Raw genomic sequence first — 288,358 nt, 5'->3', positions numbered from 1 at the left:
GAGAATCCAGAAATCTGGATTTTTATGTGTAATCTTCTGAATTTTAAATCTTACCAGTTGATTAAAATATAAAAAACAGTGTGGGCCAAATAAAACCCATCTGTGTCAAGGCTGCAGGCTGAAAGCCTGCTTCCTTTGATCTAAAAGAATTGGCTTTGTTTCTTTTGTAGATTTATTTTTAATTAAAGAACAAATATTGATTGAGGAGTACAATGTGGAAGGTACCACGTGAAGGACGATGAAAGACAAAAAGATATAATCTTTCATTGGCACAAGAAAATGTCTGATGTAGGAGACAAGGTTCATGACTAGAATTGGAAAAAAAAAAGAGGTTGCAGTAACTCTTTTTTGGTTTTGTTTTATTTCGTTTTGGTTTTGGCCCAGTTTCTTTACCTGACCCCCAATGCTGTATCTTATTTCCTTAGATCTTTTCTCCACGTTTAATAGTTTCCGTCCCCATTTCAGCTCAACCAGGTAAATAACTCTGTCCCTCGAAGTCTGTATTCATAAATGCATCTCTTAGAAATATCAAATATTATCCTCCTTATTTTGTTGCCAATGTTTTATTGTACTGAAAAATTGCTTTAAGCCTTTCTTCATATGCTCTAGTTCTTGTAAAGTTAACCATATACACCTACATGACATAACTTATGTCTGAACTTGACTTCTTATCCTCAGAAGAACGTCTGATGGGACAAAAATTATTAATATGTAAGTGTCTACAACATTCACTACTGCTCCTCCCAGCAGTAGAGAGATGAGAGGCATGGGTGAAGCCACAAAAGCCACTCAGGCAATTCTCTTGACTTGAGAGTTTTCCCCTGCCCTGGGGGACCTGGGACACCCAATCCTCCTGCTGTCCTCTGGCGCTGTCATAACTGGCAGACTGGTGCCAGGAACAGCTATATAATCTGCAGGGCCCAGTGCAAAATGAACTTGTTAAGAATTTCAAGACCAGTGACAGCAAAGCATTAAACTAAACATGAGGTGCTTCTGAGTGCAAGGTGCCATGTTGGCTACATAGCTCTCATGGCCATGAAGCTGGCCATGACTGTGGTAGTGCACCTGTGGACACTTGGAGCCAGGGAAGTGGGTGGCAGGTGTGTAGCAGGAAAACACGGCCCAGAAACATAGGGTGAGGGTTTTTTCAGGGGCATTTTGGGGTGAGAGAGGGTCGTTTACAGTATGAGAAAAGGGAGGGAGGGAAAAGGATAAAGGCTTTTTGTTTGTTTGGAGTGTTATGATTTGGATGTCTCCCTTTAGGGTGTTCAAGAAATAGAACTGAAAAAAAAAGAAAAAAAAGAAGAAATATAGGTGAAGAGGATGGACCTAGAGATTATCATACTAAGTAAAGTAAGTCAGACAAAGACAAATATCATGATATCACTTATATGTGAAATCTAAAATAATGATACAAATGAACTTATTTACAAACTAGAAATAGACTCGCAGACATAGAAAAATTTATCGTTACCAAAGGGGAAAGGAGGGGAGGGATAAATTTGGAATTTGGGATTAACATACATACACTACTATATACAAAATAGATAAACAACAAGGACCAACTGTATAGCATAGGGAACTATATTCAATATCTTGTAATAACCTATAATGGAACAGAATCTGAAAAAGAATACATATATATGTATATACGTATAACTTTGCTGTGCACATGAAACATTGTAAATCAACTATACTTAAATTAAAAATTAATTATTTTTGAAAAGAAATAGAAGTGAAGAAACAATTTTGAAAGGATATTTTATTCCGTAGGACTCTGTGACATTCAAGGACTGAGATATAGGGGTCGTAACTATATAATCATTTTACAGCTAGTAGTAATGTCACTGTTTAGGGAATCACTGATACTTTCAGAGTAATGGTAGTTTGTTGGCATGTATGACCTGTGAGAAAGAAAACACTATGCTTGACTTCCTTCCTTCCTTCCTTCCTTCCTTCCTTCCTTCCTTCCTTCAACAAATGTGAAGTCTTTCATTATCTTTCAAAAAGAAGCTTAAATATCTTCACTTAACTATTGTTAAAATTAAGCAACCAAATGATTACTCTCCCAATATAATTGCAAAGAAGATCATAATGAATCTTATTTTATCATAGCTGCTACCCTGTATGTCACATCACTCACCAGAAGCTATGTTCAAGGACAAGGTCTCTCCAGGGTCTTCTCGACTTGTTCCCCTCACTTCACACACATCCTTCCATCTATGCCTGACTGCTGTCTTCACTCTCACTATGCCCCCTAGATGCCCAATTCCCATCCAAATGTTCTTACATTGTGAATTTCTGCCCAGAAAGTTCCTTCAACCTCCTTGCCTTGACTAATATGTCACTTTTCACCAAAAATATAGCTCATACTGGGTCCTAAATGTCACTTTAATACTATCACTTTTTAATCCCCTCGGAAAAAAATGTCTTCTTTGGAATACACGCCACCTGCTATCCCTCCTTGTCATTGGAAAGCATCTATTTTTGGTCACTCCTCCCTGTTGAGGGGGCCCCAAAATTCTTAGCTGCCTTTTCCCTCCACCAAGCTCATCCTCAAAATATCTAGCCTTGAATCAATCCTATCATCCTCTTGCACTCCTACACCTCCAATTCCACACTACAGGAGAAAATCACACAAGTGTTGGGATTATTGCTGCCAGAAACATATGGCTTCTCTCTCAATAGGCTTCCAGTACCGTCTGCCAGTTCCTTACATGTCCCTGGTGAATGTCCTCGCTAAATCTTCAAAAGATCTACTGAAAATACTTCGAATTGCCACCTGTGCTGGTACTGACTGCTTTTCTCTTAGAAATTAACCTTTCCTGCCCCAATAAATAAATAAATAAACTATGAATCTAAATATATGTATAAATATCTATGTACCTATATGTATATATAAATATATAGATATCTTGGGTGTGGACTTTTGTGTTTCCTGCGCCTATATTTATAAACAAGTCTGTAAATGCATCCCCCTGTGGTAAACTGACTGCACTCATGGCCCACATTAATGGCTTCCTTTTCATACACCCTTTGCCCTACAATTTTACAGCCCCTTCCCATTCTGATCCTGGGCTTGGTTATGTGACTTTCTATTGTGAAAGCTTGAAAACGTACTTGTATGTGTCTACCTTCTTTTTTGGAACCCTGCCATAGCCTTGAAAGGAAGCCCAGTCTAGGAGAAGGAAAGCACATGGAGCAGAGCGAAACTGTCCTACCCCAAACCAGCCTTGTCTAGTCAGCCCCCAGTCAACCCCTCAGCTGACCACAGATACATGAACAAACCCTACAAGAAGATTTGCCAAATCCGGTCCAGCAGAACTACCCTGCCGACCTGCTGACTCATGAGAGATAAGAAATGGTTGTCATTTTCAATGACTAAGTTTGGGAATGGTTTGTTATGCACAATAGCTAGAACAGGCTCTAAATGGCCCTTTCTCTATTCACAAAGGAAGAAGTATACCTTCTCTTTTTTAAGACACATTCCTCTGCTTGTTCTTTATCCCATTCCTGCCTGTATGCTTTCAGACCTCATCCATTCTGATTATTTCTCTATATTATATTCTCAACCTACTGTTCTCTGTTCACCTCTTTCCCTAATATATAAACATGTTTAAATCTAATTAAAACATGCAAAAAAAATAAACCTGCATCTTCAGCAAGTTACTGACCTATTCTGTGTTGCTTCCATTTATATATTTTAAAAGAATAGTCTATACGTGTATATTTGTCTGGATCTGCCATAGAGACAGAACCAACAGGGTGTGTTACATATATAGAGAGAGATTTATTTTAAGGAATTGGCTCATGCAACTGTAGAGGCTTAGTGAGTCCAAAACCTGATGAGGTAGGCCAGCAGGCTGGAGACTCAGCAAAGGGTTGCAGCTCAAGTCCAAAGGCAGTAGTCTGCTAAAATTCCTTCCTGCTTGTGGGGAGGTCAGTCTTTGTTCTATTAAGGCCTTCAACTGATTGGATGAGGCCCACCCACATTATGGTGGGTAATCTGTGTTACCAAAATGCCACTGATCTACATGTTGATCTCATCCCAAAAACACTTTCACAGAAACATCCAGTATAATACTTGACCAAATATCTGGGCACCATGGTCCAGCCAAGGCAACACATAAAATTAACCATCACAACTTGTTGTATTCATTTTTTGTACTCATTTGTCATTCACCTTTTCAGTTACCATCTTATTAACATACCCAAGGCAATGGATACTGCTAAACGCTCTCTTCTTTGTTCTTTTGCTTCCTTTTGCCCTCTCTCCTACATTGCTTCCTATCTCTTTGTTGCTTTTTAGTTTTCTTTATGACACCTCTTCCTTTACCTGCTTTTTTAATGATCCTAAGGGTTGTGCTTCCCAGACTACCTGGGCCCTATCATATACTAGTGGCTTAAACTACCAAATCTGTATCTTCCACTTAGCCCTCTCTTTTGAGTTTCATATTCACTCATCTATTCATTGAAGGTGTTAATCGCATACTATTTTATTGAGCAATAAATACTATTGTGGTTTGTGGCAACCTCTAAAATGGCCCCCAAGATCCCTGCCTCCTGTTAGCCGCACCCCCGTTTTATCCCTCTCCTTGAGTGTGAGCTTCTAATGAACAGAATACAGCAAAAGTGATGAGATGCCACTTCTGAGATTAGGTTACGGAAGGACTCTGGCTTCTGTCTTCTTCACCCTCTCTGTCCTTTCTTGGCTCACTCTGTCTTTCTTAGAGTTCTTACTCTAGGGGAAGCAAGTGGCATGTTGTATGAAAAGCCTTATGGAGAGGGCTGTGTGCCAAGGAACTCAATCTCCAGGCAACAGCCAGCAAGGACCTGAGACCTGCCACCAGTCACGTGAGTGAGCATGGAAGCAGATCCTTTCCCAGGTGAGTCTTGCTTGAACTGACTGCAGCTCTGCTAGATACCTTTACTGCAGCCTTGTGAGAGACTCTGAGTCAGAGGCACTCAGCTAAGTTGCACCTGGATTTCTGACACACCGAAATCATGAGAAAATAAATATTTGTGTTTTTAAGCTGCTAAGTTTGCTACAATTTGTTTTACAGTTATAGATCACTAGATGAGGGCTACCCAGGATCCAAAGTCAAATAAGAAATAGCCCTGGAATGCAACGATCCTGCAGGCTATCAGGGGTGATAGAAAAGTGGCCATGATCACAGTACAATATAATAGGTGTTATAGAAACATACACAGTAAGTGATGGGAGCACAGAAAGAAGAGAATTTCCATCCTACTTGAAGGCTGAAGGATTCAACTGGCAGATTTTATTTTGTCATTGAATGAGCAGGCTAAGTCATTTGATGAAAATGAGGAGAAAAGGTGATGGGATACCTCATGATAAAAGAGAAGCTTTACTGGAAAGAATAGTTGAAGGATTTGGAAAAGAAACAAATGGTGGTATCTAGGCAGTGGGGAGTTGCTGTTAGAAATCACGGACTTACAGGCTCTCCAGTTGAGGTTGGGGTTTACTTTTCAAATTCTCTTAGCAATATGGATATAAGATTAGAGAAGCTGATGACTGAATTTGGGATTTCAGAAAAGATATAACAGAAAAGCAAAGGACCGAGGAAGAAAAAGAGGCAAGAAAAAGAGCAAGACAATTCTTAAAGTCCTGGTAGAATTTAGGTTGAATAGGGAAAGAAAGACAATCAAAGGTGCTAAGAGTTTGGGGAAATGAGGCTGAATCTGACCTCCCACCAATCAATAGGGCCAAGGGAGTCAATGCTAGGTTTGGCTCAAGCCTAGGTCATACACTCCATTCCTGAGCTGGAGGAGACTTCCAGGCTAGAGTAGGAAAGAATGGTTACCCAGAAGGAAATTCAGATATGCTACCATAAAAAGAGTGAATAGATGCTTTATAACAGAGACTGCTGGTTTCCTACAATAGTCTTCATTTCTTCCAGAGTAAGGGAACCCCTAGTTTGTAGGGGGTGGCATAATGATGGCATTTTCTAGTCTCCTGTAGCTAGGATGGCCACGTAAGTAAGGACCTGATCAAAGGGATGTGGAGAGAAGTGGTGCGTGCACTTTCTGGACTATGCCCTTAAAGTAAAGGGGATGTCATTGCATTTCCCTTTACTCCTTTTGTGCCTGCTGGAATGTGGTTTGTGGTGCTTAGCCAACGTGGACCATGAGGAAGAGATTACACCCTAGGGAGAAGAGGACCACAGAAGGAGCCTGCCATCCCTGGATGAGCTCATGGAGCCTTCATCTTCCCATATGAGGGATAATTACACTGCATTTTTCTAAAGCCACTTGGAATGCGGTTCTGTGTTACAAGCAGCTGGACCTGTATTTCAACTAATTCAAATGTCTAATAAAAAAGACATGCTGGGAATATAAATGACCATAACATAAGACAGAAAGTAGTAAGCAATCAACAGAGGCACAGGTAAAAAGGATACAGAGAAGAATCACCTCAAGCCACAATGTGAGCTTTCAAAAGAGATTAAAGTTTCTGATCAGTGACAGGCCACAGACTGTCCATAGGTGGTGGAATGCCGGCCAGGGAATGTGCCTCAACATCTGATTCCAGACGGGCTGATGGCAGTGGCAATGGTGATTGGAGCATGACAGTGACAACTGGCCCATGCATCCAACTCACCCAGGCAACATTTGATACCAAGCAATGACTTGGTATACTTACTTAAATTAGTTCTGGTTTGGGTTGATACTTCTTGACAATAATCATAGAAATTCAGAAATTTAGGGGTGGAAGAAATCCTAGCGACTAGAAAATCTTCTGCTCCAATACCCTTAAAAAAATAATAATTACAGTGATGCTAAGTAAGTCTGGCACATAGCCAGTAGAACCCAGGCCTTCTAACTCCCAGGTCAGTGAGGGCTGAGGGCTTCTATATACTTAATTTGTAAAGAATCCCTGTGAAGATTTCTTCTCCAGCAAAATTGTAACTTCAGGTTGCTACCTGCAATGCCTTTTTATTTTTCCATGAACAAACCTTGCATTGGCATAGCAATCTTTAGCTTTCAGAATAATTTCACATTTTTTCTCATTTGATCCTGACAATAATCCTATGCGGTGAGGTGAGGTAATTGAAGCTGAAAGTCTTCAAGAGACCCTCCGACAATGAAGATCTATTAATCGGCAAAGGGAGTTGCGTATGATGCTCTTACTAATCATCCACTAATTTTCCTAATTGTCATTTTTCCAGCCTTTCTGACTCTTACTTTATTGAGGAAAAATATTGTGTGCTGCCTTGTGATGAAACTGGAGTAAACCTCAGACAACAAGTTATTCAGGGTGGTTTTTGTTATTTGGACCTGCATTGTCCAATAGGTAGCCTCTATCCACATGCGGACTATTTAGATATAAATTAATTAAAATTAAGTACAATTTAAAACTCAGTTCTCAGTCACACTAGTCTCATTTCAAGTGCTCGGCCACCGGCTACTCTACTGGACGCTACTGATATAGAACATTTCCATCATGTCAGGAAGTTCTATGGGACAGCCTAGAGATCTAAGAGACACGTCTCTCTTCCACCAATACTCAATCTTGCCCTCTGTGTATAATCCAAGCCCAAAGACTGGTCCCCAAGCTCTCCCACTTCCTAAAGGAGATTTTAAAACTGGTAACGACAACAGAAATCGTTTGGCCTAGTCCTGCTAAGAAAGGGACGTGGCAATGAAAGTCCAAGATTCTTCCACAAAAGTCAGTACAGCAAGTGGGCGGTGAAAAGGTGGCCGCGACCCAGACGTGGAGGTGGAAGGAGAGGCAAACGGGCGGGGCTGAACGCCGCGCGCGCCGGGCGGGCGCAGTCTCGAGGCCGGGGGCGGGGCCGCGCGCGGCGGGCCGGGGAGGAGGGGGAGCATAGCGGCCCGCGCGCCAGCCTAGCCGTGCGTGCTCACGTGACAGGTCCGCGAGGTCCCGCTCGCGCAGTAGTCTGGGCGAGCGAAGATGGCGGCCGAGAGGGAGCCTCCTCCGCTGGGGGTCGGGAAACCCACCGACTTTGAGGAACTGGAGGACGGAGAGGACCTGTTCACCAGCACTGTCTCCACCTTAGAGGTGAGACCGCGTCGCCGTGGGTGCTGCGCTCCGTCGCTGCCGCGCGTCTCACCTTTCGGTGCCTTTGCCGTGCCCCGACTTGTCCCTCCCCACCCCCTGGGATTTGCAAGGACCTGGTTGGGGCGACACCTGTGACGCGGGCCCCACCTCGGGGACCTGTCATTGGGCTGGAGTTGGCCTGGGCGGCTAGGCCTGCTTAAGAGAGCAAACTGCGGGCCGGGGGGCCGACCTGAACCCCTGAGGGGCCGGGACCGGACAGAGCATCGCAGTGCCCTTTCCCCGTTCAGCTGGCCCTCGTCAGTGTCACTTGCACCTCTTCTTCCAGTGCAGAGAAGGTTTTGCCCTGGGTCCCCGCAAACCTCACCGCGCTGCCGGGCGACCTCCGCAGCCCCTTTTAAGAGGTGCTTGCTTTTCCCTTCCCAAGGAAGGGTGTGCCTCCGAAAGGGGAGAGCAGTGAAGAGAGTGCTCAGTGGCCGAGGCGCTGGAGGGAGCGTGTGGATGCACTTTTCCCGGTCCTGGCCCTTCATGGACTGCTAGTTCCCCTTGAGGGAGGTACCTGTTTTGGACTGTTAAATAGGTAAATGCATTTGATCGGTCTTGCTTGTCTTCTTTAGTTCTTAAGCTTTTTAAGGAACATAGTGTTGATAAAATACACAGTTGAAGGGAGGGAATAGTTCAGGAAACTGCTGGGCGGTGGGGGAGGTTTTTTTTTTTTAAGTTACCAGGGGAGAAATAAAAACAGATCCTCACTCCTTTTTCCTCTTTTCTCGCATGATCAGCGATCTCTGAAGCTAAGTCTTCCTGTTTTTGTCAAAGGAAACGCCCTCTGAACTTAACTGTATTGGGTCTCCTGTATCCAGTTCATATTTGAATTGCTTTGCCTTTGATGAGCAAACACACACCTCATAGCCCAACTTTAAGTGTGTGTATGTGTATTAAAATATAAGCAAATTTCCCAGAGAATTGTTTATCTTGGGCTGTACTTCTTTATAAACTGCTTTTTAGTAAGCTTTCCTAGCTTGTTGAACTCTGCAGCAAATCAGTTGGAAATTACTGTAAAATATCCATTATTTGACATTCACTTAGCTGAAACTGGAACTTCCGGCACCCGTTTTCGGTACTGACCACATTCTGCTAATTGTATATGCAGGTTCCTGCCCAAACCCCACCTGTCCTCAGGATTATATGCTTCTTGGGCCTAGGGATAGTGCCTTGATCATCTTTGTTTCCTCACAAAATCTTGACCATTGATTGTATTTAGCAAATGTTTGCTGAATTAATTGTCAAAACCAGCATCCCCTAAGAATTAGTAAAAATTATCTTGCACAACAAATTACATTTTGGGGCCAATATCCTTGTAGTCCTTTATGTATACTCTACAGCTACCTTAACACGTATTGAAAGTTAGTGTCTATGCATGATCCTAAGACCTGTATTCCTTGTGAGAGCTACAAAGGTTTTCCACCAGCAAGGATCAGAATAAACTTAATTAACATAGTTTAAACTAGAATATTGTGAACACTAAGCATTCTGTTTAATTGAAGTCTTTTAAAGTTGAGTAAAAGGAACTATAACTTACATTTCCCATTTGGATGGGACTTTTTAATAAGGTATTTGACTTTTCAGTAGAAGTCTACAGAATTTTGAGTATGAATAAATTTATTTTGGTTACTGCATTATGAAAACTTTTTAAAAAGTTGGTTTTGATTGTTCATCTAAACCCCTTATTTCATGAGACTCATTCAGGGTATTAATTTTAAGGTAGTATAACTGTTGAGACTTAAAAATTCAGAAATTTTTTTTTGCTTTTCAAACTATTTGGGGAAGGATATATAGCAGCATGTATTAGTATACCAAAGCTGCTCTAAAGGAATGTTTTTTCAGTATGCCCCTTTTCTTTTCAATAGTGCTTCTCAAACTTCAGTGTGTAGGGGAAACCATAGGATTCTTGTTTAAAATGCAGATGCCTTTGCCTCACTAGAATCTGCATGTTTTATAAGTGTTCTAGATCATTATTTTTCAAACATTATATATAAGTTATGCAGAGATCTTGTTAAAGCAAATTCTGATTCTGTAGGTCTGGGATAAGCCAAATTCTGCATTTTTAACAAACTCCTCATGACATTGCTTCTAGGCCCAAGGACAACAATGAGTTGCAAAGCCCCAGGTGATTCTGATACAGGTCATCTGCTTTGAATAGTTCTTACCTAAGCCGTAAACTGTAAGAAAGGCATAAAAATTAATGTCTTTCTATTTAAAAAAAAAGTAAGTCAGAGTTTTAAAAATATTATGCATGTAGAAACTTTTTCATTTGAGGGCATTTGGAGGAAAAAAATCAGTTGAAATCCATATAAGTGAAAATCAAATTATACACAGCTTCCATGTCATAATTGTTAAGCTTGTAATGACTATACAACTTAGTGTATATGTATGCTATGAGTATGTTTTTATCCCAATATTAAACTTTCCTTTCAAAATTAAGAACAGTCACATAAAGCTATGTTCAGTAGCTAAAGCATATTTAAAACCCCTACTGTATGTTTCTGTTGTGACTATGAAACAGAGTGGAGAAGGGCTGGCATGGGGGCAGGGAAGGGACTGAAAAGGGAAAATATCTGGCAAAAGCTTGTTCTTCTTTGTACCTGAGAGGCTTTACATTGTTTAGGAATACCACTTTTACTGCCTTTTTTTTTTTTTTTTAATGATATAGTCCTAAGCTTAAAAGGTGCTTGCCCTAAGGCAGCATGAAGTAGTAAGACAACACCTTAAAAAGGTCAGGAAATTTATATTACATGCCTGTTCTTTTTTTTCTCTTTATTGGATTATAGTTGATTTACAGTGTTGTGTTAGTTTTACCTGTTCTTTTTTTAAACAGCTTTATTGAGTTATAATTCATGTACCATATAACTCACGCATTTAATATGTACAATTTTATGGGTTTTAGTATATTCACAGATACTACAACATTTTCATCACCTCAGAAAGAAACCTCGTACCCTCTCACCCCCGTCCCCATTCCCTAAACTCCTCTGCTCCCAACCTTAGGCAATTACTAATTCACTTTCTGTCTCTATAGACATCCCTATTCTAGACTTTATATGAATGAAATCATGTAACATGTGGTCTTTTGTGACTGACTTCTTTCACTTGGCATAATGTTTTCAAAGTCTATACTTAATTCTTTTTTATGCCTGAATAATAATCCATTGTATGGCTATACCACATTTTGTTTATCCATTTTGTCATTCATTGGACATTTGCATTGTTTCCCCATTTTGACTATTATAAATAATGCTGCAATAAACATTTGTGTACAAGTGGAATTGCTGGGTTATATGGTGACTCTACATTTAATCATTTGAAGAATTGCTGGAGTGGTTTCCCAAAATGGCCACACCATTTTACATTCCCACCAGCCATGTATGAGGGAACCAGTTTTTCCACATCCTCACCAACACTTGTTATTATTCGACTTTTTTATTCTATCCATCATAATGCATGTGAAATGGTTTCTAAGTGTGGTTTTGATTATATTTTCTTGAAGACATCTTTGCATATGCTTGTTGGCCGTTTGTACATCTTTGGAGAAATGTCTGTTCAGAGCCTTTGCTCATTTTTCAGTTGGGTTATCTTTTTATTTTTTATTTTTATAAATTTATTTATTTATTTTACTTTTGGCTGCATTGGGTCTTCGTTGCTGTGTGCAGGCTTTCTCTAGTTGCAGCGAGCAGGGGCTACTCTTCGTTGCAGGACACAGGCTTCTCATTGCGGTGGCTTGTTGCGAAGCATGGGCTCTAGGTGCACAGGCTTCAGTAGTTGTGGCGTGCGGGCTCAGTAGTTGTGGCGCAAGGGCTTAGTTGCTCTGTGGCATGTGGGATCTTCCCGGACCAGGGCTCGAACCGGTGTCCCCTGCATAGGCAGGTGGATTCTTAACCACTGCGCCACCAGGGAAGCCCTGTCTTTTTATTTATAAGAATTTTTTTGTATATCGTAGATACAAGTTCTTTACCAGATACGTGATTTACAAAAATTTTTTTCCCACTCTGTAGATTGTCTTTTCATGTTCTTGACAGTGTTCTCTGAAGCACAAATTTTTAAAAAATTTGATGAAGTCCAGTTTATCTGTTTTTTATTTTGTTGGTCGTGCTTTCAACATCATATATAAGAATCCCCTACCCAATCCAAGGTCATGAAGATTTATATCTGTTTTTTTTTAATTTATTAATTCATTCATATTAACAATAATCAACCTATTACGTGTCAGCATAAATCACATTTTTAACAGAAAATATATTTTCCAAAACAAGAGAAAATATGTGAGGAGTGGCATTGTTTTACATTAAGTTCTTTTTACATAAATTTACGTCACATTTTTTATTCAAAACGAAAGTCACAAAAATTATAATCATCCTCATCAGTTCACTCAGTCCCATGTAGTTAATTTTTTTTCATCTTGATCTTTTGTTAGCACTTTTATGAATTCATCAGTTTTCCATTAGAGTTCTGAAAATGCTTATTCATTCAGTTCAGCAGTATAGTCAGTTACCAGAAACCTGTACTTGTCAGAGTCTTTTCCATGAATTCCATGAATATCTGTTTTCTTCTAAGAGTTTTATAGTTTTGGCTCTTACATTTAGGGGTTTGATTCGTTTTGAGTTAACTTTTGTATATGGTATGAGGTAAAGTCCAACTTCATTGTTTTGCATGTGGCAATCTAGATGTCACAGCACCATTTGATGAGAAGACTTTCTCCATTGAATGGTCTTGGCATCCTTTCTGAAAATTGGTTGACTGTAGATGTTTACACCTGGTTCTTGTACTAACCTCAAATCTTAAGGTCAGCTGAAGTTAAGTTGAGAACCACAGTTTCCCCAACACTGTCACATGATAGTTTATAGTGCATTTCAAATGAAATTTCCAGATGGGAGGTTCACAGGTCTTAGAATTCCTTTCCCACCATGTAACCCTATGCCATAATTGCTCAGAAGATACTGTACTTAGTTGACTTCAGTAAATACTTGAGTATTTACTCTCTACCATACTTTTTAGATGATAACAGGAGTGCAGATACTAGCAAGATAATGCAAATCTTTGAGGACAGAAAATCTCCAGTGGAGAAGAAAGATATACAGAAAGCTCTGATACAGATAGACTGTGACTATATGATCTGAAAACACTGAAAGTACCAGTGAAATGGGAGCGATACTAACTCCTATCAGCGTTCCTGACACATAGTAGATGAACAGTAAGTGTTTCTGTTGGCTAGGAAAAGCCATTGAGATGGTAATATTTAAGAGAGACTTTGAAGGGTGGAATGAAATTTCAGTGTGGGAGAATGGCACATGTCACTTAAGGTTCAGTCCATATTTTAGGGAACCATAAATAATTCTGAGTGGCTGAATATAGGATGTTACAGGTTAATGTGGTGAGATCGTGAACAGCTTTGAAATTTGTTTTGTAGGCACGTGAGAGCTCTGTAAGATTTTCAGGGCAGTAACATGATCACCTAGGAAGCTTAATGTGCTAGTGGTCTGAGGGATAAATTTGAGTGCGAGGTATCATTGGTAGGTTGATGAGCCAGAGGTTATTTTAAATCTGAGGTTAAAAGCCTCAAGAAGAAAAGTGCAAATAATAAAGGAGAGAAAGAAGTTGATGCAATAGCATATTAAAAGATAGACGTCTTAAGACTTACAATGTCTAGGGGAAGGAATTATAAGTTTATTTCATTTGGGAATAAGTTACACCAATGCAGATACTATCAGACAGCTAGAAATACTGGGTGGCTAGAGATACAGATTCAATACAATTTATTGAATGGTGACACTAAACCAAACTAGTTTAGTAGAAATCTAGTCCTTGCCCTTACGGAGTATATGAACCAACAGGAGTCAACATGATAAACACACCTGTGTGAACAAGCATCTGCAATACCAGGTGATATATGTGTAATTGAAATATGCACATGGTACAGAAATAGTATAGAAAACTGGAGTGACTTAATTGCATAGAGATGATCTTTGAAACCCTGAAAAGTGGGTGACATTATCAAGAGAGCAAGTAGAGTAAGACTAAAGAGTCTTTTGATAAAGAACTGAAGTTAGTATCTATTGTTCTAACACAACAGGTAGTAACAGCATATATCTTGTTTTCCTAATTCTGTCTTCTTTGGGTTGGCATCCAACTTTAAATGTTTTAATTTTTTTGAAAATTTCATTATGAATTACCTATGTTTAAGAGGAAAGACATTTCGTGACCAGGTATTTAAAGGCAACAGCGTGGAAAATACTAGAAAGAGATTTATGACGAGGTATAACTCTAATTGACTACTTTCCCTGGAAGCCATTAAATATAAGGGTTTTGGAATGAACTATTTTTAGTGCCTGTAAAAAATGTTATTCTATGTAGTTGCTTGAGGCAGAGGTGCTCAGTTTTCAGTTTTTTCTTAAAAAGTATTTTATTTTATTTTATTTTATTTTTTTGCCATGCTGCACGGCTTGTGGGGTCTTAGTTTCCTGACCGGGGATTGAACCCAGGCCCTCAGTGGTGAAAGCTCAGAGTCCTAACCACTGAACTGCCAGGGAACTCCCCAGATTTGTCCTCAATGTTACTTTTCAAATGCCCACTTTCCTATAAAATTGAACTCTGGTGTTTTTTTCCTGTGATGATAGTTTTTAGTTGTGATAAAATTTACCTCAGTAAAGTTCACTACCACCTCAATCAAGATATAGGACACTTCCATCACCTCCTAAAAATTCTCTCATGTAGTTAACGCCTCCCACTCCCAGCCTCTGGCACCCACTGATCTGTTTTTTGCCTATAGTTTTGTCTTTTCCAGAATTTCATATAAATGGACTCATATAAATGGAATTATATTTTTTATAAATAAAACAGTATGAAATTTCCTGAATGTAGCTTCTTTAACTTAACCTAAAGTATCTAATATTTATTGATGTTGTTGCATGTATCGGTAATTCATTCCTTTTTGTTGCTGAATTTAGTATTCCATTGTATTGTGTATCACAGTTGTTTGTTGTTGAATGTTTATGTTGTTTACAGTTTTGGGCATTAATGACTAGAAACGACATAAACATCTTATGTACAGATTTTTTTTTTTTTTTTTTTGTGTTACGTGGGCCTCTCACTGTTGTGGCCTCTCCCGTTGCGGAGCACAGGCTCCAGACGCGCAGGCTCAGCGGCCATGGCTCACGGGCCCAGCCACTCCGCGGCATGTGGGATCTTCCCAGACCGGGGCACGAACCCGTGTCCCGTACATCGGCAGGCTGACTCTCAACCACTGCGCCACCAGGGAAGCCCTACATACAGATTTTTGTATGAATTATTTTCATTTCCTTTGGGAAAATACTTAGAAGTAGGATTGCTGGTTGTGTGGTAAATACATGTTTAACTTTCTAAGAGACTGCCAAACTTTTTGCCAGAAAGGTTCAAGGGAGATAAAGCATAGGGAGATGAAGTTAATTACTTTTAGTCTTGCAAGTTAATGGCTCTAGTAATGATATAACTCAAGTTATAATAATAACTAGTAATATAACCCAAGACCATGTCCATTAGGACAGTGTTCTCCAAGTCTGAGAATTGATAATATATGGTTTCATTAAAATGAAAGCATGATGTTTCAAGACAAAAGTATGTTATGGTGTTTCTTCCCATCATAAAAGTTATTTTAATATTGAAGTTTTAGGGACTTTCCTGGTGGCACAGTGGTTAAGAATCTGCCTACCAATGCAGGGGACACAGGTTCGAGCCCTGGTCCAGGAAGATCCCACATGCCATGGAGCAACTAAGCCCACACACCACAACTACTGAACCTGCACTCTAGAGCCTGCAAGACACAACTGCTGAGCTGGCATGCCACAACTGCTGAAGCTGCACGCCTAGAGCCTGTGCTCCGCAACAAGAGAAGCCACCGCAATGGGAAGCCCACGCACTGCAACGAAGGGTAGCCCCCACTCACCATAACTAGAGAAAGCCTGCCTGCGACAACAAGGACCCATTGCAGCCAAAAATAAAATAAATAAATACATTTCTTTAAAAATATATATTGACACTTTATTCCTATTCAAAGAGTCACACTTTGTATGTATTATTGAGTGTTTGAATCCTGAAGGCTAGTCTGAAGGAAACTAAGTGCCTCTGGATTTGCCTGTTTTAGTCTCTGGTCAGGTTTTCATTCATTTTATCTCTGAAATATAAAAAAATTGTAAAAGATTCTAAGAAAGAAAGAGAAAGAAGAAAAAGATAACTGCCAGACTGTTTTCTTCCATGATGGAGAATTCAGTTGTTCCACATCCTTGTCAGCACTTGTTAGTGTCAGTTTTATTTCAGGCAGTGGCACGCTTGGGGCTGGCTTATACTGGCTTGAAAGAACTATGTTTAAATTTTCAGGAATTTTGTAAACTGTTTAGTAAACAGCCATTGTTAAAAATTAAATTATATAAACATAAATAAATTATATTAAAAAACAAAGGTAATAAATATATAAAACTTGTCGCTTCCTAATTACTATGTTTTACTAGTTTCTGTATTATGTCTGTTGTATCCATATGGTGGAAAGTAACATATCTTCCTAGCTCCACATTCAGTCGGGAGAAATCAGCCACAGAGGGTATGCTTATGCCACAGAAATAAGCAAAAGCTAAAATTCAGGGTCTTCTCTCCCAAAGACCTGATTGCTAAACATATACCAGCATACCAGTGATTTTTAGCCAGTCTAAAAGGTATGTAGTGTTATCTAATTGTGGTTTTAATATACATTCCTTAATGGTTAATGAAGGTGTGTATCTTTTCACATACGTGTTCACTATCTGAAAATTGTCTTCTTTGGTGAAGTGTTCTTTTGTATCTTTTAGCCATTTTAAAATGGGTTTCCTTATTGAGTTTTGAGAATTCTTCATGTATTCTGAATACACATCCTTTGCCAGATGTGTGTTTTGAAGATATTTTTTCCCAATCTGTGCCTTGTTTTATCCTTTTTTAATTGATAGTACTTGATATGTTACATATGAAATCCTTGGCTAACATTAACACAAGGTCACAAAGGTTTTGCTTATGTTTTTTCTATAAGTTTTATAGTTTTAGCTTTTATATTTGGACTTCAGATTGATTTTGAGTTAATTTTCTTATGAGTTGAGGTTCATTTTTTTTTTTTTTTTTTTTTTTTTTTGCGGTACATGGGCCTCTCACTGTTGTGTCTTCTCCCGTTGCGGAGCACAGGCTCTGGACACGCAGGCTCAGCGGCCATGGCTCACGGATCTAGCCGCTCCACAGCATGTGGGTTTTCCTGGACTGGGGCACGAACCCATGTCCCCCGCATCGGCAGGCAGACTCTCAATCACTGTGCCACCAGGGAAGCCTGAGGTTCATGTTTTTGAATATAAATATCTTGTTGTTCAACCACCATTTACTGAAAGATAATCATTTTACAGTTTGTTTTATGGCTCAGAATATGGTCTTCTGTGGTAAATATTATGTGTGCACTTGAAAAGAATGTATTTAGCCTGATATTGGGTGGAATGTTCTATAAATATTGTTAGTTGATAGTATTTTTCAGTACATGCCACAAACATCAGTGAATTTCAGATGTTTTATATTAAGTTAGAGAAGCTAGACTTTAAAAGTTTCTTCATTGGGTTGTCTTTGCATCTTTGTCAAAAATCAGTAGAGCATATATATTTCTGGACTCTATATTTCATTGATCTTTTGACTATCTTTTTGCCAGTTCTATGCTGTCTTGATTACCTTGATTAACTGAGTCTTGAAATCAGGTAGTGTGAATCCAGTGACTTCGTTCTTTTCAAAATAGTTTTGGCTATTCTAGTTCTTTTGCCTATCCATATAATTTTAGAATCTATTTATTGATTTCTATCAAAAATTCCTGCTGAGATTTTAATTGAGATTGTAATGAATCCATTAACTAGTTTGGGGGAGAATTAACATATTAACAATATTGAGCCTTTAAGCCATAAGTATACTATTTCTCTTTTTTTTTTTTCTTTTAGGTCTGTCTTGATCTTTTTCATCAGTGTTCATAGTTCTCAGCATACAGATCTAGTACATATTTTATTAGTTTTACCTATTTTATAGTTTTTTGGTGCCCTTATATCTTTCACATTTGCTCATTGGTGGCATATTTACCCTGCTTTCTGCAACTGTTGCTAAACATTCTAGTTCTAGTAGGTTTTTTTGTAGAACCTTTGGGATTTTCTATGTAAACAGTCATGTCTCTGATTAGAGTTTTATTTCTTTCCAATCTGTATGTCTTTCTTTTTCTTGTCTTAATGCACTAGTTAGAACCAATATTGTAATACTGAACAGAAATGGTGAGAGTGGGTATCTTTTCCCCTTTCGTGCTAATAGGAGGAAAATATTCATTTTTTTCTCCCTTAAATATTTTTTTTTTTGGTAGATGACCTTTATTGGGTTAAAGAAGTTTCCTTCTATTTCTAGTTTTCTGACTTTTGTATTTCTGAATGATGTTGATGTTGGTGAATGAGTTTTCTGCATCTAATAAGATGTTCATATAATTCTCTTTAGTTTATTGATAAACTGGATTATATTGATTGATTATCAAATGTTGACTAAACCTTGAATTCCTGGCATAAACCCCACACAATCATAATGTGTTTATACTTTTTATATATTGCTACATTCAGTTTGCTAGTGTTTTTCTGTTATTGTGTCTGTGTTTGTGAGAGATATTTGTGTGTCATTTTCTTATACTCGTTATGTCTGATTTTGGTATCAGAAATGCTTACCTCATTAAATGAGTTGGAGAGTGTTTCCTCCTCTTCTATATTCTTGAAGAGGTTGTGTGGAATTACTCATATGTCTGCCTTAAGTGTTGACAGAACTTGCTAGTAAAATCATCTGAACATGTTTTGTTTGCTGGACGATTTTTAACTTCAAATTCAGTGTATCTGATAGATACAGAAGTATTTCTTCTTGTTGAACTTTGGTGGTATGTGACTTTCGAGGAATTTGTCTGTTCAGTGTAAGCTGTGAAATTCATGGGCATAGGCTTTTCATAATACTCCATTATCCTATTACCGTATCTGTGTAGTCTGGGTAATGCCCCTCCTTTTTCATTGCTTATATTGGTAATTTATGTCATCTCTTTGTTTGCTTATTTATTCATTCATTTTAATCATGCTAAAGGTTTGTCATTTTATTGGAATCTTCCCAAAGAATCCGTTTTTGGTCTCTTGGTTTCTTGTTTATTTTTTGTTTTGTTTTTTAGTTTCATTAATTTCTTTCTGCTTGCTGTCTGTTTAGTTTGCTCTTCTGTTTTGTCAAGCTTTGATCATTGGTTTAAGACTTTTTTTTTTTGAGTGCTAGTATTTAGCTATGTATTTCGCTGTAAGCACCGCTTTAGCTGCATCCCACAAATTTTGATACTGTGTTTTTGTTTTTATTCAATTTAAACTATTTTCTAGTCACAAGTTTCCCTTGTGATTTCCTGTTTGACTTATAGGTTATTTAGAATGTGCTAATTTCCAAAATTTGAGGATTTTCCAGATAGTTTTCTGTTGCTGATACAGGTTTATTTTATTAGTGTCAGAGAATGTTTTATGACTCCAGTTCTTTTACATTTGTTAAGGTTTGTCTGATGGACCAGAATGTGATCTGTTATGATGAACAGTTTGTGTACACTTGAAAAACATGTATATAGTCTAATGTTATTGTTGAAGTGTTCTCTAAATGTTAAGTCAAGTTGATTGATAGTATTTTCCAGGTCTTCTCTATCTTCCCTTATTATCTATTTATTGTATCAATTACTGTAATTTAGTATTATTATAATTTCTTGGTAAATTGATCCTTTTATCACATGATACCCCTCTTAATTGCTGATAATACTCCTTATTCTTAAGTTTATTTTATCTGATGTTAATGTAACACTCCAGCTCTTCTTTGGTAGCATGACATGTTTTTTCCATTCTTTTACTTTTAACTTACCTATGTCTTTAAAGTAGGGTTTTATAGGCAGCATATTGTTGTGCATTGTTATTTTTGTACACAATATGGTCACTTCTGTCTTTTAATTGGGGTGTTGAGAATATTTACATTTAATGTGATTATTGGTGTGATTGCATTAGATCTAGCATTTTATTTGATTACTGTTTTTCTCTTCTGTTTTTCCCTCTGAAAACAGAGGGAAATATATACCTAAACATTTACAGTCCAATTAGAGTTAATATTGTACTTTGACAAACAAAATTCAGAGCCTTACAACCATATAGGTCCATTTATCTTCCTTCTTTCATGTTGTATTTCTCATGTGTATTACATTTCCATTCATTGAAAACTTTACCATTGTTATAATTTTTGCTCTCATAGTTACATACATTTTAAATAACTTTTAAGAAAAGAAAAATGGTCTATTTTATTTCCACAGTTACCATTTCTTTGGTTCTTTTTTTTTTAAACATTTTTATTTATGTATTTATTTGCCTGCATAGGGTCTTAGTTGCGTCATGTGGGCTCTTTGTTGTGGCATGCGAGCTTCTCTCTAGATGCAATGTGTGAGCTCCAGAGCGTGTGGGTTCAGTAATTGTAGCACGTAGGCTCTGTAGTTGTGGTACGTAGGCTCCAGAGCACAGGCTCAGTTGTTGTGGCATGCTGGCTCTCTAGTTGTGGTGCATGGGCTCCAGAGCCTGGGCTCAGTAGTTGCAGCACATGGACTCTCTAGTTGTGGCACGTGGGGTCTAGAGCGCCTAGGTTTAGTTGCCCCACAGCATGTGGGATCTTAGTTCTCTGACCAGGGATTGAACCCACGTCCCCTGCATTGAAAGGTGGATTCTTAACCACGGGACCACCAGGGAAGTCCCACATTGCAGCCATTTTTAATAATGAGGCTGCATCTAGTTTTCTCTGAAGTTGTCCTGTTTGGAGTTTTCATTTTTTTGGATCTGTAAATTAATGTCTTCGCCAAATTTGGAGAGTTTTTAGGCATCATTTCTTTAAATATTGTTTTGCATTGCTCTTTTTCTAGGACTTCAGTAACATGAATGTTAGACCTTTTTATACTGTTTCACAGATCCTTGGGGTTCTGTTCATTTTCTTCATTTCTTTTTTCCTCTCTATTACTCAGATTGGAGATTTCCTAATGATTTATCTTCAAGGTCACTAATTTTTTCTTTCAAGAACTGTAAAGGGTAAACTTTACCCTCCTGGTAAGGTAACAGATTAACTTGTTTTATGGTTGCTGGAAGTTGACGTGGTAAAGGACTTTCTTACTCAAAGCATAGCAAGTATTGGGTTAGCCAAAAAGTGCCTTCGGTTTTTAAGTAAAAATAAAAGACACACTTTTCATTTTCACCAAGAACTTCATTGAGCAACGTATTCACCCTTTTGTTCCACTACCTTCTGCCATTTTCTAGGCAACTTCATAATTCCATCTTCCCAAAACTTTTTGTCTTTTTGAGCAAAGAATTGTTCTAGATGCTCTTTTTTTTTTTTTTTTTTTTTGTGGTACGCGGGCATCTCACTGTTGTGGCCTCTCCTGTTGCGGAGCACAGACTCCGGACACACAGGCTCAGCGGCCATGGCTCATGGGCCCAGCCGCTCCATGGCATATGGGATCTTCCCAGACCGGGGCACGAACCCATGTGCCCTGCATTGGCAGGCGGACTCTCAACCACTGCGCCACCAGGGAAGCCCTGCCTATTTTTTACTTTTAGATCATTGTTTCTGTATTCTATCCAGAGCTTTTAGTGTTAATCAGTGGGAGAAAGAGGATTAGGTGGGCTTCTTTAGTCTTCGTTGCAATCCAAAGCACTAATTGTTTTGTTTTGTTTTTGTTTTTTTGTGAAGAGGTATTAGCAACCTTGAAACTTTTAATAAAAATAATCTCTAGAAAACTACTAAATGATGATATAGGGGAAGAAAAGAATATATATTTATTAAAAACACTGATGTCTCCTTATTGCCTGTCTCAGACAACTATAATTCTGATCACCCAGAAGCTGTTACTGTACCCTTCCACCATCACTTTCTTGTTTGATGGACCACTCTCTCCTTACTCCTTTCCATCCAGTGGAGAACAACTCTTCCTGAACTCACTAGGAAACTGAAGGAGACATGGAGAGGCAGGGGCAGAGATAAGCGAGTCCTGAGAGCCTTTAATGAGTGAGTGCTCCATGACTGCTCTGTGAGCAGTGGAGCAGGGCACTCCATGCTGCTGATGGATGGGCACCAATAGAAAGTGCATGCCTCATAGTCTCCCCACAGTGGGGTGACTGCTGCCACCACAGCCATTACTGGTGTTGCTCACCCGTCCACACCATTCCCATCTTGTTCTCCACTCTCAGGCACTGAACTATGATATAAAAGAGTCCTTTTTCTTACATCAACATGCCAGTTTTTCATTCTCTGACTTTGATGTCAGAGAAAAATGAATACCCAAGATATTAGAGTAGTATAAACATTCAGTTATGATAAGAATACATTATAGGTTGTTAATAGTCTACATGTATTATAACTATGGACTGCATTACAATTTTTACTTTGAATAGACGTATCTATTTTAGAGAATTGAAGAGGGAAAACGTAGTTTCTTTTTGTTATTCAGATATTTAGCATTTCTGTTGCTTTTCCTTCATTCATTGTTTCCTCTTGTATCATTTTTCTTAAGCGTAAAGAATTTCCTTTACTGTTTTTTTTAGACCTGGTTTATTGATGGAGAATTATCTTATTTGTGCTTCATCTGAAAACTGTTTTACCTTTATTCCTGAAGGGTATTTTTGCTGTTTATAGATTTGTGGGTAGACAGTTCTTTCTTCCATCACTTTGAAAGTATTCTTAGACTGTTTTCTTAGTCTTTGTGATTTCTGATGAGAAATCTATGGTCATTTTAATTGGTGTCCCCCTGTAAAAATGGGTTTTTTCTCTCACTACTTTCATTTGTTTCTCTAATACTTTTATTTTTAGCTGTGTGATGATGTGTGTAAACATAGTTTTCTCTGGTTTTATCCTCTTTGAGGTTTGCTCCTATAAATTTATGTCCTTCAACTTCAGGAATTTTCAACCATTTCTTCTGTAAATATTTGTGCAAAAAGGAACTTCAGTGACATGAGTGTTAGACTTTTTGATATTATCTTACAGACTCCTGAGGCCTTGTTCATTTTTTTTTAATATTTACTTTTTAATTTATTTGGCTGCATCGGGTCTTAGTTGCGGCATGCAGGATCTTTTGTTGTGGTGCACGGGCTCAGTAGTTGCGGCACAAGGGCTCTCTACTTGTGGCACACAGGCTCTAGAGCACGTGGGCTTAGTTGCCCTGCAGCATGTGGGGTCTTAGTTCCCCAACCAGGGATCGAACCCATGTCCCCTGCATTGGAAGGCGGATTCTTAACCACTGGACCACCAGGGAAGTCCCCCTTGTTCATTTTATTCAACTTTTGTTTCACTGTTATTCAGATTGGATACTTTATGTGGATTTATTTTCAAGTTCACTGACACTTTTTTCTGTCATCTTCAGTCTTTTATTGAACCCATTATGCGAACTTTGTGTGTGTGTGTGTGTGTGTGTGTGTGTGTGTGTGGGGTACGTGGACCTCTCACCGCTGCGTCCCCTCCCATTGCGGAGCACAGGCTCGGGACACACAGGCTCAGCGGCCATGGCTCACGGGCCCAGCCGCTCCACGGCATGTGGCATCCTCCCAGACCGGGGCACAAACCCATGTCCCCCGCATCGGCAGGCGGACTCTCAACCACTGCGCCACCAGGGAGACTGAACTTTTTACTTTAGATAATTTTTTTCAGTTCTGAAATTTTCCTTTTTTTTTTTTTTTGGTAGTTTCTGTTTCTTTGCTGTGAACATCTTTCTTTTCATTCACTTCATATGTATTTACCTTTATCTCATGGAGCATAATTGGAAAAGCTTATAAATGTTTGATTAATACTTCGAACATCTGAGCTGTTTTGGAGTTGGGATCTGTTGATTGTCTTTTCTCTTGAGATTTGGTCACAGGTTCATTACACAGGCATTAAATTATAGCAGTGAGTTGAGACTATTTTTAAAGTTGCATTTAGTTTTTACAAATTTTGGTGTTTTGCTTTTTCAAAGTTATTATCAAGCAAGGTTAAGAAATGCAAAAAGAAATCGAATTAGGTGATTTTAGATTTAGAAATTGTGAAATAGTAAAATGTGTAGGTAAAAAAAAAGACTGTTATAGCAATTCTGATATACTTCTCATTAAATAGACAAAAAAATGGTACTCAAGGAAATTTATGTAACCATAGACAAGTTAGTGTGCAGGCAGAACTACAATCCAGAGCTTTGATCTCCAGGAAATTTTGGTATTCAAAAATAAAATCTTTGTTCAAAATGAAGTTGAGGGTACAGGTATATTATATGTAGGTCCTTAATGCCTGTATCTTATTCAAAACAAGTACAGTTCTCCCTCAGCATCCACAGGGGATTGGTTCCAGGACATCCCACAGATACCAAAAATCCCTTTTATGGAAGTCTCTTATATAAAATGCCATAGTATTTGCATATAATCTATATACAATCTCTCCCATATATTTAAAATCATTTCTAGATTATTTATAATACCTATGTCAATGTAAATGTTTGTAAATAGTTGTAAGTACAAGGTAAATGCTGTGTAAGTGGTTGCTGGTGTGTGGCAAATTCCAGTTTTGCTTTTTGGAACTTTCTGGAATTTACTTTTTTAATATTTTCAATCTTCAGTTGGTTGAATCTGTTGGAACCCCAGAAACAGAGGGCCAACTGCTGAAAACATTTATTTTTAATGAGTAGTGTCAGGAAACCGGGTCACATGTGTAACTATTTCTCTTATATAATGGCATATTAAAAGCATCTTTCTATGTCAGTAAATGCCACTCTGCTACTACATTGTTTGAAAAATAGACTACTTTTTAGAGCAGTTTTAAGTTCACAGCAAAATTGAATGGAAGGTATAGAGATTTCCCATATAATGCCCCTACACATGCATTTTCCTTCATTATCAACATCCTCCACCATAGTGATACTTTTGCTACAATTGGTGAAACCAGTTTGACACATCATAATCACCCAAGATCCATAGTTTACATTAAGGTTCACTTAGTATTGTACATTCTCTGGGTTTGGATGAACGTATAATGATATGTGTTCACTGTTACAATATCATACAGAGTAGTTTCACTGTCCTAAAAATCCTCTCTGCTCTGCCTGTTCATCCCTTCCTTCCCCCAACCCACTGATCTTTTTACTATCTCCATAGTTTTGCCTTTTCCACAGTGTCATATAGTTGTAATTATACAGTAGGCTTTTTCAGACTGGCTTCTTTCACTTAGTAATATTTAAGTTTCTTCTGTATTTTTTCATGGTTAGAAAGCTCATTTCCTTTTAGTTTGAATAATATTCCATTGTCTGGATGTACTGTAGTTTATTTACCCATTCACCTACTGAAGAACATCTTCATTGCTTCCAAGTTTTTGCAATTATGAATAAAGCTGTTGTAAACATTATGTGCATGTTTTTGTATGGGCATAAGTTTTCAGTTCCTCTGGGTGAATACTAAAGTTCACGGTTGCTGGAATGTATGATAAGAGTATGCTCATCTTATAAAAATACTGCCAAATTGTCTTCCATAGTGGCTGTACCACTTTGCATTCCCACCAGCAGTGAATGAGAGTTCCTGTTGCCCCACATCCTCATCAGCATTTGGTGTTGTCAGTGTTCCAAATTTTGACTACTTTAATAGGTATATAGAATGTACCACTATGAGGTATAACGGTGTCTCATTGTTGTTTTAATTTGCATTTCTCTAATGATAATATGATGTGGGGCATGTTTTCATATGCTTATTTGCCATGCGTTTATCTTTGGTGAAGTATCTTGAAGGTTTTTGTCCTGTTTTTAAACCGAGTTGTTCATTTTCTAATTGTTTAATTTTAAGAGTGCTTTGTATATTTTGGATCACAGTGCTTTATCAGCTGTGTGTTTTGCAGATATTTTCTCCCAGTCTACAGCTTGTTTTTCCATTTTCTTGACACTATCTTTTGCAGAGCAGAAGTTTTCATTTTAATTTTAGTGGAGTCTGTCTTATCAAGTCTTTCTTTCATGGATTGTGCCTCTGTTGTATCTAAAAACTCATTATGAAACCCAAGGTCATCTGGATTTTCTCCTATGTTATCTTCTAGAAACTTCATACTTTTGTGCTTTACGTTTAGGTCTGTGATCCATTCTGAGTTGATTTTTGTGAAGGGTGTAAGGTCTGTGTCTAGATTCTTTTTTCACATGTAGATTTCCAGTTGTTCCAACACTATTTGTTGAAGAGACTAAGTTTTCTCCATTGTATTGCCTTTGATCATTTGTCAAAAAATCAACTGGCCATATTATGTGGATCTATATCTGGGCTCTCTATTCTGTCCCATTAATCTGTTCTTTCACCAGTACCACACTGTGTTGATTATTGTAGCCTATGGTAAGTCTTGAAGTCAGGTAGCTTCAGTCCTCCCATTTTGTTCTTCTCCTTCAGTAATGTCTCTTCTGGGTTTTTTGCTTCTCCGTGTAAACTTTAGCATCATTTTATCGATAGTCACAAAATAACTTGCCGGGATTTTGATTGGTATTGCATTGAATCTGTGGATCAAGTCAGGAAGAACTGACATCTTGACAATATTGAATCTTCCTATTCATGAATACAGAATATCTCTTCATTTATTTAGTTCTTTAATTTTGTTCATTAGAGTTTTTCTCATATGGATATTGTATTGATACATATTTTGTTAGATTTATTAGTTTTAGTTTTTAGTTTTTCTCATATGGATATTGTATTGATACATATTTTGTTAGATTTATTCCTAAGTATTTAGTTGTTTTGGGTGCTGATGTAAATTTTTTTTTTTAATTTCAAATTCTGTTTGTTTGTTGCTGGTATATAGAAGTGATTAACTTTTGTATGTTAACCTGTATCCTACAGCTTTGCTATAATTGCTTATTAGTTCTGGGAGCCTTTTTTGTCAGTTCTTCTGGATTTTCTACTTAGAGGATCATGTCATCTGTGAAGACAGTTTTATTTCTTCCCAATCTATATACCTTTTATTTCCTTGTTTTGTCTTACTGCTTTAGCTTGGACTTGCAATATGATGTTGAAAAGCAGTAGTGACAGGGGGGATCCTTGCCTTGTTCCTGATCTTAGTGAGATAGCTCTGAGTTTCTCATTAAGTGTGATGTTAGCTCTAGGTTTTTTGTAGCTATTTCTCAAATTGAGGAGGTTCCCCTGTATTCCTAGTTTACTGAGAGCTTTTATCATGAATGGGTGTTGGAGCCACTCTGCTACATTTTTAGGTAGCTGTGCTTTAGGGTATTTCAAACCTTTCAGTATTATAGACAATCTGGTTGATAAACTTGTGGCCAATTCTTACACATATTTGTAATTATTTTCTTAGAATTCAGTTAACAGATAGTCATTGAGTGTTTGCGGCCAGGAACCTGATAAAAAGTAATAAGCAAAATAAGACATTCTTCTTTCCTTATAGAATTTGTAGTCTATAAACAGATAATAATTATAATATAGTGTGGTAAGAGAAATTATGGCAAAAGAAATAGATATGCTGTGGAAGCATATATATCACTCACCTAACCAGACTCAGCTAGAGATGAGATTGAGGTGGTCAGGAACATCTTCTAGACGAAGCTTATAATAAAAGCTTATTTGTTTCCAAATTTCTTCAAGAAAAAATGCTAAGGTAAATAGAGGCATACCTTTGTGAGAGTTTAAGCATGAGCTCCTGAGAGAAAAAACACCGCTTTTTAAAATTTTCCCATAAGGAATTTAAACTGTTTTTGAAAGCTCTTAAGAAATGTCCTCGTGCTGAAGAGGATAGTTTACTCAGAAAGCTGATCAGAAAATCTTATGAATTAGGAGTGGCCTTAAAAGATTATTCATCCTTGGGGACTCCCCTGGCGGCGCAATGGATAAGACTCCACACTCCCAGTGCAGGGCTCCAGATTTGATCCCTGGTCAGGGAACTAGATCCCACAGGCATGCTGCAACTAAGACCTGGTGCAATCAAATAAATAAGTAAATATTAAAAAAAAATGAAGAAGAAGAGACATGTCTCAGTGTTCCCTGGACAGTGTTTAAAAAAGAAAAATTATTCATCCTACAAAAAATTTACTAATCTTAAAACAAAGTTGATAATTTACCCTTACTAAAATTAAGAACTTCTATTCATCAATACCTACCATTAAGTAAGTGGAAAGGCATTAAGTACGGACTGGGAGAAAAATATTTGTGATACATATCTCACAAAGAACTTGTATCTAGAACATGTAAAGAATTACAAATCAATAGGAACAATAGAAAAAAATAGGGAAAATATTTGAAGAGACCCTTCCCGAAAGAAGATATCCAAATGTCTGTTAATCATATGAAAAATTGCTCAGCATCATTATTCATCTGGGAAATGCAAATTCAAACCACAAAAGATACACTCTACACCCTCCATAATCGCTAAAACGAAAAAGATGGAATATAGTAAAGTGTTAACAAGGGTATGGAGCAACTGAAATTTTCATATATTACCGGTGGGAGTATAAATTAAATAACCACTTTAGAAGAATGTTTAGTGATATCTTCTAAAGAACATTCACCTACCCTATGATCCGGGTATTTCACTCCTAGGTACATACCAAACAGACATTTGTTCACTGTTTGCTAAAAGATATATGTACTAGAAAGTTTATACAGTGCTATTGGTAGTGGTATAAAACTGATAATGAAATTTGAAAACCCAAATGCCCATCAACAGTAGAATGGATCAATTGTGATGTATTTACACAGTGAAATATTTACAGAAACGAAAATGAGTGTCCTATTATTACATACAGTAATATAGAAGAATCTCGTATATATAACATTAAGATAAAAAACCAAATACACAACAATATATTTTGTATGATTCCAGTTCCATGAAGAGTGAAAACAGGAAAAACAAATCCATGTTGGTAGAAGCCTGGGTGGAGAGAGGGTAAAGAATGGGAGGGAGCATGAGTGGAGCTTCTAGAGTTGATGATAATGTTCTCTTTCTTAATCTGGGTGCTGATTACACAGGGATGTTGGGTTTGTAAAAATATCTAGCTGTGCACTTTTGACGTATTCAACTTCCTTTTTGTTATTTTTTTTTAAAAAATAGTATTGGTTTTAACTATGACTATAAGAAAACTGTGATAAAACTAAAAGCTTTACAATCTTCATTCCATTTTGCTGACCTTTGTACTTTAAAAAGTACAAAAATAGTCCCTTAGCTTAGTTGAAATGTAAATATTTGAGGGAGGGCATATTTTTAGTTTGAAACTATAGAAATTTTAGAATAATTGTAGTCTCAATTCAACTACTGTTAAAGCTTCCTCTTACAGTAAAGTAAGTAGTTGGAACTTCTTACTCATGCAACATGTTTTCAAGATATGATATTTATTATTATGTCATAATATTATATACTATGTAAATCATTAAAATTTGTTTTTGTTAATTATAAGTCAACATGGCAAATTAGTGTATCTAACTGGGTGACTAGAGAAGATTTTATTTTTAAATCTTAAGTGACTTCTTGTTAAGAAAGGAGAAAATGAGTAAAAGTATGTTTTTGATTCATTCTTACCCTCAAAGGAGGAACTATAAATAGCTGTTCGTCTTCTTTTCTTATCAAGAGAATATTCTATTTCTGTAGTGTATAGAGATATAACAGACAAACATGGCAATCCATTGTCAATTATTGTTTTTTTAACAGTCAAGTCCATCATCTCCAGATCCAGCTAGTCTCATTACAGAAGATATTAGTACGAACTCCAATGGTCCAAAACCTGCAGAAGTTGTGCTGGATGATGACAGAGAAGACCTTTTTGCAGGTAATTATAAGTACCTTTATTTTAAAAAAAAATAATTGTCAATTATAGCATATATTCTGTTAGAAAATATTCTCTAAAGCAGAACTGACATTTTTTGTAAAGTATTAATGGTAGCTCTTCTTGTTACCAACTGAGGAGGATAGGAAATTTCAGTTAATTTGCTTTGTGAAAAATAAAGACTGTTGAAAGAAGCACAAATGTGATCCTTTCTGGTTTTAAGCATGTGAAAATAAGTTACACTAATAATTTGATTATTTTGATCAGTACTTGCACTCAAACTAATGGTTGTGGCATTCATACTTTGAGAAATAGCAAGTGATTATATTTTCTTATTACTTACAAGTTGTCACAAGCAAAATTAAACTCTGGACTTAAAAATCACTTAATTTAGGGACTTCCCTAGTAGCGCAGTGGTTAAGAATCCGCCTGCCAATGCAGGGACATGGGTTCGATCCCTGGTCCGGGAGGATCCCATATGCTGTGGAGCATCTAAGCCCGTGCACCACAACTACTGAAGCCTGCATGCCTAGAGCCCATGCTCTCCAACAAGAGAAGCCACCGCAGTGAGAAGCCCGTGCACCACAAGAGAGAGTAGCCCCCGCTCTCCACAACTAGAGAAAGCCTGTGCGCAGCAATGAAGACCCAATGCAGCCAAAAATAAATAAAATTTTTTTAAATAAAAAAATAATTTAAAACAATCACTTAATTTATAGTCTACTTATATTTGAAATCTGTTTTAATAAACTGCTTCAGTATTTACCACATGTTCCATTTTGATTGAATTTTAGGTGAGTAAATTGATATTTCAGGAATTTATTTTTGATATGGGGGCAGGATTTGGTGTAGTCCATTCTACCTTTTAAAAAATTGGACTCTTTAAAACAGTTATCTGTTTTAAGATTAAAATTTAGGTACAAATTAATGTTTGGATATTAAAAAGCAAAATCTTCCTTAGAATTAGTGACACAAATAATTAAAATAGTAAATCTTTGTGTATTTAAGAGCTTAATTTACCTAAACTGGCTTTCATGAGTTAAAACTTAATAATACATCCTCAGCTTTTATAGTGGTTGAATATTCAAACCATCCTGTATTTTTTTTGGCTGCGTTGGGCCTTCATTGCCGCACGAGGGCTTTCTCTAGTTGTAGTGAGCGGGGGCTACTCCTTGTTGTGGTGCTGTGGCTTCTCTTCTTGTGGAGCATGGGCTCTAGGCGCATGGGCTTCAGTAGTTGCGGCACACGGGCCCTAGAGTGCACGGGCTTCAGTAGTTGCAGCACACAGGCTCAGTAGTTGTGGTGAGCAGGCTTAGTTGCTCCACAGCGTGTGGGATCTTCCTGGACCAGGGATCGAACCCGTGTCCCCTGAATTGGCAGGCGGATTTTTAAACACTGTGCCACCAGGGAAGTCCTGGCAGGCAGATTCTTAAGCACTGCACCACCAGGGAAGTCCCCTACAAATATGTTTAAAGATACAATCCTCCATCACAGAGGTCCATATAATTTCCTGCTTGATATATGAAAAGTTTTCACTGCAGATAAATTCATGTATTTTATGAATTCACGTCAGAAAGTTAAAAATGTGATACCAAATTCCAATCATTTTCCTACCCCCACCCCCCTTTTTTTGTAGCTGCCTTACAACTTAGAGTATGATGACAGTTAACCAAAGTTGTAATACTCCTTTTTCTTTCCTTTCATGGACTTTTTTCCAGGCAGTCCTTAAAAGTTTTTTCATGGCATTTATGTTTTAATCTGAAAGATGACACAAGTTCTTTCTCTGCTAAGTAGGTGCTAATCTAAAATTGTGCCTATTCCTCTAATAGTAGAGGGTCATACATAGAACACTTAGATTATCCATTTTATTAAAGGATCTTTCACCTTTAAGTCTCAGAATTCTGTTAATGAGTGTGCTGAAACTCTAAAAACAGAACTGTGTGTGTGTGTTTGTGTAAGGAAAGAGGGTTTTCTTGTTTACAGTGTGCCCAGCTGATCAGTTTGCCACATGCGGATTATACAGTGATATTTGCCCACTAAGCTTGATTAGAAAAATCTTTTTTTGTGTTTTAGTCTACCTAGTGCAGCCTATACTAAATATAATGATACAAGTATGGTCAATGTCAGTGTTTGTTTTGTTTGTCTTTGTTTTTAAGGAGGGACATGGACTAAGCAGTAAAAATAGTTATTTGTTTCTTTTGTTTCTTTTGTTTATGCTTTATCTTTCATCTTAAACTCAGCTGCATTTCATAATGACATCATTAGGTGTTCTAAGACATGTATCAGAGGAGAAACTATAGGTATTGCTCTAGTGATTTAGCCATTTGGTTTTAAAACCATAAGATTAGATTGTAATTGGTATGTATGCTCATGTATTTTGGGTAGCATTTCAAATACTATTATGTCAGAAGTGGTATTAGAAAAAGTTCAAGTGTGACTTTTGTTACTGTTACTAGCTTACTTACAGAGTGTTCACCAAATATGGGTGACTACAGAGCCCCTTTCCACCATTACTTACATCCTGCACTAAGCTACACTGAACATACTAGGAAACTGTCCTAGAAGAATAAGGGAGGGTGAGCAAATTGCCAATATTGAAATTGTCCTAGACTTTTAGAATTGTTTCTGCCATTTAGCTTATTTCACTTACACTTTTCAGCAAATGATACCAAATCTAAGTTTAATGAGTATTCCTTTGTTTAAAAAATTCTCTGGTGTCTGTGGTCTGAGTGAAATATTAATTAGCTGACACTGACATAATCAGTGTATACTTATCTGCAAAGTATCTCTTCCAAGGAAATGCTAATCTTTGTACTTACATATGGGGCATTTTATGGAATCTTTAGGTCTGGTTTTAATTAATTTTTGTTAATTTGTAGTATGTTAGATCACTTTTACTAAAATAATACTTTTTCATGGGAAGAATTTAAAGCAAATTGTACATTGGTCTGCTGAGCCTAAATCTCTATCCATTTTATTTTCTTTTTTAAAAAAATTTTTACTTATTTTTTTTATTGAGGTATAGTTGATGTACAATATTGTGTAAGTTTCAGGTTACAACATAGTGATTCACAATTTTTAAAGTTTATACTCCATTTATAGTTATAAAATATTGGCTGTATTCCTTGTGCTGTACAGTATACCCTTGTAGCTTATTTATTTTATGCATAGTAGTTTGTACCTCCTAATCCAAGAGGTAAGATACCACTTCAGGTAAATAACATGTTACTAGTGATATACTTTTTGAGGTATTAAAATGACTCACTATCATTACTACCTTCCCAAACCTCAAGGAATGTAGGAAACTCAGGTTAGAAACGGCTGATCTGATCCTGTTTCCTTTATACTCCTGCCTGCCTTTTCCTGGTAGCATTCTATAAACCAACAGATTATCATTTTGGCCACTGATTGTAATTTTCACTTTTCTGGCTTTGCTTTTAGCTTATGCTGTTATGGTTGACTCCTGAACAGTATGAGTTTGAACTGCTCGGGTCCACTAATGTGCATTTTTTTAAATTAGCAGATACTACAGTACAGCTTGATCTGAGGTTGACTGAATCCAAGGATGTGAAACCTCGAATACAGAGGAGCCACATATATGGAGGGCCCAACTATACGTTATACTCAGATTTTTGACTGTGTGGAGGGTCGGCAGCCCTAACTCCCGCGTTGTTCAAGGGTCAACTGTATTTCATTTTCGTGGAATGCTTCCCTCATTTTTTCTCTAAACTCATTCAGATCTTCTCAATTCAGTTTCAAAAATATTCCTCATTTTCCCCAGCCTAAATTATTCTGTCCCACTTAACTCAAATTATAGTGTTTATTCTTTAGTTCATACAGCAATTAAATGTCTTGTAATTTTCTTTTTCTCTTGGCTGTTGTTTTTCTTTTATTATTATTTAACATTCCACATGCTTATGTCTTGTTTTCCCAACTAGATTATAAACTCCCTGAGGGCAGGTATGATATTTTACATTTCTTTATTGTTCTCCATTGCATTTAGCACATGTTACATAGCTTGTAGACATTCAGTTTATCGATTTGATTTGTTTTTAAATATATTTAATTTTAGATTTTTCAAATGAACGAACACTTTAAATGAAAACCTAAGCACCTGTTTGTTTTGCGTCGTATTTGTGTATTCAGCTAATATCCAGTAATCTTTAGTGGTTAATTGCTTTAGATTACTAACATTGTGGACTTTCCATAACAAAGTTTTAATCCCAGTTGGGATAGTTCTGGGCAGTTTTCTGCCATGAAATTTGTGTTCATATGTATAAAGGAATAGTAATGTTAGCCTGAATACAAGATTTTGGAAGGTAAGTTACCACACGTATTAGATATATTACAGATCCAAACACAAATGAATGTGGAATTATCCACGTCATTGCTTTCCTACTGGCTTTATCCCTACCACTAGTATAGACAGTTATGCTGACTTACTGGGATTCTTCCTAAAATCAACAAAGTCACTGTTGGTTTTAAAGTTTTGATAAACAATTAAGGAAGGATTCATAAATTATTTATAACAGTTATTTTAAAATAATATTTTGATATTGTGGATCATATAAAAATATTTTTCATAATTTATTGACTGCTCTGTAGACTATTGGGAGTTTGTTACCAGTGTCCTCAACTAACTTGTTTAATTTTTATCTAGAAGCTACAGAAGAAGTTTCTCTGGACAGTCCAGAAAGGGAACCTATACTCTCCTCAGAACCTTCTCCTGCAGTCACACCTGTGACCCCCACGACACTCATTGCTCCCAGAATTGAATCAAAGAGTATGTCTGCTCCTGTGATCTTTGACAGATCCAGGGAGGAGGTATGGAAAAATGTTTATATTCTAAGTTAATATGTAAATAATACATTTTTTGTCCCCCACCCAACATTTCTTTACTGTTAGTCATTTGTAATCAAAGCCTTTTAGAAATGTTTGGAAAAGAACACTGAACTAAAGAGGTCAGGTGATTTGGCTTCTAATTTTATCCCACCCCTTTTTCATCCAGTAACTTGGGCACATCACTGTCCTTCTCAAGTCAAGCAGTTTGTCATTTGTGATCTCATGATGGTAATGTGTGCCTCTCAGTGTTCCTCTCTTGGTCAAATAAGGTAATGTCTGAAAGTGCTTTGAAAACTTAATCACAATAAAGTGGTATCTTGAGTAATTTTATTTGATAAAAGTATAATAAATGTTAATGGTGATGTAGGCAGAGTAAGAGATGTGTTGTGAGTGGAGAGGAAGCATGAGGACCTTCTAAGGTGTAATGATGGTGTTTTTTCTTAATCTACATTCTGGTTACGAAGATGTGTTTACTTTGTAAAAATCATTGAGCTCTTTACCTAGGATTTATATACTTTATGTGTGTTACAGTTCAAATAAGTCTTACTTTTAAAAAATCTGTACAGGAGGGCAACTTTGAAAAAAATTATCATTAGAAAAACATCCCTTTATTTTTGGTAGCTTTAGACTATTAATATTGCTTTTAAAATTTGCAAGATTTAAGTTTCTGTGTTTTCTTCTTGAAAGTAACAAAAATTTCCCTCAGAACTGCTATTAATAAGGATTGCTTATTTACAATGGATGAAAAGTGCTTCTCTGTAGTCCCGTAGGTTTATCATTTTTCCTACTTCTTTTTTCAGTGAGCTTTATAGTGCTTTCATTGGCTTCAAGAAGAACATGTGTTTACTAGGTAATTGGTGAAATCATGGTGCTCAAGTTGCTTATAATTCCTGCAAGTATATAGGATTCTACTGGCAAAAGTAATGGCTACCTCCTGGTTTTTAAAGAGGAGAGATACAACCTTGAAAAATACTAATATTAAAAAAAATCAAGGAATTAATTATTTTCATAATCTGAATCTGAAGATTGAGTATATAGAACAAAAACATTCCACAATATTCCTACAGAAGACTACAACGTTTTCTCTATATCTGAGGAGTTGGAGGAAAACAAGATTTTCTGTTCCTTCTCCCAGTGATGCTTTTCCTGTTGTCTTTGTGTGTGTGTGTGTGTATCTTTTACATAGTCAGGAAATGTGAAAGCTTTTATTGTTTTTCATAAATGGAGTGCTGAGTGACTTTTCAAATTGATGTGACAGTGACCCTAATAAAAGATAGATGGTAAAAATTATAGTTATTAGTATTATGACAGTAATATAAACTGGAATCTTTAATAACAAAAAATTTTTCTAGATTGAAGAAGAAGCAAATGGAGATGTTTTTGATATAGAAATTGGTGTATCAGATCCAGAGAAAGTTGGTAAGTTAATATTTATTATATTTTGTACTTGCTTCTTTTTGATAATTAGCTTGGTTGTTAATGTGCTATTTTTCTTAACTAAATGCATTATTACAATATTAAAATGGTGCTTTTATTTTTAAACTCGTGGCAGCTTGTTTTGTTTTTTCCCAGCTTTATTGAGGTATAATTGACAAATAAAAATTGTGTGTATTTAGGATGTACAGTGTGATGATTTAATATATGTTATAAAATTATTACTACAGTCAAGTTAATGTATTACCTCATATAGTTACCTTGTGTGTGTGCATGTGGTTAAGCTTATGATTTTTAATAGTTTGACTTTTCTTGTAGGTGATGGCATGAATGCTTACATGGCTTATAGAGTAACAACAAAGGTAAGTCTTTTGCTCCTTTAAAAAAATATTGAGCCCTCACCATGTGTAGTATGAGGATACTACAGTGATTAAGGTGTAAGTGATCACTGTCTTTACAAAGGTTATCATCCAGTAAAAGTTGTATATAAATAGCTACAATGAGTTCTGAGTGGTTTGGTAGGTAAAGTATTCCGGGAGAGTATGCGGGAAGGGATCTAATCTAGGCAAAGGTAGGAGAAGTGATTTGGGTGGGAGAGGGACAAAGGGATTTGCTTGTGTAAAAGCCAGAAATCAAGAAAGCATTGTTCTTTCTAGGATCTGCAGGAAGTGATGCCAGATTAAATTGTTTGGCAGTAAGCCTTCCTATATTATGAACAGCCACATTAGGAATTCAGCCTTCATCCTTAGTATATATAATGGAGAGCCATTGAAGAGGTTCAAACAAGAATGTGGTACAATTGATCTTTGTTCTAGAAAGCTTTCTCTGACTCAGTATGGATTGGGAGGATCAAAGTAAAGGTCAGGATTTCCAGTTAAGAGGCGGTTGCAATCCTTAAAGGGATTGTAGGCCTTCAAATCTTAAAGAGAGAGGATCTGAAACAGTCCTAGCTGTGAGAAGCGATTCTTAATACTAAGGAATTAGTTCTAGGGATGAGTGAAATAAATGGCTTCTTGTGATGTATAGGAGGTAGAATCAGTAGGGCTTGGATGTAAGGAGTGAGGAAGGGGGGATGCCTAAGTGTGTGTGTTTTTTTTTAAATCTTTATTGGAGTATAATTGCTTTACAATGTTGTGTTAGTTTCTGTTGTACAACAAAGTGAATCAGCTGTAAGTATACATATATCCCCATATTCCCTCCCTCTTGAGCCTCCCTCCCATGCCTGAGTTCCCCCCCAACCCCGCGGTACGCGGGCCTCTCACTGTTGTGGCCTCTCCCGTTGCGGAGCACAGGCTCCGGACGCGCAGGCTCAGCGGCCATGGCTCACGGGCCCAGCCGCTCCACGGCATGTGGGATCTTCCTGGACCGGGGCACGAAACCGTGTCCCCTGCATCGGCAGGCAGACTCCCAACCACTGCGCCACCAGGGAAGCCCCTGAGTTTTTGTCTAGAGGAACTTTGTGGTTGTTGGAGTGATCCTGGAGAAGAGGCAACACAAGGAGAGGAGCACAGTATGGAGTCAGATTTGTTAATTCATTGAACAGATACTTATTTATTAAATACCTTGGGGTCAGGCTCTTTTCCAAGGACTACAGTATAGTCGTAAACAACACAAAGAAATGCCCTTCACTCATGGAACTTATGTTGGAGCAGGGGAAAATATGGTGAAATTGAGGTGGCAGTGAGATTTAAGTGGAGGTTTCCCTTGGGCTATGTATTATTGGACTGAAGCTCAGAGGAGATCTGGGCCAGAGGTAAAGATTTAAGAATCATTAGCATAAATACAGGTAGAGTCAATGAGATGAGTTAAGGGTAGAATAAAGCAAACATTTTCTGTCAAGATCTTAAGTTTCTGTAAAAAAAAAAAAAAAAATTCTATGATTTGGGTGTTTTTCAGTTGTTAGAAATCTTTACATCACATTAGTTAACTACTCTGCATTTTTTTCAGAGTAGATCAGTGTGTGTGATATGTATATATGCATGTTCACAATTATGTATTACATTAACTTCTAAAAAATTGTTTAGTATTCAAAATTTGAAATACCTCTTCTTCACTTGTAGACTTCTCTTTCCATGTTCAGTAAGAGTGAATTTTCAGTTAAAAGAAGATTTAGTGACTTTCTCGGTTTGCATAGCAAGTTAGCAAGCAAGTATTTACATGTCGGTTATATTGTGCCACCAGCTCCAGAAAAAAGTATAGTAGGTAAGTATGAATTTTTAAAAATTTATCGTTGTTACTCTTACTAGTTCAGTTTTAACTGTATAGATGTGTATATTCCATGATCATTCACTATCATGACATCTCAATATCTAGAAATACTGGATTTAAGTGTTCTGTTTTTGATAGTCATTCATCAACTGAAGAGTGTATAGCTAAGTTTTATTTTCTAACACTTGAGGATTTGATTTATATAATGTTAAATATTTGACAAGGTGAAAGCAACTAAAAACCCTTTTAGAGTCATTAGAGTATCTTATTATTGAGTAACACTTAGAGAATATTCAATATTATTAGTATATTAACATTTTTCTAAGGGTTTGGAGGTGTTTTGTGCTTAGCTATACATTGTACAAAAAGATTTGATCTAGCCTTTCTCACACAGGAGCTATTTAAACTCATCTTAGTTTATTACGTACTTCAATTTAACATTTAAAAATATTTTTACTTTTACAGGTAATAAAGGCTTACTTAGTTAAGAATATGCAGAATATTACAAAAGAGGAGGAAAACCTCCATTTTCCCACCATTAAAAAACATCTGTCGTGTCTTAAAATTTTGTAGTATATTTTCCAAGCTTTTCAGTCATAGGTTTTTATTTATTTCTATTTTTTTATATACATGATTATTATTCTGAAAAGTATTCAAAATGAATTTTACTTATCTTTAAGTTATTGTTTTTACTTTTTTAAACATTTGATTTGAAAAGCAGTTTTATCCATCTTTTATGATTTTTGAAACCTGATATATTTAAATGTATTATATTCTTTCTCTTTTTTAATTTTTTTTTTTTATAAATTTATTTTATTTATTTATTTCTGGCAGCTTTGGGTCTCTGTTGCTGTGCGTGGGCTTTCTCTAGTTGCAGCGAGCAGGGGTTACTCTTCATTGCAGTGCGTTGGCTTCTCATTGTGGTGGCTTCTAGTTGTAGAGCACAGGCTCTAGGCACTCGGGCTTCAGTAGTTGTGACATGTGGGCTCAGTAGTTGTGGCTTGTGGTCTCTAGAGCGCAGCCTCAGTAGTTGTGGCGCACAGGCTTAGTTGCTCCGCGGCATGTGGGATCTTCCCGGACCGGGGCTCGAACCTGTGTCCCCTGCATCGGCAGGCGGATTCTTAACCACTGCACCACCAGGGAAGTCCCTATTATATGAGAATTTTAAAATTGTATTTATTAATGCACTTAAAAATAATAAACTCGGGGCTTCCCTGGTGGCGCAGTGGTTGAGAGTCTGCCTGCCGATGCAGGGGACACGGGTTCGTGCCCCGGTCCGGGAAGATCCCACATGCCGTGGAGCGGCTGGGCCGTGAGCATGGCCACTGAGCCTGTGTGTCCAGAGCCTGTGCTCTGCAACGGGAGAGGCCACAACAGTGAGAGGCCCGTGTACTGCCAAAAAAAAAAATAATAATAATAATAAACTCATTACCTGTTAACAAATTAAAAAATTTTTGTGAAAAATAATTTTTATAAGACAAAAAATTTATTGAGTGGCTTGCTTTTGTTTTTTACATTTTTGCAAAATCTCTTTAAATTGTGGTTTAATAGAAAATAGCTGTATTTTCGTATCTGTTTCTACACTCTACCTGTTGTGATACAACACATCATATAACCTTTGTAAAACTCCACTGAGCTCTCATGAAAGAATGGGAGCAAAAAAGACACAAATAGCAGCTTAGTATTATGAAGGTCGATTTTTGTATATATCCCCCATCAGCCCAAAGGGTCTCAGAAACCTTACGAATATGCTACCCATACTCTGAGAACTGCTAGTCTAGTTAATAATGTTATTTCTCTGTCCTCTAAACTGTTGCAGTGGTATCTTTTGGCCTCCCATTATCTATGTAGTGAGCTTGAGTTTCATTTATCATAAATTATTTGTTATTAATATCCTTTTTTCTTTAAATTGTACAGCTATTTTTATATATCAAAAGAGAAAAAAACAAAAAATAGTTTTTCTCATTTTGATGGCTAGATCCACTAGTTTAGGCCTTAAACATTGAGCCAGAAAAAAAAATTTTTTTAACTAAATTTTTATGCCCAAGTTTGTTGTGTTTCAAACTAATATTTTGCCCTAATAATCTTCAACCTTCCACAAATTATTGAATTAAAAGGAGATTGAAAGAATTTGAGGCAACCACATAAAATGCAGTTTAAGAAAAAGATATAAATAAAGAAATTAGCAGGAAAAATAATTGTAGTTAAATAAAAGATGAAGCCAAGTTAAACAGTTTCCTCTAAACGTGTGCATAAAGTCTGAACTTCAGTTATTGAAGGTGGGTAACAAGTTGTTCTGTGAAGTTCCTGGCAGAAAATCAAGTAGAGAAGCAGTCATTAAAAAAATTTCATACTGTCCATCAATTTTTAAAAATAAAAATGAATATATTGTCTAAGAAAAATTTTAAATATGAGAGGCCCTTTTAATTATATACCCAGTGGTTTTCAAGTAACAAACACAGTGGTGTAATAAGAATAGTAACTTCTCTTTCCTGGGAAGCTGTAACTGCCACTAAAGGAAGAGGGGTCTTTTCATTAGCATATAACTGTTAACTGCTTTTATAGAACCTTAGTTGACTAAAAAGCACTATTTTTGTGAAGCTTTTAAAACAGAGCAACAAAGAAGTTGAAAAGTATTAAGGAGTAACTGCTTACAGTTAGTTTTTATTTACCGCAGTGGCGCATAATGGTTACTTACCTCTAGGAAGTAGCATGAGCAGAAGATCACAGAATTTAAAAAAGCAAAAAATTATATAGTGGTAAGGTTTTTTTTCACAAAAACAGAATATGTCAAATAACATCCCACACCTAGTAATCCACTCAAGGTAGGTAATTTTAAGTGTTTGAATGAGTTTTCCTTTTCAAACTATTGTATTTCAGAGGAATTATGTTAAAACATTCATAGGTGATATATCGTTTTTCACCAGGTGTATCAACCTGAATAAGAATTACATGGTTTTACATGATCTATTTTTAAATGGCTTTATTGAGATATAATTTACATGCCATACAATTCATCCATTTAAATTGTATAATTCATTATTAGCTTTTCATATATTCAGACTTGTGCATACCTCACCACAGTCAGTTTTAGAATATTTCTATTACCCCTTAGCCATCATCCTCTAATTTCCTCATCCACCCCCAGTCCTAGGCAATCACTAATTTACTTACTTTCTCTATAGATTTTCCAATTCTGGACATTTCAAAAAACAGGGAACCATATAATACATGGTCCTTTGTGACAAGCTTCTGTCAACATAGCATAATATTTTTAAGGTTCATCCATGTTGTACATATGTCATTACTTCATTTCTACAGAATCGAATTTTGAGAGTAAAAAGAACAGGGAAAGAAGAAAAATCTGCAATCTGATAGTAGTGTTAAAATTGAAATTGCTAATACAGAAATGATTAGCATGATTTTTATTCTCTAAATTTGAAGAGTTCTAAATATCTCTATGAAAGAGCTCATTATTTCAAACTGTTATAAAACCAGCTATGATAAATAAACATGTTCTTAGAATCTGCAACAGAGGAAATACTTAGCATATTAATGGATTACACTTATTTTTATTTTTCTAGTCCCCAAAGTAGAGAACGTTAATTATTGCTCATATGAGATGAAGATATCAAATATGCTTAAATTTACTAATTTGAACTCCATTATGCATATTGAAATGCAAACACATTTTAACTTACCAAGAGTTTAATGTATGTCAGATAGAGTCCAAACAGTTATAGGTTAGAAAACTACAGACACAGCTCAACCTCTGCTTTAGCTGTACTCTTTTAAAACTTACCTTATAAGTGCTTGCCAAGTACAGATGTTAATTTCTCAAAACTATGATAGTAGTTATAATTTTAGCGTTTTTGTCAAGTTCAAATTTAAAATATATTTTAAATTATGCAGAAATGATTATAAAAGAATGTTTCTCAGTAATAGAAAATCATGAGTCTTTCAATTTTTTCAAAGGCATGACCAAGGTCAAAGTGGGTAAAGAAGATTCATCATCCACAGAATTTGTAGAAAAACGAAGAGCAGCTCTTGAAAGGTAATTCTAATCAGCTGTGTTTTATTACTCTAATGTTTTTACTTCAGTAGTATAAGTCTAATTCCATTAAATGGCACAAGTATATTTTAAGTATTAAAATTCTCAAAGTACCACTTGATTACTCTTGTTAAGTGCTATAAGCTTTTATTAAGAAAATTGATTCATTCAGAAACACAGTACTGTACACTTGTTCCATTTTTATTCTCATTATAGTCTAACAAAGTAATACCTATTTTCATCTGAATTATTTCCTTTGAATTATTACTTCAAATAATACTGAAATGTTATTAAATACAATGAAAAATTAGGTTTGTGCTCCCTCCTTCAACTCTTTATAATTGATTTTGACTTGAGTGTACAGAAGTATTAGTCATTGCTCGAGTTGACTGTATAGTTAAAGGCTGATAGATATATATGCTGTGCCTTGCTTTAGACTTCTTGACCTGACACATTTCCTATGGCTTTGAAGACTTGTGTTCATTGTGGCCGACTAAACGGGAAATGGATGGGAGGAATCCCACTCCCAGAATCTTAACATTTCTTCCTTGCTATGCTGAAAATGTGAGAAAACAAGTTCAAAACTATCTTAAAGCCCAATTTGTAGTACATAAGTTGGTAATTACCTGCACTTAATACATTTTCTAATTTCATAGTTTTTGTTTGTTATTTTAATTGAATGTGCTTATTTGTTCTCTGTCTTATTTTCTCTCTTGGCTTAAAATTAGTGGTTGGCATAGATAGGACAGATTTTAGGAAATAGTATATATATCTATAGGGTACAAATTATTTTGTAAAACTTTTTGAGGCAGTGTATTTCTGGGTTTTAGTAATAAATTGTTTCAATTTTAAGAAAATACCACAGTAAAGTCAGGTTTGAACAATTTGCAATAAGAAAAGCTAGTGTGCAGCTTAAAATCTTAAAGACTTAAAAGATGAGATTATGTCTATGAGACTCAGCAGTTACTCAGGAAAAGGATTTAAATTGCATTGAAAGAAGTTTAATTTAGGCATTAAAATTGATTCTCTTGTGAAAGAGGTCATAGAATGAGTGTTTTTAAGAGTAAAGGTAGATAATGTGCTGCCTTGATTTTGCTTAGTCCTTCCTGAAAGTATAACCATGACCTTTTGAGAAGCCTTTCCAGTCCTATTTTTCTGTGAGTAAATTTGAAATATTTTGGATGGCATTCTTGATAAGGAAGTTAATGAAGATTTATTGTACCAAGGGCACATAATTTGATTCTACATTCACCTTTCTTTTAACTTGAATGCATTGCATAGTACTTAAACCATATCTTCATTCACTGTGTAACACTGAGGAGAGTTTTAAGGAAATATTGAAGCTTGACCTAGTGCATCTGTGAAGATAGTTTCTTACTGATAAATGTTACTTGTTAAATACTACCTTAGTGGAATTTGCAGTAGTGGGGTGGGGGGGGGGAAGGAAACAGTGTACTGTGCGTTCATTTTGTATTAGAAAAGATAACTAAAGAAAATATAGGTGTAAAGATACAGAAGGAAAGGAGCTGGAATGATTTTTCTCAAGTGATTTTTCTGTGGCATTTCTTAAAATTTAAACATTAGAATAGGCATATTTGTGGATATATAACCTAGTTGGATCTGGCGGGTCAAGGAAGTATTTCTTTGTTTACACTCTGGTATTCATTTACATATTTATTTGTTTGTACAACTTAGAGAATCCAGATAACTATTTTGAACGAAAGGATAAACATCTGGTATTGAAATATGGGAAGAGAAAGGGAGTGGTTAAGAACCCAAGTAATTTCTCTGTGCCACACTCAGTAAACTAAGCAGAAATTACTTCTAAGTATCCTGAAAATCGCTCACTTGATTTTCTTAAGAGTGCTTCATATCTTACCTACAAGCATATTGAATTTATTTTATAGTAAGGATACACTTCTGTAAATATAAACTAAAAAATGTAAAGTAGCATTATACAGTGTGTAGGGTTTTAGAATCCTTTCTCTGTTGAAGCCTGCACTCCATTACACACTACACACTATCTGTGAGGCCTTGGACAAGTTATTTAACTTAAATTCATTGTTCTTTTTCTCTAAAGTGTAAGTGTATCATAACAAGCACCTGAAAACCCAACTGGCAAAGCCTAAACAGTTACTGTCGGTTGATTAATCCATTCGTTCATATCAGGAAGTTTGGAGGTAGGCAGATGTTTAGTATTATCAAATCCATCAGGAAATCCTATTGCTTCCTTCTGATATCTGGACAACCATTTTTTTACCCGTCCACTACTAGTCCAAATGTCTGAATTAACTGCAGTAGACTCCTCATTGGTCTCCTTGTTTCCATCCTTGTACCTCTACTCTTTTTTCTAATATAGCAGCCAGGGTCATCCTTTTAAAACATGAGTCAGATCATCTTCCCACTCCTATTCGTACACCCACCCAGTTTCAGTCAATAAAAGCCAGAGTCCTCATAATGACCTATAAATTCTTAACATGACTTGCACTGCTCGCTCTATTACCTACTTGATCTCCTATCCTCCTTGATCACTTTGCTCTAGGCCACACTCACCTTTTTGCTGCTCCTCAAAGATCCCAGGCATCTTCCCACGTTAGGGTTCTACCCCCTACCCTGTCCCCACTGCCTAGAAAGCTTTTGTTCCCAGGTATCTGTGTACCTAATTCCCTTACCTCTTTCAGATTCAAACATTCAGATGTCATCTTGCCAGTGAAGCCTATTTTGATTATTGGTTTCATTCTGACCTATTCTGTTTACATCGCCGTCAACCACACCTTACACCCTTGATCCCATTTACTTGTCCTTTCTCCACTTGTCCTTTCATTTTTCCACAGCATTTGCCACCTTATCACATACTACATAATTTTTATGTTTATGATTTATTGTCCGTCTTCTGTTAACTAAAATTAAAGCTCCAGGGACTTCCCTGGTGGTCCAGTGGTAAAGAATCCACCTTATAATGCAGGGGACGTGGGTTCAATCCCTGGTCAGGGAACTGAGGTCCCACATGCCACAGGGCAACTAAGCCCACGTGCCACAACTACTGAGCTCATGCGCCTCAACTAGAGAGAGCCCACATGCCACAAACTACAGAGCCCACGCGCTCTGGAACCCACAAGCCACAACTACCGAGCCCACGTGCCCTGCAGCCTGCGCGCCACAACTAGAGAGAAGCCCACGCGCCGCAAGGAAGGATCCTGCATGCCTCAACAAAGAACCTGCATGTCGCAACTAAGACCCGATGCAGCCAAAAATAAATAAATAGTAAATAAATCACTTAAAAAATAAATAAATTAAAGCTCTACTAGAGAAGGAATCCTGTTCTCTTGTTCACTGGTACATTCTGAGTACTCAGAACGGTAACTGATGTGTAGTAAATGCTCAATAAATGTTGAATGAACAAATGAATGTCATCAAAGACCCAGGCTCTTTCTACCTATCTATTCTCTCATTCTTAGCACACATGTCTGAGTCTTAAGCGAGAGAAATATCTTTAACTCTGTTCCTCTCAAGCATTTTGTATAACCTGCTTTATTTTGTTTTGGTAAGTAAGTAGGAATTTGAAAGCCCTAAGTGATTCTAAATGTACCAATAACTTTTCCTTAGCACAATTCTCAAGAACATCTACTGACCACCTGTTGTTGAATCTGATACTTATTTTTCATCAGTTCCATTGCATCATCCAACTTCTGTCTTCCTTCAGTGTCTCTGCTTCTCTCCATACCTCTTTTCATGTACTTTTCTCACATTCTTTTCCTTTTTGTTCTGTATCCTTCCTTTATATATCTACAACCCTCTCTGACCTTAATTCTGAATTGATGACTATTTACAAATACCTTTTTTTTTAATGGTTAATTGCTCTTTATTTTCATGTAACCCTTAAGAAGAAAAGTTTTACCATCTCTTTTTCTAGAATATCATTTTCCAAAATGGATTCCTCAGATTGCTAGTATGTGGTAGGGTGAAAAAAGGAAATCTGTTGTCAGTTGAGGTTTATAAACGTAGGATGTAGCAAAGTTAAACCAGGTTTTTTTCCTGCAGTACTTCTCACAGCATTTAATATGCTGCTGTTCATTATAGGTCTTAAAGAAAAGAATATGTAATATATTTCAAACTTTCTTGATTGTAGAACCAGTCGTTTTCATGGAATATTGTATGAGACTAGTATTCTGCAGAACTCACTTTAAAAAGCTATTTTAGAATATAAATAGTATTAGGTATTTCCATTTAGGTAGAAATATTAGAATATTTCTTAAAGGTTTGGGTACTAGATGTTTTGTCTTCCTGCTTGTTCATTTTACAAACATCTGAGTGCTTGCTATTTATCAGCTGTTGTGTGCACTCAGATGAACAACTTACACAGACTGCTTTAAGCAGTGCACAGTCTAAGTAACTAAATAACTCACCTAGAGTAGTACTGGAGAACTTCAGTGTTAAAATTGTAAGTAAAATTCCAGTGGGAAAATACCAACATTTCTTAAACTTACAGGATTAGTGTTCCTACTGCGTCTCTTTTATACCTTTATAAAGTAAGCCTCAAATACTTTTTAAAACCACAGTGTAGATTGCATTGTACATATCTATTAAATGCTCTGTTTCTGTTATAATGACTTCTTGTGTGGGCTGTTGACTTAAAGTGAAGTTTAATATGGTGTGTATTTTATTTAAATATACAAAAACAGAAGTTAACATTTAAGCAGCGATTAGTCATTTTAACCGTTATATATAGTGTTTGACTTTAGAAAAGATTATCACTTTTTTTAGAAACTATTTTAGGCATACTTTATAATCTTATAAAGAGATAGAAGTCATCACTGACTACATTTATGCTGTAGAAATAAAGGTATATTAACTGTTAGGTAAAATATTATAATTGAAATATTATTGCATGTTACTAATCTGGGGAAAGAGCAATTTTTTAAAAATGGGATTAGTTAAGTAATCAATGATCATCAAATAGTGAACCTATTTTTTTATGAAAGATTGGTAATTTATTATGAATGTCAGGGCTATACCTTTTCTAGTAAAGGAAAATTACTAAAGTTAGGCTAATAGTGATTTAATAATGATGTTTCTCTTTACTTTTTATTTTATGTGATGTCATATAAGGAAGACATTTATCAAAAATAGCAGAACCTTAAAAATAAAAATATTGAAGAAAATTTAGTCCTTGTCAAATAAGGACCAAAACTTACTTGATAATTAAAATCTGCTGCCAAGAAAATAGAAATTGGTAGGCTGTTCTCCATTTTGGTAATGATGACAATTTAAAAAAAAAAAGTTTAACTGGACTATATAGTAATATATATATTACTAGAATATGTATAGTAATAACTGGAAATATAATGACCCACCGAAAGATAGCATTATTTGATAAATTTACCTATATACCCTTTTATAACTCTAATACTTCGCAGTAAGAAGTTTGGTAAGTTATTTAACCTCTCCCCATTCCTACCCCCACCCCCACCATGTCTCTTTTTACATAATTATGAATTTTCAAAAGATGAACGAAAAGCTTTTTAATCATTAAATTGCTATAAGATTCTACATAATTAGAGTGAAGGCAAACTGATATGAAGGCAAACTGATATGATAGGAGGCAAACAGAGGACATCTTTTTTTTTATTTTTTATTTTTGTTGAAATAAGATTTAAAATAAGATGGTACTGATAAATAAAGGAGCATTTTATTCTTAAATCTAGGTATCTTCAAAGAACAGTAAAGCATCCGACTTTACTACAGGATCCTGATTTAAGGCAGTTCTTGGAAAGTTCAGAGGTATTATTTCTACTTTAAATTTTTATATGTAAATGTTCTCATTTATGATTATCAGTGTAATGATTTGTATAAGAATAGGTGTTCAGTAAACAGTTGCATTAATAGATGGAATAAAGCAAAGATTTTTTTTTGCTTAATGCTTTAATTAGCTTTAATTACTTTAAATTACTAACAAAATATCTTCTTTGCGTTGATAATTGTAGGATGATCATTCCCTTTCTTGAAAAATTAAAACCAGATTTAAAAGAATGGCTTATAAATAGTCTAATTCTGAATTCCCTAAGTTGTTGCTTAGGCATTGTGTTGAAATAAGTTTATTCAGACCTCATTTTAGAGATAGTTGAATAATGTGTGTTTGTGTGTCTACATTCTAATCGTCTTATTAAGGTTTTGAGGTGCAAATTTATGATTTGAAAGAGCTTTAATTATAACCATGCTGCTCTTTATATTTGGCACATTTTATCCTCTAATTGTTACCATTTGAGATTTGTTTTTAAATTTACTTGAACCCCAGAATTGTTAAAAAATTCAAAATCACACAGTCCTAACTAAACATAAGGAGATTTTTCTCAAGACTTTCTTCTTTTTTCCTTATAAACAGTTTATTTCTGCTAGCAAACAGGTGGCCAGTGTTAAAGTGCTTGGCAATTTCTTAATATATTTTGACAAACAGAGTGTTGTTCCATCTAAATGTAAACGTGCAGAAGAAAAACAAATGGAAAGTCTATTTTTTAAGTTTTCCTTTGAGAAGTAGTGTATTTGAGAAATTACATCTCACTATTGAAATGTATGAGAGTGAAGAAAATACAACCTCCTTTTTTTCTTTTTTCTTTTTTTTCGGGGCTGTGTGTGGGGGCAGTCCCTTCTGTGGCCAGTTAAACCTCCAGGCTTTTAACCGGTTTGTTTGCCCTTATTTGTCATTCAATTCCAGCTGCCTAGAGCAGTTAATACACAGGCTCTGAGTGGAGCAGGAATATTGAGGATGGTGAACAAGGCTGCCGACGCTGTCAACAAAATGACAATCAAGATGAATGAATCGGATGCCGTAAGAGCTGATTTTTTGACTTGAATAATGAGATGAATTAATGAGCCCAACAGTTGCATTTTAAAGCTGTACAAGTAGAAAATAGGATATTAATTTGCTTATTGAGTTTAGTTCTCAGCACATCAGTTGACCACCATGGTTATACATGGTTAATTTGTTGCTTTAAAACAAGGAATGTAGCTTGCTATTTATTGGTAACCTAATTTACAGTGGTTTGTTCTGGCTAAATTAGCTCCATTTTTCATTTTTTTCTTAGTGGTTCGAAGAAAAGCAGCAGCAATTTGAAAATCTGGATCAGCAACTTAGGAAACTTCATGCCAGTGTTGAAGCCTTGGTCTGTCATAGAAAAGGTTTGTTTGTTTTGTTATTTATACGTTTAACGCTGTAAGTTAATTCAGATATTTTATTTAAATTTTATTAAAAATGAACATTTTAAAGTTATGAATATTTTAAAGAGGATGTTTTCTGTTTCAACTTTGTTATTTAATGTTTTCTGTTCCATTTTATGTAACTTCTAGTTTAGAAGGAGAAAAATCTTGAACTTGTAAAAGTATATTTTGAATTTTGGATTAAAACTGATTAACTCTGTTAAACATGTTTAATGAATGAATGAAGATGTCTTATTGGTAACTTATATAATTAAGGAATGAAATTCAAAAATGAATGATGAAATTTTTCTTTAAAATGTTAGTTTTGTACCTATATTTCATAGAGAACTCTGGAGTATTTTCTTCATTTTTCAAATACCATATTTAAAAACCTGGAGGGGGTGTTAAAAATTCATAGAAAATTTTAGTTGTAATTTTTTGATTCCGTGGTGAGGTTTTTGGTTTTATTTTTGAAGAATACATGCTTTTACAATCATCTTTCTAAAACAATAAATAATTTAGTATGTGCCATTCCCAGCAATACACTGCAAAAAATAATTACAGAAAATCTACTGGTACATTTATTATTGAAAGTAACTTATAACAGTTTTTGCTATTTGTATTCTTTCTCTTAGGGAACATTTTATGGTTTTTTAAGAGAACTTTACATAATGCAGAGCAACAGAGCAATCCAAGCAATATAATAGTTAGTCCTTGACATCTGTTTTTCTTTATTTGATGTATCTGAAATAATCACATTGAAAAATCTTTTCAAAAATTCTTAATATTTCACTACGCGTTGTTGTTGCACACAAAGAAGAAAAGAATAAGATTTATGTGAATTGCATGTACAATTTTACTTTGCTTTCCTCCTGTGAGCTAAATAATATTCTTATCAAAAATTATAGACATTATTTTCAATAAATGCTTAAAGGCCAAATAATGTAGTATAAATCAATTGTGGGCGTTCCCAGTGCTTTCCATATGAAAAATATATTTTTTGTCTTTTTTAGGACTAGACAGAGAAACAGCACTTTAGGGGAGAAAGGGAAGGGAGATTATTATATTATTAAACATAGTTCATCCCCTGGGAATATAGGCAGTGGTTCTTTTAAATTTTCAGTAGAGCTCTGAGCAGTTAACATTTATCTGCCCAAGGCATTTTAATGACTGATTGTTGCATGTTAATTATTTTAAAATATTTGAGCAGTTTGTGAATAGATAAAATTTAGAACGACAGTAAAAAATCAATGCAATATTAAAAAATTTCACTAGTGAACACTAAAAGTGCATACTTTTTAATTTCAGAACTTTCAGCCAACACAGCTGCCTTTGCTAAAAGTGCTGCCATGTTAGGTAATTCTGAAGATCATACTGCACTGTCTAGAGCTTTGTCTCAGCTTGCAGAGGTTGAGGAGAAGATAGACCAGTTACATCAAGAACAAGCTTTTGCTGACTTTTATATGTTTTCAGAACTACTTAGTGACTACATTCGTCTTATTGCTGCAGTGAAAGTAAGCCTTATTTTGTAATCTTCCTTGAATTCTTCATACTTCAGTGTTTTGCTTATAAGAAGAATATGGTATCCTATTAGGCATGCATTTAAGTGTGTAAATTACATACTAGTAAGTACAAAATGGCTTCAAGATGATTATTCATAGCTTAATATTCTCTTCCCCTATGACTTAGACAGTACAATAGGCAGAATTGATGTTTTTAAGAGATCTAAGGATGCCAAATAAAATAAAACCATTACACACTTACTTATGTATTTATATATAGAAGTTTGCAGCCAACTGATAGCATTTGTTTACTCCTTCTAGCATAAGCTGAAACTACCCAGTGGATTCTGTTATCATTAGTAAAGTTATAATAAGAAGCAGGAAAAAACCAGAACTGATTATTGCATGAATATGTTTAATGGTGGCTTTGGCATGAATTTGGACTATAAGCAAACATTCTGTGTATATGTCACCATCTAATTATAGACAAGATGGGACTAGATTAGATAAAAAATTGTGTTACCTAGTGGTAATGTTTAAGGATGAACAGTCTTAAGTTTCTGAATAGTTAAGAAAGTAATCCCATTAACTAATGAAAATTAGTATTTTATAGATAACTCCAATATTCAGATAATGAAACTGAACTGACTTATTTTATGTTACATGTTTTGGAATATACTTTTTAAGTTCTTACGGTGTCTTTGAATTACTGTTACGAACATTAGTTCTCATGGAGTCGGGGGGAACTGGAAGTTTACTTATATCCACTCTTTTCTTTTTTAGATTCTTTTCCCATATAGGCCATTACAGAGTATTGAGTAGAGTTCCCTGTACTATACAGCAGGTCTTACTACTTATCTATTTTATATATAGTAGTGTGTATATGTCAGTCCCAGTCTCCCAAATTATCCCTCCACTCCCTTATCCCCTGGTAACCGTAAGTTTGTTTGCTACATCCATGACTCTACTGCTGTTTTGTAAATAAGTTCATTTGTACCCTTTTTTTTTAGATTCCACGTATAAGCAATATCATATGATATTTGTCTTTCTGTGTCTGACTTACTTCACTCAGAATGACAATCTCTAGTCCACCCATGTTGCTGCAAATAGCATTATTTTATGGCTGAGTAATATTCCACATCTTCTTTATCTATTCCTCTGTTGATGGACATTTATGTTGTTAGATGTTACTCTTTATATTCCTGGCGGTTAATTTTCCTTTTCACCTATTTAAATATATTAATATAGATAGTTATCAGTTCATTTTATATAGGCAACTTGTGATACACAGAAATTCAGTTTACAGATAATGGTTCCTGTTTCTCACCTGCTTTCACCTCATTCCAGAGCTCCCACTAGCATGAGAGCTATTATTAAAAAGTATAACACCTGCAAAAAACCTGTGGGTTCAGAAAGGGACACTAGGCACTGTCTGTGAGAAGTAGTACCTGCTGAGAAGAGCTAACCTGGGACAAGACTCCCTGACAGGGTTGGCCTTCCTGTGTGTTGGATGCTCATCCCTCAAAAACAGCTTTTCTCATACTGCCTCTGCCTTCTTACTGTTTTTTTACATTCCATGAAATTACAGTTATATCAGTGTTTCCCGGAATGTTTTCTACATAACACTGACACCGAAAGATGTGCCACAGTCAGCTGACTTTTGGAGATAATGTAGGCAGTATCCCTGTCTTGCAGATTCAGAGTGCATTTAAAAAGCTCAGGACTGTCTAGCAGTAAAACAAGACATTTAACTTTATTTAATCCAGAGGCTTCCAAATTCATATGAACAGGAATTCTTTTCCACTTAATATATTTTTACATATATGCAACACACTTTGGGAAATACTGAATTAGTGATTCATTGACTAAAAGAAGAGTTAAAGAGCTATGGTCAAGTTATACCTTAAGATGAATTAAGCTCTTTCAGATTGATTTTCTACTGAAACCTAGCCCAGGTCAGCTTCATAAAGGAGTTGAGAAATTATGGAGTAAGATGACAAGGCATTTTTTATGGTCTTTATTTTTTGTTTGTTTTTTATTTTAAACTAATTCATTTGTATTTGAAAGAGTAATACATGCACCGAATAATTCTAACAGCCCTAAAAGGGAAAATTTCTTTTTACTAAAACCTCTAGTTTCTCTTCCCTTGGTGAAATTCTGTTAGATGTCTTTACAGAATTAGCTGTGCACATTTATGAAGCTAATTTTCTCTTTGTTTTTCTTTCCTTCTTTCTTTCTGTTTCTTTTTCTCAGCCCCCTTCTCCCTCCCTTCATCTCTTCCTTCCTTCTTCAAAAAGGCACATATTATATCATGATTCTTCGCCTGCTTTTTTTTACCCACTCTATTTTAAAAAAGTCTCTTTATCAACTTACATAAATATGTGTTGCATTCTTTTAAATGGTTGTATCATATTCCATCATTTAGTATATAGATGGACCTTGTATTATTTGATGAGTCCAATATTAAATATTAAGTATTTTGATAATAATTCTTTGGGCATAAAATTCCTAGAAGTAGAATTACTTGGCCAAAGGGTATATGAAGTTTAAATTTCAATAAACATTGCCATATTACTGTCTGAAGAGGTTATACCTCTTTATACTCTCACACCAATATATGTGTTGCTTCTTCTCCCACCCAGTGGTGGTTTTTTGTGTGTGTGTGTAAGTTTTAATTTCCTTAGTTATTGTGAATTTAAGCATGTTTACAAATGATAAGCCATTTGCACTTCTACGAATTGTTTATGTTTATGCCCAGTTTTATTTTTTGTCTTACTGATTTCTAATACCTGTTTAATGCTATTTAATACTTAGCTCTTTCTTTTATCCGTATTGAGAGTACTTTTTAAAATGATGGTAATTTTGAAACTAGGAGTACTTTGGGAATTAGAATTTAGGGCCAAAGTAGGGGTACTGAGAACATGAGAAATTGGGGCCTTAAAGAAAGTGATGTAGTTCATCCACTCAGAATACTGCTCAGGCCTGGCCTTGTAGCCAGGGAACTCCTGTTTCCCTCTTTTGTATAGGCTCTGACATCTGGGACTCTATATTTTGGATAATACAGTTAGTTAGCTCATGTGTATTAAGTGGTAAACTCGTTAGATGCATTTTCATGTATTGGCCTTCTGTGAGCACTAGAGTAGGGTCAGGGATTGAGGATAATAGCTTTGAATGTTTTTAGCACTAGAATCTTCATAAGGAATTCTTACAGGGAATGCATATCTATAAGATACATACAATAATTTTTTTAAAAACCAGTAGATGGATTCCCCAAGGAGTTTAACATCTTCATCGTTTGGCTGTAAGTAATCGGCATCCTTTCAGGACTCCAGGAATCTAGGCAGCATACTTACAGATTCACTGAATTAGAATATGGTATTAATTAAATTAAAATTGCAGCCTTAAATTTCCTGATTGGCCAGGAAAACTCCACAACTGCAACCTTGTCTAACCTAGATGAACTTGCATACAATTGCGTACCATAAATTGGCGGGGGGTGGGGGATGTCTAAAGTGAATCATCAGTGTAAATGTATCCCTCTTGTAGAAGAAGCTGGTTGTACCAGAGTGGATTAGTATCTTGACATGCAGAGGCGTACATTAAGTTATGATTTGATATTTGGGGATTGACATATATACACTAATACGTATAAAATAGATAAATAATGAGAACCTGTATAGCTCAGGGAACTCCACTTCGCTGTACAGTAGAAACTAGCACAACATTGTAAAACAGCTATACCCCAATGGGAAAGAAAAAAAGATAGCATTTTTAGAAGATCAGGTATGGTTCTGATTCTTTTTTTCTTTTATATTCTGGTGTTACAAGGGTAGGAAACCAAGTGAAGAAAAAGTTAATTCTTATGGAGTTGAGATTAATTTTTTTATCTAAAATAACCTGACTTTAGTAGCTTTGCCTTTACCATAGCTCCTATATCTGTACCACAGTGAACATGTGATTTTTGGAATATTATGAGATAATAAACCGGGCAGAGACCAAATTAGTTTAAGTTGGTGTATCACTGAAAAGGCCAGTTGATATATACTAAGAACTTAAGCAAATATTGAAATTAAAGGGCATTTTGGTTCGCTGTTGCACTGTATTGGTACATATTTTAAATAATCAAATTGTTATTGAACAGAGGAATTTATAAATGAAGAGCTGATATGGCCGTGTTCCTTTAAAGGAAAACTAGGCCTAAAGTCTTAAATTACTTTTAAAATTTGTGTATGTGTAGGGGGTGAGGCACAGGGATTGTTTATTTGTTGTAAATGATAGTGACTTTTTGAATGTATTTGTGTTAGATGTATTACTTTTGTGATTTTGGCCCAGATTAATTTGGCTGAAGCAAAATCAGTTCATAATGAGAAATGTTTTAAGGAGAATGTAGTCTTTTTTTTTTTTTTTTTTGGTGGTACGCGGGCCTCTCACTGTCGTGGCCTCTCCCGTTGCGGAGCACAGGCTCCGGACGCGCAGGCTCAGCGGCCATGGCTCACGGGCCCAGCCGCTCCGCGGCATGTGGGATCCTCCCGGACCGGGGCACGAACCCATGTCCCCTGCATCGGCAGGCGGACTCTCAACCACTGCGCCACCAGGGAAGCCCCGAGAATGTAGTCTTTTAAACATAAAAAAAGCAAACAGAGAACAGTAAGACTACTGAGAGAAGAGAAATTATATGAGATGACAAATCTAGTAAAATGTATTTAAATGCCTATAGAGTACGTTTAACTTACCAGTTTGCCTGGGATGTCTCGTCCTGGCTAATTAAAATGTGTACGGTCTTTAAGAACTCTGGATTTGGAGTTTTTAATATTCTTGCCCACATTTTCAAAATATGCTGTATGCTGTAAATACAGTCCGATTATGGTTTTTTTCTATTACTTAAGTTATTATTATTTGCACTTCTGGTAGAAATCTAAGAGTTAATCAACTATGTTTATATGTGTATGTTATCTAGAAGTAATCCATAATAGTACTTACTAATTATTAAACATCCACTAGGTTAAGTCACCATGCGTGCTATATACTTTTCATTTTATTCCTAGTCCATAAATCTAGATCTCATTTCACTGTTTTATATTTGGAAGAACTGTGGGTTATAGAAATTAAATGAATTCCCCCAAGATCATACAGTGACAAAACTAGTGTTTGAATCCAAATTTGATTTGTTCCAAAGCCTACATCTTGAAAATACACTATCTACGTGCTTTCTTCTTCATCAGGTTCCTATAACAGCATGTATTAATTTACTGTTTCTTGATCCAAAAGCTCTCTATTTGGAATAAATGAAAATAACTCTGTTTCACCCATGTTATTAATGCTTGCTTCATTTGTTCAATTAATAAATACTAAAAAAAGTGAATATATCCCCAACATCAAGCTAGAAAAGGGATTACTGTTGTATTCCAGTCTGTCCATCAGTTTTTTTTTAATGAAATTTCTAATTAGTGTCTTACATTCATATTTCATTTCTTTCCTCCATTCACTTGCTCTTGCTCTACCAAACCCCTTGAAAGAAGTCATGGAGTTGGTTGAATTGTTCTGTTACGGTCTTTTTGTCTATTTCTTCATTTAATTCTGCATACTAGATACATATATCCATTTGCGCTTTTTACCTTGTATAGGACTATCTCTCCCCCCGCCCCCGGCATTTTGTTATATCTTTACATTGTTTTGCCTTTTCTTTTACTTGCTATTGGTAATCTCTTCCACCACATTTTTACTTTACTTTCTGTTATCTTATGGCTTTTCACATTTCCTATTTTTAATTTTTTGGCATATTTCCAACACTTAAATCTGCTTTTGATATTTTAGTAGGAAAACTTTCAATTGTAAATATGACACCAGCATTTTCCTATTAAATCTTTCTTCAAAGCATAAAACTCTGTTAGGAATCTTATTATAAGCCACATTTTAAATCCTAAAGGTGGGACTTCCCTGGTGGTCCATTGGTTAAGACTCTGCACTCTCAGTGCAGGGGGCATGGGTTTGATCCCCCTGGTATGGGAACTAAGAAAAAGAAAAAAACCCTAAAGGCTAGTGAAATGGATTTTATATGTAGTTTTGTTTTTTGTTTTTTTATTCTGAGCTCTTACATTTCATCCAATTACCAGGTTTTTGTTTTTAGGCAAATGAATATGGACCTCTATTTTCTTTGATATTGGCGTGTTTATTTTCAATATCTCATTATATTAGAGTAGTATATAAGTACTTGGTTTTATTGTTTTTAGTACTATAGCACTTCTAGTATTTTGGAAGTAGTTCAGTGTTAATTCCCAGTAGTAATATTATGTCATTCACTTATAGGGTGTATTTGACCATCGAATGAAGTGCTGGCAGAAATGGGAAGACGCTCAAATTACTTTGCTCAAAAAACGTGAAACTGAAGCAAAAATGATGGTTGCTAACAAACCAGATAAAATACAGCAAGCTAAAAATGAAATAAGAGAGGTGATTAATACAAAATGCTTTATCTCTTTACCCAAATTTTCCATGACTCATTCATATATGCATAATTTTTCATAAATTTTTTTCTGAACCATTCAACACTTAGCTATTTTTTCATAACTTATGAACTGTTTTATAATTACTTTAACATTTTGATCATCATTAAAATCTCCAGATCCCTTTGTTACTTTCACATAATTATGGAATGGATAAAGAAACATACAAGGAAAAGATTTAAATTAACTTTGAATTAATGATCACACATTTCTTTTGAGATGGTTAATTTGATTTCAGATAATTACTTATTTTGTGTCTAAAATTGGTTTTAGAGATAGACTTGTCCCACATGTAGCTGTCCAGGCGACATTATCCCCCATATATATGTATTATATATGGTATTTTAGTAAATTTGTATAAGTTTATTATAATTTATACACTTTTTTTGCCATGCTTCAATAAGGAAATTGAAGAGGTAGGACAACCTTTATATTACTTAAAGTAAATGTACCTGCTCTTTGAAGAGTATGTACCAGTGTTTTGGTTACATAGTGGGAAAATATCATTTCATTGCTTAAGTCTTCATTTATTTTATTTTAGCTGTTCCATTGGTCACTAATCACAACGTTCATTGTTTCTGTAGTGAATTTAATGTTTACCGACAGGTGTTCAGTAGATCATAATGGCACAATTTTTTTTTAATCTGTACATTTCACCATTACAAAAATGTTTTTTAAATGTTTGTCATATAATTTTTCTAATTAATTATTTCCATGGGCATATAAATTGTGATGAACATGTATTCTTGAAATTAGCCAGTCGTATTGATATATTTTGAAATAATTTAAAGGCATATAAAGAAATGAGAAAATTACACTCTAACACTGCTAAATTATTTGATGGTGAATTTTATACTCAAAATCTTTTCATCTAAATTAAGGTGTGGAGACTGTAGTTCATTAAGCACTAGAATATCCTAATCGTAAGTCTGACAGTAAAATATTAATGGAAATTAAGCTGATGTGTGGAAAGTTACATACAAGTTTGAATGATGCCAAACTGGGCTTTGCCAATATTGAGCTTTCAGGATTTTTAGGCACTGCATTATAAATCAAATGAGTGGTCATGACAGCTAGTTCTATAAATTTTTCCCAGACAAGATTAAAAAATTTGTACCTTTTTGTTTGTTTTTGTCAGTGGGAGGCAAAAGTGCAACAAGGAGAAAGAGATTTTGAACAGATCTCTAAAACAATTCGAAAAGAAGTGGGAAGATTTGAGGCAAGTATAATAATTTCACACTTTTCTTAACAACTTGGTCACATTTTGCCACAATATCATGGTAAAATCAAGTTTGGTTTTGTACTAATGGACCTTTTTTTCCCCATGTATTGTACTTTAACAGAAACAACGAGTGAAAGATTTTAAAGCTGTTATTATCAAGTACTTAGAATCATTAGTACAAACACAGCAACAGGTAAGGTAATTTTTTATAACTTAAAAACTTCTTCTAGAATTTGTTTTTGATATGCTTTTTTATTTTAAAGATGATAATCAATGAAATGAGCTTCACTTGAGAAGTAATAAATGGAGTAGAGAAAACCAAAGACAGCAAAGGAAGAATGGTAGTAAAAGTAATTGGAAATTCTCGGGTCCTTTTTGCTCCTACTGCTAACCTCTAGGAAAGATATACTTTTCCAAGTTTTAGAATATGAGAAACACTCTGGACTACTTTTCCCTTTTTCTCAGTCTCCCCAGTTTTACTTCCCTATTGATCATAGCTGTTTGAGCACATTCTTGTAGTAAGTTCTTCTCTTCCATAGCAGCTAGAACTTAAACTAAAAACTAAATTTTAAAGGTTTTTTAAAAAATGTTGTCTTGATTTTTCCTTTAGTTTGTGTGGGTTTGGTGTTGATTGTATACCGCAAGTGGCATTTGTCTCCTTAAATAGAGAAAACCATGGATTTTAATGTTATATTAAAGAAAAGTCTGTAACAAGATAATATCAGAGGTTTGTTCCTGTGTATTTTAATATAAATTTGAGTAATCAAATTATTTAATATCTTGAATAGAAGGATTTCTTCCTCCAATTCTTTTTAAACTATATAATATCAATAGATTAAATTTTTAAATTAGGTGATAATATTATATCTTTAAATTATATTTGTTTTTTATTTTAAATACTTAGTTCATAAAGTCAGATTCTTTAAATATAAAAAGAAATCAGGGGCTTCCCTGGTGATGCAGTGGTTAAGAATCCACCTGCCAGTGCAGGGGGCATGGGTTCGAGCCCTGGTCCGGAAAGATCCCACATGCTGCAGGAGCAGCTGGGCCTGTGCACCACAGCTGCTGAGCCTGCACTCTGGGGCCCGCGAGCCACAGCTGCTGAACCCTGTGCACCTAGAGCCCGTGCTCCGCAACAAGAGAAACCACGGCAATGAGAGGCCCACGCACTGCAACAAAGAGTTGCCCCACTCGCTGCAACTGGAGACGGCCCAAGCACAGAGCAAAGACCCAACTCATCCAAAAATAAATTAAAAAAAATTTTTTTAAATGAATAAATAAAGCAACTATCTGTAAAAAAAAAAAAAATAGGTTATATAAGCTTGTTTTTAAAGGAATTGTTTTAAACTTAATGTTAAACTTAAACTTAATGTTAGTTTATATGTCAGTCTATTCTGTTCTATTCTGTTCTCTGGACTCTGGACTATCCAGGAAAGACTGGCAGCTAATTCCTTCCAGTCTCTTTTACATTTGCTTGGATACTTTCTTTTCTTCCTCCTTTTCTCATTGTTTTTGGCTAGCAATAACATAAAATGTGAATATCCTCTGAATTAGGAGATGTTATCACTTTATATTGGAAAAGCTCATTGCAGTTTTATTATTTAAGGTAATCTTATTTAACTTATACTAACAAACTGTTCCTATATATACAATTCATAAAGAAATCTTAAGTTTTTCGGTATTAAAAATTTTTTTTTCTTACATCAAAAACTAAAATTACCCAGGAGTAATTAATATTTTAAAATAATTTATATATGAATTATATTGACAGACTTAATATAAGGGAATTTAGATGATCCCTTTAAGAACCAGACTTTAGTAAATGTTAATCATTGTTAGCTATTTGTATAGATTTTTTTTAAATGCTTCACAGGATATATTATATAAACGACAAAAAGATTATGAGAATGTCTTTTATTTTTTGTTATCATCCACAGCTGATAAAATACTGGGAGGCATTTCTACCTGAGGCCAAAGCCATTGCCTAGCAAGAAGGTTATTCCTGTTAAGAAGATCTTGGATGCTTGTTCCAGTTATGCAGAATTCCATAGTGAAATCATCTAAAACCATCTAAATAAACCACTATATATTTTATGAATTACATGTGGTTTTTTATAAATATATATTCTGACATTTTATTACAAGCTGCATGTCCTGACCCTCTTTGAATTAAGTGGACTGTGGCATGACGTTCTGCAATACTTTGCTGAATTGAACACTATTGTGTCTTAAATACTTGCACTAAAAAGTGCACTGCAAGGCCAGAAAATTTTACAATATTTTTTTCTTTACAATATGTTCTGTAGTGTGTTCGCCCTCTTTATGAAGTGAATTATCAGTGCATTGATTAATGTTCACTTATACATTCCTGTACGGAAATGATGATTTTGTGATTACAGTAATAAAATGATATTCCTTGTGAAGTATTAGTAACAGATTATTTGGGTATGTAAACATATTAGGGATCTTTTAAAAGCATTTTAATAGGAAGAAACTTTTTTCTTTTAGATGTATATAGGTGATGCTATGATCACTAATTTTTTTAATTCACAAAAAACTGAACTCTTTCATTATTAAATGACTCAACGAAGGTTAATTAAGTTTTTTTATCTCTTGGTTCAACTTTGGGGAGTGCTCTTGTCTTGAGTAAGGGAGTAAATAATTGTGTTTGCTTGTTTTTATCCATTCCTATTATAAGTGCCCAACTTAAGAATTAGGAAAAAGTAGATGTTTCTGTTACAGGTCCTGTGGATTTTGCTCATTTTCTATTATCTTCAAAGTCCAAGACTTTGCATATATTTAATTTATTCCTTGCCTTTCCTTTGTTTTTCGTTTTAAACTAAAAGTAGATCATCTGTGGTCATCATTGACAAAGAATAGTGCCATGCTAAAATACCCTGTGATTTGATGAATAACCAAGGATAGTGCAAAGGAAATTTGAAGTAAAATGAAATTTGTCTTTGGCAGCCATCTCACCTATTTCTGTATCCTGTTTAGATGGCAATTATATAACCCTTAATGTTGATGAAAGTTTAGTTGTAACTGGGATCAGAGTTATTTCCATTTTTTAAAAAGTATTCTTAAAGATGCCCCTCTTCTCAGGCTTAACAACTGTATCTCCCTTCCAGAAGAGTAGGATGTTGTATGTGTAACTGAGTCCTTTCTAGCAGCGCACTGGATACAATTAATATATCAGAGTATCCTCAGGATGTTTGCTTCCACTTATTTTAGTTGAAATTTTAGGCCTACTGTAGGTGTTGTTCATATTTATGATCCTGGTGCCCAGAAGAATGCTTGATACATAATAGGGAATAATAAAGACTTGATGAATTGAACAGGAAAAAAAAAAATCCTGGGTGATGCAAAATAATGTTTGCTGTCTTGAGAAGAAGGAGAAATTGAAGCAGAAATAGTATAGTCTTCTGTTGTTGCTTCTGTTGGAGGTAACTTAGATACGTTTAAGAAATGAGTAATTCCTATTAATATGTATCAGATCCTATCTTGTTGTCCTGTTAATACTGAGCAAAATATAGGCTTACTGGGAAGATGAGCTAGTATTAGGTACATAGGTTACGCTTACACATAGGATAATTTAGTTATTCAAGCCCAAATCGTCCATTCTGCTGTGGTACATGTGTAATAACAGTCAGTACCTCCAAATAAAATAATAAATATTTTCAGACTTGATCAAGCTGAAGAGAGTAACAGACCTGAATCCATTCCAGATTTCATTCCCCTTAACAACCTTTACTATAAGATAAAGAGGCTGTTGGAAATTTCAAGTAAATTATATGAACTTCTGATACCTATGTACATTTTAACAGGATTTACTTTCTTCAACACTACACCTATCTCCACCCATCAACCTTCACATCTCTTATTCATCTTACTAGAATACTTTCATTCCAAATAAATAGAACAACAAGAGCATTAATAGTGCTGATAACATAATCTTTTAGTTATAAAGGTCTGAATTTTAATTTTTTTTTCTTTAACCGGATAAAAGTTAAAGAAGGACTAAGGCAGCATAGTACAGTGGAACAAGCTGAACTTGGAGTCAACATACTTGTGTTCAGTCTCTTATCACTCAGTAGCTGTGTGACACATCTATAAAACAAGAATATAAAACTGATTCCTGAAGTGCCTTTCTACTTTAAAATATGTTGTTTAAAATATCAAACTTCAGTATAAATATTCTATTAGAGAATCAAATCCTAATCAAAACCACCTTCTATTAATAAAGTAAAACAAGGCTAAAGCAAAATAAATGTGTGTAAAAATATGATTTCTAAAATGTAAAGTAAGTTTTTTTATTGTATTTTTTGATGAGGTATTTTCAACTATCCATCTTGTTTTATACATATATATATTTATACTAGTGTCAAAATACCCTGGTTTCATTGTTGCTATTCTTTAAGCCTTTTTGTTTTATTATTCAGATATAGCAAAGTTTTACAAATTCCTTATACAAATTGTTTCATAAGTGGTTTTTAAATAGAAAATAAATAAGCCTCTTAATAAATCAGGTTTCTTTAAAGGAAGGAAATCAGATGAGTAAAGAAGGAAGATGATTATATCCCTTTAAAAAATATTTCTTGATGTCTAAGGGAATTATAAAGACTCTTTTTTTTTCCCTAAAGCATGTGACTAGTTATAAAGCTAAATGTCTACTTCACTTTCTTGTTATGGCTCCCTGCATGGATAGTCATGTGATTAACAAGAGTCAGAACTATATAGGATGAGCAAAAGTCATCCTGTTTCAAAGGAAGGAAGGTCGAAGGTCGCTGGTAGGAGAGAAGATAACAGCTGCGAAAAAGGAAGTGCAGTCACTAGCTTGAGATCTTTGGTTGCATTTCCATATCCACTAGCAGGAAATGTATATGTTACACTATCTCTCTTTGTGATGGAGTCTCTTTCAAAGTATTGAAAAAAAGAATAGAATCACCATCACTTATCCAAAATCTGGAATCAAATAAGTTTCATTTCTAATCCTCATAGTGAAGGATGTAGTTTCAAGTAATAATGAAGGTAAATGGTTAGCCAGACACAGAAACAGCAAGAAGAGGGGAATTAAAAGAGTAGTATTAAAATTGTTGCTTACTCTGCCTTTGTAATCAAGGCCATGAAGATGTCATGGCGATCTGTGGATGTGGTCCTTAGAGTTTAGACCAATGGAAATATAACATGAGCCACATACGTAATATAAAATTTTTCTATAGCCAGATTTTAAAGAGTAAATGAAACAGGTAAAATTAATTTTAATTTTTAACCCAGTAGCTCCAAAATATTTTAACATGTAATCCAATATATTAAAAATTACTGTGATATTTTAGTCTTTTTTGTACTAAGTCTTCAATATCCAGTGTGTATTTTACACTTTCATCATATATGTGTTCGGACTAGCCACATTTTAAGTGATCAGTTGTCACATGTGGCTACTGGCTATGATTTTGAACAGTGCAGATGTAGACAATGCCGTGGAACTGGAAATGGGGAGTGAATCCAACAGCTGTTTGTTATTTACCATCCCAAATCCTGTGAAGAATTCAAAACTAAATAAAAGGGACTAGTAGGTGCTGCTCTCAAAAGCAAGTACAAAAAAAAAAAAAGCAAGTACAATTCAGGTGCAAGACTTTATAGCACAGTGCTCTGCAAGCAGTGGTCACTCAGTATCTACTGTGAACAAGTAGTAGCGCTTTATTGCCTGATGGAAACGTAGAGACTATAGTACAACTTCCTTATTTTACAGATAAGCAAATTCAGAGCTTAAGTCATTATGATCTGATTTTTCCTCTTAAATCTGTTAATCATCTGTGAACATTCTTCCTTGAAAATGTATGATAAACTTTCTGAGATTCCTCTTCTAATCATTAACATAGAATTCCTTTGGTATACAGAACATAGAAGTCCTTTGGTATACAGAGAATTTATTTCTTCAAACTGTTACTTCAGAAGTGGCTAAGAATAGAAGATTATACAAAACAGGAAAGTTATGGCTTGCTCTAATCTTTTAATGCACATGAAGAAATTAAAAATCCTCATCTTCCTTTCTCTTGTCACATGGTCTTTTTTTAATTCTCAAAAAATTGAATATTTTAAAGTATTTTTCTTAATTAACTGGGTCAACTGGAAACTTTGTAATTAAGGACAATTAAGGTGAAGCTGCCCCCATGTTAATAAACAGAAAACTATTTTTTTTAAGACCAGTTAATGGGATAAACTGCCTTAAGGGACTACTTTGAGAAAAAGTTCTATTTAAAATTTATATATATGTAACTGTTCAATAAACTAAAATCAGACAAAGTTTAACAAAACTGAACAATAAATTGCTACCTTTTTGCTTCCATAGTCAAGTCTCGAGTTATCTTGATTTTAACCTGTATTTATTTCCTAGATCTTTATTTCAACTCTTCTCACTATATGTGTGTATAAGTGTGTGTGGATTTATGTGTGTACATAAATGTGCATGTTTATGCATGACAGGAGGCTTTTTAACCAACCTTATTTTCTAAATTTCAGTTAAAAATGTTTCTCAGCCTCTTGTAACTGGGACAAAGCAAAATGCTTATGTTTTCAGTTACATTGCTTAGGTGTCATTTTTTTGCCAAGACCAACTTGAGTTGATTATGTTTCTGAAATCTGTTCCCTTTTCATTTCTACTTTTTCTCTCCACAAGATCTTGTGATTGTGATAAAGTCCAAATTATCCAGAATCTGGTTTCAAACCACTTTTCCTGTCTTGATCCTACCCCCTTGCCTTCACCCACCCTTGGCTCTAATCAGATGATGCCCCTGTCTTGTGAGCATGCTCTGTCCTTTTCTGGCTCAATGCTGTTGATGTTACCTTGTCTGAGTTATCTTTTTCCCCTTTACCAGCAATTGGTTAAATCCTATCCAGTCTTTAAAGTCCACATCTTCCATATATCCTTTTTAGTCTCCTAACTAGAAGGAAGCAAGGAACCTGTGGGTTTCTCAGCTGGACTCTAGTACTTCGCACCTTTCAGATTGGGCTTACCAATGTCTACCTTGCATTATAGCTGTCTTTCTGCTTTGAGGAGTCTGTATGCTTCTTGAGGAATGACTATGCCCTTGTTACTTCTTGTAAAACCTAGTATGGTACAGCCAAGAGAGTGTAATGGGGTGATTAAAAATACAGTTATGCATCTGCCTGACAGTTTGAACCCTGCCTCAAGAATCTACATCATTGACTTTGAGCAAGTTATTTTTCTCTAAAACTTAGTTTCCTTATTTGTAAAATGGAAAGTAATAATAGTACTGTTCAGGTGCTCCTTCAGGGGATTAAGCTGATTGATGTGAATTTCTCAGCAATAGCATGTACTTAATAAATATTAGCTATTATGCATCCAGTAAGTGTTTACTGAATACTTCATCTCAGTCTGAACAAAGTACCTGCATTTTGATTATTTTACCAGTCTTTATGGCTTCTTCAAAGCAATGGGTGTATATTTGACTGGGGTCTAGTTGGGCTTACCAGAAGGGTTCCTTCTAAGAACAGTCTGCCCCTGAGACCTGCTCTTAGAGCCCTGAGGCTGAGGATCGGAGGTGGAGGGGAAGAATGCTTGCAGTCAAAATCCGTTTTTATTCAGCCAGCAAAAGTTTAGAACTACCCCCCACTACAAAGATACTCTAGTTAAATGAGCCTTGTCAGAAACCTAGAGACCTTTAAAGAAGCTTGGGGACAAAGGAAAGAAGGGTGAGATAGAAATGTAGCAGTTGCTTAGGGAAAGAAGTTTGTTTCCACACACAAACACATGTAAGAGGCTTGAATATGCTGCAGACTAAGGGAAGTAGTAATCAATGAAGAAAAAACATGGAGAATAAAAAGATCATGACAGCAATTGATGGAACAGCAATCATACAGCCAACTGATGGTGAGGGCCTGACACTGCAGTGGAAGTAGGAAAAGATACTTTAGGGAGATGGAAATAAGAATGGACAAGCGTCACTCATTCCTTCATTCACTCATTCAGTACATATTTGTTCAGTCTCAACTGTGTCAGGCACTGAAGCAATGGATTGGGTATCAGGAAAGAACAAGAAAGTTGTCTAGAATAATGCCCCGATTTCTGGCTTTGATGACTTAGGATACTGCTGCTTTGATTAACTGAGATAATATAGGAGGTACAGATTTGCAGAAAGTTATACAGGCATGTTGTAGTTTTAATTGAAGTATAGTTGATTTACAATCAACTTACAATCAACAACACAATAATTGTGTTAGTTTCTGCTGTACAGCAAAGTGATTCAGTTATATATAGTCTTTTGTATTCTTTTCCATTATGGTTTATCACAGGATATATCACAGGAATATAGTTCCTTGTGCTATACAGTAGGACCTTGTTGTTTATCAATTCCGTATGTAATAGTTTGCATCTGCTAATCCCAGCCTCCCCCCATGTTGTTTTTGATGTACCTTTGGACATTCAAGATGAAAATGTATGAAAACATAGGCAGGGCTAGGTATTGCACCATCAACTTAGAAATGTGAACATGCTCGATCCCTTAAAACCATGATTGTTAATGAATGCCTTCTCAGAGAACAAATAGAATGTGATCAGCCTACTGAGGACAAAATTCCACGTACAACTAACATCTAAGGGAAGAATGGAAGTGAAGAAGTCAAGTAGATGGAAGGAGCCTCAGGAAAAAAGTATGGATGTTTCTTCCTCCAAACAAAAAGGAAGGGAAAGAAAGATATATTTGGAAACAATGCCTGAATGCTTTTATTTTCTTAGTGAAATAGGAAATTAAGCCATCATCAGGGAATGATATCAGCAAAAAAGCCAAAGAAGAGATTGGGGGCCAAAGAAAAATGGTAGATGTTTAGAAAACACAAAGAAAAATGGTAGATGTTTGAAAACAAATCGAGAAGGGTAAGAGGGCTATGGATGAGTACTGACTTTCAAATAAGTTTGGAAATCAGGAATTTAAATGAAGCCAAGGGATTTCCCTGGTGGTCCAAGGGGTAAGACACTGCGCCCCCAATGCAGGGGGTCCAGGTTGGATCCCTGGTTGGGGAACTAGATCCCGCATGCTGCAACTAAGAGTCCACATGCCACAACTAAGAAGTCTGCATGCCACAACTAAAGATCCCATGTGCTGTAACTAAGACTTGGTGCCGCCAAAAATAAATAAATATTTTAAATAATAAAATGAAGCCAACTAAGGGACTTCTGTGGTGGTCCAGTGGTTAAGACTCCACACTCCCAATGCAGGGGCCCGGGTTCGATCCCTGATCAGGGAACTAGATCCCACATGCCACAACTAAAAAAGATCCCACATGTGGCAATGAAGATCCTGTGTGCCACAACTAAGACCCAGCACAGCCAAATAAATATTTTAAAATAAATAAAATGAAGCCAAAGAAAGTATCATTTTTTTTCAGCCATGAAAAAGCAGGACTTAAAACAGATTGTTGGATTCATTCAAGATTAGGGATTGTTGGTGTGTGTGAGAAAAGTCAAGGGGGAAGGGATTTTGAAATAATTTAAATGACTAAAAGGAGATGAAGGCAAATGAGGTGACAGGCACAAATTGGGGAATGTAGATGTGGTGAGGTGAAAGAATCGTTTTTCTGGTAATGAAATAAGAATGAAGAAAGTGGTCAAAGGAGGAAACCTAAGTTTCAGAAATGACATTAATATTTAGTGTATTGCCACTTTTTTAAAAGAATAACTATCAATATGACAACTGCATAGAGCTCTTTCGTAGTGCGATGAAGCTAATTTCTGCAGATTCCTTTAATTTACTTTTTGATTTGCTAAAGTATTGAAAGCTTTTTGCATATCAGCAGATAAAACTCGACTTTAATCTTCTGATTTTTAAATTAATGTTTATCTCATCAAATCACTACATGGACATAGTCAGAAAACTAAACTAGCATTGGAAAGGCTAATTAATACAGTGTTTCTGTGCCCCACAAACTGCAATTTCCCCAGTCCTTTTCCTCAAAGATAACCTCTTTCTACTCTTAGCTGTTTCTTCTGCTATTTAAATACTTCACATTTCTAAGTAAAATACATATCCTGCTATCATTTGAATCACCAATTTTAGACATCATCCACTTATCTTTTTTATGGGAAATGAGAGTTTATTTCTCTTAGTCTGCCATCCGTCTGCTTCATACACTCATCTCCCACTTCAATGCAGTTAAAATTTTTGGTTAAATCAGTAATCAATATTTGCATTTTTATGCCTTTACAAATATTGTTCACTGCTGAGAGTGATAGTATATTTAATTGTGATTTTCTTCCTTTTTTAAAAAATAAACTTTATTTTTAGAACTATATTAAATTTACAGAAAAATTGTGAAGGTAGTACATACAGAGTTACCATATACTCTATACCTGGTTTCCCTTATTATTAACAGTATAGTACATTTGTTATATAATTAATGAACCAATACGGTTACATTATTATTAGCTAGAGTCCATAGTTAATTCAGATTTCCTTTGTTTTTGCCTAATGTCCTTTTTCTCTTCCAGGATTCCATCCAAAAGACCACATTACATTTAGTTGTCATGTCTCCTTCTGCTCCTCTTGGTTGTAACAGTTTCTCAGTTTCCTTTTTTTCAATGACTTTCCTATTTTTTTTCCCTGAGGTAGAACATGCCTTGATTTTTTTCATTTGGTTGGTGCTTTTTTTTTTTTAGTCTTGCTAATTTTTTCCATGTCTTCCTACAGTCTCTTAGTACATTTCCCACAAGATCACTCAGATCAGGTAATTTAACAATTCCAATTGCTTTCCTTAGGACTCTCTCTACTGAGGACTTCTGCTTTCTCTGAGCTGGTGCTCTGGGTCTGTTGTGTCTCTGGATTTGCCTTGCTCTCAGCTGTGGAATTGACCTTACATTTCTCCTGGGATCCATTCCCTATATCCTGGGTTTCATGCCTTCCTCCTTCTTGGTTTATTCTCTTGTGTTGGAATAGTATATTCTCTAGTAGTTTCTTAGGTTAAAAAGAAGATATGGCAGAAAGCATTGTGAAAGTAGCCCTCAGAATGTCTGCCTCTTGAGTCAGTTTGCTCCGGTCTGGACTGGGTACCTTTTTATGCCTGTTGCACAGACAATCCTGAAGATTCCCTTTGCTTCTCCCCAGGGTTGTATTTCCTGTTCTGTATACCCCACATTTTCCTCCTTCTTGATTTATTCTTTCATTTTGGTAGATATACAGAGTAGGTTCCTGAAAATGATGCATAGAAACTATACTCAAGACTTAAATTATCAAGGATTAAGGAAAATTAACTCATTATATGTTTGAAATCATTTTCTCTAGAATTTTGAACACATTGCTCCATTGTCTTGTACCTTCCAGTGTTGCTGTTGAGAATTCCAAAGCCATTCTGTTTTCTGATCTTTTGTATATGAATTGTCCCCTCACCACCACCCCTTTCCAGAATATAGGATCTCTTTTATCTCCAGTGTTCTAAATCTCATATGGATTTGCTATAGTATATATCTGTTTTCATCATGTGTGGGTGCTTTCAGTCTGCAAACACGATATTCAGTTCTGGACGTTTTCTTGAGTTATTTCACTCATGATTTCCTCCCTTCTATATTCTCTCTTCTCATTCTGGAAGACTCATTATTGAATGTTGGATGTCCTCGACTGATGATGTTATTGTTCTTTCTTATTTTGCATCTGTTATTTTGTTCTACTCTCTGAACTGTGTTCTACTCTCTGAGTGTACTCTTATTTTCTAATCCTATTATTAAGTAGCTTTCTGTTCTTGTTTCATAGATGCAATGTCTTCCTGTATCTCTCTGAGGATATTAGTGATAGTTTACTTTTTTAAAGTTTTTTACTCCTTGTTTCTGTTTTCTCAAAGTTATTTTTCTATTTTTATTTCTCTCCCATGTTAGATGCTTTGCTCAGCTATTTGTTACTCCTTGGATATCTTCTCAACATTAGCAGTGGGAACTGAAAGCTGATTGGAAGCTCTGTCAAACTAAAAAAAAATGTTTGTCCAGCTTTATTGAGGTCTAATTGACAAAAATTATATACATTAAAGGTGAATGTGATGGTTTCATATAAATATACATTGTGAAACGATCACCACAATCAAACTAATTAGCATTTATTACCTCACATAGTTACCTTTTCTTTTTCATCTCCGCATCCCCATCCCCTCTGGTAACCATGAGTTTGTTCTCTGTATCTGTGAGTCTTTTATTGTATTGTTATATTTGTTCATTTGTTTTCTTTTTTAGATTCCACATATAAGTGATATCATACAGTGTTTGTCTTTCTCTGTCTTACTTTATTTTCACTTAGCATAATGCCCACCAGGGTCATACATGTTGTCACAAATGTCAAGATTTCATTCCTTTTTATGGCTGAGTATTATTGCATCGTATGTATGTATATGTATACATATATACACACACATATATATACATATATGACATCTTTATTCATTAATCTATTGATAGACACTTAGGTTGCTTCCATATCTTGACTATTGTAATAATGCTACAATGAACATAGGAATGCATGTATCTTTTCAAATTAATGGGTTTTTTAAAATTTTTATTCAGATATATACCCAGATGTGGGATTGCTGTGTCATATGGCAGTTCTATTTTTCATTTAAAAAAAATTTTTTTTTATTGAGGTATAATTGACATATAAGATTGTATTAGTTTCACATCTACAATATAATGATTCTACATTTGTATATATTGTGAAATGATTATCACCATCAGTCACCATATACAGCTACAAAACTTTTTTTTCTTCCAATGAGAACTTTTAAGATCTATTCTCTAAGCAACTTTCAAATTTGCAATACAGTATTATTAACTATATTGTTAACAATTATACGTCTGCATAACATTTATTTTGTAACTGGAAGTTTGTACCTTTTGACTTCCCTAACCCATTTTGCCCCCATGTCCAGCAACCACTAATCTGTTTTCTGTATCTGTGAGCTTGGTTTTTGTTTGTTTGTTTGCTTTAGATTCCACTTATAAGTGAGATTATATGGTATATGTCTTTCTCTGTCTGACTTATTTCATAATGCCCTCGAGGTCCATCGATGTTGTCTCACTTGACAAGATTTCATTCTCTCTTTTTTTTTTACATCTTTTATGGAGTATAATTGCTTTACAATGGTGTGTTAGTTTCTGCTTTATAACAAAGTGAATCAGTTATACATATACATATGTTCCCATATCTCTTCCCTCTTGCATCTCCCTCCCTCCCCCCCCTCCCTATTCCACCCATCCAGGCAGTCACAAAGCACCGAGCTGATCTCCCTGTGCTATGCGGCTGCTTCCCACTAGCTATCTACCTTACGTTTGGTAGTGTATATATGTCCATGCCTCTCTCTCGCTTTGTCACAGCTTACCCTTCCCCCTCCCCATATCCTCAAGTCCATTCTCTAGTAGGTCTGTGTCTTTATTCCTGTCTTACCCCTAGGTTCTTCATGACATTTTTTTTCTTAAATTCCATATATGTGTGTTAGCATACGGTATTTGTCTTTCTCTTTCTGACTTACTTCACTCTGTATGACAGACTCTAGGTCTATCCACCTCATTACAAATAACTCAATTTCGTTTCTTTTTATGGCTGAGTAATATTCCATTGTATATATGTGCCACATCATCTTTATCCATTCATCTGATGATGGACACTTAGGTTGTTTCCATCTCTGGGCTATTGTAAATAGAGCTGCAATGAACATTTTGGTACATGACTCTTTTTGAATTATGGTTTTTTCAGGGTATATGCCCAGTAGTGGGATTGCTGGGTCATATGGTAGTTCTATTTGTAGTTTTTTAAGGAACCTCCATACTGTTCTCCACAGTGGCTGTATCCATTTACATTCCCACCAACAGTGCAACAGGGTTCCCTTTTCTCCACACCCTCTCCAGCATTTATTGTTTGTAGATATTTTGATGATGGCCATTCTGACCCGTGTGAGGTGATACCTCATTGTAGTTTTGATTTGCATTTCTCTAATGATTAGTGATGTTGAGTATCCTTTCATGTGTTTGTTGGCAATCTGTATATCTTCTCTGGAGAAATGTCTATTTAGGTCTTCTGCCCATTTTTGGATTGGGTTGTTTGTTTTTTTGATATTGAGCTGCATGAGCTGCTTGTATATTTTGGAGATTAATCTTTTGTCAGTTGCTTCATTTGCAAATGTTTTCTCCCATTCTGAGGGTTGTCTTTTCATCTTGTTTATGGTTTCCTTTGCTGTGCAAAAGCTTTTAAGTTTCATTGGGGCCCATTTGTTTGTTTTTATTTCCATTTCTCTAGGAGGTGGGTCAAAAAGGATCTTGCAGTGATGTATGTCATAGAGAGTTCTGCCTGTTTTCCTCTGAGACTTTTATAGTGTCTCATCTTACATTTAGGTCTTTAATCTATTTTGATGTTATTTTTGTGTGTGGTGTTAGAGAGTGTTCTAATTTCATTCTTTTACATGTAGCTGTCCAGTTTTCCCAACACCACTTATTGAAGAGGCTGTCTTTTCTCCATTGTATATTCTTGCCTCCTTTATCAAAGATAAGGTGACCATAGGTACATGGGTTTATATCGGCTTTCTATCCTGTTCCATTAATCTATATTTCTGTTTTTATACCACTACCATACTGTCTTGATTACTGTAGCTTTGTAGTAGAGTCTGAAGTCCAGGAGCCTGATTCCTCCAGCTCCGTTTTTCTTTCTCAAGATTGATTTGGCTATTCAGGGTCATTTGTGTTTCCATACAAATTGTAAAATTTTTTGCTCTAGTTCTGTGAAAAATGCCATTGATAGTTTGATAGGGATTGTACTGAATCTGTAGATTGCTGTGGGTAGTGTACTCATTTTCACATTGTTGATTCTTCCAATCCAAGAACATGGGATATCTCTCCATCTGTTTATATCATCTTTAATTACTTTCATCAGTGTCTTATAGTTTTCTGCATACAGGTCTTTTGTCTCCTTAGGTAGGTATTTTATTCTTTTTGTTGCAATGGTAAATAGGAGTGTTTCCTTAATTTCTTTTTCAGGTTTTTCATCATTAGTGTATAGGAATGCAAGACATTTCTGTGCATTAATTTTGTATCCTGCTACTTTACCAGATTCATTGATTAGCTCTAGTAGTTTTCTGGTAGCGTCTTTAAGCTTCTCTCTATGTATAGTATCATGTCATCTGCAAACAGTGACAGCTTTAATTCTTCTTTTCCGATTTGGATTCCTTTTATTTCTTTTTCTGCTCTGATTGCTGTGGCTAAAACTTCGAAAACTATGTTGAATAATAGTGGTGAGAGTGGACAACCTTACCTTGTTCCTGATTTTAAAGAAATGGTTTCAGTTTTTCACCATTGAGAACGATGTTGGTTGTGGGTTTGTCATATATGGCCTTTATTATGTTGAGGTAAGTTCCCTCTATGCCTACTTTCTGGAGGGTTTTTATCATAAATGGGTGTTGAATTTTGTCAAAAGCTTCTTCTGCATCTATTGAGATGATCATATGGTTTTTATCCTTCAATTTGTTAATATGGTTTATCACATTGATTGATTTGCATATATTGAAGAATCCTTGCATTCCTGGGAGACACCCCACGTGATCATGGTGTATGATCCTTTTAATGTGCTGTTGGATTCTGTTTGCTAGTATTTTGTTGAGGATTTTTGCATCTATGGTCATCAGTGATATTGGCCTGTAGTTTCCTTTTTTGTGACATCTTTGGTTGTGGTATCAGGGTGATGGTGGCCTCATAGAATGAGTTTGAGAGTATTCCTCCCTCTGCTATATTTTGGAAGATTTTGAGAAGGATAGGTGTTAGCTCTTCTCTAAATGTCTGATAGAATTTGCCTGTGAAACCATCTGGTCCTGGGCTTTTGTTTTTGGAAGATTTTTAATCACAGTCTTATTTTCAGTGCTTGTGATTGGTCTGTTTATATTTTCTATTTCTTCCTGGTTCAGTCTCAGAAGGTTGTGCTTTTCTAAGAATTTGTCTATTTCTTCTAGGTTGTCCATTTTATTGGCATAGAGTTGCTTGTAGTAATCTCTCAAGATCTTTTGTATTTCTGCAGTGTCAGTTTTTACTTCTCCTTTTTCATTTCTAATTCTATTGATTTGAGTTTTCTCCCTTTTTTTCTTGATGAGTCTGGCTAATGGTTTATCAATTTTGTTTATCTTCTCAAATAACCAGCTTTTAGTTTTATTGATCTTTGCTATTGTTTCCTTCATTTCTTTTTCATTTATTTCTGATCTGACCTTTATGATTTCTTTCCTTCTGCTAACTTTGGGTATTTTCTGTTCTTCTTTCTCTAATGGCTTTAGGTGTAAGGTTAGGTTGTTTATTTGAGATATTTCTTGTTTCTTCTGGTAGTATTGTATTGCTATAAACGTCCCTTTTAGAACTGCTTTTGCTGCATTCCATAGGTTTTGGGTCTTCGTGTTTTCTTTGTAATTGTTTTTAGGTATTTTTCGATTTCCTCTTTGATTTCCTCAGTGATCTCTTGGTTATTTAGTAGTGTATTGTTTAGCCTTCATGTGTTTGTAGTTTTTACAGTAATTGATATCTAGTCTCATAGTGTTGTGGTTGTAAAAGCTACTTGATATAATTTCAATTTTCTTAAATTTACCAAGGCTTGATTTATGAACCAAGATATGATCTATCCTGGAGAATGTTCCATGAGCACTTGAGAAGAAAGTGTATTCTGTTGTTTATGGATGGAATATCCTATAAATATCAATTAAGTCCCTCTTGTTTAATGTATCATTTAATTCTCATGTTTCCTTTTTTATTTTCATATTGGTTGATATGTCCATCGGTGAAAGTGGGGTGTTAAAGTCCCCTACTATGATTGTGTTACTGTCAGTTTCCCCTTTTATGGCTGTTAGCATTTGCCTTACGTATTGAGGTGCTCCTATGTTGGGTGCATATATATTTACAATTGTTATAGCTTCTTGGATTGACCCCTTGATCATTATGTAGTGTCCTTCTGTGTCTCTTGTAATAGGCTTTATTTAATAGTCTATTTTGTCTGATATGAGAATTGCTACTCCAGCTTTCTTTTGGTTTCCATTTGCATGGAATGTCTTTTTCCATTCCTTCACTTTCAGTCTGTATGTGTCCCTATGTCTTAAGTGGGTCTCTTGTAGACAACATATATACGGGTCTTGTTTTTGTATCCATTCAGCCAGTCTACGTCTTTTGGTTGGAGAATTTAATCCATTTACGTTTAAGGTAGTTATCGATATGTATGTTCCTATTACTATTTTCTTAATTGTTTTGGGTTTGTTATTGTAGGTCATTTCCTTCCCTGTGTTTCCTGCCTTGAGAAGTTCCTTTAGCATTTGTTGTAAAGCTGGTTTGGTGGTGCTGAATTCTCTTAGCTTTAGTTTGTCTGTAAAGGTTTTAATTTCTCTGTCAAATCTGAATGAGATCCTTGCCGGGTAGAGTAATCTTGGTTGTAGGTTTTTCCCTTTCATCACTTTAAATATGTCATGCCAGTCCCTTTTGGCCTGCAGAGTTTCTGCTGAAAGATCAGCTGTTAACCTTTTGGGGATTCCCTTGTATGTTATTTTTTGTTTTTCCCTTGCTGCTTTTAATATTTTTTCTTTGTATTTAATTTTTGATAGTTTAATTAACATGTGTCTTGGTGTGTTTCTCCTTTGATTTATCCTGCATGGGCCTCTCTGTGCTTCCTGGACTTGACTGTTTCCTTTCCCATATTAGAGAAGTTTTCAACTATAATCTCTTCAAATATTTTCTCAGCCCCTTTCTTTTTCTCTTCTTCTTCTGGGACCCCTATATTTCAAATGTTGGTGCATTTAATGTTGTCCCAGAGGTCTCTGAGACTGTCCTCATTTCTTTTCATTCTTTTTTCTTTATTCTACTCTGTGATAGTTATTTCCACAATTTTATCTTCCAGGTCACTTATCCATTCTTCTGCCTCAGTTATTCTGCTATTGATTCCTTCTAGAGATTTTTAAATTCCATTTATTCTGTGTTCATCATTGTTTGTTTGCTCTTTAGTTCTTCTATGTCCTTATTAAACATTTCTTGTATTTTCTCCATCTATTTCCAAGATTTTGGATCATCTTTACTGTCATTACTCTGAATTCTTTTTCAGGTAGACTGCCTATTTCCTCTTCATTTGTTTGGTCTGGTGGGTTTTTACCTTACTCCTTCATCTGCTGTGTGTTTCTCTGTCTTCTCATTTTGCTTAACTTACTGTGTTTGGGGTCTCTTTCACAGGCTGCAGGTTCGTAGTTCCCATTGTTTTTGGCGTCTGGCCCCAGTGGCTAAGGTTAGTTCAGTGGGTTGTGTAGGCTTCCTGGTGGAGGGGACTAGTGCCTGTGTTCTGTTGGATGAGGCTGGATCTTGTCTTTCTGGTGGGCAGAACTGCATCCGGTGGTGTGTTTTGGGGTGTCTGTGGACTTATTATGATTTTAGGCAGCCTCTCTGCTAATGGGTGGGGTTGTGTTCCTGTCTTGCTCATTGTTTGGCATAGGGTGTCCAGCACTGTAGCTTGCTTGTCGTTGCATGGAGCTGGGTCTTAGCACTGAGATGGAGATCTCTACGAGAGCTTTCGCTGTTTGATATTACCTGGAGCTGGGAGTTCTCTGGTGGACCAATATCCTGCACTCGGCTCTCCCGTCTCAGAGGCACAGGCCTGACACCCGGCTGGAGCCCCAACACCCTGTCAGCCACATGGCTTTCTCTTTTTTGTTCACATAGCTCCTGGGTTTCAGCTTTGGATTTGGCCCCGCCTCTGAATGTAGGTCACCTGAGGATGTCTGTTCTTCACTCAGGCGGGATAGGGTTAAAGTAGCAGGTGATTAGGGGTCTCTGGCCTACTCAGGCCATGGGGAGGGAGGGGTACAGTGTGCGGGGCGAGCCTGCGGCGGCAGAGGCCAGCATGACGTTGCAACAGCCTGAGGCGTGCCGTGTATTCTCCTGGGGAAGTTGTCCCTGGATCACGGGACCCTGGCTGTGGCAGGATGCACAGGCTTTCAGGAGGGGAGGTGTGGATAGTGACTTGTGCTTGCACAGAGGGTGCTTGATGGCTCCAGCAGCAGCCTTAATGTCTCATGCCCATCTCTGATGTCCGTGCTCGTAGCCGTGGCTCACGCCCATCTCTGGAACTTGTTTAGGCAGTCCTCTGAATCCCCTCTTCTCATGCACCCAGAAACAATGGTTTCTTGCCTCTTAGGCAGGTCCAGACTTTTTCCCGGACTCCCTCCCGGCTAGCTGTGGTGCTCTAGCCCCCTTCAGGCTGTGTTCACGCAGCCAACCCCAGTCCTCTCCCTGGGATCTGACCTCCAAGCCGGAACCTCAGCTCCCACCCACTCCGGCAGGTGAGCAGACAGGCCTCTCCGGCTGGTGACTGCTGGTCAGCACTGATCCTCTGTGCGGGAATTCCTCCCCTTTGCCCTCTGTACCCCTGTTGCTGCGCTTTCCTCCGTGGCTCCGAAGCTTCCCCGCCACCACCCCTGTCTCCACCAGTAAAGGGGCTTCCTAGTATATGGAAACTTTTCCTCCTTCACAGCTCCCTCCCATAAGTGCGGGTCTCATCTCTAATCTTTTGTCTCTGTTTTTTCTTTTTTTTTGCCCTATGTGGGGAGTTTCTTGCCTTTTGGGAAGTCTGAGGTCTTCTGCCAGCGTTCAGTAGGTGTTCTGTAGGAGTTGTTCCACATGTAGATGTATTTCTGATGTATTTGTGGGGAGGAAGGTGATCTCCATGTCTTACTCCTCTGCCATCTTCAAGGTCTCTCCCCTTTTTTTTTCTTGTTGCAGTCTTTGTTTTAGTCTATTTTGTCTGATATAAGTATTGCTACCCCAGTTTTCTTTTGGTTTTCATTTGCATGGAATGCCTTTTTCCATCCCCTCACTTTCAGTCTGTATGTGTCTTTAGATCTGAAATGAGTCTCTTGTAGGCAGCATATATATGGATCTTGTTTTTGTATCCATTCAGCCACTCTACGTCTTTTGATTGGAGCATTTAGTCCATTTACACTTAAAATAATTATTGATAGCTATGTACTTATTGCAATTTTGTTAATTGTTTTCTGGTTGCTTTTTGTAGTTTTTTGTTCCTTTCTTCTTCTTTGACTCTCTTCCTTTGTGATTTGATGACTGTGTTTCATGTTTTGTTTTGATTTCTTTCTCTTTTTGTGTGTGTTATCTATTATACATTTTTGGTTTGTGGTTACCAGGAGGTTTATATGTAAGCATATATATAATTATTTTAAGTTGATGATCTCTTAAGTTCCAACACATTCTACCAACCCTGTATCTTTACCCTCCCCACCACAAAAAATGTTTTTGTCATCTTTTTGTGTTGTGTATTCCTTAATTACTTATTATGGATATAGATGATTTTACTACTTTTGTCTTAAACTTCCTACTAGCTTTATAATCTGACCTTTACTGTACTATATGTTTGCCTTTGCCAACGAGATTTTCCTTTTGTAATTTTCATATTTCGTGTTGTGTTTCTTTTCTGCTTAGAGAAGTCCCTTTATCATTTCCTGTAAAGCTGGTTTGGTGGTGCTGAACTCTTTTAACTTTTGCCTGCCTGTAAAACTCTTTATCTCTTTTTCAAATCTGAATGTTAGCCTTGCTGGGTAGAGTATTCTTTGTTGTAGGTTTTTTCCTCTCACCACTTCAAATACATCATGCCATTCCCTTCTGGCCTGGAGAGTTTCTGCTGAAAAGTCAGGTGACAGTCTTATGGGAGTTCCCTTATATATAACTAGTTGCTTTTCCCTTGCTGCTTCTAAGATTCTGTCTTTATCTTTAATCTTGCCATTTTAATTACAATGTGTGTTGGTGTTGTTCTGTTTGGGTTCATCTTGTTTTAGACTCTGTGTTTCTTGGACTTGGATGTCTGTTTCCTTTCCCAGGTTAGGGAATTTTTCAGCTATTATTTCTTTAAATAAATTTCTGCCCTTTTCTCTGTCTCTTCTCTTTCTGGGACCCCTATAATGTGAATGTTAGTATTCTTGATGTTTTCTAAGACGTCTCTTAAACTATCTTTACTTTTTAATTTTTATTTATTTATTTATTTTTTGCAGTACGCAGGCCTCTCACTGTTGTGGCCTCTCCCGTTGCGGAGCACAGGCTCTGGACCCTCAGGCTCAGTGGCCATGGTTCACGGGCCCAGCCACTCCACGGCATGTGGGATCTTCTCGGACCGGGGCACGAACCCGTGTCCCCTGCATCGGCAGGCAGACTCTCAACCACTGCGCCACCAAGAAAGCCCATATCTTTACTTTTTTAAATCCTTTTTCTTGGCTTAAAAAAAATAAATCTTGGGTGATTTCCACTACTCTGTCTTCCAGGTTGCCAGTCCATTCCTCTATATCATCTAATCTACTGTCAGTTTCCTTCTGTTGTATTTTTAATTTCAGTTATTATATTCTTCTGCTCTGTTTGGTTCTTCTTTATATGTTCTAAATCTTTGTTAACATTCTTAGTGTGTTCATCTATTTTTCTCCTGAGTTCATTGAGTATCTTTATGATCATCACATTGAACTCTTTTTTTTTTTTTCAATTGGGGTATAGTTGCTTTACAATGTTGCTTTAGTTTCTGCTGTACGACGAAGTGAATCAGCTATGTGTATACATATATCCCCTCCCTCCCACCCCCACCCCCATCTTTATTGGATAGATTGTTTATCTCCATTTGGCTTAGTTCTTCTGGGGTTTCATCTTGTTGCTTCGTTTGGAACATATTCCTCTGTTGCCTCATTTTGTCTCATTCATTGCTTTTATTTCTATGTATTAGGTAAACTGATTACATTTTCCAATCTTGAAGAAGTGGCCTTATGTGGGAGACATCCTATGGGGCTCAGGAGCATACTCCTTTTTGGTCACTTGAGCTGTACACTCTAGAGGTGCCCCCTACATGGGCTGTGTGGGCGTTTCTCTTGTGGTGGGCTCACTACTAGGTGGGGCTGGCCCCCAACTTAGTTGGCTATCAGGTCCTGCCTCATATGGAGGCTGTCAGCCTGCTGATGGGTAGGGCTGGGTCCCAGTGGGGCTGACTGCTTAGGACTGGTGTTGACCTGCTCCTGGGTGCATAAGGCCCTGGTGCTGATAGGCTAGAGGGAGGACTCCAGAATGGTGCTTGCCAGCATCAGTCTCCTTGTGGAAGAATGAGCTCCCCAAAATGGATACTGCCAGTGTCTGTGTTCTCAGGGAGAGTATCAATTGCCTCATACCTCTCCAGCAGGCCGTCCAAGATCAGCAGGTGTGTCTAACTAAGGCTCCTTTCAGATTACTGCCCCTGTACTGGGACTTGGAGTATGTGAGATTTTGCATGTGCCCTTTAATTAGGGTCTCTGTTTCCCACAGCCCTCTGGCTCTCCTGTACACAAGCCCCATTGGCCTTCACAGCCACATGTTCTGGGGGCCTGTCTTCTCAGTGCAGGAACTCTGGGCTGGGGAGCCCCATGTGGAGTTTGAACCCCTCACTCCTTGGGGAGAACCTCTTCAGTTGTGATTATCCTTTTGTTTGTGTTGTTGCCTACCCCAGGAATGTGGGTCTTGACTATACTGATCTCTACCCTTCCTACCAGGTCTTGTTGTGGTTCGTTCTTTATATCTTTAGCTGTGGAAAATCTTTTCTGCTAGTCTTCAGGTCATTCTCATCAATAGTTTCTGTGTAAATAGTTGAAGTTTTGGTGTGCCTGTGGGAGGAGCTGAGCTCAGTGTCTTCCTGCTCCACCATCTTGGCCACACCCAAGGCCTATCAAATTTGAACATCACTGAAGAGTAATCTCATTGGGCTGTTTGTAGGGAATTTCCAATGTTGGTATTTCTAGCTTTTTTTCTCTTGGGCTTGTCAGATTTCCCAGAGAATATCTTCATGTTTCTTGCCTGGAAGGTAAAGGTGTAGCTGCCAGCCTCTATAAGGTTTCAGCATTCAGCATTCAATATGTATATGATCATTTACTCCCAGACCCCAACTATTTTTTGGTAAGAGTTTCCGTGCCCTCAGCTGGGCAAGTCAACTTCTGATGCAAAGACTCTCTTTTTTACTCTCTCTTGAGGAAATATCCTCTGGAACTGTGCAAAGATGGAAGAGGGGATTAAGGGATTTTCCCCAATTCTCAGCCTTCATTCAATCTTCCTTCTTTTAGCCAACTACCTCCTATTCTAGATGTATCTTCTGTTCCTCTCGCTGATCTTTTTGGGTATTGTCCTGTGTAAATCAGGTTGATTTTCAGCTTTCCCACTGCTGGCTTTAATTTGGCTTTTACTTGTTTGCTGAAAGTTACTTCTCATCTATCTGCTTTCTAGCTTATAAAAATCTTTTTGCTATTCTCTCTTCTCCTGCTTTTCCTATCTTTATGCGTCAAAAAAAAAAAGAGAGAGAAATTCCTTGTTGCAGTTTTACTGGGGCTAGATGGAGTGAAATTATGTATGTTCAATTTGTTATCTTAACCCATAAATCCTAACATTAGTTTTTTTTTAAGTGCAACATAATATTCATAGTGTAGGTACACCAAAATATTTTTACGCATAATATGGTAGAATTTGTTTCTCTGCTCATGGTTATGTGTTAGCTACCCTCCACAATAGTCCCGATTAATTCTTGCCTCCTGGGACTCAAACCATTGTATAGTGGCTTTCACACTAAATAGGCTAACCTTTGTAACCAGCAGGATATTGCAGAAATGATGGAGTGTGAATTCTTAGGGTAGGTGTACTTTCTGCCCTGAGCTCTTTTGGATATTTTTGCTTTGGAGGAAGCCTCGATGTCTCTATGGAGAGGTCCAAGTGGCCAGGAACTTAAGCTTCCTGCCAACAATCAACATTAACTTACCAGGCATGTGAGTGAACCACTTTGTGAGTGGATCCTGCAGTCCAGTAGAGTCTTAAGTTGTAGCCTTGGTGTACATCTCATCTGCAACTTAAACTGCTCCCAGATTCCTGACCAACAGAAACTATATAATAAGTACATATTGCTTTAAGCAGCTAAAATTTGGGGGTAATTTTTTACTTGATAATAGATAACTCATACAGATTTTTTTTCTTTCTTTTTTTTTGTCCACTTGCATGCTCTTGGGAATTGCATGTTCACACTGTGTCCATTTTTGATTGTGCCATTAAGAAAATTATGTATTCTTTACATATAAAATATACATTAATGCTTTGTCATATGTGTTGCATTTATTTTTTCAGTTTATTGAATGTTTTTTAAACTTTACGGTCTTTGGTTTACATTAATTTTAAATCTTTATCTACTCTAATATAGTATAATCTTTCCCCTAATGTCTTTGGCATTTGTTTTTTGTAATAAGACTTTGTCTGCTTTAAGGTTTTGTAGCTCTGTTTCTTCCTAGAGCTTTTTACTATACGTGGAATTCACTTTAAAAATGAATTTTACTTTTCTTTCAGATGGAGAGCCAGTTACCCATAAACTATTCATTACACCATTTATTTATACTATTTTTAACATTTATTAAAACTTTACTATTTAAATACTGATTAAAACTATTTAAACATTCAGCTATTTATTGAATAGCTTATTTTTTTACCCTCACAGCTTTGAAATACCATTGTTGTTTCATATTATGTTCCCATCTATTAAGGGATTTATTTCTGAGCTATTTGGTTCCCTTCATCATTTGTCTAATTTTGCTCCAGGATTATACTGGTTTAAATACTATGGCTTTATAGTATGTTTTAACATCCTGTAGATTAACTTATCCTCTCTCTTTTTTTTTTTTTTTGTTCAAACCTGCCCTGGCTATTCATTTTTCAGACAATCTTGTCACGTTTCTTAGCTGGTTGGGCATTTGATTGTATTAACTTTATCACTTGTTTTGGTGAAAACTTACCCAATAAAATCAAAAAAATATTGATCCTTCCCATTCAGAAACATGATAAAACTATTTTCAGATTTTCTTTTGTGTCCTTTAATGTATTTTTAGTTTTCTTCATATGGGTCTTGCACATTTGTTAAGTTTATCTTTAGAAATTTTATAAGTTTTTAATGCGTCGTTAATGAAGTCTTTTGGTTTTCCCTGTTATTTTCTAATTGGTTAATGTTGTTGTGTAAGCAAGCTATTGAATATGAAATCTATTGATTTGTATATGATGATTTAATATCTGGCACCTTATGAAACTCTTTTATTAGTTCTAATAAGTTGTTAGTTGATTCTGTTCTATGTAGGTCATTTCATCTACAAGTAACCTTAGTTTTATATCTTCCTATCCAATATCTATACCTCTTATTTATTTTACTTGTCTTATTGCATTGGCTAGGGCCTCCAGCAGAATGTCAAACAATACTTGTGATAAAGTTATTGACACTATTCTTATGCTTCCTTATATGATGTTGAATAGGATATTTGCTATAGGGTTGTGGTAACCTTTATCAAGTTAAAGATGGTTCTTGTTATTTCCAGCCTGTTAAGAATTATTAAGAAGAGGTGTACTGATTTATTAATGTTGTTTCAAATTTTATTTTCATTTTTAAAAAATTTTTATTATTATTATTTTTTATTCAAACAGAAAGTCACAAAAATTATAATCATCCTCATCAGTTCACTCAGTCCCATGTAATTAATTTTTTTTTCATCTTGATCTTTTGTTAGCACTTTTATGAATTCATCAGTTTTCCATTAGAGTTCTGAAAATGCTTATTCATTCAGTTCAGCAGTATAGTCAGTTACCAGAAACCTGTATTTGTCAGAGTCTTTTCTATGAATTCCTTGAAGATGAAACCCTTTTATAGGAACATTTTTGCAAAAGCATCAGAGTACACCCAGAACTGTCTGTAAATGACAAAAGACTTAAAAATTAACACGGTTAAAGATTTGATGAAAGTTCATAGTAACGCAATTGACAATGAAATGTAGTTATTTCTGAGATATACATTTTAAAGTAATAACTAGAATTATGACTTATAACATTATACCAGAACATATAAGATTTTTAGAAATTTCATGTAATGTCTGAAACATTTATATTAATATATTTCCATACAAATAACCCACAGAAAGTTTAGTATTAGTCAAAATTTATTTTCATACTCATTTATTCTGGTTCTTTTCTAATCTGACAATGTTGAGAAATACGGCAACAGATTTCCTAATGTTTAACTATCTTTATATTACTGGGATAAGTCTTGTTTGGTCATGATATGTTAGTCTTATAACTGAATGTTGAATATGTAATATATTCTAGATAGATTTTGGTCAAGACTTCTAATATAAGTTGGTATTTAAAGCAGTTTATCATTAAGTTTGCTGAAATATACTTCTGCCCAATACTAGGTAAATGTGGTATTTTTAGTGTAGGGATTTCATACCCAGATTCCAGCAGAATTTTGTTATTTTTCTTATGTAATTTTCTGGCCTTTATTAACAGATACTAACTGTTCAACTTCTTATATGTGTACTTGCCATGTATTTTTATTAATGTTCTGAGAAGATATTTAGTTCACCTGTCACAGATTATAGAGCCATACTAAAAGATATGTAAGAACATCACAATAATACATTTGCCATGTTCTCTTACTTTAGTGCTATTCTCTTCTTCCCTTTACAGTGGTTACCCACAGAACTTGATTAGAAATTTAGCTCTTCTAATTATTAGCTAGTAATTTCATAGCTATTTATCCTCTCTGAGCTTTAATTATGCCATATGAAATAACAAATTATAACAATTATAGCTGCGCTGATAGACCCTCAAGAACACACCCACATTTTGAGAGCTTGTATATATTTTCAGCTAGGCAAAATTACTCAGCTATTAGTAGAAGACAGCAAAAAAGGAAGAAAAAAATGGATTCATTTGGACCACCTGTCACATCTTCTTGGACCCATACATTTCTGACTTTTAAGTCCAATGGGTAAATAGGTGAGCCAAGCCAGACAAAGATATATATGGCAGGCTACTAGTAGGCTGTTGTGGAAGGATCGTATAAAAAGCATATTAAAAGCTTGATCAGCAATCTGTAGCTCAAGGATTTTATGATTACATAATCCTGGTTTACATTACACACTGAGCCCTTAATAACCTGTTTCCACCAATCCTGAAATTGTTTGGGGGGGTCTTCTGCCACAGGAACACTACTTCTGAGTCCCTGAAAGCCCTACTGTACATAACACTTCCTCATGGGGTTGTTATGAAGCTTAAATGAGACATGGGATGTAATAACATCTGGCATGGTACCTGCTGGTTTTGTAAAGATGAGTATTTAAATGCTTATATAAAGCTTTAACAAAAAATGTGCCTGGCAATATGCCAAGAAGAGGATAAAAAATATTTTTCTTAAAGTACTTTCTGTAGAATCTAGGGCTGAGGCAGATAAATACATGGCACAATACCGTGTGATAGTCACCAGAGGTTTAAGGGAACTTACAAGCCAGGCTCGGAACTGAGACAGCATGGAGCCCACAGAGCTGTTTGGTTACATCTGGAGGTGCTGGCCAGTGGAAGAAAAGAGAAAGCCTAGTCTGGTTATAGGGCACAGCCTATTCTGAGGCATGGCATTCTGACAGGCGGACACATCCTGGAGCTGCAAATGTGTGGTGAGAAGGTGGAGTCTTCACCTGAGGCTACTGTAGAGGGCTTTGCAGGTTCCACATCAGGCAAGTTCTTAAAGCAAAGGGCCTGATTATTCCTCTTTTGCATGACTAAGGTCTCATCATAAACTTCAGAGTTTCAAGTTGAAATGCCCCCTGGCCTCAAGGGCAAACTGACGTAGTCACAGCTGTTCACTTGCAGCCCAAGAAACTTGCTATACAAGTCACCTTCAAGTTTCTATTCTGCCCTGTGCTCTAACCTAAGGAAGAAACTCGGAGTTTGCAAATGTAATCTGATAACCAAATTTCCTCATTGGAACACTTCATCTTTTAGGTATTTTCAGGTTATTATGTTCTGGCCTGAGGGGCAGATTCCAGCCCTCACCTTTCTTTCTTCTTTCTTTCTTTCCCCCGGCGCCCCCCTCCACGTCTTCTATTTTTCTCTTATAGTTAAAAAGCCCTATACAGGCAGGATTTTAGAACTGGAGCATCGGAATGTGTGTCTCAGTGAGCAACCGACTTTAGGGCTCTGTATTATAGCATCATTCCCAAGTTCGACGGCTAACTCAGAAGGAGACGCTCACCCTGGAATCGAAGGGAAACAGTTAAGTCTTGGTAGAAGTAGTGCAGGGTTCGCTGCTGTTCGTGCCAGCCGAGTGTTAAGGCGAAAATTCAACAAAAAGCAAAATGAAGAGGCTCCATGCTTTTCTACTCCTTGCTGTCTGGCGATCTGTTAAGGGTGGTGTCTTGCAAATTGCAAGCCCAGCGCACGCTCGAACCTCAAGGGCAGGGAGCGTCGGGGTGCGGCCCTGTCCCTGGCGCGGTGGCGCGCACACCCCTTTTCTGCAGACTCACAGGTTTCCAGGCCCCGCCTCCTCCGGGCCCAGCTGATCTCTGCCGCCCTTTGGGCCTGAAACCCAGGAGCCCAGAGCCACACGCCCTTGGCTCTCGACCCCCGGCTCCGGCCCCGGGCCCGCCCAGAGAGCGGCGGGCTACAGAGTCCCCACGCCCTCGGCTGCCGGCCCTCGGGCTCCCGCCCCTGGCCCGCTCCGCGCACTCTCTGGGTCCCGTGGGCTCCGGGAAGGGAGGTGGGGCGGCTGGGCCGGGGGCGGGGCGGCGGCCGCGGCCGAGAGCCCGCCCCGCGCTCGCCCTTCGCTTGGCCGGCTGGCGCGACCATGGAGGTCTACATCCCGTCCTTTCGCTACGAGGAGAGTGACCTGGAGCGGGGATACACGGTAGGCGCCGGCCGCGGCGGGACAGTGCCCCGCGAGCCAGGCCTGCGGCTGCTGAGTCCGGAAGGTTCCTCCGGCAGCCGCCGCCCCTGCGCGGGGTTGAGGGGTGGGGTCCCTTCGCTCCCCTCCCTTTCCCTCCCTCCCCGGGCCCACTGGGAAGGCTGCGCCCCGGCGCGGGTGTCAAGGAAACAGGAGCCCCCTCCCTGGCGCGGCGGCGGCGGCGGGCGCTCGGGGTGCCCCGGTTTGGTCCCTTCCCCCTCCCTGCCCGGCTCCCGGCCTCTGGCTAGGAGCGCCGGGAGTCGTATCCTCGGACGCGGCGCTCGCCATTCTCCCCGCCGCCAGCCCTCTGGAGCCCGGGATGGGCTGCGTTCGTTTCTGGCACAGCTGCTCCTCTGTCCAGACAGAAGTGTCTTTGCGGGCGGGTTGATGTTGGTTTCCAAGTTACGTAGGGATTCATTCAGATGGAAAATACGCTAATTTAAAAAAATCATCATTTGTAGAATTTATTAGCCAAAGCAAACACATGTGTTGCTTTTAGATGATTCCCCAAGTTTTGTTGTTTTTTCTCGTTATGCAGTGCCATGAAATGGCAAAAATCAGGTACTCACTGAGCACCTGTTCCATACCTAGGACTGTGGTCTCTGAAGAATGAGAAACAGGATCCCTGCTTTCAAGAGTGGAGGAGTGGCAGGGAGGGCAGAGACCAGGGCCTGGAACCTTTGGGTAATAAGTTTAGTAAATGAACTGTAGGTAGTTGATTTCCCAGCGAACTTAGACATCTTCATCTAGACAGTCATTGCTAGAGGGAGAAATGCCTCAGCCTGGGATAGACCTTGGAAAATTTTATTTCCTTTTAAAGAACAGGTAGGCTTTGGGGAAAATTGCACAGGGCACTCTAAAGGATTGTTATTTTATTCACTTATTCACTTGTTATTTAATTCACCCACTTGCTAAACTCCAGTTACATTAGTTTGGCAGAGAAGTATTTTAATCTTTTCTCTAAAGATTATTGGGTTTTGGTGACAACTTATTTGGAACCTTGTGTTTTCATAGCGAGGATTAAATCACCCTCTCAAAGGAATTTTTAGAATTAAGAGTAGTGATGGAAAAAAAAAAATCCAAGGAGTATGTGGGTTTCTAGAATTAAGTAGACTACTGGGTCCACGTATCACAAAACAAGTTCTCAAAGTGCCTTCCCTTGGGGGGAGGGGGGGACTTCAACCAAGGAAGAGCTGAGTTCCCTGGCTGTTATTTAGATAAATAAATGAGTTATGAAATTGATTAAATATACTGTATCTTACTTCAAAAAAAGGGGTGGAGGAATGAACTTAAATTTGAACCTATTCAAGTCTTTTTCCTTAAGCCTAAAACCTTGGTGGTCTTTCCTTCTTTCAGGTGTCTCACCTCTCCCATCAGCATCAACAGTCATGGAGGGCTTTCCATCTTTAGGGCATTCTTTTAGCACCTGGAGATAAACAGGCTGCTTGTCAGGGGCCTTGGTCTCAGTAATCCAAGCAAAAAGTTAATTACCTCCCCAAATAAGCACTTCGGTGGATCAGAATGGTTGGTTTTTTCTATTAGAGTGCCTGTGTTTTAACCCAAGTTTTCCTGTTTCTTTCTATTACTTGTGTTATGGCCAGCCATATGCCACACTCCAGGTTTTGAATTAAACTGATTTGGAAGGAGCCTTTTTCTTGGTAAACTTGGTAGGTAGAAGATTGCTTATGTGAGGAGAGTTTGTGTGCTTTTTGAAAATTTACTTGAAAAAAAAATCCTAATTTATGTAGGTTGGTAACCATTTGTTAAGATACTTCTGCGAGTGATTTTTTTCCTTTGTTGAGTTTGTGAAGCAGATACTTTCTACCCTTGGCCAGCAGTTTTGGAATTGTACAGCAGTTTATTCATTCAGCAAACATTAACTGAGTGCCTGCTATGTGTCTGTATTCCGGGTGCTGGGAAGGTAGCATCGAATAATATTTCATCTTTTTAGAAAAACCCAGAATTTAAAAATATTTTCTCAGTTCCCTAAATAAGAAACTGGTAAAATAATGTATACTTTAGTGTAAAAAAGTACCTTTTTACTTTAGTGATTGTGTTTCAAATTTAAGAAATATTAAACTGCATTCTAACAAATTCAGTGACAGGAAATTTAAAGTACAGGATGATTTTTCCTCCTTCTTGTCCCATGCCCTTAGGGATAACGCATAGGGGTGCTTTCTTAGAGACTTTCCCCCTATGCTATGAAAACATGTTTGTTTCTTTTTTAGAATAAATAGCAGGATTTCACTATAACTGTCATTGTACAGCTTATGGATATCTTTCTGTGCCAATACGGATAGGTCTGTCTCCTTCTTACTGGTAGCGGAGGGATCTTCTGCAGAAGGAATGCACTGTAATTTGTTTACACAGATCTCTGTTGGTGGCCATTGACATTTGCTTCTAGTTTTTGGCAACTATGCAAAATGTTGAAATAAGATATCCCTGTACATGCTTTTTATGCCTACTACTAGGATTTCTGTAGAACATTAACTAGAAGTGGTACTTCTGGGCCTTCTAAGTTTTTATCAGTATTGCTCAATTGTTATTCAAAAAGCTTATACGAAGTTATGCTTTATGTATGAAGTAACTTACCTTTAAAGAGTGAATGTTTGCCCTTTGAACATTTAAACATTTACCCTGGGCCTGCACTGTGTTAGGTGGGGAGTTGAAAGGTGGAAGGATGTTGTTGCTGTCCTTAGGGACTCTCAGCCCGTGCAGCAGGGGTCAGGTGGGGAAGGGTTAGAGTGCTCTGATGTCAGCTGGAGTCCTGAGGAGGAACAGGGCGGTTCAGCTCTGACTTAGGGTGGTGTGCTCTGGGTGGGGGTGGGGGGGGAGGAGGGGTGCTCAGGAATGCTGACATTTGAAATCTGATGAGAATTTTGCTGGGATTGTGAATTACAGAAAGAGGAAGTGCGGGGCAAAATTTCATCTCAGGAAGAAGGCATGTTAAACTCCCAGATTCACCAAAAAAACAAACCACACCGAACAAAAAAAGGGCCACTTCTAAATCATTTTAGTTTACAAAGAAGCAGGAAAGGATATTGTAACAAAATGCAGGTGAACCCTTCCCACCCTACGCCTATCCCCCATAGTGTATTTGTTTGATATCTGTTTCCCTGCTAGGCTGTAAGCTCCTTGAGGCTAGGACAGTGTCACTCTCCACTGCTGTATCCTTGTACAGGGCTTATCACATAGTGAAAATTCACTACATGCGTACTGAATAAATAATGAATGAGTCTTCTAATAGGAGAAGAAAGTCAGAAGCACAGTGATCCTGAGGCGTGAAGCAGCTCAGTGAGTTGGACTGGGGTTGTGCAGTGATTTCCGACAGAGAGAGGTGTGGAGAGACCAGATGGCTAGCCTTGAGAGCTATAAAGGGGTGTGGACTTCAGCTTCAGACAGTGGGAAGTCGCTGGAGTTTTAAGGAAGGAAGTAACATGATTAGCTTTGCATTTAGAAAGATGACCCTGGAGCATTAATCATGTAGGAGATGCAAAATGACCAGAAAGGAGAGGATGAGGGCTGAACTAAGGCAACTGGGAAAGGAAAGGGGAGGACTTACAGGAACCTCCAGGGTCTGGTGACCAGATGTGAGGCAGCAGGGTGACTCCCGCGAGTATTGGGTGATAGTGACCAAAAAAAGAACTGACGTGGGCAGTTTCATTTGGGGGCCTGCTGAGTTTTTTGTGGCAGATGAGGCTATTTCATTTTGGAGTTCAGGATACATAGAGAGGTCTGGGTGAGGGGTGTGAGGCAGGAAGAGAAAGAACAGTAGGTGCTTTATAAGAAGGAAAATGCTAGATATGGCTCACTGGCCTTGTCAGGTGAGGATGGAGAACAGTCCACTGGATATGAAAGGAAGCAGGTCCTGGGTGCCAGTATTGGTTAGTATTTATATTTTCCATTTTCAGATAACATGGTTGGTAAAAACAAAAGAAAACTAGAATTACCATTCATGTAACACCATAAAAGTTTGAAGGTATTAGATTTCATTTTCCATAGCTGTAAATATCGAGGCATTCAATTAGATAGATTTTCAAGTCCATTGTTTTTTTGGGTTTTTTTTTTTTTTTTTGCGGTACGCGGGCCTCTCACTGCTGTGGCCTCTCCCGTTGTGGAGCACAGGCTCCGGACGCGCAGGCTCAGCGGCTATGGCTCACGGGCGCAGCCGCTCCGCGGCATGTGGGATCTTCCCGGACCAGGGCACGGAACCCGTGTCCCCTGCATCGGCAGACGGACTCTCAACCACTGCACCACCATGGAAGCCCTTCAAGTCCATTTTAACTGTATGTGTGTGACTGAGTGTGTTGTGTTTATATAAATACATCTTTTTCTTGAGATCTGGACTCTTTCACTGATTTACTTTATATCATGCTTTTCAATAGATAAGGCAGCTCCATATATACACGATCATAATATTGAGATATATGCAGGGATAATTATCAGTTTAATATTTTCTGGATTAAAATACACAAATAGAACAATATAATGAACACCATTTACCCATTACTCACCTTCAGTATTTTACAGTACTTATTTCGTTCACCACCCTTCATTCTTCCATTAAAAAAAAAATTCTGGAGTATTTTAAAGCAAATCCAAAATAAAATTTCACCTGTAAATGTTTTACTGTGAATATCTGACAGGCAAAGACCTTTTAAAGAAACATATCCAAAATGTAAATACTACCACAAGGTTAGCAAAACCTTAGTATCATCCCAATTCTTAGTTGTTTTTGTTGTTTTTAACATAACCACAGTGCTCATATTGCCTTGGAATTAACAGTAGTCTGTGGGGAATATTATTATTGCCATTTTATATTTGTGAGAATGACACGTAAGATCAAGGGGGCCTGGCCACTTCCACTCTCTGTTTACTTTCATCCTCAGAGTAGCTTCCACCTGGTGACAAAATGGTAACATATTGCAGATTAAAAAGAAAAATCACATTCTACAAAATCCAGAGGAAGAGAGGGTGTTTCTTCAGAGCAAGGGCACTTTTCTTCCTTCATATCTCATTATCCCTAGTTAGTTCCTCAACCAATGCAGTTGCCAGAGGAATTCTGTGTGCTGATTGGCTGCCTTCACCATGATTCGTGTAATCACTGTGGCAAGGATAAGTTAACCAGATGGAGTGAAAATAGTTAGGGGGCATCCCTGGAGCTAGGACTGAGGTCAGTCCATTCCTGCCACCTAACCCTGTAGACACCGCAGCGGGAGAAGTTCAGAAGGATAGCAAGACCACAGTGCCCACAACGATTATCTTCCAGTCACCCTTTATAAGCATCTGTGATGCAGGAGGCCTTTGTGTGACAAGGACATAGCTGGCACAGTGCCTCACACGTGGTAAACTCACAGCATAGACAAACATTAAATGTGTGTTGAGTGATTAAGTCAAGCATGTGTAAGATATGTTCCTTACCCTTAAAGACAAGAAATAAAGTTTGAAAATATTCTTGAACATTAACAAACAATGCTACATTCACTTGAAAATCAAAAATTTTACAAGAGGATTGAATTTTGCAGATACGGTGCTTAGAAATTGATCTATTCTTTTAAAATAAACTTTTGATTTTGAAATCATTTTAGATTTGCAGAAAAGTTGCAAAATTAGTACCAACTGTTCCGTATACCCCCCCCACCCAGTTCCGCTGTTACCATCATCCATTACCATGGTAACGTCAAAATAAGGAAACTAGCATTGGTAACTTGTTATTAACTAAGCTCCAGACTTTTTGGATTTCACCAATTTTTCCACTAACGTGCTTTTTCTGTTCAGGATCTCATCCAGGATACCACATTGTATTTAGTTTCATCTGCTTTGATGTGATACTAAGTAGTCCAAGTTGTAGTACACTGTCTCTCAAAAATGAGACAGGCATGTTATTAGATATGAACCTGTACAGATTAAATCAAATTTTGATTATTTCAGATGCTTCCTTGGAAAGTTTTGCCACTTGGCAAAACCCTATTTATAATACTATACCAGTTTATGACAGAAGCTGACACAGCCTCACAATGAAAAGCACAGGCTGTGGATGGACTCATGCTGTCTGCCTCAAATCTTGCCTGCAGCATTTAGCCTGAAGCCAGACTTTGGGCAAGCTACTTAATCTTCCTGTGTCTTATTTTCCTCATCTGTAAAAGAGGATACTAGTACAGACATACCTCAGAGATATCTCGAGTTCAGTTCCAGACCACTGCTTATTGCAATAAAGCGAGTCACACAAATTTTTTGGTTTCCCAGAGCTATAAAAGTTATGTTTACACTATACTGTAGTCTATTAAGTGAGCAGTCTCATTATGTCTAAAAAACATTTACATTGCTTAATTAAAAAATACCTTATTGGGGCTTCCTTGGTGGCACAGTGGTTGAGAGTCCGCCTGCCGATGCAGGGGACGCGGGTTCGTGTCCCAGTCCGGGAAGATCCCACGTGCCGCGGAGCGGCTGGGCCCGTGAGCCATGGCCGCTGGGCCTGCGCATCCGGAGCCTATGCTCCGCAACGGGAGAGGCCACAACAGTGAGAGGCCCATGTACCGCAAAAAAAAAAACAAACCAAAAAAACCTTATTGCTAAAAGATGCAAACCATCATCAGAGCCTTCAGTGAGTTGTAATCTTTATACTGGCGGAGAGTCTTGCCTTGACGTTGATGTCTGCTGACTGATCAGGGTGATAGTTGCCGAAGGTTGTGGTGCTGTGCCTATTTCTTAAAATAAGACAACGGTGAAATTTGCTGCACTGATGGACTCTTCCTTTCATAAGTGGTTTCTCTGTAGCATGCAATGCTGTTTGATAGCATTTTACCCACAGAACTTCTTTCAAAATTGGAGTCAGTCCTCTCACACCCTGTTGCTGCTTTATCATCTCAGTTTATGTTATATTCTAAATCCGTTGTTGTCATTTCAACAATCTTCACCAGTAGATTCCATCTTAAGAAACCACTTTCTTTGCTCATAAGAAGCAACTCCTCATCCATTGACGTTTCATCATGAGATTGCAGCAATTCAGTTGCATCTTCAGGCTCCACTTCTAGTTCTAGTTCTCTTGCTGTTTCTAACGCATCTGCAGTGAACTCCTCCACTGAAGTCTTGGACCTCTCAAAGTCATCCATGAAGGGTTGGAATCAACTTCTTCCAAACATCTGGTAATGTTGATATTTTGACCTCTTCCCATGAATCATGAATGTCCTTAATGGCATGTAGACTGGTGAATCCGTTCCAGAAGGTTTTCAATTTACTTGGCCTTGATCCATCAGAGGAATCACTATCTGTGGCAGCTATAGCCTTCTGAAATGTATTTCTTAAGAAATAAGACTTGAATTTTGAAACTACTCCTTAATCCATGGCACAGGCTATGGACAGATGTTGTCTTAGCAGGCATGAAAACAATATGAATCTCGTTGTACATCTTCATCAGAGCTTTTGGGTGACTAGGTGCAGTGTCAATGACTAGTCATATTTTGAAAGGAATTTTTTTTTTCTGAGCAGTAGGTCTCAACAGTGGGCTTAAAATATTCAGTAAGCCATGTTGTCAACAGATGTGCTGTCATCTAGGCTTTGATATTCCATTTAGAGAGCACAGGCAGAGTAGATTTAGCCTAATTCTTAAGGGCCCTAGGATTTTTGGAATGGTGAGTGAGCACTGGCTTTAGCTTCAGTCACCAGCTGCATTAGCCCCTAACAAGAGAGTCAGCTTGTCCTTTGAAGCCAGGCATTGACTTCTCTAGCTATGAAAAGTCCTAGATGACACCTTCCAAGAAAAGGCTGTTGCATCTACATTGAAAAATCTGTTGTGTAGCGTAGCCACCTTCACTCATTATCTTAGCTAGATCTTCTGGATAACTTGTTGCAGATTTCTACGTCACCACTTGCTGCTTCACCTTGCACTTTGATGTTATGGAGATGGCTTCTTTCCTTAAACCTCATGAACCAAACTCTGCCAGCTTCAGACTTTTATTCTACAGCTGCCTCACCTCTCTCAGCTTTCACAGAATTGAAGAGAGTTAGGGACTTGTTTAAATTAGGCTTTGGCTTAAGAGAATGTTGTGGCTGGTTTGATCTTCTATCCAGACCACTAAATCTTTCTCCATATCAGCAATAAGACTGTTTCACTTTTTACCATTCATGTGTTCACTGCAGTAGCACTTTTAATTTCCTTCAAGAACTTGTCCATTCACAACTTGGTTAACTGTTTGGTGCAAGAGGTCTAGCTTTTAGCTTATCTTGGCTTTCAGCATGCCTTCTTCACTAAGCTTAATCATTTCTAGTTTTTGATTTAAAGTGAGAGATGTGCGACTCTTCCTTTCATTTGAACACTTAGAGGCCAATGTAGTGTTATTAATTGGCCTAATTTCAATATTGTTGTGTCTCAGGGAATAGGGAGGCCCAAGGAGAAGGAGAGAGATGGTGAGTGGTCAGTTTGTGGAGCAGTCAGAACACACACAACATCTATTGATTAAATTTGCTGTCTTATATGGACACAGTTTCTGGTGCCCCAAAACAGTTACAATAGTAACATCAAAGATCAGTAATCACAAGATCACCATAACAAACATAATAATAATGGAAAAGTTGGAAATATTGCAAGAATTACCAAAATGTTACAGAGACATGAAGTGAACAAATGCTGTTGGAAAAATGGTGCTAATAGACTTGTTCCACGTAGGGTTGCCACAAACCTTCAATTTGTAAGAAATGCAATATCTGCAAAGTGTAATAAAGTGAAGTGCAATTAAATGAGGTCTGCCTGTAACTACCTTATAGGATGGTTTAAGGATGAAGTGAGAGAATCCTTACAAAGTGCAAGGAATGGTGTCTCTAGTTATGTTCGTGATTTATTCATATTATTTCAAGTGAGGACTGCCTTGAAGTTTACTTTTTCTTTTTTAAGTTCTGTAACATGAATTAATAATGTAAACCAAAGTCCAGGATAAATATTTGTGCTATGTAAGATAAACTCTTTGCAGAGACTTTGAAGTACTACAGAAGCAACGATTACATTTAACCGACTCGTATTCTTATTACAACTTTCGTCAGTTCAATTCAGGTTTAGTTTTCTAGCCCTATTTACTACATATTTTTTTCCTTCAAGGTCACAGAGACTAGTATGTTTATATAAATGATTGGGATGTATTATAACGGGCATGGAGATACATATTTCCCACCTTCTCCATTCTCTTCCATCCCCCACTGCATCTCTCCAAAACAGGCAAACCATTGGGTTCATACCTTGTATTCTTATGCTAGTTTTCCAGGTACTCATTCAGGTTTTTAATGCAATTTCCTGTTATTTTGCTTTGTATTTGTCTGTTCTGTTTTAATTTTCAATTGTTGTCTTGCTCACCCTCCCTTTTAAAAGTAATCACTTATTATGGAAAATTTCAACATCTCCAGCACTGGAGGGAATAGTGACCTTTTTACTCAGCTTTTTTTTTTTTTTAATTTTTAAAAATTTATTTATTTTTGGCTGCATTGGGTCTTCGTTGATGCGCTGGCTTTCTCTAGTTGTGACGAGCAGGGGCTACTCTTTGTTGCTGTAGGCAGGCTTCTCACTGTGGTGGCTTCTCTTGCTTCAGAGCACGGGCTCTAGGTGCGCGGGCTTAGTAGCTGGGGCGAGTGGGCTCAGTAGTTGTGGGCTCTAGAGCACAGGCTCAGTAGTTGTGGCGCATGGGCTTAGTTGCTCTGAGGCATGTGGGATCTTCCCGGACCAGGGATCGAACCCGTGTCCCCTGCATTGGCAGGTGGATTCTTAACCACTGCGCCACCAGGGAAGCCCTTTACTCAGCTTTAAAAATGATAAACTCATGGCCAGTTTTGTCTCCTACTCTTTCCCACTGCTCCTTGCACAGCCTCCCCCAGATTTCATTTTGAAGGAAACCTCAGACCTGTCAGTGAATATTTTCAGTTTGTATGTGTAAAAAATAAAGATTCCCCTTTTAAAAAACAATCACTATCAGATTATTTAAAAATAAGCCATAATTCATCAATATTGTAAATATCCATCCATTTTTACATTTCCTTAATTTTCCCATTCGTGTTCTTTTTTTTTTAATGCAGCTTGTTTGAATTGGGATTGAAACTAGGTCTATAGAATGTGATTGCTTAATATATCTTTTTTAATCTATAGGTTCTTTTTCTACCTCTCTCCCTTGCTTTTTTTTTTAACAATTATTTTGTTGTATAAACTGTGACATTTGTCTCATAGAGTTTCCCACACTGGATTTTGCTGATTACATCCTTGTCATTACATCCTTGTCATGTGTAATATAAAAATATTAACACATTTTTCTGTTCCTTACGTGGTAAAAAGGTAGAGGCTTGGTCATTTTCAGATTTGATTTGTGATGCTAGCAGCCCTCAAAGAACATTGCCTATTAATATTATCAATATTAATCAATTAATTAGTATTAATTAATGTTAATTAATAAGGAATCTATTAATTCATTAGTGGTTGCTTAGCATTGATATACTAATTTTATCATTCTCTCTTCATTTATTGGCTTGAATACATGTATAAAGAAGGAACTTTGCCTCATAAATCAGTTACTCTGAAGCTTAGTTTTTATAGGAAAGGCAGGATAAATGCTTGATTCTTTCTCTTATTATTTATTTGTCAACATTATGGATTGGTTGCCTCCAAAGATCACAAACTAAAAGTGATCATAGAGGCTTTCTTTTAAAAATTAGCACTGTTATGAATTTATGTATATTAGCATGTTTTATGTAGTTCAGTCCACTGCCTTTGTCATTCTTATATACTTTTTGTCCCGTCTCTGGTCATTTTCAAGTTTGGCTTTTTCAAGTTGGGTGCTGTGTCTGGTTACCTTTAGTGGGAAATGAGTTAGAGACCATGATCTGAGCACGGGGTATATATAGTCGGCTTTCCGGATCTGTGGGTTTCACACCCATTCAACCAACCTAAACCTTTTCACAGTTCGTGGAATCGGCAGATGCCAAGCACACGGATATGGAGAGCGGACTGTATTTACTGTACAGTGTCCTTTTTTGTAAAGGACTTGAACATCCACAGAGTTTGGGGCTCCTGGAACTCATCCCCCACAGATTCCAAGGGACGACCGCATTTGTGGAGGTCTCTAGATCTTTTCTGTGGTCAAGGAAGGAATTTATTTTCTTAGTTTCTTGTGTCTTCAACTGTGTCTCCTTTCTCCCACACTGAAAATCTCAGTACAGTTGTCCCTCGTTATCTGTGGCCCATTGATTGGTTCCGGGATCCGCTCTGCATACCCAAATCCCAGGACGCTCAAGTCCCGTGATCGGCCCTCCACATCCGCGGGATCTGCATCTCTGATAACACCAACTAGCTACCCGGTCTCATTTTATTTTGTATTCATAGGGATTTTTTAAAAATTAGTTTTGTTTTGTACTTGTGTAAAGTATCTACTGCATCAGGTTTATCTGCGGAAATCTGACTTCTATTTATGTCCTATTCACCATTTCCTTCCTCTGCCATTAATGACCATTATGAAAAAAAGTTATGGTTTATCCTTATATTACAAATATATATACACAAATACAAATATGCTTGTTCCTCTACTCCTTTTCTTAGATTAAACAGTAATACATTAAAACGTTTTCTTCCACCTGCTTTTTTTTTACATAACAGTATATCCTGGAGATGGCTACCTGGGCAGACGCAGAGATGCTGCATTATTTTCTATAGCTCTTTGCTCTCCATTGTTGGCTGCAGTCAATAGCCTTGTCCATATGTCTTTTTGTATTTTTGTCAGTGTATCTTTAAAATAGATTCCTAGCAGTGGGTTACGAGATCAAAAGGTAAATGCATATTTCATTTGGCCGGGCATTGTCAAATTCCCTTCCTTGAATGGTGCAATTTTGCACTCCCATAGCAGTTAATGAGAGTTCTGATTTCCTCACACACTTGCCAGTTGAGCATGTTGTCAGGCTTTTGGATTTTTGCCAATCTGATAGGTGAATGGTGGTATTTGAATGTAGATTCCATGTAGTTTGCTGGCTAAATTCTGATGACTGGATTGGGCATATTTGAAACATTCTGTGTCCCCCTTCTAGTTGCCCCCCCCCTTTTTGAAGGGAGTGTTGTGGGTATTTTAAATATGCTACTGTGCTCTTGTTGATTTTTATTAAAAACGCAGATTACTCAGGTTTTCACTTAAAAATTTTTATTCTAAGGAAGAACCAATATGTGGGTTGAGTCTCACCATCTGCCTTTTCTTAGTTCTTTGAGTTTAGATAAATTTAGGAATTTAGAAATTGCTTTAGAAACCGTGAGCTTCTCTCTCTTATACACCCTCCCCATTCTCTTCACCTTGCCAGTGGAACTTAATCTTATTTTCAAAATTACACAAGCCCAGTAGAGCAACAGTTCATTCTCGTGATGATTATGTGCCTCCTTTCTTGCAGGCATTGCACTGGTATTGTGGGTGCAGGGCAGCTGACATGAGAGCTTGTTCTGGAAGGATGAGTGGCAGTTTGCCAGTTTGAGAAAAGGAGGATGATGATTTCAGGTTCAAGGAAGGGCCTTGGGAAGGGTGAGAAGCCTGGGTAGTGGGTAGGTGGTGGGGTGGGACTGGAGTTTGAAGGTTGGGTTGAGTGGTTTAGTGGACTGTAGATCCCCAGGTGAAATTCTGTCCTGGAAGCTCTACAAGTAATGAGAGTGTTTGTTTGTTTGTTTGTTTTTAAGAGGAGAGAAATATCAGAGGTACAAATGACCAAAAATATATGACAAGATAGTTAGTATCACTAGTAATTAAGGAAGGGCAAAGTTGAAACCAAGTTTTTAAAAACTTTGATAGGCGAAGTGAAAAAGATTGATAAAAACCAGTACTGATGAAAATGGGGGTGAGGGGAGACGGTTCTTTACTGTCTGTTGCTGAGACTTTCCTACTGTTGGTGAGACTATAACTTGGAGAATCTGTTTTGGAGGTCAGTTTGACTATTTATTAAATAAAATATTTATATAACCCTTTGACCCAGGCTTCCCACTTTTTGGTCTGTATCCATGAATGCACAAGGATATACATGTAAAGTTATTCGTTGTAGCGTTGTTGATAATACCAAGAGAAAATGGAAACAGGTCACTCATTTGTTAAATAAATATTTAACAAATATTTACTGACTACCTACTGAGTGGCAGGCAGTAATCCACCTGTTTGGGATATAGCAGTGAACAAAACAGGCAAAGGTCTCTCTTCAAGGAGAGTCAGTCGACAGTTTCTACCCTCAAGAAGCTTACATTTTAGTTGGATGGGTGGAGAAGGGCAGAAATAAACATGATAATTAAATTATATAATATCTCAGATAGTGATAAGTGCTGAGTAAAATAAACAAGGGAAGGGGGATAAAGAGTGCCGGGGGGAGCATCAGAGAAGCCCTCTCTGGGGAAGTGACATTGGAACAGAGCCCTGAAGGAGGTGAGGGGTGAGTCATGAGGTTATCTAGGGAACCTTGTCTAGGCAGCAGGAGCAGTGTGTGCAAAGGGCATGAGATAGGAATGTGCCCAGTGTGTTTTAGATGTAGAAAGGAGTCCAGTGAGGTTGGACTGGAGTCAGAGAATAGGGGATAATAGGGGATGAGGTCATAGGTAGTGTGATGGGGGCAGATAATGTGAGGTGAGGTGGTGGTTTGGGCAGTGCATAGCCAGTAGGTCTGGGAAGGAGGGATAAGGCTTATTCTGAGAGAAGGGAAGCAGAGGAATGATTTGATTCACCAAGTATGTATTGATTACTAACCACATGATCAGTGTAGTGGCACTCTTCTAGATGCTGAGGACACAGTAGCAGAGAAAACAGATGGAAATCCCCGTCCTTACATGTTAGTTACATGAGTTAACTTTGAAAAGAATCAGTCTCATTTCAGTGTGGAAAATAAACTATAGGAGGGTCAGGTACAGGCTGGAAGCTCAGTTAGGAAGCTATTGTAGTAGCCTACATAAAAGATGATGATGGCTTAGAACAGTTCTGTAGGTGAAAGTGGTGGAAGATGGATGGATTCTGGACAGATTTTGATGATGGAGCTGACAGGATTCACTGATGGATTAGATATGGAGTGTGAGAAAAAATGAGGAACGGAATGACTCCAAGATATTTAGCTTGAGCAAATGGAGGAATGGTGGCACTGTTTACTGAAATGTGGATGAATTTGGGTAGAGCACATTTTGGGGGAAAGATCAGAAGTCCTGTTTTTTGACCTGCTTAATTTGAAATGTTTGACCAGATATCTGGGCATCTTGTGGGTCAGTCAAATTGACATATAAAATTAACCATTCCAAGTCCATCCCTTACCAACTTGGCACCCATGTGCATCTCCTTAAACCATACTTAATCTCCAAATAAAGATGACAGTAAGTTCATAATTCTGCCTCACATGATACAACTATCCTGTATAGGACTAAAACACTCTAACCCCTTACCCAGAAGAGGAGTTAAGGTCCTTGAGTCAGAACATCCTGAAACTTAAATACTATGATGTGAAGTTAACAATACTTAAATACTCCTGTAGAAAGTCAGTACATCTTTTTATTATTATTATTTTTTTTATTTTTGCGGTACGTGGGCCTCTCACTGCTGTGGCCTCTCCCGTTGTGGAGCACAGGCTCCGGACGCGCAGGCTCAGCAGCCATGGCTCACGGGCCCAGACGCTCCGCAGCATGTGGGATCTTCCCCGACCGGGGCACGAACCCGTGTCCCCTGCATCAGCAGGCGGACTCTCAACCACTGCGCCACCAGGGAAGCCCTCCTTTTTGTTTTTGTTCAGATGAATATAACATGAGAAAACGAGCTTTTATATTTTATTATCTGATATTTATTTTAAACTATGGTTTAGTTCTCCCCGAAGTTGGAAAGTTTTCAAATACATACCTATGGAAGGTTTTTGTACCTCCATTTTTAAAAAGTGAGCATAGTGCAGGGAATAAAAGTTTATAGAAATGGTCTGTTTTCCTTGTTTATTATTAGTGAACAATTAGATCTCACTGTTAGTAAAAATTGATGGCTGCAGCTTCCAAACTATTGAACTTGTACTAATAAATGCAACAGTTGTTCATAATTTGGTGGTAAATGACCTTTAAATGTAGATGTTTACGGAGGCTGTCCTTGGGGAACAATTTAACTTCCAAATGACACCCATGAGTACTTGTTATCATTTAAATATGCTTCCTTTTGTCAATAGCAGAATAACAAATACTGGTTAGATTTCTAATGTTGATTCAGATACCAGGAAACCTGCTGAATAAATTAGTGTACATTTGATTTATATTGACCAAAATTTTTTACATTGCTGTGTTACAGGTCAAGGTGACATGCATTTAAATGCATTGTAGAGCAGAGGTCATGCTTGACTGACATGAATGCTTATACTGTTTTTAATTAACTTTTAAATATTATCCTAAAATTCCTTCTCAAGCACCAATTGTTAGGTAGAGGATTGAAATTAACTTAGGATATTAGTGGAGACCTTATTTTGAAAGTCAATAATCTTTCCCATAAAAATTATTGGAGTAAATTATTGCTACATTTTATCTTATAATTTGTAGGGAAATCAGATCTGTTTTTTCCATCATAGACTCTGAATTCATTGTCTGTGGGTTTTCCATTGCCAGTTTTGCAGAAAAAATCTGAGATAGCATTGAAAACATTTTTCGAAGTAATGAACAAAGTCTTACCTAGTATAGGAAGTACTTTATCAAGCAAATGCATTTTTTTTAGTGCTAGGAACTTTTTCACTGATGATGTTGTGTGTGCCTGGAGGGAGGATAGTTTTCACCGTGAAAATGTAGATTAATCTTGTCAGCCATTCATTAGTAGTCCAAAATAGTATACGTTTTAGGGAAGCTTTAATCAACACCTTACTTGCCCTTTGAGAGAATATCTTCACAGTGAATGCTGCTTCTTTTGCATATAAATATTGTTGGATAAAAAGCATTTTGCTTCACTGTAGAATTTTTTTCACTTATGTCCCATGTAAGAAGGTTTACATAATTCAAAAGTTTAGAACTGAAACGTGCAAAAGTTTTTATTCTCAACCATGCAGATTTGTTATTAATCAAAAAGTGTGCATTGGGAATTTCAGGATAACCTTCTGAGTTTTGCTTCTGAAGGAAAGGCAGCACAAAGCTCTTCTCTTTTACAACTTCTCATGTCAACTTTTACAGCTACCCTCTAGAGCAAACAGGATAGCAGCTCTGCCCACCTCCAGTGAATGGCAGAGTCCTGGGATGTCAGGTTAGTTTCAGCCACCCTGTAGCTTTCTGCTCAGGTTCCAATGCCCAGAACAGCATCAACCCCATATGGTCCACGAGGTCAAAAAAAGTGACAGTGCTGAAAATGCCAGTGAGTGAGAAAAGGAAGTGGAGGTAATAAAACTGAAAGTGGTGAGAGAATGACCCATGTTGTATGTGTGTATGAGATGAGTCATTCAATAGTAGGAACCATTCTGAAGGACTGAGGGGAGAGTCAGGCAGCATTTCCCATAAGTGGAAAGGCAATTGTGACTGACAAATGGAAAGACTTTTAGGTGTCATCACCAGCCTCGGGAGAAGGCAGGGAGTCTGAGAAAAAGGCTAATCGTCGATGTGATGCTGCTGCTGGTGGATGACCCCTTGGGATGCCATCCAAATGAGGGATTGAACTTATAGTGCAAATAATTAGCTGCTAACGCTATGGTGCTCAGCTCTTGCTGCACCTTGGAATCACCTGGAGATCTTTATAAACTAGACATGCCTGGGTCCTACCCTCAGACAGTCTAATGGTTCTGGAGTATGGGTTGAGCACTGGAATTTTTTAAAAGTCTTTGGGTGATACTGATGAGCAGTAAAAGTTAAGAACTGCACTAAAAATATCCCCAGTGCTTGTGGAGATCATTAAGGGAGGTGACTTGCCCCAGCACATCTTAATAGGGTAAGTCAGTGGTTCTTAAGCGCACTTTCAGGCTCCATCCCCAGCGATTCTCAGGTGATTGGAGCCCAGGCTTTGGTAGGTTGAGCTCTTCAGGTGATTTTAATTTGTAGCTAAGCCTGCAAACTAAGGAGGTGGCTTACCCTGTTTTGAAAAAGATGCCCTGTAGAGTGTATATTTAGCATGAAGGAGATATGTCAGCTTTGTTTTAAAGCTTTGAAGGACTGATTTACATTCTGATTCAGCCAAAGTGCACCTAAGACTGAACACTTAAAACACTCTGAGGTCTTTGGATCCATAAACAAACGAACTTAGAAAAAGCTTTCCTGATGTCAGCTAGTTTGAGGAACTTCTAAGGAGTGCCACTGGTAAGCTTTGGCACCAGACAGACTTGGTACCACATTCTGGCTTGTAACTTCCCAGCAAGGCAACTTGTGCAAGTCATCACCCTCCCTCTGTTCCCTAAAGTGTTGACCTCAGTTTTCTGTCAAGGATCTCAAATTAAGTATCAGCCTCATAGTAAGAACTCTCTGACTGGGGCAGCTGTTGTTATTTCTAATCCTTCTAATTAAATTTTTGCCAGTAGAGGTTAATATTTCATCATCTATTTTACCTTTCTTTCATCTAGTGTTAAATTTGTTTTCACCTTTGAGTAGCTTCATATTTAATTCACTGCTTTAAATGAATTATTGTTTTTTATGTTCTTAGATTTTTATTTATTTATTTTATTGAAGTATAGTTGATTTACAATGTTGTGTTAGTTTCAGGTGTTAAGCACAGTGATTCAGGTATATATAAATATATATATTCTTTTTCAGGTATATATATATATATATTCTTTTTCAGATTCTTTTCCCTTATAGATTATTACAAAATATTGAGTATATCTATTTTATATATAGTAGTGTATATACTTTAATCCCAAACTCCTAATTTATTCCCCTCCCCTTTCCCTCTTGGTAACCATGTTTGTTTTCTATGTCTGTGGATCTATTTCTGTTTTGTAAATAAGTTCATTTGTATCTTTTTAAATGAATTATTTTTAAAAAGCATTATAGCTGATTCACTTTCATTATATATTTCATTATAGCTGTTATAAAGCAGAAACTAACACACCATTGTAAAGCAGTTATACTCCAATAAATATGTAAAAAATTATACTGCAAAAAAAAACAAAAAAATAATAAAAGCATTATCAAAAGACCCTTGCGGGCTTCCCTGGTGGCGCAGTGGTTGAGAGTCCGCCTGCCAGTGCAGGGGACATGGGTTCGTGCCCCGGTCCGGGAGGATCCCGCATGCCGCGGAGCGGCTGGGCCCGTGAGCCATGTCCGGAGCCTGTGCTCCGCAGCGGGAGAGGGCACAGCGGTGAGAGGCCCGCGTACAGCAAAAAAAAAAAAAAAAAAAAAAGACCCTTGCAACGCTTTCAGATTAGAGAATGACATCTAAAGTGTGCTTATCACCTCATATGTAAAAACAAGTGAAGAATGTTGATTATGTGGTTAAACAACCGATTGTTGACAACTGCTGTTTATTTATTGATCACTGAGTGCTTAGATGAAATTCCAGCCACTCTTCTTCACTGTAGACTCCTAATAGTGTTCGCAGGTAAAACTTTGAATTGTTTTCCTCCTTTCTCCTGATATAAGCAGGTCGTTTTAGAAGAAGGCAGACAACCAAACCTAAATCTGTTAAGTGTTTTAGCGTATGCCTCTGGCCTGGCAGTGGGGCTGGGCCAGTCCCCACCCAGACCCATTCTTGTGTGCTTTTATCTGAGCAGAAGTAGAACTTTTGACTTCTGACTCATCAGTGTTCAGGTTTAGGCAGGTTCAGATGACGGCAGTTTGAACGAATGTCACTGTTAACCTGGAGTTTTGTGTTAGAAGCTGTTTCTGCAGTCAGGGTTTGTTCCTTCAGTAAGTCCCGGTTTTAGAAAAGTTCTGTGGAGTTCATCTTTCTGTGACCTAGAGGATTCTAAATGCCTGGCTGTGGAGGCCGACAGTCTGCTTTATTGGAAGTTTAGCTCAGAGTTCACGTGATTAGGGTGAGTAAGTTCGTGTACTGGGTGCTGTGTAGGGCCCCAAGCAGGGCTGGCAGGGAGAGCCCGGCACAAGTACCAGGCGCAGGCCGGAGCCATGAGAGGTGGCAGTGGGTGAGGGCTGGGTGAAGGCATGGAGATGTGGAGTGTGAGGCACAATTTCATCAGCCCCAATATTTACTTACATTCATTTATTCAGCCAATGGTTCTTTTTTTTTTCCTTGTGTTTGGCCACGTGGCTTGGGGGATCTTAGTTCCCAGACTAGGGATTGAACCCAGGCCCTCAGCAGTGAAAGCAGAGTCCTAACCACTGGACAGTCAGGGAATTACCCAACCAATGGTTCTTTTTTCTTTTTTTTTTTAATACATTTGTTTATTTATTTTTGGCTGCATTGGGTCTTCATTGCTGCGCGCGGGCTTTCTCTAGTTGCACCGAGCAGGGGCTACTCTCGGTTGCGGTGCACGGGCTTCTCATTGCAGTGGCTTCTCTTGTTGTGGAGCACAAGCTCTAGGCGCGCGGACTTCAGTAGTTGGGGCAGGCGGGCTCAGTAGTTGTGGCTCGCAGGCCCTAGAGTGCAGGCTCAGTAGTTGTGACACATGGGCTTAGTTGCTCTGTGGCATGTGGGGTCTTCCCGGACCAGGGCTCGAACCTGTGTCCCCTGCACTGGCAGGCAGATTCTTGACCTCTGTGCCACCAGGGAAGTCCTCAACCAATGGCTCTTGAAGGCCTACAGTACACCAGGTGCTGTACTGGGCCCTAAGGTTGCCATCACTTTCAGCAGTTTCTTTCCAAGACCCTCAAGAAATCCCAGAACTCTCTTTCAGAAAGATTCTTCCTGTTTGTGAACACCATGTACACCTGAGCTATAGTTAAATCAACTAATCCTGTATTGTTCCATGGAGAGTTGAATGTATAAACACAGTTATGTTAACAAGCTTCAATATGAGCAAACTGTTAACTTCAGTTTTCTTATCTTTAAAACAGGTGAACGATAATACCTAACCATAAAGTCATTGCCAATATTAAATGGCATGAGGCATGTGAACTGCCTGGCAAGGATCTGCCTCAGATTACGTTTAGTGCAAAAAGAGCTACCGCTGTAATTAGGCCTCTCTCTGCCTTCACAACCTTGGCTCAGTCCTTCTCTGAAGACCAGGTACCAAAACACAGTCTAGAAGCCTGTGTGAAAGACAGCTGGGGGCGGGGTCTCCCAACAAGTTTCCTTGTTGCCTAACACATGGGGCAACCAGGGAGCATTAAATGGGTACGATGGTCCAAGTAGAGGGGAAAATTGATGTGCGTCCTTGGGTGCTGACAAGTGTCAGCGTGTTGTACTTGTTCTGATACTGGCCCATGCAGCATTAGAGCCAGCCTTTGTGAATCAGGCAGATGCTTATGTTTATTTTGTAACCTTGACCTCCTTGAGAGAACTTTCTGTGAGAAGGGAAGTAGCAACACTGTTGAAGAGTGGACCTTGGATGACACCCAGCCACTTCCTAACCATGTGTTTAACAGTCCCCAGTTGTTTAAATGCTTTGAGCCTTGGTTCTCATAAATAGGCATACTAGGAATGCTTTATATCCATTAGGGATTGTTTTAATCAAGTGAAATAATAGGTGTAAAGCCCTTAACACGTGGTTGGTTCTGTAGTAGTTAGTGTTGGCATTTGTTTCTAAGAATTTAAATCTTTATGTTGGATTTCTATAGAGAGTTCCCTAAGTTAGGCTTGTGTGGGATTCCTGATTTGAGTACATTGGATACTGTGAACCCCTCTCCTGTTCCTTCACTTTACCACCAAAGCAAAACAAAAACAACAAGAGTAATGCCTCTCAAGTAAACATTTCATAGAAATTCCAGTATGGCAAAGCGATTTGGGGTTCATGAAGTTGAATTAGAGTTTGACCTGTGTTTATTTTATTCATGAACTGTTTAGGATTTTCTCATGTCCGGTAGACACACTCTGTCAAAACCAATTAAAGATAAAGTTTTGCCAAATGCAAAATACAGTGCCATGAAAAAAGTTTACTTAGAACTCCAGAGAGCTTGAATATTATGACTTCATTTATTATTATTTTTTATACACATCAGTGTGTACATGTCAATCCCAATCGCCCAATTCATCCCACCGCCACCCCTCGTCCCCCCGCCGCTTTCCCCCCTTGGTGTCCATATGTTTGTTCTCTACATCTGTGTATGACTTCATTTTTTTTTTTGGTCTGAATGTTTTTATTGGAAACAGATAGTTGCACCAAGCAAGAGCGTACTTTCCCCACTCTAAATTAAAACAGAGCACAACAGGGGCAAACATTGGCAGGACAGTTCCAATGTGTGAACATCCTTCTTTCTACGCACTGTGGTTGGGGTAACTTTATTTGTAAGCAGTCATTCTTAGACAAAATATTAACCCCAAAGTACTGATGTCACTCGAAAGGAAGTGGCCTTAATTCCATGTGTGGAGCAGTATGTTCTATAAATGCCAAAAGGTAGGAGAAGCACAAACACAACCCACTCTTTAAAAAAACTAAATAATTCAAAGTAGAATTTTTCCATCCCCCCACCCCTTCTCCTATAATAAAAAGTAGTGCTGGGCTCTGACACCCAGATTTGATTTTTATCCTGGCCGTTTACAAAGTGTTCCCCCATATGACTTGCATCATTAGGGTTATGAATAATAGTTCATTCACTCTGAAGAAAATATCTACTCCTTTCTCCCTTCTTGCCTTCGTGCTCATGTTCCTTGGGGGGGCTGCTATCTGAGGGTCTTTTAGAGCCACCGTGCTGTTTGGCTTCTTCCAAAAATTTGTCCAAACCAAAAGGATCCTCCTCAAACTGAACTGGTCCTTCTCGGCCTCTTTGTCTACTGTCTGAACCAGGAAACTCCTTATCGGGAACAAATCTATCAGTCTTTATTCTGGCTTCTAGGTCATCACCATACATGTCCTTGTCCAGATTTTTACTGGGCCTGTAAATATTTGGGGCCATATCTTTACCACCTCTCCAGGCTTGATCATAAACATTGTAAATTTCATCTTCTCCACCTGCAAACCCACTGCCATACCCTTGGATTGGCTGAAGGGCCTTTGGTCATACTGAACTTCATTGGAAGTCCGAGGATTGGGCACACCCAGAGCAATGACTTCACTGATACCTCGATTTTCATTTCTCTGCAGTTTCGACCTCTTATCTGGAGCTGCCCTGGAAGGATTCCGGTCATGCTGTCTCTCTTTTCGCCTGTCATGCCGGATTTCATCCCTCTTACGTGCCTCCCCATCCTCTTTTTCCACATGGGTTTTGATCCCAGCTCTTCTCTCTCCCTGGCTTTCTGGGCCATTTCTCTAAGTTTCTCTTCATGTTTCTCCTTTTCTTTTTGAGCCATCTTTCTCTCTACTTGAGCACGCATTTCCACAGCTCCACGAGCCTTCCGATCAGCAATGTAGAGGGCTTCGGCCAGTTTTGCAAAATTTTCATAGATGTGAACTGTCTGCAGTTCTCTTCCATCAGCTGCCAGATGTTCATCTAATGGAATTGTATAACCCTTTGCATTTTTCCAGTTTGAAATACAGGGAGGAATCTTCCACTCTTCTTCCTTCACGGTCATCTTTCGGCTAGGAGAGTGCATGACAGGTGCAGGAGGAGAAGGTGGTCCCCGGGGAATCTTCTTATTACTTTTGAACCTTGGAGGCTCCATCAGATCTTTCTGCATTTCTACCATTCGAATAACTCTCTGTTTAGCTCCAGAGTTGAACGCCGCTCCTTGTTGAGATGGTGTGTATCAGATATACTGAGGAGCGGCCAGTTTATCAGCTGCTGCTCGGACTGGCATGGCTGCAGCAACCTTCTGCGATACGGATTTTTCTAAGGCTACCCTTGTCTTTTCTGTTATCTCTTTAATGGCTTCTTCATCAGGTCTTTGCAGGTCTGGGTCATCTGCATTCATGACTTCTTTGGGAACCAGGTCAGTGTACTTGCTATAAATGACCTTGTCTTTTGACTGTCCCTGTCGAGCAGTTGCATCATACTTAATTTTTCCTTTAGCATGCACCTGAGTGGCCAGTGCATTTGACATTTTTCTCTTTCGTCCCATATCCAGGGGATACTGGGCCACGTGGCTCTCTGGAAAAGCACCTCCACCTCCCAAATCCTCTAATAACTGAGGTATCCAGCCTTTCCGGTACCCGTATGGGGGAGGTTCTCTTCGGGAGGAGACCAGGGAGGTCTGTCGTGATCTCTGCGATCTTGCCTTTTGTTCAGCCTCAAGCTGGTCCTGAGATAGCTGAGTAGGTGCAGGCAAAAAGCTGGTGAGCGCCATCTCAGGACTTCATTTTTATGGGGAAAAAGTAGATGAGTCTTATGGTTTGCCCGTGCAAATATGCACTTCTAAAGAAGTCTTCTTTTAATATTTTGCCATCGTTTGCTTGAGGCATACGCAGTCTAGGGGGAGTGCAGCAGGGCGGAAAGTGTCTGGGCTTGAAGGTAAGCCAGACCTGGGTTCTCACCTGGACAGGTGTCCTAATGACTCAGTCTCTTCGTTTGTAAGGCTGGGGGAATGCTGGCACTGAGAGTTGTGAAGATAAACGTGTAACTGAGATAACAAATGAAAAGCACATACTATGGTGTTGGACATACACTAAAAAATAGTTGCTGTTACTATCCTGGATCTAAAAAACAGGAGGAGAATGATAGATTTCTTTATTGCGGCAGCACGTGAGAAGCACACATTTTACCTTTTCTCGTGTCTTCTCTACCTCTGGCCTGGGCATCCGTGCTCTCCTGCTCAGTGCCACCTGCCCAGGGGTCCGAAGTCTCTTGGAGTCGACACTGCACAGGAGGAAGCTGTTTAGCCTGCCAGGTAGATTGCATGTCGTAAGCCTTCTGTCCGGAGATTGTAATGAAGCCGGCTGTGATTCTGGTGCGGTGAGAGGTGCGGTGTGCAGAGTTATTCCTGATGGGACCAAAGTGCCAGCAGCTCCAGTGACCAGGATTCCCCCTGAACCAGTTGGATCCGAAGGGCTCTGGTGTCGTTGCTGCCCAAGTGGTCCTGGTGGAGGGGCATCATGCTAGTACCTTTTGGAATGTTCCTGGGATTTGGAGGTCAGAGTTGGAAGCCATGCACCCGGTTCATTGGGGGTTGATTTAGCAAACCAAAAAGAGTTTTCCAGTATCGTTATTAAACCCTGGAGAGAAACTTGAAACAGAAACTCAGTACAAAGGATAGCCCATGGGAGAGTGAGTTTTGGTAATTGAAGGAAGTGTTTTGTAAGCTTGAATGTCCAGTAATGTGCAGAGTTAAAATATAGGAAACATTTTCATGTTGAAAATGGGTACAGAACCAAAAGTTCCAGGACCTGGCTTATTAAATAATAATGGTGAAAAGTGATTTAAAATCTTGTGTGTGTGTTTTAACGTTAGATATGCAAAAGCTAGACTAAGTACTTCTTTTGTTTGATTTATCCAGTTTTTGCTTCCTTTGGCTGCCCTGGGTCCATGCAGGAGCGCCTCCTGGCATGATGGAGAACTGTCGAGTTGTGATCTTTCCTCCTGAATTTCTTGTGCACGATTTTATATTTAAACCTTTATAAACAGTTCCACTGATGTTCTTCAGGTGCTGTACAGATTGTTCTTAAGTGAATGTGGATAGGCCCTGGATTCTTAAGTTGACTACAGTACTGTCATTTTCAAAGTATATGTTTATTTTCCAGTTTTTTAGATTTGGAGAGTTTTTAAAAAACAACATTTGCTCTATGTTAGTAATGTATTCATTTTCATTGGCCATTTATCATAGTGTCAGTTTATAAAAATAAAGAAATATTAGTCTTTGAAAGCCCCTTAACATATTTTGAACTGATCAACTGCTTAGTTAATATATCTGTAACATTGTAAGATAGTTAATTTTCAGGGATAGTTCCATGAAGGATAGATGGAACTTATTAAAGGTCACTGCCATTTAACCTCTGTGCTCTTAGTCTTAGCATACAAAGGAAGGAAAGCATTTATCTGTTATAAAGTAGCATAATTAATCTGTGTAACTTAGTAAATCTAGTCTTCGAATCCCTGCTTGTTGCCAGCTACGGGCAATCGACAACAACAATGCATGATTCCAGCCCTCAAGGAGTTTGCAGTTTAGTTCTACACAAATGACACAGCACCCATGAAGCAATAATGAATGCTTTATGGTAATAGGTAGAAAAATAACAAGTTGTATTGAATGGAGGTTTTGAGAATGACATCAGTGAGGAGTAAAGTACCGGGAAGACTTCCTACAAGAAATGGCTTCAGCTGTGTTTTGAAGCATAGGTAGGATCTAGATAAGCAGATGGAAAGGATAAGCCTTTTGTGAAGGAACCCCTACCCCCCAAAAGGTAAAAACATGTAAATGAACATTATGTGATGGGGGATGGGAAGAGAGCAGTGTCCAGTGTGCAGGAGGTAGTGGTAGGTGGAGGGTGAAGTATTCTGGGTACATGGGGCAGAGCCAGGTGGCAGAGGTCCCTGTGGAGGACTGCCTTTTCTCTGTTTCTCCTGGAGGGTGGCAGCCACCATCGTTGAAGTGTCAGAGTTCATTCCACTTTTGACGGGGATTGGGGAGAGGAGGGCACATTCTAGAAGGTGGCATGTCTGAGTTGCTTTGGGGGGGGGGTGGAGAGGAGAGAATGCCTGTCACCAGCAGCAGGTAAGGATGGGATCGGAAACTTTGAAATCGGATAACTTTGTGCAGAGGTAAACAGGGCTGCAGAGCATATTTCTGAACAGCCAAGTGACATGAAAATGAGGACGTCATGTGGATTAAACTTACCTTGATGTACAGAATGTTTCCAAAGGGGGTTGATTGGAGTCAGCAATGAGGCTATTGCCGTGGACCAGGCTAGGGTAGGGGGATGGAGAAGTGACAGGATGAAGGGACAGTGCCATAGGGTGGGTATGAGGGATTCCAGAACAGTGGGCTTTAGAAACTGTCTAGAATTGGTAGCTAAAAAAGGTAAATAAAAAATTGGCATTGACATATATACACTACCAAATGTGAAATAGATAGCTAGTGGGAAGCAGCTGCATAGCACAGGGAGATCAGCTCGGTGCTTTGTGTCCACCTAGAGGGGTGGGATAGGGAGGGTGGGAGGGAGACGCAAGAGGGAGGAGATATGGGGACATATGTATACATATAGCTGATTCACTTTGTTATACAGCAGCAACTAACACAATAATGTAAAGCAATTATACTCCAGTAAAGATGTTAAAATTAAATAAATAAATAAAATAAAATTTAGTCCTCCACCTCTGATCTCTTCACTTGCCACTTTCTGCCCTACATGCCTGAACTGCTCCCCCATAGCTCAGTTGCTGGAGGCCCTGGGCTTCTCATGCCTCCGAATCTCATGTTCTTCTGCCTGCAGGAAACCTATCCTGCTCTCCCACCCCCAGTTGGTTAGCTTGTGTTTTCCGTTTCTGAACCAATTCCAGTTTCACTTCCTCCTAGTAACCAATGACAAGATTTTCACCTTTGCCCAAGAGTTTGCTTCTTATTCCCTTGACTGTGTCTTCATGTTCACTGTTCAGATGATGCTTGAGACACAGTGTGATTCTGGACAGGAGAGGCAAGGGGAGGAGTCTGTTACCTGAAAACTGGGTTTGCCTCTTGGTGGGTATTGAGCCAAAAGATACATCCAAACCAAGGATCGGGGAGAAGGAAGGATGAAGATTTGCAGCAAGTAAAGAGAACACCGGGGATCTTTCCCAAAGCAGTGTCTCCCCTAACAGCAAAACTGGGGAAGTTTTAAGCTAAGGGTTCGTGCACATTCATGAAGGGGCTGCAGCAGAGAATTCAGCATAGAATTGGGGCAAAGGTCGACAGAGTCCAACAGACAGGTCGACAGAGCTCGATACATAGGTTTTGTCCCTGTCTTCCAAGTGCCTGGTTGGTCATCAGTCCAGGTGAAGCACATGGGTAGGCGAGGCCCACTGTGTGGTTAGGGGCCCAGCAGCTGTTCTAGAGAGAACAGAGGGGTCAGGAGGAAGAGGTGAGGATGTGGACCTTTGAGGAGCAGTTTCAGTGGGGGGGATGGAAGTCAGATTGCAGCGAATTAGGGAAGTTGGAGAGAGTGAGGAAAATGGAGTGTGGACCCTTTCAGGTGCTTTGACAGTGAAAGGAGGGAAAGAAAGCACAGCAGCAAGAAGAAAAGCAGGGTCAGGTAAAGGCTCTTTCTAAATCAGAACACTGACAGTGAGTATTTCAAGGTCAAGGGGAGGGGACAGTGGTGTGAGAGCCTGAGGAATCTGAAGGGAGAAGGAGTGTAAGTGGAAAAGAGGCTTCTGCGAGGCAGACTTCTGTTCTTGGAGTTGCTTTTCTTGTCAGGTAACCAGCTTGTGCCAATGACTCAGCCATACAAAGTTTGGGATTAAGGGGTGAGTTTAGAGCCCATCATCTAAGGGAAATATAAAGCGAGCCACATATTTCTAGTAGCCATATTTAAAAAAGTAAAAAGAAACAGGTGAAATGAATTGTAATAATATATTTTATTTAGCCCAATAAATCCAACATATTATTTAACTTGTCATCCATATAAAATGATGAATATTTTATATTTTTTGTAGTAGCTTTTTTTTTTTTTGCGGTACGCGGGCCTCTCACTGTTGTGGCCTCTCCCATTGCGGAGCACAGGCTCCAGACGCGCAGGCTCAGCAGCCATGGCTCACAGGCCCAGCCGCTCCGCGGCATGTGGGATCTTCCCAGACCGGGGCACGAACCCGTGTCCGCTGCATCGGCAGGCGGACTCTCAACCACGGCGCCACCAGGGAAGCCCTGTAGTAGCTTTTTAAATTGGGTGTGTTTTACATGTAGAGGACACCTCCCTTCGGGCTAGCCGCATTTCAAATGCCCAATAGTGGTTTGTGGTGAGTGTTGCCATATTAGACAAGCCAGATTTGAAGAGTAGGAGGGGTCCAGTTTACAGCAAGTCATGTACTGAGGCAGGATCAAGGTGTCCACTTTGGGGAGCTGAAATTTTATGTTTTAGATCCTTTAGCTACTGATGAGAATTTAATCTCACTATTCTTTTTCTCTACTGTCAACCTGAATACTCTCCAGGCTCTTGGTTTCTGCTTAGATGAGATACGTTGGGCTTGTGTTCCACCTGGCCTTAGGTAGATGGAATTGTGGAACTAGGAAGCCGTATTCAAGGCAGCTCAAGTCATTCTTTGGGCTCAGTTCCCAGTTGCTACCACTTAGTAGCTGTGACTCACTGAGCAAGTTACTTTACTTTTCCATGCCTCAGTTTCCTGATCTCTAAAATGGGGATAGTAATGACCAGTTTTTATTATATGAAATTCTGTAGGCACGTCATAGTGTTGTTGCAAAAATTAAGTCTGGAGGGTTGACCTATACTCAAGGCTTAACAGATTTTAAAAGGGGATGTTTAGATTACTTTATTTGAGTCAGTGTTAATCATCATTATAGATTTTTTTTTAACTTTTCTGGAGACCAGAACTTTATGAAATGTTACTTGACATTGGAGTTTAAACAAAAAATCTTGTGTTTTTCTTTGGAAAAGTATGAAAGCATAAAGCTTCACATTTACTCAATTAAAATACATGGAGCAATAATCAATATATTATCCTTAGGAGCCACCTGAAGTTGGGTGATATGCTCTTTAAAATCTTCCACAAGTTGCTTTCTTCAATAGCAAACTTGAGTTTGGAGTCTCTGGTGTTTCTGAGCAGTGCACTGACGTAAGACAGCTTGGTTCTAATTGCATGCATCGCATGTTGGGAAAACTTTTTCATTATGAATATCTGAATGAGAGCTGTTAGGATGGAGCTGGAGATGAGAGGGAGGGGAACAAGGGAAGTAGAAACCTTGTTAAGAGCCACTGCCCATGTGCCCTTTATCTGTCAGTCAATATCCCATTTTTCAAATGAGGTTTTTGCAATAACCAGAGAGCGAGAGCCCATCCTTAAGTGAGGATTGCAGGAACCTGCCTGCCTGCTTTGTCCAGCTCACCCTTTCTAACTGAGCTCAAAGTTGACTTTTGCCTATAAAAGTGGAAAGTGGGCCTGATAAAAATGTTTAGTCTGCAGGGCCTTGTTTTATTTATCATATCAGAAAAGAACAATGTTTTGTGTTGTGGTCAAAATAGAAGCCGACCTTGCTTGTTCACAAAAGCTCAAATCCTGGAGATAAGGGGGGCAAAATAATAGAGTACAATGGAAAGAGTAGAGTGTAATTATTTGTAGCTTGTCAAGTGAAGCCCTTTCAGGCCCCAAGTGATTCAAATCTGGGAACTCTGCACAATTCTGTAAACTAACCACAACCAGCATCAGAGAAATCTCCCCTGGCCCGCAGACAGCACTGAAATTGCATCAGTTTGTCATGCACTGAGCATGCCAGCCTCACACAATATCATTTGGTTGCAAATGGGCCTGCCCCCAAAGCCCTGAAATACATTCTGTGGTATCTGACTCTTGGCCTGCGATTTGTCATGTCCCTGCTGCTATCAGTGTACAGTAATTTTAATAGATTCTGATGGCTTCCCGGTAGAAACGCGGGATGCATCTGGTTTGGGCATAGGACACTGAAGAGATTCTTCTGGCTGTAAACAACAGGATTGCATGCAGAAAAAATTGGAGATGCATTTTATTTCATTAAAAATTGGTTTTAGGTTACAAGCGTGTGTTTTCTGAATTATAAAATAAAAATCCCTGCACAGTTTAATAGCTGTAAAACATATTGCTTGTTTTTATCTTTAAAGTAGTTAACTCTTTAGAAGTGTATTTCTGGCAGCAGTGTCACATTTTAGAAGTCACAGCTGTAAGTATGGAATGAGTCTAGTAAATGTAATAGTTTATTTAGCCCCTTGCTACTCAATATGTGGTCCACGGAGCAGCAGCCCTGGTGGGTGTTTGTTAGAAATGCAGACTCTCAGGACCCACCCCAGACCTACGGGAATCACTCTGCATTCTCACAAGATCCCCAGGAGATGCACCTGCACAGGAAAGTTTGAGAAGCTGAGAAACTCAGGCTTAGAGCACAGGCTTCCGAGTCAGAGAGACAGAGCTGTATTCCGATTCCATCTTCTGACTTAGTGTGTTTGACTTTGGGTGATTTGGGCTAGACTTCAGATTTCTCATCTACAGAGTGGGGCTTATATAACTACATCATATGGTTATTTTGAGGATGACATTAAGTTATGAATACGTAGAAATATAAATATCTCTACCTATACCTCTGTATGGTGCCTGACATGGAGGGAACATACAATAAATGAAAGATGGATAGCGGTGCCTCTGTGGACTTTTGCCTTAAGAGCGTGAAAAATTTGTCTAATTGTGAAATAACTCACCTGCAAATAATTTCCACAATAGAGGGATTATGAATTTTGTCGACAAACTGTGGCTGAGTGTGGCTGAACTTGGTCTCCCTCCTCTCCTCACATAATCCCCTGTCGGTTCGCCTTTGTCCCGTAGTGTCATCCTGTCATGATTTAGAGTATATGGCAGAGCCCTGGACAGCGCTAGCTACCTGGAAAGGTATATAAAATGCACCTGCCGATTCCTGGAGGCTGGACTTAGTACCATCTCAGCATCTGCCAGGTCCTGGTTCTAGAGCCCGCCCCTCGGTGTCTGGCCTCCTGGCCCTGACCCTGGCCCAGTGTGGAAGAATCTCCTGCCCTCATCTGTAGGCCGTATGTTCTGGTCCCACTGTGGGTGCTCAGGGCTCTCTGTGTTCCCAAACCCTCCTGATTGTCACAGGCGGGGGCGGAGGGCGGCACTTTTTCCTAGTATGGACCTGGGGGGGAAAAATACAAAGACAAAAAGTAACAGCCCGATATAAAACAACTTTTTTTTTTTTCTTGGAAAACACTGTTTTTCCCTCCCTTCATCTCTTTTTCTTTTTTCCCCCTCCCAATCTCTCAATCTTCTGTCTGTAAATGCAAAATTTTCAGCTCACTGGCTTTTAAAATTATGAATAATAACATAAAACTTTAGTTAAATCACTCAAAAGTATAATTTATTTCCATATCTGGACCAGTTAAGGCAATGGGGATGGGAAGGATGAGGGAGAAATGGGAATGGGTGAGGAATTGGGGCCGGCTGGGCACAGAGACGGGGGGTGGAGTGTAGGAATGGATGGGGCAGAGCAAAGGACAGGGGAGCAGAGAAGGAGAGATGGAGTACAGAGCAAGGAGTGTCGAGGCAAGAGGGGGAGTCAGCTGGGCTACCAATGTTTGGTCAGTGTCAGTTAACTGGCTCATCTGTGTTTCAGAAGGTAGGAGGTAACTGCCCCTCAACACAATTTCCTCATCTTGGAACTGCCTGTAAAATCTTGCATGTTATGTGTATGTATGTTTCCAGGGAGGTCTGCAGATTTTCACATCTGTGACCCCAAGAAAGGCTGAGAAATCACTTATTCCAAATCACAACTCCAGACTACCTTCTTGCCAAAGATGAAACAGCTCTTTAAGTTGTATTTCTGTATATTTGATTTCCTTTTTCGTTAAGCAGTCTTATTAATGTAATAGCATCTTTCTGTATTTGTTCATCTATAGTTCGTATCTAGCTAAATCTCTTGATGTCTTGAAATGAACAGATGGCATATCTTCCTGAATATTGTATTTTTTTCTTTTCAAATTTTAAACTAATGTGATTAATTGGTTGCTTTAGAGATGGTTCACTTTTGTCATAACTCTCTGAACTTCTATTAATGTCTGCGCATTACGTTAAAGGGTTAATGCATCCAGTAGGCTTTCAGAACTGTCAGAAATGTATTACCCAAGATTGTCACATCACTGATTCTTACGTTAGAACTTCGCTTGGATAGACTGATAAATATTTTTGTGGTAATCTCATTGGTTGTATAGAGGAAGCAGACAGTGTCAGAGGGTTAATGACACTGTTTGCTTTATTCAGTTGAATATATGTGTCCATTTTAACTTATGAAATTAAAATTTGGAAGTCTCAGACATGAAACACATTTTCTAACTTTTCCTTGGGTTCCTATAGGAATAAGTTGGTCTGATATGAATTATGGATCATCTCTCTACTTATTATTGTTATATTGAATGACCCTCAGTTGTTTCTTTATCTGACAAAACATATGTCAGACAATCCATTTCTCTCAGTAAAGTCTGCGCTCAATAATTATAGCCCCAACTGCACTTGACTCATCTTAAACTTTAATAATGCAGAATAAGCAAGAGAGACTGTAAAGTATGTCAGGTGAGGATTAAGAGAAAGTTTCTGACAGAAGAGTCAGCAGGTGAGATTGAGCACAGACCCCTCAGCAGAGGTGCTCTCCACTCTTGGTACCCTCATAGCCCTACCCACCTCCCCACTCCTTGATACCTGTTATTCAATCAGACCAGCTTATTAAACAGAGAGAGGGCAGGTCATAGAGGTAATGGGGCCAGAGTGAATATATTTTAAACTTTATTTTGAAATAATTTCAAATGTACAAAAAAGTTGCAAGAATAGTACAAAGAATTCTCATTTCTTTCTAACCAGATTCATCAATTTTTTTTGTTTTGTTTTTGTTTTTGTTTTTTTGTTTTTGCGGTATGCGGGCCTCTCACTGTTGTGGCCTCTCCCATTGCGGAGCACAGGCCCCGGACGCGCAGGCTGAGCGGCCATGGCTCACGGACCCAGCCGCTCCGCGGCATGTGGGGTCTTCCCGGACCGGGGCACGAACCCGTGTCCCCTGCATCGGCAGGCGGACTCTCAACCACTGCGCCACCAGGGAAGCCCAGATTCATCAATTTTTAAAGCTTTACCACTTTTGCTTTATCATTCTCTTCCCTACGTCCCTCTTTTTATATATGTAACCTTTTTCTGAACCCTTTGAGAGTAGGTTGTGTATATTATACCTCTACTCCTCATTATTTCAATCTGTGTGTCCTAAAATAGGAATATTCTCTTACCGTAACCACAGTGAAACTGTCAAATCAGGAAATTTAACATTGACCCAGGATTATTTTGTAGTCTGTATCACAAATTTGTCAGTTGTCTCAATAATATCCTTTAGAGCATTTTTTTTTTTCCTTCTGGTACAGTATCCAGATAAGCATTACGTTTAGTTGTCATGTCTTTTTAGTCCCCTTTAATGTGGAACTCTCTCTCAGTCTTTCTTTGTCTTCCATGACATTGTCATTTTTATAAAAGACAGGTCAAAATAGACTGTCCTTCAATTTAGCTTTGTCTGATGGCTCCTGCTGGGTAGACTCAGGTCACGGATTTGGAGCTGGAAATCTCCATTAATGTTACTATGTCCTTGTTAGGGTATCCTATCCAGAGGCACATGGTATTTGTTTGCCCCTAATTGGTGATGCTACTTTTGAGCACTTGGTTAGGTTTTGTTGGTTTTCACTGTTGTATATTTACTATTTTTCCTTTTGTAATTAATAAGTAACATTTGGAGAGACATTTTACAATTATATAAATGTTCTCTTCCTTATCAAATGGTTCCTCCCTGATTCAGCATCCATTGATGATTCCTGCCTGAATAAGTTTTTACTGTGTTGTTGGCAAAATGGAAATTTTCTAACGCCATCATTCCTTCTCTTATAAGGAAGAGGTTTCCCTTTAGAGCGGCCTTTGAAAGCGTGGACTTAGAGCCCTGTCTGGACCATTAAGTCCCCAATGTTATCCTTTCTTTGACTATGATTGATTATTTTTAAGGAAATGAGCCCTAGATATGCCATAAGTTTAATCATAATCTTTTCTTATACCTATTCAAAAACAATTATAGTTAAAACTTTCATCCCTTCAATAACTTCCTGCAAGAATTTTAAATAAAATTTAAATAATACAGAAGGGTATGAAATAAAAGCTAAAAGCCTCTTTTCCTCCCTTTCTCTGATCTCTGATCGGTAATAATTTGGTATATCCCCCTTCAGACAGAAGTGGAATGATAACATACTTATTATTTTGCAAATTGTTTTTCCAAATTGAGGATTTATGTATCAAATCTTTTTTTCTTTTTTGCGGTACGCGGGCCTCTCACTGTTGTGGCCTCTCCCGTTGCGGAGCACAGGCTCCGGACGCGCAGGCTCAGCGGCCATGGCTCACGGGCCCAGCCGCTCCGCGGCACGTGGGATCTTCCCGGACCGGGGCACGAACCTGTGTCCCCTGCATCGGCAGGCGGACTCTCAACCACTGCGCCAGCAGGGAAGCCCTACAATCTATTTTTTAAAAGTATAAGTTTTGCATTACCTCAGATTTTCATTTGTCTCCTCCCACACTTATTGGTATTTCAGCAATAATGCATCCTCCCCAAAAAGGCCTCTCATTATTCTGGAGAAATATTACTAGATCTTCAAGTCTTATTAAAAATTAAATTGCCTTTGGCCTGATTTATTTACATATAGACTGATTTTTTTTCAAACTCTTGTTATTATATTCAGCTATATTATTCTTTGAATATATTTTGGGGGCTGGCTAGGAAAGTTAATGTTTCTGTGAAGAAATGTGTTGTCAGTAATAGATACTGACTTATGAGCAAACACATAAGAACAAAGTATGTATGTATGTTGGAGACCATCTAGTGACCAAAACGATGCTTCTGTCAGTGAAACAGGAATTGTAAGTTTAAGAATATGAGTGTTGTGAGGTCAAAGGCATACGTCTTTATAACATAGTTAACACCTACAAACAATGGAGTAGTCCTTGTAGCAAACCTATTTTTATTTTTTTCCCCCAATGGTTAATTTTGAAAAAATATTGATAGCACGGTACAAAGAGTACTTACATTCACTCAGATTCACCAGTTGTTAACGTTTTGCCACCTTTGCTTTGTTCTCTCTCTCTGTCTCACACATACTCACACAGAAACACACACACACATATTTATTTTTTTATTTTGGGTGAATCCTTTGAAAATAATTTGCACACTTAACTTTCACCCCTAAATTACAACATTTCACTCCTTTGACCCAGTGGTTAACAGGAATAATGATCTTTGGCCTGGTTAAGCTATTAAATTGATAGTTGCCAAGTGATGATTTTTCTAATTCCATCATTTCTTCCACGTTTATTAACTGGCATTCTTCTGTGAAGAGGAGCTTCTCCCCTTCCTTGTTCTCCCCTCATATCTTTATAGACTCATGGATATTTTTTTTAAGTGTAAGTTTTTTCTAGTGTTGTCATTATTCTTTTTAATGCCCAAATTATCCCAAATTTGTCCCATGGGATCGCATTCAATTTGACTCGTGTCCTTTTGACATGACCGCATTTGTCTTTGATCACTGTTTCTTTCTGTCCAACAAGATATGAAGGTTCACTGTGGACTTGCCCAATTGAGACTTTTCCCATGGATGCCGGCTTCTTTTTAGTGGGGAATAGCATCTAGAAACTAAGATACGGATGCTAAGTGTCCTGTGGTTTATCATTGCTACCAGACCCTCTCAGTTGCTAGAACTATGAAATATATTACATATATACTTATTATAATAGGCATATATGTGTGTATATATCTGAATATATACTATATATCATACTCATATGAGTATATACCCATTTTAAATTATGACTACATTTCATGTATCTCCTTTTTCTTCATGCATAAAAATTCCAGCATTTCAAGCCCCAAATTATTCTAACACGAAGCCTACCAAATAAAATTTAAGACCTTTATGCAATCCTTTTTGTATTAAAATATGTCCCATTATGTTTGTGTAGTTAGAATACTATGTTCAAAATTTACCTGCATTATTTACTCTATATTGTTATGTAAAAAAATTTAATGTACAGTTAGGTTATTTTCTCTGTTTATATTCAATTTGTGGGTTTTTCCATCTTTTTTGTTTAAATTTATTAATATATGGAACAACTTATTTGGTTCGAAACTATATACAAAGGTATTTTTGGAAAAGTCTCGCTCTCCTTGCCTTCTATGCACATGTCTATAGGTAACCAGTGTTATTAGGTTCTGGTTTATACTTCTTGTGTTTCTTTTCTGTACACACACACACACACACACTCTCTCTCTCTCTCTCTCTCTCTCTTTCTCTCTCTCTTAACCTAATATATCTCCATCTCTTATTATATCTTCATTCCTTATTTTCCCTTTCATAACAATTAACATACTATATGTAATCTTTCTTCCTTGATGTTTTTTTTTTCAGTCAGTATATCCTAGAAAGCGCTCTGTATGAGTTCATAAGAATCCTCCTCATTTGTAATGGCTACATGGTACTTCATTGTGTGGCTAGTCTCCTATGGATGGGCATTTGGGTTTTCATTATTTTGCTCTTACAAATAATACTTTTGCAGCAACTTTTTAATGAGCAACTGCTATGGACACAGCATTCTTTTAGTTCTGCTTTGTGATATAGTGAAAAATAAGGTTTGTTTTCTGCCCTTGAAGTGTTATAGTCCAGTGGAGGGATGTTTTTAGAAGTGGGCTAGGAAGAGAAATGGCCCGGTATCTAGTAGTTTAATATAATCTAGATATTCTCAGTAATTTTTAGTTATCTGACTGCACATTCTCATAGAAACAACATGAGACAAATATGTGGGAGCACATATTATTCTGTTGTCTAGCTTCCAAGTAAAAATAAAAGGAAACCTTTTAAGGTAAGATAAATACTCTTCAGTAAATCAACATTAAGTAATTTTATTGAGCTACAAGTGCTAGGTTTCATGAAATCGTTTTAGTTTAGCCGCACTGTCTAAAAGTAAAATATAGTTAGGGAAATTTTTCTCTTATTGGTATTATTCAGCCAAAATGGGAACTCTCTTATTTATTTTATCTTTTTTAAAAACCTTATATCTAACTTTCATTCCTGCATAGTAAAAACACATATGGTTGCACAAACCATTCATGGTCTGGGGGGACTTGTTGCCTTGGTTTTCAGAGAATTTGTTTGACTTTAAAATACTGTCTTTAGAATCACGTATTTAATCCAAATTCATGGATCCAAATTCCTTTTTAGTCTCATGCGGTAATTGCATGGTATTACAGAATATTTAATGTACATGTAGACAGGTACTCTGAATATGTTGGCATTGCTACATTCGTTGTAAATTACATGCAGTGAGTTACCCATATGTGATGATTACCATTTTGGTTGTTGGTTTGTGGTTGTACCTGGACTCTACATCTTGGCTCAGGGAACCTAGGAATTGAGCACATGGACATGGTTACAGTTTTCTAGTCGACTATGAGCAGTATTTGGCCTCTTTCTTTCTGAGTTCTCCCTCCTTATTGTGTAGATTTGTCCTACCCTTGTAACTGCCCATTGCCTCTTCCCACCTTGACATTCATTCTGCCATGGTCAAACCCTAAAACCTATAGGAATTAATTTTTAGAGAGAGTTTCAAATAAATATTCCCTATATTTAAAGGACAGTTTTGTAAGTTTTGTTAAGTTGTTTCAGAGATAGTTTCCATTTTATTTTAATTAGGCCAACACCCCCGCTTCCCAAACCTACGAAAAGCTTAGAGATATACAGTTTTTAACAGTTGTGGAAGAAATAGAGATCTTTTGTTTTTAAAATACTTTAAAAGAAAGTAATATATATCTGTAATAGAAAAGTTATAAGACAGAAAAGTATAGAGGAGGAAATAAACCTAGGGGATGGGTCTAGCCATTAACTTGTTCATGATAAAGTTATTCCATTTGTATTAATTTTAGGTAAAACACATCTAATTTTAACATGATATCATCTCTAACTAATGTAATACATGATAGGCTGGTTTAAAGGTCACATAATTTACTGGTGGAGAAGAGAGTTCATTGTTGTTTGGATTTAAGCATCAGCCCCCCTGAGATAATTCACACCCTCTTGCATCCCACATCTTGGGCGAAGGGTGTAGGCACTCTGGTGTCCTCGTGACTTGACACAGAGCCTGGGCTGTGTTCTTTGTGTTAAAGACCCTCAGCTGGGGTATCAGCTGTCACCCCTGTCAGGGGAGACCTCTGCATAGTGTGTTCCATGAGTGCCAGCAGTTACGCCCTTTCCAGGTCAGTGCTCTGCTTCATCAGTTGTCCCTGCCACCTTCCCCATGTTTTTTCCAGCTAGCCAAAGAAAACCTCCTCTTCTCCTCATTTGAACCAAGATAGGGCTGTTTTCAAAATAAATTTCACTTGGAAACAAAGGCAAAGACCAAATATACAAGCAAAAAAGTGCAGCTGGATAGAAGTGGATGAAGTTATGAAGCAGAGTTTTTTGAAATCTTAGGATAATGAGGTAGCAGATCTTTGGCACATGCGTTGTAATTTTCCTCCTCCTTTTCCATGGCAGACATTGCTAATCGATCCCAGTGCTCTTTTCTGTTGACTCAGCCTTGGAAACCTTAGCACTACAGTGTAGCCATCCTCAGTGATCTGAGTTGGTATGTGAGATGCATATCCTTTTCTTAAGATACATTCAGTCAACAAGTTGACTTCATAGTCAGAATTTACCAGGCACATATTCGTGGCATTCTGTCTGGTTCTGCCTGACTGATGCTATTTCAGTTGCGACTGGCAAGGGCTCGTCTGCTCTCATACTTTGGTGGCCTCCATGGCAGCCAGCCACCATTCCTATCATCTTGGAAACCTCCTGTCCTGTACCGACCCTTCCGTTTCTATTTTAAAGTTAGACCACCTGTAGTTTACCAGATTTCTCATGGATGCTCTATTCACTTGCCCATATTTTTCCCACCTGCTTCGTCTAGAGTTTATTTCTCTCCCTATGGCCAGATTCAACATTAGCACATACACAATCGGAAAAAAAAAAAAAGTCTTATAAGTCTTGCCTTGTTTCTGTGATAGACCACAGCTTATTTATAATAGAACACAGTTTATTTATAATAGCCCACAGCTTGTTTATGAAGCAGCTAAGTCTCCCAACTACTATTTTCTTGGTTTATATAGTTTTTAAAAATTATCACGTTATGTGACTGCCCTCAGCCAAACATATTGACTTTATGAGGTCTGAGGTTTAACTCCAGCCACCAAAAATAAATGCTTATGGCTTTTGGAAAATGTGAACGGAACGCTTAGGTCTCCAGAACCCCGTATGTGTCATTCTCACAGCACTCAGTAATTTAAAATTGAAAGCCAGAAATGTGGGCTTTCCTCTAGCTTATTTCTAACATTAGATCAATACAGAGTTTTAGAATATCGTACTTAACTGAAGTGTCATTTAACATGAGGGGCATGAACATATGTATTTCAGAGGTCTCTGCTTATGCATCAATTTCAGATCTGGTCTTCTTTGCCTCATCAGTAATGCCAGTAGGTGTCACTGTGTGCATTAAATGGAAATCAAAGCTGTCATTAAATGAATTTCTAAAATTAAGTGTCATTACAGTTTTTTTCAAAAAGAGAGCTCCTAAGGGTAAGCAAGAATATTGTTACCCTTTCCTATTTTTATTAAAAATAAATTACCTTCTTAGGCTATTTTAGAAAACATGATCCCATGTTTCTTTTCCCATCCTATCTTACTATTTCTATGAGCTCTTAGATACATATACAAATATTTGTTTGGGGTGCATTCACAAGAGGCAGAAGACAGTATACAACCTAGCATATTAAATGGAGAAGGTTGGTCATTTTGCACTCTCCTGATGTATGTCACTCTCCTGATATAGAACTTCACTGCTGTTTGTCGGAAGGGGTAGGATTTTGTCACTCCAAATATTTAGTTGTAACAACATAAGAGTATTTTTTAAAAACCTCCTAACATTGGGGCTTCCCTGGTGGCGCAGTGGTTGAGAGTCCGCCTGCCGATGCAGCGGACACGGGTTCGTGCCCCGGTCCGGGAAGATCCCACATGCCGCGGAGCGGCTGGGCCCGTGAGCCATGGCCGCTGGGCCTGCGCGTCCGGAGCCTTTGCTTCGCAACGGGAGAGGCCGCAACAGTGAGAGGCCCGCATACCGCAAAAAAAAAAAAAAAAAAAAAAAAGAAATCTCCTATCAAGAGGCAGTGAATAAATCTGTGTGGGTACAAGTACATACACATTTGCACCTGAAGATTTTTTTAAACAAATAGTTTTAGATACTCTCCATATTTATTAGGCTGCTTTTCAGATTTCTAAATTTTTCTGTAACAGGAAAATCTGTTCACTGATCATGTTTCTTATAATATTAGTAGGACTTAATTCTTTAAATATCTGAAACTTTCTGTGGGTTCACTCTTCCGCTGAGCCCTTCAAAAAAAGTGAAAGTATTTGACTTTTTGTCTTCTGTTGCTTTGGGGGGAAAATAAAATGCTCACTTATTCATTTACAAGGCTTTGATGTTAAGATCAGCAGTATCATAGAATCTTCTCTTCAGTTTAGTAATTACAAATCGAGACTATACAGATGTTCTGGAAAGCTCTGTGTGTGTGTGTATTGTGATCTGTTGGGTGAAATACTTATGTGATTTTTTTCTGTTCAGAAGAGAGTTGATGTTACCTTCATATACAGTGACTTAGAGAAGGTTCACAGTAGTGTGCCTGTGTGAAACTTTAGGGCATAGATGTGCTCCTACAGAGTCAGTGTTAAATTGCCTTCAACCTTATTTTCCGTTATACACATCGTAAAAATGGAGGTGTATTCTATCTGATGGCAAGGGGAAAATCGGCTGCAAGACATAATACACATGCAATTGAAACGCTGTGGGGCTTACTCAGAATTCCTTTCTATTTATAACTTTCTAAATAATAATCAAAACCCAAGTTCCTACAGGCAAGGTGGTGTAGTGCAGCTAGCCATGTGCCTGGGGTCAGAGGGTCAGGCTCTGGCCAGTCCGTCAGCACTCCCAGTTGTGTATTTATGGGCAGAGCTCAGACCAGGGAAAGAAGGGGGCGGTCGTGGTGTGAAGGTTAACTATGGGTTTAGCTGAATCAATAACATTTTATTTCTTAAAGTGAAATCAAAGTCAATATGGAAAAATGTAAACATCTGTCAAATCTTGATGATCGTGGATGTGTCTGTTTACACTGTTTTCTGCCCAGAAACTTGGGGCTACTTGGTCAGCTTGGAGGCCTGGACATTAATAATTTCAAACCATCCTGCAGATCACTAATTTACAGCCAGGTTTGAGAACCGTTGGTCTACAGGGGTTTTTGTTAACAAGCAGGTGGACCAAATGTGGTGATGATCAGGGCAGTTTCCAAATCAGAGTCCAGGATTGGAGGCAAAGAACCTTGTAAGTGGTTCCCAACCTTTGGTGGATGTGTATGTGTTATTTGGTGGCTAGAGGCTTACTGTGTGTATGCATTATTGGTGGCGGCTGTCCTGGGCATTGTTGAGAACTCTTTCTTGATGTGAAAACTTTGCTTTTTGCCATTCCTGTTGGCATAACTTTCACCACCTCCTGCCAACCTCCACCATGAGATCTCTGCTTCATCTGAAAGAGCCTGGTCTTCTCTGCTCTTTCCCAGCTGTAGTCGTCAGCGTCCACCTGGAAGGGGTCATGATGACTTCGGAGCTAGCGTGGTACATCCCTTGCTGTTGGTAGGGTTCTGGCATCAGATGCTCCAAGGGGAGGGTTGGTGCTGGCTGTAGTGTCAGTAGCTTCAGTGGACTTATTTCTTCAACTATCGTGAAGTCAATGGAAATTTACTATTGCACCAGGAAAAAAGTCTGAGCATATAGTCTATTAGTTATGCTTCTGTTGAATAATATAAAATTCCTTCAACAGTTACTTGAGCTTCACTGTTTGCTGGGTGCTTCCTACCATGATGAAGGAATTCAGTGAGTTCTTAATCTTCAGGACAGCATATGCACTTGTGAGGATAATTCTCATAGCAGAGGAAGGGGAAACTTTTTAAAGAATGATTAACTCACAGGTAGAAAAAAAACAAGGGCCTTAGTAGAAGCGGTTTTTGAAATGTGAAATATAAAACCTTTTAAAAATTAGGAGCAGGGAAAATGCAATTCTATGCATTAGAAAGTAATATGTTTAAATTTCGGTTCTATAAGGCCATGTGGAAATGGGTTTCGTGTGGTATCAGTGTAACTGGAAGAAGATAAAATCTTACCTGTGAAGACCTGAGGACCATAATTTTTTTCCTTTACTAATATAAGCTTTTTTTTTCAGTGGGAAAAAGAATCTAGATATTTTAAAAAGACAAAGCATTGCTAGTATTTATTATGAGGAACTATTCCATATGACCTAAGTGTTGGAATTCTTGAAATATAGCTTTGTTTTCTTTTCATTTAGCTAGTATTTATTATGTTCCTTCTTTATGCCTTGTACTGTGGGTGACAGAAAGGAGAATGTAGAAGATATATAAAATATAAAAGTTTCTTTCCTTTTGGAAATAGCCTATTTGAAGAGATTATAGTTACAATGAAAACCAATATATGGTTAAGGACAAAGTACCAAGAGATAATAAGTGGTCTTAAAATTCGGGGAAGATCAGCCTGGTCCAGAGGGGCTGGTATGCAGTAGATATTTGGGCATTCCAGTCTCCTTTACTGCCATGTCCTGGGCCTTGTTGCTCCTCTGATGTCTTTGTTCCCTACTGCACTCCAATGGAAGGTTTACCTGGCTTCCAACTTTTTTGACTTTGTCTCCTGTCATTGCCCCATGGACGCCACAAATTTATCTTTCAGGATCTTGACCCTCCATCCTCTCCCTTAGAGTGTCTTGCATACTTGTTCCTTTTCTATCTGACCCTGGCCTCTGGAGGTAAACACACTGCCCTCCTCCGCTGTGGCCTATTTGGAATCACTCTGCCCTGTCTTCTTACTGGGTGTCTACATCTCGATTTCCTGTAGGTACCTGAGTTCAAGATGCCCCAAACTGATTTCATTATCTCCATTCTTTCTCTCTTCCAAAGACAAACAATATTTTTTTGCCCTCTGTACCTTTGAGTCTGGGTACCACCATCGACCCAGGTTTCCAACGTAAAACATAAGGATAATCATTGTCTCTCCCTTGACTGGGCATTCAACGATTTACCAGAAGTATCTATGGCCCTGGGTCCCTGCTCCTGGTCTCCTACACCTCCCCTGTGTTCTCAGTGGTGACAGTGCCACCTCACTCTTCTAGAGGAGGCTCTCCCTCACTGTGTCCTTCCACGCCTCTTTTGAGTTTGCCTTTCTGCTGCCTCTTGGCTCTCTACAGTCCAAAGCTCAGACTTATGGGTATGAAAAGGGGTAAGAAAAGCCCCTTCCTGATCTTGTTCCAATCTGCCTCTTAACCTCCTCTCAGCAGTGCCCTCTCCCCTAACCTCCCCTCCCCCAAGACTCAGCCAAGCTTCACCTCACACCAGTTTATTAATGTCGTGCAGATGTATCACATCAATTCTGGATCTCTGTCTTTGTCCTTGTTGTTCCCTAGTCCTAGGGCCGTGTCTGCCCTGTAGACAGAGAGCCCAGTCAACACCGAGCTCAGACATTTGCTTCTCTGCAGACCATTGCCTAACTGCCCCAGGTAGAGTTGTTTGTACTCTCCTCTTCGCCTGTATACTGTTTATGTCTCTCTTTTTTTTTTTTTTTTTTTAACGGAATGCGGGCCTCTCACTGTTGTGGCCTCTCCTGTTGCGAAGCACAGGCTCCGGACGCGCAGGCTCAGCAGCCATGGCTCACGGGCCCAGCCGGTCCACGGCATGTGAGATCTTCCGGGACCGGGGCACGAACCCGTGTCCGCTGCATCGGCAGGCGGACTCTCAACCACTGCGCCACCAGGGAAGCCCCTATGTCTCTTTTATACCAGTTTTTGCACTGTGTTATAATGATCAATGAGCAGGTGTGTCCCCCCTACTGGTCTATGAACTCTGACCTACAGATTATGTTTTATGCATCCACCTATGTCCCATGTACTGGGCACCTACACGGCATTCAGTTCATCTTTGTTGGATGAAAGAAGGGCCACACTGAATGGATTTTTAAAACCTGAGAAGTTTGTGGCTATATATTTAATGTTGAGTCTTGTTTCCTAATTATCCTTGAATTTTGGTTTACTGTAGTATATCTGCCCCATGCTCCTGTAATTTAAAGCACAAGTACTTTTTTTTTTATAAATTTATTTATAGTTTTATTTGTTTTTGGCTGCATTGGGTCTTCGTTGCCGTGCGGGGTTTCTCTAGTTGCGGCGAGCGGGGGCTACTTTTCTTTGCGGTGCATGGGCTTCTCATTGCCGTGGCTTCTCTTGTGGAGCACAGGCTTTAGGCGTGCAGGCTTCAGTAGTTGTGGCACGCGGGCTCAGCAGTTGTGGCACGCGGGCTCAGCAGTTGTGGCTTGCGGGCTCTAGAGCGCAGTATCAGTAGTTGTGGTGCACGGGCTTAGTTGCTCCGCGGCGTGTGGGATCTTCCCAGACCAGGGCTTAAACCCGTGTCCCCTGCATTGGCAGGCGGACTCTTAACCACTGCACCACCAGGGAAGCCCTAAAGCACAAATACTTTGTGAGTCTGTTTGAGAAGGGTATGTTTCTAAATTTTCCTACTTTTGATAACCTGCTTTGTTCCATTTGTGATGTGGTTCCATCTAGTGGACTACTGTTCTTGATTGAAATACTCCATTTACTGTACAGATGCATCTGGTTCTCTTCTTTTCCTAGTTATACAATATTTTCCAATAACTACATTAAGAGATGTACAAAAATAATGCATATTAAAATAAAAAACATAAATTTATGAGTATTGTGTCTGGTTGTGGCACAGTAGGGACAGGCGACCTCATGTTTGGTTTTTGCAGCCCTTGTAGAGTCTTGAGTTATGTGGGTTTAGGTTAACATAGTTTTAAAACTAGAGCAAGAGAAGCTTGAGAATAATCAGTTCTTGAAGTCACCCAATGGAATGCTTAGTCTTTAAAAAAAATTATAATATCTATTTCTTAATTATTTTAAGGTCATTAAATGTCTAAGTGCCTTTTTTACAAATCCAAAATTATATGCTCCTAGGTTTAAAAAAGTGTCTTATAGTTACAGCTTTGTCTATATTTTATAAACTCTTAAATTATTAGTAATTTACATAGTCATAGTAATTTGGCTTCATGTGTTTAATCCTGTTCAACATGCTGTTTAAAATGAACTTTGTGACCAAGGAAACACAGTTATGAATGCCTAATGTTTCTTTTTTTTTTAAGGATCTTTTTTTTTTTTAGATGTTGGGGGTAGGAGTTTATTAATTAGTTTATTTATTTTTGCTGTGTTGGGTCTTAGTTCCTGTGCGAGGGCTTTCTCTAGTTGTGGCAACCGGGGGCCACTCCTCATCACGGTGCGCAGGCCTCTCACTATCACGGCCTCTCTTGTCGTGGAGCACAGGCTCCAGACGCGCAGGCCCAGTAGTTGTGACTCACGGGCCCAGCCGCTCCGCGGCATGTGGGATCCTCCCAGACCAGGGCTCGAACCCGTGTCCCCTGCATTAGCAGGCAGATTCTCAACCACTGCGCCACCAGGGAAGCCCTGCCTAATGTTTCTTGATAATAAATCTGAGATTAGGTTTTCTTTTGATTTTGAGTTAAACTCCATGGAGTTTAACTGGAAAAAAATGCCACTGTGTTAGGCCATGGGCCATGTGGAAGAAGACAGCCTTGGTCTTCGGGCATCTGCCCACCCCTGAGCTGTCTCACCATCAGCTTCTGGGGCCCTGGCGAGGTTCTTAGCTCCAGGAGTCCTTTTAAGTGAAACGTAGATATTTCAGTTCAGAAAAGTTCTTCGAAGTCCTTAATTTCCTCAGTGGAAGTATATGTTAAAATATAGTGTATATTTATAACCCACATTCCAGCCGTACAGTTGTGAAACAGGACTCCAGTAGGCATGTTTGATTTCAAGGGTTTTTTTGTGGGTAAGTATCCTGATTTCACTTGGAGGTTATCAGCAAGGGGTGAAGGGAGATGGGAGGCAGGAGACTGGGAGGTGGGAAGGGTGTGTGGGAGGGTTAGTTCCTGACAGTTGGGTTCATTCTGCCAGTGCACCTGAGAGATGCCACCACCCATGAGAAGAAGCCTGTGATTCTGTGTCTTCACTGTATTGATTAGGGGTGGCCTGTCTCAGCCAGTCATTCTAGAGGTTCAGCAAATACAGGTAATACTGGTTAACTGCATCCAGAAATCTTTATCGTAAAGCATTGCAGCTTGCCCCTGAGAACACTTATTTGAAGACCTGCCAACATTTTCCAAGCACTAGTTTGAGGTCCTTCTCACTTTCCAGCTCAGATATTACTCATGTCTGTAAGATAAAGTTTGTAATTTTGGTTTTCATATTCACAGACATTACTTAAGAATTTAAGTTTAAATGAATTTCACCTGACCATTCACTAGCTTCCTTGGTTAAATTCCATCCCATCAGTTATGTTCTAGTCCATTGAGTTGTGGATGTCTCGGGTTTAATCATTCAACCACAATTAAGTACCTACTATATGTCAAGGTCTCAGGCACTAGACACAGAGTTAGAATAACAGCTAAGAGTCAGGGGGGAAGCTATGTATATTAAAACAAATACATATAGAACAATGAACCTCAAAGACATCGGGTGTATATAAAGAGCTTTAAGACCACAAAATCTGCATGTGGTGAGATGTTCCTCCGCATTCTTAGGGTGACCACAGAATTTATCATCCAAACTAACATACTTTTGAAAGTAAAAGGCCAGTGTCGATCATTGTGCTGCGATACGGGCATTAAACCTGGGCTGTCTGGGGCTGGCAGGGTGCGTGCTCACTCTCTCCACTCACCACCTGCACTGTCTCGCTCTGGGTTCCACCATGCTGCCGTGTCTATTTCCTGTCATCACGCCCCTTACAAGATTATATATAACGGCTGTGGTGTGCCTTATTAATTGTAAGTACAGCAGAGTGAGTCTGATTTGAGTCAATTTTTTGCTTCCATTTAGGAAGCATTTAGTGCATGAAGCAAAAGTATTTGGAAAATAACATGTGGTCTGTGGTTCACAAGCAGCACTGAGTTACAGATGCCCTAAGGCATACATTTGGTTCAGGTGATTAAAAAAGATTTTATTCTAGTGATCTCAAAATACAAAAAAATGAAGCAGAAACATTTTATATGTTGGGATTTTTGAAAAGTCAAAACTTACAGTATTTCTTGAAATACCTGACATGTTTGAAATAAAGGCACTTAATACCTTTCTGCTTTTCTGTTACATGTTTTCGTTACGCAAGCCAGTGTTATAAGTAAAAAGTCAGAAGGTATGCCAAAAAAGGCCTTGTTCAGACCTACATAAATCTCCCCCACAAGGCCTGGGTAGTGCTGGCCGTTGCCTTCCGAAGGGAGAGTGATCTGTGTGCGTTCATTTCAGCCACTTCACCCCATGCTTGTAGCTGGCCTGGTGCTCTGCTGGGCCCTGAGGATGCCGGAGTTGCGGCGGGGGGGAAGTTTTGGGGGGAGATGAGGCCTCTGTCTTCAAGGAGCCTCAGATCTGAGAGTGAGACCCACCATAAAGCAGGCAGCTGAGTCTGAGCAAAGTGTTACTGGAGCCCAGAGGAGAGCAGTGATCTGTGCCAGAAAGAAAGAATCAGAACCTGGGTGAGGTGGGCAAGGAGAGCTTTGCCAGCAAGGAAGCTGCAAAACTGAGTTCGAAAAGCCCCTTCTTTTTCAGATTTCATTTTTTCTTTGTTAATCTATGTACTTCTCGTTCCCCTTTATTCCATTTCTTTCTTTTCTTAAAACTTATTTATTTTATTTTTATTTTTTGGCTTCATTGGGTCTTCGTTGCTGTGCGCAGGCTTTCACTAGTTGCGGTGAGCGGGGGCTACTCTTTGTTGCAGTGGCTTCTCTTGTTGCGGAGCGCAGGCTCTAGCCATGCGGGCTTCAGTAGTTGTGGCATGAGGGCTCAGTAGTTGTGGCTCGTGGGCTCTAGAGAGCAGGCTCAGTAGTTGTGGCACACGGGCTTAGTTGCTCCATGGCATGTGGGATCTTCCCGGACCAGAGCTCAATCCCATGTCCCCTGCATTGGCAGGCGGACTCTTAACCACTGCACCACCAGGGAAGTCTCTCCATTTCTTTCTTTTCTTCATGAACCCTCTGCCTTGAGTGTCTTCTGTCCTCCATCCTTTTATTTTTAAACTGAAGTTGTTCACAAGGAGATGGGAAGAAAGGAGTAATAACATTTATTAACCAATATTAACTAATATTCTTAGTATTGTGTACTATGCTATGTCGTTTACACGCATGATCTCTTTTACTCCTCAGAGCAGTTGTCTAAGGTTTATATGTGGTCAGTACCTCCTTTTATAGGTGAGAGGAAAATGAGGCTTGCAGAGGTTAAATAATTTGATGGGGGCCATACAGGAGGTGGGAGGGATGGAATTCGAGCCCAGCCCCTGCTCATTCAGTGTACTGTGCCCGTGTTCCCTGGGTTTAGATACAGGCCACCAGTGCTACAAGGCATGATTTCAGTGGTGCCTACACCTTCAGTAATGCTGATAGATAGGGAAGAGAGTCATTCCCATTCCCTTACCTTTTCATCCTACACCACTGGCCCCACCCCCCGTAAAATTTTTCCAAAACCTTTAACTTGGCTTTACTTTGCTAATCTCTTTTTCTCAGGACTGGAGAGCAGGCTTCAGGCTCAGAAGCTTCAGCAGGAAACATGATTTTAAAACAAGTGTTTCTTTTCATACTCACCTTAAAGTTCTTTTTAACTTTTATTGAAATAAAAAGGCTATTTAAAGAAAAATACTGAGACCAGATAGGATGCAGGTGTGGACAGGTTGTGACGGTGCTGTGGGAATGCGTAATTTGGGAGAACATGCCTGCCTCAGGGGAGGAATTAAAGACAGAAGATGAAAGCCAGACCACCCTCAGGGTAAAGTTTTCGAATTTTTTCATCTAGGAGTCAGGGAGGGCTGGTGATTCTGTTCCATTTGCTGCCTTTTCTTTCTCTTGTATGTTGGTGGCAAAATGTTTGGAGTCTCCTTGGCTTAATGATCCTTCTTTCAGACGTGTACTATTTATAACTTTATAGTCATCTCTCTGCCTACATTGGCAATGGAAATGGGAAGCTGTTGAAACTGTTATCTTTAAAACCAAAATGAATTTGCATATAAATTTATGCAGAGGGCCTTAATCTGGTGTTTTAGTTCTTAGAAATACCTCAATTTTTCCGTTTATAAGTAAAGTTTCAGTGCATCTCAAGTTATCATTTTGTTTTATTTTGCTCTCCTGACAGTGTCATAAGAATCAAAGAAATGCCCATTTAAATTTCTTTACCCAGTGGTATAAAAGTTTTAAACTACATAGTTACGGCTCACTAAGTGGTAATTCTACTTTTCTTTTTTTCAAGGACTGCACAATTAGATTTTAGTAAGATTGAGATTTCAGTGTCTCTTGGTATATTTGTCAGGACAGACTCACAAGCAGTTTGCAAGCATCCATGAACAAATCAGGTTAGCAATACATTTAAACCAGTGCAGATAGATTATCCTCATCACCACGGAGACAAAGCAGTCAGGAGATGAGTTTGGTGCAGTAAGCACAAGTGGCATGATATAATGAAGTTGTATTCCATTAAGCTCTTGTGTACGGGGAACAAAATGTCATCACCTGAATGTGGCTGCATTTCTGTGATACAACCTCATCTGTTCCGTCAACTAGTTTTGCTCTGATCAATAAGCAGTTTTCTGTGGCCTTTCACTGCTGTCAGATGTCATTGAGTGATGTAAATGCACGTCAGAAACTAGAAACTTGACAGCTCACCCAGAGTGGGAAGGGAGAGAGAAGAGGGAAATCGCTGCAAAAGACATGGTTGACAGCTGACATCTCCTTGGGGTAACTGATTGGATACTGTAGCAGCCAGCACTTTCCCCATATAAACACGAAGGAAAATGATCCCAGAACATGCAAAATACAGAACAGATGTCTTAAAATAAGGGAAAAAGTATTATTGTGAACTGTAGCATAATGATTGTGTAAATTGTTTAGGTAAAATACATCAAAAAAAATTAGTTGCTGTTCGTTTTTGACTAAGAACAATTTAGCCAAATGAAAATATAAGATTTCTAACCATTTTCTCCATCTCCCACTGCCAAAACTACAGTTAGGAAAGTTTCTGTCAGTGCAGAAAGAGATGTAGCCAAAAAGACATTTATTATAATAGTATCCATGTAAGAGAATATTATGTAGTGATAAAAGGGAAAGGACAGTCTTTATATCCTCATATGGGAAGGTGCCAGGGTCCATTGCTAAGTGAAAAAGCAGTGGGTAGAACAGTGTGTGATGTGCTGCCTTTTGTATAGAAGGGAAGGACATAAGGCTGACTCAGTTCAGACGTGAACATAGCAAGCCTGAAAGGACCTGTTCACAGCATCTGGTGCAGGGTGCGGGATGTGGGGTGTGACCTGGTCAAAGAGTGTCAGAGTTTCAAGGGAGGCTTTACTGTATATGTTTTCATATCTTTAAAAAAAAATTTAAAACCATATGGATGTGTTACCTATTCAACTTGTTGAATTAGAAAGAGATGTTTCTTTATTTCACATATGAAATTGTCTTAAATGTGCAAAAAGAAATACAGTAGTTACCATATTTAACAAAGGACACATATTCCAAGAGCAGTCTGGTTAGACTCTTTATTACCAAAGCGAGTAAAAGGCATTCAGATGTATTAAATGAGGGTCATTAAATACTAGTTCAAATAATTTTAGTAGCATTGACTAAAATTCAGGGACACTTAGGTCATGAAAATAAAAAAAACCTGTTATTTGTTGAGTGCTTACTATATGCCAGATGCCATGCAGTGCACTTTATAAATGCTAACGTATTTAAATCCTCACAGAGAAGCTATTATTTCTATTTAGCAGATGAAAAAGTTGATGCCCAGTGCGTTTAAATAACTGTAGACACACAGCCAGTAAAGCTGGAGTTTGAACCTGGGTTTTTGGTCTCCAAAGGTAAGTCCAGGGTCTGAGTAGCAGAGTGGAGAAAGCTGAAAGCAACATGGGCATGTGTAAATGTGAGGTCAATTGCCTTAGCCTGTCCATGTCGTCAGGAGTAGAGTGCAGTGTTAAGTATTGGGGGTGTCCTCTGTTGCCCAGGTTTCCCTGTTAAGATGCCTTCTGCACCATTTCCATGTCCTTCCAGGTCCTATTTCCGTCATAATCGTGTGCTTACAATTAGTTAATCTGTAGCTCTTCTCTGAGTTCCAAGGGGGAGAGACTGTGTCTTTTACACTGCCCTGCTGTAGGCCAGCTCAGAGCCTGATCCATGAAAGTACTTAATAAATGCTGAGGGAATGACTTAAAGAGGAAGGCCCTGTAGTAGTGACTAGATTACATTACATTGGTGTGGTTATCTTGTGCAAACTACCTAATGGAATAATCCTTTCTAGTATATGCTTTTCGCTAATGAGGAATGCAGCTTTGAGGCCAGAGTGGATTGAGGGCTTGTAGGTTCAAGGCAGAAAGATATCAGTTTATTCTATAAATAGTCAACCATCACTTTACTATTAGGAGTAACAACTGTAAAGGGAGAAGATTAGGAAGTTAAAATCACCAGAGATAAAGTTTACTTTGACAATGGGAAATGTAACTAAAAGAATCCAGTAGGGCTTCCCTGGTGGCGCAGTGGTTGGGAGTCCACCTGCCGATGCATGGGACGCGGGTTTGTGCCCCGGTCTGGGAGGATCCCACGTGCCGCGGAGCGGCTGGGCCTGTGAGCCATGGCCACTGGGCCTGTGCGTCCGGAGCCTGTGCTCCACAACAGGAGAGGCCGCAGTGGTGAGAGGCCCGCGTACTGCAAAAAAAAAAAAAAGAATCCAGTAGAACAAAGTTGCATCAGAACTTCCACCTTACCACTGTGATGTTCAGCATTTGAGGAACTCTTTGCCTCGTGTCTGGGTGTCTTGAGACCTGCCCTCTCCTGAACTCATCCCCTGGGAAACAGCCCAGGCTGCTGCTCTGTTCGTGGCTGCCACATCACCACTCTCTTTTACTTTTGAGGTTTTTTTCCTCTTCATTTCAGGACCAAGATTATAAGAATATGGCAAGGGGTTCAAAATAGGGCCATCCCCACTGCTCCTCCAAGGCCCAGCCTGAGGGAAGACAGGTTTTGATGGGTGAGTGAGGATAGGATAGGGGAAGGATACTAGGTGGGAAGTGGCCCTGCTGAGCATGGAGGCAGAGTGGGTGGTTCCTGGCCATCTCTCCCTTTGATCAGATCAGGTGGAGAGCAGGGTGGGGGGATGCTGCTAATGAATACATGGAAAACTCTACTTTGGATATTATCAGTCCCTTCCCCACCCATCCCCTTTTTAAGACTGGCTTTGGGTACCTTCCCTGTCCTCAAGTACTTCCCACAGTGCATGAATAGGCTACACATCCATGTGCCCTTGTCCTCTTCTCTCAGTCATGTGCTGGGTAGGAACCAGACCCTTGGTTGGTACTTCTTTCTTATACTTCAGAGTTGTGTCACCAGCCGAATCGTTACATAGTTTTGACGGAACCCAGAGTTGATCATTGTAACATGGAATCCCAGTCACAAATGGAAGCATTGTTTCATGCTGATGAACAAGAACCTAGAGCTTGTACATCATAACCCATATTTACCTGGATCCCTATCATCAGATACTGAGCATGTAGAGTTAATCTGGGGACCTCAAAGTTTTCCCCCTGCAGTATCCTTTGTAGGACAAGTGAAATAGTCCTAATTCTCTTTCAAAATTCTATTCACTTAGTGGTCATACCCCAATGGTGATTCTGGTATTCCTGTATCCTTTGACTTCTCTTTTCCATTTCACCTAAGCAGCGAACTGACTTCACTCTTTTTTTTTTTTTTTTTTAAAAATCCTTATTGGAGTATCATTGCTTTACAATGGTGTGTTAGTTTCTGCTTTACAACAAAGTGAATCAGCTATACATACACATATATCCCCATATCTCCTCCCTCTTGTGTCTCCCTCCCACCCTCCCTATCCCACCCCTCTAGTTGGTCACAAAGCACCGAGCTGATCTCCCTGTGCTATGCAGCTGCTTCCCACTAGCTAGCTATTTTACATTTGGTAGATTATATAAATCCATGGCCACTCTCTCACCTTGTACCAGCTTACACTTCCCCCTCCCGTGTCCTCAAGTCCATTCTCTATGTCTGCGTCTTTATTCCTGTCCTGCCCCTAGGTTCTTCAGAACCATTGGGGTTTTTTTAGATTACATATATATATGTGTTAGCATACAGTATTTGTTTTTCTCTTTCTGACTTACTTCACTCTGTATGACAGACTCTAGGTCCATCCACCTCACTACAAATAACTGAATTTCGTTTCTTTTTACGGCTGAGTAATATTCCATTGTATATATGTAACACATCTTCTTTATCCATTCATCTGTCAATGAACACTTAAGTTGCTTCCATGTCCTGGCTATTGTAAATAGAGCTGCAATGAACATTGTGGTACATGACTCTTTTTGAATTATGGTTTTCTCAGCGTATATGCCCAGTAGTGGGATTCCTGGGTCGTAGGGTAGTTCTATTTTTAGTTTTTTAAGGAACCTCCATACTGTTCTCCATAGTGGCTGTATCAATTTACATTCCCACCAACAGTGCAACAGGGTTCCCTTTTCTCCACACCCTCTCCAGCATTTATTGTTTGTAGATTTTTTTGATGATGGCCGTTCTTACTGGTGTGAGGTGATACCTCATTGTACTTTTGATTTGCATTTCTCTAATGATTAGTGATGCTGAGCATCCTTTCATGTGTTTGTTGGCAGTCTGTATATCTTCTTTGGAGGAATGTCTATGTAGGTCTTCTGCCCATTTGTGGATTGGGTTGTTTGTTTTTTTGATATTGAGCTGCATGAGCTGCTTGTAAATTTTGGAGATTAATCCTTTGTCAGTTACTTCATTTGCAAATATTTTCTCCCATTCTGAGGGTTGTCTTTTGGTCTTGTTTATGGTTTCCTTTGGCATGCAAAAGCTTTGAAGTTTCATTAGGTCCCATTTGTTTATTTTTGTTTTTATTTCCATTTCTCTAGGAGGTGGGTCAAAAAGGATCTTGCCGTGATTTATGTCATAGAGTGTTCTGCTTATGCTTTCCTCTAAGAGTTTGATAGTGTCTTGTCTTATGTTTAGGTCTTTAATCCATTTTGAGTTTATTTTTGTGTATGGTGTTAAGGAGTGTTCTAATTTCATTCTTTTACATGTAGCTGTCCAGGTTTCCCAGCACCACTTATTGAAGAGGCTGTCTTTTCTCCATTGTATATTCTTGCCTCCTTTATCAAAAACAAGGTGACCATATGTGCATGGGTTTATCTCTGGGCTTTCTATCCTGCTCAATTAATCTATATTTCTGTTTTTGTGCCACTACCATACTGTCTTGATTAAAGTAGCTTTGTAGTATACTCTGAAGTCTGGGAGCCTGATTCCTCCAGCTCCATTTTACTTTCTCCAGATTGCTTTGGCTATTCGGGGTCTTTTGTGTTTCCATACAAATTGTGAAATTTTTTGTTCTAGTTCTGTGAAAAATGCCATTGGTAGTTTGATAGGGATTGTATTGAATCTGTAGATTGCTTTGGGTAGTATATTCATTTTCATAATGTTGATTCTTCCAATCCAAGAACATGGTATATCTCTCCATCTGTTTGTATCATCTTTAATTTCTTTCATCAGTGTTTTATAGTTTTCTGCATATAGGTCTTTTGCCTGCTTAGGTAGGTTTATTCCTAGATATTTTATTCATTTTCTTGCAGTGGTAAATGGGAGTAGTTCCTTAATTTCTCTTTCATATTTTTCATCATTAGTGTATAGGAATGCAAGAGATTTCTGTGCATTAGTTTTGTATCCTGCTACTTTACCAAATTCATTGATTAGCTCTAGTAGTTTTCTGGTATCATCTTTAGGATTCTCTATGTATAATATCATGTCATCTGCAAGAGTGACAGCTTTACTTCTTGTTTTCCGATTTGGATTCCTTTTATTTCTTTTTCTTCTCTGATTCCTGTGTAACTTCCAAAACTATGTTGAATAATAGTGGTGAGAGTGGATAACCTTGTCTTGTTCCTGATCTTAGAGGAAATGATTTCAGTATTTCACCATTGAGAACGACGTTGGCTGTGGGTTTGTCATATATGGCCTTTATTATGTTGAGGAAAGTTCCCTCTATGCCTACTTTCTGGAGGGTTTTCATCATAAATGTGTGTTGAATTGTGTCGAAAGCTTTTTCTGCATCTATTGATGTGAGCTTACAGTTTTCCTCCTTCAGTTTGTTAATATGGTTTATCACATTGATTGATTTGCATACATTGAAGAATCCTTGCATTCCTGGGATAAACCCCTCTTGATCATGGTGTATGATCCTTTAAATGTGCTGTTGGATTCTGTTTGCTAGTATTTTGTGGAGGATTTTTGTATCTATGTTCATCCATGATATTGGCCTGTAGTTTTCCTACTTTCTGACATCTTGTGTGGTTTTGGTATCAGGGTGATGGTGGCCTCATAGAATGAGTTTTGGAGTGTTCCTCCCTCTTCTATATTTTGGAAGAGTTTGAGAAGGATAGCTCTTCTCTAAATGTTTGGTAGAATTTGCCTGTGAAGCCATCTGGTCCTGGGCTTTTGTTTGTTGGAAGATTTTTAATCACAGTCTCAATTTCAGTTCTTGTGATTGGTCTGTTTATATTTTCTATTTCTTTCTTGTTCAGTCTTGGAAGGTTGTGCTTTTCTAAGAATTTGTCCATTTCTTCCAGGTTGTACATTTTATTGGCATAGAGTTGCTTGTAGTAGTAATCTCTCATGATCCTTTGTATTTCTGCAGTGTCAGTTGTTACTTCTCCTTTTTCATTTCCCGTTCTATTGACTTGAGTCTTCTCCCTTTTTTTCTTGATGAGTCTGGCTAATGGTTTATCAATTTTGTTTATCTTCTCAAAAACTCAGCTTTTAGTTTTATTGATCTTTGCTATTGTTTCCTTCATTTCTTTTTCATTTATTTCTGATTTGATCTTTATGATTTCTTTCCTTTTGCTAACTTTGGCGGGTTTTTTTCCTTTTGTCTCTAATGGCTTTAGGTGTAAGGTTAGGTTGGTTATTTGAGATGTTTCTTGTTTTTTGAGATAGGATTGATTGTATAGCTATAAACTTTCCTCTTATGACTGCTTTTGCTGCATCCCATAGGGTTTGGGTCATTGTGTTTTCATTGTCATTTGTTTCTAGGTATTTTTTTATTTCCTCTTTGATTTCTTCAGTGATCTCTTGGTTATTAAGTAGTGTATTGTTTAGCCTCCAAGTGTTTATATTTTTTACAAATTTTTTCCTGTAATTGATATCTAGTCTCATAGTGTTGTGTTCGGAAAAGATACTTGATATGATTTTAATTATCTTAAATTTACCAAGGTTTGATTTGCGACCCAAGATATGATCTATCCTGGAAGATGTTCCATGAGCGCTTGAGAAGAAAGTGTATTCTGTTGTTTTTGGATGGAAAATCCTATAAATATCAATTAAGTCCATCTTGTTTAATGTATCATTTAAAGCTTGTGTTTCCTTATTTATTTTCATTTTGGATGATCTGTCCATTGGTGACAGTGGGGTATTAAAATCCCCTACTATGATTGTGTTACTGTCGATTTCCCCTTTTTCGGCTGTTAACATTTGCCTTATGTATTGAGGTGCTCCTATGTTGGGTGCATAAATATTTACAATTGTTATATCTTCTTCTTGGATCGATCCCTTGATCATTATGTAGTGTCCTTCTTTGTCTCTTGTAATAGTCTTGATTTTGAAGTCTATTTTGTCTGATACGAGAATTGCTACTCCAGCTTTCTTTTGATTTCCATTTGCGTGGAATATCTTTTTCCATCCCCTCCCTTTCAGTCTGTATGTGTCCCTAGGTCTTAAGTGGGTCTCTTGTAGACAGCATATATACGGGTCTTGTTTTTGTATCCATTCAGCCAGTCTGTGTCTTTTGGTTGGAGCATTTAATCCATTTACATTTAAGGTAGTTATCGATATGTTTGTTCCTGTTACCATTTTCTTAATTGATTTGGGTTTGTTATTGTAGGCCTTTTCCGTCTCTTGTGTTTCTTGCCTAGAGAAATTCCTTTAGTGTTTGTTATAAAGCTGGTGGTGGTGCTGAATTAGCTTTTGCTTGTCTGTAAAGGTTTTAATTTCTCTGTCAAATCTGAATGAGATTCTTGCTGGGTAGAATAATCTTGGTTGTAGGTTTTTCCCTTTCATCACTTTAAATATGTCATGCCACTCCCTTCTGGTCTGCAGAGTTTCTGCTGAAAGATCAGCTGTTAACCTTATGGAGATTCCCTTGTATGTTATTTGTTGTTTTTCCCTTGCTGCTTTTAATATTTTTTCTTTGTATTTAATTTTTATTTGTTTGATTAATATGTGTCTTGGCATGTTTCTCCTTGGATTTATCCTGCATGGGACTCTCTGTGCTTCCTGGACTTGACTATTTCCTTTCCCATATTAGAGAAGTTTTCAACTATAGTCTCTTCAAATATTTTCTCAGCCCCTTTCTTCTTCTCTTCTTCTGGGACCCCTATAATTCAAATGCTGGTGCATTTAATGTTGTCCCAGAGGTCTCTGAGACTGTCTTCAATTCTTCTTATTCTTTTTTCTTTATTCTGTTCTGTGGTAGTTTTTTCCACTATTTTATCTTCCAGCTCACTTATCCGTTCTTCTGCCTCAGTTATTCTGCTATTGATTCCTTCTAGAGAATTTTAAATTCTATTTATTGTGTTTTCATCATTGTGTATTTGCTCCTTAGTTCTTGTAGGTCCTTGTTAAATGTTTCTTGTATTTTCTCCATTCTATTTCCAAGATTTTGGATCATCTTTACTATCATTACTCTGAATTCTTTTTGAGGTAGCCTGCCTATTTCCTCTTCATTTGTTTGGTCTGTTGGGTTTTTACCTTGCTCCTTCATCTGCTGTGTGTTTCTCTGTCTTCTCATTTTGCTTAACTTACTATTTTTGGGGGTTCCTTTTCGCAGGCTACAGGTTCATAGTTCCCATTGTTTTTGGTGTCTGCCCCCCGTGGCTAAGGTTGGTTCAGTGGGTTGTGTAGGCTTGCTGGTGGAGGAGACTGGTGCCTGTGTTCTGGTGGATGAGGCTGGATCTTGTCTTTCAGATGGGCAGGACCACATCCGGTGGTGTGTTTTGGGGTGTCTGTGACCTTATTATGATGTTAGGCCGCCTCTGTGCTAATGGGTGGGCTTGTGTTCCTTTCTTGCTAGTTGTTTGGCATAGTGTGTCCAGCACTGTAGCTTGCTGGTCGTTGAGTGGAGCTGGGTCTTAGTGTTGAGATGGAGATCTCTGGGAAAGCTTTTGCCAGTTGATATTACGTGGTCCGGTAGGTCTCTGGTGGACCAATGTCCTGAACTCGGCTCTCCCATCTCAGAGGCACAGGCCTGACACCTGGTCGGAGCACCAAGCTCCTGTCAGCCACTTGGCCAGGTACGTGGGGAGTTTCTTGCCTTTTGGGATGTCTGATGTCTTCTGCCAGCATTCAGTAGGTGTTCTCTAGGTGTTGTTCCACATGTAGATGTATTTCTGATGTATTTGTGGTGAGGAAGGTGATCTCTACTTCTTACTCCTCCGCCATCTTGCAGGTCTCTGACTTCGCTTTTTTTTTTTTAAATTTTATTAATTTTATATTTTGGCTGCATTCAGTCTTCGTTGCTGTAGGCAGGTTTTCTCTAGTTGTGGTGAGTGGGGGCTACTCTTCGTTGCCATGTGCAGACTTCTCATTGCCGTGGCTTCTCTTGTTGTGGATCACGGGCTCTAAGCATGCGGGTTTCAGTAGTTGCGGCACATGGGCTCAGTAGTTACCACGCACGGGCTTAGTTCCTCCGCGGCATGTGAGATCTTCCTGGGCCAGGGCTTGGACCCGTGTCCCCTGCATTGGCAGGCGGATTCTTAACTGCTGCACCACCAGCGAAGCCCCGACTTCACTCTTGATCCAGCATTGATAGAGCCCTGAGGATGCCTTCTGCTTTTGCATTCTCCTTCGGCCAGCCTTGGTAGTGTTCCCATCCCCCCCACCTCTCCCCTCACTGCGCCCACACTCCCACCCCTACTTTTTCTTGATTGGTTTTGTTTCTTCTGGGACCACCTGCAAACTGCCTTCATCGCTCAGGAGGGGGCTCCACACATTCCAGGTGAGGTGGAGGACGACCAGCCCTCTCTTTCCCTCCTTAGACGAGTGCCCACACACGTACAGTGGTTTTCTCTGTTGTCTTAACCAGCAGAGCAGCCTTCTCTTGGTCTTGCATGGATGAGGAAGGGAGAGCAGCCTTTGATGAGAGGGCTCTTAAAAGATCCTAGTGACTTCACTTTTAAAAGGCCAACTATCCAACTTTTAAAGGCTGAGTTTTGTAATTTTTATGATTAAGTTCATTTTTAAATTGAGATATTGTAATTATAAAATGCTTAAATGAAAACATAAGGAACATAAAATTTCCAGTGTGAAACAGAACTTTGGAGAAGACTTAATAACTTCCTACTCAGTTTTCCCTATCCACTCCAAACTCTTTGGAATCCATAGTTTTGCAGTCAGCAGGATTCTTCTGCACATCTGATCAAGTCAGCTCCTGCTTCAATCACTGAGCAGCTCCTCATTGCTCATCTGGTAAAGGCCAGTCGATCTCTAGTGTTGCTTAAAGGACCCGGTGTGGTCTGGCCCCTCTCTACCTAAGGACTATTTTTTTTTTTTTTCTTTTTTGCGGTACGCGGGCCTCTCACTGTTGTGGCCTCTCCCGTTGCGGAGCACAGGCTCCGGACGCACAGGCTCAGCGGCCATGGCTCACGGGCCTAGCCACTCCGCGGCATGTGGGATCTTCCCGGACCGGGGCACGAACCCGTGTTCCCTGCATCGGCAGGCGGACTCTCAACCACTGCGCCACCAGGGAAGCCCCTAAGGACTATTCTTGATACTCCTTCCCCCCAGTCCCCCACCCCTCGAGCTCCAGACTCACAGTCTGGCTGCTCAAGTGAATCTGCTTTAGTTAAGTAACCTTCCGCCTTGGCCCTGTCCACCTCCACTCTCACCTCTTTCTGAGGTGTCAGGTCTCAGTTTCTGTACCACTTTCTCAGGGACTTAGCCCTGACTGGGATGTCCTATTTCAGGCTCTCAGTAGTCTGTCCTTTCCCACAGAGCGCTTATAAGACTATGCATTGTGCTATTAGTTCACTGTATGCCCAGTGTCTAGCACATGTATACATGTAGAAGTGATCAGTACATTTTCACTAAATAAATAAGTAAAGTAACTAAAGCCGAAGTGAGAGTAAATGACCTATCCAGGAGAGCATGGCTACCTAGTATCAGAATTAAGACAAAACCCACAGCACTTTTCACTGTGTCTGGTTTTTGTTTCTTTATTAGGCGTCTGTGTCCACACATGTGACTTGTCCATTCTGATTGCGTGAGGAAAATGTGCTCCTGACTCTGTTTCCAGGTATCTCTGCTTTTTGTTTCCGGCTCCTCTGTGTAATTGGATCCTTCTGGTACATTTTCTGTGGCCCCTCTTAAGGGTCATCACTGGAGCCCTGCTTTGTTCTCTTGGTGTTTTAAAGCTAGAAGTTGGATGTGTACCCACTTTTCTTAATTCTTTCAAGTGACTATTTCAGGTTTAGTGTTTATAATCATTTGTGCTTTTGTGTTTTAGAAGCTTTTACTCTGAGTCTCGATCTTGGTGCTTCTTCGTAAAATGTTTTTCTTTGCGCAGTAGATCTGGGCTCTTTAACATTCTGCATCTCAGATTTTATGTTAGCTACTTCTCTGGCTTAATGACACCCCTGCCCTTATTGACTCACTTGAAAGACAGGGGCTGTTTGCTTAACAGTGGCATGTAGTCTGTTTTCCCAAAATACAATCACTGACCAGAAAGTGGGTTGAATAGTAATCCTTCTTCACATAAGGTGCCTGGAAACTGTCAGTTCAGCCTTATCTGGTGGGTGATTTGAGATGTGGGCTCGTCATGCTTGCATGGCAAACTCTTAAGTCATGATCCTTTTCCTCAGCTTTAGACTATACAGAAAATTTACTAGCTGGCCTTAATTTTGTTATTGAGATTGACAAAACTTCATTGTGATCCCTTTACTCATTTGCTCTGCAAATACTTAAAAGACTGCATTTGCTCCCCCTGGGTAAACATCTTTCCTTGCTCCTCAAATGCCATAGGGAAAGACCTCTGGTCCTGCCTTGGCTTCTCCATGGAAAAGACTATCTCATGTGACAGTGATGTTCTTAAAATGTAGCATCCAGAGTGAAGGGTGATTCAGTATGGACGTAGTATACAGGTTTTCAACTTAGAATGAAAAGAATAAGTGTGTTGTTTGTTTGCCTGATGATTTCTGTTCTTCATTTTTTCCCTTGACTTCAAATTTGGTTCTCAGACCTTCATGAAGGAGGCTTTGAAGAAACCACTGCAGTGTGGTTTTGAGTTTGCAGATGTTCCTTCAGATAATGGTGGTAGCGATATTACTGAATATAAAATTTAAGGCCTTGGTGTAAGGACCCTGTCCAGAATCCATTAGCACAGATTTCTAGAAGCCATGAAGGTAAGTTCTTCACATACCAACTAAATTCATATAAGGTAGAATTAGAGCTGTTGCTGTAGCTTTCTGGTAAATTGCAGGCACCATTTTGAATGGTGCTGACAAACCAAGGGACATCATTAAGAGAAATGAAGATTTTTCTGGGGAGTGAAAAAGTCACAGGGACAGGGCTCCTATGGCCTATTCACTAATTAATTTTGTGGAAAGGTTGCCCATGATCATATTCTGGAAAACAGACTGCTGATTAGCTATGAGACTTGAAAAGTCATTTACTTTTCTCATTTGCAGTCTTCTCGTGTGTAAAACAGTGATAGTAACCTGCTCCTTCTGCCTCTCGTGAGTTAATAAATAATATCACCGTACTGAGATAAGTATGCTCAGTGATCGCTACATGACTACTAAATGTTTCAGAGGCGTTTTGGTTTGGGGACAGTGACTCCATTCAGAGTTTGTTGTTTGCCCAAGGCCAGTGTTAAGTGACCGAATAATGAATGTTCCACTGTTTGCCTATAGATAGAAAGCCAGATTATATAGTTTGGATGACTGTCAAAGAAGCTGTATCCTCCATTCACATGTGAAGCTTATTCCTTAGGACACTTTGGAAAATTAATTTGGTGTATATCACTGGAATAACACTTTTACATATTGCTTTATATTATTAATATTAATTATATTGTCCTTCTTTACTAAATTTAAAGCTTTGGAAGCTCTGTGTGTGTGTAATACTGAGCCTAGCAGAGATGAAGAATTGAATAAATAGTTCTTAGAACTTTAGAGCTGAGAGAGCCCTTAGTAGCCGTCTAGTTTAACATTCTCACATATTTACAGATGGTGGGAAGAAGGAGATCCAGGGGAGTTAAGTGGTTTACCAAAGTCACAGAGTCCTGGAGAAAGATCAGAGTGTAGTCTTTCTGAAATGTCCTTTCTTACGCTTTCCAGCACAGATCACTGCCTTTGAATAAAATTTCAGTGCAGGTTAAAACTTGTGTTTTAAGAGAGCATGCTTTATATACTGTTTTAAATATGTCTCTCCATATACAGATTCAAGGGTGTGTATATATCTAATCCATAGAAAAATTTATTTTATACTCTTAGTGCAATTACAGCTTTTTGCCACTTATTAAGACTTCAGAAGTACAAACCGGTAGCTCAGTAATTGCTTTCTTGAATCTGCCTTTAATAATTACATTTAGTAAAGCTGTACCGAAAATTAGAAAGGCAGAGACTAATGGAAAACTAGATTTTTCACTGAATTAGAAAGCAAGACAATCCATATATTGACAACACTTCAAGTTGAAACAGATCAGGAAAACTATTTTGGACTGTTTGTGCAAAGAGGCAAACCTGGGCCTGATGCGCAGTGGCACCCACATTTTATGGAAGCAGAGAAACTCTGAGAGATTTCATGTAAATTGGATGTTGAGAGGAGAGAGTCCAGGTCTGATTTTGATGTAAGTCATTTGAATCTTTTAAAGCCAGGAATTTCTCCTTGGTACGAACGAAGAAGTAAAAAATGAAGAATTGTGTTAATGAAGTGGGAATATCTTTGAATTAAAAAAAGCACAAAACTCAGTTGGAGGTCATATCTTGGCACGCAGAAGAAAACCTGAACAGGAAAGGAGTGGAGGGCTTGTTTTGACTTGCTTCTGTGGGGTTTGGTGTAGTGTTTTTGACTTTGTGGCCAGAAAAATTAGTCATTTTAGTTATATTTATTTCAGAAAGCATATTAAAGAGATCCCAACAGTAGATTAACTCAGGTGGTTCAGATATTAGGAAAATAATTAAAATGAGATATAATGATGTTAACTAAAAAAGCAAAACAAAACTGGTAGCTCTTCTTCACCTGTCAAATGGACAGTGTGCTTTTTGCACAGTAGCAGGAGAGGGGCCAGCCGAGTAGCCGGCTGATGGACTAGCTCCCCACTGGCACCAGACTTGCTACAAACTTCACACACATTGGGACCCAATGAACCTTCTCATACTGTGGAGGCCCAAGGTTATAACAACTTTAGAAAAATGCCTTCAGAAGGATCTGATTTTATGTGTCACTTTATCATGGATATCCTAGCTGAATCTTTTTAACAGCGAACTATTGGCCTCGTCCGTCCCTTCCTGAGAGTGAGTGCAAGTGTTTGCTCACAACCTCTGACAGTGGGATGTTGTATGTTCCCCTCCAAGGCAAGGGGAAACATCTAGAAACTAGAGAGCTCAGGTAAATAGTTCTACACAGGTTCTACTGCACTCAGTTGCAGGCTGAGGAAGAAAGAGGGGTGAGCATTTTGTAAAAGAAAAAGAAGAGGTGGGATGAGAAGACATGAGAAGTGAGCAGAGGGCATGTAGTCCAGTCTTTTTGAAAGACACTGTCCGCCCCAGATGAACCTGGGGCTTACATTTTAAAAAGCCCTCTGATTTCACAGCCAGAAATTACACACAGGGACTTCTCTGGTGGTGCAGTGGATTAAGAATCCGCCTGCCAATGTAGGGGACTCCCACGGGTTTGAACCCTGGTCTGGGAATATCCCACATTGCCACAGAGCAACTAAGCCCGTGCGCCACAACTACTGAGCCTGCACTCTAGAGCCCGTGAGCCACAACTACAGAGCTCTCATGCCACAACTACTGAAGCCCACGCGTCTAGAGCCCATGCTCTGAAACAAGAGAAGCCACCACAATGAGAAGCCCGTGCACCACAACGAAGACCCGAAGCAACAAATAAATAAATAACTAAAATAATTAATTAATTAATTTAAAAAAGGAAATTACACACAGGGTAGAAGAGTAGGGGAGAGTGGGTAGAGTAAAGAGCAGGGTTGTCTGCCTTGAGAACTGAATTTGCTATTTGGTAAGAGAGAGAGAGTGTAAGACAACTAACTAAATAGAATCTGACCCTGAAGGTAGTGATTTTTTAACAGTAGGGGTTAGCATGCGCCGTTAGTTGTGAATGAGTTAACATTTGTTTGCCCTGATCAGTGTGTAAAACAAAGCGCAAGAATATGTGCATATGGCACAGTCTCTGCCTTAGAGTGGATGTGGAGAGAAATATATGTGACAAAGCAATACGCAGTTGTACGATATACATAAGTAAAATAGTAAGATGTTAGGAAGCATCTGGTCAACCCCCGCATGTTATAGATGATGAACAGGCATAATGCTGAGAAGTGATTTTTCTGTCTGTATGGCTAAGTGTCAAAGAGGGACCTGGAACCCAGGATATCTGATTCACAGCTTATTTTTCTCATTAGAGAATATTTTCACTCAAAACTTCAGAAAACGGTTTGAGGTATAAATCTTCAGTGCAGAAAAAAATTGGAGAAAAAAATCTTGACAAGTGAAAAGAAGAAAAAACATTCTCCATCCCTTCAAAACATTTTGGTGTGTTTTTTTTTTCTTCCAGCTTTTTTGGTACATACACATATACGTACACTCTTACGATAATATATTTCCTTAAACATGAAAATGTACTCTCTATAGCCTGCTCTTATTTTTAAAAATTTTAACAAGATTAACCATCTCATTTCATGTTAATACATCTTCTGGGACATTATGTGCTATGATTTATTAATCATTTTTCTACTAAATATTAGGTCGTTTACATTTTTATTATTATGAAAATACTTTTTCACTTTTAAAAGTCATATTTCAATTTCAGTTTGGTGCCGCTGTGTTGAACAAATAATTCATATCCATTTATGTGCACATATTAGTTGAGAAATAATTATACATTTTTTGTTCTATGTCTGTTCTTCATATGTATCTTTGCAGATTAATTTACTTTTGCAATATATCCCATGAAAAGTTGCATAATGAAATGAATATAACTCTTCTACTCTCAACTGTGTTTAAATTGGATATACTATTTATCTTTGAGGGCCAAGCAGCTCTTCTGTCTGGAAATGCTTTCATGTGTCCATATTACACTGATCTTGTACATTTTAGTTTGTAAAATTTAGGATGGACTTGGCAAAGCCATGGTGAGGAGTAGAGTGCTCAAACACTCACAGAGCAAATGTTTGGAAAAGGAATGAACCAGTGGTGGCTGGAGGTGTTAGTTCCCTGTCTTGCGAACCATTTTTTTTTTTTGGTCTGGGAAAGGACTTCAGTAGAGTTCCCTTCAAATCGGTGTGTTGTGCCCTGAAGGGGAATGCCTGGCAGGAGGTTCACAGTTGCACTGGCTCTGCTTGTGCAGAAACACTGTGGAGAGAAAGAAGAAAATGATCATGTCCAGTTGATGGAGGTAATTTAATTGTGAGTGTCTAGCACATTAAATCTAGAGATAAGGCTTAGAGAAGAAGCTTTCTCCTTCCTGCCCTCAGGAGCAGTTTTAGAGTGTTCACATTTTGGCTGCTTTAGATTTAGCTCAGCCTCTTGGGAATGACGGGAATTAGACTTAATGCATTTTCCGATTCTCTGTAGAGGCCACCTATATCACTAAGGGAAGGTGACCCATACAAACAACAGAATCTTGCAAAATGATTATATTTTTACAAGTCAACACCTTTTCTTGAATCCATTGTTCTTTCTTTAAAGGAGTCAGGCAAATTAAGTGATTATGACATATCTTGTTACTAGGAGAATCTCTTTGTTTGGGATAAAAGAAATCAATACAAGAAACTCTTGGAATGTCCTTTTTTTTTTTTTTCCTCTTCAGCAGTTCCTAATATATGGGCTAGAAATGCTGATTCTACTTGAAGAATGACAGTGATACATGCTGAGGCCTGGCCTCTTTAGATTCCAGACTTCGCTCTGAGAGTCTTTGGCACTGGTGTGTGTTATATAGATTTAGAAAAGTTGGTACTTGGTTAAACACAGAAATTTAGTTGTAAATTTTTCATTAGGTAAACTTAGGTTTTAAACAATCATGTATCTGCATTTTTAAAAGTAGGTTAACTTAAATGTTTTTTTAATTTAAGTATAGTTGATTTACAATGTTTTGTTAGTTTCAGGTATACAGCACAGTGATTCAGTTATGTGTATATATATATATTCTTTTTAGATTCTTTTCCATTATAGGTTAGTACAAGACATTGAATATAGTTCCTTGTGCTGTACAGTAGGTCCTTGTTGATTATTTTATATATAGTAGTGTATATATATTAATCCCAACCCCCTAATTTATTCCTCTACCCCCTTTCCCCTTTGGTAACCATAAGTTTGTTTTCTATGTCTGTGAGCCTATTTCTGTTTTGTAGATAAGTTCATTTGTATCTTTCTTTTTTTTTTTTTTGATTCCACATATAAGTGATAACATATTTGTCTCTCTTTGGCTGACTTAACTTCACTTGGTATGATAATCTCTAAGTCCATCCATGTTGCTACAAATGGCATTATTTCATTCTTTTTTTTATGGTTGAGTAATAGGTTAATTTAAATTTAGGATGATAAATAAAAGCTCTTACTAAGTTAAGTTCTGTGATGCAACTTTATCATCTGCATATGCCATCTTCTCAGTGCTGCCCACTCTGACCATTCTATTTAAAATTACAACTTTCCCCCCAGCACTCCCAGTTCCTTTTACTTGGCTCTGTTTTTCCCCTCATACCAGGTAATCACTTTCTAAAACATACCGTATAATTTACTTATTTTTGTTTTATTTTATTTATTTATTTTTTTTGCAGTATGCGGGCCTCTCACTGTTGTGGCCTCTCCCGTTGCGGGGCACAGGCTCTGGACACGCAGGCTCAGCGGCCATGGCTCACGGGCCCAGCCGCTCCGCAGCACGTGGGATCCTCCCGGACCGGGGCACGAACTCGCGTCCCCTGCATTGGCAGGCGGACTGTCAACCACTGTGCCACCAGGGAAGCCCCTACTTATTTTTTAAGTATATCTATTGTTATCTGTCTCCCCCGCTAGAATGTAAATTTCATGCGGGCAATGCTCTTTGACACTTCACTTCACTGATAGATATCAGACACCTTGAATGGGAATTAGCACATAGTAAGTGCTCAATAAATATTTGGATAAAGAAATGTCATCATCATCATCTTTTTTTACAGTGTAACAGTTTTAAACCAAACATATATTGGGAGAGTAAAATACTTGATAAATGCTATTTTTTTTTTTTAGGAAGAATTAAAATATGGAGTTTTGAAAGAAGGTTGAGAACTCTACAATCTTTAAGAGCTTCCTTTCTTTGCGTAGGTGGGCATTTTAAAACTGTGGATGTGTGCCCTCTAACAGCTGTTTGTAGAATAGAACCGCTTCTTTCTCCTCAGCAGGAACAGCAGGGTGCCTCTTCAGGATCCTTGATTGTAGAGCCTATAAAATGGTCTGCATTTTTTTAGGGCACTATCTGCATATATATATTTATGTGTATATGTATGTATATCTGTATAGAGGGAATACTTTAACTTTTGAATTACATGATTTTTTTGGTGAGAATATGTTTTTTAAGAAATAATCGTAGCGCATCATAGGACTTCATGGTGTGTTAGAGAAATGAAGGCTATTAATAGCCTCAAATTCCATTTAGATTTGGGAGAAACCCAGTAATATTCGGGAAGAGACTAGAATGTGTTGAGCACCAGTCATGTGCCAGGCTGGTTGCTAAGTGCTTTATATACCTTGTCTTATTTGTTTACTCTGTCACCAATCCTAAGAAATAGGTATTTTCATGCCCACTTTCCATATGAGGAAATGAAGGCTCCAAGTGGATAAGCGCTATCTGTGAGGAATCACAGCTGCAAGTGCCGGATCCGGGTGTCGGGGGTGTCTGACTCTAGATCGGCATTCTTTCTACCATATCGTGTAGCTTCTCCCAAATGGTACTAATTATTAAGACTGATAGTTTCTTTTTAATAAAAGGGCTGTATTTCAAAGCTATTTTCATAGCTCTCAGGCCCTCATGAACAGTATTCTTTTGATCAGCTGCAACAAACTTTCTACAAGAAGCCGTCTTACTCAGCACTATCTGCCTCTGTCATGTCTAACTTACTGATCGTTCTAAGAAAAATAACTCATCTTACCCTTTTCACTATCAGACTGCTGAGCTGGACTGAGGTGTAGACATGTTCTTCCCAGTGTGTTGTCCTGCGCTTTATTACTCGCTCACTTCCCTTCCTCATTTATTTCCTGTATTCAGCCTGCTTTGTTGCCAGGTGCTCTTTAAGGCAGTGGAGCTACGACAGTGAACAAAACAGATGAGGTTCCTGTCCTTATGGAGCTTTTAACTTAGTGGGGGAACAGACAGTAAACCAACAAGCTGACCAGCCAGCCAATTTTGTGTGTGTGTGTGTGTGTGTGTGTGTGTGTGTGTGTGTGTGTGTTAATGCCAGACCATGGTAAATGCAAAGAAGAAAAATAAAGCCAGGTCTGAGGGTAGAGAAGGGTGGGGGGCTAGAGGCACTGTTTTAGATGGAGTGCCTAGATAATACCTCTCTGAGAAGGTGACCTGGAACAGCAGTTGAACAAAATGAGGGGAAAGCTTTCTAGGTAGAAAAAAAAGCACTGCAAAACTTAGAGTTGGCCTTCCCAGAACAATGTTTTAAAATATAATAAAATCACATTAAACTATTTTTAACTACGACAAAAACAAAAACGAAAACCAAGAAAACGTAGAGTTGGGCAAGTGCTTGATACATTTGATGGTCAGTAAGGAGGCTGGTGCGGATAGACCAGGGTAAGTAAGAGGGGTGTGTTCGGAGCTGAAGAAAAGAAGGGGGCTCTGAAGCTGGCTGGTATAGGGCCTTGTGGGCTGGAGCAGGGACTGGAATTTTGTTCCAGGAGTGATGGAAATCCATCAGAAGGAGTTCAGCAGGGGAGTCACATGACCTGATGCCTGAAAAGGGCCGCTGTGGCTGCTGTGAAACGCAGATTGTTACAGGACAGGAGTGGAGCAGGGAGACCAGCTGGGAGGTTGTAGAGAGAACTCTCGGGCCTGGATGAAAGAAGGACTGCAGATTCGCAGATAATACAAGTCTTGGCAAAAACACTGGCTCCTGATTTCGATGACAGCATCAATTTTCAGAAAAGTTACAACATCCTTGTATGATGGGTTGAAATGGACATGATCCTATTGAACAGGTCATTTGTTAGCCTGACCTCAGTTCTCACAATCACTTGCTCCAGAACTCTTGGGAAAGACCTGGGGTTTTATTTGACCTCCAGGGCCCTGTGATCCAACAGTGAGATATGGCTTCCAAAAACCGTCAGAAGAATACGGGTCGAAGATATGGAATCTTAAACAAAGATGGAGGGAAGACAGGGTTCCTCTAAGTCTTAGTGGTCAGGCCTCATCAGGAATGCAGGGTTCCGAGTAGGTGCTGACAAAGTTGACTGCAGAGGCTACCACGTGTGTGCATTGCAGGCTCAACTAGCTCTGGGATGGGGAGAAAAGTACCTTCTCCCTTGTAGAGATGGATGGGTGTGGTGAGTAGGTCACACTCCTGAGGAATCATCTCTTTCCCTCTCTATCCACCAAGTCTCCCTCCCCCATGCTGATAAAGAAACAGTTGTAACAATGACTAGATGTTAATAACGATATTAATAGATAATATTCTTGTTTGAATTCTTGCTAAATGCCAGACAATGTGGTGAATTATTGACGCTGATAGTCACATTTAATCCTGACAACAAACCTATTGGAAAGGTGCCATTGTAAACTTCATGTTATAGCTGGGGAGACAGGTTTGTAAAGCTTAAATAACTTGCCGCAAATCATGGAGTGTTAGCCGAGCCCAGAGGAGAGCAATAGAAGACACAGGATTCAAACCCGGGCAGTTCGATTCAAGAGCCAGAACTCTGAGCCACTGTGTTATACTGCAAAGCTGCTGGGTGAAATAAAAACATAATTATTGTAATTTATGCATGTTATGGGCTAAACAGGGTTTTTTATGAGTTGAAATCTATCTTTTATACTGATTCTATGAGAAAATCTGTGCTGAGTTTTAAACTACCTCAACTGTGGATTTGGGAGGTACAATCCATTCACTAATTGGGAAATGGCTATAGATTCCCTCAAGTCCTGGATTCTACAGTTTAGGGGGATCAGTGACGAACTATATTTTAACTGGAAGGTGGTCAGTAGTGCAAGACCTGAAGACCAGGTCTTCTGAAGGACAGCTGGAGGAGCTAGAGAAGTTTAATTTGGAAGGGGGAGACTTTTAAAAAGTAGCAAAGGTTTCTCATGCTAGAATGGAAAACCATGAGCCCTAATAGGATCTCAAGACCTCAAAATAAACTTCTCTTCCTAGGTGATCAGATCCAGTCTTCTGATTTTAGATCACATTCACACTTTGATGATTCCCAAATTTATATCTCTGGCCAAGACCTCTCCCTGAGCCCCAGACGTGTTAATTCAGTCTTACTGAACATCTCCGCTTAATGTCTATCTAACACGCATCTCAGCCTTAACGCGGCCAGTGCAGGGCTCCTGTTTGCCCCCAAAGACTGTCTTCCCAGCTCAGTTACTGGCACCACCATCCTTCTGGTTGCTCAGGCCCCAAACCTCACCATTATATTTGATTCCTCCTTTTTTTTCTTTTTCTTTTTTTTTTTTAAAGAAACTCCACATCCAGTTATCAACCTGTCCTGTTGTTTCTACTTCCACTCACCTCTCCCCACCACCGCTCAGACCTTCCCTCTAACGCTTCTCCCTCTTCATCACTCTAGGCATATAAACATATCAAGCATTTAATCTTCCACCTGCCCGGCCCACCCTGCTCCCACAACCAGATATTCTCACTTCCTTCGGGTCTGTGGTAAAGGGAAGGATGGGCCTCCCAAAATGTTTACACCCTAATGCCCAAAACCTGTGAATATGTTTCCTTACATGCAAAAGGGACTTAATGGATGTGATGAAGGTTAAGGACCCTGAGATCACAGAGACAATTTAGATTATCTGGGTGGGGCCAATATAGTCCCATGAGTGGAAGAGGAAGCAGAAAAGTAGATTACAGAAATGTGACATGAGAAAGTCTTGATCTTCTGTTGCTGGCTTTGAAGATTGAGAAAGGAGACCATGAGCTGAGGAATACAGGTGCTTTCTAGAAGCTGGAAATTTTGCTCTTAGCTGATAGCCAGCAAGAAAATGGGGACCACAGTCCTACAACCACAAGGAGACAGAAACTGGTTTTCTCCCAGTGAACCACCAAAAGGAACCCAGCCATGCCAATACCTTGATATTAGCCCAGTGAGACTTGACGTGGAGAAACCAGTCAAGTGCACTGGACTTCTGACCTATGGGACTGTGAGATAATGAATGGGTGTTGTGTTTGTTACAGCAGTAATAGAAAACTAATACAAGGTCTCTGCTCAAATACACCTTTATCAGTAAGAACTTCCCTGACCAGCCCATATACTAGTCATACACACGCTCATCCAGCCCCTCTCTGTCCTTATTAACTCTGATTTATTTTTCTCCGTAGCACTTATCATCAGCTAGTGTGCATTTATTTGTGTGATTGTCTTTGTCATCCTTCTATTAAAATATAAGTACGCTTTGTTAGGGATCTCTGTTTGTATTGTTCACTGTTTTATCTGCAGTGACTAGAACTGAGCCTGGCACGTCCTAGAATTAATCCTTGTTGAGCAGTTGATGAAGCTAGCCTTTTGTTTCCTCTCCAGCCTCTTGCAGAGATGCTCTTCTTACAAGCTGGCTGTACTGCACTCAGCTTCTTCCATCCTCTTACCTTCTGCTTCAGGACATTTGCACATGTGCTGCCTATAATGCTTGCCCCTCCTTTTTGCCTACTTTTACTGTAGATCTATTCAGAAACAGCTCCTGAGAGAAAGCTCTCCTGATCCCTGAGAGCAAATCCTGTCCTCTCTTATGCACTCATCTGTTTTTAAAGTAAGTGTTTCATATTGAGTATAGCTCAGATACCTTTTTATACTTTTCCTTTATAATAATGTAAAGGCTAGGACTATGAGTCTGCTCACCGTTGTTTCTAGTGATAGAATTCTAGGGCTTAAGATTGTGGAGTTTGGAACCAGACTATCTGGGTTTATGAATCAGCTCCTAGCTCTGTGCCTTGAAGTTACGTAACTCACTCTGACTTGGCTTCCTCACATATGGAGTGGGGATAATAACAGTACCTACATTATAGGATCTTGTGTGGACTAAATCAGTTAATAAATGAAGTGCTTTGAGCACTGCATAGTCCATAGTAAGCACTCAAAAATGGTAGCTGCTGCTGCTGTTGTATAGAGCATAGCAGAGTGCTTGGCACATAGTAGATGCTCAATGAATATATATGGAAATACAAAAATGAATTTCATAAGAACTTGATAGTTGTATTAAAAACGAATAATTATCATTTATTAGATTTACTCCAGTGCAACTTTAGAAGGCAGACATTTGATTAAACTTTCTCCTAATTACAAGAATGATATATGCTCTGGTGAAAACTGTAGATTATAGAGAAAATTATAATAATTTGTAATTCTACCACTCAGACATCGTTTTGACCTATTTCCTTTGTAATCTTTTATGTGTATTTTATATAGGCAACAGCATAGTATGCATAAAGTATTTTATACTGCTCTTTCAATTAGTATTATATTATAAATGCTTTCTGAAAACATCTTGTATGTTCTTCTTGATGATTATTGTCCCCTAAAAAAATTCCATTGGCGCACAGAATACATATTTATATGACATAGTCAAGAGGAATACATTTGTTCAAAATTAGAGAGTGTGACTGTATTTTAAATAATACGATTGTGCCACTTAGATGATCCATTTAAGGGGAAGGTATGGAAAACAGTGATGCCTGACGTTCCAGAAGGCTCTGGGATGGAGGCAGAATTTCACTTGACTGCTGAAGGGAGGATAGGAGGACTCCTTGGCAGAGGGAGGCTCCTGTGTGAACAGAAGCCCCCAGTGCCTAGAGTGGGGAAAATATAGGAAGGACTTGGCTGATTGGCTCCTGCAGGAGAGCTGTGGGAAATAAGATTGAATTGATGTGTTGGGGCTGGTTCTGGAGGATTTGGGAGGGAGGTGAGGCGTTGCTCCTCTTTGCAGAAGCCAAGAGCTTGTGATAAGGAGATGCAGTCTATAACTCAGTAGTTTGAGAGAAGAATGAAGGATTTTTTTGCTCCTCTGTATGAAAGCTATTTCAACCACAAATCCATTCCTTAAGCAGCCTGTCAGGAAGGCTGTCCTCAAATGCCCATGGAAGCCCTTCTGTTCTTCCTGCTGGCATCTTTGTCAACCACTTCATAGTTATCAATTCTTCATTCCATTTCAGAGCATCTTACAAAGCACCGAGACATTTATTATCTGACAAAGTAATACAGTAGACATCATTTTATCATTCTTATTTTATTAATGAAGATACTGTGGCTCAAAGATACTTAGAGATTTGCCCAAGTTAGTAAGTAGTACAGATAAAACTTATCTATTTTCCTTCTTTCAAAGCAGGTCATAAAATAGAATAATAAAGCTCATAGAGCATCTGTCTTCCAGAATGCTTGTTTAACATAGTATGTGATTTATTGCCATAACAATTCAGGTAAGCAAAGAACTAGCAGCATTCACATTTTATAGAAAATCGAAGTCAAAGATTTTGACTAACAATGGTATTGAAACTAATGAAAAACTATGGTAACAAATCAACATGTATGACCTGATGTATTTGAGTGCATTGTTTCCCTCACCCTGAATTGATTGATTGGTTTTGTGTCATCGATATAGCTGAAGAGGAAAAGAAAAATGAAGACTTTTCATAATCAAGTAATCAGTTGGGGAGCTAAAATTAGTCAGTAGTAGGCTTTAGACTGAAAACCTGTAATTCTATAAATATCAATAAACTCAACAAAATATTTCCTTTATAACCAGAGAGATTTTGAAACAAAAATTTTTAGCAGAGGTTATGTCATCTTTAGGCTATTTAAAAGTACTTCATATACATGGAAAAAATTTCAGCATACACATGTAAAAGGAAAAATTAAATGTCTAGTACCTTCCAGAACCAGAAGTTAGCTGAAAAGTTGCTTATTTGTTTTAAGCACTGTTACTCTAAGTAATATATCTGAATCTCGATTTCTTGGTGTCTTAGAAAATCTCTTATGTCCCTCCAGTTAGAAATATGAATTGAACTCACTCCGCTCCTGTATGTCACTCCCCTCCACTCCATTTTCACTATGTATATGATTTTAATGTCATCATTAAAATTGTAACTTTATATTTGTTACTCTGTAATTTGAACCACTTTCTTCATCCACCAATTTTTAAGCAGTGTCCTTTGACTGCCAATTATGTAAGATGAAAAGACTTGGACCCCATTTACTTCCTTTACACCCAGTTCCTCCCCCATTCATCTCCTATTTTCTGCTCGTTATGCCATTATTTTTTATACTGACAAAAAATATTTACAGTCTGTTCTGTAAAAATAATTGTCTTCTGCGTTGTATAGATTGATTTTAAAAGCTGAGTTCAATAATTAATGTTCCCAGTATTATAATTATATATGTGTGTGTACAGATATTTATATTTTCACTGTGTAATCAAGTTTTTGGAACTGTAAGGAAGGAAATGTAGCCGTATAAATTACTAAACCTGTACTGCTCAGTGGAGACTGTTTCAAGCGTTACTTCAAATGGACACTCTTATCCTCTAAACTGTACCAGGTCATGTTACATTTATTTTGCTTTATATTTGGAACTGTACCTTGTATACAGTTTTGTTTAGTTGGTTTTCTTGGAATTCTTAAGCACTTTTTTTTTTTTCTTGGCAGAGAAAGGTGAATGCTTTGATTCTGTCACTAAAACCTTTTTAATGATATTAGGTGTTAATCATACCCATTTTCTTCTTGAAAGCATTCTTCTTGGAACCCTTTGGCTTCTTACTCTAATTTGAATACTGTTTAGGCTGCATAGCTGGCATTTTAGTATACCCCCCACACCCCCATATAGTCTGTAGATTAGGTCCACAGTTTCTTGGCTTCTTTTTTGAATTCCATTTTTAAAAAATCTTCAAAGAGAATTTCCTGAATGTGTACCTAGTACTTAAAATACTCTCCCTCTTGCATGTTTGAAACGAGCACTTTCCTGGCTTCCTGGTAGAAAATTTGCCTGGATATGGAATTCTAGGTTAAAGGTCATTCACCATCAACCTTTGAAGGCATATGAAGCCAAAATTTGGAACCAGGTTTCCGATGGATTTCTGTGGATTCTTTTGTTACTCTATGAACCAGGCTACTTCGACTACAAGCCTTTCAGTTGTAGAGGAGAGCCTCAGGGCAGCCTGTGAGGAGGCCAGCTCCAAATGGCCATGAAACCACTGTGTGCTTTCTGCTGGAGTTGTCCTCAGCTTCTTAGAGTAGCAGCCACTTTATAACGTTGTCTTTCTTTGTACTCATTTACTCCTTCCCTGGATCAGAGTCTTTGATGATAACAAAAACAATGGCTGGCCTTTTATATTACTGTATTTTGAGTGCTTAATTTTGATTAATCTTTCCATTGGCAGTGCTATGTCTTCAGTAATTTTTTTCTGAAAGGCTGTGTGGGTTATTTGTTTTCTGAGTTTGCCCACAACTGAGATTGACTTTCTGTTGCCTTCACATGTGAATAATAATTTGCACGATTATAAAATAATATTCTCATAAAATTCTACAGACATTGCTCTACTTTTCGAGGAGCGGGGAGGCATTTAGTGAAGCATAGAAAAAGTTTGGTCATCCTGATCTCTTTCCTACTTTATTCCATCAGTATATTGGCAGCACTTTTTTTTCATTATTGTAATTTTAAAAGATCCAGAGTATTAGGTACATTATTTTCCCTGGGAGATGGTAAACCCTTTTGATCTTTCCAGCTTAGGAAACAGGTTTCTTTTTTCTTTGATGTTTGTTCTTGCTCTAATTTTGTTTTTGTTTTTATTATTTTTGTTCTTTTATCAGTGATTTTAATCATTTTGGGTCATTTTTGGTATCATGAATTTTCTTTGCAAAGAAGAATCATATTAAAATATGTATATGTACACACAAATTTAATCAGGCCCAACTCTTACACAGCTATTCTCTAGTGGCAATTATCTAGAGAATTATTCTTCTTCTTTAAGCAGTGGTTTATTTGAAGCAACATGTTTTTCTCTTAAAAACATTAAAAAATTTCTGAAATTTAGATGTTTTCAAAGATACGGAAAAAAAAGTTGTTGTCAGCTTCTCCACAACCGAAAATAGTATAATTATATTAGTAATATCTCACGGTTTGGCATCTTAGAACAGAGGAAGTTTGATTTAAGGCTGAGTAGGAGCAAATTAAAATTTTACACTAGTTTTATTGAATTTTAAATTTATTTAGTCATCAAATATCATAAAATTTTATGATTAGAGGGTCTCTTATCATCTTTCCCTTATTTAAAAAAAAAAACAAAAAACTTTGTGTGATGTGAATTAATACCTTTGAGAGCTTGGCCCTCAGTAGACACACAGTAGATCACTCTTTTAGAGATACAACTTTTTATAGTATCTAAATAACAGCCTTTTAAATTTTATCTTTCTTGCTTATTCCGACTCAAGAAGGAGAATATGTTGATTTCAAGCCCAGAGTTAATATTTGGTACATCTTGCACTAACTGAACAAATACTAAACAAACAAACAAGCAAACAAAAAATATATATATATGAAAGGTCACTAAAACTTTATTTTTATATAGAATCCCTATGTGTATTTGGACGTTATTTATTAGACATTTTTATTTAGGAAAAACTTTTCTTTTTTTTTGCTTTTGTTGAAAGTAAATAACTTTGTAAGGTATGAGCTTCTGAAGACAGAGATCATTCAACCTGGAATATGGGTTAAGTCCATATTTAGTTTAAGTTTATTTTGTTTTTTAGATACATTCCTGAAAAAAGTAGGTGTAAACCAAATTATGAAATATTTTATCATTGATTTACAGTTTATTGTCAGAAATGTTACTGAAAAGGAAAAAAAATTGGCTCTAACATGTAATCAAAACCACACTTACAAATTGAAATCTTCTCTTTAAAGTAGTATTTATTTTACTTTTCAGTTTGAAGCCTAAGGATTTAATGTTCTTAGGACTGTGGCTAGAATTTAGTCACAGGAACAATATAATTTCTGTTTTTTTAAACAAATCTAAATGAAAACCTGAATATGTTTATTTAGTTACATGAAGCTTCCTTAGCTTTATACTGGGGAATTTCTGGAAAAATCTGAGGGCAAGGATGTCTACAAGAGCAGAGGCCTAGACAGGTACATCAGGTCTCTGTGATTTTATGTGAGATAGTTGGAATGGACACCTATGCCGCTATAAACACTGGTCAAAATATACCCAATTAGTTCTCACTTCCTAATCATATTGTCAAAGTGACGAATAGCCAGTGTTGATCAGGATGGGCCAGGCGTTCCATATCCTATTGGTGGCAGGGGGACTTAGTACATTTGAGGGGATAAATTTGGCAAAATTTTTGGTAATTTATCTTATATATATATGTGTGTAAGTACATGTACAGGAAAAAGGATGAGATATATCTCTCTATATATAGATACATTAATCATTAATATATGTAAATAAAATATAAGTATATATAGAGACATATAAACATGTTTTATATATATTGATATATAAGTAAACATATATAAACGTATTAAAAAGTATACAGTGCAAAATACTACAGTAACTTAATATCCATCTTAGGGTCCAAATTAAACAAAGTATGGTAACAATCGTACATGGTAGTACTATGTAGCCAGTAAAGAATGAGGTATGTCAAAATGTGCTGATTAATGAAGATGTCTGATATGTATTAAATAAAGTAAAAAATAAAAGTAGTAGAAAAAATAAAGCAGTAGAACTATATACTATAGCTCTAGTTGTGTAAGAAAATAAAATAACTTCTATTACATGTACACATACAGAGCTTATATGAGTATAGACAATTTCTGAAAGGATATTTAAGATACCTCTTAAGTTGGCAAGGACCTATACAAGTCTCTTATGGAAGAAACATACTTTTCAGTTTATATCCTTTGGATTTTTTGAAAATTCTTTTGCATAAGCACATATTATTATTATTTTTTAATAGAGCTTTATTGGAGTATAATTGCTTCACAATACCATGTTAGTTTCTGTTGCACAACAAAGCGAATCAGCCATATGCATACACGTCCCCACATCCCCTGCCTCTTGAGCCTCCCTCCCGTCCTCACTATCCCACCCCTCTAGGTCATCTCAAAGTACTGAGCCGATCTCTCTGTGCTATGCTGCTACTTCCCACCAGCCAAGTTTTACGTTCGGTAGTGTATATGTCAATGCTATTCCCACTTCACCCCAGCTTCACCCTCCCACCCCCTGTCCTCAAGTCCATTCTCTATGCCTGCTTCTTTATTCCTGCCCTGCAACTAGGTTCATCAGTACTGTTTCTTTTTTTTTTTAGATTCCATATATATGCGTTAGCATACGGTATTTATTTTTCTCTTTCTGACTTACTTCATCCTGTATGACAGACTCTAGGTTCATCCACCTCACTATAAATAACTCAATTTTGGTTTTTTATGGCTGAGTAATATTCCATTGTATATATGTGCCACATCTCCTTTATCCATTCATCTGTCGATGGACATTTAGGTTGCTTCCATGTCCTGGCTATTGTAAATAGTGCTGCAATTAACATTGTGGTGCATGTCTCTTTTTGAATTATGGTTTTCTCCGGTTATATGCCCAGTAGTGGGATTTCTGGGTCATATGGTAGTTCTATTTTTAGTTTTTTAAGGAACCTCCATACTGTTCTCCGTAGTGGCTCTATCAATTTACATTCCAGTGCAAGAGGGTTCCCTTTTCACCACACCCTTTCCACCATTTATTGTTTCTAGCGTTTTTGATGATGGCTATTCTGACCGGCATGAGGTGATACCTCATTGTGGTTTTGATTTGCATTTCGCTAATAATTGGTAATGTTGAGCATCTTTTCATGTGCCTCTTGGCCATATGTATGTCTTCCTTGGTGAAATGTCTATTTAGGTCTTATGCCCATTTTTTAATTGGATTGTTTTTTTGATATTGAGCTCCATGAGCTGTTTGTATATTTTGGAGGCTAATCCTTTGTCTCTTGTTTCATTTGCAAATATTTTCTCCCATTCTGAGGGTTGTCTTTTTGTCTTGTTTATGGTTTCCTTTGCGGTACAAAAGCTTTTAAGTTTAATTAGCAAAAGCCATACAAGCTGAGATTTGGAACCACAGTGTAAGGAGACTGAGGGGGTGGTATGGGTACAGGTCCTGACAAGAAAAGGTAATATAAAAAGTATTTTTCTACTCTATAGAATTGTATGCTTTTTATATAGATCAGTGTTTGCTTGAGAGGAGCACAGGCTCCAAATAGTTAGGGGTAAGGAACTCATGCCAAGACCGCCACCACCCCTGTGCCCAGGGTGCTCTGTTCCTGCAAAGCCCCTCCAGAGGACAGAACCTTGAGAGGAGACTGGATGGAAGGCATTGTCCTCACTGCAGAACGTTCCTCCCACTTGCACGTGTTTCGTTTCACCCAGTGAACAGGACTATGTAAGGGATTCTGTTTATTGGGAATCAGTATTGTGCAGTGATTAAGAAGCAGATTCAGGAACCAAATTGCTGAGTTCAAGATGTATCAGTAGCTACCATGGGCAAGATACGTAATCCATGCCTCAGTTTCCTCACCTGTAAAATGGAGATAATAGTACCTATCCCATGTGGGGTTGTTGTGACAATTAAATGAGTGATTTTCATGGTAAAGGAGCTTGGAGCAGTGCCTTTATATAAGTGTTATAAAAGTCTTTGTTGTTGTTGTTATTACTGGTGTTACCATTTGGGAAAAATTACCTAAATACTTTAAAAATAATAATTAAAAATTTAACTGGGGCTTCCCTGGTGGCACGGTGGTTGAGAGTCCGCCTGCTGATGCAGGGGACACGGGTTCGTGCCCCAGTTGGGAAGATCCCACATGCCGCGGAGCGGCTGGGACCGTGAGCCATGGCCGCTGAGCCTGCGCATCCGGAGCCTGTGCTCCGCAATGGGAGAGGCCACAGCAGTGAGAGGCCCGCGTACAGCAAAAAAAAAAAAAAAAATTTAACTGACATTAAATTGTACATTGATTTTGTACATGCTACTTTACATAGAACATATTTACATAACTGAAGTATATATGCATTGACTCACTCTTATAGGGTTGGTTATTTATAGAAATATTTGAAAAGTTTGCTCTCAAACTTATTTTTCTTCCTTTTCTATGTATTGTCTCTGTTTTCTGGCCGCTTTCTCAGATTTTTCTCTTTCTGAATGGTTTTAAACAATCTGATTCTGATTTACCTTGGATTTTTGCTTTTTATTTTATGTTTCTTGAGCTTGGGTCCATTGGTCTTCTTGGATCTGTGGGTTTATAGTTTCTATCAAATCGAGAAAATTTTGGTCAAGATTTCTTCAAATATATTTGTCTTTCTCCCCAGCCCCTCTCCCCCATCTCACCTCTACTGTGAGGACTCCAATTATACATGCATTTTGATGTTTAAAGTCATCCCATAGTTCACAGATGCTCTGTTGATTTACCTTTTAGTTTTTTCCTCCTCTATTTTGTTTTGTACGGTTTCTCTTGCCAGGTCTTTAAGTTTACTTACCTTTTCTTCTGTGGTGTCTCACCCACTATTAATCCCATCCAGTGTTTGTTTTTTTTTTAATCACAGACATTTTTTATCTCCTCAATAGGACCCAGACCTGTTGTCTAAGTCTTTTTTATAGCTTCCATACCTCCAGTTAACATAGTCAACCTTTCTTCTAGATTCTTTTTTTTTTAAATTAATTAATTAATTTATTTTTGGCTGTGTCGGGTCTTAGTTGCTGCACACGGGCTTTCTCTAGTTGCCGCGAGTGGGGGCTCCTCTTCGTTGCGGTGCGCAGGCTTCTCATTGCGGTGGCTTCTCTTGTTACAGAGCACAGGCTCTAGGCATACGGGCTTCAGCAGTTGCAGCATGTGGGCTCAGTAGTTGTGACTTGAGCACAGGCTCAGTAGTTTTAGCGAACGGGGCTTAGTTGTTCTGCAGCATGTGGGATCCTCCCGGACCAGGGATTGAACCCATGTCCCCTGCGCTGGCAGGCGGACTCTCAACCACTGTGCCACCAGTGAGGCCCTCTTCTAGGTTCTTGAACATAAGAAATTTTCTTATAGCAAGTTTAATGCTTTTGTCTACTAGTTTCATCATCTGTGTCATTTCTGGATTAGTTTCTATTGATTGTTTTTTCTTTTCATTATGAGTTGAATTTTCTTGCTTCTTTTTGCTTAGATGCTAGACTTTGTACATTTTATCTTGTTGGGTGCTGAATATTTTTATATTCCTAAAAATATTCTTGAGCTTTGCTCTGGCATGTGGTTACGTTACTCAGAAATAATTTGCTTTGTTGCTCTGGACTAAAAGAGCTTTTAGTCTACGTTACTTTAGCTCCACTCCTGAGACAAGACCCGTCTGAATTCTCTAAGGAACACTTCATGAATTAAGAGGTTTTCTACCCTGGCTTTTGGGAACAGGCACTGTGCCCAGGTGTCTAAGCTCTGAGCGCTGTTCTCTCTAATCTCTTCTTGTCCTTGGGTAGTTTCCCCAGTCTTACGTGCTGCTGAGGATTCAGCTGAATGCTGGAGGGAGACCTCTGACAGGTCTCAGGAGTTCCGTTTGTGTGCAACTCACTCTTTTCCAAAACTCTCCCCCGGGAACTTGAATCGCTACGGCTTTCTCTCACTCTCCCCTCCCTGTCCTTGACTCAGGGGGCCTCATGGCTCTGCCTGGGGTAACCTTAGAGCTCACTCTGCTTGTCTCCCATCTCTCACTGTCATTCATTTCCTCATGTCCAATGTCTTAAGAGTCACTTTCCTCACATACTTGTCCAGTTTTTTAGTTGTTTCAAGTGGGAGGGTTACTGCTCCCTGTTACTCTGTCTTGGCCAGAAGTGGATATCACCCTGCTCTAGGCTCTACCTTAAATTAAAAAAAAAAATTTAAAAAAGAATAAAAACAAATAGCCCTTGTCCACCCACTCCTGGTCTGAAATTCCAGAGGCAGCCACATTCAACTCTCGTTACACGTTCTCCTGGTGTCCCTCTAGATTTTGTACCTCTCACTGCCCCTCTGTTCAGAGAGGCCTCCTCTTACCACAGTCTAAAACAGCACCCTTGTCTAGCTCTGTCTCATCACTCTGCTGTATTCTTCACTGCACTTTTTGTGTTTCAACTTTACCATATTTGTTTATATGTTTATGATTGGCCTTCCTCACTAGAAAGGATGTGTGCTCCATGAAGACACGAAGACTGGGCTTTTCTCTGTTTTCTTCTCTGCTGAATCCTCAGAGCCTAGAACAACTCCTGGGCACATTGTAGTCCCTTAGTAAATATCTGTTAAATAATTAAATGAATGAATGCCAGGTACTGTGCTGCGTGTTTTCCAAACATCATCCTTTGCTGCCCCCACCTTAGAGGTAGATAACAAGTACTAGGAGCTTGCCAGGAAAGCCAAGAAAGAAGAGAGTTTTCCTGGCAGCCGGGAGAACACGTATCAGAAACTATTAAAAGAAAAAGTCTGGTATGGAATTTAGGAACATAAGATTTATTAAACTGACTCCATTTCTTGCTTCATTCATATTGTCATGGAAATTCTGATTAAGCAACTTCCTTTCCAAGGTGTTTTCCCAGAATTTAAAAGAAAAAAGTCTTAACAGTATTAGGTATATTGTGCATTTTAAAAATGGCAACATAATAAAAATATTAGAATTAAAATTTATCACATACTTTTCCCTATGTGTGCACGTGTGCGTATTTATAATACTTCCTCCCACCCCCGCACCCAAAGTGAATTTAGCGATTGTGAAAAGTAACTGTGGACCTTGGTAATGGAGCCGTCTGGTCGATAGAAGGGATGACATTCCATGAGACAGCTGCTGTGTAATGTGTCTTATCCGTGGCTTTCAGGAGGGGGCACCTGAGGGGCAACCTAGTAGGTTGAACCTTACTGAGTCTTCAACTTTCTTCTCCTTCTGTGGATTCTTCAGCAGACGTGCCAATTAAAGTGATGGTTTTTGTGATGAAGCCTCAAGTAACTGGACTCAAAATGTAACTTCATTTTATTTCACATAGCTCAGCAGTTGGAAACTACTTTCATTGCTCCTACATTGTCCTGATTTAAATCTGGGACCTGACACTAAAAAGGGGGCTCTGTATGCTATTAAACAAGCCCCCAAGTTGAAGCTGTTTCTTTTGTTGGTGTTTCTCAGGGTGCTTTCCTCATTGTATTCCTGGCTTTGAATGGTCTTTGCAGAAGCATAATTTTCTTTAGTGAACTAGTAAACAAAATTTTTTTCTAAAAAATAATGTACGTATATCCGAGAGTTTGAAGCATATGCATATGTTTTTAGAAGAAAATATTTTCACTAATTCACCGAAGTATTTTTTAGGGGGATTTCTTGGGGAAAAAAACAGTTGATCAAATTGATAGAAATTTACCACTTTAATAAAAGCAGGTTTCTTAAACTGAGTCATGGAACAGAAGATTTTGTTTCTAATTGGAAGGAGTGCAAAAATATGAACACATTTTATGTTTGATGATATAGTTTCTGGCTTTCCAAAAAAGTCACATTTACATATAAGGCAGAAATATAGAGCCATAGAGATCTATTTTCATAATGAAGGTGTGTGACCGCATATCTCATATTCTAACTTTAAGTAGCTCTTTTTAGGGCTAAAGTAAGCCTGCTTTTAACACTCTTCAGTGTCACATGACCTCAACTTTAGTTTCGTTTTCTTCAGAAGGGCAATTGAAATGGGAACCCAGGCTTACTAAGTCATGGAACAATTCCGCTTCATCTTGGTGATGACAAACTCTCTCTCAGCAAAGCAGGAGTCAAAGACAAACTCTAGGAAATAACAGAGCACCTTCTCTTCAGCTCCTGTCAAGCAGCCTTCCCCCACCCACTTTAACATCGTGTTCTCATGAGCATTTCATAATATTCCTCATCCCTTGTTCCCCGTCTTGACCCACTGACCTAAGAATCAAGAAAGTGTCATGTTAGTGCCTACTAATTAGTGCACCCAGAGAGCCTTTTCATCTGGCCTTTCAACCTCCTGGAGGTGGGAGCACAAGCTGTCACTCGTATCACGCAGGGAAAATGAACCTTTACTACATTTTCCCTGTTTTGCAAACAGCAGAATTAGCCAGCTGAGGCGAGATGAATATGCAGGTTAGGAAGAAATTAACCTAAAAGGCACCACTGTTTGCATTATTGTCTTAGAGATGACACAGCACTACCCGCATTGAAATACCCATAACGCAATGCTGTGGGCCTGCGATTTTTGCCAGACTGTCGCTGTGGCATCGCACTTGTATTTCAATGCCGTCATATGCATTTGGTGAAGTAATTTTAGGAAAGAAGTGTTCTCTGATTAAAAAGTTAAGGAGCATTTTAAGGCATTTAAGTTGCCACTGTTTTTAGACACGTTTGTGGGGATACTGCCGTTTGTTAGTGAGCATTTGGCTCCAGGGCTCATTAATCAGTGCTGTTGGGCCAGGGTCTCCTGAGCCTTCTGGGTTTTGGGAGATCAGCTACTGTAATTAAAGGGATGAAATATATCATGGTCACAAACTTACCACATCAGACAATTGAGGGTTTGGAACTGGTGGAATTAATCTTTTTTATTTTTTTCTTAGGTGTTTAAGATAGAAGTGCTAATGAATGGAAGAAAACATTTTGTTGAAAAAAGGTACAGCGAATTTCATGCCCTGCACAAAAAGGTAACTTCGCCCCCCCCCCCTTTTCTCTATAAGGCAGATGGTGTAACACTAAGCCTGCTTTCTGTGGTTCCTAAGAGCTTTAATAGTTCTTGGAACAGGTTGACTTCTTTTATCACGAAGTAAATTTCCATTTAAAATAAATTGTTCCGTCCTTTCAAGGTGTGCTTTCTGAGTAGGTGGGTTTTCTGTTAAGATCTTTTGCATAAATAGATGTGTGACAGCAAGCTGTTTATATTATACTGTGCTGGGTATTGTAGACTCAGAAAGAATAAGACCCAGACCCTATTTTATCCATAAAATACACTTAATGTGTTTTACACAAAGGAAAAAAAAAAAGAAATGAACATTTTACAGGAAGAAATTTATTAAAATCAACTTATACTTACATATACATGGAAAAAAATATACATGTCACATGTATTCAAGGACTGTTTGGGGATCACGTAAAGGGGGATCATAGCTTTTGAATTATAAAGGCCGCTCTACAAGCCTGGTGTTTCAGTTCTCAGATCCCTTTCATTAAAAGCCTTTGATAAAAGAAACAAGAAGGCAAAAGGAATAGCTGAGTTTTGGGAGACATGGTCAGTAAAGAATAGAAGAGGGAATACTTTTTATTTTCTACCAAAATTTAATGTTTTGAAGGTTATAAACTAGTATTGAGGTGATGAAATTACCTTAATAACTAGAAATACCTCATGAAATTGCCTAGAAAATCACCACATATGAGTTAATGCAGTTTTACCATTTTTTCTTTTGTATACATATATATTCATATCTGTGTGTATATATATATATATATATATATATACTTCCTATATATGAATATATATATTTATACACACACATATATAAAATGTATGGCACGGTTCAGTTTCTTCACTTTTGTTACTTTGTTAGGTAAGAAGTTAGTGGAAAGATACTGAGTAAGTATGTTCAGAAAGAATCTATTCTTTTAACTTCCTTAAGGACCGCTTAAATTTTCTGGAAAATGTCAGTGCATAAATGATGTGATAGTGTGCTTACTCTGTATTGAAAGCTCTGTAGCTAAAATTAAAATTTCTTACTTTTTGGTAGTCAGGAGAATAGAGTATTGAGTAAAAACTTTCACAGGTTACATTGAGAAGTGAGTGAGCCTCTATCCCTCTGTTTTCTTTTGAAGAGGAGCTGTCAGTTATCTGTACACTTTTCCATTAGGATGGCAAGGGATAATTTACCTTGAATTTTTCAGTTGACATTGTGTTACATCCAGGTTTACTTCCAAAAGAAGCAACACAGGTGAAATACAGATTTAGGCTGGGTGTTGCCAGCTGACTTTACAAAAGCCCTACCCCTCAACCCGGGGCCTCAAGGAGAAACAAACATGGGGTCTGGGTCTCACGTCCTTCTCAAGAATTTCTGGCTTTGTTCACTTGTTTATCGAGGAAACAGATTCTAGAGAGATTTCTGCTGGGTACCTCATGAAATAAGTCTGTACAATGGGATTAAAACCAGAACTCCTCCCCTCCCCAGCCTCTGATACCGGAGTCTGGACCAGGCAGCCTGTCACATGCAAGCCTCCTTCCTAACCTGCCAGGTCTCCATTACCCCGACACAGCCCAGCTGTCCCCACCGGATACTTGGGGACCAACTCCACACGAGGCACAGCTGGGTGACTGCCAATTAGGCCCGCCCTGAGCAAGAGGCTGCCCATGCTTCTTACGAGTGGAGGGTGACTCACTCTGCTCTCTTTTCTAGTACGATTTATTTTCTTCTGCAGAAGAGGACCCTTTCCCCAGTGATTACAGGCAGTTCTTAGATTCTCACAGCCAAAAAAGATTTCTAGATTTTCTAGGACTCTTCTCTCAACTTCTGCAATTCTGTTAATAATTTTAGCTATTCTTAAAATTATATCATCAAGTCTATTAGAATTAAGAGAGTAGAAATTCTCAGACCTCTCAATTTTGCATGTTTTTGGCAGCCTCATTAAAACATCCTTACAGGGACTTAGAGAAAAAAATAACATTGTGGGGCAGAGTTTTAGTTGGCAGACACTAAATCTTGTGTGTTATAGAGCAGAAAGGGGCTGCTAGAAGTCCCCTTTATTTGTCCCATTTGATAATTGTATTAGATTTGATGAAAAGGTAACTTATTATAAAAGACAGTTAAGTACAAATAATGGCAGGGTGTAAAAATAAACATAAATCTGTAATCTTGACTGTAAAGTTGTGTGTTAAGGAGGATTGAAATGGGCAAAAAAATTAATCAGAATATACAAGCTTTAGTGATTACTGCTGCCACCTTGTACAACTTTATCCTTTTATTAGAATTTTGGTACCCTAGTTTCCATATTTGAATTTTGTGATGTGCTTTGAATGTTCTGTTTTTCCATGAAATACCTTCCCTTTAAATTCAAGTTAAATCTATTCCTGTTTAATTTTTTTGAATATTCAGTTATTTCTGCAGTGGATGCCATTTGCTCTGTTGTCAGTGTCCTGTTTTCCCTTACACTTTACATTACACTTGTTAACGTTTTTAGTCGATGTCCCCAAGTTAATTCTAAAATCATATAGGAACTATTAATGAGTGCTTTGTACCTTTAGAATAGTAGTTGCATGGCTCATCTCCATACACCACAAACACACAAAAATGCCTCCTGGCTTGTTGTCAGGCTCATTTTGAGGCAGAAACTAAAACCATTACCCATTTGACAGTTTATCTGGTTGTTTGAAGTTCTTAATGATTACTACTTCTCCCAAACTTTTATAATTTTTGATATTAAAGTATGAAAACAATATTCTCATCCTCTACACTTTTCTTAGGATTCCTTTCTAATTTTTGGAAAAATTCAAGAGTTTTTTTTTTTTTTTCCTATATGCTTTATTTTCATCCCCTCAAGTAAGTTTAGTTTTTTAGATTATAAAGCTAAATCTTGCAGAAAGTTTGGGGACAGGAGAAATAACTCCTTGTTACCAACATATATTTCTGCTATGCTAATACAATTGCTGTTTTCCTTCTTTTCTTTTTTTTTTTTTTTTGCGTTACGTGGGCCTCTCACTGTTGTGGCCTCTCCCGTTGCGGAGCACAGGCTCCGGACGTGCAGGCTCAGCGACCATGGCTCACGGACCCAGCCGCTCCGCGGCATGTGGGATCCTCCCGGACCGGGACACAAACCCGCGTCCCCTGCATCAGCAGGCGGACTCTCAACCACTGCGCCGCCAGGGAAGCCCTCTTGCATTTTTTAATGGAACAAATGCCGCTGTGCTAGTGGGGTTCCTTCATGGTGATAATTATGGTGTAGAAGTTAAGTGTGGAAGCTCTGGCAGCAGAATGTTCCTGAGCCTGCCTTTACCTCTTAAGTCTGTGGAGCAAGTTGAGTGATCTTTCTGTGCCTCCGGTTCCCCCGTTTTAATATGGGAACAGTGAATGTGCTAACTTCACAAGACTGTTTTCCAGACTAAACGAAATCGTGTGCATTGCATGGTCAACTTCTAATGATTGATAGCCTTCATTACATATAACTTTTTTTTTCCATTTTCAAGACTGTTTCCTTTAAGCTAGATTACAAAAGAAGCATTCTCTGTTAAAGAGTATAGATAGTTTTACAGCTCCAGTTATATATTACCAAATTACTTTTTTCCAAAATGGTTATAGCAGATTTGTAATGCAACCAGCAAGCATGAAAGTATCTCACCAGCTTTGCATATTACCCCCCCCCATGATATGTATTTAGCAAGCGATATATGTTGCCTTTTTGCTGTTTTCATTGGTATTTCTTAAGCTTATGATTGTAGCCCCTCTATTTGGAATTCTCTTTATGTGCTGTCCCATTTTTCTGCTAGGGTCTCTGTTGTTGATCATTAGTTTGCATGGCCTATTAATAAAATACTAGCCGCTTGATGAAACTGTTTTTCACCATGGACTTTTTAAATTTTGGCTATGATATTTATTTTAATTTGTAAAAGTTTTACCTTTTTATGGTCTCTAATATGTCAGTTTCACCCTTTCAGACTATGTGTAAGATTAGTTTTTCTTCCAGAGCTCTGGAAGTATTCGATTTCACTTTCTTTTAGTTTTTCTAGATTGGTACTTTTTGAAGTGTGAACTTTGGGTGACCTGAAGCCGAACAGTATTTATTAAATTGCAGATTCCTGGGCACCACCAAGGCATGCTGAATCAGAATCTTTGTGATAGAGCCCAGTAATCTGCCTGTTAAATCAGCATCCCAGGTGATCTTAATGCCTGTCGAAGTTTGAGAATTCCTATTTGTGTCGTTATACTTTTAAAGGCATCTCTTAGACACAACCCTCCCTACCTCCCCCTGCATCACACACTGAAGCCACAAGGTGTGAGACCTTGGAAGTCTTTCCTACCTTTCTCTTATCTTTCGCTTCCAGGGTGTCAGCAAGTCCTGTTGATTCATTCTTGCAAACTTCTGTAATAAGCACCATTTAATTTTTCATTTTGTACTCCTACCATCTCAATCTAGAGTCTTGCTACTTTATGTAAGTATTTCTTTAACTGTTTCTCATCCTTGTCTTCTTATTCATCCTCCGCTGCAGGCAATTTTCCTAGAGCACTATTTTCATCTTCATTTTATTGGTCAAAAACCTTGAAATGTGTCTGTGTTATCTACCAAATCATGGACATTGACTTTTGAGACCAATAGTCTTAAACTGTGCATTCGTTTTCTATTACTGTTGTAACAAATCATCACAGACTTAGTGGCTTAAGACAACACACATTTGTAATCTTACTCTAAACGTGTCGGCGGGGCTATGTTCCTTCTGGGGGGCTTTAGGAGAGAATCAGTTTCCTTGCCTTTTCCAGCTTCTAGAGGCTGCCACCTTTCTTGGCTCATCACCTTCTTTTGTCTTCAGAGCCAGCAACCACATCACTCCAACTTCTATTTCCATCGTCACATCTCCTGTCATCACATCTCCTCTCTCTGACTTGGTCACCTCTGCCTCCCCCTTGAGATTACATCGGGCCTACCTGGATAATCCAGGATAATCTTCCCATTTCAAGATACTTGATTTAATCACACCTGTAAGGCAATGCGTTCACAGGTTCCAAGGCTGACGATGTTGACATCTTTGGGAGGACCATGATTTTGTCTACCACAAACCCCTTTACTGGCCAGCCTTAGTTTCTCACTGCTTCTCCCAAGAAAAAGTTAGTGGCAGCCAAGCCAGTCTTCCCTGTCACCCCCGTATATGAAAATCACTGCCTCTCTGTCTTTGCCATGCTGAATGTCCTTCCCTCTGTGTTCTCATCTATTCAAACAAAACTAAAATGTTTCAGGTTCTTCTTTCAAGTGAGTTTCTTTTATTCCTTCATCTCTTTGTTCTTGGAACTCCTTTTCCATTTAGGAGGTTTCTACTTAAATTTAAAACGTCTGAGATAATTAAAACTCAGTTATCCCTAAGCTTTGTCTAACTAGAAGATATATTTTAAAAAACTAGGGACGATGTCCTTAACTAGACTTATCCTGGTGATCATTTTGTATTGTATAGAAATATCAAGTCACTGCCAGGAACTAACATAGTGTCGTAGGTCAATTACACTTCAAAAACAAACAGACTCATAGAAAAAGAGATCAAATTTGTGGTTACCAGAGTCGGGGGGGGGGGGGATAGAGGGAGGTGGAATTGAATAAAGGCAGTTAAAAGACACAAACTTACAGTTATAAGATAAATAAGTACTAGGGATATAATGTACAACATGATAAATATAATCAACACTGCAGTACATTATATATGAAAGTTAAGAGAGTAAATCCTAAGAGTTCTCATCACAAGGAAAAAGATTTTTTTCTTTTTCTTTAATTTTGTATCTATAGGCGAGACAATGGATATTCATTAAACTTACTGCGGCAATCGTTTCATGATGTATGTAAGTAAAATCGTTATGCTGCACACCTTAAACTTATGCAGTGCTGTATGTCACTTATATCTCAATAAAACTGGAAGGAAATAAATAAATAAAGTAGGGACCATGTCTTATTTTTGTACCTTCCTCACTGTCTGTTAGTGTTGGGCACTTATTAGGCGTTAAATAAGTATTTGGCAAATGGGATATTTGGAGAATATTATGCATTTTTATGAATTGCTGGAGGAATGCTTTGGTCAGCAAGAACAGTTTCTACTGTGGGAGTTTAGTTCACTGTGAGTCTAACCCCAGGTTACACTTGCCCCTGTTTCGTAGCTCTGCCAGTACAGGGTGGGAAAACACCACCACCATACTGAAACCAGAACAGACCCCCACCCTGTTCTTCTCTGGTCACTCTCAGCAGGGTATTTTCAAAAAAAATTAAAGTTATAGGGTGCTCTCCTCACGGCTCAGGCCCAGGCTGTGACAGGGTAAGAGCTTTCTCTGTGACCCCCTGCCCTGCACCACAGGCTGCGCCCCGCTACAGCCAGGTAACTTGCACCGTCAGTGGGGGTCCTGGAAAGCAGCGTCCGTCCCGAGGCCCCAGTCCCCGGTGTGGAGAGGAAAGCCTTCCCTGCATGGCAGACTGCTGAGCCCAATCTGCATTGCCTTCCCAGCTGTCAGTTCCAGCCCAGCCTTTTATTCACAAAAGTTTCAGGGAAATATGGTGCTGGTTCATTCCTAAATGAATGAGTTCTTGTGACTGCCTACTTTTGGCCTGAGTAGACTATTGCATTCTCATATTTAATTTAACGAAGTCCACATTTCAGAAAAACCAAAAAACTGCTGTATGGGGCTAAACCAGGGGTACAGCACCTCGTGAAGTGTCTCTAAAGGGAACCCTGAGGAGGTAGGGTGACAACATGGAATAAAAGATTGAATGCTCCCCCAAGTGTCCCCCACGTCTTTCCTTAACCTTTCTTCCCTTTTTCATCTTTTTATTCACGTGCTTGGGAAAAGTATTTCTGTTCCTTTCGGTGGAATATGGTTGCTCTCACCAATGTATATGCAGCAGGTCTTTACGGAGTAAGTTCTGTGTCAGCTCCTCTAACAGTATGAGAAGGGAAGGGAGTGGTCATGCCAGGCAGAGGGGATTGTGTTTGTGGTATCGTGGAATCTGGTCACTATCTGTGGGGATCAGAAAGGCCGTTTGGCTGGACGCAGCCTGGACGCAGTTAATCATCGGATGGAGTGGCAGAGGGGTATTTATCTTGTAAGCAGCTGAGCCCTCCTGGACACATACTGTCTTGGGTCTGTCTCTCCTCATCTAGAGCCCTTCATTACTCACCTACAAACGCTGTCACCGAGCCCAGCAGCTATGATGATCGGCTTCCTCAGTACTCCTGACATAAATAAAAAGGAAAAATCTTTTCAGTACTATATCTTGAAGAATTTTTATAAGAAGGAGAGAAGGACAGATAATGGAGTTGATTTTCTATTCTGAAATGTAAGAAATGTTGTGGTTCAGTAGTGTTAAAGAAGTTTCTTTTTGTTTAAAGTGAAACTTAATAAGCTTTTTACCTCCAAGTAATTAGCATTTTCTGGCTTTGTTCTTGTTTGAGAAATACCTCAAATAGTGTGGAGATGAGATACGTATTTATTCCCTTACAGATAATCATAAATTACTCCTCTCTCTCTCTCCCCTCCCCCAATACTGAATCAGTCTCATCAATAAATTAATATATTATAGTATTTCCCATTGAACGAAATAGAACTCACCTTTGACCCCATGCTTCCCTCCCATGTTCACCCCCTTGCTCTCCTCTCTCAGTATAATTCCTGGGAAGAGGAGCCTCTGCCTTCCCGCTTCCCGCTCTTCTTCACCCAGTGTCTTTGACTTTGCAGGATCGCTCTGCACAGTCTGATCATGCCCCTTCTAGAAACACTTCCCTGACTCAACTTACCATTTCACCGCCTCCTCACTGTTTGCCCTGCCTCTCTTCCCTGCCCCTCAGAGTTGGGTGTCTCAGGCCGTGGACTTTGTATTAGTTTTCTCCTGCAGGGTAACAGATTGCCACAAATATAGCAGCTTTAACCACACAAATGTGTTACTTCAGTGTCCCCGTGGGTCAGGAGTCAGGGCACAGGTTAGCTGGCTTCTCTGCTCAGAGTCTCATTGGGCTGAAGTCAGGTGTTGCCAAGACTGTGATCTCATCTGAGGCTCGGGGTCCTCTTCACGTTGTCATGTCCTCATTTGGGTAGAATTCAGTTCCTTGCAGTCATAGGACTGAGGTCCACTGTTTTCTTGGTGACGGTTAGCCAGAGGTGGTTCTCCCCTCCTCGAGGCCACCCTCAGGTCCTAGCCATGTGGCTTTGTCATAACACACAGCTCACTCCTTCAAAGCCAGCAGTCCGCTGGGACTGGGTTTCATAAAGTGGGACCTGATCAAGGGATTGCCTGTCTCGTTGTGTAATGTAACCCAATCAAAGGAGTGACTATCTAACCACATTCACAGGTCCTATCCAGACCCAAGGGAAGGAATTTTATAGGCATGTGCACCACGAGGCAGCATCTTGAGAGCTTCTCAGGATTATGCCCCTCACAGACCTTTTCCTCCATCTGTACCAAACTCCCAATGTCGTGGCCTCTAGTTCCGTGGCTCTCAATACCACTTAGATATTCTCACTCCCAGTTTACACTCATATACAACTGCCTGCAAATTATCTCCACTTGGTTGCCTGTTGGGCATCTCTGACTTGAAATCACCAAAACGGAACAATTGATTCCTCTGTGTCAGGATTATCTTTGGTTGGATATAATAGAAACTTGACTAGGTCCCTTAAACAAGTGAGAGATTAATAATTCTCACATTGCGGCTTCCCTGGTGGCGCAGTTGTTGAGAGTCCGCCTGCTGATGCAGGGGACACGGGTTCGTGCCCCGGTCCGGGAAGATCCCACATGCCGTGGAGCGGCTGGGCCCGTGAGCCATGGCCGCTGAGCCTGTGCGTCCGGAGCCTGTGTTCCACAACAGGAGAGGCCACAACAAGTGAGAGGCCCGCGTACCGCAAAAAATAAAAAATAAAACTAATTCTCACATTTACAAGAAAACTAAAAGCAGGCAGTCCAAGTTGATGTATCGATTCTGTAATATCTATGTTCCAGGCTCCTTTTATCTTTCCACTTCACCATCTTTACTTTAGCATGTGACTTTCACCCTCTGGTTACAACATAGCTGCTGTCCCTCCAGGCATTGTTTCCACATTTCTGGCAGAAAGAAGAGCCAGTTTCTCTTTTTCAGGAAAACAGGAGCCCAACCCAGTGGACTTAAACTGCATTTCATTAACAACTCTGTCATATTATAAAGGAACCTGGGAAATCAAGATTTTTTTGCTTAGCATTTTGGCCCTCTGAATGACACTGGTGTTTTTTTGCTTGTTTTGTTTTGTTTTATTTTACAAGAAGAAGAAGGGAGTGAATATTGGATAGGCAGCTTGCAGTATCAGCCATATCCCCACTGTGGTATTCGATTTTGCTGCAGGTGACGCTAGAACTAAAATAATGGTGACCTTAACAGTGAGATACACCTTTATTTCTCTCTCACATAAATATCTAAGGCCGGTGTGGCAGTTTCATGGGCCTCAGGGACCCAGGCTTTCCTCTTGTGGTTTCCCTCTTCTCAATACAAGGCTTCCATCTCATGGTGGAAGGTGACTGCTCCAGGTCTAGCCGTTAATGGGCAAGTCAGCCGGCAGGAAGGAGGAAAGGAAAGAAGGAACAGTCCTTCCCTTTAGAACACTTCCTGAAAGTTGCACAGACATGTCTGTTTACTTGCCTTTGTCCAGAATTCAGTCATACAGCCACACATAGCTTCCAGGGAGATTGGGAGATGTGTTCTTTATTCTGGGCAATCATGTACTTAGCTCAAAATTAGGAGTTCTGTTCTACAGAAGAGAGGGACGGTGGATTTGGGGAGATAACTAATGTTCTCTGCCACCTAGTCTAAACCTGGCATTCTACCACCTTTCACAAACAGGGCGCTGCCAGCTGAGGTCAAAGACCTGAAACAGTCAAAGTCTTGGGGTCATTCTATCACCTCCACTTCTCACCTACTCTGCAGCCTTCTGCTTCTCCCCACCTCCACTGCCACGACCATAGTCCACGTCACCGTCGTCTTTTGCCTGGACTCCTACAGGAGCTGCTGACTGGTCTCCCTGCTTTGATTCCACCCCCTTACAGTCCATCTTGTTCATAGAATCTAGCACGAGCTCTTTGAAGTAAAAATTTTATCAGATCATTCCCTTGCTTCAGACATTCAGTTTGCTTCCCATGTAAAATGATAAGCAAATTCCCTCTGCGGCCTGCAAGGCCCTACAGTGTCTGATGCTGCACCTCTCTGAACCGTCTCCTCCTTGCTGAGTTTGGAACACCAGGCTCGGCCCTCCCTTTCCATTGCTGCCTCTGCTGCAGTGGTCCTTCTCCAGCTCCTAACCCTGGCTCCCTCCCAGCATGATTCAGGTGGTTCCTGAGACATTCTCACCTCACACAGTCATTTCCCCAGCTGCCCCCCAGCGCACACCCCCGTCTGTTACTCTCTGCCCTCACCCTGTGTTATTAACATGTTTATTGTTTTTTTTGTCCATTTCCCGGTATGCCAGCCCCATGAAGGCAGGAGTGTCCCTAACACATAGGAGGAGCTTGGTGTCTTCTGTTCCGTGACCTTCCTCAGGGGCTCTTTGTTTACCCTAGAACTTATTTTTTCTGATAGACAAAAGAATAATGTACTTTAACAAATCCTAAATGTATCCATCTTCTCCATACTCTCTGCTACATGGAATCCACCTTCTTCCTGGAGGTTTTTGTTTTAACCTAGACTAATAATTCTCTAGGCCTGCTGTGCTCAGCTGCCCTTGGGTTTCCCTTCCCCATGCTGATGGGGAAGAGCTGAGTCCTGATCCTATTTTTCCTCTTCGTTGGTTTAATTTCTCAGTTTTCCGGAATTACATGCTTAAATTTGGGTAAAAGAAGGCACGGGAGGTAAACTTTCTCTCACACTTAATTGATGAGATTCTGGTTATAAAAATCCATGTCAAATTGGATCTTTGGAGCATTGATCTTCTAGCATCCATTGTTGCTGGTGACAAGTCAGTTGCCAATACAGTTCTGCTTCCTTTGTTTGCCAACTAATGTTTTTCCCTCTGTCTTCTCTCTGTCCTCAATATTCTGAAATCTCAACTGATAAATGTCAGTAAATGTGGATCCTTTTTTATACATTATGCTGGTACTCAATAGGTCCTTAATCTGAAGACATATATTAGGTCCTATAAAAATTGCTTTTCTTCGAAAATGTCTTCTATTCTTTATGAAAGGCTTATTGCTTTCATATTAAATCTCCTAGATTAATCCGATACGTGTTTTATCTTTTCACCTACCCTTTCTCTCATTTTGTTTATTCTACACTTTGAGAGACTTCCATCATTTTATATTCTACCTCTTTTAACTTATTTCTCTGTCATGTTTTTTTAATTTCTGTCATCTCTTTCTTCTTCTCTGATGGTTTCTTTTTCATAGCAACCTGTTCTTGGGTTTTTTAAAAACCTGTTCTTGTTTTATAGAAGCAATATCTTCTCAAATCTCCCTGCGGATATTAAAGATCTCTTCTGTTATTTGATTTCTCTGTTTCCTTTGGGATTAGTTGTTCCATTTGTTTTTCTTGTCCTTTCTCTTTCATAGTGCTGGCTTTCCTATGAAAGTGATCTTTGATTGCCCATCCAGTTATTCTGGGTATTTGTCACTGGTCCCTCTGCTTTGGGTACATAAGTCTAGTACCTCTGTAGGGTGTGTCAACTTAAGGGCTTCATTATAGGGAATGAGGGTAGAGAGGCAGATATTAGGCTGGGGCCCCCATGAAAACCAGAATGACTAGAATGGCAAATACCCTTCTTCAACCCAAACACTTCATTCACTTTCTTTAGGAACACTGACCCTTTTTTACTGGGGGAGGGTGTGCGTGCTTAGGGATGACACTGGGCTGCTAGTCATCTCTGTGGTCTTTGGCACAGGCTGGGGCATAGACTGATCCCTCTTCCCATTCCCTCCTCCTCTTATGCCAGTCCTGAGCACAGAGCCTCTCAGGCTGCTGAGAAGATTGATGTCCAGACCCTCTGTAGTCCCTTCCTGAGGAGGTCTGGGCTGGGGCTTCCTCTGCTCCAGTGTTTTCTTTAGATCATGCTTCTGCTTTCCGTCTTTTTAGAAAGCTGTTAATCTCTTGCTTGGTGATTGCCCCTTCCTCCCTGCCCTGTTCTCTGTGTTGTTCTGAGGCTTATTCCCTTTGGCCTTTTTCATTTTCTAATATCTACCAGGACTGAATTCAGGTATATGAAACAGGAAGTCCAAATACCAGTAACCTTAAAAAAAGAGGGAGGGGGCTATTTTTTTCCCCTTAAAAAGCAAGTCTGGAGGCGGGCAGTCTGGGGTGTTGTGGCAGCTCCAGGCAGTGTGCAGGCACCAAGTCCTTTTTTCTGCTTGCTCATCTGGACACCTGTCTTCCATCCTAAGAGTTTCCTCATGGTGGCAAACGGTCACAGCAGCTCCAGCCATCATAGTCGCATTCTAGGCAGGAAGGGGTGAAAGGGGAGTAGTATAGAAGGTGCCATCTAGCTGAGTCTGTTCTACTTTAAAAGAGATTTCATGGAACGCTTTTCTCAGTGATTTCTGATTACCTTTGACCTCCACTCTCTGCAAGGGGGTGTGGGAAATTTAGCTTTTTAAGCTGAATTTAGCTGAATGCAGTATTGTTTCCAATAATTGAGGAGTTTGGTGAGGAGGACAAGGAGGATAGATTTGGGCTTGCAGCTAATACTTTCACAGTGTTCTGTTAGTGGCGCTTCAGGTATGGAGGGAGAAGGCAAGCATGGGCTTAGCCTAATGTCTGGAGACAAGTGCTCATCTTTGAAATGCACAAAGACCCCTTTTTCATGGTGTACAACAAATTTCAGCTTACATGGTTAATGAAGATATGCTTATGTATGAGAACTTTTTTTATTACAGTTTTAGGTGCTGGGGTTTAGCTGTGTGCATTTTCTTAGAGGTCATTTTAGAGGCAGTGTGTTAGCTTCGTCTGTGTTGCCACTGTAACAAGTTAGCATAAACTTCGTGGCTTAAAACAACAGAAATTTATTATCTTATACCTCTCAAGGTCAGAAATCCAAACTGAGTTTCACTGGGCTAAAGTTAAGGTATCAATGGGCTAGAGGAGACAATCCATTCCTTTCCCTTTTCTGGCTTCCATAGGTCAGCGGGGCTCATGACCCTTCCTCCATCACCTAAGCCAGTCATGTAGCATCTTCCAGTCTCTCCCTGACCCTGGTCCTCGTGCCTCCCTCCCGATAAATCAGGATCCTTACGATTACATTGAGCCCACCTGGATAATCTATGGTACTCTCTCCATTGTAAGACACTTAATTTAATCAGATATGTAAAGTACTTGGCCCTGTAAGGTAATATTCACAGATTTAGGATGCGGATGTGATAGGATGCACCTGTGACAGGCAGCTCTAACTCAACGTCCGATAGAATTTTCCTTTATCTATAGAGTCCCTTAAGACTGCTGCCCAGGAAGGCTTAGCTGAGAACCGTCACTCAGTTTTCATGAACAAAATTTAGACCTAATGCTTAGGAATTTTGGAAGGATCAGTCTTTTCTTTTTAGAACTTTTTTTTAATAGAACTTTTAAGAAACTCTCCATATGATGTGGTCTAGTTCATATGGCATTTCCAGGGATGATGGTTATAAACAATTGCATTCTGTTTTCCTTTTTTATGTGAAAAATATATAGAAAGACTTTTCATCAGAAAAGTACTTCTTCGGGCTTCCCTGGTGGCGCAGTGGTTGAGGATCCACCTGCCAGTGCAGGGGACGTGGGTTTGAGCCCTGGTCCGGGAAGATCCCACATGCCCAACTAAGCCCATGTGACAAAACTACTGAGCCTGCACTCTACAGCCTGCGTGCCACAACTACTGAAGCCTGCGCGCCTAGAGCGCATGCTCTGCAACAAGGGGAGCCACTGCAATGAGAAGCCCAGGCACCACAATGGAGAGTAGCCCCCACTCGCTGCAACAAGAGAAAGCCCAAGCCCAGCAACAAAAGACCCAACGCAGCCAAAAATAAATAAATAAATAAATTTATAAAAAAAAAAGAAAAGTACTTCTTCCAACTAAAATTTTGTTGTATTAATTGTTTTTGGAAATTATAAACTTCTATACTTCCTTTATAGTTCATTTACTGAACTCTTTAATTCTTCAGGAAAAATAATTCCCATCTGAAATGCCAGATGATGTATAACAATAACAACAACTACCAAAACACAGAACTCTTGTCCTGAAACCTGAACATTTAGGACAGCTAAAGAAAGAATTTTTGATGAAATTTCAGTGTATATATATTTTCCTCTATATTTTTATTGGAGATAGCAGTGATTCACTTCCTTTTATTGGCTTTTCCCTCAAATAATGTCGTTATAATTAAAACACATTTTCTATGTTTTTTTCTGTCTTTATAGCTCAAGAAATGTATTAAAACTCCAGAAATCCCTTCCAAACATGTTCGGAACTGGGTCCCAAAAGTCTTGGAACAACGACGACAAGGTTTGGAAACGTATTTACAGGTAAGATGTGTTTAGATCCTCAATTAATGTAGCTTAAAGAGTCATATATCTCAATATTTTTTTCTCAGAACTTGTGGGTAAGATACAGAATATATCAAGCAACCAAACATTCTGAGTGACAAGAAAGTTTAAAATTATAAATATGTTGTTGGCTGGTTCTTTCAGCTTTAGTTAAGTTCTATTTAAAATTGGTTATATGGATTCGGGAAGTGAAAAATTAGTATAAAAGTAAAAACCGATGCAGAGGGGTCTGTTCGTTTTTTTGTTCAGCCCTACAAATTATTCTGTTTTTTGTTTTCCCATCCAAGATTTGCTGCTTCTTCATAGCATTCCCAGCCTTTAGGTGTTGGGTGTTGGGGAGATAATGAGAGAAACTGCATTTTCAGTGGGCCTGGCTAGTACACCTATGGAATCAAATTGAGAATGAATATATAAAAATTACTTCTGTTGAAGCGCCAACTTCTTTGAAAATTAAAATGTATGTTTTTAAAAGAATGCAGAGGATGCTCTTTTCTGTAGCTAAGAGGAGCAAACAGAACTACCTAAAGTAAGATAAGACAAAGCAGTCTGTCTGCCAAGTGACAGAAAAAGCAAAAGGAAAGCGTGAGGTGGTGTCAGCTTCTCTGAGTTTTAAACAAAAAGGGCTAGTGGCCTCAGGTGAATATTCAGTGTAGTCATCGTTAATCCAAAGAGTACTGCGTGAGGCAAGTGCTGAGAGAAGGGTTGGGGGGCTGTGGGAGCCTTGTGTTCACCAGGACACATGAGTCCACTTGAGGGGCTGACGCATGAGACTGCCCGAGGTGAGCATGGCCAGGAGGGAAGGGGTGGGGAATCTTGGCTCTCAAAGAATGAAGAGCTGGACATCACCTCGGAGTTCTGAGTTTACCGCGATGATCTATCTAAGACATGTTGCATCAAAGAAGTCGGCAGCCATGACTGTGTTCATCCATTGCTATCTTCATCACCCCCTTAAGCATTAACCCTTGGTGGATTTTATTTGGGCGGGCAACTGTGGACTGTGTGAAGCCATATGCTGTGTCCTCTACAGAGCTTTTCTGGTTGGTCTTGCCTGAATGACTAGTAACTAGAAGCTGAGGAGAAGGTGTCACCACAGGCTTGTACTTAGCGATCAGTTCACAGGACTCTGTCCCAGTAGAAAGATGCCAAGAGTCCATCCCTGGTCTCCTGCAGTTTTCTTGGTCTTTACAGTATTCAAATAGGAAAGCTGACACGTGGAGGCCCTCTGAACCACAGAGGAGGGCTCTCTTCACTGCCTTTGTTCTTCTGCTTTGGGACGTGGTGGATGGATCCTTCACTGCCTCTCCCTGGCAGTGAGAGATTAAAGGAAGTGGAGGCCACAAATGACAGGAAACTGTGTGGCCATGTGCCTTGAGACTCTGTATATGGAGCTATGAGACTTCCAGAGCCTCGGGCTGCACTGCAGAGCAAAACCAAACCAAAAAACGAGACATTAGATGTTGTATGCAAAGGGTAAAAATGCACGTTCTCTATAATTAAATGGAATAGGTAAACAATGCATTCTAATTTGTAAGCCAGATTTTCCACAGATATTGTATATCTTCAAGCTTTAGTTCTGAAGAAAGCTTTGCTCTTTTTCCTACCATTGTATTTGACACATGACTCCCATTACTACTCAGTGTAAACATTTTAAGTTGGTTGTACTTTGGATATAAATATGTGGTTAAAATCATCTGGCATAGAGAGGAGTTTACAGTGACACTCAAATTGAGCTTAGAATTTTCTATTCTCAGAAACAGAGCTTGAACGATGTGGTTGAAGGACTGAGAGGGCTTGTTTGCTCTTGTGCGTTTAATATTCAGTTTGTTGTCAGTTAAGTCCTGAAGGAGTTCAGGGGCACTTTTTCTCTTCCCCCTCTTCCCCCTCTTCCCCCTCTTCCCCCTCTTCCCCCTCTTCCCCCTCTTCCCCCTCTTCCCCCTCTTCCCCCTGATTCTATTTGCATGCCCTGCGAGCCAAATGGAAGTTACAAAGATGAGTGTGGATGCTTGATCGACCGCCAGTGAAATGAAAACCCTGGCTTAGGTGTCATTTCTTGATAGCGTTTGGTGTTTAAGTCTCTTTGGAAGTAAGACAGTTATCACTGTTCCTTCTACTCACCTTTGTAACTCCAGTTAGAATCCCACTCACCCTCAGCCCCAGTCTGAACCCCTGAGTTTAAGTGCCACTAGCACTTCTCAGCAGGCACTATCGTGCAGCGAATCCGTCTCAGCTTGAGGTACATAGGATGGCCCTGTTCAGGCCCGTAAACCTAAGAAAGTATTAATACCCTCAAGCCATAGCATCTTAAGCTCACAGGGAACTTAGACCTTATCTAGTCCAGCTTGTCTCCTGCCCTTCAATTAAGTTCATGATCATGACCAGTTCATGACCAGAGGTGGTCTCAGTTTACCACCCATAAAACAGGCAGATTAGCTCTTGGAAGGGCCAGAGAAAACTCTTTCTTTTGTTCAAGAAGCAACTAGTACACTCTAGACCATGGATGGATTCAACACACATTTTCTAAGTTAGCCCACACCGCTCTTTTATTTTAGAGTTGGAGAAACAAGTCCGGTGGAATTAAGAAATTTGCCTCACTTCCTAAGTATATTAGTTAAAGAGATGGGACTGGAATTTTAGTTTCTTAACTCCCAGTATAGGCTCTTTTTGTTATGCATTGTAGATTTTTTAAATCAGGAGAAAACTTTCAGCCTTGAGGTAGAGTTTTTCTTAAGGATATAATAATAAAAGTAAAGGAAAATATAATCATAAACCATCACAATTTAATTGACTATCCCCAACTTCCTTGATCAATAGATTTTTTTTAAATCTTTGATTTGAATATTTAGAATCCTTTGAAAATTGTGAGTATACATCTGTTTTCTGTGTTAAGTCATCTGCATAGAAACAAAAATATTAAGAATAAATTAATTTGGTTTTCCCAAACTGATTTGACCATCAGACATGGTTTATTATAATAGTTTTATCTCCTGGTTTGAAGTGACTTTCCACCTTTCCTGAGACCCCACTGAAACAAAAGTATAAAAACTTAAAAAGGAGGGACTTCCCTGGTGGTGCAGTGATTAAGAATCCACCTGCCAATGCAGGGGACACGGGTTCGAGCCCTGGTCCGGGAGGATCCCACATGCTGCGGAGCAGCTAAGCCCGTGAGTCACAACTACTGAAGCCTGCACTCTAGAGCCCAGGAGCCACAACTACTGAGCCCACGTGCCTAGAGCCCATGCTCCACAACAAGAGAAGCCACCGTAATGAGGAGCCCGCGTGCCGCAACGAAGAGTAGCCCCCGCTCACCACAACTAGAGAAAGCTCGTGCACAGCAACAAAGACCCGACACAGCCAAAAATAAATAAATAAAATAAATAAATAAAATAAATAAATTTATTAAAAAAAAGAAGTCATTAAAAAAAAAAACACTTAAAAAGGAATAAACTCCAACAGTTAGGTGGTGGATGGGCAAGGAAAAGAGGGCCTCATCAAAGGAAGAAAACATTTTAACAGTTTCCTGGAAGATGGAATGTTCTGGGAGCATGTGAATAGATGCAACAAAGCAAAAAGCAGGGCCCAAGCTCAGCCACGAGAGCTGCGGTGGGTGCGGGAGATGGCCCGCCCACAGCTGTGCTGGAGACGGAGCTTCTGGACCTAGAGCTGGCAGGTGAGGCCGAGGCCGAGGTGAGCAGTGAAACTGACCACACGTGGGTCATTCAAGGTGTACACATGGGACGGGTGCTCAGACCACTTATTCTGTACAGAATACATACTGATGTTTATGACCACACCAAAAATTTGTAAGACTATTTTCTTGAAAATAAAACAATACAACAAAATACTAAACAGAATGGCTGAGGAAAGCTAAAGCTTCTGATGTGGATATTAGGGCCCCCAAGTTGGCAACCCCCTCCCCATCCCCTTACCTCAAGGAAAAGCCCACCACGTCTTTCCCACACTCAGAAGGAAGCCTGTGACGAGCGCTCCTACTGGCCTACTAGCAGAGGAAGCCCACCGAAGCTGCTTTCCGCAGTGAGATCTGATAACCAGGGATCACCAGGCATTGAAGAAAAAGACCAAGATGAATGAAAGCACTGACTCTTCAGGAAGGAGATAATTCAGAACACAACATATATCTTACAAATTGATGTAATATATCTAGAGAACTTCTCAAAGGTATTCCATCCAAAAGATGACACTAGGATACTATGAAAAAGGAACAATCGGAGAACACATGAGAATTCTTAGAATTAGTTGTTTTCTCCAATTGAAAACATTTGGGAGTTGCTCTCTCTAGTTGGGAAACTGTTCCGTAGAGTACAGAGACAAAAGTTGCAACAGAAGACAAGAGACACAGAAGACCAATTCAAGTCCGATGTCCTCTTTCATTCTGGAGACCCAGAGAGAAAGAAGAGGGGAAAATACAAAAGTAGGGAAGAGAATAATCAAAAGAAAAATCACTTGAAAAATTCCCCAAACTGGAGGATATGGGACTTTACACAGACAAGATTCCACAAGGACAGAGCACAATGAATGACGAAACCCTCTGATGCCAGACATAACCTGGCAACATTTCAGTACATCAGAGATGAAGCCCACAATCTTACAGAAAGAGAAAACAAATGGTCAGCAAGGTTGAGGTTTAGCTGTGGCTTCATTTATTTATTTGAGGCTGCTTTAATGGTCAGGTCCCTTGCCATTCTTCAGTAGTAGCTTTAAATGGCAAGCTCTTACAATTTTTAGACAAAGATTCTTCACGGAAATTTTGTGTACATCACTTGTGCTGTTTGTTGAAATAATGTGAAATTTATCTTTCTGAGAAAGGGACCCACATCTTATGTCACTAACTTAGGAAAAAACAGTTATGTTTTCATCCTTTTCATAAGGAGTGAAAAATAATTAAATGTACAGTGAGTTCTGGGAGCTGAACAGAAATAGCTCATAGCAACTCATGACTAAAGATAATCGAAGCTAATATTAATCCCTAAAAAAAGGTTCATTCAAAGAAAACATTGCCACAGCTGGAGTTAACCTGTTTTGTTAGACAGTAGATGCAGAGTGCTGTCTTCAGAAGACCCTATTGACCTGACTAGCCTGCCCCTCGTTCGTTATTTAAATTATACTATGCAGTATAATGTTCCGTTTGGTTAGAAGTCTGCACTGGATTAAACAGTATTGTATTTTTAACTTCTCCAGTAGTGCATGAAGCATCTGTTAAAATTGACCATGTGTGCTTGCAATATGTGTATTCTTGAATTCTTGAGTACAATGAACTGTATAAAATCAGATGAAGTTTTTAAAGCAAATCTCTTACATCGTAACTTGGCTGCTTAATCTATAAGAAGAAAGGTATATTAAAAATTGCCACATGTTTTTATGATAACTGATATAGTTGGGCTTAGTTCAAACATCCATGTTTTGGTTTTGTTTTTAATAGATCTTTATTGGAGTATAATTGCTTCGCAATACTGTGTTAGTTTCTGTTGTACAACAAAGTGAATCAGCCATATGCATACATACATCCCCACATTCCCTCCCTCTTGAGACTCCCTCCCACCCTCCCTATCCCACCCTTCTAGCTGGTCATAAAGCACCGAGCTGATCTCCCTGTGCTATGCTGCTGCTTCCCACTAGCTATCTATTTTACATTTGGTAGTGAATATATGTCCATGCCACTCTCTCACTTCATCCCAGCTTACCCTTCCCCCTCCCTGTGTCCTCAAGTCCATTCTCTATATCTGTGTCTTTATTCCTGCCCTGCCACTAGGTTCATCAGTACCATTTTTTTTTTTTTAAGATTCCATATATATGCATTAGCATACGGTATTTGTTTTTCTCTTTCTGACTTACTTCATTCTGTATGACAGTCTCTAGGTCCATCCACCTCATTACAAATAACTCAATTTCGTTTACTTTTATGGCTGAGTAATATTCCATTGTATATACGTGCCACATCTTCTTTATCCATTTATCTGTCGATGGACATTTAGGTTGCTTCCATGTCCTGGCTATTGTAAATAGTGCTGCAATTAACATTGTGGTGCATGTGTCTTTTTGAATTGTGGTTTTCTCAAGGTATATGCCCAGTAGTGGGATTGCTGGGTCATATGGTAGTTCTATTTTTAGTTTTTAAGGAACCTCCATACTGTTATCCACAGTGGTTGTATCAATTTACATTCCCACCAACAGTGCAGGAGGGTTCCCTTTTCTCCACACCCTTTCCACCATTTATTGTTTCTAGATTTTTTGATGATGGCCATTCTGACCAGTGTGAGGTAATAATACCTCATTGTAGTTTTGACTTGCATTTCTCTAATAATCAGTGATGTTGAGCATCTTTTCATGTGCCTCTTGGCCATCTGTATGTCTTCTTTGGTGAAATGTCCATTTAGGTCTTCCACCCATTTTTTAATTGGGTTGTTTTTTTTTTTTATATTGAGCTCCATGAGCTGTTTATATATTTTGGAGATTAATCCTTTGTCCATTGTTTCATTTGCAAATATTTTTGCCCATGCTGAGGGTTGTCTTTTCATCTTGCTTATGGTTTCCTTTGCTGTGCAAAAGCTTTTAAGTTTCATTAGGTCCCATTTGTTTATTTTTGTTTTTATTTTCATTACTCTTAAGAGGTGGGTCAAAAAAGATCTTGCTGTGGTTTATGTCAAAGAGTATTTTCCTATCTTTTCCTCTAAGCATTTTATAGTGTCTGGTCTTACATTTAGGTCTTTAATCCACTTAGAGTTTATTTTTACGTATGCTGTTAGGTAGTGTACTAATTTCATTCTTTTACATGTAGCTGTCCAGTTTTCCCAGCACCACTTATTGAAGAGGCTGTGTTTTCTCCATCATATGTTCTTGCCTCCTTTGTCATAAATTAGGTGACCATATGTGCATGCGTTTATGTCTGGGCTTTCTATCCTGTACCATTGATCTATATTTCTGTTTTCCTGCCAGTACCATACTGTCTTGATTACTGTAGCTTTGTAGTATAGTTTGAAGTCAGGGAGCCTGATTCTTCCAGCTCCATTTTTCTTTCTCAAGAATTGCTTTGGCTCTTCAGGGTCTTTTGTGTTTCCATACGAATTGTAAAATTTTTTGTTCTAATTCTGTGAAGAATGCCATTGGTAGTTTGATAAGGATTGCATTGAATCTGTAGATTGCTTTGGGTAGTATAATCAGTTTCACAATATTGATTCTTCCAATCCAAGAACATGGTATATTTCTCTATCTGTTTATGTCATCTTTGATTTCTTTCATCAGTGTTTTATAGTTTTCTGAGTACAAGTCTTTCGCCTCCTTAGGTAGGTTTATTCCTAGTATTTTATTCTTTTTGTTGCGATGGTAAATGGGATTGGTTCCTTAATTTCTCTTTCTGATTTTTCGTTGTTAGTGTATAGGAATGCCACAGATTTCTATGCATTAATTTTGTATCCTGCAAACCTTACCAAATTCATTGATTAGTTCTAGTAGTTTCATGGTAGCATCTTTAGGATTTTCTGTGTATAGTATCATGTCATCTGCAAACAGTGACAGTTTTACTTCTTCTTTTCCAATTTGTATTCCTTTTATTTCTTTTTCATCTCTGATTGCCATGGCTAGGACTTCCAAAACTATGTTGAAAAAGAGTGATGAGAGTGTCTTGTCTTGTTCCTGATCTTAGTGGAAATGCTTTCAGTTTTTCACCATTGAGTATGATGTTTGCTGTGGGTTTGTCATATATGGCCTTTATTATGTTGAGGTAGGTTCCCTCTATGCCCATTTTCTGGAGAGAGTTTTTCATAAATGGGTGTTGAATTTTGTCTAAAGCTTTTTCTGTATCTATTGAGATGATCATATGGTTTTTATTCCTTAATTTGTTAATATTGTGTGTCACATTGATTGATTTGCATATATTGGAGAATCCTTGCATCCCTGGGATTAATCCCACTTGATCATGGTGTATGATCCTTTTAATGTGTTTCTGGAATCTGTTTGCTAGTATTTTGTTGAGGGTTTCTGCATCTATGTTCATCCGAGATATTGGTCTATAATTTTCTTTTTTTGTGATACCTTTTTCTGGTTTTGGTTTCAGGGTGATGGTGCCTTCGTGGAATGAATTTGGGAGTCTTCCTCCCTCTGCTATTTTTTGGAAGAGCTTGAGAAGGATAGGTGTTAGCTTTTCTCTAAATATTTGATAGAATTCACCTGTGAAGCCATCTGGTCCTGGACTTTTGTTTGTTGGAAGATATTTAATTATGGTTTCAGTTTCATTACTTGGGATAGGTCTGTTTATATTTTCTAATTCTTCTTGGTTCAGTCTTAGAAAATTGTACCTTTCCAAGAATTTGTCCCTTTCTTCATGGTTGTCCATTTTATTGGCATATAGTTGTTTTTAATAGTTTCTTATAATTCTTTGTATTTCTGTGGTGTCAGTTGTGATTTCTCCTTTTTCATTTCTAATTTTATTTATTTGTGTCCTCTCCCTTTTTTCTAAGGGTTTATCAATTTTTTTTATGTTCTCAAAGAACCAGCTTTCAGGTTTTTTTGTTTGTTTTGTTTTTTCACGGTAAACGGGCCTCTCACTGTTGTGGCCTTTCCCGTTGCGGAGCACAGGCTCCGGACGCGCAGGCTCAGTGGCCATGGCTCACGGGCCCAGCTGCTCCGCGGCATGTGGGATCCTCCCAGACTGGGGCACGAACTCGTGTCCCCTGAATCGGCAGGTGGACTCTCAACCACTGCGCCACCAGGTAAGCCCAGCTTTCAGTTTTATTGACCTTAGCTATTGTTTTTTCATTTCTATTTCATTTATTTCTGCTTGGATCTTTATGATTTCTTTCCTTCTACTGACTTTGGGTTTTCTTTGTTCTTCTTTCTCTAGTTGCTTTAGGTGTAGGGTTAGATTGTTTATTTGAGGTTTTTCTTGTTTCTTGAGGTGAGATTGAATTGCTGTAAACTTCCCTCTTAGAACTGCTTTTGCTGTGTCCCATAGGTTTTGGGTCATCGTGTTTTCATTGTCATTTGTTTCTATGTATTTTTTTATTTCTTCTTTGTTTTTTTCAGTGATCTCTTGGTTATTTTTTAGTGCACTGTTTAGCCTCCATGTATTTGTGTTTTTTACAGTTTTTTTCCTGTAATTGATTTCCAGTCTCACAGTGTTGTGGTCAGAAAAGGTGATTGATACAATTTCAATTTTCTTAAATTTTCGAGGCTTGATTTGTGACCCAAGATGTGATCTGTCCTGGAGAATGTTCCATGTGCACTTGAGAAGAAAGTGTATTCTGCCACTTTTGAGTGGAATGTTCTATAAATATCAATTGAATCCCTCTGGTCTATTGTGTCATTTAAAGTTTGTGTTTCCTTATTTATTTTCTGTTTGGATGATCTGTCCATTGGTGTAAGTGGGGTGTTAAAGTCCCCTGCTATTATTGTGTTACTGTCGATTTCCCCTTTCATGGTTGTTAGCATTTGCCTCATGTATTGAGGTGCTCCTCTGTTGGGTGCATAAACATTTATAACAGTCTTTATTTTAAAGTCTATTTTATCTGATACAAGTATTGCTACTCCAGCTTTCTTTTGATTTCCATTTGCATGGAATATCTTTTTCCATCCCTTCACTTACAGTCTGTATGTGTCCCTAGGTCTGAAATGGGTCTCTTGTAGACAGCATATATATGGGTCTTGTGTTTGTATCCATTCAGCCAGTCTGTGTCTTTTGGTTGGGGCATTTAATCCATTTACATTCAAAGTTCTTATTGATATATATGTTCCTATTACCATTTTCTTAATTGTTTTGGGTTTGTTTTTGTGCATCTTTTTCTTCTCTTGTGTTTCCTGCCTAGAGAAGTTTCTTTAGCATTTGTTGTAAAGCTGGTTCAGTGGTGCTGAATTTTCTTACCTTTTGCTTGTCTGAAGAGCCTTTGATTTCTCTGTCGAATCTGAATGAGATCCTTGCTGGGTAGAGTAATCTTGGTTGTAGGTTTTTCCCTTTCATCACTTTAAGTATATCCTGCCACTCCCTTCTGGCCTGCAGAGTTTCTGCTGAAAAATCATCTGATAACCTTATGGGGATTCCTTTGTATGTTATTTTTGGTTTTTCCCTTGCTGCTTTTAATAGTTTTTTCTTTGAATTTAATTTTTGTTAGTTTGATTAATGTGTGTCTGGTGTGTTTTTCCTAGGGTTTATCTTATATGGACTCGGTGCTTCCTGGACTTGGGTGACTATTTCCTTTCCCATGTTAGGGAAGTTTTCAACTATAATCTATTTAAATATTTTTTCAGACCCTTTCTTTTTCTATTCTTCTTCTGGGACCCCTATAATTCGAATGTTGCTACATTTAGTGTTATCCCAGATATCTCTGAGATTGTCTTCAATTCTTTTCATTCTTTTTTCTTTATTCTGCTCTTTGGCAAGTATTTCCACCATTTTGTTTTCCAGCTCACTTATTCGTTCTTCTGCCTCAGTTATCCTGTTATTGATTCCTTCTAGTGTATTTTTCATTTCAGTTATTGTGTTGTTCATCTCTGTTTGTTTGTTCTTTAGTTCTTCTAGATCTTTGTTAAACATTTCTTGTATTTTCTCAATCCGTGCCTCCATTCTATTTCTGAGATTCTAGATCATCTTTACTATCATTACTCTGAATTCTTTTTCAAGTAGATTGCCTATTTCCTCTTCATTTATTTGGTCTTGTAGGTTTTTACCTTGCTCCTTTATCTGTGATGTATTTTTTTGCTGTATCTTGTTTTTTTTTGATGAGTGGGATTGTGTTCCTGTCTTACTGGTTGTCTGGCCTGAGGCTTCCAACACTGGAGTTTGTAGGCTGTTGGGTAGAGCTGGGTCTTGGTGCCGAGATGAGGACCTCCAGGAGCCCTCACTCTGATAGATATTCCCTGGGGTCTGAGGTTCTCTGTTAGTCCAGTGGTTCGGACTCAGGACTCCCACCTGAGGAGCTTTGACCCAATTCCCAGCTCGTGACCAAGTTCCCACAAGCCACACGGGGCCTAAGCAGGGGCAGGGTTTGGGTGGGCGTGCAGAGCCTATGCTTAGGACCCACAGGGCTGGAAAAGGCCCTGGGGGGTGTGGGGGTGGGGCTTAGGCTAAAAGGAACAGAAGGGGCCCAGGTATGCCTCCCGCCTCTGGTCTCAGAGGGTGGGAGACCCCACCTGGGAGCCCAGCAGGCTTCCTGGGCTCAAGTGGGCAGGTCAAACACCCTCCACTCCTCTCCTGCTCCTCAGTCCTGGAGGGCCCCTCCTGCCTGCCTATCTGCTTTTACCCCAGCCTCCTTCCTATGCCCCCAGGACCAACATGGCCCAGAGGGGGCCTCAGAGCATAGGACACAGCCCGAGAGCCGGGCAGACTTCCCTGGCCGATTGGGCAGGGGATCCCCCTGATCTAAGCCCCCAAGGGTCCCTCCAGGCATGGGAACCCCTTCTGCCTCTCAGCCACCCCTCAGGGGCGCTGGTCCTGTCTGGCCTCCACTTCTCCTCCCGCCTCAGTCCCCCCACATCCTACTGTTTCACTTGGGGTTTCCTTCTGTCTCCTTGGGCATTAAGGTCCCCCCCCCCAGCGTCCTGCAGGCGCCCTAGTTGTGGGGAGACATGAACTCTGAGTCTTTGCACACTGCCATCTTGACTCCTTCCTCTCCATGCTTTTTTATTAGTCCCTTGTTTTCTGAATTGTTTCTTTCCTTGCCTGCTTTTGGATTGGTGGCAGATTTTTTTTCCCTTTTTCTCTTTCCATTTTCCCCCTTGTTAGTATGTATCTGTTCTTTTCATGGTTACCTATTATCTTTAGTTTCCTCCTGAACATTACAAGGACCTTAGAATGTTTTAAGTCTGATCACCCTGGATGTAAGATTCTGGGTTGACAGTTCAGTTTTTTTTCAGCACTTGGAAAATATTGTGACACTTCATTTTGGCTCCTGTGGTTTCTGATAAAAAATCCACTGTCGTATTAATTGTTTTTCCTCTATATGTAAGATGTTGTTTTAAACTGGTTATTTTCATAGTCTGTGCCTACCTCAACCTCTGGCATGGTGAAGGCAAGGTATTTTGTTTATTTTGTTTACTGAAACAGTATTATTGTTCAAATACTGTCCATGCATTTAAACAGCTCTGGGCACAGAATAGGTACTCCATAAATGTTAGTTAAAGGAAGGAAGAAATATGGAAAGATTTTGTGCTTGAATAATAAAAATAAAATTCCAGTTTTCAAGATTTTATCTTTGTTATTGGTTTTCAGAAGTTTAATTATGATGTGTCTTGGTTTGCGTTTCTTTTAAGTTTTTCCTGTTTGGAGTTCTCCCAACTTCTTGAATCAGTAGGTTTATCTCTTTTGCTACATTTGGAAGTTTTTAGCCATTATTTCTTTGGGTATTTTTTTCAGCCCCTTCCTCCTTCTCCTTTCCTTCCAGTACTCCAATAATGGAAATGTTAGATTTTTTATTATAGTGTCACAAGGGCCTAAGCCCTTTTTAATTTATTTTTACTGTTTCTCTCCATTGGTCAGATTAGATAATTTCTGTTGTTCTATCTTCCAGTTCACTGATTCTCCTCTGTTCCTTCCATTCTGGCACTGAACCCTTTTACTGAGCCTTTTCTTTATGTTACTGTATTTTTCAGTTCTAAAATCCTCATTTGATTCTTCTTTATAGCTTTTATTTTTTGCTGAGACTTTATATTTCTTTTTTTTTTTTTTTTTTGGCCATACCACACAGCTTATGGGCTCTCAGTTCCCTGACCAGGGATTGAACCCAAGCCATGGCAGTGAAAGTGCCAAATCCTAACCACTAGACCACCAGGGAACTGAGACTTTCTATTTCTTTGTTGAATTTTTCTATTTTTTCCTTTTGTTTCAAATATGTTTATGATTACTCTTAAAACATTTTTATCATGGCTGCCTTAAAACCATTATCAGATAATTTTAACATATCTCTGTCATCTCAATATTGGCATGATTGACTTTTTCATTCAGTTTGAGATCTTCCAGATTTTTGATATGATGAATGATTCTGATTGAATTCTAGACATTTTTGTATTATGTTATGAGACTCTGCATCTTATTTAAACCTTCTGTTTTAGCTGGCTTTCTCTGACACTGCTCAGTCAAGGCAGGAGATTCCACCTTGTTTCAACCATGTGAAGATGGAAGACCAGGTTCCCTACCTAACATCACTGACAGCTGGGTTGGGAGGGGTGCTACTCATTACTGCTGTAAGGATGGGAGTTCCAGCTCCCCACATGGTCTCCACTGACCCTGTAGGTGGGGTCACATTACTGGCAGGTGGGGATGAAAGTTCTGGCTGCTTTCTTGGCTTTCTCTGACACCACACCAGTGCTGGGTTCTTCATTACCAGCCTCAGAAGGGTTGAAGTCTAGGCTTCCCACAGGACTTTGCTGGCATGAGTAGAGGTGGGCCACAGTTTCTCCTGTGGTGTTTGGCTGGAATAGAGTGGTTTAGGGTTGGAGCGTTTTCTTTCTTGCTAGGCTATCTCTTTTATGGTCCTTTTGCTAAAGGAAACAGGATTTTATTGGGGCCTTATTTGTCTGCATCTGTTGGTATTTCCCGGTTGTTAGCTTTTGCTTCTCCAAGTCAAGATATATGAGGCAAAATGAAAACCCAGGAAAGATAAAGCTCACCACTGTGTCATTCCTCAGTCCTGGAAGGTCTCCTTTCTTCCTTCAACCTTTCATAATCTTTTTATGTTTGTTTTATATACAGTGTCCAGTGGTTTAATTATATTGGGTTGGCCAAAAAGATGTCACGGAAAAACCCGAACGAACTTTTTGGCCAACCCAATACTTAGCAGGAAGAATGGGGAAAAGTATATCCACTCCACCTTATTGGAAGTAGAAGTCCATCCATTGATTTTTGAATTTAATATTATGGTTTTTGTTTTTTTTGTTTTTTTTTTTAATATTATGGTTTTTTGTTTCTGTGAGTTCTGTTTGCTTTATTTTTTTCCTAATCTGACTGGGTTTTAGGGTTTTTTCTTTTAATAGTCCTTCTATTTTTGCTCATATTTTCAAACCTCTATTTTATCTCTTTAGACACATTAACTCTCATTTTCTCAGGAAAAATGGTCATCACCACCTATCATCTGAAGTCAATGGACCATGTTTAGTTTTATCTGATTATAAGATATTTTATGAATAGTTTACAGCAATTCATATTAAAAGAAAGACAACTTCATTAGAATTTTTATCAGAATTTCAACATAGCAAATCCAAATTCTTAGCCCATATTTTCCTGATTTTTAAAGGGCAGCATCCTTTGACAGTACACCTAACTGCTCATCAGCTTCTATGCATGAACATGAAACATAAACCATCTTGTAGATACTGATTCCAGATTTTAGATTCATCTCTAATAGGTTCTAGTGTATCATTGTTTCTGGTTCTTTTCTTTGGACATGCATTGTTAAAGTCCAAAACCTGAATGGTTAATAGTTTTGTTGAGGAGACAGTGGCTAATATCTCTGCTACATAATTGCAAAATATTTTCATTTTTAGATTTACAAATACCAACTAGAATGACTAAATCAATAAAATTAAAAAGAATTTCTATATTATCTGTTTCTTTCTAGTCATTTTTGTATACCCTTTTGTCAAGTAAAGTAAAGCATTTGTCAAATAAATCTTGGTACAGAAACATCAGGATAAGTGAAAGAATACTGTTCACGTTGTTTTAGTGAAATGAGGTGGTCCAGGTTCTTTATGCAAAGTATTGTATGGTAAAACAATTCTTATTCATAGTTAGAACTACCTCTCTGCCTTTTGAAAGTAATCTGTCACTTTTCTCTGATTCATTTAGAATCTTCTTTTTATCTTTGGTGTTATTTCATTTCACTGTAGAACTTTATTACTATAGTTATTCTGTATCTAGGTGTATGTTTTGTAGATATTTTTAATTAATATTTTTGAGGATTTTTTTGAGTCTGATAATGTAATAACTGATATCTTCATAGGTCTAAGTTCACTGCTGTTTCTGCTGGTTCTTGCTCATTGTGCTTTGGTTCTTCATAGTATATATGTGTAGTTTTTAAATTTTTTGTGGGGTTTTTTGGTTTGTTTTTTTGGTTTTTGTATTTTTGGCTGAGTGTCTTTATCTTTGGGGTTTTTTTTTTTTCTTTTTTAATGACCAGGACTTAACTGAATTTACACATAGAGTTTTGTGGAGATTTTTTTGGGTCTTTTGTGTGTTTGTGTGTTTGTTTTTTGCTTTGCTGGTTACCTAGGAGCATTGTCTACTGAGACTTCATAGCTGAGGGGTTTTTTTTGACCGCCAGAAGGCATTAATTTAGGTGCAAACTTGTGAAGGGGCCAAACTGTGGTTATAAGTTCTCAAAGGACATTTCTTCTCCTCCCCTTTACTCCACAGGACCATTCTTCACAGTGGATTTGTTTCTCATTCTCCCCTTCCCTGGGGAGAAAGCAGCTTTACATCTTTTAGATCCTCCACACCCCCCTACCTTGAGCAAACCTTAGGCTTTATCTTCATTTCCTTTGTCCATACACTCCCAAACCAGATGCTCAAAGTTACAGAGTTCACAGCGTGTCCACAGGACAGAGGTATGTGATTTTAGGATGTTAATGATTCCTTTCCAGGATAATCTGAGCCTTAGTAAGTATTAAATGCTAAATTACTCTTCACAGTTAGCCAGGATCTACATTAGAGACTACATACTTTCCTATAACACATTCTTCAAACATACACAGAGAGGTTTGGAAAACAAGTTTAATTATTTTACTGACTGTAAGATTTTATTTGACAGTGTTTGCTTCCCAAATCAAAATGGATTTTATATTCTGTTCATTTAGGGGTGAGATTGTGGTTATGCAGGAACCTCTGGTAGGGTCCACCTGTGGTGGAGAGTGACTAGTGGTACAGATAGTGCATTTCAACTCAGGCCAAGCTGGAACATGCACCTTTATAAAATGCAGCTGTTCCACTTGTACACACGCGGTGTAGAATAGACCTTCAGTGTTCCCACAAGATAATCCCCAAAGAGGTTGCATCATGACCTAAACTTTTATTTTTTTAATTATATAGCCTGTATGTAGGCTTAATGTTATGGAGTTCACAGAATAATAGTCTCTTCAGTTTGCCTTTGACCCTTTTTAACCACCCCCCTGTGCCTCAGAAGACATTTTCTTGCACAGTAGGCTGCCTTCCGACTTCCACTGGGCATGTTTTCCAGCCCGTTATCTTTCATTTCCATGAGCTTCTTTACCGAAGACAAGATTCTGTGGTAACTTGGTCCTCTTCCCTATTATGCAGCAGAAACTGCTTCTAAAATGCTGGAATAGTGTTTTCCTTTGAAAAAAGTTGGGTTAACAGCTGCTTTGCTGTCTCATCACCTGTTGCTACATGCCAGTGCTTGACAAGGCCTCAGTTACCTCCAGAATCAGGTGGTCATGAAGCCTCAGGCCAGCGTGTCCAATACCACTGTGGTGTCTTCTCAGAAGTGCTCTCTTTCACTTGATGAGCAGTTTCTGTACTAGTTGCCTTTAAACATTTTGTGAACCATATTTTCTTACTTCCACACTAGAGTGTATTTGTGAACTTAATTTTCACAACTGTAAACCACTTATGAATTTGACATTTTACTCTTAAATTACTAAAAGGATCTGTTTTATGGCCAAAAGCCATTTTATGGCTTTATATATTTTCACCTTTTCTTCACTTCTTTAAAAAGTACCAGCAGTTAGTATTCTTTTGGGGGGCCTTTTATTCTTTTGGGGAGTCCTATATAGACCCCCAAAGTTTTTTGGTTTTTGTTTTGGAATCACTCCATGAGAATTGTAGCGTAGGCATAATTGAGCTGAGAACAACAGACTAAATTATACTGAACTGAGATTCTGTTTTTAATGTTTTCATTTTCCACTTACCAGAGAAGGAGCTTCCTCTTGTTCATGTCAGCAAAATTGCAAACCACCACTTATCAAACTGCTGGGATTGTGAGCAGTCAGGACTGCAAAGATTAAGTTTAGAACAGGTTTCTAATCAAGATGTCAGATTTATAATAATCTCTAAGTTAGTTTTACTTCTTAAAGGAGTTTTCTCATTATTATTATTCATGTAATCATAGATATCTATAAAGGTAAAAAAAATCTGTTATGTAAAATAATTCTTTCTTTTTCTCCACTTTTTATTTTTGTGGTTTTTAAGTCATACATCTGCATATCTGTTCCTAGCCATTCAACTCGGGCTGAGGACTAATTGAACATTTCTCTTTTAATCCAATGTTGGCACGGTAAAGGCCTTAAGGAAGCTGAGTAAACTCGGAGTACAGCAGAGAAGCCCTGTGCCAACTGATGGCCACCCTACCCCTTATAGCCCAGGTCCTTAGAATTTTGAGTTTAATTCACAGATTAAGAAATGATGTAATGGCAGCTTCGCTTCTTATAAATGACTCTCTTAAACTGCAACTGAAGAACAGGACCTTACGTATTTTTTAAAAATAAATAATGAGCTTTTATTATCCTCAACAACTGAAGAAAATCAAGCCTGAAATCTATGGCCTTAAGTAGCCCCACTATGGATGGTGGAAGACCTTATGTATTTTTTTGAAGGATGTACAGTTTGAATTTCATAAAACCCCTGTAGAAGCCTATAGAAGTAAGAGTATCTGTGAAAGTCCTGCTCGTAACATGAGACGAACTGTTCTTTGTTCTCGTTGAAGATTGTGAACAGTGTGTTAAATAATATTAATGGCTGGGACTGTCAGTACTTAACAGTACTTTCCTTGTACAAGTGATTTTATTGATTGATACAGACTCAATGTAACGGGAGCAGATTATTTTTACTGATTTTATCGAAACCTTAACCAAGTTTGTTAGTGCACCACTTATCTTTAAATAGATCTAGATGATGATGTAGATTAAGAAAAGCAGACCACCATCCATCTCTTTTTGATCTGTTAATAACTTAAATCCATCATGGCTAGCAAGTGTTTTCAGATTCTGTTGTGCATACATGTTTCTCTTGTCCTCGGTTAGAAATCCTATAACTTTGTTTCAGTGGTTGGTTTTTCATGCAGGAAAACCCTAACCGCTTATCCAGAATTTGGCAGACAAGTTTGTCATCATAATTGCTGAAGTAACTGACAAAATATGAAGGAAAAAAAAAAACTTTAGAAGTCTCTGTTATTAAATTTCATTTTTGTAGGCAGTAAGCTATAGATTTTTAGGTTTTATGGTAGTTATGTGAGAGTTTTTTGTGCTAAGTTGAAAACACTCTATGAAGCCAAATTACACTCTAATAACTTAGGACAATGTATGATATTTCTTCTCATTATACTATATTTTAAAGGTTTTGCATTTTAATTATAGAGAATTGTGCTGCTTAATTTCAAATGCCTTTTTTCCCCAGTGATTTGCCTGCTTCCCATTGATCTCAAAATAATACTTTGTTTAAAATAATTTTTAGTGCAGAAAAATGTAAGTTTCTGAAGCCATACATGTTACTTCTTTAAAGATCACAGTACACTTTCCTTTCAAAAAAATAAACCAATATTTAAAATTTTCTGGTGATGCATTCTTGCTCACCTTCCGTGGATAAGCCGGGTGGAAGCCTGTCCTACATAACTGTGGATAATGAGCCTTCACAGGTCAGATGGGTCAGTGGAGGTGAGATCAGTAATGGCAAATTGAGAAGTTTTAGGAGCCTCAGAAACGCTTATGATTTCATGGAGAGGAACCTGGAGATGGAAAGAAAATATGTGTTCCAGTGCTCCGTGGCCCCAAAGCTTTGATCAGGCTTAAAACTTACAACTTTGGGAGTTATAAATCTATGAATTATCAGGTGTTGACCACCTGGTTTGGCAGTCTGTACTGATATAAAAAATACTCTCAGTAGTCATTAACTAAGTTTCAATGCCCTAAACTAGAGCGCCGGGTTAATAAGATGAGTGTTTTGGGTTGAGTCTTCCTCTCGAGCCTGCTGTTCTTTGGCAGGGCTCAGGGCTGATGCTGTTTCTAGAAAAAGAATGGGTGAGAACACACAGACCTTTCCTCATTTCTGGGAGTCCAGCTCAAAGCCCCTTCTAGAAACAGGTATCCAATAGTTGGTGATGCCATTTCATGCATGTGGAGAGAAAGACAGACAACCTATTACTTTTTCTTCACATTCACACTTTTCTTAAAAAGTAGATGGTTTTATCTGACAAAAACTTAACACCTTGAGCTAGCATTATATTTCTGTGACCATCAGTTTCTTTAAGGTAGCTACAGTGGTCTTGAGTCTCTCTTTACTACTGCAGTTTTCTATTCAGAGAAGATTTTAGGAAGCCTGACATTCTTGAGATATTTTTGTATTTTATCAGATTTGTATATGATGGATTCATGAATTTTTAAAAGAACTGGCTTTTGTAGTGAGGTTCACTCTTAGTTTGATGACTGTAGTTTAATCAAAGGAAGATCATAATGTATCTATTCTATGGCCATTTATTTTCTGATCTTAGTCTATTTCTTCACAGACATCAAGAGTTCTCTCCTTGCAGGTTAATATATTTTTAATATTACAGTATTTTTTGTTATTGTTCTGATTTACATGTATGTTCATATTCAACAACTTTGAAAAACACAAAAGAATAAAAATAATTATCTGTAATTCTTCCACGTAGACCATTGGTTCTGAACCAGGGGCAATTTTACCTCACAGTGGACATCTGGTGATGCACAGAGACATTTTTGGTTACCACAGCTGAGGATGCGGGTGCTGCTAGCATCTAGCTAGTAGTTCGGGGAAGCTAACCATCCTACAGTGCACAGGACAGCCCCAAGCAAACAGGCATTTGGCCCACAATGTTAACATTGGCAAGGATGAGAAGCCCTGATTTAGACATCTCAAAATTATAGTGTGCTTCCTTTGTCTTTTTCCTATGCCTATTTTTAATCTTATATTTTAAAATACTTGTTACATCATCTATAATGCTTTATAAACTCTTTTAAAAATATATCACAAACATTTTTCATGTGTTAAATATTCCTCTAAGAGAAGGGTTTTTTTTTTAATGTTTTAACTTTTATTATGGAAATTTTCAGCATGTAAAGACCAGACAGAATAACGTAATAAACTCTCAAATACTCATCACCCAGCATCATGGTTGATAATCAACCATTATCAGCTCAGGGGCAGTCTCATCTATATGTTATCCTACTCTCCCATGTTATTTTGAAAAAACTCCAAGATATCATATTTTCATCTATAAATATTTCAGTATGTATCTCTAATAGATAAAGATTCTTTTTAAAAACAATTTTAATAAAGGCTTCATAATATTTTACCCTATCCTGTGGATACATTATAATTTATTTAACCAAGAGTCTACTGTTGAGTTTTGGGATTATTTCTAGTTTCCCCCTAAAAAAAATTTTTTTATTCTTTATATGACATCTTTTCCTTGTTCTACAGGTGAAGTAGAAAGTGTGCAAACTAAGCAAGGCAAGAATGAGCACAAGACCCTTAATTTCATTAAGCACTGTGTAACTGGTAAAGATTAATGTACATATCTCTTGCTAATTCTTTCCAATTACTTAGTTCATATAAATTCCCAAGCCTGGTTAATTATGCTGAAGTCAGGTAGTAATTTTGAGCAGCGTTCCAACGACAAGGGAATTTTCCTGGTAAAACCTTGCCCTCTCACACAGACTCTCAGCAGATTAGGCCCTCAGCCTGGAGTCCATTCATTTTCTGCTCAGGCCTAATTGCTGCCGACTGGCTGCCACAGGTACCTGGATAGCCTGTGTTTAAGGAGGCAGGGACTTCTGAGAACAAATCAGGAAAGATTAATTGTTTGTTTTGTTCCCTCCCAAGAGAAATGTGGGTGCTTAATCAAGAAAAATAATTTCTTCTGTTGATTTAGCTTATTTGGAGAAAAGATAATCGTGTAAAGCTAGGTGCAAAATGATGCCTTTTATAAGAGGTATTGCCACTTACCTACACAAGAGACAAGGATACAGGGAAATAAACGTGAGACACTGATGAAATGGATGAGGATGGCTCACATTTCTCACAGTAAGTAATCTGGCTGTTGGGCTTTTATTTTACCAGTAGTGCTAGCTAGTATTGTCATTTGTTTTGTCCGGGTCTTCGGAAATCTAATCAAGGAGACAATAGTGTAAAAAAAAAAAATCAACAACACTTTTCCAAATTGTTCTTAATTGCTGGAGTATAAAGTGAGCTAAATGCTGTGATGTTTCCAATTAAGGGACCTATTTTAAGCAAGCAGTATTAAATCTATCTTTCCCGATCTGATAAATAAGCAGTCAAAGAGCGGAGTAGATTAATTGAGAGCCCTTAGTTCCAGATTCCTTATAACAGGTAGTGTGAGCCAACATTTATTCATGATTTGGGGCAATTTTTGGCATGGTAACTGTATCTTGTATCACTTGTATCTTCTGGTCAGTCGAAAAAGGAAATTGATTAAATGTTATATCATATCGCTTATGATTTTTTTGTACCCCAAACCACTTGCTTTCCAAAATCTCAAGTTATATGAAAAGGATTTTTGATATGTTCTAAATCAGAGTTTACCTTTGACTCTGGAAGGTGAAAGGGAGTGAATTACACGAGGAATGTGTATTGTCCCTCTGACGGGAAGGGATAGAGCTATAAACACAAGAGTGTCTACACTAGGCAAGGGTCGGCACAATTTTTTCTGTAAAACAACAGCTAGTAACTATTTTAGACAATACACACTGTACGGGCTGTCACACCCTTCACCTCTGCCACTGTAGTGTGAAAGCTGCCGTAGATGATGTATAAAACAAGGAGAGGGGCTGTGTTCCAATAAAACTTTATTTGTAAAAGCAGGCAGCAGGCCAGATTTGGCCCTCGGGCTATAGTTGACCCCTGGACTTAGAGGCTGGTAGCAGATTGGGGTGGATGGGTAACAGCAGAGGGCTGGAATGAAGAGCGTGGCCTGGCATCAGGTGGATGTGGGTTCAGAGTCCTGAATCTCTACTTGCTGCTGTGTAAGCTAGGGTAGTTAATTAAATTCTCTGAGCACTAGTCACCTTTTCTGTAAAGAGGGATGAAAAGATATACCTCATAGAGTTGTTAATGAGGATTACATGAGCTAATATACATGAGGCATTATCCAGTTCCTGAAATAGAATAGCATACAATAAAAAAATACCATCATTTTTTCCCTCAGATCCAGGTTATATGTGACACATTTGTTTGTCTTCATTTTTCTGAAATCCCAGAATATTCCTGGGACTCCAAGGAGCCACAGGGATTAATGCCTAATCTTAATTATTTAGCCATGAAAATTAAATTAGAAAATACTCTTTCAGGAACCTATCTAACCAATTCAGCTAAAATCGTGACTAATTAAAAATGCTTTTGGAGGCCATACAAGGCAGAAATTTTGAAACTGATACAGAATGTTGTCACTAGGGAGTGTTGGTAAATCTTTTATCCATTCACTCCCTTATTCATTACAGTAATTCATAAAATACACACTTTTTCAAGACCTATTCAGGATCGGATACTCTGCATCATACTTTACATTTATTACTTCACAGCCCTCACCACCGTCCTTGCTCAGCAGCACCGTCTGGTATTTGAAGTCAGTCTGCTTAAATACGGACCGTTTTGTATAGGATGACATGTGTAAGCCTATTTGTAAAGTACCCCCGTTTTCCTCAGTAGACAAAATAGTAGCAACCAGCAGGCAATTTGGCTTGAACTTTTTAAAGAATCTGCTGGTCAAGGGAGAGATCTGAGGAGGGCTGGGGCGGGACTCTTGTCCCTAGAGGAGCAATACATGTGGCATTCTCGGTAGCAGGTCTCCAAGGTGGAGTGTACCTGATGACCCACTGGGGTGCAGGAAGCAGTCATGCAACTTGCAATTATATTGATTTTTAAAAATCTGATAAAGAAGTAAGTTTAAGCTTTATTAATATTGCTGTACAGGGAATTACCTGGTGGTCCAGTGGTTAGGACTCAGCGCTTTCACTGCCTGGGCCCAGGTTCAATCCCTAGTTAGGGAACTAAGATCCTACGAGCCATGCAGCGCAGCCCAGAGAAAAAAAAAAGTGCTGTACAGACTGATACTGGCCCTCTTGTGAGTCCAAACATCAGTCAGCCTGGGGTCCACAACCAGACGCCTGACTCTGGTGCCCTCGCTTGCTTGAACATTCTAGTCTGTCGCAGTTTGCGGTGCCCGATTAGGTGGATTTATGGGGTATATTACCTACTTTCAGCTCAATCTCACAGAAGGCTCAAGTAGCTTAATAAGAGCCCTAGAAAGAAACCACAGATGGAAGACAAAGCTAGAAAATGCTAGCCCAGGTGCATGGCGAACAGCAGGAAAATGGCAGCACTGGCGCCAGTGCTGCTTCTGTTCCTGCAAGCTCTGCAGCCCTCCCTTAACCTGGCCCTTCAGACAGAAGGCCCTTGGAACACCAGGTGGGAAGGAAGGTGGCTTGTGAAAGAACACAAGCCTGGGAGGGAACATAATAAAATTGGATGTTTGAAAACTTTTCTATCATTGTGGGATTTTGTTGCCAGAATTAATGTGTATAACCTGAAATTCTCTCTAGCTCCCTTAAAACTTGGAAAGGGCATTTTCTAACCTGTTCAAAATCTTTCACAAGAAGAGTTTCAGTGGGTCTTGGACCCAGATTTTTTCTAAACGCAACATTTTCCAGTTGTTCTGTAAGAACAACTGTGTGACACCAGGAAAGATTTCCTGGCCACATTTCATTGAAAAGTCTTAGTGTTGTTGGAGAATGGAATTGGAAAAATTAGTATTAGGATTCAGTAAGTACAGCTGTTGGATCTATTTGTCTTTCTGAGATACTGTTTTCTACAATAGCAGTCATTAAAACCAAATATTATGAAATAGAATTTTCAGTCACTCTTGAACACAACGGAGAAAAATCACTGTGTTCCAACCTAAGAGAGCATAGTCAATCACGTTACTCTCATGTTGAAATACCATTATCTGGAATTTTTAATAAGAACAGAAATGTTCTTTGTATCATTAATAAATACAACAAAGGAAAATTTGTTTTAAATATTAGTTCATCTTTATATTACTTTAAAATTTCCCTTGTGTATGTTTTAAATAGTACATAATCAATACAGTAGTACCTTTACATCAGGTACAATTAAATAAGTATTTTTTAGGGTGAGACCTCAGCCCTTTATCATTTGAGACGTGTACGATAAAAAATGTTCGGGAGGCATTGCCCTAAGGCACTGCTCCATGTCACTGGAAGCCCCTGTTCCATTCATGCCAATGTGTTTTAAGTAAGTAAAATGTGTTTAGAACTTTTTTTTTAATATTCTTCCTGTGGTACTTCCTTGTAGTGTATTAGATAAAGTGCTCTATTTCTAAAATTATTTATTTTAAAAGGCCGTTCTCAATGCAGCATTTGGCAAACTCCCATTTTGCTTGTGGGGTGTAAATGGTGGGTGGATTTCAGGCTGGATGAAGAGGCTCACCTCCACACACCGGAAGCCGAGGGAATTGTGGTTCTGATGGTTGGAATTAAGGTCTAAAGAAAGTCTGAAGCTTTTTAAAACATTCTGTGGCTTTGCCTTCTCTACTTTATCTTGTTCTGATTTACAGAATGAGTTTTTCCACAGGGGATGCCCTCTTCCTCAGTGGGTAATTGTGGCTTTTATCCCATTTCCTGTGTTCCCCACCCCTCGTAGTGATTCGAGAAGGCTAGTCATTGCCTCTTGTCCCAGAGTGCCTTTTAGGCAGCAGGCACACCAATAAATTGAATTCTCCCCGTTGTCTCCCTCATCCACCTGGGTAGGAGGATAGGGTCACAACATCTGAACAGAGGATAGGATGTTGGAGCTCTGATCGTCTGTCTCTGCTACGATTTCAAACCATTCGTGATAGGAGACTCCCCTCCTTCCTTACATTCCACGCGCACAACCCAATTCAGCAGCATCATACCCAGGATGCTCTTGAGCTTATTTCAGGTGTTACTGTTCTTTGCCTTGTCATCCCGCTGTTGGAGACTTTCTCCACAGAGCCTCTCATACTGTTTTGGAAAAATTTGGGCCATTCTTAGGTTCCTTTATGAAATCACCCTTTCACTAAAAACAGACCCAGGACTGTGTCCTGGAAGCTATTCGTGATCAGTCAGAGGAGTACTTTGCTTGTCATCCCCACTGCCATTTTCACTGTTTGTGCTTTGCTCCTTTTCTCCAAGATCGTCACGTAGTTTCCTCAGGAGCTCTGGCTACTCTGCGTAGTTTCTGGGTAAATATTTCTTCTCAGCTTCGTCTCTGATCATGATACCCACCTACCAAGAAATTATTTCATGGCTCCTTGTCAGCTACTAAATTGTGATGTTCTTACGCCAGGTGTTCAGAATGGCAGCCTTACTCTGCATGGAGCTTACGTGACAGCCACACTAGCCTACTAACTGCCCCTTGTCTTGGATCTTGTGTTTACCGTACCCTGCACCTGGTACACCCCCTTTTCTCATCTCTGTTTACCAACACATCCCACAAAGCTCATTTCCAGTACCTCCTCTTTATGGGTCCTTTCTCAGTTCTCCACACCCAGATGTAATATTCTCAAACCCTAATGCACTTTAGTTGACCATTATCCCATCCCATTTTACTTTCTGTTACAGCTTTTAGGGTACTAACTTTATTTCTCCACACCTGGTTACCAGTCCTGCATGCCACCCGTCTGGCCTCCCCCAGCATCTCCTAACTGTAGCTCAGCCCACCCTGAATGCTACTTCAGGACTGCCAGATAGATAGTTTGGTTTTAATGGTATTTGATGTTATTCTAATTCTTCCTTTTGTTATTTTTGTCCCTCTCTGATAGTTTGGGATAGAATATTAGATTCAAATATAAGGAATACTGACTTTGATTATGCAGTATTTCATTGCATATACTCTCTGAGTTGATAGTGGTATTTTTGTATTATTTGTTATGTGCAACATTTAAAATTTGGCTACATGAAATTTAAAAATTCTCTTCAGCAAAAAGGCACCACAAATTCAAATCATAAGACAAACAGACTAAAAAACTGTACAATATATACGACAAAGGTCTAATTCCCACCATATGCGAAGTGCTTTTATAAGTCACTAGGGGGAAAACAATCAAATAGGAAAATGGGCAGAATTCATTCATTAAAAAATAATTACAAATGGTCAGTAAAAAGAGAAAAATACTTTATTATTAATCAGAGAATAGTATGTTAAAATGAGATAACATATTTACTTATAGATCTGCAAAGATCTATAAGGTAAACAAACATTTAAAACAAACATTTATACTGTTAAAACAAACACTTATACTCATTGTTGGTAAGGAGTAAACATTCTCACATGCCTTTAAGGCATCTGCCAATTGTGGCAACATTTTGGAAAAACAACTTGGCAATTTCGTTTCTGAATTTATCCAACAATTATTCTTGCATAATTGGGCTATGCTGTATGTAAGGCATTTATTTCATTTCAATATAATTATAAAAGTTTCCCAATAAGAGCAGAATTGGTTAAAAGTATTAGACTATCCATACAGTGGAAGGCTATACAAAATACTCAATAGCAGTTCAAAAGAATACTGTAATTCTATATATACAGATAGGAAAAGATGTCCAGGACCTATGGACTGATACAGAAAGAAAGAAAGAGAGAAAGGGAGAAAGAGGGAGGGAGGGAGGAAGGGAAGAAGGGAGAAAGGAAGGAAGAGGGGAAGTTCTCCAGAGACAAAAAAATTTTCAAGTAATGCTTTGTCTTATGATCAGTAACATTCACAATTTAGAGCTCTGTGAAGACCAGAATACCGGTAAATCTTGTAATCAGAGTTATAGAAAACAAGCAGATAAAAGACCTTATCTTTTTATGGTTGAAGTTTTTAAAAGCCTTTTTAAAGTATAAGAAATCCGTGTTATTTATTCTCATAACCACAATTTTTTATTGTTATTCTTCTTTTTGGCAAGACAAATCCCATGAGTTTAGTAATCCTGCAGTATTATCACCAGCCAAATAAGAAAATTTGCTGTAGAAGTGTAAGGATGACAGTCGCTTTTCCAGATTGATGCTATTTATTTTTCATTGGCACAGGAAAGGTTGCTGAGCATCTCCTGGTCAGTTTCTGCCAGCCCTTTACGCCGGTAATTGCATTGTTCCGTGTCTTTATCGAGGAATCCCTTGCCAGTAAATTTTTGGGAGGGACAAGTGTCAAGGATGAGAAGCCACAATGAAGTACCCGGGACTGAGCAAAGATTACACTACTCAGGTCGTTCTACAAAACTTGTCAGTTTGCTGCCCAAATAAATGCCTCGAGTGCGTAAAAAACGGAGCATAGTGACCCCAGGAAGAAAAATCAATTGCAATTCATATTTCATATGTCTGTAATTGCTTGTGAAAGCATGGCAGCGGTTTGTTTGCAGGGCAGCTCTTCCTCTCCTGTTGTTTCCTTTCTTTTCTCAGTTCTAATGGTCACGTCTTTCATGTGCTCAGATTTACAGTGAAGCAAAATTTGGGGCTTTTTTTTTTTTTTTTCCACATCACCATTCTTATTACTGGTGCCCTGTACTGGATTTGATCCGTGCATTGAACTGTAGACAGGCTAAGACCATGCACTAGAAATGGCTAGTTTGCTCTGTGATTCTTGAAGGTTTGGGTGTTTTCTTATTTGTTCATCCGTTTTGCTTTGAGGTAAGAAGGGGGGTTGTGGAAGGAATCATCTTTCATCAGGACAGTTATTCATTTATTAGGATTGTAAACAACAAAAGTGAATTTTGTGTGTGTGTGGAGGTGATCTTAAATGCTTTTTATTTTTTTAATCAAAAGAGGGGATTCATAATACCTGCTAATTTTGAAAATCACCCAATCCGTCAACCCTATCAACCCTCTTTTGCTCCAATATCCCCACCGCAGTTCTTTCTCATGTGAAGCTACTTTTGGATTCGTAAACCTTCTGCGGACTGAGATGTCATAGGGATGGAGAAAATGCTGCTCACTTTATGGATTACTGTTAAGTCAACAAAACTTTGGCAGCATTGATTAACTTGACAGTGAGTACAGCAGTACATTTATCACTTATGGCTGTGCTGTAGAAAATCTAATAAGAGGCAAACAATTCCCTTTAGAGCAGTAACAGGTTCACTGTGGCTAACGGTGCATGCACTGGAAATTTCTGCCTTTAAATTATACCCTTGCCGCTGGTTGGGTCATTGACTCAAAGCTACTGCACTTCTGTAGTCATGCTGTTGTTATTAATTTTATCACAGTTATTTGATTTAAATACATATTTAAATTTTTATGTATATGTCGTGTTTTAAAAAAAGCTGAGTAGATGAATTAAATAGTTCTAGAATGATGATCTTAAATAGCTAGAAATAGAGAGTTCTATTGTATGAAGCTAGAAATATCACAAGGAAATTACTTCCCACGGTCAATGCTGTGTAATTTAGCTTGTTTCATAAAGGAGAACTTTGAGAAAATTTTAGTCTCAGCTAAATACTTTGTAAAGAAAAGTACTTATGATAGTGTTTGATGTGAAATTACTACAAACATGTACTGATAGAAATTTGGTAGGATTTTTCTTTTTTTTTCTTCATACTAAAGATATCCCATTAAGACTTTAAATTTTATTTTCTTTCCTTCTGTGTATTAAATAGCATTACTCATTTCCCCCATATATCATTAAGATCTTTAATGGTGCACTTAGGTAAATGTGAGAAAATAGGACAAAATATGTTTATTAGATACCACTAATTATATCTAATGACCGGAGAGGTATGTATAAGTGTGATGAATTTAGTAGATCAGGGTAAGGAGCGAAAAGGTTAGGTTTTTAAACTTGTAATAGTATCTAGAAAACTAAAACTATTTGATTAATAGGTAACTGTTGTCACTTTTATAGTAATCTGAAAATATGCTCAAAAAAACCACCTTGTCGGGGAACTTCTTATTTCACAGGGCAAGGTTTTTCTTTTTATTAAACTGTATTTTAGACTATCTAGAAAGGTACCTAATTTATCTTTAAAAAAAATTCTTGTGTTGTGCTTAAATTCACAATTCAGCTGAAGAGAGCTGGTCAGAATGGAAAAAAATCCATTTTTTTAGTGCTTTGTATTTTGCTAGGAAACAGTCTTGAATTGAGGGCTTTTTTACACAGTAGCATCTGTGAGATGATATAGTTTTCTTTGTTGGGAGAAAAGTATTCTGCCTGAATCAATTGTCAAGAGGTTTACTATAATAAGGCAGCTTGTGGTATGACTAAAAGAAACACTGTGCACAAGAAATTCCCACAGCAGTTTGTTTTTAGAAGAAAAACTGAGTTCACCTGAAACATGAATACATTGAAAACCAGGACTTAATAAGACAGAGCTTAGAAAGGGTTGCTGTCCAAAGGTCCATGTCAGGGATCTCATCCAATATCTGTCTGTGAGATTCTAAAAGGCATATAAACCAAAATTACTTTTTCTTGAGCTTTGAGAAGTACTGGCCTGAATCAGTAACATTCAAGCCTGTTGATGTTAGTGTTTGGATTTAATTCAGTGAGAATGTGTTCTCCTTTTTAACCTGCAGGGTAAACGTAAGGTACCCCCCTTCTAAAAACAGTCTTTTCTGCCACGTCGGCCACTCTGGATTTCACAGGTTACAACAGGAGTGCGCTCACACTTGCCCTGGGGAACAGAGGCCGGGTATTGATTAACTATCACGCTGGCATCAGAACTACTCTTAGGATTCCATTTTTTTGTTGTTTTGCATATTTTATTGATCAAAGTGGTAAATGAGCATCAAGCGTGCAAGAAGACGATGAATTGTTTACTTGCATAAAATAACCTTTCAATAAGGGAAGATGCATGGCTTACACTTTGGTTCTGTTCTGCGGCCCGAAGCAGATGGCATTCAGCTGCTATTGATTTGCTTCCATAGTTAAGGAGCAGCCTGCAGCCCTGCATGCCCACTGCATTGTGAGAAGGGGTGTAGATTTGGGGACCAGAATGGCAGCCAAGAAGGACTGACTAACCTTCGCTAAAATCCTAAGGAAAAAAAATCTTATTTGGAAACCATGAATATCTACTAAAATGGAAACTTGAATTAATGTAATCAGATGTGTGCTGATGCTTTTAAAGAAAGAACATTTGTGGTCATCCCTTATGCAGATGTCTCCAATGAATAGCAAATAGAGTAATAATCACAGAATACTAATTTTAAACATATGATATTTAAAGAAAGCTAGATAAAAATTTTCCTCCTACCTTTGGGGTAGAATTATATAATCTTCAGATGTACATGTAATGTCCACTGCTAGCCTTCTGGCCTTAACATAAATGTACACAAAAGTTGTGCTGACAGCCTCCTTATTTACAAGTTGTGTGATCTCCTTTTATACAACAGTCCACCCATATCCTTTGTCAGCAATCACATTTGGTTTTAAAATGTCTTTCCATAATAGGTGGTTACAGATGTTGAATTTATAAATATTTTCCTTGAAGCTGTGTCCAACAATGATTTTACATCTCAGAAACGAAGGATAGGCTGACCTACCAATTGTGGCTTTTTTTTTTTCCCTTCCAGACTCATGAAATACTGAAAACCACTGGTCAAAAACAATATGAACAAATAGTAGATATATTTACATGACAAAACATGTATTTATTATTCAGTAATACACATATTAGTCAAGCTTAGCTAAATAACTTAATATTTTCTTGCAATTTATAATTTTAAATATGAGTAAAATATTCTTAACAAAAATTTATAATGAATCTGCTTGCCCGTAATAGCAGAACTTTGCAGACCTACTTTACTGGGTTGTTTCTCGTAAATAAACTGTTATTACAAATGATTGTTCTGAAAGCATTTTCATATGCTTTTCAATAACTGTTATTCTTTATAATGGAAACGTTTTATTATAAGCTATGTTCCTTCTTTGTGGGGGAGAGGGGCAAGTTCACTTCTATTGGTCCTGAGTAAATGTTAGCTCTGTCTCTTCCCTCCTTCTACTCCTACCCTCGTGATAAAGGTTTGGGAGGTAAATTTAACAAAAAGCAGTTGCCTTCACATTTCTTTTTCTTCTCTTCTTCTAATACCAGAAAACCCAACTAATTTCTCAAACCTTTCACACAAGAGACAAGCTTGGAGGGCAGAGGGCTTTAAGGTGAAAGAAGCCATGCTGGAAATGCTGGCGTGTTGCGTGGCTTTTGTGCCCTTATCGGTCACCACCACGTTTTACGTTCTCTGTGTCGCTTCCGATGTCTGGTGTGATGCAGAGAATGTCTACTCCGTGCTTCTTCTGTGAAATACGAGATCTCATTTCCAAGGTAGGGAGAGAAGACTAGTTGGCATCAGGGTTGTCAAACTCAAAAGAAAGTTGAAAAGAGAGAAGCCCTTCTCTTCCCTGCCCACTGTGTGGCAGGGAGCAGGGCATGTCTGGGAAAGGAGAGCCAAGCCAGGGCCTCTGATTTTGGCAGTGCTCACGCCTTGTCTCAAACAAACGAGAGCTGTGTTCGTGAAGCCAAAAGGTAATCAGCAAGCTGAAGGTGTAGATGATGCCATAGGAGAGATACTAGAATGCTTCAAAACCAAGTTACCAGCACAACATTTGCGTGGCAATGTGTCCATGGTGAAAAAAACTTAAGCAAGATGATTAGGATCATCTTGCTTAAATCCTAATCCAAGGTTAGGATTGATGGGCTCAGTTAGTTAGGTGTAGTCACTGAAATCAACTTAAAATTCCTCATTTTGAACTTGTCCTGATTCAGGCAAGGCATGTAATCTGGGCCAATTTAATATGTTTTTAGCAGGTAATTACTATTTCTACCTGACATAAAATTGTGTATACAAAAAGTGGTATGTTTAATTAGTTTTTCATTAGAAAAAAAAATCCCCCTATTCCATTCTCTTGGCAACATCTAACACCAAGTATCAGCCGTATTTAACAATCTTTTTGCTGACCCAGGAAAAACTTCGTCAGCATCTTACAGTATTTATTTAGCCAAATCAACTGACAGACTCTTGAAGGTCAACTACAGGAGAGTGAAAAAACAGAAGAGATACGCTTTTTAATAGCTTTACTGAGGTATAAACTACATACCATGAAATACCATAAGTGTACAATCATTTTTATTAAATTTATAGAGTTATAATAGCACAATCCAGTTTTGGAACATTTAGCACAGTCCAGTTTTAGAACATTTCTATCACCCCCAAAATTTCCCTCATGCCCACAGAATCTACTTTTTTGCCTATACATTTTGAGCAACTCTTATCATAAACTTGAGAAAGCAAATACATGTTAACAATTGGTGGTACCTCCCTTTGCTTATTCATTAGCCTTTGAATCTCATTAGTGTGCTTCAGGTTTGGAAGGTGACTCATCCTTGCAATGTAGATCATCCTGAAAGGTGATAACTTCTTTTTTTTTTTAACATCATTATTGGAGTATAATTGCTTTACAATGGTGTGTTAGTTTCTGCTTTATAACAAAGTGAATCAGCTATATGTATACATATATCCCCATATCCCCTCCCTTTTGCATCTCCCTCCCTCCCACCCTCCCTATCCCACCCCTCTATATGGTCACAAAGCACCGAGATGATCTCCCTGTGCTATGCGGCTGCTTCCCACTAGCTATCTATTTTACATTTGGTAGTGTATATATATCAATGCCACTCTCTCACTTTGCCCCAGCTTACCCTTCCCCCTCCCCATGTCCTCAGGTCCACTCTCTACGTCTGCATCTTTATTCCTGTTCTGCTCCTAGGTTCTTCAGAACCTTTTTTTTTTTCTTTTTAGATTCCATATATATGTGTTAGCATACCGTATTTGTTTTTCTCTTTCTGACTTACTTCACTCTGTGTGACAGACTCTAGGTCCATCCACCTCACTACAAGTAACTCAATTTCATTTCTTTTTATGGCTGAGTACTATTCCATTGTATATATGTGCCACATCTTCTTTATCCATTCATCTGTTGATGGACACTTAGGTTGCTTCCAGATAACTGTATCTTAAAATGTGGCTTTTGGACCCCCAGACAGTCAAAAGAACAAAAATAGAACGTAGGAAGTGGGGAAAAGGAAAGGCAGGAAGGCAGTAATTTAACTCATTCTCTTTGGTGCACACATTTGTTTTCCAGGGAAGAATGGCTGGTAGATAATAGAAACCTCTTCTGTACTAACTTCATCCCTGACTCCCCCATAGGAGCGAATGCTACTGGAAAGAGAGGGGGAACTTACACTGTCAAGCTGCATTTCAAGCCCCTCCAGTGCTCCTACGTGTGATAGAATTGAACTGAAGGAGGTGTTGTGTAGATCCCACTGCTACTTATTCTCCTGCTGAAGACTGCAGTCTCCTTTCTTTTGAACAGTTCTTTTAGCACGTTTGATCGTATTCCATTTAGCATATAAAAAGTAGTATTTTGTAGCAAATTAAACTGCTTTATGTATTACAAAACTTTACATTTATAGGCAACTTAATTATTTTGCTTCTGGAAAAAAAGACCTATGGGTCATCTAAAATGATAACTGATAACAAAAGCATTTCTCATGGAATGGATTTTGTAGTTATCAGAATACATAGCGTACTGTCAACAGCTGAGAAAAAGATGTCAATGTTCAATAGATATTTATTGAGCATCTACTGTGCGAGCTGCCTAGCACAAAGCAAATTATTTGCACCTAACCCTTGCCTTTGAGGAATTTGGTTTGGCCATTCAGTATCTAAACAAATAACTACAAAGTAGTATTTGTGTTTAGAAGAAGTGTATACAAAATACACAAATACTAAAGGGATCAATTTGTTTTGTTATGTGGATAGTTCAGAGAAGTTACTTAACTTTCAACAAGCATTTTAGAATAAAAACTGGCATTAACTTTGAAAGTAAGAATAACAAAAGTTAAATTTTTCCACAGGGGAGTTTCCTGTATTATCTACAATGGACAATACGTTAAGTATATACCTATTCATTAGGTATATCCATTTTGAAAACTATTAACTCTTTTTTTAAAGCACATTTAGTAATAGTAGTAGTAGTGCTAATAATGATACAAGATATCACTAGTTATTGATAAAATAAAATAAAATTTTGAATATTTACTTCCAAATCTTGTCTGTCAGCTTTTCTAAGAAATTGAGGAAATCAGAATAAAAGAAGGTTCTATTTTCAGTAATATTTTCTTCTCAATGCTTAAAAGAATAACTATTCAATTAGTCCCAGAGATGGAAGTAAATGAAATTCATGTCTACTCTTTTATTTATTTATTTATTTATTTATTTAATTTTGGCTGTGTTGGGTCTTCGTTGCTGCCCACGGGCTTTCCTTAGTTGCGGTGAGTGGGGGATACCCTTCATTGCGGTGCGCGGGCTTCTCATCGTGGTGGCTTCTCTTGTTGCGGAGCACGGGGTCTAGGCGCGGGCTTCAGAAGTTGTGGCACACGGGCTTAGTTGCTCCGCGGCATGTCGGATCTTCCCAGGACCAGGACCCGTGTTCCCTGCATTGGCAGGTAGATTCTTAACCACCGTGCCACCAGGGAAGCCCACATGTCTACTCTTAATAAGCGATTCAAGTGAACTTTCCTGACGTTGTTGTTTGCAAGTGCAGTAATTAGGTTGTATTTTGATTGTTCTTTAAATTCCATTCCTTTATTTTTTTCTCTTAAATATTACTTAAATTTTGCATGTCTTATTGACTTCTATGTAACTAAAGGGCATCTTATAGTTTTTCTTCTCTTTTGTTCTTTGCCTGCCTTAAGGCAATTAGAACCTGTGATTTTTAAGCACTGTTGAATGTTTGGCTCTACCCTATACCATATACATAAAATATAAATAATTTTCCTTAGATTCTGTTCATCTCAAAGTCAAATTCATTTGAGTCATTGATCAGAACAGACTTTCAGGCCAAGATCAGGAGTTAGCTTACAGCATTAGCATGACTGGTCACTCAGACTTCATCATGATCCTTCAAATACAAGCAGCAAAGTAATGCGCAGTTATTTTACAACTATGATTGTATTGCTTCTATTTTTATTTATAGTGAAGTAGGTATACTTGAAAAGGTATACTTTGGGGTTTGCTAAAATTTCTTATTAATTGTGGTAGTCATTCATCAAATTAATAACAGAAGGCCACTGAAAAATCATTGAGATCCATTGGTTTGGTATAGCATCAGCATCAGTGTTTTTTCCAGAGTATCCCTCTTTGCATTAATTAGTGAAGAAATGCCTATTCTATCAAAACTGGGTTTACTGGTAGAAAGTTCAAACACAGATACAGATCCATCACCCTTCTCTCTGCAGCCTGTTCCCGCCTTACACGTATATGATCACGGCAGCAATCTGTTGAAAGTCTCAACTAGAAAGGGAGTATTTCCCCAATTAGTTTTTAAGCACTTAAACATTTCAGAGTGTATTCTAAGATCAGCTCCCGTACAGCAAAAAAATTGCTTTTTTTTTCATTTTACCCCCCCAATTTATCAGATTGATCCTTCTTTTATCTCTACACAAATGACACCGCTAGTGGAGCTGGGGGTATCTAAGCTTAAAGAAGCTCCTAAAAGATGAGAACATTAACCTCAAGTGCACTGACTTCCCGGAATGTCTTGCATTCTCCTGCTCAGTCTTGAAGTGAGCACCTGCTGTTTAAAGTAATTAGTTTCAAAGGGAATGTCAGATCAGTCCTCAGGAGTTTACTCTGACCCAAAAACCCTCCTAAGAAAATATCAGTGAGACAAAACAAGAAAAGTTATCACAGTTGGGACGCTCCCTCTCACTGTGTTATTCGTTATTCAGGGGCATGTTTTAAGAGTCCTATTTGCTGTCTCGCTTAGTTATTTTCTGGTTGCAAAATTGTGCTCAAGGCAGAATGGCTCTAGCAGGTAGCTGTTTTCCTCTTCTCAAAATGAAGACGTGGTGGGCTGAGTACAAAAAAAATTAGAAAACATTTGAAATTTTAACAGTAGTTTTTAGTATTTCTTATGATAATAAGATTTAAAAATTAAAGACAAATTAAGCTTGTTAATTTTCAACTTACATTTTCCCCTTAAAAAGTGTACTGAACAAAGCTATTTCCAGTTTCTCTTTTTATCCTTATTGATGTTCAGCATTATGCGCTGTAATAAAGAGGTTGAAAAGGGTCTCATTTGAGTAGCAGGATAAGTCTGACAACAAAGGGCAACATCACGGTTCCGTTTGGTTTATTTTCCCTAAGACTTAGGTGAGCAATTGCTTAATTTGCTGGTGATTTGTAAGCCACTAGTCTCATGACCCTCTTTGTTTATTTCCCTCTGTCATCCACCTTGGTTGAGTCTTGCTGATACATTCAGCCACACCCTGGCTGAGCTCCAGAGCTTAAGGGAGGGGCTGTGGGCCCCCTTCTTGCCAGAAGGTGAGAGGAGAGCAGCTGACCCTTGAAGGACCAGAAGGTTATTAAAGAAGGAACTGCAAGTACCCTTTAGGGAGACAGTGCAACTGGGAACCAGTACAAGGCCTGGATGCTCAACTCACCTACCTCAAGGGGCACACTCTCCACCTTAGAGGATCTGGGCTTGGTGTTATTAACAGCTAGTCATTTAACATCACAGAATTAGTTTTCCCATAAAATGCTCTTGATCTTATCTACCTCAAAGGTGGTGATGAGAATTAGGTGACCCAGTATATGTGGGGCCATTTGGCAATCCATAAAATATTATGCTGATACCAGATATTACTGTGTTTTTTTAATTAATTAATTTTTATTTTTGGTTGCATTGGGTCTTTGTTGCTGCGCACGGGCTTCTCATTGCGGTGGCTTCTCTTGTTGCAGGGCACAGGCTCTAGGTGCACGGGCTTCAGTAGTTGTGGCTCATGGGCTTAGTTGCTCTGTGGCATGTGGGATCTTCCCGGACCAGGGCTCGAACCCATGTCCCCTGCATTGGCAGGCGGATTCTTAACCACTGCACCACCAGGGAAGCCCCAATATTACTGTTTTTCTTAGCAAATACCTTGCTTAATTTCCTGACTGTCTATAAATTCTTGCTACAACATTCTGTAGCAGCTGGGCCTCAACTACTTTTGGTAAAGTATTTGCTGGGGTGGTACTTGTTATCTCCCAAAGTATAACCTTCCATCAGAGACTTCAGTTACAAAGTTTCTCTTTATATTAAGCCAAAATTTGCCTCCTCAGTATTTGCCTGTGTTGGGTTCTGCCTCTGGAGTAACCCTCATGCATGCAAAACACTGTTTTGGATGCAGAGGTGAAGGGTGAATAAAGCAGGCTCAGTCCTGCCATCTTGGAGCTGGAGTTGAAGGGACAAAAACCAAGTAAACTTATAAATAAAATAATTGCAAGCGCTATAAGGGAAACAAAAAATAAGGGAGCAAGAAAAAGATCTGGGATTGAGAACAAGTGCTTGAGTTTGAGTGATCAGGGAAGGCACCTCTGAGGCAACATTTAGACCAAGACCTAAGACTGAGGAAAGTTAACCATGTTGAATATGAGAAGAAGGCTAAGGGAACAGCAGTTGTAGAGGCTGTGGGAAGGAGCATAGGCCCACCGGTGGCTCTGAAGACCGCTCCGGCTGTAGCTTTATGAGCGAGTGGGAGAGGAGCTCCAGGTGACGCTGATGATAGGCTGAATGTGGAAGGTGAAGGGAAGGAAGCTTTCAGCTTTGGAAGCTGGGTGGGTGGTGCTCTCATTTGCTGAGGTGAAGAAGGTGGTGAAGGGGGGGATGGCAGGTTTTTTTTTTTTTTTAAGGAAACAGCAATTTCTGCTTTGCACATTTTGAATTGAAGATATCTTTAAGAAGCTCAAGTGGAGATGTTAAATAGGTATTTAGTTTATGAGTCTGGAACCCAGAAGAAAATTCCAGCCTAGAGATATGAATATGCATCTCATCAGCATAAAGGTTTTAAAAATCCATGGCGGTTGGTACATTCAGATAAGACTGGGGAGAAAAGAGGGACTGGCTAAGCCTTGAAAAATCCCAACATTTTGAGGTCAGGTGGAAAAGGAAGAGGTAACAAAGGAGAGTGAAAACAAGATAGGAGGAAACCGGAGGGTTGCAAAAGCAAAGAAAGGAGTATTTCAGGAAGTGGGAGAGGGGTTGTTTGGCTGAATGCTGGCTACTCAGAAGTTGAGTATGTTAAGGACAAAAGTGGCCATTGAATTTAGCAACACAGAAGAGATCTGTGACCTTGACAGGCTGAAAATGGTGGAAACCAAAGCCACTTTTGTAGAGGGTTGAGTAATGGATGAACTGGAGATAAGAAAAGGAAACAACATCTGTAGAACAGTCATGAGAACGTATGCCATGAAAAGAAGCGGAGAAGTAAGCTGTGTTCTCTGATTTTTTCGATTTGTTTATTTTGTTCTGTGAGTTACTAGAGCATATTTGTAAGCTGATAGGAATGATTCAGCAGAGATGATAGAAAGATGATGGATGGATGGATGGAAGGAAGGAAGGAAGGACAGAAGGAATTAGATAGTGAATAGGCAGAGGAGATAAGGGTTATAACTAAAGAAATAATTGAGAAAGTCAAGAGGTGGGCTGAGAGCCAGAGTATAAGTAGAGGAATTGGCCTCTGAGAGAAGGAGTGGCACTTCCTCCACTATAGCAGAAGAAGGAAGAGAGGATGATGGAAGGGTAATGTAGATAGAGAGGGGTGAAGATGAGGGACATCAAGTCTGGTGGCTTCTGTATTCTCACGGAAGTGTGAAGACTGTTTCTCAGCTTAGGGGGAGGGTGGAGGAAGGGGTAAGGGAGATTCAAAGAGAAGAGGAGGAGGTATGAAATGGATGATGGTGGTTCCTCCAGAGCAGTGGTTCTCAAAGAGTGGTTCCTGGACCAGTAGCATCAGCATCACCTGGGAACCTGGGAATTTTTCAGAAATGCAATTTCTAAGGTCCCATACCAGACCTACTGGATCAGAAACTTGGGAGGTGGAACCCAGCAATCTGTGTTTTAACAAGCCCTCTAGGTGATTCTGCTGCTGGCTAAAGTTGGAGAACCATTGTTCTAGAGAAGAGTAGCAAGACAATATTTTGTAGATAAGACCTTGAATTTAATGTGAAACCAGTTTCTTTGTACTGTGTGGTTTTCTTGTGGTGTTTAACAGCTGGGGTTGAGGCATGGATAAGAGATGCCAGGATTCAGCCAGAACTGAGGGATTCTGAGCACACAGAGAAGGGGGCCTGATGGGGTTGGAGGCATTTCAGGGAACTGATTATGATGGTCAATCATGGAATCTGAAGCTGGACAAGGAGGACTGACAAGTCAAAGGGGGCTGATGGAAGTGAGAAATCTCCAGATCAATTGTTTGGACGTTTCACTGATAGGGGCACAGCACCATTGCAAAGAGGGGCTCTGTATAGCACAGCTAGGTCATGTCTAACCTCATTGGTCCACAGAGATAGTGCTTTAAAGATCTGACTAAAGGAGTTCTGTGTAAAAATTCCATAAAACAGATATGTTGGCCTGTGTGCATGCATTAGTGTATGCATTAAGAGGCCAGGAAGTTACGAGATAGTTGGATCTTATGCAAAGCACAAGCTTTTTTTAAAAAATTAACAATGACACAAGTAAAACCATATAGGAAAATGTTTACTTTCTTTAAATCAGCTTTTTAAATTATTCAGCTTCTGTGATAGATTATTTTTGTTCATCTTAAATTACTGCTACTACTAAGAATCATAATAATAAATAATATTTATTAGGTACTTACAGTACAGTAGGCACTGTAGCAGTTTCTTTATAGGCATGAGTCTTATTTCATCACGACTACAACCTCTGAGGTAGATAATATTATTGACCTTGTTGAAGCACGGAGGACCTAAGAAACTTACCTATGATTAATTTTAAACAATTTAAGTGAATAAATGTTCAAAAGTGCATAAAATTCTTATAAACAGAAACAACCTATTTACGATTTCTCCGTAACTATAAGATAATAAGGTGTAGTGTTCACTTGATCAGTGGCCACCCCCAGGTGATGACACCCAGCTGAGCCTTGGGGAAACATACACGAAAAAGATTTGCTGGCAGAAAATAGGAGCTTGCCTGTCAGGTGCTCCCTGGTGCCTCCCTGGATCCCTCCCTGGGGCATAGCTGGGCCAGGCTGGGGGTAAGCATGGTTGAGTAGACCACTACCTGGGATGGTTGGTCTGGTAGACTAGTATGGTTAGTGTGTAGGCCTGACAAGGTGTCCAGGCTGTGCATTGGTCCCTCTGTTGTATTTGTACCCTTGTGTTTCTCCAGTATCTCTGCCTAACCCCGGTGATGTCTGGCTTCTCAGCAGGCTGTGTACCAGGGACAGCCATGGGCAGGGAGCAGAAGTGAATCCAAAAATGTTATCTTCAGAACAGGCACATCTTCCAGCTTTTTCTTCTTCTTCTTTTTTAATAAATTAGTGTTTTACCCTCAAACTGCTAAGATCTTCCAAATATAAAACTTCTGCTTGAAAATGTATATAGTCATTTTAACTTGCTAGAGTATCAGCGTAAATCTTTGCTGTCTCCCTTTAATTGCTCTTAACAGAAAGCTGTTAAAAGATCATAAAATTTGTCATTAAAAAGTTAAAGTAGAATTGTATTTTCTTCCACCCACCAATGCCAAATTATTCCCTCTGGGTCACTTTACAGTGATTTGGACAATCCTTTGTAAAATAAGTTTAATGAAACACTTTCCATTTCCGTAGGGGTACTGTCTGTGATTTGGTAGGATATTTTTCTGGATAATCAGCTTACATTTTTATTTATTTAGTCTCATTACCTATATGCTTGATTTCTTTACTATTTGGTAATGTGTGTTCTTGGCACCTGCTGTGTTAGGCAGACAAGTTTTTCATGTATTTGTCCTTTTCTTGCTTTTTATAGACACTGCAATGTATGTGTGAATCTCATGGCTCTTTGATTTTTTGTAGACTATTCTTTATGTTGTGGACTTTTTTAAAGTAGTAAGTTAAAACTAAAAATATCAAGGTTGGTTCTTTCCTCCCTTCCTTCCCCCCTTCCCTCTCCCCTTCCTTCCCCCCTTCCCTCTCCCCTTCCTTCCCCCCTTCCTTCCCTCCTTCCTTCCTCCCTTCCTCCCTTCCTCCCTCCCTCCCTTCCTCCCTCCCTCCCTCCCTCCCTTCCTCCCTTCCTCCCTCCCTCCCTTCCTCCCTTCCTCCCTCCCTTCCTCCCTTCCTCCCTCCCTCCCTCCCTTCCTCCCTTCCTCCCTCCCTTCCTCCCTTCCTCCCTTCCTCCCTCCCTCCCTCCCTCCCTCCCTCCCTTCCTCCCTTCCTCCCTTCCTCCCTTCATTCCTTCTTAAAGTATTCTACCCAGTACTAAAATAGTGAATTAAAAGTAAATAGCAGAGTTGGGTTTTTCCTTTTCTTCTCTCTATTTGTTAAAATATTCTACCCAGTACTCTGCTCTTTAGGCCAAAAATTGGACTTTATGATCTGCGGAGGCAAGAAGTCTGTATCGGCAGGGGTTTGTGTTCTACCACAGGTAACAGTCCAAATAAAAGGACTTAACTAAAAGTGGGGTTTCTCTTTCTCAGGCATATTATTTCCTCAAGCGTTACCGGTGGTGGGTAATTGTGGGGTTTGTTTCCGTAGCTCAAGATCGTCAGGGATTGGATCTCTTTGATTCTTTTGGCCTTTCCCTTATGATCACAAGGTAACATATGAACTCAGAAACTACACTCATGTTCCAGGAAAGAGGGGAGGGGAAGGGGGTGAATAGATGAGGAAAAAGATGAGGGCCAGCGGAGCCTGACTGTTCACTTTTAGGGAACTTTTTGGGTCTTTCCCATCCGGTGACCTCCACTGACATCTTAGTGGCCAGGTCTGCAACACGTGGCAGGGGAATCTGGGAAATGTGGGAGGGGTGTTATTGTCATTGTTTTTTGTTATTCCCGTTTGCTTTTTTTTAGCTTGGCAATTTGCCAGAACCACCACCACCACCACCACCAAAACTTGGTGCTCCATTAATAAGGAAGAAGAGGAGCATGGATTTTGGGTAGGCCACCAACAGTCTGTGCCACAGCCTCCAGTGGCAGCAGGCAGGCAGAGAATTCAAGCTTAAGTGTAGAGTAGCTTTCCCTGCAGTCATTCTCTGCCTACTTCCTGGGAAACCTGGGAGCCTATCAGAAGAAGGCTGGTATAATCTGGAATCCCCCAGAAAAGGGTCCATGTTCACTGTTGAGTGTAAATCCCTAAATAGACATCGATAATTTAACTCCAAGTTATGGGAGGACTTATTTCAGCATCAGATTTGGGGGAAGGACCAGAGTAGGTGTGTTCTTCTTTCCATGGACTGAGAGCACAGGCTCCTGCTTGGACGTGATGCGGTGGCTAGCAGCCAGGTGCATATAGACCCACTCTCTCTTCTTTCATGCTGTCATATTCCATCTCCCTTGGTGTAGTCCTTTTGGGCTACTGTTAACCCACCTTTGTATTTTATGTGAACAATTTCATTAACTGCATTTTTTGTTGCAGCCAAGAGGTCAAGGACCTCTTCCCCACTTCCTTTATTATTTCCTATATAGACTTGTTTTTAACTTTAGACCTATGAACCATCTCCACAAGGGCCGCTTTTCATTTTTTGGTACATTTCTCTGAGGACTTGCTACTGCATCTCAGAATAAGTCTCTGTCTCACTCTCTAGCTGCTTCCCACTAAGCGTTCCCACTGAGTACCATGCACTATGAACTTTCAAGTTCAGCCTCATTCAAGGTTCTTAAATTCATGTAAAACATTAGTTGCATAACTTTAGCATATAAACAGGAGACTCAGTGCAGTGCTTACACCTGGACAAATATAAAATACTGTTGGTGATCTTCATTCAAAATTTTAAAAAGATATTTGCCCGGTACACTATGTCTTAGCTATAGTGCAGTGAGAATGTGTATACCTCGGAAGGCCTAATTGATCTAAACTACACCTCTTGAAACTCAGCTGTGCTGGAGCTGTGTCAAAGTGCACAGTATGTGAAGAAAGAGAATGCTAAATAAATCAGAGGAATAAAGTAGATAGTTGGGAGCATGTTTAAGGAACTTGAGAGAGCAAATTGTTTTCAAGCACTTTAAACACTTTAAAAACATCAATTCCTCAACACACATAGGCTATGCTAATTGTAAATCTTTTATTAAAAACCAATCTCCAGAGGCTCTCTCCAGGCAACATCTTACAAGCCTAGTTCTGATTTCTATTTCTTCTTTAAAGTAAAAAGATAGCACTTGCATAAGCATATTCTATAATTTGTATTTCAATCGGTGTCTTGCCATATTGTTTGAATAACTAAATCAGTTTTGGTTTGCTTTGTAATACATGATTTTATTCAAATGTATTAGTCCCCTGATTTTAGTTTTGACTTATAGGTAAGTAGCTAGTTTATTATTGCTTTGAGAATTTTTTTTTCTCTATTTGAAGATCAAGAAGATGCCTCATAAATCTGGTGTTATCTATAATGTGTAATTGAGCCACACTGTTCTTCAACATATAGTTAAGTAATTTAAATGGATCAAAAGTATGTAAAATATGGCTTTAAAGCATTTTACCCAGTCAAAGAAGAATTGAACAGGTCAGAAGTTGCCAAATAGGTTTTGAAATGTTGTGAGGCCAGATAATTTTGGTCTTTGCTTTTGCTTTATCCTCAATTTTTTTTTTAATGTAGGACAGAAATTAATGGAATTTATTGTTCTTCTTCTTGGAGTCTTTATATACTTATAAGAATTAGTTGCGATGTTAAGCAAAAATTTAAATCCAAAGAAAATTAGAAATGTATTTTAAGGGAGCTAAATTTCAGTAGTTCCATTAAATTTATCTATGGGTTCCATTAAATTTATAAATACAGTAGAAAAATATATATTGGAAAAGATAAAGGATTCCAATAAAATTTACTAAGAAAAGAATTAAACTATGTAGCCCAGTGCTGTTGTGCATGCATAAACATCAGTAAATATTTATGGAATGAATGAATGACTCAGTGAATAGGTACATCTGTAGATTAGTAGTTTTAGAGCTAGGGAGACCTAGGTTCCAGTCCTGCCTGACCCCTTACCCTTTAAGAAACCTTGTACAGGTGATTTAGACTTTCTGAGCCCCAAATTCTTCATAGGTAGAATGTGAATAATGAAAGTATGTCATTGTTTTGTGAAAATTAAATAAGATAAGGAGCCCAGCACAGACCAGGTGTTAAATAAATATTGTTGTTATAAACTATATGAAAACTGCCTTATGTGGTAGGTTAAAATTGTTGAAAGTTAATATGACTCAGTCCAGTATTAATCATCACATCACATAAAATGATTCTTTTATTTCACACATAAAAAATGATAACTTAGCCCAACCTGAGGGTCTCAGGAACGTTTTCTAAGGGAGGTAACACTTGAGCTGAAACTTGAAGCAGAAGTAGGAGTTGGCCTGTTGAGAAGAGGTGGGAAGGGCATTTCTAATAATAGAGCTATACCCTAGTAAAAGGATAACCAAGGCTAAGGTAGACTATTTCAGTAGTGTTGTTTCGATAGATTGGGCCTTACTGGCTCTTATAAACTCTTTATGCACTGTAGTCAGAGTAATAGTCTATTGACCTAGGACTATATATCCTTATCAAAAAATAGTTGAGCATAATACTTCAATATATGCATATTTAATAATGTTTTATACATGTACTGCTATAAATCCATTAAAAATTAGAAAAGATAGTTTTTTTATTTTTTGTTATTTTTTATTTTAAATCTTTTTCTTATATATTTTCAATCTTTTTTAACATTTGTTTTTCTGAATCACAATTAATTATCTTATTTAACTCTCCACATCTCGGTAACCCACTTTGGAGACCATTGGCCTATGAAAATCCATTGAATATGGACAAAAGTTTTCCTAACAAAGTTTCTCAACCATGTTTCATGAGAGTTTAGGGTTTATAGTTTCTGTATCTGCATGATCTCATGCCTCCAATCTAGAAAATTAATATATCATTTCACAAAGCTGACTACATCTCATTCAGGGCTGTACTTCCTCAGAGCAGAAGCAAAACCACTTGTGGGGGTGGGGAGGGGCATTCCCTGAACCTGGCCTAGCCTTTCCCACAGATAAAGGCCTGCAGAAGATGAGCTCATGAACCTAAACTACAAAACAGAAGAAAATGAACAGCTATGAGTGAGAGACACAAAAACAGGATTAAATCCCAAGAAGTTCAAGTAAAAGGACAATTGAATGGAAACCCAAAATTAAAATGTCTAAAATAATTGAAAGCATAAGAAAAGATCATGAGCCTAAGAAAAGCAGAACAGGCAGATTTGAAAAGGAACCAAATATGAAATGAAAATCTAATGGTTAAAATTAACTCAGTAGATTAAGAAGCTGTTTAGAGACAGCCAAAGAGAGGCTATAATGCAGTCACTGGATCCGAGGAACACCACTGCTGTTCCAGTTGTAGTCAAAATACAAGTCATCCTTCACATGACGCAGAAGTCCTGCCCCACCTCTCCAGCTCAGGCTCTCCTACTTTATTGCTCAGCTTCATTGTTTCCTCAGGCACAGCCTCACTGGCCTTTCAGTTTTCCTAATGCCACGCTTCCACCTTCCACAAGTCTTTGAACACATTGTGTTTTGAACAGCGTGCTGTGCTTTGCATCTGAAATACCCCACTCCCTTTATCCTATTAGCTCATTCAACTCCCAGCCCAAGGGTCACTTTCCCAGGGAAGCTTTGTTAGTACTTCACAGGTTAATAGGGTGCTTTTTTTACTGTTGCTTAAGGAAGGGATTTACTTCCCTTTAAGGTACTTATATCAGTTTGTAATCTCACATTCATCACTGTGATTATTTGAAAACCATCCATCTCCCCCACTAGATTGTACGTCCTGGGAGGACAAGACCATGTTTGTTTGGTTCCCCATTGTGCCAGTGGTTGTACTTAGTACCTGGTAAACAAATGTCTTTTTTATGAATAGATATTCCAGAAACACAGAGGACATAAATTTTGGTATTAAAATACTTCAAAAGATGGTTGGTTTTCCAGTTGCTATTGTTCCATGGTTAGTTTTATCTTTTTAGCCATATTATCAGAAATTAGATTTCTTCTGTCAAATCTTTCTGAAGCCAAATGACTTTGTTTCTTTGCACAGATTCTTTACCATTTTAAATGGGCCCTTGTCAGCAGCCTTCAGCTTTTAGTGCAAGTCCTCAGATTTCTTGCAAGATAGTCTGTAAAGCCCTGTGAAATGATAGCAGATATCTATTTGAATCTACGAATGGTGCAGTTTTCACCAGACACCGAGGAGACGTGTCTTGGGAAGGGTGGCACACACAAAGAAGGATGCGTGGTACACTAGGTTCTTCCAGAGCACATCTGATTTTTATTTTTTAGGTGGTCATGAGCCTTCGTTAGATCCATTTACCAGCTGACTTTTTAAAAAAGTGTTCCTTTGGTAACCTTACTGTGGTTCATTTTGTGAAATTGTGAGCAAGTGCTGGGGAAGGGTAAGTGGAGGACTGAGGACAGCAAAGCCTCTGTGAGCTGGTAGGTTTTGTTCCCAGAGGACAGGGACACGGCAGCCCACTTACTGCCGTGAGGAGGTATTGATTTTTCTCCCTCCCTGTTCTTAGCTGCACCTCTGAAGCAGGTGTGGTGTGAAGCATCTTTCCTGGTGAAGAGAGGAAAAACTGTCATGAACTTTGTCACCTCAACCGTCGGGCATTTCAAACCAAACAAGGTGGAATAGGAAAAGAGCTTTCAGGACTCTTGGAAACCTCCCGACTTAGTTCAATACCCTGGCTTTTGTGACTGAGCGGTTCCTTGCGGTTGTTAAAAAACCTTGATAGACAATGGGAAGAAATGTGGTGGGTTTTTTTTTTTTAATGTTTTGAAAAGAGAATAAAAGGATCAAATCAGTGAAAACAGCGCAGCTTTGTGCAGTGATCTTGGAAGGTTAGCAAAGTGGTCTTGTCCAAGTTTTCAGCAAGATGTTCCGTTCCTGTTATAATTGGCTGCTGGGTAGGTTTGGACCTAACTAGAATGCCAGCGTTCGATTTCACCGTGTCCTCGGTGGAGATATGTCACCGTTTATGCTCGCCTTAGTGACAATTTTCTAAAATGGAAACTCATGGGAAATCATTACAGTGTTTATATGTCTCCCTTTTCGGACGGCGTTATCCTGTGATATTTTACCAGTGTTTTCCACTGCATGATGGCATCTAGCGAAGGTTAAGGCAGAACAGGTCCCTCTGTAATTTTGTGACTACATTTTACTTACTGAAGAAGAAAAGATAACTGACAATTAAGTATTTGGGATGTCACAGAAAGAACATGTGCAACTAATCAATGGTATCCTTTGGGAACATGATTTTATAAAGCTGATAATGTAGAAAAATCAGGATTTTGTGATTTCTGTTACATGATGATAATTGCACCTTTTCAATAAAAGAGACATTTCTCCTGGAGTAAACATTGAGCTGGAGGAGGATGCTGCTATCAATGCTATTGTTTCTCCGCTCCCTTTAGGCAATTTTTTGGTAAATATTTTCATAGAGAATTTTTTTCCATTCTTTTTTTAGAGTGATATTTCTGGTCTATAATAAGGAAAGTTATTTATTCTTCTGTAACTGAGTAACATGGTTGTAAAGAATAATAATTATTTTTTTCTTCTTACAAGGTATACTCAATTGCCCATTTTAGTATTTATCAGAGTTGGATATAGTCTTAGCAAAGTCTATTACATAATGTATCAACACGCTTGTTACAGTTCTTTGATTTAGCCCCATTTCCTTTGTGCATCTTAATAACAACCTGATTTTCAGCCTGTGTACTTCCTAAGTGGTAGATTGGCTGGAAATGACTGTGGTTTTCCGTTAATTCTGTAGCATCTCCAGTCTGCATGTGTACGAAAGAGCAACTAAAAGATGTTCAGAACCCAGATATTTAGAAGCTCTTATGATTCCTACTCTTCCCATGCATGTGCCACTTTTCCTAGTTTTATGGCACAGGCTTCAGCTAGAGATAGATTCCTTCTCTGCTGGTTTGGACAGTAGTTTCTTCTTGTTCCAGCAGCTTTGGAAACTGCCACCCTCCTTAACAGAATGGTTAGTTAACTTAAAGACCACATTATCTCCTTGGTCCTCCACCACCTCATTCCATGCTTGGTACCCACTGTTGAGTGACTTCTTCATATGGACACTATTTTCATCTTTTAGCCATTTTCATTGCTTGCCTCTAGCTCTTCCTGAGTTTATTCTTATTTCCCTTTACTTGGGGATTAAATAATATTGCTTTCAGTGGAGCGAGAGGATTGCTCAGCTCATTTTACACCTTTGTGGAAGCAGGACTTTCTTGCTGACCTACCACTTGTGAACAACAGCACTTGGGACCTACTCTCCAGCTTGCATCTGGAGATTAATTAATTCTGCTGTAAGATTAATTAATTCTTACAGTATTTGACTCAGTACTTTAACCTGTAAGATTTAATGGGATTATTTCCAACTTTTTCTTCAACTTGTTATGCTCATTTTGAATTCTGACGTTTTACTCTGTAAATTAGCTACCCAGCCATGCATTCCAACTTGAATGCAGTGTCAGGACTCTACCATCAGAGTAATTAGTTAATCAGTTAGAAAGCACCAGGCCTGGGCCCTGTCACTGCCCAGTGGTTCAAAATGCCCATCTCATAACAGGTGTGGCATACTAGTGCTTCATCAGCTGTACTCTGTAGAAATAGAGTTTAAATCTTATTTTCCCTCCTTTTTTGCTAACTTTGGGAACCTTCAACACCACAGCTTATTGAATTCTAGAGTTATATTTAGAAGACGTAGAAGCCATAAATATGAACTGCTTTCTAAATCCGGTACAGCAGTAGATTTTGGACTTTAAGAAAAAAATCCTTCACCAGACACGGCCAGACAAATATTTTCAACCACAGCCTAAAGCTGAAAGCACTCATGAATTCTAATAGCAAGGCAGCACACACTCCAGCAGGGTTCTAATTGACAAAGAGGTAGAAAACTGAAACAAGAAGGCTAGCGTGTCCTTTGGGGAGCTGGCATCCAGCATGGGCCCAGCAGTGCTTCAGGCTCCAGGCCAAATGAAAAGTGTGCCCAGCAGCATTGCTGCCACATCAGAGCTACAAGCAGGCATCTTTGGCGGGGCTGTCAGGGGCCTATTGGACCCCCTACCACTGGCAGCACAATTATATATGTGTGTGTATTTTTCAGCAAGCAAGATTCTCAGCTTTCATCATTTTCAAAGGGATCCACGAATTGTAGAGGACTAAGAAGCTCTGTTTGTTAGATAGACAATAATCCAAACCTCCAAAACCAATAAAATAGATGGTTGAGAATTGATACAACAAAAAAATTCAAAGGAAACAGAATTAACATTTATCGAATGCTAATTGCATGCCAGAGACTCTTGGAGACATCACCTAATCCTCACAATGACCTTTAAGGTAGACAGAGGAGGTACTCAAACCCAGGTCTTGCTCTAAAACTACATATTTCCACTACACCACTTGCCTCTGTAAAGAATGAAAATGACCATTCAATTTACCATTGAAGATAAATCAAAAATAAAGATAAGCAAGCTAAAACAGCAGGGAAATACTATTTGATATTTAAAATGTTGTTTATGTATATATTTTTTTTATTTTTATTATTATTTTTTTAATCAAAAGCTTATCTAGTGAATAGGTCCGGTGATTTAGACCAGACCGGGGTCCCAAGCATGTGGGATGGCCCAGGGTGCAGCGTCAAGGAGTGGTTCTTCTTGAGCGGAAGCTTTTCAAGAAACTGAAGAGGATTTAAATGAAACAGTTGTGAGGCCCCACTTCACTGATGGGTCACTCATGGAACGTGGTCATGTGTTTCTGAACCAAAAGATTTGGTTGACCTAATATATTTTCTCTGTTGCATCTCTGTACTAACTAATGACAGTCATTTCACTTATACATATGTATTAAATTAGGTAAATTCTACTCTATTATACTCTGTCTCTGGGCTTAAGTATTAATTATTTTCTTACAAGCCTTCTTAGCACAGTTTAGGAGATATTCCCTCCGCATAACCGAAAGCTTGACTAACACCCTCCCCCCACCAGTGCTGCTTTCTTACAACTATAAGTCCTGAAATCCACATTGGTCATTGTTTTATAGAAAATATTATTTGAGAATAACAATTTAACAAAAATGCTCACAAGTTTTTGAAGTTTTCGATATTCTTTTTTTCTAGTATATCTGACCTAAAACAACATGATCATCTATTTGGAGTACTCTGGGGAGGTTGAGCAGGATTAATTCCTGTCCCGGTGTTGCAGTGTAAACAGCTTTTTGCCTGTCTTTTGTCATTAATGATCACGCTGTAGATGTAGTCAGTGCGTTGTAAGCCAATCTGTCAAGGCAAATAAACAATTCACCTTGTTAAAATTCCCTAAATCTTGCATTAATAAAACGAAAGTAACCCCCACCCCCACCCCGAACACTCAAGAGATGTCTTCCTCCATGCTGCAGTGATGGATGACATGTCTAAAGATCCTGGAAATTAAGTAGTTCAGGTCATTAAAAGTGTCCCACACTTGTTATTGATTTAATTTATTTTAAAAGATGGGGGTGGAGATAATGGTTACCCCCTCCACTGTTTTTTTTAATCTGAAAGCTACCACTTGTTCACATAATTAAAACTATTGCCAGGGTGAACAGCTCTGTATTTGTTACGACATTAAGCTTTATTATTCAAATAGGTATTATCCTCTTGAATAGATATCTACAAGTACAAGCTGATAATCACTGCAACTTGTATTATGGCAAAAACAATTCCTTGGAATTTCATATGTATCGTGATTCCTAGAACCTTTGATTTTGGACACTGAAATAATGACCTTCTGGGCACCCCAGAAATATTCTCGGATAGATAAAAATTTAGATGAAAGCCAAATGGATTGAAGGAAAGAAACAGAAATAGTAATGGAAGAATGCCCCTGGATAGGGGAGGGTTTTTTTTTCTCTCCATTTTATGAATTTTTCATTTTTCTACTTTATAATCAAGAAAAAAGTAAACATTTTAGAAGGATGGAGGGATGGATGCGAAGGCATTTAGAGAGTGCAGATTGTGTGTCACTGTATTCTAAGGCAAGTTTAACTTATGTGTGTGTTTACTTGTTTATCACTAATTTTCTCCACCAGCCCACATTCTACTGACCTGCAGTATTCACTGCCATATCCCAGTGCCTAACATAATAGGTGCTCCATAAATATTTGTTTAACGAATAAAGTATTACCCCAAATATCTTTATTTTCCTCTTTTTTATTTCTTAAACTTCAGTGGGTACAGTGGCCATGTAAGGAATAGTAAGAGCCCCAGACAAGGCTGGATCTCCAGATTACCCCTCTCTAGGAACTGAACAGCAGGATGGTTGAGCACTAGTATAGTACAGAGGTCAGTGTGCTAGCACTGGTGATCTCTGTAGTAGCTTATTCCATTTATATGTCCTGAACTGGGTAACAGAATTCCAAAGCATGGTGAGAAATGGGGCAGCTCCAGATGTAAATTATGGCTAAAAACAATACATTATATAGAATTATGTGTATACAAGAAACACACAATTTGACCTTTTTCACATGTTGTGTATCTTTTGCATCACCTTGCATAGCTGTTCCTGATCAGCTGAGTGAATAACATTTCAGCATCAATTCTCATTGGGTTTTTTTTGGGTTTTTTTAACATTTTTATTGGAGTATAATTGCTTTACAATGGTGTGTTAGTTTCTGCTGTATAACAAAGTGAATCAGTTATACATATACATATGTTCCCATATCTCTTCCCTCTTGCGTCTCCCTCCCTCCCACCCTCCCTATCCCACCCCTCTAGGTGGTCACAAAGCACCGGGCTGATCTCCCTGTGCTATGCGGCTGCTTCCCACTAGCTAACTATTTTACATTTGGTAGTGTATATATGTCCATCAATTCTCATTGTTTTTTAAATAATATGTACTTACTGGGGGAAAAAAAGCCATGGTAAATTATAAAAATGACCCTTAAGAATAGTTACATTAATTTTAGAGATTATTGCACAACGTCTGATGCTTTTCCCGTGGTCTTTGTAAAAAAAAGGGCGGGGGGAGCAAATGTACAGTCATTGCTCTGGCAGACTCTTTCAAAACTAAATATATATGAAAATGCACTCTTACAGTTCTCTATTAGATTTCTCCTTGAAATTGCATAATTTGGGTATCTGAGAACTGACATGGTTATGCCATTATGGCAGCCATTTAGCAGAGCTCCCTAAATGGAAGAACTCTATAGATTTTTTTTTTTCAGCATATACACTGATTTACACTTAGTGGTGAAACTGTTACTGACCCTTTAAGTGGAGCTGTCCAAATAGCAATAAATGTCAGTTGATCCTATTGCTGAAACAGGTGTTAGCTGAAGGATCTTGACTAAATCTTCCAGTTAAAAAAGCCGTGTATAGTATTTCCTGAACAGTAGTGGTTTCTTGTGGATAGACACACACACACACACACACACACACAATTTCAGATCACTTTATCACTAAATAAGGAAACTTGATGTAACTCTCTTAGCAGTATTATTGATGTTCCCAGGTTTTTTAAATACTCATTCTGGATTAGCACGTCCATGAAGGCAGGAACTGTGTCTACCTGGTGCCTGGCTGTCTTGCCCCCCCCGTCAGCATCTGAAGTATATATACTAGATGCTCCATAAATGCTGCTTGGGTGAAAGAATAGATAAAATGGAGCATTTGCTGACACTGAATAACGTGTGTGTTGGCCTAAAATCTTGGTGGGTGAAATGGGTAATTTTGTTTTTGGGTAATAATGCTGGTAAGAACTTTGATGGATGGTTATGACTTTTCAAAATAGTTTATTTGATCGATTGCCTAGCAAACTTCACTTTCTAATTGTTTTCTGCTTTCACAGGCTGTCATTTTAGAAAATGAAGAACTTCCCAAACTGTTTCTTGATTTCCTAAATGTGCGACATTTGCCCTCTCTACCAAAGGCAGAGAGCTGTGGGTAAGAGTTGTTTACCTATTGGACATGTATCTTAAGTTACTTTTCAATCACTTATTGGCCTAACAGATAACACAGGTGGTGCGGAGGGCCAACCTGGCCACACCCATTCTTTTGGCTTGGGACAGCACTCGCTCGCCCCCTGCTTGTAGTCAAAGGAATTGCTCCTGAGTCTTGTGGCCAGGTGACCAACACTCATTAATTCAGGTTTAAACTTGAAGAATTGACTTTTTAAATTATACTTTTATATGGAATGGTGTTACATGATGGGAATTATGAATATAGATAGCTTATTTAGAGACTAATGTTTATTTGTGAATACTTGTGCAAAGTCTGTATCCCCTTGGCACATTTATTCATATCATTTTTAAAGCTGTAAATGACCTTAGAAGTGATTTTATCCAACTCGCTTCATTTTAGAGTTGAGCAAACTGAGACACAGGAGTAAAGTGCCTTTCCTAAGGTCGCTTACCTTGGAGCTGGCAGAGCCCAGGCCTCTGGCCTAAGCTCTTTCCCCACTGTCCTGCTGCCTCTCCCTCAGGAACTTCTAAATGGGGGGGCTGCAGATCCTAACCCCTCTCTACCAAGAAACCAGACATCTGATACCAGCAGCAACTGGGAAAAGTTCTCCTAAAGGATTAACTCTGAAACAAGCCACTCGCCCAGCTCTGGGCACCTGTGTTGATCTGGCCTCCGAAGGCAGTCGGCAACATCTCTTACATGTTAAATCTATTTACAAAGAACCACGTCATCACAAACTCTCTGCAGATCCAAGGTGGGGAGAGGCTTCTATCCATTTTCTTGCTGCCTCCAGACCTGCCTGAATGACTCACATTAACTACAAGATGTTCAAGCTAACCACACCCAAAGTTGTGTTAAAACCCAGCCATCCACTGGATGAGAGGCTAACACCTGTCACAGGTCCCTCACCAGCAGTGTTTACTCGGGGCCACTTTTCAGTCACCTCAGAACAAGAATCGTACACCGCACTCACCAAGTCATGTGTATGGTCAGTGCTTCCTGTTCCAGCTTGGTGCATTTGCTGGGAGGTTGGGCTTCATATGTAGTTGTGTATTTTTTAAGAAGAGATAGTGGGAATGAAATGAGTGAAATCTTTTCTCCATTATATAAGTCCAAAAGCAAAACCATAGGATTTCTGAGTCATCTCCAGGAAAACTGAAATTCAAGAATATTGCAGCCTTGGGGTTCCTTAGAATGAGGCATCAGCCACGCTGTGACTCTGTGAAAATACCTAAGTCTCTTTTCAAAATGTCTCCCAATTCAGAGCTCTAAGAATACTGGCTATTTCTTCCTTTGTTGACATAAATACTGACCCAACTTTTATGGTCTTCTTTTCTTTTTTAAAAAAAATTTAGATCTTTTGACGAGACAGAATCTGAAGAGTCAAGGTAAGAACAAACACCAGTCAGTCAGGAGTTATACAAACCAAGAATAAGACTAAGGTTTTGTTAAACATTCACTTACCATCATCTAATTGTTTCAAGTCAAGGTTTTCTTGAAAACCTTTGCTAGAAAGTTGATTTTAAGATGATAAATATTTGATGGGAAGTTACAGAAGTAACCATTCTATTTAAGGCTAGAGGAATAAAGTCCTACATGATTTCATACAAGTAATAAGAATACATTTCATCAATAATCGTACTACAAGATTTAAAAAAAAAAATCACTTTGCAGCAGTGATTTATGGTATAGATTGTATATCTGCTTCAAATTCCACAAAGACATGTTTAGAAGATGAGCGCACTGCTGGTTTGTTCCTCCAGCTCTGCTTGCTATTATTCACCCGTACCGTTAGATACATAAACCTTGAGGTGTCCCCACACAGCAGTTTGATCCCCTCAAAGCTAGTTTGTAGTGTTTTCTGTTTACCATCGTCCCCTGATGCTGACATGCCTGTTCTTGACCTTTCCAGCAAACTGTCCCACCAGCCGGTGCTGCTGTTCCTCAGGGATCCATACGTCTTGCCTGCAGCCAGCGGTAATCAAACCTGTCATCTGCTAACAGCTCTTTACTGATCTGACCCTACACCACATAAACCACGTTTTTAATACAGGTCTAACAGAGTGACATTGGCCAGGGCTTAATAATCTGCCAATAAACCAGTGCTCTTGGTGTAAGAGACATTCAGAATTTTAATTGGGGCAGGCCTTTCAGGAGGAAATGTAATTTTTCTTTCTCTCTTGCCAGGCTGTTTCGAATTAGAGTAATAAGAGGGAAAGGGATTTATTGTCCTTAATTTTGGGGGTGGTGTTATTTTGGCTTCTGCTGGTTTTTATCTAGGGTTTGAATCCAAGGTTCCGGTCCTTTTTTAAAATGCTTCTTTCCAAAAGCTGTGTATATACGTTGCATGCGTATCTCCATTTCCATTTAGATTACAGCATCTTTGACAGTCAGATACACATTTTTAAAGTTGTATCTTTAAGTATAATGAATTAATTTAAGCGTAAATGTAATTTGGTATTTTAGCCTGAGTCCTTTCTTTGTGCCAAGAAATTTAAATGATTCAGAGTCCCTCTCAAAGTGTTCTGATATGCAGCTCTTCATGAGTACATTCTCAGACATTAGCTCATTTAATTTCCTTAACAACCTCATGAAATAGGCAGGGCAGGTATCATCATTCGCTCCTGAGCAAACTGGGGCTCAGGGAGGTCCCTGATTTGCCCAGTCTCACAGGTCTGGTGGGTGGATCCCTTTTTGCCTAATCTCTCCTTCTGTGCTCTTTGCATATAGTGAATTTTCAGTCTTTGTTTCTGAGAGTAACTAAATAGCATAGCAGCTAAATAGCAATAGATAAATTATCTATGGACACCATTCCTACATTCTGACAATAAAACCTTATCACCAGCAAGAGAGAGGGGACTGTTCTCTGTGGCAGGGATGCTTGTGTGCTCAGATCACCCACTTAGCTGTCAGTTTAAAGAAGGCCGACTAGGACACAGCCCCGCTCTGTTGAGGGACGTTCTAGAAGAAAGCTGCCTTTGCTATACAACCACACATGAATATGGTCTCGTAGTATTTTCTCTATAAAATCCCTTCAGTGAGGAATAATCCCCTTTCTTTAACATTTGCTTCCCATGTGTAAGAAATATACCTGGTGTGTTAGTTGATATTATGTTAACAAGATGTTACATTTAACAAATATTCATGATGTAACCTAGTCTAGATTAAGTGGGCAGTGGTCTTTTTTTCTCAACCAAATGAACTTCCTTTTTTTTTTTTTAAATACAGCAGGTTCTTATTAGTCATCAATTTTATACACATCAGTGTATACATGTCAATCCCAATCTCCCAGTTCATCACACCACCACCTCCACCCACCACCGCTTTCCCCCCTTGGTGTCCATACGTTTGTTCTCTACATCTGTGTCTCAATTTCTGCTCTGCAAGCTGGTTCATCTGTACCATTTTTCTAGGTTCCACATATATGCGTTAATATATGATACTTGTTTTTCTCTTTCTGACTTACTTCACTCTGTATGGGGTAGTGTTTTATGAAGTATTCTTACTAGCTTTTAAAAATGGTTCCACAAGTACTTTCTCCAGGTATTGTTTCTGCTCAGATATTTTAAGCATTTGACTGAAATTCCTATAAAAGTGTAGAGAGTAGAACGATCACTGTGGACTGGAGTAGCCACGATGCTTCCTGGAAGAGGGAAGATATTTTATGATCCTTAAATCCAATTCATCCAGCTTCTTAAGCAGCATGTGCCGTGCACTTGGCTTGACCACGAAGAACGGGAGGAACTTTCTGGGAAAGAGCCTCAGGGGCGAATGTCTGGAGTTAGAAAGAATAAGAGGTATGGATCATTGGTAGAATATTGATGTAGTGGAGCAACTTGCACAGAAAGGGGATTCCTCCTTGAGAGTCAATGTCAATCATGAATTTGATGTAAAGGACGGAACGAAGTATGAGAGAGCCAGCCACTACATCTCCTTTTGTGGAACTTTGCCTGAGCCCATGTCATAAATCAGATTCCTATTGTCTTAGAAGTATTATACTAGTGATACATTATTGCAACTCTTTAGCGTTTAATTTAAAGATAAATTTTACTTGCATCACATGTTCGTGTTCTAAGGCCTCTTAACTGTTCCAGGTACAGAATCTGGAAGTACCTTCACAGATACACTGACACCCATAAAAATCAGAGGAATGTCTCTCTTTAAAATTCTGACAGTTAAACACTTTCTTCATATAAAATGCTAAAAATAAAACATTCTTCTCTTAGCATATGCTTTTTGGCCTTCGTTTTGAGTTTTCTGGGGAATTCAAAATAACTTTGGCTCAGGTCCCCAGCAACTGCAGTGTGGCTAAACTCCGTGGACTTTTCTCAGTCCTCCTCCTTGACCTCTCATTAACTTTAGCCACTGGTGACCACGTTCCCCTCCTTCAGACACTATCTCCCCTTGGCTTTCCCACCTTCCTGCTTTTCTTCCAGGCTCTGGCAGCTCTCCTGAAGGCTGTCCTAGACCCTCTGCTCTTCTCATTTTACTTTCTTTGGAACAATCTCCTTGCTGTGGTCTTGATGGCCTTGAGTATACAGCTGAGTCACAATACTATTTTTCCATCCCAACCCTCTCTGTGAGCCCCAGACTCTCACCGTGGTTGACAAGGCCCGCCGTGGGCTGGCCCTGGCCCACGTGTCTGCCGGGACCCCCTCACACGCTCTGGTCCAGCCACATTGCAGTTCTTTCTGGGCCTCAGATGCGCTGAACTCATTCCCCGCAGGGCACTTGCTGCTTCCTCCTCCTGGAACCCTCTTGTGCTCACACATTGTTGGCCCTCTCCTCTTTCAGGTGCATCTTCAGGGAGCCTTTGCTGGCTCTCCTTTCAAGTAGCCTCCAAGAGCCCCTCCACCCCCTTACTTTTTTTTTTAAGCTTCACGATAAATGTTTATAAAAATAAATGAAAACCAACAAAACCTTTCCCAAATCACATTCCTTGTCATCACCTCTCAAAGGGAAGCAAAGGCAAGGGCAGTTTTCTGAGTAATTTAAGCAGTGATGGACATTGTATCAAATGATACATGGAACGAAGCCAAAATCCAGTTTAGAGTGGAGTAAACTGTAACAGATGAGGAAAAAAAAAGACCTCTGATTATCTCATCAGTTACTCTTTGGTGGACCTCATTATAAAATCTCTCTATTCCATTCACTTTTATCAGAGCGCCCTATTTGCTTCCTTTAGAACAATGATCACAAATTGTGTTGCCTTCTCTCTCTCTCTCCTTCTGTCACCTTCACCCTCTAAATCTCCAGCATCTGGCATATGCTTAGCGCTTGCTGGACGGTGAGCACAGGGCCTGGGCATGCTCTGTTCCCTCTGTGGGATTGCTCTTCATCCAGACACCCTCACAGCTGGCTGCTCCACCACTTCACTCAAATGGCATCTTTGCACAAAGGTCCTTCTTCACCTTCCCGTCCCCTATCGCTCTCTGGCCCCGTGCCCTGCTTTATTTTTTCTCCTTGCCTTTAAACCACTGCTTGACCTATTAGAGTGCTGTAGAATTACCCAAAGTATTTCATGTTATTTTCCTTTTTGTCCTTTTTGCTGAACTTAACTGATTTGGATCAAAATGTTTACACTAAATAAGCTTATGATATCACTAACCTTAAGCAGACTCTTATATTTTGAGTGGTAAAGGATAAATGCATATATGCTGATGCGTGTAATATGTCTAATTTGGGCATTTTATTGAAAATTAATCAACAGCTTCATTTATGGCTATTGGTAACAATACACGTCTGCGTGTGAGAAATGTGTTTGGAATTAAAATTAACTTAGCTGAGTCATTGCTTTTGATTGGTATCTAAGTATGTAGGCGTAAGTCCACTGCAAACTTTTAAAGATATGTTTTATTAAAAATTATGTGACTTCATGTTGGGTAAAAGCAAACATTAAGAAATCAAGTGAGTGTGATCAACCAAAAGTAATTGAGTACTTGCGTATTGGAGATATTTTAAAAACACATTTTATTTGTTTATTCACTTGACTCCCTGACTAGCATGTAAGTTCCGTGGCAGGCACTGTTACTTAAATTCCCAGTAATTAGGCAGTGCTTGGCATGTGATAATAGCTGGTACTTACGATGTGCCAAGTTCAGGTCCAAGCACTTTGTTTCATTCATCAATTTTTACAACAGCCTGTTAAGTAGGTACTGTTAGGAAATCCCTCACTACTACCATCGAATCCATCACCACTCTGAAATTGCTCCAGTCGCTCTTTGAATGGCAGCCACAGTCTTCTTTTCAAAACAATTCATTGCTGTCTCACTCTGCTTGAAATCCCTCAGTAGCTTCTCACTGCTTTTCAGATAAAGCCAGAATTCCTGTCCATTCTTACCAGGCTTGAATTGCCCCCCTGCCCTTACAGCCACTCCACTTGCTACACTAGCCTCAGGCTCCTGCCTGCCACAGACTTTCCACCTGGTCAGCGCCCTCTCCTGAGCCCTCTCCTCCAAGAGCCTGATGAGGTCCAATCCCCTTGTAAGTGGTTTTATGTAGTAGGTACTCTGTAGAGGTTGAATTAATCAGTGAACATATTATTTGGAAGCTCAAAGTATTGGGCCACTTAATTTCCATATATAATCACTATATTTATTTAAATCCTAGATATAATTATGTGCAGACTAAAGTTTATAAATGAAAATTCTGAACCGTGTGATAGATCGGTTCTCCTGTTCAACTTATCTGTTCATATTTTACCTGCTGTGATGACTAAACTGAGATATAACATAACATACACCTCTGAATTTCCTTTGCATTTCCTATAAAAATGTAGCTGATTTTTCAAGTTTGACAAGTGTGGCTTTTGTCAGGAATCTGCCCTTTTATGTTAGGAAGGCAGGCCCCTGTCCTCCTGCTCTCTAGAAGCTAGTATAATAGAACAAGCATACTCAACACCACTTGGACTAAACGCCACCGTAAACCACAGCGGAAAAACTGCAGCAAAGTATTCCCAGTAGAAATCTTGGAATTCCTTCAAGTATATTGAGATTTTGTTAGAAATTGAATTGCCAGTGTAATCCATCTTCCTTGGGAGAAAACATTCAGATAAAGAGCTGGGGCCTAGCAGCATTAACCATTAGAACATCCCTTAAATCAATAAGCTACAAATCTGGCCGTGTATTCCTGCAGCGCCTGGTGGTACGCTCACGTGGCTTGAGGCCGAAGCAGCATGACTGATGGCACATCCGAAACAAGGGCAAACTGTATGGTGATGCAGATCCCCGAGTTATGCCTAGGCCTTACCTTGTTTCGCTCTAGGAGATGCACGTGTGTTTTATTGATGTCCATAAGAAAAGCAGTTTTACTTTTGTTTTTCAGATTTTCCAAATGTGGTTATTGAAGGAGTTCTCCATGGGATATTTTACCCTCATCTGCAGCCCAGGTAGAAATCCTCCATGGCTAGAAGAAGCTGAAGCAAGTTTCAAAGTCGTAGTCAAGGAAATCGATACCTACCAAATTAACCTAAACTCTATGACATGATGGCTCTCGCTGGTGGTAAAATTCACAGCGGCAGCTTAATTCAGAGCAGGGACATTTCCATTAGAATGGTGCTTTTAAAAATAGAAACCGAACCAGGGCGGTGCTGAGGTTAAGGCCAAGTGTTTAAGAAGTAGAATGTAGCTGCCAATTTAGAAACCCAGGAAAAGAAAGCTAAAGAAGATCTTTGGGAGCTCCGAGTGTAGCAAAACAGTTAGTCTCTGCTTCAGTCACACCATTTGCTAATTGGAAATCTTATCCCGAATCATAGTGAGACTGATCAACTTTGGTAGCTGTTTTGTTCAGATTTTATGACACACTAATCTTTTCATCATGAGATTTTTCTCAGCCAGTGATGGGTAACATTCTGAAGTGCTGGCACCAGGAGAGCGTCACAGAAACACACTGTGCCAAATGTGAGGAAGGAACTAAACTGGGAATGAAATTATACTGACAATATTAGGGCATTTTTAAAATCATGGCATTTTAATTTACATTACAGTGGGGCTGCGTCATATCCAGGGGTTAGCTTCTAATGTCGGCACGTAAGAGAAAATGGGGTCCCAAGATTATCCTTGAAAGCCCTTTAGAATGGTACCATATTGGAAATCTCCATCCACGGCAGCCAGTTTTTCCTCCAGTGTTGGAAGAGGTAACTGTTTCTTCCGTTGAAGACCAATTGAAGTTGTTGGTGTTTAGGGGCTATTTTGTAGGAAAAAACACATAACTTTAAACACTAGAATGATACTTAGCCTTGCAAGATGCTTGCCCTCTAAGAGACAGATACGAACTTACAGTGACTGAGGGAACACCAGACTGACAACACTCATCTTGGTTTACTTGAGGGCATCCACTCATTGAATAGGTGGTATATAATTGCCAGATTGATTGTTATTTTCCTTATTCCTTATCGTTTCCTTTTCACTGATCTCATGTACTGAATTAAATTAAATGTGTTTATGATATAACTCCACTGTACATCGTACAGGCATTCACATTTTGAGTAGTAAAGGATAAAAGCATATATGCAGCCTGTATATATGTGCCACATTTGGACATGTCCTTGAAAACCAGTTAATAGCTAGCCTATTTATGGTTATTAGTTAATAAGCTTCTGTGTGGGAGAAAAATATTTAGATATAAAACTAATAATTAAATCATGGTTTTTGATTAGGATCTAAATATACAGGTTTAAAGCTTGCTGCAGACTCTTAGAGATTTATTTATGATAGATGTGTTACTACATGCTGGAAATAAGCAAGAACTAAATAATCAAGTGTCATCAACCAAAAATGACTGAATAGTCAAGTGTTGGAGATATTTTTTAAATGTTTTTGTTATTAGCTATTTTGAGTTAAATAAAAATGAAGAACAAGAAGTGTTTGGATATGTCTTGTACTGCCAGGATTTTATTGGAAACATAAATTGTGTCTTGTCTCTTTATACACACACACACACACACACACACACACACACACACACCTTCTCACATATTCATATAGACATTTACTTCTAATCTGACAAGGTAACTGTTAAATTACCTCATCTATTAAGCCAATAGGTACTCATTAAGTAGTTGATTTACCAAGATAGTGAGGGTTTTTAAAAAAAATAAAGCCCAAGAATCTTTGGTAGCACACTACTCAAGAACTTTGGTGGCACTACTACTCTTTTTTGAGAATTGAATTTTTTTTTTTAGTGATGACTTTCTAATTTTTATTTAAATGTTTAATATTCCATTTCAATTCCATTGCAGGAAATAGAAACCACAGTAGGTATTTTAAGCAGAATGGAATAATAAGAAGCAGTGCTTACAGAATCTTTTGGAAGGATGAGGGGAATGAACTCCTGGTGGGTCTCTAGGCACGACTTCCAGAATGCTCCAGCAATTTCCAATACCCGCCTGCCAGGGGAGCTACAGCCTCTGTCTTTAGCAGGAATTCAGGGAGCTGGGAGGCTGCTACTGAAGGTATTGAAGTCAAAAACAGCACATGTAGCTTCGATCCAGGGATCAGCACGTAGGATCAGGAGGTAACTTACTACCATAACTGCCTCATGGCAGCACCCAGGCAGCTGGTGACTGGGCACTAGAACAAAGTGTTCAGCTGTCACCACCTATACCACAGTTGCCTCTCAACGCCCATGACTTTGCTTGTCAGCAACCGCAGCCTAAAGCAGCAGGAAGATGGCATTCACCCACTTCCATCTTTTACAGCTCATGAAAGCACATGCAATTGGCAGAACCTTATTCTTGATCCCCAGCTTCAAGGGAGTCTGGGAAGGAGTTGGAACTTTCTGGTGTCAGCACCTCAGAAATGCACATTGGAAAGAGGATGGAATATATTTCCACAGTCAAAATTTTAATAAAAACATATGAAAGGATATATAAAAAGAAAAGTCTTCTCCCATCCTGTCTCCTAGATTCCCAGTTCCCCTCCCAGAGACAACCACTGTTCTTGGTTTACATGTATACTTCCAGAGATATTTCACCCACATGCAAGCAAATAATGTATATTTACTGTACATATATTCCGTTTCCCCTTTTTTTATGAAACATGGATATTTCAAAGCATGGATTCATAGCCAATAAAGAAGTAAAGAGTAGAGGGAAGAAAACAGAATAAAGAAGAGGAAAAGAAATCCTCTTACCACTTAAGCCAGGATATGGGGACAGCCCTCACACCCCCTTATCCCCCGGTTCTTGGATTTGATGGTTTGCCTGGGGCTGATATCAGAATGTCCCCCAGTTGCTGTTGTATGCAGAGTCTTTCTCAGGCCTAACCTCCATCACCTGGCAAATTTGCATATGGCAGCCCCGGTGTCCATTCTCCTGGTGTCCTCCTCCTCTCCGCCATTTCAAACAGTGGGCCATGTATACAAATGGCACCAGTAACACTGTGACTATCCCCACATGGTAAATTCTTCAGTCATTTCACTTTGAAAAGTATAGAAATCTCACGATCACAGTTTAGAAATAACAAATGGCTTTCATCTCATTTGTCAACTCTGGTCAATTGATAATGGCTCATAAAGCACTCAGGTAAGGATTCTGACACACCGATTTGAGTGGATACTATCCAAAGAAAGCAGAAAATAACAAGTGTTGACAAGGATGTGAAGACCTTGAAACCTTTATACATTGCTGTTAGGAAGTAAAATAGTGCAGCCTCTGTGGAAAATGGTATGGCAGTTCTTAAAAAAATTAAACATAAAATTACCACATGATTTAGCAATTCCACTTCTGGATATATACCCAAAAGAAGTGAAAGCAGGGACTCGAGCAGTTATTTCTACACCCAAGTTTTTGCCAGCATTATTCACAACCAAAAGGTGGAAGCAACCCAAGTGTCCACTGATGGATGAATGGCTAAAATGTGGTCTATACATACAGTGGATTATTCAGCCTTAAAAAGGAAGGAAACTCTGACACCTGCTACAACATGGATAAATCTTGAAGACATTATGCCAAGTGAAATAAGCCAGTCACAAAAGGATGACTACTGTATGATTCCACTTATTTGAGGTACCTGAAATAGTCAAACTCATGGAAACAGAAAATAGAGTGGTGGTTGCCAGGGGCTTGGGGGAGGGGGAAATGGGGAATTAGCGTTCAGTGGGTTTCAGCTGGGGAAGATGAGAAAGTTCTGAAGATGGATGGTGATGGTTGCACAACAGTGTGAGTGTACTTAATGCCTCTGAACTATACACGTAAAAAATGGTAAATTTTATGTCGTGTAATTTTACTACAATTTTTTTAAAAAGCTTTTTTAAGAAAAGGATTTTGAGTGAATACAGGCTCAGTGAGTAAGAGTATAGCAACCAATTAGTGATATTTGTCTAGGGTGCAGGAGGAGTTTGGGCAGACATACCAGGTGCTATTCTTGTATCCCTGACAACCTCTGAGATTCTAAACCAATAGTTCTAAACCAGAGATGTGCATCAGAATCACCTAAAACTCTGAATCAATAAATCTGGGCTGGGGTCTGTCCTTGGGTACTAAGAAACTTCTAAGTTGATTCTGATACACACATAGGTTAGGAACCACTGTTTGAGGGATGTGAGAGATGGTTTATGAACTCCCCTTCTTTGGTGGTTATTGGCTTTCCTACCCCCTGCAGAATCTACTACGAAAAGAACAGCAGCTCAACTCTCAGAGTATTGCATGTGGCCATGGGGAGGAGGGACTTGTCTTAGTCCATTCTGGCTGCTGTAACAAAAATACCATAGACTGGGTGGCTTATAAACAGCAAACATTTATTCCTCACAGTTCTGGAGTCTGGGAATTGCAAGATCAGGGCACTGGCACGTTTGGTGTCTGGTAAGGGGCTCTCTTTTTCACTGTGTCCTCACATGGCGGGAAAGGCACCAGGGATCTCTATGGGGCCTCTGTCATAAGGGCACTAATCCCTAATCACCTCCCAAAGGCTCCACCCCCAAACATCATCACATAGGAGATTAGTTTTCACCATATGAATTAGGAGGGGGTGGGGGGAGCAGACACAAACAGTCTATAGCAGGACTCTTTGAAGAAGCAGCAAGGATGACAGACAAGTTTGGGTAGTGGTTTCAGTAGACACCCTATGTGAATATGTATTCATTTACTCATCCACTCATGCAGTGAAATGCATTTGAGATTTCTTGCTGCACTAAGGCATGGTGTTAGTTATCTAAAAATAGAGGGCTTCCCTGGTGGTGCAGTGGTTAAGAATCTGCCTGCCAATGCAGGGGACACTGGTTCGAGCCCTGGTCTGGGAAGATCCCACATGCCGCAGAGCAACTAAGCCCGTGCGCCACAACTACTGAGCCTGTGCTCTAGAGCCCATGAGCCACAACTACTGAAGCCCGCATGCCACTACTACTGAAGCCTGTGCACCTAGAGCCCATGCTCTGCAACAGGAGAAGCCACAGCAATGAGAAGCCCTCACTGCAACAAAGCCCCCACTTGCTGCAACTAGAGAAAGCCCATGTGCAGCAACATAGACCCCATGCAGCCAAAAATAATAAATAAATTTATTTTTTTAAATAAATAAAGAATATAGACAAAATCCTTGTTTTCTGGAATTTTTGGCCACTTACTAGGGAATGTCTTTCCGTTTAACTGAATTGGATGTCGAGTTCAGTGATTAGGACTATCTTCTCCAGTCTCTCTACTCAGCTTCAAAGCAATCACTTTCATCTTGGCTTTGTTTTGGTTTTCATCCTTGATGATAATTATAGATTTTGAATTCAGCAGCAGAAACCCAGGGAAGTGGCAGACACTAACTCAAAACAGAAAATTCTGCAACATTTATGTTTTCTGTCCATACAGATGCAGAGTGACGGTCTGGATTGGTGATGAGGGTGAAGAGGTATTTATTTTTGTGTGAGGGGGAGGAGGGTACATTGAAATGTTAAGCCTTTGAAGTACATGTAATTGACTGTAGAGAATTTTGTTTTATATTCTCAGAGTATAGTTGTAAATCTGACCCATACAATGTGAAACACTTTCTGCCTTCTTCTACTCTAACATCAGCCGTGGCACCATCAACAGTAGTGTCTCCAGCCCTGATATTCTCTTCACTTAGATGCTGTTACGTAGTGAGCTCCTCTGGGCGCCACATGTTGTGAGACTAAGGCCATTATAACTGGACAAAGCTTTTACAAACCTTTATAGAAGAAAGCAAAGATCGGGAGTGACTAATAAGTAGCTAACATGATAAAGCACTAATTTGGGCTAAGTTCTATCCACAGATTATCCCATTGAAGCCTCACAACATCTTTCTGAGGTATGTATTCTTATTTTTTTCCCCTCTACAGTGAAAAAAAATGAAAGTAGAAAGGCAAGATAGCTTGACTACGGCCACCAGTTAGTAAAGGGGATCAGGATTTGCACTGTTGACCCACACAGTTCAGGCTAAGCTAATCCGCCCCACCCCCGCCCCCGTCAGCCTCACGTTAGAACTGTTTGTATTTATGTGCATTTTTGAACAACACATGAATACTCAGGTCGGAAAGAACTAGTATTGGGACAATTGCTCATCTTTCTACACTACATTATAAATCAGAGTGCTGTCCCATCCCCCTTGATTAAACCAAGCTCTGTGCTTTCAGCTGCAGCCTCCTCCCAGGTCTCTCTGCTTCCACTTTTACTCTAGTCCATCCTCCACATGAGAGCCAGAGCCATCTTTTTAACATGTCCGTCAAATCATGTCACTGTTGCTCAAAATTATCCAGTGGCTTCCATCCCCACTTAAAATCTAAACTCCTGCCACCCTCTCCCAAGTTCCTCGCCCTCCTCTTCCTGGTATTTATCTCACTGGCGACATTGGTCTTTCTCTTCCCAGGACTTGCCAACCTTGGTTCTCACTTAAGCCCTTTGAACCTGCTGGTCTCTGCCTGAAATACCCTTCTCACCTCTCATCAGAAGACTGGCCCACTCTCACATCAACTTAGATGTCCCCTAGTCCAAGAGCCCCTCCACGTCACCCAATCTTATGTGGCACCCCAACTCTCACCCTGCCCCATTATTCTATCATAGCACACTCGTATTCTGTCATAGCAGTTACCACCGTCTGTAGTATTCTGTTGATTTGTTTAAGGTCTTTCTCCCCCTCCAAAGAGCATGAGCTCCCTGAGGGCAGGGGCAGCTAAAGACCTGTTTACCCTGTTTCTCAGTGGGGGTGGGGAGGTGCGGGAGTAGATCCCAGAATCGCTGCTGAAGGAGTGGGTGGCCTGCAGCCTGTGTTCCCATCAGCCAGCTCAGAGCTGGCTACACACTTCACAGCAGGGCCTTCAGAAACGTTTGCGGAGTGAACGACCTTGCAATCAGGGTTTACTAACATCTTCCCAGATTTGCGTAATGATTCGTTACCTCCTGATTGTTCTAAAACAGTGGTTTTCTAAAGTTTGCTCACCAGTTTGATACACAGAATGGTGATGGTTTGAATGATTTCTTAAACGTCTATCCTTTACAAATGAGTTACTAAGCTAATTCAGTGGTTTAAAAAACATGGTTTTGTGACATCTCAGGGCAGTGGTTTTCAAAGTTTGAACCTTGGACCAAGGTGATGGTTCAGCATCACCCAAGAACTTGTTAGAAGTACACATTCTCAGGCTCTGCCCCAGACACTCGGAGAATGGGACCCAGAAATCTAACAAGCCTTCCAGGTGATTCTGGTGCACAATAAAGTTTGAGAACCGCAACCCTTCCTGTTGCACATTTTAAAAATATTTTAACTTTTTTAATTAAAAAAAACCCTCACTACTTCTAGGAGGAGCGGGCACAAAATCAAACAATGCCAGATGGTTACTGCAGAAGGCTGATAATACCTTTAAGACACCAGCCCATCAGAAACTCAACAAAACCAATAAGGTATTTTAAATGAAATAAAAGATAAGAGGTATCTTACCCATAGAAATTATCTTCTTTTGCATAAGCTTTTATATCTGGTATCATGGTAATTTTTTTTCATCACAGAAGGCATCATGGTGTCATTCTAAATCATTGATATCTTTAAATGTGAATCTGAGTAAACTAGAATCCTTGACTTCATGGAACTTACAGAATAATGTGATATTAGATGGGTAAATATGCCCCCAAATGTCATTATAAAATGTGCAGGGAAGATACGTAACTTAGGTTTGGGCAGGTCAAGAACCTTCTCTGAGGTAGTGACACTGAAGTAGAGACAAAGGATGTTGGAGGAATTAACTGGCAAGAATGGGGGAAGGGAGAGGGTGTCACAGAGACATCAGAAGGTTCCAAAGCCCAACCAAGGAGAGAGCTTCAGTCAGGGTCCCCAAGGAAACGGATGAGTGTAGAGGATAGTGGAGGGCTGGGGCTGGATCCCACAGGGCCCTCCTTGGGACATGGCATTCAAGGCTTATAGCCTATGTGCAATGGGAAACAATTCACTGGTTTTACACAGGAGGGATTTGATCTATTATTATTTTATTTTATTTAGCTTTATTGAGGTATAATTGACAAATAATGATTTATTTTATTTGTTTATACCCATTTATATTTCTTTACCAGGCATGAAATTTATATTTCGTTACCAGGCATGAAATTTTTAAAAACATGAATTAAAAAAAAGTCCTCCAAACAGCTCCCAGTGTCTGCAGCTGCATAGAAGCAGACTAGGTGCAACACTGACTGACCAGCAGAAGGAAGCTAAGCTAGATTTTTCTCATTGTGGTGACAGATTTATGCTGCTGAACTATTTCTAACTTCGTGCCTTGCTCACGAGAGTCAGGAATACGCTCCGTAGCCAGGAACAAAGCCAAGCACAGAGAGCAAACCTGTGACTTTGACCACAAAGGGCATCATGTTATTACCTAACTGGGTTTGCACGTGGTGGAGCCATATGACTGTGCAGTTTTCTCACTGAACCACATAAATTGCCCAACAAATGAGGATTCAAGTGTAAAGGTTTCCAAAGTGGATACCATGACTTCCGCAGTACTTAAGACTCGAGAGAGAGTGGTTTCTCATCACTTCTCGGGTCAAATCCACACTGCTCAGCTCAGGGCTGGGCCTCACCGACTGCCAGCAGCTTGGCACACTCATGACCAAGGTGTGTCACCCAAGCCAGCTGCCACTCACCACGGACACTGCCACTGAAGGCTCACCACCACTTGGGGCTTTTCTTCTACTGTTTGACACCCACATCATTTTTGCCAGTCTACTTCTATCATGCCCTTCTAACCTCAACTCAGAAAATAAAGAGGAAAAGTTTATTTTTTTTGAAAAAGGTAACAGTCTTTGAAAAAGGGTAGAAAGAGTCAAAAGACAAATGCCAATGCTTAACAATATTTCTAGTCCTGAGAGAGTTTAAATACCTCATAGTATAATTGTAGGTGGGTTATTTTTGGTTACCGATTCCGAACATACTTATTGAGCATCAGTTATGTGTGAAACACTGTCTCAGGGGGAGATGAGTATGATCTAATCCTTGGCCGAGAGCAAATTCCAGTCCCAGGAGGAGACAGGAGACACCCAGGAAGTAAGCAGTTAGAACAACGGTGTGAGGAAGTTTCCAGTGAAGGCTCGTCGAGGAAGGGATCCCAGGTACTGAGTCCTGAAGAATGGCAGGGAGCAGATAGGGTGGCGGGGGCTCAGTAGGCAGAGAGAGCAGCTTGTACAGGCTTGGAGGCAATTCAGAAGTCCTTAGGTCTTTATAAGAGAGGTGTACTTCCAGGACAGCAGGGATAAATCAAGTCTTGACTTTCTCTGCTCCAGGCTAACCAGTTCTTACTCCTCTCCTCAAGACAGTCTGTCCCAGTGTAGGTCTTGGTGTCCAGAAGAGGCACAGGCAGGACACCTGTGTTTTGTGTCCAGGTTGGAAGAAAAAGGTTCAGGTTTTCAAACTGAGATATCTATCCAAATGACAGGACATAATATTTACCACCTAGGACAGATGGTGACCGTAGTTTTAATAGCACTTTAAAGGCCCAGTGTGCTTCAGGAAGAAAGTCCTTCACACCCTCTGAAAAAGTAATGGATGTGGAAACTTACATGACTCCTAATAAAACTTTAGAAGTAGGCAATAGAAGGGATATTGGCATGTTGAGTCCCTTCCAAATCCTCCAAATTTGCGACTCCCAAGCATTGTAATGAAACTAGTGATGGGCTTACAATTCCATTTATGGATTTTGTAATGCATTTTGTTTTGACTCTTACTATGTGTCAGATGGACTTCTTTTTCCCCCCAGATGGGACTTCTGTGACTAGTCACTCTAATTCTGCATCAGTGCCAGTTGTTTTTCCATCACTCTAGAATATCAGTAACACTAGCAAATCTCCAAGCAGGTGATGTATCACACCTAACACTTAGACTTGGCCAAAATCAAGTCCAAGAGATGAACTGCAGACAAGTAAAAGCTGTTATGTACTTAACAGCACCAAAATTTTCCATTACAAATACTGTTTTTACTTTTTCTTAAAAAAAAAAAAAAGTGCTTTGAGGGGCTTTGAATTTCTAAGCCTTCGAGATCAAAGATTTCTTCAGCTGCCTGAATTATAGGAATTTTGAAAAACAAAAACAAATCCTTTTCCTGCTATAAAATCCTTGCCATATTTTTGTCTTTATGTAATTCAAAACAGCTGAACTAAAAAATGAGGTTGATGAGTTCTAAAAACTCATCGGAAATGGAGCAGTCAATCATTTTGCAAGTGTCATTCTAATTAATCTGACCCAAGAATAAATTTTACTAAATTCTTATCTGATATTCCAGAAAATTGCTGAATAGCACTTGGAATTAAACAACTTGTGGCTAAGGATACCAAAATGTTTAAATTGTTTATTAAAGTGATTCAAGACTGAATTATAATAATGTGGGCATGGCGGTGGTAGCAGCCAGTGTAATTTTCCTGTGATTCCACACACACCCTTGGCTACGTTTGTGTCCTTTTAGCAGCATGATTGGCTAAATAGCGAGCTATTTATTTCAAAAGCCTTTGCAGAAAACATAGACCTTGTTATAAAGCAATAGTTTATATGTAGTTATCAGTTTGCTGATGTTTTTAGTATACAGCCTGACCCTCAGGATAAACTGCTTTTAGCAGGGGGGGTGACGTTAGCTCATAGAGCATCTGGGATAACAGACACCCTGACAGTTTGCTACCTGTGCACTAGTGGTCTCAGAATTTCAGCACTTCCAGAATGAACCAATTTTTGCTTTATCACAAGAGAGATCTCATTATGTTCATACTCATGAAAAAGCTAGATGGCAAATATGGTAGAAAGTACATGTCCTTATGCATGGGGGCGTAGCAGTGGCTTATGTGCTTTCTGACATTTGAGACTTAAGGCACTTTATATGTACGAGGACATTTGTTTCCAATTTCCTCCTGTGTTACCTTTAAAAAAAATTTTAATAAGTTTTTTCCCAAGTATTGTATTATAAAGAAATACACTCTAGAGAAAAATTCGAAGACAAAAAGTAAAGAAAATATAGACATGAGTTTTAAAAATCCCACCATTTGCATTTGTTTTTATGTCAATCTACATTTTGTTGATTTTGCTTTATGAGAATGTATTTACATAATTGAGATCGTGCTGCATACAGAATTTCTACTCTTTTCTTTATAACACGGTACTCCGAGTTTTGTAGCATCAGTCTTAATGAATGCATACTACTCCTTTATAACCATTTTGGGACATTCAAGTTGCTTCCAGTATTTTGCAATCATAAACAGTTCTGCAGTTCACATCTTTATACGTAAAACTTTTCCAATATTGCTGTATTAGACAAAGACTTTAGGCTGTAAGTCACAAGAAATCAATTCACCCTGGCTTAAGCAAAAGAGGAACTGTATTAGCTTGGGTAATTAAAAGGCTAGGGGTAGAGATTGGCTTCAGGCATGGCTAGACTTAGGGGCTCAGCAGTGTCTTCAGGAATCCATCTTCCATCTCCTGGACCAGCTTCCCTTTGTGCTGATTTCATTCTCACGCCTGCTCCTTTACCTCTTCCCATAAGAAACAGCAGCTCTGTCCTAGCATTTCTCCCAGCAGAACTCCCACAGTTGAAGCTCACTAATATGACTGGGGTCAAACATGTAACTCTGAGCCTGTCACTGGGGCCAGGACAAGGGAATGTTCCGACTGGCCTATAGGACCCCCTGCTCCCTTTCCCACCTCTCCCATCTGACTCCTCCACTGCCCTCACTCTGCACACCTGGACCCTTTGCTGTTTCTTGAGCCCACCAGTCTGCCCTTCATCCGGGGCCACTACTCTTGTCCACTCTGCCTTACTCACTCTTCCCCCAATGTCCCCATGGTTTGCTGCCCTCTCACTTCCTTCAGGCCCTACTCAGGGACTGCCCTGATCCCCTCTTCACTCTCTAGTCTCTCTCCCTGTTTCTCTTTGTGGACTTATGACTACCTGATGTTCTGTTATATATTCCCGTGGTATATGTGCGAATTATTTGTCTCCTTCCATGGGAACCACGAGGGCTGGCAGTTTCGCTTGCAGCTCTCTCCAGCATCTAGTATTTATCAAGTGAGCTAATGAATGAGTTTGCCAGGCCAGGCATGTACCCATCTGTAGGGTCAGCCCACCCTAAGGATAAGAGATGTCTGAAAGGATGGTGTGATTCCTCAAAGAAAACAGGTGGCCATCTCCGGACCAAGGGGGACTGGTTGCCAGACCGTCCACAGCATTGTCACGCTTTCAAGTTCAGATCACCGTCTACAGCAAAGTCCCAGGAGTGGGATTCCACAGGATACGAATGTTTTGAGTTTCCTGGTATGTACTTCAACCCCCTATAAAACTCCTCCTCGTAGTAGACAAAATAGTCTTACATGCAGATCATATCATGCCCCCCCACAACCTACACCCGATAGCTCCCCACTGTACTGGGAATAAAAGAAGAGCTCTGCCCTGGCACCCCAGGCCCCAAATGCTCCATTATCAGCCTTACTCTCTGACCTCTCAGGCTGCAGCACACTGGCTTTCTCTTCTGCCCTGGAATCCACACATTCCACCTCAGGACCCTCGTGTTATCTCTCCCCTCTCTGCCTGGAAGGCCTGGATCACAGATCTGGCCTGACAGCCGCCTCTTCTCTCTCCTCAGAGCTCAGCTCAAATGTCCCCCCATGAGACCACCCAAACAGCGCCCCTCTCCCTTACCCGCACCTGGGCCTTTCCAGCAAACCTGGTGTGTTTTCTTTACAGTGTCAACACCCTTTTATTTGTTACCTCATTTATTCTGTCTTCATCACTAGAATGTAAGTTCCATGATGCCTTTTTCTCGCTGTCCACTGCTGTATTCCCCAAACTCAAAAACTGGTACCTGGCATATCAAAGGCCTTTAATGAAGTTTTTTGGAAAAAAATAACAAAATGCTCTTCAGGAGGACTGTAGCAATTAACACCCCTATCAGCAGTAAGAATGCTCATTTCACCTCATCTCTCATTGAAGCGGTTTTCTTAGAATACAGTTCAAGAGATGTAATTTTGGGGAGAAGCAATGGGCCGTTTAACAACTACCACTCCCATTTGAACAGAGATCAGGCACATTCTGGTACAGCCAGGTATGTTACAACAAGGCCCCACCAATAAGATTTTACTTTCCCATCTAGTTTAAGTACAGCCCGAATCTTCATGCCCACTATGTAAGTGAAGAAAGACTCCTTTTTGTTGCAACTGGACTCAAGGGAAATTTCTAAACATGTTACACCGAGTAAAAATTAGTGAATAATCAGCTCAAGTATTTGGGACATGGATGGGCATCCTTTCTGTGCATTCCCATCCCAGATTATCCAGCTGTGCTAATATTTTGAATTATAGAACCTTCGCTAATCTTTCATTATTAACATTAAAATGCATATATTTTGTATATTTTGTTTTAAAGCACTTCAGGTTAAAAGAAAGTCTTGCAAAAATAATTGATCTACATAAAAAGTATTTAATATAGAGAATACCAAAGCACCTTTCATTAGGTAGAAGTCCCTGTGACATATATCAGGTAATACTAATCAAATCTCCCTTTACCTGAAAAGAATTTCTGTTTGAATACAAAGTAATAAACTTCTTGTTCCCATCTTTTTTCAGACAAATCTTCAGCATCACTGAATCTGGGGGTCACAATTAATCCAGCAAAGAAATGATTGTGTTCTTCAAAAGAAAATAGCCAATACAAAGTTTTGTAATTTAAAAACAGCACCATTGGAGGAAAGGGATATGTCTTTTAAGTGCAAAGCCCCTGAACAAGTGATGTACCAAAATTCATGCTAACTAAACTTTGAGTGGTTGCTTTCTATAACCTTCCTGTGATCTGGGGTAGAAAACAGAATAAAGTTAAAAAACAAAGCAAAACAGTAACTTTTAAGAATCAACACACAGACACACACACACACACACACACACACACACACACACACCCCTGGCAGAGTGTGTTCTTCTTTGTTTTCTGCCAATTGTATCACCAGTCAGCGACCTCTACCACAAAGGGCGTTTTCACATCTATCTTGCCACTGTTGATGATGGAGCAGTTGGTGAGTGGACGGTCATGCCCATCAGTTGCCTGCAGTTCTATGGAGTGGACCACTGTCTGGTGAGAGAAAAGTAGACCCATGGATCACTTCTGACCAGCAACTGTGGTGATCAAGAGGTAAAATCAATGTGAAGTCTGAAAGCCCTAGTGGGAAATAAGTTGTTTTTGCTTTTTCTATAATTACAAAAACCATGCAAGATAACTATGGAAAATTTAGTCAGGAAATTTATATATAACAGAATAAAATTTACCCACTAGCTTGCTAATCAGAGAGCATATTTGTGTATTTCCTCTCTTCTTTTTATTAGCATTTTATATTCTAAAAAAATTAGATATTTTTGCAAACATCTAGTGCTAATAAAAAGTATTTCTATTCACTTGTTACAACCCAACTTAAGAGTTAACGTGGAGTTTGAGACAATTTCAGCTCCACTCTGTAAGAGGTCGAGGCATAAGAAAATGAGCCAGGAAGCAGATTTAGTAGTGGAGCTAGTTTGGGGTTTGTCCATTTTAAAGCCGACCCCAGCCAGTAATCTACAGGTTGAGTCTGATACTAATGTAACCCCAACCCCACAGTCGTGTAAAAGGCCCCTTTCTCTACTCCAGAAGGCTTCACAACTCATGGACTAATTTATGTCACATACTGGGCCAGGACTAGGCAAGTGGACTTCTGATGAGTTTCCCAAACAGCGTTGAGACAAAAATAGCAACAAAGTCTCTGAGCGCTTTGGACATGGTGTCAGCTAATCCAGTCTCTGGCTGACTTAGGTTAGTTTAAGATAAACGACCAGCATTCTTCTAATAATATCAATAATATATATTTCTAAATAGATTGTGTGTGTGGGTTCATATGTGCACACGTGTACCTAAAGCAGCAGCTACACATCCGAACTACCTGTGGCACTTTAAAAACTGCTTATTTAATGGTTAAAATGGAAATTTCTATGTTGTGTACATTTTACCACAATTTTTTAACACGCTTATTCGCGGGCCCACCTCTGGAGGCTCAGGGGTTTTAAAAATAAACCACATGGGGCTCAGGGCTTTTAAAAATATTTTATTTTGAATTGTGGTAAGAAACACATAACATAAAATTTGCCGTCTTATCCACTTCTAAGTGTACAGTTCATTAGTTTAAGCATATTCACACTATTGTGCAACTAAACTTCAGACCTTTTTCATCTTATAAAACTGAAGATCTATAGAGATACCCACTGAAACTAGCTCCCGATTTCCTCATCCCCCCAGCCCCTGGCAACCACCATCCTGCTTTATGTTCCCATGTATTTGACTACTTTTGATACCTCATTTGAATGGAATCATACAGCCTTTTTGTGACTGGCTTGTTTTCTTTAACATTCCAAAGGTTTATTCATGTTGTAGCATGTGACAGGATCTCCTTCCTTTTTAAGGCTGAATAATATTTCATTGTATGTACATATGGGATTTTATCTGGTTACTTTAAAAAGAGTTTCCACTTATTTCAGGTGTGAGATGAATTAAGTACTCAACTTTTCCCTGTCAAGTCCCCAGCTTCTGCCCCAATGCTCCTAACAATTAAAAATACCACACCATATATAATTTATTCACCTTTGAAGAGGCCAGTCAGCATATAATTAGGGCTCTCTAACAAGCACGTTTGGAGATTAAATCACTAAGAGTACTCTCATTATAAATCTTTGAATGAGAAAAAATCATACATCAAGTTACCATTCCATCAATGACTTTTCCAAATACCACATGTTTGCCATCCAACCAGGTGGGCTTGGTCAAGGTGATAAAGAACTGAGAGCCATTGGTGTCAGGCCCAGCATTGGCCATGCTGACCCACCCAATGCCATAATGCTTCAGTTTGAAGTTCTCATCTGGAAATGTCTCACCATAAATGCTTATACCTGAGTGAGACAAAACAAAAAGGGGAGAGACAACAGATGTTTTATGAAAGTAAATTCTTCAAAGGGGAATATAAGGTTTGAGTAGATTGGTTAATAGAACCCTGTAGGAGGTGGGGATGGGGAAAAGATCGTCAAATATAAGGAGAAATAAAGCAGAGGATAAAATTAACGGGGACTTCCCTGGAGGTCCAGCAGTTAAGATCCCATGCTTCCACTGCAGGGGGCATGGGTTAGATCCCTGGCTGGGGAACTAGGATCCTGCATGCCGCACAGCACGGCCAAAAAAATTAAAAAAAAAAATTAGCTCCTTAAGGAAACAGGGCATCAGGGACCAAAACAAATAAACAAAAGCCTTAAGTATGACACAAGATGGAAGGATGCCCTCTGGCCTCAAACCAAGACCCAAACCCTGAACAAGCAAGTCAGTGATTTCACTCTGAAAACGAGAAGGAACTGAAGGGCAGGATGACATTGTGAAGCCCAATGGAAAGGTGGATAAGCCAACCTAGTGGCTCCACCTCTGTCCTGAGGTTCAGGTCACTTGCCTTGGATCACTCCTACCTCTGCAGCCAACCAGAGTACAATACGCACTTAATATACACCCTTAGAAAATTCTCACAACGATCCTATAGAATAGGTTTTCTTATTCCCATTTTGAATGGGGAACAGAGGTTATCAAACTTGAAAACAGCAGAGTAGAACTTGAACTTCTGGCTCTAACTCTGGTTCCCTAAGCATGAAGAGCCTCAGCACTGAGAACAACAGCGCAAGCCCGGAAGTCATTAGGCTTGAAGACTTAAGGGCTCATCAGGATACAGAGGATCACAGCAACTGAGAGCACCCAGGGAGCCAACCTTGGACGGAAGAACCAAAGGCAGGCATGGGGGCTGGAGATCAAGCACAGCAGCAGGGAGAGCAGAACACATTTTTCCTATAAAACAACAGTACAAACCATGAAAAGTATCTGCTCCATCCCCTAACACCCTGAGTGACTGTCACACCCACCTCCTCCACTGCAGGGCTCCTTATCCATTGGTGGCCAGCCTTAAAGTCCTGGCTCAGTTAGCTCTTGTGTTATCTCCTTTCTTACTATGCAGTACTTGTGAAGGACCAGGCAAAAATTCTACTTCCTTAAGACTTGGGTCTCACATAAGGCGTTTTTCTTCATTTATATACAACCAAAACTTCTTCATAGCTAATGTAGTTAACTTTTAAAACACAATATCTACAAAGTGTTGCAGTAGAGGAATTAGTAAGGACATTCTGTGAATCCTAATTATTTTCCTTCTTAAGGTTTACATCTTGCAATATATGGCTTTTGAATGAATAACTAGATATTTTAACAACTTCACTCCTTTGTAATTGTCTTATTTTATACTTATCTGAGTAATTAATACAATATTTAATAATTTAAGGAAACCTTTTTTTTTTTTTTTTTGTAGACTAGATCAAATATAATTCATCTTACCCAGAAAAAAAAAAAATCCTGGCTCAGTTAGAAGGACCAGAAGTGGATACCAAAGGCAAGCCATTTATAGCTGGTTGGTAAGTGACATATGAGGTGGGCTGGTAGCAAAGTTTTGCCTACAGAGAGGTCTAGGCTTAATTTAAATGATCCAAAAGGTCCTATCTACAAATCTCATGTGAACCCATACACACACACAGAGCAGGGAAAGCAGAGAGAGAGGGACACAGAAAAGAGGACACAGTAGAGCTCCATCACCATTCTTGCTGGGCCCCAGGCAGGGCGGTGGGGTGCCAGTCCTGAGGGGACCCGTACTGGAGCTGCAGGCTTTTCCACTGAGACCCAGCTCTGCAGCAGCTGGGGTTGCTAACCTGAGCATCCTCACCAACCCCATGAAACCAAGTAACCTGAACATGTTCCTGTGCTCCATTCTACATTCCCATACCCGGCAGCATTTCTGCAGGGACTAAAAGTAATCCTCCTGAAGTGTCTGGCAAATCCAAACATTTAATGGCAGCCATTTTGTTATTTAAAAAATTGCAATAAACATAAAATTAACAATAGTGCTTGAAAATGGCTTGTTTCTTGAAAAAGTTAGCAATTTAATATCCATCAAAACCAGTATTTGCTGAATTAGAAATCTTAAACCTGAAGTAAATTTAAATTCTGTGTGGTTATATACTGTGTGTGTGTTCAGGAATTCACTACATTTCTGGGGAAAAATAGTCCAGGGAGCTGGGTAGCTGGAATCCTCAATGAGAAACAATAAGCTCAGAGATACTTAAACTCTATAAATTGAATTATTTGTACTTTATAGAATTCTAACTTTGTTGATAAAAATTAATGTATACTTTAATTTTGACAAGTTGTCTATTACTTAATTTTTTTATTATTGAAAAAGCTGACAATTAAAATGAAAGAATTTTGAAAGAAGGAGGTACATTCACCTATAATCCTGCCACCTAAATACCAGCCTCGTCATTCTGGCGTGATGTCCCCAGACCCCCTCCACCAACGTGCACATCTGCAGCTGGCTGCCACCCCAGGGTACAGTTTTTCAGTCTACGTTTCCTTGCTATGACAGACATCTTTCTGTATTGCTACATACCAGAAGTCTAGGATTTTCAGCACTGCAAAACAGCCTACTAAATGAATATACCTCCACTATGGAAAGATAATGAACACCAAAGCAATACTGTTACAAATTAGGAGGCCTCACTCATTCACACCTACCAAGATTTTGTTAGATACGGCACCCCCACCCCAACTCAATCCTTCTTGAAAAATTAGTCTGGTTGTCTTTATGACTTTGTTCCTTAAATCTGGGAATTCAATATGCTGGGTAAACACATCATCTTAATCTTAGGTTTCACCTGGGTAAGCAGGAAAGGAAAAATGTTAGACAACATTACCGCCAGTGCCATCTCCACTGGTGAAGTCTCCTCCTTGAATCATGAAATCTTTGATGACGCGATGAAATTTGCTTCCTCTATATCCATATCCTTTCTAAAGAGATTATGTCAATTGAATACACAAGTAGATATAACCCATACTGTAAGATAAACCCCAGTGTTTATCTGGAAATGACAAAATGAGAAAATTACACAAAATATCTACAGAACTAGATTAGGTGCCTGCAATAATTTACTGATAGAAATTTATCATTAGCTGACTGAAAAGTAAACACATAAACTATAGAGGTAAAGTATTAACCTGCACAAGTAAAAAGAGAGAAGTCTGCATTTTCACTTGATGACTGTTTCCTGTCAGTTTCTAGAACCCTGAGGAAACTGAGGGCTTGAAGAATAGCGATTTTCTAGGAAAATAAAGTAAAATATTGTTAGATGTCTCAAGTTCATCTCATCTACTAATTTAATACTTATTTTCCCAGAATACATCTTTACGTTTGGCTTAAAAGAAGGAAGATCTACTTCTGCCCAGTTAAAGGGAATAAAACTGAGACATACCTCTCCTGTTGCCAGAGCGATAAAATTTTCCACAGTCTTGGGCACAACTTTTCCAAAGAGGCCAATCACAATTCTGCCAACATCTTTATCTCCAATCCTCACATCAAAGAAGACCTGCGTGTGGTTGAAAGGCAGAGCAGAAGGTTATAATGTGAAAAAGCCACAATACAAGGTAAGGGAACATGAGAATCTGAGAACTGATCCCCATGCAAGGGCCCTGCCCACCAGTATTTTATAAAGGAGCACGAAGGAGCTATTTTATGAAGGAGCATGATATAAATTAAAGGAGCTCCGAAACCATCTTATGGGTGCATTTCACTCACAAATATTCATTCACCAAACAGTTACGGAGCACCACCTCTAGGCCAGGCACTGTACTAGAAACTGGGTTTAAAGTTGGACTCAAAACTGTCAGAGTCAGCCAGTAGTGTCTTCAAGAATTCCTCTCCCCTCCACAACCCAGACCAGCACTGCTCTGGCCTCCCGTTTCCTAGCTCTGCGGACACGGGTTAGAGTGGAGACTGTTGGTCTCCTGAGAGGTAATGCTCTCCAGTCTTGGCAGGAGGAAAAAAAATGGTGGGGAGAGAAACAGTCTAACCATCCAGATTTATTTTTTCATAACTTCGAGCAGTGCTAAATTCCCAGTGAGTTCTCAGTAGACATCTGCTGTCAAGGGGACCGTGAAAGATTATCACAACACACAACACTCCTCCAGAAGGCCTGCCACTCACGTCCAGACACACTAAGGCACCAGGGCCACAGCTGCACCCAAAATACAACAAACATTACACTCAGGTCCTGACAGAACCATTTACCCTGTAAACTCAGACACCAAATTCAGTCATCATGTCCCCAAAGTTGCACATGTACAATGTGTCCTTACTCTGTCACAACAGTTTAGAACAGAAAAGAGCAAGCACACATCCAGAAATGAGTCACTTTTTTTTGCAGATAAACTTTAAAAGCTCTCTTGGACTTTTTTTAACCGTTTCATCTGAAATGAAATTACATACATCTTGCTTCACAAATCACTGTGCTGAGATGATTCTGAGATAGAATGCTTGAAAAGGCCATGGAGTCAAAGGGCATTCTATTAGCGAGTTTAGATTAGACGAACCAATGTATTGTTTGAATGGGTAAAAAAGACATTCAAGAGATGGCTTTAAAAAATATAAGAAGGGTTGTCAAAGACAAAAGATGTCGTACAGTTTAGAAAAATCACGAAGTAAAGACTGTCAAGCTTTAGTTCAAGACAAGAGCTTCTGTCAATACGTCAGGACGTCTGTCACAGGATGATGTGGTATTTTGCAATTTTACATGGCCAAAGCAGCAAAGACTGTATTATTATTTATATGGTAAAACTTCATAGAATGCACAGAAGACGGTGCCCTTGAGAATGGGCAGTGCAGTGGAGTAGGACAATTCAGGAAGCTGCATTAACACCCACAGGAGCCCAGCATGCAGAGCTGGGATCAAAGAGAAGCAGGTTCTCCAAAGGGATTTCTGAACCAAGGAGTAAATTCAATAACAGGCAATAATGAAGCAGCACTGGGACAAGAATTGGGTATGTAATCGTAAAGAAGCACCCTATAAGACACTAGAAAAGCCTATCAGACTTTTAAAATAAAGAAGAGGAAGTAAAGCCTGTGAACACTTCAACAGCAAAGAGAATCAAATATGGGAGGGCAGCATAAGAAGATGAAGCAAAAGTGTCTGTCACCCAGCATCACTCTTCAGTAAAAATCTTATTTTCTTACACGCAGCCTAGCACACATATTAATATGATTTTTTTTCCAAACCACAGCATCCTTCAACTTCATGCGTGATGGCAAGAAAATATAGCAGAGTTTCCCTAACTCTAATGGAAATGATGAAATCAAATCTTATTGTCAACAAGTACTTGTCAAAGATCCATGCAGAAGGCAGCGTGAGGGTACAAGCTACTGGAGGGAGTCCCTGTCCTAAGGGAGCTTATGTAAACAGGCCAAGTAAACGAACAACCATAGCACAAGGCCCCAGGTTACAAATGCCCCAAGAACACTGTACACCCCCTGTTCTGGAGGAATGTTAAGGCTGAAGGAAGGCATCCTGGCAAAGGTGCGATGGGAGGCAGGCCTGGAAGGAGGGGAGCAGCCTCCAGGGACAAGGATGGGCAGTTCTTTCTGGGACCAAAGCACTGAGTCAGGAAAAGTGATCCATGTGCAGAGAAGCAACACAGCCCTTCTGACCGCAACCGGCTGGGAAGGGAGACTCTCAGCAGTTCCAGAGGCAAAGGAAGGATGCCAGCTAAGAGATCCAGCTTTTGTTAGGCAACACTAGGAGCATGAAAGACAAAATTTCAATTTGAGGCTGCGTTCACTTGGACTGCGATTTATGATGAATATGGCTCTGTCTAGGCAGGGAACCCTTAAGGGGTAGAAACGGTGTTTTAGATTCCCAGTGCTCTGCAGTGTCAGCTCACGCAGGTACTCAAAAAATCCTAAATAGTTCAATGCCAGTTGATACTAAATGAACCAGGGCGCACACACACCTAGACAGAGGGTGAAGGTGGGCCCAGGGTGGCTGCCAGGCAAACCCTCTCACCCTGATATCGTCTGTGACTTTGCTGCGTGTCCTTGGGAACAGGCCCCGTGCTAGACAAGGGGTGGGGCTGCAAAGTCCCTACCCTCCTGGAGCTTACTGTCCCACAGAAGAGAAAGCACATAGATACTAGCTATAATATAATGGGAAGTCAGGTTTCACGAGAAGATATGTACAGATAAAATGTCACGGTTAGAGTGATGATTATCTGTGGAGATCTGGGCAGGCTTCCTGGAAAAGGTGGCACTTGAATCCATGTTGCACTTCAAGAGCTGGCCCCTCAGTCACTCCTTTTTTCCCTTGAGGCTGCCCTTGAAAGTCATTTGAAAATTACGGGGGGACTTCCCTGGTGGTGCAGTGGTTAAGAATCCTCCTGCCAACACAGGGGACACGGGTTCGAGCCCTGGTCCGGGAAGATCCCACATGCCGCGGAGCAACTAAGTCCGTGCGTCACTGAGCCTGTGCTCTAGAGCCCGCGAGCCATGACTACTGAGCCCATGTGCCACAACTATGGAAGCCCACGTGCCCAGAGTCTGTGCTCCACAACAAGAGAAGCCACTGCAATGAGAAGCCCGCACACTGTAACGAAGAGTAGCCCCTGCTCGCTGCAACTAGAGAAAGCCCACGTGCAGCGACGAAGACCCAATGCAGCCATAAATAAATAAGTAAAAAAAAATTTTTTTTTTTTTTATTACAGGGCACTGGAGGTGGGGAGAGACAGGGGAAGAGGCAAGAGGCACTCACATAGCCTGGCCCAAACCCTGTAGGGTTAATCCTGCTTCCATTTCCAAAGTAACTGGGGAAGACACCAAGGACACGAGCTGTGAGGTCCAGGAAACTGTTCTCAAACCAGCTCCAGCACTAACTGGCCATGGGACCTTGGGCAGCTCTGAGCTCCTGTTCGTCATCTGTACCCAGATGATGATTCCTCTCAGGGCTGCACTGCCACAGGAGGATTAATAACATAACACAAATAACACTAACAATTGACCTCTTTAATCAGGAACTTCAATCAGGGCTAAGCATTTTACATGCTTTATCACATCTAATATGCAAAACCCTGCAGGTAGGTATTATTTCTCTTTCCACTTACAGAGGAAATAGAAATGGAACAGAGGAGGAGCCTCAGACATTAGGTAACTTGTTGTTACCCCAGCTGAAGCCTCTTGGCCACTCCAAGAGCTGCGGGGAGTGCCAGCAAAGTGTGACATGAGTGCAGCTGGAAAGATGGCAGCAGTATTTTCTACAGTCTCGGTGTCTGACCCTGCACAGAGCCCATGGCATCTGCTGGAAAGTGCAGGGCTGCAAACACTAATTCGGTGGATTTTGAGACCAGTGAGCTGGAGCCCAAACCTGAGGCTCCACGGATGGAAAGGAGGCTGAGGTGTGCAGCTGGCAGCAGGATTCATGGACAAGGTGAGTGCCATTAAACGGCCCTGGGGGGAACAGCACTTCACACCTCTCAATTACAGATTCCTGTTATTAAACAAAATCAGAGGAAAAGGTAAAGACTGCTGGGGAAAACAATAAACTAGAGTGATGGCCAATTAATCTACTTTTCCACACTCAGAGAAATCATTTTTTAATGTTTCCACTTTGCAATAGATTAGTTGTTTTAAAATGTCCACTGAAAAAGTAATTCAACAGAGCTGAAACTGTGGAAGGACATGCCTACACAGTTTTTAGAACGTAATGACAAATGGGGTGGGAAAAAAGGAGATAGATTGAGTGACTGTTCCAAAAGTAGAGTCCTGAAAACTCCCTCAGTGACAGCACCCTGGACTTGGGGCTAAGATGCCCCAACTCTTCCCCTCTTGCAGCCACCAGCTTCCTCCCCTCTCCTCGAGGTTCCCAACCGCAGCTCCACACTCCCAGAGACTGTGATTACTGATTACTTGCTCTGGGGTAGTCTCTGCACTGGTAGGTCTAAAAGCTTCCCAGGTAAGCCTGTTCCCAAATACTACAGGTGACGTTCTCACAGTAACAAATTATTCGTTGCGTATCTGAAATTCACATCTCACTGGGCATCCTGTATTTCATCTGACAGTCCTACTCCCTTTCTCCCACCCTTATCTAAACAGTCAGCAAGTCCTGTTAGTTACACTTCAAAAGTCGATTTCTAGTCCCTCCCTGGCTCCCCATTTCCACCATTACCCCCCCTAATCCAAGCCACCACCATCCAGATTCTGACCTGGAGCCCTGAAGACCTCCCAGTTCACTCTCCACTGAACAACCACAGTAATTGTTTAAAAGCATATATGAGATCATGTCAATCCCATGCTCAAAACCATTCAGCAGCTATAACTGCACTTAGAATAAGACCTCAAATTATGAGAATAATTGCCTTAAAACCCATACCCCGAACTGTGGCCCGGAAGGCACTACCTGATCTTGCTGCTCTTCACCCAGAACCTCATCTCAAGCCACTCCCCCTCTCATCCCTGGGCTGAAGCCACACCATCCCTTCTCCATCCTCTGAACATACTTTTCTGTCTGGAGGCCTTGCATATGCAGTTCCCTTTGCCTCCTAAGTCTTTGCCAGGCTTTTTTTTTTTTCTTACCCTTCAGGTATTTTTAAATGTCACCCAATCTATTTCCGGGTTTATTTCCTTCATCATTTCAACTTCATGAATTTTATGTTTAAGGCTTATCCCATGAGACCCAAATAGTATCTGCAGATTGGAAGAACACCCCCCCCACTTCCCCCCCTTCAGCTATGTGGCTTTGTATAAGCCGTTTCCCAAAGCTAGATAAGCCCCAAAGATCAAGGGGCTGGGAGGAGAATCAGTGCTCAAAGCCAGCAAGCTCAGTTTATCACCGCACATACTCCGCAGCACGGCCTTTCTGTTCACTCTTAGGCTACGTCAGATGTTGGGCTGAACCTCCCCCGCCCCTTGTCCTCCCCCCTCCTCGGGTGGGGTGTGTGGTAGAGGATTTAAGCATCCAACAGTATCATTTCTACTGGCAGACACCGGACCGATTGTTAAGACCACCTGCAGCTGCCCCTCCTTCCAGATTCCAAGACACCCCTGCCACTGGGTTTTCTAGAAGCGGTCATCAAGGGCCCCAAATCATCCCCTCCCTCCCTCTTTCTATCTCTCCCTGCACCCTCCCATTATCCTCTAACCTTGGCTAAATATGGTGGGGAAAGACCTGAAGCAAGACACAGTCTATGGCAGATGTCCCCCCACCCTACCCCCCAATCGTGATCAAAAGGCTGGCCTCAGTTATACTGGAGCCGCCTGTGCCTTGCTAGCACCGTCCCCAAGCCCTGGGGTCCACCCACCAGCCGCCAGAGTCTGAAAAGCGCACCTCTCCCTCCCCGGGGAGGACGGTCGTTCCTAAATACAGGAAAAGGAGGATAGCCCTTGGTTTCAGCAAGGCCACGTAATGCCTGCCCCTACCCCACCGCGACAGGGCTGGACCTGGGATCTGCCAGGTCAGGTGACACCCGCGGCGGGCGGCCCAGCTGCAACCCCTCCGCTCGCAACGCGTCTCCTCCGCCAGTCCCCGTCCCTCCCGCATTCTTCCTGCTTCTATTCCCTAGTCCCCGCCAAGGCGAAGGAAGTACTCAGCGGTCTCCTTCCTGAAGAAAGGGCACGCCGGTTCCGGAAGCTTCTCCCAACTCCCAGGCAAAGTTCAGACAGCCGGCGGCGGGGGCCCAGCGCCCCCAAAGTCTCCCGGGAGAGCGCGGGCCCCCGCGCGCGGGCAGCCTCCTGTCACCTAGCCCCCCGGCCGCCTCCCGTCCTCTGCGCCCGGGAAGCCCCCTTCTCGCCGCCCCTGACCCTGAGGTTCCAGTCCCCAAAGCTCTCCCATCCCCTCGGCCAGCACGAGGGGAAACTGCTGCCCGCCGCCCAGTCACCTTGGCCGTCACCGAGGGGCCTCGCTTGCGGACGCCTGACGCTCCCGCAGGAGGTACGAGAGCGCTGAGCCCCACGCAAAGCACCAGAGGTAGCAGCAGCCGCGGACCCGGGCCCATCGTGAGGGGTGGCAGCGGGGGCAGCGCCTCGGGCGCAACCGCAGGCTCCGGTACCGCTGGTGGAACTCTCGGCCGGCTGCGCCTGCGCGCTCCCGGTTCGGGGGGGGGGGGCGGGGGTGATGGGGATGGGGCAGTCTGGGCAGGCCCGGAACCGAGGGCGCCTCCTCCCAAGTTCAGCCCAGCGACCCGAGCTAAGGACTCGGGAGTGGCGCGCCACGGAGGGCGCAGCCGAATCCAGCCACCCAGAGGCTGCTCTGGGCGCCGGGATCCGGAGCGAGCCAGCGCTGCTCGGGTGCTGCGGGCTCGGCCCGGACCCGGGAGCTGAGGGGTGTGCGCTGGGGTATCGCCAGGAACTTACAGCGTAGACGCGTATTAAACCTGATGGAAAGTCGAGGACTCTCCGGGCTCCGGGTCCTCCTGGCAACTTACGCGCCTTAGGGCTGGGGACTCTGCGGACGGGTCCCGGTCTGTGACCGCAGCTGCCCTTGGAGCAGCCTCCGCCGCGCCTGCCAGGTTCCAATGTTCCATCAGAGGCTTTAGCTAAGTTTTGGACGCCTCTCAGAACTCTGGGACCCCGGATGTTTCGACTCGATTACACATGATGAATGACCTCTCATTGAGATGATTCAAGTTGGGGATATAATTTTTACAAACTTAAGAATTATGTTTAGGAAAGTTATTTAATGACATGGGGAAATGCTCATATTTTTAAACGGAAAGCTCAGTTTGCAAAATCACATAGAAATTCGGATGTCAACTGTGAAAATAAATGTATAAAGGCATTTTAAAAATGGAAAGAAATGTACCAAAACATTTACAGTAGCTATGGTGATAGAATAATGGATTTTTGTTTTCTTTGTAATTTTCTGATTTCCCAGATGTTCTACATTGAGCATGTATTTTATAATCAGGACAATGTTGTTTTTTTTTTTTTTTTTTTTTGGTGGCAGCGGTAGGACAATGTTGTTTTGAAACTCAATGCTTTTTGCATTAGAACTTCAAAGAACTTTTTTATTTTAGTGTAATAGCTCCAAAATTAACTGCAAATTAATAATAGTATTCTCTTGGTTTTCTTAGGGGCTAGTGCCATGACTTTCGAGACAAGATTTTACTTAGGTAAGCAGATAGGATTCCTATGTATAACTAAGTGTAGATCTCAAATTACCCTGGAACCTTCCAGTGTATACAAAGAGTAACCACCACTTTTGAGGGTTGGACAGAACACTTCTGAAATATTTTGATGTTTCAGCCCAGTGAAGGATCTAATGGCTTTCCTTATCACCTTCACCCCACATAAAGAGGGAGTCCCCCTTTCGTAGCAAGCTGAGGGTATCACAGGGCTTATGCCTATATTTATTCCTTTTGATTCAGATCTAGTACAATGTCTGGTGTATAGTGATTTCTCAATAAATATTTGTTCAGTGAGTGAATGTGTCTACTTTTAAAAAATTTTATTGGGAAGATTAATACAAATAAAGAAAAGTACACAAAATGTAAATGTACAAATCAACGAATTATCACAAAGCAAATGCAGCTAGATCCCCACCCATCTAAAGAAATGAAATATTCACCAGCTCTCTAGAAACTTCTCTTGTACCCACTCGCAACTACTAACACTTTTTTCTCCCTAAATTAACCACAATCCTGACTTCTTCCAATATGATTTAATTTTGTTTTAACTTTGTGTGAATGGAATCTTATGTATTCTTTTGCTCAAATTTGTTTGTGAAATTCATCCACGTTTTTGGGTGTAGCTATTTTGGTTCATAGCACAAGCTAGGGGTCGAATTTTTTTTTCCATATGAATTCCACTTGTCTCAGCATAATTTATTGAAACGTGTTTTCTTTACTTACTGCTCTGTAATGCTACTTCAGTCATGGAACAAGTGTCCCTACATGCATGGGTCTGTTTGTGGGCCCTCTTTTCTGTCCCATTGGCATGTTTGTCTATCTTTGTGCCAATACCACATTGTCTTAATGAAAATAGCCTTATAGTAAGTCTTCATTTTTACTAGTACAAGTCTCAGCACTTTGTACAACAGATTTTTGGCTATTCTTGATGCTTTCTGTGTTGATATAAACTTGAGTTCATATCAGCTTGTCAGTTTCCATAAACTGGGATTTTGATTGGAATTGCATTGCATGTATACATCATTTTGGAAAGACTTGGCATATTTGTAACATTGAGTCTTCCAGTTCATGAATGTATCATATTCCTCTATTTATTTAGATCTTCTTTAATTTCTCTCAGTAAGATTTCATAATGTCTTACACATGTTAGATTGATTTCAAGGTGTTTGGTTTTTGGTTTTGTTTTGTTTTTTTGCTATTATAAATTATATCTTTTTAAACACTTATTTTTGTTTTTTGGTATTACATCATAGTAAAATAAATTTTGTTTATTAATCTTGAATAGACCAGTTTGTTAAACTTATTAATTCTAATATTTTATCTGTGAATTATTTAGGATTTTCTACAGAGACAACTATATTATTCATGAATAATGACAGTTTTACTTCTTCCTTTCTAATCTTTATACCTTTTATTTCTTTTTCTTGTCTTATTGCACGGCCAGGACCTTCAGTACAAAAAGAAGTGACAATAGGGTGAGTCCTTGTTTTTTGGATTAAATTTTGCCCCCAAAAGTGTACGTTGAAGTCCTAAACCCCAGTATATGTGAATGTGACCCTATTTCCAAATAGGGTTTTTTGCAGATGTAATCAAGTTAAGATGAGACTGTACTGGAGTAGGTTGGCCCTACTGCAATACGACTGGTATCCTTGTAAAAAGAGGAGTGACAAAGACACACACAGAGGAAGACACCATGTGAAGACCCTAGGAAACTAATAATAAACTTGTCCGTCCTAATGCCAGAAGGAAAGCTTTCAATATTTTATCATTAAGTCTGATATTTGCTGAATGTTCTTTTGGGTGGGGATACTCTTTTTTGACTTAAGAAAATTCCTTTCTTAGTCCTAGTTTGTTAAGAGGTTTTATCATGAATTAAATCAACATCATGTATTGAAATCAACCAAAATAATCAGGTGATATTCCCTTAATCTGTAAATGTGGTGAATTGCATTGATTTTTTTTTTTTTTTGCATTGATTTTTAAATCTTAACCTATCCTTGCTTTCTGGAATACACCCAACATGTATTGACCTTTTTTTCTATTGCTGTATATATATATAAAACAAACTTAACAAGAACTGAAAAAAGGCATTACTTCTGAAATGAAGTTCAGGAAAACAAAAACAGTAAATAAATTGATTCTGGCTTTCCAGTTCAGACCAAGCAAATCACCAACATTCCATTTTTATGTTAATGGGTAAGTTTGTTATTCTTAAATTCAGGATATTTGCATCTATATTCACAAATCAGACCAGCTTAAAAATTTCTTTTTTGGAATTTCCTGTCAGTACTTTTTTTTTTTAATCAGGGTTATTCTAGCACCTTAACATGAATCGGCAAATGGTAGGTATTTTTCCTGTTCTCTGAAAAGACTTGTGAAAGATTGCCGTTATTTCTTCCTTGAATGTTTCTTACAAGCCATCTGTGCCCAGAGTTTTCTTTATTGTAAAGTTTTAAATTATAGGTTTAATTTTTTTAATGGTTGAAGGATTATTTAAATTTTCTATTCTTCTGTCAGTTTTTACAGGTATATTTTGAGGAATTTGCTTCATTTATATTTTAAAATTTACTTACATAAAGTTATTTAATATATCTTTTTATAATTTTGTAGGTCTGCAGAACTTATAGTCAGGTCTTCTTTTTTCATTCCTGACATTGGCTATTTATTTTTCTTTTTTCTTCAACAGCTCCATCAATGGAACTGATGATTATGTTTGGTTTGATTTTATTTCATTAGTTTATGTTCTTAACTTTATTTCCTTCCTTCTCTTTCTTTGAGTTTAATTTCCTATTATTTTCTATGTCCTTGAAGTAGACTCTTTTTTTTTGCACTTAGCAGTATGCATTTATATTTCCTCCATGTCATTTAATGGCTTAATAACTCATTTGTTTTTATTGCTGAATAACACTCCATGGTATGGTGTACCACTGTTTATGCATTCACCTACTGCTTCCAAGTTATGGAATTATGAATAAAGATGCTATTAACTCTGTGCACAGGTTTTTGTGTAGGTATAAGTTTTCAACTCCTTTGGGTAAATACCTCTTAGAGTGATACCTGGATCATACGGTAAGAGTATGTTTCATTTTGTAAGAAACTGCCAAACTGTCTTCCATAGTGGCTGTACCATTATGCATTTCCACCAGCAATAAGTGAGTGTTCCTGTTCTTCCACATCCTTGTCAGCATTTGGTGTTGTCAGAGTTTTGGATTTTAGCCATTCTAATAGGTGTGTGTGTCGGGGGCAAGTATTTTAGCTCTCACTGTTGTGTAAGCCAAATTCTTCTTTTTATTAATCCATGAATAACAACATTCCTGAGAAGAAAGAATCCTGAAAACTAAGACACAAAGAACTTACGTTATTTTTTTCAATTTATTTAAACTAAAAATAAAACCAAAAAAATAGATACCCATTTCTCCCATCCCTAACTGCCACCTCTGACAGTCACCATCTCTTCTCTGTATGAGCTTAGTTGTTTTTTTTTTTGTTTGTTTGCTTGCTTTTTTTTTTTAAGATACCACCTATAAGAGATCATATAGTACTTGTCTTTGTCTGACTTACTTTCCTCAATTCATCAATTTTTTTAGCCTTTCTTCTTTTATTGCTCTATGTGCAATTAAAATGATAAAATTCCCCATAAGAAGCACAACTTTAGATGCTTTCCACATCTAAAGTTTTGATATGTAGTATTTTCATTATCATTCAGTTAAAAATATTTTCTAATTTACACTTTAGAAAAAAGCCATGTTACTTAGAAGTGTAGTACTTTATTTCCACAACATAACATTTTAAAAATCTTTTTGTTAGTGATTTCTAGCTTAGTTGTATTGTGGTGAGAAAATATACTTTTTATTATCTCATTCTTTTAAAACATATGGAGAGTTGGTTTATGACATTGGATCTAGTCGATTTTGTGGGGGAAACTGTTTCCCATGTATTAAGTGCATTCTGTCCTTGCTGGACTCAATATTCTATGTATTAGATCAAGTTTGTCAATCCTGCATTTCATCTCTATCCTTACTGACTTTTTATCTGCATGTTATAAGGGTTATAAAAGTTACTATAGGAGTGCATTAAAATCTCTCATTATGACTGCAGATAGTCTATTTCTCCTCATAGATCTGTAAATTTTTATGTGTTTTAGGCAACTTTATTGAGTGCAAAAAAATCCAATATTATTTTTCAATAAATTGAATTTTTTTGTAATTATGAAGTGTTGCTCTTTCTAGTAATGTTTTTTGCCTTAAAGTCTGATAGTGCTATAACTCACCATCTTTCTTTTGGCTACTGAATGCCTGCTTTATCTTTTCCTATGATTCTACTTTCAATCTATCTGTCCTTATAGCTTAATATATTTCTTGTAAATAGCATAAATTGTTTTTCTAATGAAGTTTGGTCATCTTTATCTTACGTAGAATACGTAGCCTGTTTACACTTAATGTATTTACTTAAGATGTTTGTATTTAAATCTAATGTCTTCATATTTTATTTCTGTTGGTACCCTATTTTATGTTCCTCTTTCTCTCTCTTCTTGGCTTACTCTGAGCTGATGGAACAGATGTTAGTATTCTCTATTCCTCCTCTACTAGTCTGACATTTACTCATCCTTTTAATACTGTTTCGGTAGTTTTACTAGAGATTACAACATGCAGTCTTGATTTTTCAAAGCCTAGTGTTACCTGTTAGTCTTACTCTCTTTCTGGATACTGTAAACCCTCAGGACACTTTACTTCCATTTGCCTTCTCTGCAATTGTATGCAGGTCTTGTCATGTATTGTATTTTTACCCCCACAACACATAAAAATCAGTATTGCCTAATAAAATCTTACACATTTAGATTTATCCGCACATTTACATTATCTTTGCTCTTCATTACTTCCTGTATATCTAACTTTATACACTGACCATTTTTCTCCTGCTTGAACAACTCCATTTGGTATTTCCTGAAGTGCTAGTCTGCTGATGAGAAGTTATTTTATTTTTATCTGGAAATGTCATTCCTGAAGGATATTTTTGTTCGGTATAAAATTATTTCCTTTCAGCAGTTTGCATATGCCATTTCTTTTGACTTCTAGTTTCCATTATCTCTACTGAGAAATCTGCTATTACTCCTTTGGAAGTAATCTATCTTTTCAAAATCTGGATGATTTTAATATTTTTCTCTCTATATTCAATTTTTAAAGCAGTTATACTAGAATTTGCTTAAGCGTAGATTTCTTTTTATTTATCCTGCTTGGGATGCATAAGCCTTCTTAATTCTGTGACTTGATGTCTCTTACCAGCTTTAGAAAACTCTCAGTCATTAACTATGCAAAAGTCACTTACAATCAGTGTTACTACAAAATACAGTTACTTTCATTTGTGTGCATTCTTTATGGTCTCTTTCACATGTTTCAAGAGCACTTGTGTGATATAATCATAGTGTAAATTGTATAATTAAAATTACTGATAAAATGTAAGATTAATATAAAATGTATACATTATGTATTGCATGTATGGATTATAAAAGGGATTAGCTAGTCTGTTGGCAGTTATCTTTTGTAGTGGCAAAATAAACAGTGGAGGTATATATTTATAGCTTGCCACTTTTGTTGTAGTTTTGATTCATCACAAAGAAAGAGTGCTTTCGAGTGTGAAATTTCACAATTATCTAACTTAAAGAGTGCTTACTAATGATTTATGAGTACCAGAGACTACAGTTTTATCATATTTAGGTTTTTTTCTAGTATATCATAAGGAAGTTTTACATTTCTGCTGCTTTTAACATAAATGTGGCTCTCAAAGCTACATTTCAGTGTCATTCAACCCTTTATGTTTTGTCCACTGTGTTAACTTTTTTCCTCATTTGTAAATAATGCCTTAGTTGAGTCAAATATTACCTTCCCTCAAACTACAATGAAACTTTGCTAAATTAAATTCATGTTTAGCAAATAAATGCTTAAGGCTTTTGTTGACTATAGCATTTGAATGGTGAGTTTTTGCCTGGAAAATTTCTTTCAAGTGTTAAGATGAGGGTGCAGTCGCCTTAGATCACAAAGAGGCACTGGGGTCTGGCTAGGACTCAGTATTGGAATGAAATTACTGGGGCTCTCTCCATCTTTAATGTGCGTAGCACGTTTTTTTCTAGAGCTACATATTTACTCAAAGGTTCTCCCTTAGTGGACTGCCCATGCCAAACTTCAGTGAAAAAGTCTTAAAGGAGTTAAAAAGTAATCTTGCCTTTATTTGCTAACCAGGATGCCCTATTCGCACCCTCCCAGACCTCCTTCGCCAACCAAAAGAGAAGCAGTAGCACTGACTTTTGTTGACACTTACACACGCTAGGAACTGGGGTACAAAAATGAAGATTCGAAGATGCATGTTTCCTGCTCTCAAGGATCTTCAGAGGTAGGATGAGTATATGAAATGGGTTTAAACTATGTAATGTGACTTTTCTTTCATGCCAATCAATGTCCCTGAGAGTATGAGGTGGAGATTCAACCCACTGAGCAAGACTGCAGAAGGGAAATCTCACCTTCATTGAGTTCCTACTATGTGCAAGACACTTGCTTACAATACCCCCTTTAACCGTGTGAGCTAAGGTTGTTAGGAACAGATAAGACTGAGGAATTGAAGTTCATCTGAAACTCTAATATGCCTGTTTCTATGAATTTCGAGTGTGAAATTTCACAATTATCTAACTTAAAATCAGTGGTCAAAAATGGTTACTTTAGGGAACATAGAAGCATAGTTGGGTTTGAGTATGATGACTGGGAAGGGAGGAGAAGTGGAGAGCCAGTGAATATGATTCTTGCAACTTAAAGTGAAATAGATTGATTAAACACTGATTATATTCCAAAAATTAGGGAAAATCTATTTACTTGAGAGAACTGAAGTTGAATGCTATGAAACCCTAATGATTCCTACTTCATCCTGCATTGACCTGAGTGCTGGATGTGTCTACCTCGACAGGCAACGTTTTAAAAAATTCTTTGGAGGCAATCTGTTATTTAATTGATCTGCATATTTATGTTCACTCCTATTCACTGTTATTTACTATTCACCAAGGCTGCCAACTTTTACAGTCTTGGTATAAATGTTTGTTCCTAAACCTTTGCAGATAGATGTGTCTTATGTAACAGTTATGGAGTCCATTAACATGAAGCACTAAAGCACAAAAAAGAAATGAAAGAGATTTATAAGCATATGAAATGCCCTCACCAGAGACAGTTGAAATAATAAATCCAAAGTCAAAGGAACATTTGTGAAGTTACTACAAGCAGATTTATCTACTTCAAAACATGTTTTGTGGGACTGAATCATACCATCTATTATGCTTAATTTAAAAGGTAAAATATACAAATTGACTCTCATTTATTGGTTTAATGATACCTCACTGTATTAAAGGAAACCTTACTATTGTAGAAGAGAGAAATCTCACTTTAAATACTTCTCTGTCATTTGCATTCTTGGGGATAGAAATTGCCTTAATGATTTTTCTTTAAAAATTGGAAATTTGGGAAAGCTTAAAATATTTGTATTTTTAAGTGATGTTAAAAGACTTCCAGCACTACTGTTTCACAAAAATACCCAGTTATGAGCCCAAGCGCTGGTAGCAACAGTAGTCTAGAGGGCAACTTTTCCTTGGCTGCAACTTGAGATATAATTAGTATCTTCAGAAACAACGTCATCCCCCCCACCAAAAAAGAAAGTTGACAAAGTAAAATGGTGGCATCTATTTCCTCGTTAAAACATCAGATTGACAAAGTCCATGTACTACTCTGTTTCAAAAAGTTCCAGCTCTTTTAAACACTGGCATTCTTATCATTTTGTGCGTTCAGTGCTGGTCACTGGCTAACAGTGTCTGCATGGATTTCTCCTTGAATATCTTTCTTCCATCAACTGATAAGCCAGTCTCTCCTAGGATTTCTGGTCAAGAGCACTGCTCAAAAAAGAAAGCTGGTAGTACATATTTGAAATTGTTGCAGACAACATTCCTTCTCTTCTTGTTCAGTTTGTTTGTTTCTATTTGAAGGTAAGTCTAAAGGCTACTTACTGAGCTTTCAGGTTGAGATGGCCCCGGCACCAGAGTGGGAGTTTAATATGCTTTCCTTGGAGAAGAAAGACACTGACATTGTAAATCTAGCCTGTATTTGCTGTCGTAGGGCTAATCCCTGGCCATAAAATTAGAGTCAAATATAAAATAAACGGCAAGCCACTGTTTTCACATCAATCTATACAAACAAGCTAATGTATTATTTTAGGAGTGAAAACAAAATTCTTAATTGCTCCCTAAACATGTGGTAAAATTCCTGTATGTACAAATTTATTTTTACAATAAAAATGTTAAAATTCAAGAAAAGAGAAGGAAAAAATCATCAAAGTCCTAATCTCCCCAAATAAATACCTTTAATGCTTTGTTGTTTTTCCTTTCAGCCTTTTGGTTATTCTGCTCATCCAACTTTGCATTTTATTTTTTCATTGAGTTCAATTAATAGAATGGTCTCTGGGATGTCTTTTATGATGATCTGTAAGTTATGAGTTTAAAACACGTTTTTGGAAGATATAAGATGGTTTACAGAAATGAAAAACTGTTAAATATTGTCTCTCCTGCCACAACAAAAACATTGTTCAAAAGAAAAGATTTTTGAATCTTGTAACCACAGCACAGTCATTTTCAAAAGTACCAACTGAAAATCGAATTTGAAAAGAAAGTGGGAAGAAGGAAAAAGAATCCCCAGCCCAGGCAGGCACAGGTGTGGAGAGTCATGCATTTCTCAGGTAAGCCCTGTGCGCTCACCCGCTCTCGGGATGATACCAGCTCCTTGCAAACAAATCTCAGCACTCCCTCTGTGCTGCTGCCCCCGACCAGGCCCAGCTTTAATCCAGCGCCTCTCAACTGGACAGATAAGAATGGTGATGGCTGGGGAAGGGAAACAACTCTGTGCAGGGCTGGGTCTGTCACCAGCAGCCTGAAGGAGAGCGGCCCCTCAGGGCTGCCAGGAGGGCACTTCCCTGCAGGGGTGGCCACACTCAGTCTGTTCTCAAGCATAAGCCAGGTGAAAGTTTTGAAATAAGGGAGAAGGGAGGATTTTTACCTCTCTTTCTACGAAGGGCCCATCATAAACTCATGTGAATGATCTGAAAAGCCCCTAAGATTTCATTCAATGAGGGAGCATGCCAGAGACACTTGAAAACTATGACATTTTCAGTAACAGGAGCCAATAGAGTCCTTTGAGGCTTAATGTAGGTCCTGGAATTCTAGACTCTTGGGGCTTGGAGGGGCTTTTTTTTTTTTTTTTGTGGTACGCGGGCCTCTCACTGTTGCGGCCTCTCCCATTGCGGAGCACAGGCTCCGGACGTGCAGGCTCAGCGGCCATGGCTTATGGGCCCAGCCGCTCCACGGCATGTGGGATCTTCCCGGACCGGGGCACGAACCCGTGATCCCTGCATCGGCAGGCGGACTCTCAACCACTGCACCACCAGGGAAGCCCTGGAGGGGCCTTTTGAAGGTAATATTTCTGTTATGAGTGGATTACTTTTAAGCTACAATTTAAAAAACCTAAGGAGCTTATTCATTTCATCATGAAGTGGTTACTGAAAAGTTCTGCCTTCAACTACAGTAGTGCAAAAATCGTTTTTCAATTTTTCTGAATTTCAAGAAAAACAGCGGGAAATTATTAATCACAATGATGGTTGTGTTTGCCTTGTTAAGAAGATTGGTATTGAACTTGGAATTTCTATATCATCACTGAATCCTTAATTATTGTGTCAGTTCTGAATTTACCTCCTGTGTGTGATGGATTGTTTAGTGACAACAGATCCTGTCCCCCTGCCCCTCCCCCACACCCACATCCCAGGAGGCACTCCCTTTTTTAGTGTGACTTTAGGGCTCATCTCATCCAGAGGTAGTGTCCATTTCTCCACTCTCTTGAATTTGGACTGGCCTTGTTTGCTTTGACCAATAGAACGTGGTGAAAGTGAGGTGGCCTGAGTTCCTACATGGCCTTGCAGTGCTGCCCGCACTTTCTGGAGCACTGGGAGAGATGGGTCTCTGTCAACCTGAGGCAGTGAACCTAGCCTACAGGAGACTGAGAGACCGATGGAGCAGAATCAGGCAACCACAGCCAGTACCAATGACCAGACACATGAGGGAGGCCAACTTAGACTGCCCGCCCAGCCAACCAGCCAGCTGCATGCAGCTGTGTGGGTGAACAAAAACAAGACCAGCAGAGGAATTGCCCAGCCAACTCACAGAAGAATGAGAGATAATAAATTGTTGTTTGAAGGCACTAAGTTTTGGGGGTGATTTGTTACACAGTACTAGGTAACTGATACAACCCATCAAACCTTTTAATCTGTAATTATGATATAGGAGCTCATTTGCTTAAGGGAATCCTTTGTAATTCCTCTGCAATTTTCTGTTGTTCCTCAGGTAGAGAGACAGGCTCCCTGTGTAAGGAAAACTATTCACTTTCTTCCTCTTCTTTTTTTTTTACTATTTTAAAAATTGAAGTATAGTTCATTTACAATGTTGTTTTAGTTTCAGGTGTACAGGAAAGTGATTCAGATATATGTATATATATTATTTTTCAGATTCTTTTCCATTATAGGTTATTATAAGATATTGAATATAGTTCCCTGTACTATACAGTAGGTCCTTGTTGTTTATCATTTTATATATAGTAGTGTGTAAGTCCAAACTCTTAATTTGTCTTTCTTAATAAAAGAATACTCCGATCTTCCAAGGTTAGTAATAGAGAGAGAATGTCAGGTAGGAAGGGCTACTCCTCCCCTTCTCTCTCATCACTGTCACCACCTTAGCATGGATACAGACCCATTACCAGGGAAAGCTGGACCTAGACACACACAAACACACACATGTGCACACACATACACATGCACGACACACATATATACGTATATAAAACCGAAGGTCACACAGCTAATAAGGGTGGATCTTGCATTCAAGCCCAGCAGACTGGCTCCAGAGTCTGTACTGTTAACGACTGTACTCCACTGTCACAGAGAGTCATGTATGGTGTCTCCTAGATGTGGCTATCTTAGGAGCCCCTCAGGTACCAAGCCATTCTAGCAGATTCCCTGCTGCATTAACTCCTTATCTATCTCCCAGCCTGCCTCCCTGGCCAGACACTGTTTTCCCTCCACCATCCAGGAACATCCTCCTGTCTAGACTCCCAGAACCCAGGCCCAAAGATGGGAACTCCTTCATCCCAGATGAGTAATGTGGGGAGTTCCCATTCCCTTTAGGGTGGGGTGGATATTGCAGATGCCTCACTCAACACCCTTTCTAACTTCCCTCTAGTGTTCTTTCTTGTTCTGGGAGGCTGGAATGCTAAAGCTACATTCCCCAAGACTCCCTTGTAGGTAGTCTCAGCATGTGACCTGTCTTTCACCAAGAAAACACACTGCTTAGGATTAGGAGACAGAGATGACCAGTGTGAGTACTGGCTCTGCAAAGAGAGATCATATCTGACAAGTGTCATGAGTGAGGCACCTGGACTTCCTGGTTCAGCTTCACTGGAGGTTTTGGAGTCCATCCCTGGTGTCCAGGGTGTGGCAAATGGCAGTGGCAGGGAAGTTTCACGAACAGTCCAGTGCAGTGGTTGGCCATTTCTCGCGGCTGCTTTGAAACTCGCTAACAACCAAGCCCAGTTCTCTAGCCTCTCCAGAAATTCTATAAAATACCTAATACCTGGTTCAAATAGCAACTGTTGGGTCAGGGATAGGCTGAGCCAGCAACAAAAAGTCGACCCACAGAGACCTCAGGTCCTACCAAAAATGAAGGAAAGAATCCACATCTGGGGAGCAAGGTCAAGTTGGTTGAAGAAGGAAAGAAGCCAGGATACCAGGTCCAAATCGAGCTATCTAGACAGCATTTAACTGAGTCAGGAACCCTGGCCTCCTACCACAGGCTTGCCATATACTCATTTTAGTGGCACAATATATAGGACATGTCTTAAATATAATCGGTGACCTTTTCCTCCTGTGGCATGAGGAAATGAGGAATGATATCTCCTACCCAGATATCAGAGAGGTTTTTAGAGATTATTCTTTGGATCTCTCACCTTAAGAATGAAATAACTTTCACTCTGAATAAGCTAATGTCAGATCAAGAATTCGTTTTGGTTTAAGATATAAAATAAATCAAAGGTAATTTGTTTCAGTCAGCCAGTATATCATTAAAAAATGTTCCATTCCAAGTGTTACTTTATAAGTAAGATAAAGTAGAGCCAATGGGAAGAAACAAAAGCAGACCAACGTCAAGTTATTGCTTCTGATGAGGTAAACCCTGTCGGGAGGAATTGTCAAGGACCAGCTTTTCTCTGATTGACAGGTGGGGGTGGGATTTTGGGAGGGGAGGGAACCTTATGGGGTGAAGGAGTGTACTGCTGCAAAACACAGCTTGTTTGTCTAGGTGTAGCACTGAACCACAACTCAATCCCCATGGCATCCATCTTGGGAGAAGCCCAGGCACTTGACCAGCAGTGAGGGATCGTTTTACATCATGCCTGGCATTGGCTGCATCTCCCTGAAGGGAGAATGCCCAGACTTTAAGAATGTCATTCCTTAGGGCTTCCCCTTTATCCTCTTTGCCCATAACAGTGAAACAAATATGCTTTAAAAAAATAATATATTTGACTGAAGATTTTTCATAAACTCTTTCCTCTTGCCCACATTTTTCTAGCTAATTCTGAGATGCCATTTGCAATGCCCAGTGGCCCAGGTATCTGACACTGACTCTTTTAACAGGTCTCTTTGTGAAACTTAGAGGAGGGAGGCCTAAGAGGAAGTGCAGGGTGTTACAGATGACAGTCGTTTGGCACTTTCCACATTTTAATTCCTGCTTCTTTAATGAAAAAGTCATTGCTTTGAGGGACCATCTCCTTTCAGTTGTTCACACGAGGAGCCATACATGTTAACTGCATGGCTGTAGATTGCAGTAGATTTCAGCTGTCCTACAGGAATCTATAGATTAATGTGCATCTAAAATATAATATAGACTTTGGTTGTTTATGTAAAATATAAAAGGGGGACTGATCAGGGTTTGTTTATATCAAACACTCAATAAAATGTCATTGATTATTTTCAACTTTTATTACTGCATATATCAATGTCAGGGTTTTTTCCTAGAACCGTCTCTCCCGTTATTTGTTTGATTGCCCTTTAAGGGGGATTTAGTCTACATTTATCCTTTTCCACCTAGTCGTTTCTGTTTTCTCTGTTGGAAATTGAAACGTATAATATCACGTAAAGTAAATTAAAGTTTTTCTGTTCTCACCTCCTTTCTAAACATTCCTTCCCTTTAAAATTCGGTGCCTCTGGTTATTACCTCATGGTTTCATCTGATATGGCTACTTTAGCTGATTAGAGTGGTTATTTATATTAAAAGTATCATAGTTATCTTTATCATATAATCTTGAATTATATACTTTACAAAATTTGTACAATGTTTTTAATGGAGTAGAAAACATCACAATAGAGCTTCCTAGATGATATAACAGATTGAACACATTTGCTTAATTTTACTGAAACCCTATGAAAACTACAGTAAAGTGATTTAAAATAAAAGACAAACTCATCAGGGCCAGGTGGATGCAACAGGAGATAACAACAACAATTTTGCAAATTGGAAAGCAGATGTACAGCAGGCATCTTTAAAAATGCAGGAAACTAAATTCTAAACCTGGACTGGAGAAAGCGGAGAACAACCTGATTTCTATGCACAGTCGGTCCCCAGAAGGCAGTGCAAGGACTTCTGGAAGAGCCGGCTCCCTCCCAGCCCCACAATGCA

The 288,358-nt window shown here is 39.1% G+C and overlaps 3 protein-coding genes and 1 pseudogene across 4 annotated transcripts; 2 read left to right on the top strand and 2 right to left on the bottom strand.

Moving 5' to 3' along the window:
- The first annotated feature begins 7,930 nt into the window (after positions 1–7,930).
- On the top strand, positions 7,931–60,972 carry SNX2 (sorting nexin 2). The gene is made up of 15 exons (XM_082835502.1): positions 7,931–8,044; positions 29,807–29,924; positions 34,579–34,742; positions 36,113–36,179; positions 36,513–36,556; positions 38,255–38,396; positions 42,378–42,456; positions 48,159–48,234; positions 49,166–49,279; positions 49,536–49,629; positions 50,956–51,161; positions 57,456–57,599; positions 58,791–58,871; positions 58,996–59,067; positions 60,812–60,972. Exons 1-15 carry the CDS (start codon positions 7,937–7,939, stop codon positions 60,860–60,862), a joined length of 1,560 nt encoding a protein of 519 aa, XP_082691628.1. The 5' UTR covers positions 7,931–7,936; the 3' UTR covers positions 60,863–60,972.
- Positions 60,973–87,352: 26,380 nt separating this feature from the next.
- On the top strand, positions 87,353–248,940 carry SNX24 (sorting nexin 24). Its single transcript, XM_082837219.1, has 7 exons — positions 87,353–87,619; positions 172,542–172,625; positions 187,031–187,135; positions 239,975–240,069; positions 241,443–241,475; positions 242,000–242,064; positions 247,411–248,940. Exons 1-7 carry the CDS (start codon positions 87,560–87,562, stop codon positions 247,476–247,478), a joined length of 510 nt encoding a protein of 169 aa, XP_082693345.1. The 5' UTR covers positions 87,353–87,559; the 3' UTR covers positions 247,479–248,940.
- LOC309959907 (SNW domain-containing protein 1-like) lies at positions 109,257–111,025 on the bottom strand (annotated as a pseudogene). Its single transcript has one exon. The product of its transcript is annotated as an SNW domain-containing protein 1-like (transcript).
- Positions 248,941–260,984: 12,044 nt separating the features above from the next.
- Positions 260,985–273,489, bottom strand: PPIC (peptidylprolyl isomerase C). Its single transcript, XM_082835967.1, has 5 exons — positions 273,316–273,489; positions 266,874–266,987; positions 266,319–266,412; positions 263,257–263,441; positions 260,985–261,603 (listed from the first exon to the last, which is right to left on the bottom strand). Exons 1-5 carry the CDS (start codon positions 273,430–273,432, stop codon positions 261,475–261,477), a joined length of 639 nt encoding a protein of 212 aa, XP_082692093.1. The 5' UTR covers positions 273,433–273,489; the 3' UTR covers positions 260,985–261,474.
- Between the last annotated feature and the right edge of the window lie 14,869 nt (positions 273,490–288,358).

Source organism: Leucopleurus acutus (genome assembly GCF_964270905.1).
Source record: "Leucopleurus acutus genome assembly, chromosome: 3".
Lineage (NCBI taxonomy): Eukaryota > Metazoa > Chordata > Mammalia > Artiodactyla > Delphinidae > Leucopleurus > Leucopleurus acutus.
Note: the sequence above shows the minus strand (reverse complement) of the source record. Positions and strands in the feature narration are given on the sequence as shown.

What these genes read in the sequence shown, in the direction of transcription:
- SNX2 (XM_082835502.1), top strand. Translation starts at nt 7,937, where the DNA reads ATGGCGGCCGAGAGGGAGCCTCCTCCGCTGGGGGTCGGGAAACCCACC. An exon ending in CTTGGTCTGTCATAGAAAAG is followed by an intron (nt 49,630 to 50,955) that starts GTTTGTTTGTTT and finishes TTTTAATTTCAG; the next exon opens with AACTTTCAGCCAACACAGCT. An exon ending in TAGTACAAACACAGCAACAG is followed by an intron (nt 59,068 to 60,811) that starts GTAAGGTAATTT and finishes TATCATCCACAG; the next exon opens with CTGATAAAATACTGGGAGGC.
- SNX24 (XM_082837219.1), top strand. Translation starts at nt 87,560, where the DNA reads ATGGAGGTCTACATCCCGTCCTTTCGCTACGAGGAGAGTGACCTGGAG. An exon ending in ACCTGGAGCGGGGATACACG is followed by an intron (nt 87,620 to 172,541) that starts GTAGGCGCCGGC and finishes TTTTTTTCTTAG; the next exon opens with GTGTTTAAGATAGAAGTGCT. An exon ending in CCAAAGGCAGAGAGCTGTGG is followed by an intron (nt 240,070 to 241,442) that starts GTAAGAGTTGTT and finishes AAAAAAATTTAG; the next exon opens with ATCTTTTGACGAGACAGAAT.
- PPIC (XM_082835967.1), bottom strand. Translation starts at nt 273,432, where the DNA reads ATGGGCCCGGGTCCGCGGCTGCTGCTACCTCTGGTGCTTTGCGTGGGG. An exon ending in GCCCCTCGGTGACGGCCAAG is followed by an intron (nt 266,988 to 273,315) that starts GTGACTGGGCGG and finishes AACCACACGCAG; the next exon opens with GTCTTCTTTGATGTGAGGAT. An exon ending in GAAAAGTCATTGATGGAATG is followed by an intron (nt 261,604 to 263,256) that starts GTAACTTGATGT and finishes TTCTCTCACCAG; the next exon opens with ACAGTGGTCCACTCCATAGA.